The following is a 288,358-nucleotide window of genomic DNA, read 5'->3' on the forward strand; positions in this document are numbered from 1 at the left end:
AGAAAGTTCATAAAGAGATGCACACATATAAAGTCAGTTGTAATTAGTGAAAGTCAGCAAAACAATTCAATAGGGAATGTAATGTTTTAACGAATAGTGCTGGAATAAATATCCTAATGTGAAAAAAATGAGACTTGACCCTACATGATTTCCTACACAAAAAAAAACAACTTAACATACACCACGAACCTGAATAGCAGAACTATAAATCTTCTAAAAAGTTACTTAGATGAGTATCTTCAAAATCTCAGAGTTGACAAAGAATTTTTAAACAGAGCTGCAGAAGCACAAATCATAAAAAAGTAAATGATAAATTGGATTTCATTAAATTAAAAATTGTTGTACATTAAAATATACCATTAAGATAATTATAACAGACAAACCACACACGAGGAAAAAAATTTTGCAACATTTATCTGACAAATGATTCATATATAAAATACACAAAAATCTCTTCAAAATCAACAATAAATTAAAAAATGGAAAAAAAAAACTAAGCTAAAATCTTAAACACTCATTTTACAAAAGAAGATAAACAGATAACTACTAGACCCTGTAAAGTTACTCAACAGTATTAATCACCAGGGAAACCAAAAGTAAAACTTCAAGAAGATGCCATTCTGTACCTTGCAGAATCATTCAAATTAAATAAACCGACAACATCAAATTGGGTGCAGATTTGGGGTAACCAGAATTTTCACCCATTGCTTCTGGAGGAAATGTGGAATGGAAAAATATCATGTTCTTATAAGATTAAACATATACCTACCTATGACATAGAAATTCTAATGCTGGTGTTTATTGAAAAAAAGTGAAAATATATATGCACAAAAATGTTTGTACAAGAATGTTCAAAGTTGCCTTATTCATAATAGTCAAAAGCAGAAACAATCAAAATGTTTACTAATAGGATACTGGATAAATAACTTATGATCTATTAATACAATGAAATGCTATTCATTAATTAAATGGAACAAACCATGATACACATCACCACATGAAAAAATGTCAAAAAATATTGAATGACAGAAGCCTGACCAAAGAGCATACAATCCATGGTTATAATAATGTGAAGCCCAAGAACATCTAAGGTAATAGAAATTAAAAATGGTTTGTCTAGAGTTGTGAGGAGTGAAAATTGACCACAAAGGGGTCCAGGGCAGCATTGTGGGAGGATGGACATATTCAATATCTTGTTTTGGGTGATGGTTACATGGATATATGCAATCGCCAAGGCACTCCAAACCAAATATTTAAGATTCTTTCATGGCCAGGTGTGATAGCCAACACTGGGAGGAAGCCTAGGAGTTTGAGACCACCCTAGGCAACAATGTGAGACCCCATCTACAAAATTTAAAAAGCTAGTCAGATATGGTGGCATACACCTGTGGTCCCAACTACAAGAGAGGTTGAGACAGGAGGATCACTTGAGCCCAGGAGGTTGAGGCTGTAGTGAGCCAACCTATGTCACTGCACTCCAACCTTGACAACAGAGCAAGATCCTGTCTCAAAAAAAAAATTATTTTGTGTAATAATACCTGCATGTAAAATATATATAAAGAAAATGGCACAAATTTCAAAGATTGTTACATAAAGTTGATATAAAGTTCTTAACACAGTTCTAGAGACATGTAAACATAGTTTATTGTGTCTTTAAGTCAGAGCTTAGCACAGTAACTGCCAAAACTAGTAACCAAAATATTTCATTATGATATTACCTTAGAAATGATGCCTCATTCCAAGAAGTAGGTTGGTATATGTAATGGAAAAAAAAAACAAAAACAAAAACAAAAAAACACTGAACAGAGAGACAGAGATCATGGATCCGGCCCCTGTTGCATATACATCCTTTTGCACAAGTCATTGGATTTCTTGCAAAAAAAATATCATTGCTTCTGCCTTGTTCATCACTTCTTATGAATTGGAAATAAGAGTTCAGAGTAAGTGAAAGTGCTTTGAAAATTTCAAAGTCCTAGAAAAATGTTTGGAATTAAGACTAATTGCCACCACATGTGATGTCTGTAAAATGTTTGTGATTTTGTTTCTTTTCATAACTGCACCAGTTGTAAGAGTCCTGGAGAAGTAGGAGTTAAAGCATTGCCTTTCAAAGATACACTGAGTTTGCAATCCAACCTGACATGTTCTATCTGGGAATGGACATCTTCAATTTGCTTCCAGAATCAGTGCAAGGCAAGCTACAGAGAGAAACATAAGCTCCCAGTTGGTGTCTTGAACTATTAGGAAATTCAATCTTGACCAGAGAGAAGCTGGAGGAGCAAACAGGCCCATCAGGATTTCTGATCGTTTAGGATGCAGTCTTTCCACTGAGAATACTTGAGAAAATTACATGTTTTCTGCGAACTTCCCCTTTCCATTTTTATCCTTTTTCTCATCCTCAGTGAGTACTAGAACTCTGTCAGGTTCAACTTTTACAGTTCGGGCGATTTGTGACTTGCACAAACACATACTACAAATTAAATTTCTTCACTCTATTTTCTTTTACAAATCAAGAAAAAGTAAATTTTTGTCTATTTGAAATATTAAAACAATTAATCAAAATTTATCTGAAGATTTTATACAACTCTCATTTGATTTCATTATGAAATATGTAAAACTGCAGTAACTCCTTAGAAAGAATGATACAAAGAAGAAGTACCGGAGACATTGCAACATTCTTCTCTCTAATCTAGCTTCCCACACAGAATAATCTGGACTGAAAACATTATCTAAAAAAATATTTCAGTGGTAAAGCAAGTTGGGGAAATATATGGTTTAATCATTCTGCTTATCAATGAGGAATATACACATATGAGATATTGGGGCAGGTCCTTTGACAAAGGACTTTGACTAATTTGAACATGGAATCATTTTTTTTATAATATAACATACTCATTAATATCACACTTGGGAAAATGCTAAGTTAGCATTTCACATACACCTGGATTTGTGATATTTCATGTAACTCTGTGAATAATATTCCTGAAGTTTCTACTTAAAGAGGAAACTTGGAAGTCAGATTCGAAGTCCCATCACAAATTTCACTATTTATGTCGCAGAAATAACTAATTCATCATTTTCTTCTAACTGTCCTGGAGTTTATTTTCCAGAGCATAAAGATACACACACAAAAAAAGACATAGCAAGAGTAGATACAAAGGGGAAACAGTGATAGCTCTGATTCGGGACTTAGAAGTATTTGGGCTTTGGTGAGTTATAATCTCAACAATGAAGTGAAGAGACCGAAAGTAGCTTCCTGCATCTAAACACTCACCTGTGTTGGAGACAGGAAATACAGGTTTTCTCTGAGTTTTGTATGGCCTCGAGCAAGGAGTTTTATCTTTCTTTATCCTAGATTCCCATGTGGAAAACATAGTTGATTTTATCTGCCCTAGCAATCTAGGTCTGCAGTGGGGATAATATCCAAGAGAAAGAATGCATTTAAATGTGCTTTAAAAAATGCAAAACACTGTCAAATGTGAAGGATGATTAACGTATAAATTTCAAAGGCAGAGTAGCTGGACACCATGTAGAGAGGGTCAGAGAACAGGAATGACTGGCGATTTTCCCAGTCAGTATGTAATTGCTTCTCAGTTTGCAGCATGGTCTTGTTCTTAACCCTTTGGAAGGGTGGCAGAGATGATTGGTTTGGAGGCTGCCAAAGTGGCCAGCAACTGAGATGTGCACTGTTTAACTTCTTTTTGGGCTTAAAATAATCAGAGAAATGTTCCTGACCTTCCAGGTTTGCCAAGAAGTTCTACAGAAGGAATGAAACCAAATCACAAAGAAGCTCAAAGAATGAGTTTCCCAGATAATCTAAAAGTTTTTATTAGTGAACCTTATCATTCATGTGTGTGCACTTGAAAAAACACACTGGTATTTACAATAAATGCATGTTCTATTTATGCATATCTGCAGCTTGGATATCAGCTTTCTGGGTATCTTAAATTTTCTAGTATGCTGGGTGATAGAGGAGGAGCACCGTCATCTTGGACAAACACCACCAATTTAAGTACCAACTCCCTTTCTAACTTAAGGAGATCACTTCTCTTCTAACAACAAGAAGCCAGAAAAAGCAGACAGTAAAATACAGAAAAGACAGCTTGGGCACAGAAAGAGTGGGGAAAGTCTCTTGGGTAATCACCAAACTTCAAACTTATACAATGGGCCCAGTAAAATAGTGGGCCCTAATAAGCACAATCTTTTCCCTTTAGGTGCACTAAGATAGGTAAGCTAAAAGCAGACTTGGGCAGGTGAGGAGGGGACGGCGGGTATGCCTGCAGCTGCAGGAAGATGTATGGGAACAGACACAAAACCTCTCCCTCCCAGATAAGCAAGACAAAGAGACACAGACTAAAAGTTGGCTGATATGGTCTGGGAATGGGGTGAGAGCTCATAAAAACTCTGCTATATACAGACAGCACACCTGGTCCTAACTGAACCATTGGGCCCTAGGAGGATAAGGCATCCCCTCCTCATGAGCCACTAAACTCTTAAATACCCTTAGTCTGTAAGAGAGAAGGCTCCTGACCTAACTTGGCCAGAAGCCCCTCTCATGTTTATTCTCCAAAATAAACCTGTCTTTGACTATTGAGCTATTTTTCATGTTTCATTCTTCTTTCTTCAACTCTTACACTGGGGATAAACTTTTAATAATGTTTAAATTTAAATGACTCATAAAATTACCTTAAATAGACTGAGAAATAGGGAGCTTACATTGTTCCCCATCATTTCTTACTCAGATCCCTTCTTCATCTGAATTATCACTCTGTTTTTTGTCTGATTCCATTGCTGCCCTATGCTCTTCTCACCCCAGAATGCCACCTTCACACAGTATGAGCCCCAACTAAGAGCTCATAACAATAAATTCAAATGTTACATTTAGACATTCTAGGTTCAGAAATTTTCCTGAAAATATCTACCTGCTTAGAAAATTCCCATTAGCGCTTTCTCCTCTCTGGGCTACTATGAAACCCTCCTCTTCCATTCTTCTCTTGTTTTGAGACAGAATCTTGCCCTGTCGCCCAGGCTGGAGTGCAATGGCACGATCTTGGTTCACAGCAACCTCCACCTCCCAGGTTCAAGTGATTCTCTTGCCTTAGCCTCCCAAGTAGCTGGGACTACAGGTGCCTGCTACCATACCCAGCTAATTTTTTTGTATTTTTAGGAGAGATGGGGTTTCACCGTGTTAGCCAGGATGGTCTCGATCTCCTGACTTCATGATTCACCCACCTCGACCTCCCAAAGTGCTGGGATTATAGGCGTGAGCCATGAAAGCTTCCTCTTTTCTTATTGTTCTACTCTCTGCCTCAAGGTTCCCTGAAAAATGAACTAATTTGTATTTTAACATTGATGAGGATTACAATCTATTATAATTTTGAATAAATAAAAGATTACAGGCAGTAGAAAAAGATGCAGTTTCAGTATTAACTTGATTTTTCTCTCTAAGAGGAGAATAAGAATGGGATGGGAGCCTACAGGGACACATTATTGCCTCTGCTTGTCTTCTGAGACTTGTGGGTGAACTAAGAGTATGAAGCTACTAAAAGCTAAAATCCAGAAAGAAATAACCTTTTATTAGGAGAAAAATCTTTACTTTGATGCAGCAAATTTAGTTCTTAAATGATCTTGATGAAACAAAGAACTGAATCTCTTTGTGTAAAGAGATACGAAAGGTGTTCTACTTTGTAAAGCTGAATGGTATGTATATGTATTCATTTTATTATTCATATATGTATATGCATATACCTATTATATTTTGTTTTAATAAGAAATTTATTTAAAAGTAAGCCAAGTCAGTTTTCCCAAACATAAATAAATATCAGAGCAAAAACATATTTTAATAAATCCAACATAGTTCTATTTTTAAATTGTAAACATTTAAACTGTAAACATATTGTTGAACAATAGAAGGAAAAATGGCTGCAAAAGGTAATATGGTCAGTGGGGCTCTTTTCATGTTCATACATACATTCATGCATGCTTCATGAATGAAGCAGCTCAGGGAATGCTTCATGTGCTAGTGCACTCTGGCTTGCGTTGAGTGAAAAAGGACTTGGGTTCTAGTGCAGACTCAAGTTAAGAGATGGTAACCTTGAGAAGGCATTTATCTAAAATTTTTGAAGCAACATTATAGTATTTTTTGATTGGTGGGAATATCTGACTTCCTGTTTTATAGGAAAAGTAATGAAGATGAATTGATTAAGGAACTTGACCAGTAACATTGATGTTCCGATTGCAAGGTCTAGGGTAGAACCCAGGTTCCAGCTTTCAGTGGTCTATTCACTAATTAGTTGTGACTAGAAGCACCTGCCCTGACTCCTAATAGGGGTAAAATGTCAGTGAAATTAAAAGCGCCTAAAGGATGACCATTTTCTAGCCTAAAGTAAAGAGAGTTTTTATTTCCTGCCTAAAATCAGGTTGTAGTGTAGATCTACTTGTTTCTTTTTCATTTTTTCCCTTTCTATTTTAAGAATCAAATCATTATTAACACCTGTTTGTTTCAGTGCTGCGTTAGTCACGTTTTTCTGGTGAACAGTGACATCTAGTGGACACCTAAAAAGAAACTCTGCATTCGCTTATAGAGTCATCAAAAGTTCAGGACCACAGGAGCCTTCAAGAAGCATCCCACAGGGAGTGCAGGTTAAACTTTAGAGAGACTTGTTTCCTACCATGGTATGGGAAATCAGGAAAACAGAAACAAGCCACCAAATAAGCTTCAGTAATGATCAGGAGAGCTTCCAAATGGCTAGAAGCCGCCTAAGTAATTTTGTTATATATTTGAAGCTATTTCCTTCTTAGCTCACTATTTTCAAAGATGGTATGTTTACTTTATGGAATAAATGAAAATTATATGTTCTACTTTTTCTTTACTTTTACTATGATTGAAACATACATGCAGAGAAGGGACAACACACACACACACACACACACACACACACACTCACAAACACATACACACAGGCAGCCAACATTTCACATCGGTAGGTTCCACATCTGTGGAATCAACCAGTCTCAAATGGAAAATATTTGAAAAGAATGTTGCTTCTCTACTTAACACATATGCACTTTTTCTTGTCACTATTCCCTAAACAATACAGTGTAACAATTATTTACATAGTATTTACCTTGTTTTAAGTATTATAAGCAAACTAGAGATGATTTAAAGTACACCAGAGGGTATGCATAGCTTACATGGAGTTACTCTGGCATTTTGTATCAGGGACATGAGCAACCATAGATTTTGATATTCTCAGGAGGCCTTGGAACCAATATATAATATGTAAACATATACAACACATATATAAATACGTATATATTATATATAACATATAATATTTTAAAACCTTCTATTGGTTCTGCTTCTCTGGAGATTGCTAATGCATAAATCCCCAAAGATTAGACACAACTCAAGATAAAGTATATTAAATTACATATATATGTTAGGGGAAGGAGATTAACTGATAATAAAATTCAGTTACTCCTGGTGGAATGGAAGCACTGAGTAGAAGGACTTATGCAAAAATTACTTCTTTGTACCTTTCAGTTTGTATGATTAGGTGCATACCTGCTACACTGGTGAGGAAGGAGAATAACAGGGGAAATGTGTTTTTATGTTGAGATGAGTGAATCCAGGGCAGAACAGTCAAATCCATACTAATTTTGCTCTTCATAGCCATGGCTTGTCAAATTCATCAGCAACATTGTTTTCAGAAACTGTCTTTAAGTGTCATTTATCATTAAAGAAAGTATACAATGCAAAACTGATATATAAATTTCTAATACTGGAACCAAAAACTGTACCCTTAAATGTATGTCCGAGTGACTACAATATATATTTTTTCATTTTTAAAAATTTTATTGTGCTAAGAACACTTAATAGGAAATCTACCCTTTTAATAACTTTTTAAGTGTGCAACAAAGTATTGTTGGCCATAGGCACAGTGGTGAACAGCAGATCTCTACAACTTACCTATCTTGTTTAACTGAAAGTTTATGCTCATTAATTAGCACTTGATTTATCTCCCCAGCCTCTGGCAATGACTAATCCATTTTTTGATGCCATGAGTGAGACAATTTTAGACATCCCATGTAAGAGAAATCATGCAGCATCTGTTATTCTGGGTGGCTTACTTCATATAGCATAGTGTTCTTAAGGGTCATCCATGTTTTCTCATTACAAAGTTTTCTTCTTCGTTAAAGACTGAATAACATGCCTTTGTATTTATATACCACATTTTCTTTATCCACTTAACTTTCCATAGACATGTAGACTGTTTCTACTTATTGACTATTGTGAATAGTGCTGCAATGAACATGGAAGTGCTAGTATCACTGCAAGACCCTGATTTCCACTCTTGTAAATAAATACCCCAAATTGAGATTACCGGATCATATTTTGAATATTTTGGGGAACCTCTAAACTGTTTTTCACAGCAGCTGCACCATCTTGCATTCTCACCTATAGCATACAAGGTTTCCAAATTCTCCACATCCTCACTTGTTGTCTTTTTTATGTATATAATTGGTATCCTAACAGATGTAAGATGATATCTCTTTGTGGCTTTGATTTGAATTTCCCTCATCTTATTAGTGCGGTCAAACATCCTTTCATATACTTGTTTGCTACCCGTATGTCCTCTTTGGAGAAATGTCTATTTAAACCTTTAGTGTATTATTTTAATCTAGTTATTAGGTGGTTTTTTGCTTTGTTTTGTAATTTTGCTGTTGAGTTGTAAGAGTTTTCTTATATATTTTGGGAATTAACCCCTTCTCCGTTATATGATTTGCAAATACTTTCTCCCATTCTGTAGGTTGCCTTTTCACTCTGTTAGTTGTTTCCTTTGCTGCACAAAATATTTCTAGTTTGACATAGGCTTACTTTCCTCTCAAAAGACATACCTTTAAAGTGTCTTGTTAGAGATATAACCAAATATAGAAAACAGTAATATGTTCATATATAGGAGGTCTGATTTTTTATCGAGAGAGGTAAACTAGTTATAAGGAATAGATTTTTAGCTCGAGGTGACAATCCTCATTTGAGAAGTTGGTTCTTTTTTTTTCCAGTGACTGTCAACTCATATAAGTACAAATAATATTATAATAGAAATTTGTAATTCCTCTTCTGTGCTTTATTTTTAAATTGTGTGTTATAAAATCTTCTTGCCATCTTTTAATTTGACTTGTTGTTATTATTTGTTTTTCTAATTAATTAATTTTCGATGCAACTCAGGACATTTTTTGGCAAACTAAAATGTTTTAAATTTATATTAAAATATCCTATCACTGATAATTCAAAGACATTCTCCCTATAGCTGTGCTGAATTTATATACTGGTCTTGCATTTCAGAGAAGAGTTTTTATTAGCTTTTAAAACAAAAAATACCTACACCAGCAAGTATAGCCCATGAGAGATACATTGTCATTTTGATATAAGGCACCTGTTTACTGCCTCTATCTGGAAATAAACCAAATGAATACATCTGGCCTGTGGAATGTTTCAGCAGTGAGTTACCTCAAAAAAAGCAAGTCAATAACAATACTCGAGCTATTGTAACAAAAGTCACAAAATGCACTAAGGGTGGTTTAAAAGGGTCTCAGGGATCTCTCTGCCAGGTATGACACAATACATCTTAACACTTCAGAGAGACTGATTAAATCCTTTTGAAATAATTTACTGGAGAATACATTGGTCATTTTTCTTTTTAATCTACTGAGAAAAATGACAAGATATTATATCATCTCTTGGGTTGAATAATAGTAAAGTTTTGAAAAACCATATTCATATGCTTTATAGTTTATGTCCATCCATCCTGATATCCAGAAGTATGTCCCTCGAATAATAGCAAGAGTATGACCTCAACTAAAAAGAAACCAAAACGCTCTATATTTATAAAAATGCTAATTTAGTTTAGACATCTATGTGACATAAGTACTTGATAAATATTCAGTGCAGAGGATCCTGGATTTCTTGAAAGTTTTAATGGTTATATTGTTTTGGGTTTTCAAAAAGCTATGTGAGAGTTACTTTAGTTATCTTTGTGTTTATTATTTCTTGAGGCCTAGAGGATATCAAATCTATTGTTGGATCTGACACAGGAACGAGCAAATCCCCATCCCAGCCTGTGGCAGGGCAAAACAGTTATCAAAAATCTCTCCCCACTCAGCGTTTCTTGGAAGTTACATCCTAGTGCTAGAATCTGATGTGTGGACACCCTCCTCCCAAGAATGCAAATTATCTTCACTTGATGCCCAAAGCAAATGCAATGACCAAATCTCCCAGTCTCAAATATAACCCATGTTCTCCTGTACTTTAACAGAAAGGGTGCATTTGAGAAGATACCATACCGACATAGTGAATATCTAATAAGTGTCTGCACCCCAGTCATGTCTACTATGTCCAGTATTATTTTTCTCTCACTGGCTATGTGCAGCCATATGAACACTCTGGGTCTGTTTTATTGTTGTTATTTTCCATCATCCTTGAATAAAGGCAAAGAGGAACTTGCCAAGGCCAAATTTCCATGACCCTTGGCTGAATTTTTAACAGCAACTATTTTAGCTACACAAATATTCAGCAAAAGCCTTTAAAAATCACTACTATTCAAGACTTACTGAAATTATTAGCCAAGGATTACCTTCATCAAGAGAACAGATAACAAAGTGAAGAAAGACAAGCTTTCACGTCAAAGGAATTCATTAGGTAGCTGAAATCTTCACAGGCAAGCACAAAAAGATAGTCTTCATTGTCACCTTTAAGAGGGGGATGGGGAGACTGTAACCATCCCAGTCTTTTTGTTTTATGACATAGCTGAGCCATTGAAGAAGAAAGAATTGGTTTAAAAGAGTTAGCATTTAGAAAGTTTTATACCTGTCTTCAAGTCTCATTTCCATTATTCTTGCTGTTACCATAACATATCCTCTGTCCCTAGGGATTCATGCTAAGGCAAGCCTGGAGGACTAATGGATTGGGAAGCACTCTCATCTTTAACATCAGGCAGGGGAGGACTCAGAAGTGTGAACAGGCAAAGGGCAAAATGCTGGCCAGTTGCTTCCCTGTATCTAGACCTCAGAAATTGATCCTACATAGAGAACGAGAGTACTGAGTTGAGCATATGACTAGATTACTGAGAGGAGATGAGGGAGGAGAGCATCTCTCCAACTGATAATTGAGTTCAGCTTGTGTGATACTTGTTCAGGCATTGGTTTAAAATAAATACAATACCAGCAGATCAAATTAGCAAAGCTGAACTTCAGGAACATCAAGATGCTTACACTTAATGAACTTGCTGCAGTTTTCTAGTTGTGCTTGTAAACTTGGAAGTAGATCAGTGTGGCCAGTGCATTTTGACATGCTTTTATCGATGAAAACAGCTCTTGTGTTTTTAGGCATAAAACTGTGACTTTGGGACACACACGGAAATCAGAAATTAGACAAATTAGTTTCATGGTGAACACTTCAAAACGTGAGAAGGATGCAAAGAAATGGAAATAGAGATCTGTCCTTCAGAATATTAAAATTATTAAGGAAATGAGCAAGATATTTCAAAACAGGCAAATCGAATAATTTCACAACACTGCTGTGAGGTTAAGGTGAGGATACGTCTTGGGCAATGGGTGTGTTTAAAAATGCAATGATACAGGAAGTAATGAACCATTCCTAACATTGTGGAAGACATTGTAATGGTTATTATTAGGTATCAACTTGATTGGATTAAAGAATGCCTAGGTGCCTGTTAAAGCATTGTTTCTGGGTGTGTCTGTGAAGGCATTACCAGAGGAGATTGACATTTGAGTCAGTGAACTGGGAGAGGAAAACCCATCCTCAAAGTGGGTGGGCACCATCCAATCAGCTGCCTCACGGCTAGACCAAAGCAGGCAGAAGAAGGTAGGATACCTTTGCTTGCTGATACTTCTTTCCTTGCTGGGTGTTTGTTTCTGCTCCTCCTGCTCCTGGACATCAGACTCCAGGTTCTTTAGTCTTGGACTCTGAGACCTGCAGCACTGGCTTCCCAGAGGCTTTTGGGCCTTCAGCCACAGACTGCAGGCTGCACTCGGGGCTTCCCTGGTTTTCAGGCATTCTGACTTGCAACGAGCGATCACCAGCTCCTCTTTTTCCCCAGCTTGCAGATGGCCTATCATTTACAGGACTTCGCCTTGTAAACCTGTGAGCCAATTCTCCCTAATAAACTCCTATATGTCTCTCTCCTTCTCTCTCCTATCGGTTCTGTCCCTCTGAAGAACTCTAATACAGACATTTGCAGGAAATATTCAAATTGGAAATAATCCTTTTTCCACCAAAAGGCGTAAATATCCATACATTTTTTACCTGACGGACATATCTATGCCATGTAAGACAGAACAAAGCAAAAGAATGAGCATTGTTTAATATTTTTCTTGTCAACCAAGATACATGTGTATCAGGTTACTCGGTGGAAATTTAGGTCCCAGATTTTACTTTATTCCTCGCTTCATTTATTTATTTTTCTAATCGTCAATTGATTGATTTATGTTAAACCTCAGTGCCATTGATTGATTTATGTTAAACCTCAGTGCCATCATTTACAATTTGCTCCCTGCTTTGGGCCTTTAGAATTGAATTTTTTGTTTCAGTTTAGGGGAAGAATCTCTTTGATATAGAAAGGATGTTTAGAGTAGCTCTTTGTAATTAAGCTTTTGTCCTTTGTGGTGGTTTGGGGAGGGAAAATTTTATCTTGATAGTGACCCCTGCTACCTTAGAGGATTCCTGAGGCAGATGGAGACTTGCACTAACCTGCCCCCATAAGCTGGTTATGGCTGTGAAACCAGACTTGGGCTTAGTGCAGAGGAACCAGGCCCAGCACACAGGGCTACTCAGGGTCAGTGTTTGCAGGCGATGGTTTTGCTGGCACAGCTGAGTTCTCCTGCCATGAGGAAGCCACGGGAACACTGATTCTTGGAGCAGCGCAAGCAAACTGTGTGGGATCCTGGCAATTTGCAGTAGGAAGCCCTGTACTATTAAGTGCTATATTAATTCATTAGAGTTAAAAAAGTACCATAATTTTAACAATAAAGGAAATAGAGTCTTGTTCTGTACTCCAAGCTGAGAAAAGGGAACACACTGGTGGTATGTTAGCCTATATCAGAGTTAATTGCAAAACAATTTGGAACATGAAATAATAGCAGTAATTATTATATATGTAATGTTTGGCTAAAGGATGCCTGCCTTCTAAATACTTCGCACATACACACACAAATGTATACACAAATATACATACATATATGTATACTCCTATAAACACACACACACACACACATACACATATTTGTTTAGTCCTCATGACAATATTATCAATATGAAAAACAAAATGCAATGGTACAGAAGGGGATGTAAGATCTGTGGTTTTTGGCCATTTGTCTTTCTCATGGGACCCTAGTACCTGTCCCATGTGCTGTGGATGAAAAGGTCGAAAGGGAGACCAGGAAATAAAGGATAGATGCAAGAGCAGAAACTCATTGCCTTGAAATAGATTAAGCATATTTCCTCCTGTGACTGGCTCAGTAGCATCACCTTTAATTAGGAAGAACAAGATTCTGCTCAGGTGAAAGAAGTTGGCCCTATTATTTATGCTTTCTTTTCTCCCTCAGCTGTATAATTTAAGTTTGCAGATTTATTCAAAGTTTAGCCTTTGTCATAACCGGGGTTTTGTTTAACTAAGGAGGATAAATAATCAGATGTTGACAGAAATGAGCAATGCTCCCTTCAAAAATCTAATCTTTCTGGCCTTTGTTAAAGAAACATCAGGGGAAATTGATGACCATAAAGATTTATATTTATTAATCTAAGGGGATTTTTTTTTCTAGCTCTGGAATGATAATAGTTATTTGAGTTATGGCTGAATAATGGAGACTATTGAATCAGAGAGTCCCCTTATGGTTAACACACATTAATCATTTTTATAATTAAAAATATATTTCTCAACTCAGTCTATTTTTCATATTTAAAGAATATTCATCAGACTAAAACTTTTCAGACACCCAATATGGAAAAGTTACTTTTAGAGAATGATTGAGAAAAGGAAAAGTCCAATCAACCAAATACCATCACATAACTCATATATGGATAGAAATATGTATGTTTTATATACATGATCTTTAGTCTAACAATATTTAACATAATGATCAACTTATTTGTACACTTACAATGATTTTATTTCTATTTACTAAACTATATGTGCTCATTGAAAAATGCAAATGCAAAATATGTTAAAGTAAAAATAGCCCTGCACCTCACCTCCAAAAGATAACTAAGTTTAATATCTTAGTGACTATCTTTCAGATATTTACCCAGGCATATACTCAGAAACAGATCTTGCTCACACAGACACCCACAAAGTTTACATACTATTATGATATTGTGGAAACAAGTAAAGATTTCCCAAATGAGAACAGAGGCAATTTATTCAGTTTGCTATAGCAAGGGACTCAGCCACTGTCACTTGCGTTTGGCAGAGACTCAAAGGGAAGGAGAGGAGTGGGAAAGCTTTTTAGTAGACAAAAAAGTTTAAGGTATGCTCTGATTGAAGCTTTTTGGCATGGGGAAGCTGGAAGAGTGCTAACTAGAAGATGGGCATATTATGTGACTAGTTAGTGAAACATATTTGACTTTCTCTGGGTGGTTCAAAGCTAGAAGCACAAAGATGTGTATAGAGTCGGGAGAGCCAGAGAGAGAGAGAGAGAGAGACAGAAGAAAAGACAGTCATTAACAAAACCCTCATTGTTGCAAATTATTTGCTGCAGAGATTGTAGTCTGTCTTCCCAGGCTGGGAGCTCAAAAGTAGTGGGTCAGAATTCTGTTGTCATATATGGGCTGGCCATTGTCCATTTATATATTCAGGCTCTCATTATCCATAACTTGGATATAACTTGGATTTCTTCCTTGGATAATAGTTTCAATTAATATTCACTATAACATTATTTTTAATGACTAAATATTTCATTTTGTAGATGTGCTGTACTCTCAAACTGTGTTACAGATATGCTGTGATACTTACCCCCTTTCTAATGTCATTTGGGACATTTCAAATTGTCTGAATTTCAGCAATGATAAAATGAACTTCCTTAGAGACAATTATTTTTACACGCATCCACTTATATTTTAAAAGTACATTTCTAGAGTAGAATTGCTGGCTTAATACATTTACACATATTGAAAGTAACTACAGAATGTTAAATTGTTCTTCAGTTGAAACACTTAACTTCCTAAGTGAATGGAAGCATCATATTACCAATATAGTCATTTTTAAAAATTGCTAATCCTACAAATAGCAAACTTTTATTTACTTATGATGGTGAATGTCTTCTTGTGTACTTATTTACCATTTGTGTTTTTTCTTTTCTCATTTGCCAGCTCATGTCTTTTGCTCATACTTTTCCTGGTATAATCCGTTTTCCTTTTGATTTCTGAGTCCTTTATTTTTGATGCTGCAAAATTCTCCAACTTATCATTTAATTTTAAAATACTGTTGTGCTTTATTTCCGCTGTGTGAAGTGCTTTCTTTTAATGATGTTTGCAAAGTGACTGAGATGTTATTGCTATGTAAGGGTTGTGGCCAGTTGGCGCTTTTTGTCTTCAGAGATCATGAGAACCATCAGATCTAAAAAGCTGACCTATGCATTTTTGGTGAGATTAGAAAACAAACTCTTACTTAAAAAGAAAATAAAAGACAGAAGAGAAAACTGTCCAAATTATTCCATAAGAGCCAACAAAATATTTTCTTATTTTGTTTTAATAATAAGTATTCTAATATTCTGGCAATGCTCTATTACCTACCCACGTAGGTTATATCCTCTTCTCTACACTCAACTTCTGGAATTTTTTCAGTTTAACTGATAATCTTTAGCTTATAATTACATAAACCAGGTGGACACAAACTCCTCAGGCTTTTTTTTTTCCACTCTTGCCGACAGGAACTTGGTTAGCTATTTGACTACTCCAAGGACAGGCAGTTGAACAGACCTTCTGTTAATGATCTCTGAGTGACCAGAACCAGCATTTCCTCTTCCCATGGAGAGGTTTCCAGCAGAACTTCTGAATATTCTTTATTTTGATATTTTTCCACAGTAGATCCACTCCAAAATGTCTTCAGTCTAGTGACTACTTTTTTCAAATATCTCGGCAGTTCTTCATATTGGCCATACATTGGAATTATCTATGAAATCTGTAACAATTTTTCTGATTTCCTCATTCCATTACCAGAAATTCTGATTTAATTGGTCTAACTTGGGATCCCAGCATGAGTATTTTTTAAAAAGCTCTCCAGGTGATTTGAATGTGCCTCCAGAGTTAAGAATCATATGCTAATTCATTTTCCCTTACCTCTTATCAATGGGCTCACCCTCTCTCTCTCTCTCTCTCTCTCTCTCTATATATATATATATGTATATATATATAAATGTATCTTCTGTAATAGACATGTCAATTATAAAATTATTTCGGTATGCGTTAGCTTGCTAAGTCTACTTTTAAAAATAGTTTATCTTTTAAGTAATTTTAAATATAAAATGAGAATAACATAATGAATAACCAAGCAGTCTTTCTTCAATATTCAAATCAAATCATTGTACCTGATTAACAAAACACTCACAGTCTCATAGATTCAGAAATATGCATAGCTATTATATTTAAAAGGCATCCTAGAGATCATCTAATTACACTTTGTAATTTATATAAAATGAATATATTGTATATAATATTTTCATTTTTATAAAATGAATATATATAAATAAAATAGGAAAACTAGATCCAGAAAAAATAAGTTATTATAACAATGCTATTCAGCCATTAAGTGTTGGATTTAGTCCTAAAATATCAATATGTACTTATATTAGTTTGAAATGCAGCATAAAAAATTACTCTAAAACTTAACAACTAAACCATACAATAGGAATGTATAATCTCACACAGTTTATTCGGGTCATGAATTTAAGGATAGCATAGCTGGCTATTTCTGGCTCACTGCATTTCATGGGGTTGCAGTCAAAATGCTGATGAGGGTTGCCAGCAACTGAAGGCTTGCCTGAGACTGGAGGATCTGATTCTAAGATGGCCCCTCATGTGACTACTGTTGGGAGGTGTCAATTTCTTACCACAAGGACGTTTCATAGGGCTGCTTGAATATCCTCGTGATTTGGCAGCTTACTTACTCCTATTATCTATTTTATGAAATAGCTTTGGAAGCCACTCTCCATATTATTTACAATATCTTATCAGTAAAGACACAAGACATCTCTTATTACACAAGATATCTCTCTCCATGTAGGAGAGAAGTACACAAGTATATGAGTATCAAAAAGTAAGAATCCATCAAGAATGATCTTAAAACTACCTACCAAGTACCTATTTTGGCACTTCATCCCTCCATCATGGCTCATAAGTAAATCATAAATCATAGTCTTTGGCAGTCTTTTAAAACTCAGTTCTAAGTTTTTACCACAAATAACATGACAGTTCATATCATCTAGTAACGAGTTGAGAAAATAGAGCTTTAAACAATGTTTTAATAATTTGTGATGCTTAAATAAAATCTGCATTGATCAGCCAGGCGCAGTGGCTCCTGCCTGTAATCCTAGCACCAGGGAAGCCGAGGTGGGCAGATCACGAGGTCAGGAGTTCGAGACCAGCCTGACCAACATGGTGAAACCCCATCTTTACTAAAAAAATACAAAAATTAGCTGGGTGTAGTGGTGGACACCTGTAATTCCAGCTACTCGGGAGTCTGAGGCAGAGAACTGCTTAAACCCAGAGGTGGAGATTGCAGTGAGCTGAGATCGTGTCACTGTACTCCAACCTGGCAGCCTGGGCAAGAGAGCAAAACTCTGTCTTAAAACAAAACAAAACAAAACAAAAAATAAAAATCTGCATTGATCTTTTTGGACATTTTGACAATAAACTTTAAAAGGCATACTTTTTCTTCAGCAATCTGAGAAATTTTATCTTTCCATTTTTAAAGCATTTAGAAAATGTTTATCTCCTCCGATGAGCTATGTAATGTTTTCTATGCAAAATAAGTACTTTTTTCTTAATGACCATGATATATGATCAGCAGCTTACCTACATCCTAGTGATGAATTAGTTTTCATAATTGAGATTGTCATGAACTTCAAAAATGGAGCAAGATATGTATTACCAATTTTTTTTCTTTAATGTTAAAAATAATTTAAATAGTTTTAAATGGCCAGAAAAACAATATTGCAGTGGTAAAATAAGTTAATTTTTACTTTTCAAAAAAATGGTATTTCAAATCAGTCCTTAAATAATGTGTAATTTTAAGAAAGGTAAAATTTATAATTATGGATAGAATGATTTATTTCTCCTATCATTAAAAATACTTAATATTCTTGAAAAAGAAATTCAGGAGTTACACTATATAAATTATTATGTAAATATCTTATTGCTTATATAATTATTAATACTCTATTGAAACAGGACATTAACAGCACTCTTGCAATTTTAAGGTGTATTAAACTACTCAAGTAAGTATGAGCTAATAGTAATAAACAGTTATGTTGTTACTAAAAGTAAGTCAGAAATAAGGAATATCCACTGCTTGAGCCAAAATCTACCCTCTGATGAGTTTAATATAGTTTTTAGGCAAATTCTAGGTGATGATATTTTCACATGATGTTAAAATGAAATATAGCTTTAAATGACTTTACTGGGAAAATCCTAAAAGACTCCAGGGTAGGTAAGAGGTTATAAGAAAGAGAGGCGCAGTTGTGTATCTGTGATATGTGTTTCAATGTATTTGGGTTTCTAAGTCTGTGTCAAGCTTGGTATGTCTCTCTTTATGGAACATTTAATTGCTTACTTCATTTCAAAAGTGTCTAAAGTACTAAAGTAGGAGAGTCCTTCTGAATTCATTTGTATGGTTGTGTGCATGTGTGCATGGAAGAGTATCTGACCATCTGTATGTGGATGGACAGATAGACAAATACTCCTTTAATGGATATGCCTCTATTCTTCTTTGTCTACATTTTTCTATTTGTGTCTTTCTGAGTTAAACAAATTTTTATTCAACAATTTATACTTCATCTCATTGTAAAAAGTGTTTAAGGTAGCTGTATACCCTGTATGCACAATTGGTATTTTCTATGGATCTCTACCTCTGCACTCTGCCTTTTTTTTCCCTGCCTCATTCTGGGATACCAATCACCCTGTATTTAACCATCAGTTTTTTTCTTTTTTAATTCTCTTCAGTAAACATTTTGCCTCATTTTTCATCATAGAAGACCTTCTATATAGTCTTATCTTCACTTCTGCCATCTGTTTCCCAAAACTAGACTCTCCTTTTATTGACTGCAGGTTACTTTAGCACCCCCACTGAGTCTCAAATATATTACAACTAAGCTTTGCAGAAGTATGCTTCTTAAACTTCACATCACAGCCTCTGTCCCCAAGCTATTTGAAGATCTGTTGCTGAAGTTGCATAAGTCTATTCTTAAAGCAAACCTGTCAAAGGTGGTGGTGGTTTATGAGTCATGCCCTTGCACACTGCTACTTAATGAGTACAGGAAAAAATGGGCAGTCCTCGCAAGTGCTGGCCAGCTTTCTTTTGCTTTACTTCCAAAGCTGAAACCTGCAGTTAGTGCTAACTGAAATGGTAATTCAATATAGGAACTGAGGATTATCTCTAAGCTCTATTCAATCCTGAGATCCAAGTATCCTATAAATATTGAAATGTGAACCAAATTTTCTGATTTTATATACACACACACACACACACACATATATATATTTATTTATTTAAAGAATTTAGAGAAGATGGTCAGATTGCTAAAAAAAAAATAAAAAATAAAAAATAAAAACAACAACAAAAAAAAACTCTTCTGTGCTCTATAGAAAGATTTCTGAAAATAAGAGGTAAAGAAAGAATAGCTAATATTTTTAAAGACATCCTGGGCTTCAGTCACCTACTTATACTGAATTATTCTTGTCTATGGGTAGTATTACGTGGCAGATTAAAGATGGCAGTAGATATTTTCGCATTTGTTTTTTGGAGAAGGTGGTTCTAAATATCTTCTCCTTTAATCTGACTTGGCTTTAGTGATTAGCTTTTTCAGCACAATGCAGTGGAAGTGAAAAAAATGAGATCTCTAAGGCTAAAATATAAACTCTTTGCATTTTTTCCTAGTTTTTCTGGAACACTGTCTCTAGAGCCCTGATTAACCATGTAAGGAGGTAGACTGCCCTCAGACCTGAAGACGCCATGTGAAGGAGCTCTAGAAAACCATTCCAGCTTAGCCCTTTTCTCCAGCCTCCCTACCAAGGTACCAGACATGCAAATTAAACCATACTGTGCCTTCCAATCTAGCCCATCTGCCAGTTAAATACTCCATGAATTGTTGCACTTAGTACAATATATGTAACTATGATACTAATCCCACTAGATACACCTAATGTAACATAACTTTTTCAACACTAAGTTCTATGAAAGACTTTCTTGCTTCCACTGGGATATTTGAGAGCTACATTTAACCTACCAATCTCTCTACTGCTGTATCTTTTTATGATAGTCATTGTTGCTTTGGCCCTGTGTATTAATTGGGTTCCTTTTAGTCATCAAAAAAATCTGTATTTCAGAAGCAATTTCTAAAAAAAATTACTGAGTTTCTTAGAGAGTAGACAATAAATATTTGTTTACTGATTGAACCTTTAACCCAAAGATCTCTTTCAGTAAATCCTCATTTCCCTGTGTCTTGTGTTTCAGAGGCAGAACAACAGAATAAAGGGATTGTTGTGGTAATTGAGAGCAGAAGGGTTCTGTTATGTTTTACTACCAGAGTTCACTCTATTATGGAAACATTAGACGATTTCAAGAAAGGAATTTCCTAGATGTTAATTTATAGACACAGTGCTTAATTTTTTAAAATAACTAGCAACAGGAGTAAAATAGCTGGAGCCTAGAGCCATGTCAGAGCACATTCGCCAAGATGAATCTCCCTACATCTAATATACACTACAGGAAAATACATACATTTCTCCAAGAATGTATATATTTTGTTATGGAAAAAATCCCTTCTCCCTCAGGGGATCAGATTCCCAGTCCAAAGGAATAGACTCCTTCAGGGGCACCATTCGTATTTCTTATTCCATGGAGTTGCGCTCCAGATGGGACAATCACATAAATATTTAACGGTGCCCTTTGAATTGTGCAAACAAGTACTTTCTCTGCCAGATTCTTTCTCATATGTTCCACTCCATCCTACCCTCTTCTATCTACTCCTTCTCATAACCTTTTTTTTAAGTTATGCTTTAAGTTATAGGGTCCATGTACACAATGTGCGGGTTTGTTACATATGTGTACACGTGCCGTGTTGGTTTGCTGCACCCATTAACTCGTCATTTACATTAAGTATTTCTCTTAATGCTATCCCTCCCCCATCCCGCTTCTCATAACCTTTTGATATAAGCTAGTAGCTCTCAACTTGTGTTCAGATAATTTACTTCCACTCTCTACTTGCAGTTGCCTGCCATTTTAGAGTACATTGGGTAGATTTTCTTATCAGAAGCACTGATAGGAAAAACTGGGTAACTATTTTGAGAATTGTAATTTTCAGTGTAAAACATTCCAGCTAGCATTTACCTAGTGCAAGGTAAGGGTGAGGAATTCTGGAGTTGCTTGCGTGGAGAAGAACTTGAGTTGAGCACATCATTACTTCCTTTTATCCTCTCTGAAGCTTTTCCCCAACAGGAAATATTTACTCAAAAGATTAAACATGTGAAGACATTTTATGTAGAGCAACAGATATGATAAAACCAACACAATATAACTACTTTTATTGGCTGTTTTTCCATCTCAGATTTGGGGTAAGTAAGAAAAATAAGTAATCAGGGAGCCTACTTAATTATTCAAATAATGAATTATGAAATCTGTCTAGCCACTGCTGAAGTTCAGGTCACAATGAACCTAAATCCCAGTTGTATGATGCCAAAATGAAATGCTAGAAGCAATTAGATCTGTTTCAAAACTGGGAACATCCACTAACAGCAACTAGTTGACTGTTGGAGGTCTCAAAGTTATAGGCCTCTGAACTATACTTGTAAGAAAATAAATAGAAGAGAGGAAAGATCACACACACACACAAACACACACACACATGCATACATACACAGAGCTAGTTCTAAGGTGGGTATTATCTCATCTTCCTTTTATAACTTCCCTTTTGTGATGCTACATTACAACCAATATCAGAATTATTAGTTTCTAGGTTTCTCTAGGTCTAGAGAGTGGGGGTTTTACATTTTCCTGTGGGGAAATATTTTAATGCCTTCAAGAGAATTAAGGAGAGGCAGAATTAGTTTGGGAAAGAAAGATAAAGAAAACAAACCAGCTAATTTTTCTTTGTAGGTTGATTGAAGGTCTTCAGGACTATATGGTTGAATGTAACATATGTCAGAGATTAATATTGACTTAGTTCTGGCTAAAATTATTTTTATTTTTCCCTTTGTTGCTAGACAGAGGACCTGTTATGGACTGAATTGTGTTCCCTATAAAATGCATATATTGAAGCGATAACCCTTATTACTACAGAATGGGACTGTATTTGAATGTAGAGCTTTTAAAGAGTAATTAAGTTATAATGAGATTAGTAGGGTGAACCCTAATTCAATTTGATTGGTGTCCTGATAAGAAGAAATTAGGACACAAGAGAGCCATCTTCAATGCACACATGCACAAGGGAAAGGCCATGTGAGGAAATAGCAAGAAGACTTGGCTTGCCATCTGCAAGCCAGGAAGATAGGTCTCAGAAGAAACCAACCTTGCTAACACCTCAGTCTTGAACTTCTATCCTCCAGAACTCTGAGAAAGTAAATATCTATTGTTTAACCCACCCTGTCTGTGGTATTTTGTTATGACAGCCCCAACACAGGTATTAGGAAAGTGAGTAAACTTTCTAAAGTTTAGGTCTAGTATGAAAATAAAAAGATAATAAATAATACAATAGAAGTTTTACATTTTGAGTCCTAGTCAACCAATTCCAGGAAAGGGACCAGTTTTCTGATTGAGAGGACACTCTCTTCCTCTGGAAACTACAACCAGGTCATGATGATAATTCATCCATTCAACATTGTTCTTTCCTTCAAATTCAAGTGTTCTCTTTCCTCCCCTGGAAGGACCATTTAAGTATACATTCTCTCCCTTTATTGTAATTTACTTAAGACAGTTTATACTGCAAGCCCAACCTCACAGCAGAAGCTTTCTCCAAGGGTGCATACTCTTGAGCAATTCTCATTCAACTTCCTACCCTAGATCCTGATAAAAATCTTAGGACAGCTTTTCAAATTTGACTGGCAGTTTTCAGGTAACAAGATTAATTTTGTAAAAAAGATGCTGAAGGTTATATTTGATTTCTGGAATACTTAATAGTCGATATCCCTGGAAATAATAATTGAACCTTGGCCTTGTAGAGAATCTCTCTACTACAGCAAATTTTTAAAGTTTCATGAGGTTTAGATGAATCCTGAAAGACTTGTATTTTAACAATTCGTATTTTAACAATTCCATATCCCTTAGCTATTATTATTTATTAAGTCTGTAAAAATCAATGTTCATAATGTGCACTCCTCCATTACTGTTTTCCCTTGGACAATTTGTGCATATTTTTCTTTGATGAATCTTTAAATCAAAAAAGAAAATACCACTTGACAACTGCTTTAACTTGCCAGTTTATTCTTAGAAACCTCAAATGCATGGGCTGCTGTTATCAATTTCCTCCAGTTAACCTGATCTGCTTCTGCCAACCTCTACTAAAAATGAGCATGTAATCGTGAAACTTGTATCTGTTGAGCGGATAAAAATGCTGAAATGCCTGTCCCTGGGATTATGAACTGTTCTGGTTTTCCATCTTTAGCAGAACAAATGGTGGTTTAAATAATCTTAAATTCATCTCAGATGTTTTAAATTGGGTTAATATTAATTTATGCATTTGTCAATAAAATACATGATTAATTTAAGTTTATACAAGCTTTGATATAAAAACTCAATGTAAAAGTAAGATATGGTGGATATGGTACTTATTTTCCTCATAATAACACATCAAATGCAATATTAGCTTGAAGTTTATTCCTATCTCTTGAAAATTTTACTCTTGTAATTGAATATCTTCTAATCTAAGCAATACTTCTGGATATTAAATTCAGGATTAAGAGTCAGGAAGAGTAGAAGGGAAAAGGGGGAACTGTACTTCCATTGCTACCAACAAAGAGTGAATCAGGTAGGAAACTTGCAAACAGTGAAAACTGTTCATCTCTAGCCAATAATTAATACAGTTTGCTTTAATATTTATTTATCCCAATAGTGGAATCCCATTAAGCTTAGTTTAATCAATGTATTCAGTAAACCAAAGAGAGATTTGAAAAGTCCAGTTGGTAATCTGAGTCCTTATAATGAATGATTGTGTAGAATGGGTCACCTATGGAATGTCATCTGGCCTGAAAGGTACCTTGAAGGCTTTAGTTGCTGCTGCCCAGGCAGTGTCTGCAGTTTCCTTTTAGAGAATTATTACTTTAGGCATCTGCTCAGTATGAAGGAGGCCCTTGTTAAAATCACATGTTAACCACTATTGGTCATTATCGCTTCACTATCTGTTAGTTATGGAATTTTGTAGGTGGACACAGAAAGGTAAGAGAAAAGCTAAAGTTGTCACAAAGCCTCAAAAGCATGGGGGGACGTGATGTGTAGTAATTATGTGGACAGCTTGAGAGAATAGGCTGCCTGCTGTAATGGTCTCAAAGCAGAAAAAGACAGAACAGAAGAAGAAATAAGAAGACACAAGTCAGTATTTGCCAAGAGTAGGCACCTATCATAAAGTTGATAGTGAAATAATTACTCTGCTCTTTATGACATCACCTACAAATCTGCCTTTCCTGTATTACTCAATCCATTATTGTCCCATTTCCTGAATTCAGTGGTGAACTTGGCAAATGTGAGGTTTCCACAGCTTTCTTCACAAGAATATCCCATTTTGTAGGAGCTTTTAATGTCATGTAGTTATTCCTAATAAAATGGCCAGACTGTAAGCATTACTTCACTTCTCATTATTGCATTCTTTTCTGCTCTATTAAATGCCTTCTCTCCTGCCTCAATATTTATAGCTTCAAATAATAGCATTTTGTTATGCTCTCCCAACTAGCCAAAAGTAACTGCTCAGCTCTGATCTAACAACATTTTTCAATAGTTGAATGTCAATTGTAAATTGTCTTCTTTGTCCATTAATTTTGAATGGGTTTAGAAAACTATGAACTCAAGTATGACATAAAAATGAAGGAAAGAGCCTGACATACCTAATTGGCCACACATCTGTCTTTCAGTTTTAGTCTCTCTCAACTTCTGGTAAAACAGAGATTCTAGTTTTTTCAAACAATGAATTAAGACTTTGTTTCCAGCACTCAACTCATTAAAGACTTGCGGGTATTGATTTAACAGTAAAGTGGCCCCTCTTTGAAATGTTATATATTTTGTCTTCCCAAGGATCACACAGAACTCTACTTGCCAACAGGGCAGCTGCAGTGTCAAAGTGACACCATCCCACTTACCTTGGTCACAGCTGGGGTTCTCATAGAAACTGTCAAAGTAACAAGTCATCAAGATAGTTGTAGAAGCTTCCTGCTGCTACCATGTGTCCTTCTGCTCTAGTTTTTCAGCACAATGAAAATGTCAGCAATTCACATCACACCTGAGATAATAAACTTTAAATCATTCTTCTCTTATTTTTTATCAATATGACAAAGAGCTGATACTGTAATATAAAAATGCTAGATTAAGTCTATCTGAAAGATAAAATGGCTACCCCTTAGAATCTATTGGCTGTTACAATTATATGTGATTCATTAAGTCTTTCAAAGGAACGTTGCCCTTACAGATTTGCACTGGAACTAACTGAACCAGCGGGGAGAGCAGTGAACAGTGGCAACCAATGGCTATGGTCATGCCACTGCACGTTGCAAGAAAATGGCTGTGCCACTCAAATGTTAGTTTTGGCTTTCATCTCCTATTTTATTAAAGGACCTTAAGTCTGCATCAACTGAGCTAATAGCCTCCAAGTTCATGACCACTTTGCCTGGAAACAGCAGCGTAACTATAGTAGTCTCCCATTATCCATGGGAAATATGTTTCAAGACCTCCAGTGGATGCCTGAGTGGGTGGGTAGTACTGAACTCTACATATACTATGTTTTTTCTATACATATAAACCTATGATAAAGTTTAATTTATAAATTAGGCACAGCAAGAGATTAACAATAACTAATACTAAAATAGAACAATTATAGCAATTTGCCAGCATCACTACTGTTATGTTGTAGAACCTTTATGAAGTAAAATAACAGTTACTTGAACACATGCACTGCCATACCACAACAGTAGATCTGATAACCGAGACAGCTGTAGGGCTACTAAGTGACTAATGGGCAAGTAACCTACACAACATGGATATGATAGAAAAAGGGATGATTCATGTCCCAGGTGGGAGGGAGGAGGAGAGTTTGGGATTTCATTACACTACTCAGATTGGCATGTAATTTACAATTTATGAATTGTTCATTTCTGAAATTTACCATTTTTTTTTTTTTTTTGGATCACAGATGACAGCAGGTAACTGAAACTATGAAATGAGAACTGCAAATAAGGGGGGACTCCTGTAATACCATTTAATTAAGTTGACTAAAATGGACGTTAGAAATTATTGCATCTAATCCTTTCAATTTATGAAATTAAGAAATTGGATCTAAGGAATAATTTCCTGAGATTGAATTGTTAATTAATCACAGAGGTCATGATAAAAGGACTACAGTTTATTCCCCCCTATAACCCAAACTTGATATTGTTTCTAAACTAAGTCATATTCCTTCACATGAAAATAGCTTTCTAGTATAGCACCGTAAAACTGTATAGCTTCTGTTTGTTGGGAGCTTTCTTCTTCTTTTTGTCTTGTTTTACAGTAGAGCCAAAAAAATACAGAAACATATTTTCAAAATACCTCTGTGGGCTCAACAATAATAAGGTGAAGATGAGTTATTATAAAAAAGCACTCATGTCTCTCAAATAAATGGCTCAGGTTTAGGAGTTTGGCAGATTTTGTGAGTGTGGATGAAGAGATTAGATGGGTAGCATTTTGGCTTCTTCCAATTGCCAGAAATTTTCATACATCTGAACAATGCAGCACAGATAAAGGAAGTTGCAGGTATCATAATTTGGAAAATTGCTAAATGTATCATCATTTGCAAAACTGTTGCAGTAGATCTTATGATAACTAACCATATTTGCTTTTCCTACAGCTTATTATATATAAAAGAAGGAACAATTAAAATCCCTCTCTACTATGAAATTTAGGTTCAAGTGGATTGTGCATGAAATTAGCTTTTTAATACTTACATGGAAAATTGAGCTCTCAACCCAGAACCAGGAAGAAATGGAGTTATTTCTTTTATCTTTTTATATATATATATAATTACTCTTTAATTTTAACCATTTCCAACTTAAAGAATAAGCAAAAGGCCAATTCAATAAATCATTCAAAGGTCAAAAATGTCCACTCTCCCCAACATTTTGTGTATTCTGTAATTTATTTCAAACTTTAGAGATTGTTAAAACTTCTTTTTAGAATACATACATATCACCATTGAAAACCAAAACCAATACATTTTTCTTCAAGGGTTTACAATAGCAAAAAAAAAAAAAAAAAAAAAAAAAATCACATTTTAAAGTTTAAGAGAAACAATATGAACTGGATCTATCTGAAATCCAAACAACTAATAAAAAATTAACATTTTAAAAGCAGAAAAGTCCTTGTCACACTACAATTAACTAGTAAAATTGCTTCTTTTAGATGCTACCCAGTTGAAGAAGGATGAGGTTTTAAAAGAGCATGCATCAAGTATAAAACAATATAGTGAACGCTGACTGTTTTGTGTTATTCCCAACTGAATGGGTCTTTTTAAATGTATGTTTAAAGTCACCTTAACCTGTTACATAATTTCCTTGGTCTTCTTTTTACTTGTAAGCAACCAGTGGAAATCCCTGTTTTTCTGAGATTCCCATAATCTGATGTTATAGGTAGAATTTTCTTGGCAATGGAAGGCATTTCCTATATACTCCATGGGACTTTTCATGGGGTCATGAAAAGTTAAACTTGGGATTCCTGCAGTGATCTATAGCTCTAAGTATTTCATCTCATGATTTCCAAAAGCTTAAAATACTCTCTTTAACCAGTATGTGTTTGACCATTTTTTAATTTTAAACTTCATACTATCAGTAGGTATGATTTACACATAACCATTACAGCATTGGAGTATTCTGGATTTGACTATTTATCTCTACCAATGAGTTTTATACTTTGCATGTATTTATGATACTACTACTAATTATTATCCTTTTTTTCTACCTGAAGAATTCCCTTAAGCATTTCTTTTAAGGCAGGTCTAGTGATAATAAATTACTTCAGCTTTTACTTGTCTCTGAAAGATTTTATTTTTCCTTCATTTCTGAAGGATAGCTTTGCTGAATATAGTATTCCTGATTGACACTTTTTTTTCTCTCAGCACTTTGTTATTTGTTTGTTTTGAGACGGAGTTTCACTCTTGTTGCCCAGGCTGAAGTGCACTGGTGTGATCTCACCTCACTGCAACCTCTGCCTCCTGGGTTCAAGTGATTCTCCTGCTTCAACCTCCTGAGTAGCTCAGACTACAAGCACATGCCACCACACCTGGCTACACTTTGAATATGTTATTGGATTTTCTCCTGGTCTGCAAGAGTTCTGCCGAAATGTCCACAGAGAATCTAATGGGAATTCCCTTGTATGTTACTTGAAGACTTTCCCTTACTGTTTTTAAGTTTTCTCTTTGTCTTTGACTTTTGACAGTTTGATTATAATGTGCCTTTGAGAGGAACTCTGGTTGAATCTATTTGGAAATCTTTGAGTTTCATGGATCTGGATTCATTTCTCTCCCAAAACTTGGGAAATTTTCAGCAATTATTTTGTTACATAAACTTTCTGTCCCTTTCTCTGTCTCCTCTTCTCATGAAAGCATATAATATGGATATTTTTGTTTCCTTAGTGGTGTCCCATAAGTCTCATAGGCTATCTTTACTCATTTCCATTCTGTCTTTTATTTTTGTCCTCTGAGTAGTTTCAAAAGACGTATCTTCAAATTCACAGATTCTTTATTCTTTTTGATTTAGCCTACTATTGAAGTTCTCAATTGTATTTTTTATTTCATTGATTGAATTTTTCATTTCATTGGTTGAATTTTTCACCTTCAAAATTTTTGTTTGGTTCTTTTTGATCCTATCTATGTCTTTGTTAAATGTCTCATTCAGGTCATGAATGTTTTTATTCAGTGAATTATCTATTATTTTTATTCTCTTGTGTTTTGCTGAGTTCACTTAAAATCTTTATTTTGAATTCCTTTTCAGGCAATTCGTAAATTTTCGCTTCTTTGAGACAAGTTACTAGAGAATTATTATCTTTCTTTGGTAATGTCATATTTCCTTGCTTTTATATATTTCTTGTGTGCATGTGTTGATGTCTTCCATCTTGTGTTTTGGTCACTTCTTTCAAACTTTACAGAATGACCTTCATAGGACATGACCTTCACCTGCAGATGGGACTGAGGTGCCAGTTGTTTGAGGTGTGGTGGTTATGGTTTTGTGTAGGTGCAGTGGTGTAGTCTCCATGCACTTTCCTCATTTTAATCAACATTAGTAACAAATGCAGTGACTCAGTGGTCTAGGCAGCAGAGGTTTGTGGCAGTGACATTGACTGCATAGTTAATTAGAGAAAGGGCTTTTCTTGACTTGACAGTGGGGAGTCCTGGCTGAAGAGATCTATTTTGGTGTTGGGTCTGATGTGGCTCTGAGGCAGCCAGAGAAACACTAAGATCCAGGACGTAGGTGCTTGAAACAGCTGTGGATCTGGGTTCCTGGGCTCAAGATCTTACAAAATTACTGTAGCACTTGGGAGTTGAGGTACAGGTTCAAGGTATGAGTGGATGAAGTTCTCCCGATAAGCTGACGTCTGTTGCTTCAAGACAAACCCCAGAATCTCAGACCCAGGAGACTAGGATATAGTTTGTGGCTGTTACCCTGGGGAGCAGGGCACAGCACTGGCATAGCTCTGGGGAGAAAATGTGGTGCTTCAGCTTTGCCTTGCTCCATGGTGAGCAAGGCAAAGCTGCAATTCAGGACTCAGAAATGACAGAGCATGAGATACCATATAGTGGTCATTGTGGACCCTGAGATAACAGGGTCCAGCAATAGCCCAGGCACCATAAGGCCAGTGCAGCAGCAGCAAGGACCCAGGAATGGCAAGATGCCACTGTGGGGGATTCTGAAGGGTAGAGAGCAACACAGTGATGACTTTAATCTTGAGAGAGGCAGAGTGCATCGGCAGCTTGGACTATGAGAGACAGTCCAGTTTTAGGTAGGTGGGGTACTGTGGCTGTTTGACCAGGAGGATGGGGTGAAATAGCTCAGTGAAGGCTCTGATTTCCTGGATGTGGGATGCTGCATATGTTTGGCCCTAGAAAGTGAAGTTATAGAGGTTAGCAGTCTTTGGATCCCTAAGGGTGGACCACTATGTTAGCTGTGATGCTGGGTGGGGCAACTGCCTCAGTGTGCCAGAATATCATAACTCCTAGGGGCTGCGGTGCTGCTTCACTTGAGGCACCAGGGCCAGGGGCAAATGCTTTGGTGTCCCAGATGCCTGAGATCCCCAGGGACAGAGCACTGCCTCAACTGTGGCAGCACGTGTGTGGTTACTCCAGTGTGCCGGCCTGAGGTCCCCGCGAAGGTGGAGTCGAGTGTTTTCTTTGGGGCCAGAAGCACCACTGCTCTGGTAGTTCAAGGCTCCAGGTCCCTGAGGGGGTGAATCACCACTTCAGATGAGCCCTCAGGGGAAGATGCACCAGTGACTGTGGTAGCTTGACCCTGAAAGGTAAGGTGTAATAGCAACTCTGCTTGAGGATGGCACACTACCAGATGGGTGTGAGTTCAGTGGCAGCCAAGCCTCGGAGAATGAGGGATGCAATGACTCATCCCATAGCAGGACACACTCTAGCAATAGGTCTTGTTTTGAGATAGTACAGAGCATTAATAGCATGGGCCATGGTGGAGAGGACACAGCATCAGTTCCTTGTCTGAAGGTATCTTCACATATGGAGCATGGGAGCTCCCTCCTCTGGGCTTCAAGTCCTGGAGAACTGTGGGAATCTCCAGAAGCTAGGACTGCAGGTGTCCACAATGGCGATGGAGGACGCTGGAGTCCTCTTGCTTATCTTTTCCCCACAGGGAAAAGTTCCTCCTGATTATAATCTGATTCCAAGTGGCTGGATGGGATGGTGGAGGTGAGACGTTTCCTTCCTTCCCTTCTCTATGTGGCCATCCTGGGTTCCTATGCTATATGTGATTTCTGGTGCTTCTTGGCAGTGCTCTGGTGCTACCTTTTAGTAATTTTGATTGAAATGTAGCTGTTTATTCACTGTTTTGACTTTTTGTAGGGGGAGGAGTGTTAGGAGCTTTAGTTAGTCATTTTGCTGATGTCACCTTTAAATAGTCCCTTCTTGAAACTCTTTTCAATTAACTCAGTTATTTTGCTATCTGTCCTGCCATGCTGACCTACACCAAATGTGAACTTTATCTCTCCTGTACTTTTCAGGCAAGTTACCTTTGTTGACTTTTTAAGCAGTTTGAATATATGTTGACTACATCAGTTAACTCACAAGGCAAATTTTCTTTTGCACGGCTTAGTTCACTTGTAAACATAGGACCTACAGTGCATATGTACATTTTTCTGGAAGGAGGGGCCATAGCTTCCATCAGAGCTTCAAAAGGATTCACAATCGAAGTATAGTTAGAACTGACTTTCCCTAGTATTGTATTTATCTTTCTAGAGTCTTACTTTTGACATTCCAGTAGCTGATATCTGGTGGAAAAAATATTGTAATGAAAGTATCATGACTCTTTTCCAGGAGATACTGATTTTATTTTAGAGACATCAAAGAGGCTTTGACTTTTATATGTTTTTGAGCATAACGGTTATAAAAACATAAATGTTTAACTAGTACTTATTTTATAAGAATAAATATTGTCACTAAGTAAAATTTAATTTAAGCAAAATTTCAGCAAATTTTATTATATCGATATTCACATGTATTTCCAAATAGCATGATGCATATTTTCAAGTATTTTATTTTCTGTTAATAAAATGTGTGTCATTTTCCAAAAGTTTATACGCCTGTAGCTTTAGAAAGATGAAGAAATTTTAATTAGAATACAATACTTTTATGTTTAAATGACAGGTTTGTAAGTTATCACTTCATCATTTTCAATTATTTTTGAACATACAAAAAAGATTTCAGTAATTATATTTGCATGTTTATAAATCATTGGCAGATTGTAACAAGTCAAAAGAAAACTACTGAAGTTATTGTCCAGAATAATTAAAGGAGCATCTTACTATTAAAAAAAAAAGCATGAAACAAAATTCAAAACTAATGCACTAAGCCTCACAAATCTACTGTCTTTAATAATTGAACAGGAAAACTGATATTCAAGATTTTCCAAAGTGACATTAGTAAAAGCTACAGAAAAGACATATTTCCTTTTGCAGAACTGATTTTATTTACTTCCTGTCATGCTGTACCTAATATCTGCCATAATTATTGAAGGCAGGCAATTTACACTGAGTGATGGAGCAACTTAAATATTAGAATATAGGCTGATTCTCTCCACTTAAAGTTACAAAGCTAAGAACAAAATAGAGAAGTGAATGTTTCTAGATATGTGAGAACTAATCATTAGCTATATACAGTGTCTTCATTATATTTTTTCAATTACAGGTAAAAATATTTTACAATTTTAGCTGCTACATCCATTATCTACTTCAGTCTGCATTAATGCACCAGTCATGTTGCTGTGGCTTTCTTGTCTTTTTTAACATAGAAATAATATTTAATATTTATTTATTTATTCATTTATTTATGTTGAAGTTGACACTATATTTATTTGTTATTTTTATTTATCTTTCATTTTTATTTCAGGTTCAAGGGCACATGAGCAAGTTGATTATATAGGTAAATTGTGTGTCATAGGGGTTTGGTGTTCAAATTATCTCATCAACCAGTAATGAGCATGGTATGCAATAGACAGTTTTTCAGTCCTCAACCTCCTCCCACCCTTCACCCTCAAGTAGGCCCTAGTGTCTGTTGCTCCCTTCTTTGTGTCCATGTGTACTCAATGTATAGCTCCCACTTATAAGTGAGAACATACAGTATTTGGTTTTCTGTTCCTGCGTTAGTTCACTTAGGATAATGACCTCCTGCTCCATCCATGTTGCTTCAAAGGACATGAACTCACTTTTTTCTATGACTGCATGGTATTCCATGGTGTGTATGTACCACATTTTCTTTATCCAGTCTACTGTGGATGGGCATTTAGGTTTATTTCATGTTTTGCTATTGTGAATAGTGCTGCAATGAACATACACATGTGTGTCTTTGTGGTAGAATGATTTATATTCATTTAGGTATATACCCAGTAATGTGATTACTTGGTCTAATGGTAGTTCTGTTTCTTTGTTGTTGTTGTTGTTGTTGTTCTGTTTTGTTTTGTTTTTTTCTTTTTCTTTTTTTATTATATTTTAAGTTCTGGGGTACATGTACAGAACGTGCAGTAGTGTTACATAGGTATACACGTGCCATGGTGGTTTGCTGCATCCATCAACCCATCACCTACATTAGCTATTTCTCCTAATGCTATCCCTCCCCTAGACCCCCACCCCCCGACAGGACCTGTGTTCCCTCCCTGCGTCCATGTGTTCTTATTGCTCAACTCCCACTTATGAATGAGAACATGAGGTGTTTGGATTTCTGTCCTTGTGTTAGTTTGCTGAGAATGATGGTTTCCAGCTTCATCCACGTCCCTGCAAAGGACATGAATTCATCCTTTTTTATGCCTGCATAGTATTCCATGGTGTATATGTGCCACATTTTCTTTACCTAGTCTATCATTGATGGACATTTGGTTTAGTTCCGAGTCTTTGCCATTGTTAATAGTGCCACAATAAACATATGTGTGAATGTCTTCATGGTAGAATGATATATAATCCTTTGGGTATATACCCTGTAATGGGATTGCTGGGTCAAATGGTATTTGTAGTTCTAGATCCTTGAGGGATCACCACACTGTCTTCCACAATGGTTGAACTAATTTATACTCCCACCAACAGTGTAAAAGCATTCCTATTTCTCCACATCCTCTCCAGTATCTGTTGTTTCCTGACTTTTTAATGATTGCTGTTCTAACTGGCGTGAGATGGTATCTCATTGTGGTTTTGATTTGCATTTATCTAATAACCAGTGATGATGAGCATATTTTCATGTTCGTTGAATGCATAAATGTCTTCTTTTGAGAACTGTCTGTTCATATTCTTTACCCACTTTTTGATGGTTTTTTTTTTTTTTCTTGTAAATTTGTTTAAGTTCTTTGTAGATTCTGGATATTAGACCTTTGTCAGATGGATAGATTGCAAAACTTTTCTCCCATTCTGTAGGTTGCCTGTTCACTGTGATGATAGTTTCTTTTGCTATGCAAAAGCTCTTTAGTTTAATTAGATCCCGTTTGTCAATTTTAGCTTTCGTTTTCTTTGCTTTTGGTGTTTTAAACATGAAGTCCTTGCCTATGCCTAAGTCCTGAATGGTATTGCCTAGGATTTCTTCTAGGATTTTTATGATTTTAGGTCTTACGTTTAAGTCTTTAATCCATCCTGAGTTGATTTTTGTGTAATGTGTAAGGAAGGGGTCCAGGGTAGCTCTGTCTTGAGGAATCACCAAGCTGCTTTCCACAATGGTTGATCTAATTTATATTACCATTAGCAGTGTATAAGCTTTCTCCTTTTGATTAGTGATGGTGAGCATTTTTTCAACATCACTTACTGGCCACTTGTATGTCTTCTTTTGAAAAGTGTCTATTCATGGCCTTTGCCCATTTTTTAATGAGGATGTTTTTTGTTTGTAAATTTAAGTTCCTTATAGATTCTGGATACTAGACTATTGTCAGATGCACAGTTTGCAAATACTGTCTCCCATTCTGTAGGTTGTCTGTTTACTCTGCTGATAGTTTCTTTTGTGGTGCAGAAGCTCTTTAGTTTACTTAGGTCTCATTTATCAATTTTTGGTTTTGTTGCAATGGCTTTTGGTGTCTTTGTTATAAAATCTTTGCCAGGGCCTATGTCCAGGGTGGTATTTCCAATGTTATCTCCCAGGGTTTTTATAGTTTTAGGTTATACATTTAAGTCTTTAATCCTTCCTGATTTAATTTTTATATGGTGAAAGGAAGAAGTCTAGACTGAATCGTCTGCATATGCCTAGCCAGTTATCCCAGCACCATTTATTAAATAGGGAGTCCTTTTTCTATCGCTTGTTTTTGTTTCATCAAAGATCAGATGTATGGCTTTGTTTCTAGGCTTTTTATTTTGTTGTATTGAGCTGTATGAGATTGTATGACTGTTTTTTGTTTGTCTGTTTGTTTGTTTTTACCAGTAATGTGCTGTTTTGGTTACTGTAGCTGTGTGGTATACTTTGAAGTAGGGTAATGTGATGCCTCCAGTTTTGTTCTTTTGGCTTAGGATTGTCTTGGGTATTTTGGCTCTGTTTTGATTCCATGTGAATTTTAAGACTTTTTTTTCTAATACTTTGAAAAATTACATTGGTAATTTGATAAGAATAATGTTGAATCTGTAAATTGCTTTGGGCAGTATGGCCATTTTAATAATACTGATTCTTCCTATTGATGAGCATGAACAATTTTTCATTCGTTTTTGTTATCTCTGATTTCTTTGAGCTGTTTAATAAGGCTTGTTGTAGAGACCTTTCACCACCCTGGTGAGCTATATTCCTAGGTATCTTATTGCTTGTGGCTATAATAAATGGAATTGCATTCTTGATTTGGTTCTCAGCTTGGACATTGTTAGCATATAGACATGGTAATGATTTTTATACTTTTATTTTGTATCCTGAAATGGCTGAAGTTCTTCATCAAATCTAGGAGCTTTTGGGCAGAGACTATGGGGTATTCTAGGTATAGAATACATCATTGGGAAACAGATATAGTTTGACTTCCTATCTTCATATTTGGATGCCTTTTATTTCTTTCTCCTAATTGCTTTGGCTAGGACTTCAAGTACTCTGTTGAACAGGAGTGGTGAGAGTGGGCATCCTTGTCTTATTCTAGTTATCGAGGATAATGCTTCCAGATTTTATTCATTATGATGTTATCTGTGAGTTTGTCATAGATGGCTCTTATTATTTTGAGGTATGTTCCTTCTGTGCCTAATTTTTTGTGGGTTTTGAACATGAAGGGGTGTTGAATTTTATTGAAACCCTTTTCTGTATTTATTAAGATAACCATGTGGTTTTTGTCTTTAGATCTGTTTATGTGGTGAATCACATTTACTGATTTGCACATGTTGAACCTACTTTGCATCCCAGGGATAAAGCCTACTTGATTGTTGTGGATAAGCTTTTTGATGGGCTGCTGGATTTGGTTTGCAAGTATTTTGTTGAGGGATTTTGCACTGATGTTCATTAAAGATATTGGCCCGGTTTTAGTATTTCTGTGTCTCTGCCAGATTTTGGTATTGGGATGATGCTGGCCTCATAGAATGAGGTAGGGGGGGATCCCTTCACCTTAATTTTTTGGAATAGTTTCAGTCGGACTAGTATCAGCTCTTCTTTATAATCTGGTAGAATTTGGCCATGAATTCATCTGGTCCTTGGGTTTTTCTCAACTGGTCCTAGGCTTTTTGTTATTGATTCAGTTTTGGAAACCATTATTGTTTTATGCAGGGATTCAGTTTCTTCCTGGTTTAGTCTTGGAAGGTTGTATTTCCAGGAATTTGTCCATTTGTTCTAGATTTTCTAGTTTATGTGTCTGGAGATGTTTGTAGTAATTTCTGAGAGCTTTTTGTTTTTAGATGGGGGTCAGTGGTAATGTCCTATTTGTCATTTCTGATTGTGTTTATTTGGAACTTTTCTCTTTTTTTCTTTATAAGTCTATCTAGTGATCTAACAATCTTATTTGTTCTTTCCAATAACAAATTCCTCAATTAATTGATCTTTTATCTGAGTTTTCATATCTCTGTTTCCTTCAGTTAAGAACTGATTTTGGTTGTTTCTTGTCTTCTACTAGATTTGGAGTTGGCTTGCTCTTGTTTTTCTAGTTCCTACAGGTGTTAAGTTAGGTTGTTAATTTGAGATTTTTCTGACCTTTTGATGTGGCCATTTTGCACTATAGACTTTCCTCTTAGCACTGATTTAACTGTGTCTCATAAATCCTGGTATATTGTATCTTTGCTCTCATTCATTTCAAATAATGTCTTCATTTCTTCCTTAATTTCATTGTTTACCCAAAAGTCATTCAGGAGCAGGTTATTTAATTTCCATGAAATGGTATGGTTTTAAGTTATTTTCTTAGTATTAATTTTTATTTTTATTGTGCTGTGATCTGAGAGTGTGGTTGGTATGATTTCAGTGCTTCTGAATTTGTTGAGAATTGTTTTATGGTCCATTGTGTGGTTGATTTTAGAGTATGTGCCATGTATAGATGAGATGAATCCGTTGTTTTGAGGCGGAGCGTTCTGAAGATATCCATTGGGTCCATTTGGTCAAGTGTCAAGTTAAGGTCCTGATAATCTTTGTTAGTTTTCTCTCCCTTATAGTCTTTCTAATACTGTCATTGGGGTGTTAAAGTCCCCCACTATTATTGTGTGGTTATCTAAATCCCTTTGTAGGTCTCTAAGAACTTGCTTTATGAATCTGAGTGCTCCTGTGTTGGGTATGTATATATTTTGGATAGTTCAGTCTTGTTGAATTTAATCCTTTACCATTAGGTAATGACCTTCTTTGTCTTTTTAATTGTTGCTGGTTTAAAGTCTATTTTTTTCTGAAATTAGAATGACAACCCTTGCTTTTTTCTGTTCTCCATTTATTTGGTAGATTTTTCTTCATCCTTTTATTTTGAACCTATGGGTGTCATTGATGTGAGATGGGTCTCTGGAAGACAGAATACTGTTGAGTCTTGCTTCTTTATACAACTTGCCTTTTAAATGGGGCATTGGGCCCATTTATGTTCAAGGTTAATATTAATGTGTTTGAATTTGATCCTGTCATCATGTTTTAGATGTTTATTATGCAGACTTGATTGTGCATTTGCTTTATAATGTCAATGGTCCATGTACTTAAGTGTGTTTTTGTAGTAACTGGTAGTGGTCTTTCCTTTCCATATTTAGCATTTCTTATAGGACTCCCAGATCTCATAAGGCAGATCTGGTGGTGGAGCCACCTGGGCCTCACCAAGCAGAGGAGATGGAGCAGTGGAGGCAGTGGCTTTCTTGTGCCTCCCAAGATTCTATCAAGACCCAATTCCAGTACTGCTTATTCCCTGAATTGTTCCTACAGATCTCCAGTCTAGTTATTCCATCTGACTCTCCTTTAAATCCATAGCCTTTGATGTCTATATCATTCATGTGTTAACCTTGTCAAATATTTATCCTGTGATAAAATCATCACTCATGGTGATGATGAATACATAACGAGGTAAAGATGTTAAAATAGAAAGTCTATTAGCCTAGACACTTCATTATAGAATCAGTCCCTCATTTAATAACCATATGACTTGGGCAAGTCACTGGATTTTTTTTAATCTAAATTTGCTAATTCATCAGGGAAGAGGATCACACTGAACTTCTTACCTTAGGATATTTGGAGTTGAAATGAGGCAATGAAAAACAGATTTAAGATTATAAAGTGCTATGTTATTTTAAGGCATTTTAATCTAATGTAGGAGTAATAATAGCATATATTAAACATACGTTATACACTAAATTTTTTAAATTAATTGTCTTATGTAATCATTAGAAAACCCTATGAAGTAAAGATCATTATTATCTCTATTTTTTAGATAAATATTCTGAAGTATTTAGAAGTTAAACAATATACTCATGATGAAACCATTAGGAAATGAGAGAACCAGGCTATGAACATACGCAGCTTGGCTCCCGAAGCCATTATATTTGGCTGAATTCTGCTACATTACTTTCCATAAAGCTAAATTAAAAAGGTTTCTTGAGGAAGCAATGTCACTGGCACACCACAAGAAAATCATCCCCTTTATACTCATCTTTAAAAATTATGTTTTCTGTAGTGGCCTGATGAAACCCAAACAGCACTTTCAGATTATTTCCCTGGAGATGAAACACTCCATGTAATTCTTATCTTTTCTGACTACTCCTCCCTAATAATAATTGTTACTATGATAATTGATGATTGCTCCCAGTATATAAATGCCTTATCATTATCTTTTGATTTTATCAGTGAAATTTCCTTGCAAACCTTGTAAACTGGTATCTTGTACTTTGCCACCATGGCATCATCTGCATAACAGGTTTGTTTCCTTTACACTCAGGCCTAAAGCCAATTATGTTACATTCCATAGAATCTCCTTTGTTTTTTTTTCCCCACACCTATCTCCCTAGGAATTAATTTAATTAGACTGTCATGTTAAGGTAAATCAACAAGGGAACATGTGTAGTTGTCATTCTAAATGGGAGTATGAATTCTTCTTAAGAGAATTATGAAAAACACAAATTTTAAGAATTCATTCCATGTGTACATATAAATATCAAATATAAATATAAGAAAAATGAGAGAAGATAGATTCAAAATGACCTTACCCTTTACTAATTGTGTGTCGTCTCTTTATTCTATGCAGATTTTTAGGATTTCTTAATATTATTGGTATTTGAGATTTTCATAAATACTAAACATTTTCAAGGTAGACTTCTGAGCAATGTATCATGTGATAGGGTGTCTAATAGATTGAGAACTCTTTAATAAGAGTTAATATTGGACTGAGAGATGACTAAGTGTTAGATATATGCATAAAGTATGCTATGAAGTAGTCATCATTGTTATCACCATTGTACATTGAGAAGAATGGGGCTTAGAGAAGATAAACATATCCATTAGTAGAGCTGGAATTTCAGCCCAGGCTTAAGTTCATCAACAGGATCTTTAATTCTAACCGCCATGCTTCCCAAAGAAAGACTACATTACCCAACTAGATAAATCATCAAGCCATATTTTTTTGTCATCTAGCTCAGCAACTCCTTTCCTGTATGAATGTCATTCCAAATCAGGAATATATCCATATTTGTTGAAGATTTACCATGGATCTAGTAGTACCCCTTTACAACACAGGAAAAAGATAACAAATTGTTATAGCTCATTCAAAATATACAAAGTTGCAAATTGTATTTAGAATAATTAGGACTCATAGAACCAAAGACTATGCTGCCTTATCCTATTTCTCATTCTCAAGATCTCACTTTAAATAGAATTACCTCTTTTCAAGGAAACATAATCTCTATGAAGATTAAATTTTACCCTTAATTCTGTCTATGCAGTGAATCACATTTATTGATTTGCAGATGTAGAACCAGCCTTACATACCTGGAATAAAGCTGACTCGATCATGGTGTACTATCTTTTGGTTGTGCCTCTGGATTCAGTTTGCAAATATTCTATTAAGGATTTTTGCTTTTTTGTTTTATTTATTTATTTATTATAATTTTTATTTTAGGTTTGGGAGTACATGTGAAAGTTTGTTACATATGTAAGCATGTGCCATGGGGGTTTGTTCTGCATATTGTTACATCACCCAGGTATTAAGCTCAGTACCCAACAGTTATCTTTTCTGCTCTTCTCCTTATTCCCACCAAGTAGACCCCAGTGTCTGTCATTTCCTTCTTTTGTTCATAAGTTCTTATCATTTATTTCCCACTTGTAAGTGAGAACATGCAGTATTTGGTTTTCTGTTCCTATGTTAGTATCAATGTTCATTAGGGACATTAATCTGTAGTTTTCTTTTTTGGTTGTGACCTTGTCTGGTTCTGGTATCAGGGTGATACTAGCTTCGCAGAATGATTTAGGGAGAATGTTCTCATCCTTGATTTTTTGGAACAGTTTCATGAGGATTGGTACCAGTTCTTTGCACATTTAGTATAATTTGGCTGTGAATCCATCTGGTCCTCGGTTTTGTTGTTTTTTTGGGGAGAGTGTTTGTTACTGATACAGTCTCACTGCCCATTATTGGTCAATTCCGGATTTCTATTTCTTCCTGGTCCAATTTTAGGAGGTTGCATATTTTCAGGAATTTCTCAGCATCAGTCATGCTCTGCTGCAATTGCCTATTAAAGGCAATATTATCATTTTCCTTCTAAACTAGGAATAGTAAGCACTGTTTGTGAGAAGTCATATCTACTTTGTGCTGTTCCTCTGCCAATATTGAGTTGCTTATCTCTATTGACATATGCAGTTTCTCTCTGAGCTGGATCTAGACCTGTAAAATGTAATTAACTGTACATAACTTATCTTTTAAGAAGAGAATCAAAGATCAAATTTATCTAAAAAGTTAGGTAGAAAAATAAGTATAAACCAGGTATGGTGGCACACACCTGTAGTCCTAGCTACTCGAGAGGCTATGATGAGAGGATCACCTGGGCCTAGGAGTTGGATGCTGCAGTGATCTATGATCGTGCCATGCACTCCAACCTGGGTGACAGGGTGAGACCTTGTCTCTAAAAAAGTATTATTACTCTTATTAATATATAATAATTTAGAAATATAAAGTTCCATCTTAAAACCAGATGTTCAGAGCTCTAGCAGCTTTCTTATTGATGATCTGCCATTCTCATCCTGTCTTTGCAAGAAATGAACCAAACTTCATTTAGGAAACATCAGGTCTCACTTACTTTTAATGTAATCGTTTTTGAGCATTTTTCCTATTTTTCTGTAATTTTCTGTTTGTTTTTACTAAAAGTGAAATGATTTTCTTACAACTTAAAATGTAAGCTTTACACCACAGGGAAGAAAAATAAAAGAAAACATAAACTGTATGAAAGCAGGGATATTTTTTGCTTTTTATTTGCTGATGTATTTGTAACAATTAGAGAAATATCTGCCACGTGGTAGCACAAAAACATTGCTGAATAAACTGAACAAGTGTAATGCAATTCAGTGTTAATTTCCAAAGGAATTAAAGTATATGTATATATTGTACCACATTCTAGATATAGTGCTGGGTTATGTATGTACACTATTTCATCAAAGTAGCACAAAAACGTTAAGAGGAAACTACCGTTGAGAAAAAATATGCATTATCCTATGTTATATAACTTTTAGAATCACTTTTTGTTAGCTGAAATCATAAATAATTATGATAATCTCCACTTGTGAGAATTCCAAACTAGATAATTTTGCTGATCTCTATAATAAACATAAAAAGAAGGCACCAATCTCATTTTAGAGATGAAGACACCAAGACACAGAGAATAAGAGCTTAGGGCCAATGACCATTATATCTCCATCATTCATTCCCTGGCATCACCCTCACATTCTCCAATCCCTCAGTCCCTTGGTCACTTCTTCCATCTGCCATCCCGATATCTTCATTTATCTCTCTTCAAGTGCACATGGGGCCTGCAAACTTATAGAAATATTGAATGTTTTTAAATGAAGAAATGACTTTTATCTAATATGTGAGAACAGAAAGACAACTAAGATTGTGATCTCTGGTATTCTAATGGAATAAAAAGATTATTAACAAGTGTTCAGGGCTTCTCCAAATATTAGGAAGTTTACCAAATGCCTTTATTTAATATGCAATATAACTCCTGTGAAAACATCTTAACCAGCTTTTCTCTGTATTTATTTCACTAGAGAGCCTCTTTTAAGAGTTGCTACCATTTAGGTAAGTATATTAATTTCAGTCCACTGGTGGATGATACTATCTACTACAGGTAGATACCAATGTCTAGGGCACACATTTGTAGTGATTTTCTAATACAAAACATTTCTTTCTCATAAAATATATCACTGCATGATGAAACTGGATGGAGCCATGCCACTTCTCTGCTACTTTGTTACCATAGATCTAAACCTCATTGTGTATCTTTAAAATGCCTCTTTTAGATAAGATTCTTTAAAAATAAGACAATGAAAGATAAGCTCTTGAATTTAACTCCATAGGAAATAATTGTCTGATTTGGACCAGACTATAATATCTGTAAAATATATGTCTTTGTAAACATTAATACATTTCCTACTTAAAATTTGAATTACATATATAAAAGTAAGATGTTCTTTCTGAAAAATAAATTCCTAATGAGCAGCAAAGTCATACAATCTATTTAGCAGAGTTATTATAGTTATTACTAATAAAATCGGCCTCCATTTAAATGTGGAGAACCTGCATTGGTTCCAATACCAATTATACATTATCCTTAAATTACATATTGAAACTTGGTGGATTTATGCCAAGATGTAATCAGAAGGAATCATGAGGTGAGCAATTTTCAGAGCTCAATTTAATTCAACATATTTTTAACAGCATCTTCCAAGATTATAATTACATTTAACAATTGGTTTGATTGAAGGAGAAAAAAATCATACTGCTTCATTGACCACCATTTTCCATACTTGTTTGAATGGCATTGCATGTGATATAATTTGTAATAAGGCCAATTATGAGAAGAACAGGAACACTAGTATTTTTTAAATTCTGGTGAAATGTTTTAAAATTTTAATATAAAAAGTTAAAGGGCCCTGTTTCTAGAACTCAGCATCACAGAATAGATATATTTTTCCCTATTTATCACAGCAACTGGTGCATTAGTTGACCAGATAGAGAATGGGATGTTGAGTAGAACAAAGGGTTGAATTTTGGAATCTGTTTCTTACAATCTCAGTTAAATCAGGCAAGGTGTTTAACTAATATTGCTTTTTTACATCTAAAACAAGAATTATAAGCTTGCTTTACATAATTTTAGGGAAAAGTAAACTATATATATTTATATGCACCATATATATTTATATGTGCCACATATATGTTTACATAGACCATATATATTTACTTATGCTATATATACACCGGTATACATATACCATATATGTATACCATATAGATATCATATATGTATTTGTGTATATGTTTGTATGTGTGTGTGTCTCCTATGTTAGGAGACAGTTCTCCATGAGCGTGTCACACTTTTACACATCTTGTGACAGCTCTTATTTCAGACTATCTTTCCAAGTACATTTGTAGAACAAAGAGCCTTGAAAAATAATGGTAATATTTCCCTCTGAGACAGAGGGCATATTTCTTTCCTTATCAGCATAGTAAAGATATAGCCTTCCTTTGAGGCAAAGGTTAGGTGGGTTTGCTGTTAGCTCCCTTATAATATTGTGGATCTCCTAAGCTTGATGTTACTCAATGCGACACAAACTGACTGTGTGTATGTCATCTACCTGGGCGTGTTCAACATTACCCCCTCCATGGAATTGGAGGGCAAAGAATATCATGTGAACATGATGTTTATGTTGCTTGCTGTGCCGCGAGTAATAAATTCCTTTGTCTCTGACCCCAGAGTCATGTATTCTGCTGGCACCTATGAAACTGGGGTAAGCTAACTTGTTAGATTGTAGCAAGGGTAACATTTCAGTGCCATCACAGTTCTTGACACCGAGGCACTTATCAGAGGAAGATATTATTTCTTCCCATTTTGAATCATGTGATTTAATAAAAACTGGCATGTAAAGAAAAAGACGTGAATAGCCTTATATTATATATATATAATTTACACATAATATAAGGCTATTATATTTTGTATTATCACCAAGGAAGCATTCTTGAAATTACAACTGACATGTATATGTCTAATAAGCATTGCCGAACCTCTCTTATTTCCTCCTTATGTTTTTCATTTCCTTTATTTAAATCAATAGTGTTAGGAGAAGAAATTAGGGAGAAAACCAAAATGATTGGCTTAACCAGAGAACCAGAATTTTGGGGGATTTAATATTTCTGTAAACAGAGAAAACTGGGAGCTGAAACCCAGTCACGGCTCATCCCACTGGCTAAGCTCGCAAAATATGCAAATCTGCTTTTAGCCATTTTGGTGGGGGAAAATATAGTGTTTTGATAGTCCCTTTTAAAAAGAAAATCCGGGTAATAATTGCCACTTGGAAACAATATATAAATAGCAGGTTAAATATTTTAATTAGGTCCTTCTTTCAGTAATCTATGAAACTGAATAAGACCCTTTATTTCATGATCACATTATATTAGCCAATACCACCACTACAATTGTAAAATAAATGTAAATGAAAAATATTCCACAAATCTTTTTTTCTTCCTTTTTTCTGCTTAAAAACAACAAATGGCAGGATTCTCCTCTTTGTTTCCTTAGGAGATTAAAGTACCTCTATCTGTTTCATAGCTCAAAGTAGAGATCAAATCAAAACACAGCAATTCTTTCATTAAAGTGTAAACTATGCCTCTCTTTTTCCATTAAATGCCTTTGGCATGAAATAAAACGGGGTTTGGCTATGTTGAGGCAAGACACTGGAACAGCAGCAAGCACACCCTCTCACTGCCTACCTGAAATAGAAAGCTGTCTCTTTAATACCTAAATTCTTACCTACTGTAAGAATTCCAGGCAATGAGATAGCCTGGTTGGCCAAAAAAAAAAAAAAAAGTCAATTATTGATGTTATTGATGTTTGTTCATATTTTCCTTGCAGTAACTTTTTAAAAAACAAATGCTTCATACTAGTGGATAAAAACAACCATTATGAATTGATGAATCAGGGAGATATTGAGTATCTACTACATTGTCAGCACTGGCTGGATGCTTATTTAAAATCCCCCTGATCGATTGACTGATGATGCTTATGTCTATCCACTAGTATCAGTAATTGATTTTTTATTTCCTTAATTTTTTCTGATAAGGAAATAAGTTAAAATTTGCTGAAATTCAATGCAGATATAAAATAAGATAGAGTGTTGATATTTAACATTTTATATTTCCAAATTGTCATGAAAACTGTTGTGAATAATATATCACTAGGGAGTTCATCTTTTAGATTTGTGAAATAGTTAATTGATGTAGAAAGTACTTCAATAGGCTTCATGTTATTTATCTTATTTTCTTTGTGTGTTAACTGTGCTATAATAGGATCAGGGTTCAACTACATTTGAATATCCATCAAAAATTCAGTTCATAAATTAAGTTCAATAGCTTAAATAAGACATTAAATGTGACATTAAATGTGACATTGTTGACATTTAAATTTGACAGATGGTACCAGGATCTTTTGTTTTCAATGATTAGGGCAAACTACTGCACTGATCATTTTAAAGTACATTTTAACATTCAGGAATCATCATATTTACATATTAAAAATTAGGAAACCAAGCCTGGTGCTGTGCCTACAGTCTCAACTACTGTGGAGGCTGAGGCAGGAGTATCACTTGAGCTCAGGAGTTTGAGCTCCACTGTGGGCAAGAGATCAAGACTTTATCTCTGAAAACAAAACAGAACAAAACAAAAAAAACATCTAGTGAACCAGAGAGCTTATAAAATTTACCTATGATATTAAGAAGATAGGGCATTTGTAAGAATCTGTCATGTCTTAGAAACACCTACACTAGTACCTTAACAACCTATTGCAAGCCTCGAAAAAAAAGTAATTAAAGAAGAAGAGGAAGAGAATGGCATGTGAATAAGCTGTACTGAGGTGGGGACTTCCTGGCATCAGGTACTATACATTCTAATGGTTGGTTCTTAGTTCTTACCGTTAGGGTTGATGGTGAGTATCTGCTGATAAATGCACTAAACACATTTTTAAAAATACATTTTCTCCCATAAATTACAGCAGTAAATAAGTTGATAACTTTGATTTGGCCTTCAATTCATAGCCTTAGAAATTCTTAATGGAAAGAACTTTGTCATTAATGTGAAAGTGTTAAACATATTGCAAAGAGTCATGTGATTAAAAGTGGTGAACTCATGGCATACATAATGTTTTGTCAGTCTTTCCTAAAAAATATTGGAATGTTTTTAGTATAAAGTATCTGGAAGCTTTATTATTATTATTATTTATTATTGCCCGATTTTAAAGATTCAAAAACAGTTTTACAAGTTTGCCCATGTGCTCAACTGCTATCTGTGTATGTTGTGATTGGTTTATTTGTAAAATGCATTTCAAGGTAAGTTCTCATTTAAAGGGACGTATATCATATTTCAAATGTGTTAAGCTACTGAGATTCTCTTTCTGGTTTGAAAGGATGATAAATACAGTACAGGTCCCATCCCCTTTAAAAAAAAAAAAAAAAAAAGCCCAAAGAGTAATTGTTAAACAACCCAAAACAAATTATTCACTTTGTCTTTATAAATTTTTGGAAACAATGATATGAGCTCTATATGCCAACTTGTACTTTTTATGAAGAACTGCCACCAAGTGGAAATTTAACGCAAATTTAGCTTACTGCTTAAAACTTTGATGAACAAGATATTTGAAATAGTCATTTATAACCTATGTCACCAGTTGTTACTCTAAATGGCAACCTAGTAACCAAGTATCAAGTTGAAGACAAACCCAGAAGGAGAAACCTTTAAAAACTTAAAATTTGAAAATAATTCTGCTATCATAAATATTTACATATTTTACATTTGGCAACAAGTTTACTGTTAATAATTCTATTGCACGCAAAATGTCTAACTAAGTAAAATCTATGTTATGTGTCAGCTTCCTTATTTGTATAATGGAATATACATCAATAGCATCTACCTCACAGGGCTGTTGTGAGAAATAAATGAGTCAGTGTAAGTAGAGCTCTTAGAACTGCAGTTAGCTGGAATTGCTCAGTCCTTACTAGTCCTATTACCAGGTCAATGGTTTTTAATGAATGAGACAAGTCCCTTTTAGGGCCTTATCAGAATTGCTTGGGAAACTCTCAAATCGAAGCCATTTCCCATGCCCGTAAAATCTCCCACAAACTCTAATGGGTTATGCTCCCATCCCCCATTCTTCCTTCTCATGCTCATAGGCTGAATCCTTTTCCCACAAACCTCTTTACTGATGAAAATGGGTTAAACACCTCATATGTACCATTGCAAACTAATTGTTCAGAAACCTCTTCTAGAAACTAAAAAGCCAACTGTTCTAACTTGTAGGAGAATTAAAATAAAAGGAGAGACACTTCGTACAAGCTGCAAAGGGGATGTATTAGTTTCCTTTTGGTTCTGTAACAAATTACCACAAACTTAGTGGCTTTTTAAATGACATGAATTTAGTGTTACAGATGTGGAGGTCAAAAATCTGAAATAGGCATTACAGGGTTAAAGTCAACGTGTCAACATGTTCCCAGACCAAACGGAGGGTCAGGCTGCTATTTTCTGCAGTCCAATAATGAGATGCAGATGAACTGGGGAGGAAGAGAGTTTTTATTTCTGCAACAAGTTACAGGGAGAAGGCCTGGTAATTATTACCAGAACAACTCAAAATTACAAAGTTTTCCAGAGCTTATATACCTTCGAAGCTACATGTCTATGTGTAAGTATGTATTTATGTAAAGACATAAGTGATTAACTTCTTTTAATCTATAACTAAGGTCTAATCCTGAAGACCTTCCTCTGTAGCCTCAGTAAACTTACTTAATCTAAATGGGTCCAGGTGCTGGGGTGAGTACCCTTATCTTGTCTGCTTCTAAATTACAGAGGTTTGGGGAGTTCCTTTAGATCCCCAACAAACTTGTTTGTGGAGGCCTGGGGAGTTTCTTCAGATTCCCAATAAAACTTGTGTAATTTTAAATGGGTCCTGTTAGGAATTCCATTGTTATCTTGTCATGCTTTAAGGCCCAGGAAAGGCCTAGGCAAAACTCTTGGTGGGCTTTTGTTACATTTCGGCCTTTACAGGGCACTGGCTTTTTCAGCTTTTAATATTAAACGTAACTACTCAGTGAGTACTGAAACAGTTGGTATGGAGGCCTGCAGTAGTGAGACCTGGCCTGCAACAATCCTCACTGCCAATTTGCGCATGATTTCTATCATGCTTGTACATTTATTTACCATGATAATTGTAGGAAGTTGTCTTTCTGGCAACTTCCTGCTGAGAGAGGGTCATTGCTGTGGGGCACCAAACACAGCGCTGGAGTGGAAGAGATCAATTTGTTCCTGGTAGCACTCCCCTGTTTCAGGGACTTAGAGGAAGTGCCTGCTGAAACGTAATAGTATGCAACAGCAACATATACATAGGTTGCTGCTATTTTCTTCTGAAGTTTAAGTTGTCAGTTCACAGGGCTTTAAGAAAGCACAGCTTAGGTTTCAGTTATTTCTAATTAGGAAAAATGGGGGAAAAAGAAAAGGAAAAATTGAAAACATTGTTTTGGAGAATTGTAGCAAGAAAAATTAGAATTTAATCCAAACTGTAGAAAATAATAAAAATTGAAAAACAGCAGGTAAGCCTAGAATTTAACAACAAGTATACTATAGTTTTTGAAATATTTTTCTCTCTTCAATTTCCCATTTTTATTAAAAGACAAATAATGATAGGACTGATTTACTTTATTATACTTGGCCTAATTATTTGTATACAGTGCAGCAAGAATAATTATTTTTCACATAGTCCTTTTAAATTGGCTTTGATTGAACTTTGTTCTGTAGAAGGAATCTGAGATAAGACCTTTTTAATGTGAAGCCCAGTCATGGATTTGTACCAGCAAATACAGGAGTTAGGTGAATTCCTCTCTCTGGAGGTTTCAAGATAATTTGAGGTACCTGGATTGTCAGAAAGTGACATTCTTTATTTACCACAGATCAGAAACCCTGTACAGGGACTGTGTACACAAAATATGAGTCCAGTTTTCCAAATGTTTCATTGGCTCCATAAGTCAAGTTTGATTTCCTAAGGGAGAGCATAGCATTCCAATGAAAGCCTTGGTAAAATAACCGAGTTTTTTCAATTGTGCTCTGTTACAAAATAAAACAGATTCTTATTGCACTGATGCAAAAAACTGTATTGCCATAAATTAAGAATACTCACAATAGTTTCCAGGTTTTGGAAGAATCAGGTAGAGAGAAACAAATGTGTTTCAAATTGTATTTATAGGAGTATACTTAATTGTTAAAAGCGGTTAATAGCTCAAAAGAAAAGTTTCCTTGACTCTGAAAAGCAAAACAAAGGATTAGTAACATTTTAAGCAAAAAGTCAAAAAGATCACTTCAGTCTCATGTTAGTTCAGTTCATGAAGTTGATTCCTGTCCTACTGGATATTAACAAACATTTTAGCTCTTCGAGAGTCCTGAACGTTTTTCCTTTATTCTGATGTCACAATCTCTAAATTTAACCTGCATGTAAGAGCATCTGTTAGAGCTTTACAGCTGATTATAAAGCCTCCTTCTAAAGAGGACCAAAACAAGACAACAATTTTGTATGGATGACAAAAAGTTTTAGGGTAGCCATAAAGACACAATTGACAAGGAAATCTGTAATCTCTGTGGCACACAATAATTTGACATAACAATTGTAATTATTATTTGATAACATACACTAAGATATATAGAATTATAGGAGTTTCCCATAATTTTGGAGCAGATACCAATGACATATTTATACAAATACAGCCCAAAGAAAGCCAAACCCCATTTAATATTTGTAAATGCTTCCTGTATGGCTTTGGTAACAAATAAACCAAATTTCACCTTTACATTACTGTACTATTAATGTTAAACCCAATTCTTAATAAAGTCTAACAGACATATTTACCGAATTTTAATATTTGACCATAAGATAAGATTTTTATAGACTTTTTATAATCTTTTATAATTTTCGTTAAGGAGTATGTTAGTGCTCCTAAGAGAAACCCGTTGTGTTTTATTTTAATGCTCAATTTATACAAAAACTGGATAATAGCCTTTAACTTTAGCCAATATGTTTACTCACAGACTTTCCCTTACAATCAAACTTCCACAGATTGCTTAAATCTTCATTTTTTTTATCCAATTTAAAACAATCCTTTAAACTTTTAATATAGGCACAAATCCACATTCTCATGCCTCCTTATAATGATTTTACCAAAAATATATTTTATTTCCTTACACATCTTGCATGTAAACTGTTCCTTCGATAGTCTTAAATACACATTACACTGTTAACTCTTAGCAACCTTTACTTTTGGTGAAAACCTTAGTAAGTTTGGGATTTTAATTATGTACTACGTGTGGAGCCTAGTGAGAGGTGAAGCCAGCTGTACTTCCTGGGTCAAGTAGGGACTTGGAGAACTTTTCTGTCTAGCTAAAGGATTGTAAATGCACCAATCAGCACTCTGTAAAAAAGCACTAATCAGCACTCTGTGTCTAGCTAAAGGATTGTAAACGCACCAATCAGCACTCTGTAAAATGGACCAATCAGCTCTCTGTAAAAAGGACCAATCAGCAGGATGTGGGTGGGGCCAAATAAGGGAATGAAAGCTGGCCACCCGACCTAGCAGGGGCAACCTGCTTGGGTCGCCTTCCACACTGTAGAAGCTTTGTTCTTTCACTCTCCACAATAAATCTTGCTGCTGCTCACTCTTTGGGTCCACACTACCTTTATGAGCTGTAACACTCATTGTGAAGGTCTGAGGCTTCACTCCTGAAGTCAGCGAGACCATGAACCCACTGGGAAGAAAAAAAAAAAAAAGAAAGATGTGCCACTTTTAAGTGCTGTAACACTCACTGTGAAGGTCTGTGGCTTCACTCCCTGAAGTCAGTGAGACCACAAACCCACCGGGAGGAACAAACAACTCCAGAGGCACCACCTTTAAGAGCTGTAACACTCACTGTGAAGGACTGTGGCTTCACTCCTGAAGTCAAGCGAGACCACGAACCCACCAGAAGGAAGAAACTCCAGACACGTCTGAACATCTGAAGGAACAAACTCTGGATACACCATCTTTAAGAACTGTAACATTCACTGCAAGCATCTGTGATTTCATTCTTGAAGTCAGCGAGATCAATAACCCACCAGAAGGAACCAATTCTGGACATACTAGGACCTAGATAGAAGTGCAGATAAGGTTTGACTTCTTCCAGCATCTAACTCCATGTGTCCCAGGCCTTACCTAGCTGTAAAGCAGGTAAGTTGTACAGGTAAGAGTCATAGTGGCATTTTATAAAGCCTTTAGAAGGCCTAATCACCTTTAAATTGTACAACATTTCTTTCATAAATTCCCTTTCATAAATTCTTTCATGACTTACACAGACAAGCTATGACATGTGTTGACTTTCTGACTTGTCCTAAATGACAGAGCAGGAGCACCATTATCTTGGGCAAACACCACCACTTGAAGTTCCAGCTCCTTTGCTAACCTCATGCATTTCAAGGAAATCACTTACCTTCTAAAACCAAACAGCCAGAAAAAGCAGATAGTAAAACACAGATAAGACAGGTCAGGCACAGAGGGAGGTGTGGGGGAAGTCTCTTGTATAACTGTCAAACTTCACACTATACATTGGGCCCCAGTAAAACAGTGGGCCTTAATAAGAACATCCCTTTCCCTTCAGGTGTACTAAGAAAGGGAACCTAAAAGACTCAGTGGGGATATGCCTGCAGCTGCACAAAGGTATATGGGAACAGACACACAGCTCTCCTTCCCAGATAAGCACAACAAAGAGACACAGAAGCAGTCCAAGCCTCTGATAAACTCACCTGCCCTGAATCCTTAAAAATTCTTAGTCTGTAAGAGAAAGGGCCTCTGACCTAACTTGGCCAAAAACCCCTCTCAGGTTTATTCTCTAAAATATACCTGTCTTTAATTGTTGAACCACTTTTTGTGTTTCTTTCCTCATTTTACAGATTCTTACATGAAATAGTCTTCTTTTTAAACAAGCAGTTATTTTACTTTAGGACAAGAATTTACCATACAAGATTTTTTCTGATATGAAATCTTTTTTCTTTAATGCCTTTTTCATAGCTAGGGGCATGGCTAATTTTACATATCTCCAGGCCTTATCTGGAATTTAACACTCCAAAACAAATTGAACAAATTTTAAGTTAAAGAAGTAGTTTATGACCTAAAGCATTTAGCAAACCTAATGTTTGACCTGCATAATTTAGACCAAATGTTTACATTTTTGAAGATATTTTTATTTTACCAATAATTTTAAAATTCTATATTTATAACTTTCTTTATATCTCTCTTATTTCCTGGTTTCTCTTACCTTGTTTTATACATAAACTTTAAATAAGCTTTGAATTAGACAAAAATTAGTTCCCTTTTTAAAAGGACACAATTTTTAGGAAGAATGTTTTCCTACCACATATTTTTATTGAAAAACACCCCAATATTGAGATATTTGTTGTTTAATTTAATATAACTTTAGATTCTAAATTATGACATTTGTTTACAAATATTTATCCCATTACATTTATCTAATTATTTATTTTAATCATTTACCTACATTATTTACAAAAACTGCTATAGTCATTATTTAAAGTTGTGAAACCACCATTGCAAAATTATAACTGAGACAGTGAAAATGATCTGACCTAACTGACTCCATCTTGGGTCTAACCACCAAGCTATTCTTGTTCATTAACTTAGTTTATAGTTTAGCTTTGAAACAAAGATGATAACAGCCCTTTCCCAGAACAGATTTTCTTCATGTCTGTGGACTGGACTGTATAAGGCCACAGGATTAGAAGTTAGGGTATTTTACTAAATAATTGAAGATGTAGCTATCTTCATTAAACCAATATTAATATTTTATTTATTAAAAATTACACAAGCAAAGATCAGTCTGTTTGGGGCTGAGTTAGAGTTTTGTAGCCTTTATGCAAAATTTTGACACCTTATAGTATTTGGCAGAAGTAAATATGAAATTGCTTGATCAATAAATGCAAACAAAAATGTATGCTGGCAACTCTTAAGACATTTCTAACATTATTTTATCAATAATTGCTAAAGCTAGCTTATTTATTGAAGATCTTACTTTAGTCACATAAACTTGAAAAAGGATTCCTTTTTTATGTTAAAATATTTAAACGCTTTTATTTTTCTTTGAGACAATTAAGTAGAACTCTTTTATGTGAAACATGGTGTACACAAGACATAAACACATTGACATATTAGGCATGCCAATAGATACATATTTTATAGATTCATAAGACCCCCTTTTTCCTATCTTGATAACCTGGTTTATTACTCTGGCAGTTGTCAGCTAAATAGCCCTAAATCTGCATATTAAAGGAAACAACTCTTAGGTGAAAAATCAAATGGCAAGATTTACATCTCAAGGTACACAGAGAAAAAGTCTGGTGGTGCTAGAAGGAGATTAAATATAGATGCCAAATCAAACATAAAATTACAGAAATTTAACATAGGACTGTGTAAGGAGATTAACTTTATTTAGATATTGACTACCCATCTTCTAACTGGATCTTTGAGCTCTGGGCAGAACCCACACTGAATCCTGGGTTTTTCAAAAAAGGAGAATTATTATGAGGCTAGACTATGTGATGTTTTTACAGTGCACTTAAATTTTTTTCCAAACAGAGACATTTCTAAGTGTCTAAATTACATTTTTTTTCTTAAAAATCCCAGTGTAACTTCTGTCGCAATCGCTGTTAATGAAGAAAACAGAATTGAGTCAACTGAGAAGAAAAAAACTTTTGCTCAAAAAGACAAGGTCCTAGGAGAGAAATAAAAACAAAAACATGAAGGCCTTCTAAATAAAAACATGCACACATGCACACCCACATATACACATCTTGGATGTTAACTTTTAATTAAGCTGACTTTCAACCACTGAACTCCTAAATTTTTTTTATTTTCCTTCCCAGAGGCCTTTCAGCAGGAATGGACCCAATACCTCCCATTTTCAAGTTTACATGGTATCAAAAGGAATAAGACAGATACACAACAAGTGGAGACAAATTTTGGACAACACAAGGGGGATTGCACGCCGGCAAAACAGACTCAAAACCAACTCAAAACCTGATCTCAACCAAAATGAAAGTGGGTGTATGAGCTCTTCCTATTGCTTCCCTTGGTGGTACCGGACAAACAGCTCAATGAGTCCAGGCTCCTGGCATACGATCCAGTTAACCCACCTTTTGACCATGTCTGCTCCTTATCTCTGTTCTTCCCCAGTAGCGAAAGGAACGTGCAGTTTTGCGCATGGGACAGCCCTCGGGAGGATCCCCAGGAAAATCTCACCAGCAGCTGCTGGGTTCCTCCTGAAGACTGTCTCCTCGTAAGCCGCTGGCCACGGAATGCAAGACCATCCCAGTCTCTCCTGGCTGGCTCACCAAATTTTGTTCCCAGACCAAACTGAGGGTGGGGCTACTATTTCTCGTGGCTCAGTAACAAGATGCAGATGAACTGGGGAGAAAGAGAGTTTTTGTTTCTCCAACTGGTTACAGGGAGAAGGCGTGAAAATTCTCTCCAGACCAACTCAAAATTACAAGTTTTCCGGAGCTTATAAACCGTCTAAGCTGTACGTCTACATGTAAGTGTGCATTTATCTAAAGACAAGTGACTAACTTCTTCTACTCTATAACTAAGTTCTGAATCCTGAAGACCTTCCTCTGGAGCCTCAGTAAATTAACTTAATCTAAATGGGTACAGGGGCTAGGGTGATTACCCTTATCTTGTCTCCTTTTAAATTATGGAGGTCTGAGGAGTTCCTTTAGACCCCCAATAAACTTGTTTGTGGAGGCCTGGGGAGTTTCTTCAGACCCCCAGTGAAACTTATTTAATCCTAAATGGATCCTATTAGGAATACCTTTGTTATTTTGCCGTGCTTTAAGGCCCAGGAAAGGCCTAGGCAAAACTCTTCAGTGGGCTTTTGTTACATTCCAGCCTTTGTATAAGGGCACTGGCTTTTTCTGCTTTTAATGTTTAACTTAACTACTCAGTCAGTACTGAGACAGCTGTCATGGAGGCCTGCAGTAGTGAGACCTGGCCTGCAACAAACAGAGAAACAGGAAAGATACACATTACTTCTAGGAGGAGAATCATTTATTTCTCTATTCCAACTTCTAGAGGTAGCCAGCATTCCTTGGCTCATGGCCCTTTCCTCCATCTTTGAAGCCACCAATTATATCACTCTGATATCTGTTTTGTCCTCACATCTGCTTTAATCCCCCTGCCCTCTTCTTTCAATTGTGAGAATCTTTGTGATTACATTGGGCCCACCCAGATAATCCACTATAAAAGCTCCATCTCAAGAGCCTTAATTTAATCACATCTACAAAGTCTTTTTTCCCACATCAGGTTAATATATTCACAAGATTAGAACATGGATTTTTTTGGGGTCTATTTTTCCACCTGCCATTGAGGGTAAACTATTTGAATAAGCAACAAGAAGAGCAATGTGTAATCTGGGCTCCTGGGAATTAGAAATCAACATGAATTTCATGAAGTGCCTAATGGAAATCATCAGTAGTTTGAAACAGTCAAATCACATGCAAAAGTAGCTACATGGAAATTAGTAGGCAACTTGAAGCTCAGAATCTCATAATCAAGAACTTATTTGAAAACTTTCTATAAGCCAGTGTGGTAAAGTAGAATCACTTCTATCATTCTCTAGCTGTGTGAGTTTGTGTAATTAGAGCATCTTTGACCTTTGCTTTTTCTCATCAAACAGATAAGAAAGATTGCCTAAAAATATTATACATGAAAGTAATATATGCAGAATGCCTATCTTACTGCCTGACACATTCACTATTATAACTGTTTAGTAACAATTAATTTAAATTATCTAAAGTTGATTTTTCGATGCTTTTGTAGAACACTTTATGTGTCAGAGAACTATGTGGGTTAATGTTAAAATCGTCATTCTTATTGGGTTCCTACGCGTTGTTCATATTGGTTTTTGCTTCTGTAATTGTAAGGCAACGCTGCCTGGTATGGTGAGCCCAGAGTAATTTCTAATAGTAAGGGTTAAACTATTAATAGCTAATAAGCAGTGAGTGCTTAAAATTACGATACACACTGTTCTAAATGTTTTATAGGTTTCATCTCTTTAATCCTCACCATGACCCTATTAGCACATGGTTTGTAATTTGTCATCATCTTGGCAGGGCTCTTCTCATGCTAAGACATGACTCACTGGCGTGTTACGCAAAACTGATTTACTAATCAAAGGAAAAAATTAGAGTGAAATGGAATGTAATATCACTTTAGAAAATGTTTGAAATTACTTTGTCAAAAACGTGTAGCTGAAAGATTGTGAGTTATGTAAACCCACTTGCCTGAGTAATCCACTTTCCAGTATAATCTATTTTTATAAATTGTTTAAAATTTTTGCAGGCAGAGCCCCCAAAGGCAGGAAAACAATCTAATTTCAACCTTCAAATCAAACATACGTGTTTAGAGTAGATCTTTGCAATATTTCTCTCTTGTCCTGCCCTTTTCTTTTAGTCAGTGGCTGCTTCTGTTTAGTGGGTAAAACCTCTCGTGGCTGCCAGGTTCGTCATTCTGCCTAAGTGCTGCTTGTAGTGAGTGAATTGAGTAAAACAGGGACCGGAATTGGATACTTTGGTATCTGACAAGTAGATGAGAGATAGAAAAAAAAAAAAAAAAAACACTCTCCAGCATAAATACCACCTACAGAGATGAACCCAAAGTGTGTCTAACACATCTTACATCATTGACTGGAAATCCACACACTTACTGCATGTCAATGAGCAAATCGAAGATAGATAAACAAATTAAAATATATACTTTCTTATCTGTGAGTACTTAAAGTGACCTAAAAGAATATTAACATGCATTTTCTAAAAGAGAATATTTATTTGTGATCATTTTTAGTACAGAAGCCATAACCATAAATAACCCAGCAAAGGACACACAAAATAGCCACAGGATTATAAACTTTCTTTTTCATTCATCTGATAAAAAGAGCTTTGAAGCATGGGGGTGCTTCAAGAACTATTATTTAGTAGGAGCCAAAATAAACCTGCATAAATTCTAAACAAAACAATTATCAAAAAGAACTTTGAGTACTTCCTATGGTTAAAAAGCAAAGATCAAGAAGAACAAGTAGAAACATCTCCTCCTCCCCTAATATTATCTACTTTGTGTTATTGCTAAAGAAAATTGGTTGGAAGAGCTATCCGTATGTACAGGCAAAGTAATTAGTAGACTAGGGTGTAATTTGAGTGTGATTAACTGATTAAATGGAATAAAATTATTTGGTCCTAAGAATAGGACTGAGTATTGGAAACTGTGACAACAAGGTTAATTCCTTCTGGAAGCAACTGCATATTTACTGGATTCAAATTAACATTTTATATACAGGTATTTATTCATTTTAACTGCCTATTACCACTTGGAAGAGAGCACTCTCCAAGAAATTTGAAAACAGAAACAAGTATAATTTGATGGGGAAAAGAGCAGGGACACTCTAAGGGAACAGACAGTTTGGGAAACGTATTCCCTGCCTTGGGAGACCCTGAACATTGGCTCCCAGGAGGGAAGGATCTCAGTTGAAATGTTTTAGTCATTTGCTCACCTTAATTATTTAGCACAGCATTTAAAACATAAATATGGACTCAGTAAACATTTATGGAAAAAATGATGGTGATGATGACAATGATTAATATTTGAATTATCCACTAGTGTCAGAAATTATTTCGAAGTTCTTGACACTTAATTTTGGGTTTTTTGTTGTTGTTTTGTTTATTTTTACTATTTCAAACTACCCTGCAAGGTAAGAACTGAAGTATAGAGAAGATAGATACAGAGAATTTGCCCAAGATTATGCAGAAAGAAAGTACAAATGCCAGAATTCAAAAGGAGGCAGTTGGGCTTCAGAGCCCTAGTTAGAACAAAGGCAGGCAAAAGGACGGAAAGTTAGGGAAGCAAGGGGGCGAGGAGGTCGGGAGAAGAAACATAAAAAGGGAAAAGAAAGAGAGAGTGGAAGCCTTGCGGACTGCTTGTCTGTGATCTCTCCTAAAGCCCAGCATCGACACTATGATTTCTCACTCACAAACTGTTGGTTGGGCAGATGACATTCAGAAGGTAAAGGAGGCAAATAAATAGAAAATACCCAGGCAGATGCCTCACAAGCCAGAGTTGAGAAATTCAGTAACTCACTGGTACTTTACTTGTCTTAGAGCTGGTCTGGCTCAGCGTCTCCCCTCTTGCCTGGAATGTAGGAACAGAGATAAGGGAACCTGAGGCATTCACACAGTTCCTCAGGGAAAGGGGTCTTCCCATTTGCCTGCCAATCCAACATTCTCTTTACCCAAAAGCACTCATCTAGCCGGCGAGCTGATTGTCTGGTTTTCTTACGAGCAACATTTTGTATATCTCATGATACAATGGAAGGTAGTTTAACCATTCAAATTTGACTCTATTTTTCTCTTCTAACTCTTTTCAAAGGCTTCTTGATACATATTACAGCCTAAGATCATGCTGGGGGATGATTTCAAATTCATTGTGCCACCCTTGGCTCATTCATAGTTTTACCTATTTAATATAATACCTTTTCCTGCAATGTCAAACACTGGGAAACCATTTAAATAAACAGAGTAAAGGTTTGCTTCTGCAGTGTGATTTCAAAGTTGGAAAGTCAAGATGTCTCACCAGATGGGGAGATATCTCCCATCCACTTGCTTAAATCTGAAATCTCTTTAACAGAAACAAAGCCTTTTTTTAAATCTCTGAGAGATACAGTATAAAACATAAGTCCTCCTGAAAGAGACAAACCATGGACTTACAATGATACTAAGTTGTAAATAACTAATACTAGTTTCTTTGGGGATTCACATACTCTGAGGGTGATAGAGCAGAGCAAAAGAGTCCCTGGGGGTTGGGCTGGGCGCGGTGGCTTACGCCTGTAATCCCAGCACTTTGGAGGGCCGAGGCGGGTGGATCACCTGAGGTCAGGAGCTTGAGACCAGCCTGGCCAAGCTGGTGAAACCCCATCTCTACTAAAAATACAGAAATTAGCTGAACATGGGGGCGGGCGCCTGTAATCCCAGCTACTTGGGAGACTGAAGCAGGAGAATCACTTGAACCCGGGAGGCGGAGGTTGCGGTATCCGAGATCGCGCCATTGTACTCCAGCCTGGGCGACAGAGCGAGATTCCATCTCAAAAAAAAAGGGGGGGAAAAAAGAAAAAAAAAAAAAAAAAAAAGCCCTTGGGGGTTGCAGGAAGAGGATGGACAGTGAACAACAGGATAGAGAGGAAAAGAGCAAGACAAGAGGAAATGGCTGTACATCTGTGTCGCCCACCTCCCGATTTTTCTTAAGCTAAGTTTGCACCAAGATAAATAATACTATTTTTCATTCATTGGATGAAAAAATAAAGTATCACATACAGTTAAGAACTTCAATTGTGATCTAGAATACCCAGATTTCAAACTTTGTTCTGCCGTCCACCAGGGGTGTGAGCTAGAGCAGTTTCCTCTCCTATGCTACCGCTCCTCCATCTGTAAAATAAGATAATAATAACAGCGTTTTATAGACTTAACAGGAGGATTAAAATAAATAAATATGCAAAGCACCTAGAAAGCTGCCTGCCATATAGTAATTGCACCATACATGTCAACTATTATTGTCGTTATCAGTATCTTCATTTTGTAAGCATGATTGATAAGAGAAAGGGCTTCTCAAGGTTACATTTCTGTAGGTATTTCTTTAGGTCTCACTATATCAGATAGCACCAGTACTAACAGGAACAAAATAGAAAACTGTTAGAATTGTTTTTCTTTTAAATATTTGTTCCACTGGCTGCCAAGGTTATGTCAACTAAGTATACTTAGAGGCTGTTTACTGATCAAAAAAATGTTAATCTAATCACAGATTGTTCTGAAGCTAGAAAGTAATAATTACTCCACATCACGAGGCATTTTTAAAGTTAATAGGATTTACAAATATTGACAAACAAGTCATTAAAGAATAAAACTTTTGTCTTTCTTAGATAAGGTTATTTATAATGTCCTTGTATAATTTGGCTAATGTAAATTATGATTCTGCAATTCAATTTTGTCCTCCCTGCATCATTCATTCTGACATTATTGAATGTTAAAAAAATATGAAAATGAATTACTTGGAAATGAATTCCGAATCATTGAATTTTCTAGCTGAAAGGGACCTTGGAAATTCTATAGCACTCAATCCAAATAATTTAAGTATCTTCCTAAGGTGCTACATCTTCAGGAAGAGAAAAAAATCATACTTCTTATGTCTGACACTGTCTTTTAATGCAATCAACCATACATGTCTGAAAAATGTCTTATAATGTATATTCCTGAGAACCCAAGAGTTCAATAATGTTCTTCTAGATTTTCCTCTAGGGTAAACAAGAAGTCACAGCAGAACCCATGGAGCTGTGTAGTATTGCTACTCAGATGTTACTTCTTTTCAAGAAGTCCTTTCTTGACCTCACCAGCTAAAATAGCCACTGACACCACCATTGCAATTCTGCATAATTTACTCCATAACCTGCTTCATTTTTTTCAAAGCCCATTTACAATATAAAATTATTATTGTTATTATTATTGTTGTTGTTGTAGTAGTAGTAGTAGTAGTATTGAACATCATCAGTTGGCTAGTTTACTTCCCATCTTCCTCAAAAGAATGCAAACCTCAAAAGTAGAGGCTTCATTTTTCTTGCTCCCATTTTATTCCCCCTGCCTAGGATGATACCTGGCAGATAGTAGGTACTCACGAACACTAGCCCCACCTTGACACACATCCTAAGTGTGTAAATTCAACTTACACTTCAGTGTGCAGCCCTGAACGTTAATACGTAGAATCTAGGAAAGAGTCTTTCTCTGGGCCCTCAAGTTAAAAGAATGACATAGGAATTATGTAGTAACAGGGAACTTTTCTTTTTTAGTGGCCAGATCTTCATCAACTGTAGAGAGCTCTTGAAAAAGATTTCAAAAGAATAGAAAGGCACTGATGACATGTTGCATATTTCTCATACAAGTAAACCTGAAACTAGACTCATTCTCAGTTGTACAAGCTCTTTTTTTTTTAATTTGCTTACCTTATCTAAATCTTGGTTTTATCATTTGCAACAGAAAGAGTCAACAGTGGAGATTATCATCAGAACAATTTTAGGGCCTCAGGTCTGGTTTGCGTTCTTACTATGATATTTTGGCAGATGTGGTTTTGAGATTTCTCTTTATTGTCTTTAGGTTTTTTAATTAAAGGAGGACACAAATCAAAAGGAGTACTTATTAATCACTAGGAAGATTTATTTATTACAGAGGCAATGTTTGGAAAAATCAATTTATCGCAAATGTTTCCTGCAGGTTTGCAGATTTCAGGCAATTAACAAAAGCTGCTATAATTCACACAAAGAGAACATTCATTGTGTTGCCAATAACTCATTTTGATAAATTAGACCTTGATTATGTTGCATTTTATGAGAAGTGTGGGTTTAAAGCTGCAGAGTAGCACAGGCACTATTTGTAGTAATGACCCAGTTGACATAGAAGCTGACCATGTTGGCTGACTGCATGTTGCATGTAGAGTCTTTCATTGCCACTGTGGGGTGTGTGCGCGCGCGTGCGTGTGTGCTGGTTATCTGTTTGGGTGTTGAGTTTTGCTACTTAAAGATTATTAAGTGATGATTAAGTGAATCCTGGAAAACAGAAGCAACACATATTGCAGGAATTGAGAAAGCTGAAAAAAATCAAACAAACAAAAACAGACTCCATTAGGATTGCTCATTTACTCTCTCCACAAACTTGGATGATACCATGGCAACAGATGAGACTAGCAGCCTCTTTGTTTCTGTCCAAAGCATGTCACTAGGCCAATTTAAAACACTTTCTGAAACTCTTCTCTCATGTAATCAACTCAAAAAGAATTATCACTGATTGTGTGCCAGGTTCTGTTCTAGGAATGAACTCCTCAGTCAGCCTCAGAAAGTGAGAAAGCAATGTAATAGAGAAAGTGATGTTTCTGTGACTCCAGAGAAGGATATATGTTTTACAGATTACTGGAGGCATGTTTTTAAGTCAGTGGGATGGGGATGAGAAAGGCATTGCTGATGGAGTTACCAGCAAATACAAAGGCAAAGAATTATGAGAGAGAATAATGTAGAGTGGTGAATTGGAATATAAATTGCAAGAGGGATATGAGTTTAATGGGAGAGGGGAGGGAATTCATGATAAATGAAATAGGTAGAAACTAGATAGCAGTAGGCTACATGTGTCTCTTTAGAGTTTTGACTATTTTCCTGCAGTGAATGAAGAGCCATTAAGAGCTTTTGAGCAGGTAAACGACAATGCAATTTGCATTTTTGAAAGGAGACTCTGATAACAATATAGGGGCCAAATTGGAGATTGATGAAACTTGCTTCAGTCTTCAGAGAGACCTGTAAGAACAGTCTTCTGGACTCCTGTACTCCATTCAACCTAGAATTTATTCTACTGTGGCTTCTGTTGGGAACTTGTTCATTTTTCTAGTTTTCTTCCCCTATGTTTAATATAATTATGTGGTGGTTCAATTAACCTCATCTCATCATGATTTTTTGGAGCTGTTGAACATCATCACTTTTTCCTGTTATGCTTTAGTGTTTAGTATAGCATTTTGCTGCAAGTACATGTAACACAAATGCTAATAACTAAACCAGGAACTAACTGAATGAGAACTTAGCTGATGAAAGTCAGAAACCAGGACTGGGATGAGTTTGCAATTTCCTCTGAAAGTATCAAGCATAATGATGTCACTGAATAGAGACGCAGTGGTTAGAGCACACTTAAGAGCTAAGGGTCATGCTTAACTCTGCAGAGGGAAGCTTGAAATTTCACTAAAGAAATAATATTTCAACTATATCTAGAAGAACAAACCAGAAGAGAAAAATTACGCAAAGGAATTGTGAAAGGGCACAATGCAATGAATGATCAGAGCATGATGAGAGGCATAGCTGAAGTTTAGGGTGAGTGAGGAAGGGATGAAAGGAAATCAGACTAAAAGTAGACTAGGCAATGGATGTGAAGGGCCTTGTAAGCCATGGTATGTTTAAACATACTATATGTTAACCGTGGTATGTTCATAGTGTTTTCCATATGTTTACCATCGTGTTTGTATTCACTCAGCATAGAGTAAGAGGAAATTAGCTCACACTAAAACACTAGGGGAAAGGGATTATTAAAAACTGTTTGCAGCAGGTAATATATTCAAGAGGTTTAGACAATAATTTACATAATGAGTTTTAGCACAGCACTAGTTGAATCTTCCCTAAAATATTTCCCTCTCCAACTAGTTATCCAATTTAAAATATCACCATAGGTTTATTATCATATGTTAGCAAAATTCCTCATCTAAAATAGAAACAGAGCCACGGCTTATATACTCTAAGTAGTAAAGTACCATGAAACCATCTAAACGTGCCCCTACTACTCACCTAGTAAATGAATACCCGGAATTCATCTCCTGTGAATATGTGAATAACCACAGTGATAAAAATTTATTTGTATCACGGATTTTATTTCATACTTGAACAATCTCGTTGGTAGAAACTTCTTCCTTATTTGGACTCACACAATATCTTACTCCTCTTCCACTAGATACCTAGTCATGGTTTTCTGTTTCTGCCAATTCCAGTCAATTGGTATGACTTACCTGGGGCACTCAGCTGAGCAGGAATCTAAAACTACATCCAGATTCATCAATGAAAAAGAAATGATTCAGTTGCTGTATCTGCCAGGAATTCTAGAATAGAAAGTGGCAACTTGCATGATATGTTTTTCATTCCAAGCTGAGACTATTTGAAGACAATTGTAATAGCTCTACCATCTGTGCTGTGAAATTGTTCCCATATAAACGCCTAATACAAAGCATAATCTTAATACAAGTCTTTTGAGTGGATTTAAGACATTGTTGCTAGCCCTCTAGGGTCATTTTTTCTTGGACATTCTAGACAATACCTACCTTAAAATTTTAATGTTCTACATCTTCTTTCCCTCTTTACTATTGGTGTATTGAATTCTAGTACAGGGTTCTCCATTTGTTCCTGTTAAATTTCATCTGGTTAGATTTAGCTTGTTGCAACGTATTTTTAAATTACTTTCCAAAATACTTTGAAGTTTTAAGAGTTCTTGAACATAATGTATGTCAGTGGATGGATGCCAAACAAATCCTAAAGTAATATTAAAATGCATTGAAGAATATAGAATCCACAACAAGAAGGTAATAAGCTCACTCCAGGAGAGAAATCACCTGTCTCCTAAATCCTATTTGAATTTCTACATATGTTTTAATACTCAGCCTAAAAGCCAATTCTCCGTGAAAACTTCCCATAATTACCCCAGTTTTAATGACTCAGTTTGTAAACTCTTTGAAACAAGAATCAAGCTTCATGTATTTTGGTATCTGTCTAAGGTCAGGTTCTATAGAAAGAGACTGAGATAAAAGTTCTCACGTAATACGTTGCAGGAGTGTGGGATGATGAATCTGATGAGGAGAGAAGAAAGATAACACAAGGAGAACACCTCGACAAAGAAATGGGTTTAGTTGAACTCATCTCAGCCTGATCCCAGGGAAAACTCTTGAGCATGAAAAACATCACAGAATTATCCTTACTTGTAATAAATACACATTACAGGCATCAGAGCTCTTTGTAGCCCCTCATCAGTGAGTCATTGGTTGCAGGTTTCCTCAGGAGGAAGTCAAAACCAACCAAGCATATCTCATCAGCTGAGAACCATTCTCAGAATAAGGATGCAGCTGTAGACTTTTAGCAGCCAATACTCACAGCAGCTTGGAGATGAGTGAGCAGGAAGAGGGAATCTGGACAGAGCAAGAGCAGTACCTGCTACAGTTTCTTCAGAATCAAGCGTGGCATCTTACACATATAAGACACAATAGATGCTTACTGATCTGTAGTGTTTAGAGAATTCAACCAAAAATGCAACTTTCCTATTTACCACATTTTTATTACTGGCTTGTTTTGCTCTTATGCTTATACAGCGAAAGGCGGCATTAAATAATTGGAATTTTAATTTGGTATTATGGTATAGGAGAAATATAAAAACCATTAGGAAGTCACAAAACTCTAACCCTGAAACTATTTGGTGAAGGCAGTTTTATGGAGTTTTTAGCTGATGATTTATTTTCTTTACTTGTTTTGTTTGTTTGTTTGTTTTTGAGGCGGAGTCTCGCTCTGCTCAGGCTGGAGTGCAGTGGCCAGATCTCAGCTCACTGCAAGCTCTGCCTCCCGGGTTTAGGCCATTCTCCTGCCTCAGCCTCCGGAGTTGCTGGGACTACAGGCGTCCGCCACCTCACCCGGCTAGTTTTTTGTATTTCTTAGTAGAGATGGGGTTTCACCGTGTTGTTAGCCAGGATGGTCTCGATCTCCTGACCTCGTGATCCGCCCGTCTCGGCCTCCCAAAGTGCTGGGATTACAGGCTTGAGCCACCGCGCCTGGCTCTTTACTTGTTTTTATTGAATGTATAAATAGCAGGATTTGCATTGATCAGCTGTAGAAAAGAGTTAAAGAATATCGATATGAAATGGGAGCCGCTGACGTCAACTCCTTTGCTTTGTTCAGAGAATCCTCCAACTGAAATTCTGTTGCAAATTTTAAGTAATTTTTAGCAATACGAAACACTGTGGAGCTTACAGAAAAGTTGCAAATGTGATAGGAGAGATGTTTTTCTTCTCTGAGCCATTTAGGAGTAAGTTACTAACATGAAGTTCAATCGCCCTGAGTAGTTTAATGTGTGCTGACTACAGACAAGGGTAATCTGCTATGTATCTACAACATAAGCATCAAATCAGGATATTAACATTGATACATTACTATGACCAACGCTTCAGAGCCCATTCATAGTTCACCAGTCGTTATGCTGGCATCTTTTATCTGTCAGTGGAACAATTGGTGAAACATGAATGGAAGAATTCAGTTCAAAATCACATGTTGCTTTCAGTTGTCATGTTTCTTTAGTCTTCTTCAGTCTAGAACATCCTGTCTTTCCTTGACTTGCCTAATCTTTACAATTTGGAAGATGACAGATGTCTACACTTGACATTTCTTGCAATTTGAGTTTGCCTGACACTTCTTCGTGATTAGATTCAGGTGCTGCATCTATGGCAGGATTATCAAAGAAGCGATGCTACATTCTCGTTGCATTCTACCAGGTGGAGCAGTTTCGGGTTGCCTCACTTTTGAGAATGCCAATTTTGATTACTTAATCTGCCACGTTTCTCTACTAGAAAGTTACTTTTTTCCCTTTGTAATTAAGTATTTTATAAGAGGAAGTATTTTGAGATTATGTAAATATCTGGTTCCTTATTAATCTATTTATTTACATCAAATGGAGTCATTGTTTCCTATATTATTCAATGAATTAATCTGTTGCTAACATTATTCATTTGAATGTTTAACTTTTCCCAAAAAGAGCCAGTAGCTGTCCCTTCAGGCTGGCTTATGTGTCTTTCTGATATGCGCTTATCATTCTTTGAGCACTTCTGTTCTGTGGCAAAATAAAATGGTCTAGCATCATTTTATACTCGTTCTGTCCCAGACCTAGAATCGGCCACTTCTTTGAGGATCATAGGTTTCTGTTGTTATATAATGGGATTTGAAAGCCAATTTCTATGTACCAGGTGTGTTCATTGCCATTGAGAGTATCACTGCTCCCATATCCTCTCAATGACAGACCTACTGTGGGTGTACACACATCCACTTTCATGTCTATTTATTCTATATATCTCTACTTATACTAAAACCCATGAATTCATACTAATACCTCATACTTCAAGCTAACACCACACAAACCTTCTGTTTTTCTTCATTTTCATATTTGTAACTCCATTCCAGTGAGAAAACTGGCACCCGTTATATTTATTATATTTCATATATTTAATTACTTGATCAGTTCCCCCATGTGTAAGCAAGCTGCACTGTCCGTGCCACCCCTTCCTCTGTATAGATGCCCTCCCGACTCAGGTTTTGGTGTCTGACTTTGATTCCCCATTGATTCCCGTGGCTTTGGGATTTAATTGTTTAAGGAGGTAAAGTGAAGGGGAAAGGAAAAAGAAAGAGGAACTACTGTTGAAACTTTTATAAAGTGTTTTCCATGTTAGAACAAAGATATTTATGAAAACTTTAAAATTGTATACTTCAGAAGAAATGAAATTAGATATATAAATACATACACCGAGCTTTTATTTTGTTGCTTTCATTGCTTATCAAAAAAAAAAAAAAAAACAAAAAAAAAAAAACCCTGAAAACCCTGAAAGTATACAGCTTGTACATGGACGAGGTAAAGTAGCAGCCCTGTCTTGGGCGTGAACAATGAACAAACTAGAATGCTTGTGCTTGCATGAAAAAGGCAAAGAACCAAGCCGAAATGACTAGGGCATGCTGACAATTTTGGGGAAGACTAAGGGGACATCTCACTTGTCAGTCATTCTTTGGAATAAAGAAATAATGAAAAAATAAATATACAGATTTAACTGGCCATCCAGTGTGTTTTTATAAAATCAGAATTCTAGTAAATTCATAAATGAACAAATAGCAAAGCTGAATTAGATGAAAAGCCTCTGTTATTGTAGTTAAGAAACTAAAAGCATGTGAACAAAGGGGAAACAAATGTCCTAGTTGGTCTCAGCTTTATAATGACTGTCACTCAAGTGTTCATCTAATTTGTTTCTAGAGGGCACCATAGATGGTGACATACAGGCCATAGGGTCAAGGGCATAGGGACCTGGTTCAGAATTTAGTCATCTTGGACATATTTCTTAAACTTCTCTGGTCTTGTTTCTTTACAAGGTATTTGGAAGGATAAATCAAATACAAACAATATTTCCAAGGTTTGAACAAATAAGAGAAAATTAATTGTACGCCTCCCACTCTGCCTTAGGCACATTTATCCTTTCTCTGTTTCCAGGATATGCTTGGTGCTCTACCTCAGGGAACTTTGATTTGTTATTTCCTCTGCTGGCAACACTCTTCCATTGGATAGCCACAGGTCTTGCTCCCTCAGCTCTTCACCTCTTTGCTATGACGTCACCTTCATATTATGGCCTTCCCTATCGGGGGAACCCACCCCTAATAGTTATCGTGGGTTCTCTTCTATTTCCCTAAGCATCAGCTGGTCTGAGAAATAAAGGGAAAGAGTATAAGAGCAAGAAATTTTAAAGCTGGGTGTCTAGGGGAGACATCACATGTCAGCAGGTTCTGTGACGCCCCTGAGCCGTAAAACCAGCAAGTTTTTATTAGCGATTTTCAAAATGGAGAGGGAGTGTACGAATAGGGTGTGGGTCACAGAGATCACATACTTCACAAGGTAATAAAAGCAAAGCAAATGGAGGCAGGGCGAGATCACAGGACCACAGGATGGGGCGAAATTAAAATTACTCATGAAGTTTCGGACATGCATTGTCATTGATAACGTTGTATCAGGAGATAGGGTTTGAGAGCAGACAACTAGTCTGACCAAAATTTATTAGGCGGGAATTTTCTCCTCCTAATAAGCCTGGGAGCTATACAGGAGACCAGGGCTTATTTCATCCCTTCGCTTTTGACCATAAAAGGCAGCCATCCCCAAAGCAGCCATTTTGGAGGCCTACCCCCAGGGGCCATTCTCTTTCTCAGGGATGTTCCTTGCTGAGAAAAAGAATTCAGTGATAGTTCTCCTATTTGCTTTTGAAAGAAGAGAAATATGGCTCTGTTTCACCCGGCTCACCAGCAGTCAGAGTTTAAGGTTATCTCCCTTGTTCCCTGAACATCGCTGTTATCCTGTTCTTTTTCCAAGGTGCCTAGATTTCATATTGTTCAAACACACATTCTCTACAAACAATTTGTGCAGTTAACGCAATCATCACAGGGTCCTGAGGCGACATACATCCTCCTCAGCTTACGAAGATGGCGGGATTAAGAGATTAAAGTAAAGATAGGCATAGGAAATCACAAGGGTATTGATTGGGGAAGTGGTAAGTGTCCACGAAATCTTCACAATTTATGTTCAGTGACTGCTGTAAAGACAGGCGTAAGGAATTGTAAAAGTATTAATTTGGGGAACTAATAAGTGTCCATGAAATCTTCACAATTTATGTTCTTCTGCCATGGCTTCAGTCAGTCCCTCTGTTCAAGGTCCCTGACTTCCTGCAACACTTCCCCAGGACCCCATGTAAAATTACACACCTCTAACACTTCCCATCTCCTCTTTTTCCTGCTTTAATTTTCTTCTTAGCACTCATAACTCTCTTAACATTCTACATACATCTTTGTCATGCTTATCATCTTTGGTCATCTCCACCAGAATGCAAGGTCCTCAGGCAGGCACTTTGGTCAGTTTTTTCCACTGTTGTGCCCCCAGATCCTGAGATCCTGTAACATGCCTGACAGCGGGCAGTAGGCACTCATTTGCCATAGGCATAAATCAGTGAACAATAGAATGAATGTTCAAGGCTTCCCTTTATTGTTTTTTGTTTTTCCTCATAGGCAGAAATGGGAAAGGTGAGAGGATAAAAAGAAAAATGAATAAAGAACTTAAAGAAAGATAATTCAAAGAAAGAAGAATGGCAGAAAGTTAAGAAGAGGAAGACCTTAGCTTTGGAACATTCTGAACCAGAACAGTTCAGCTGCCAACTGCAGCCACAGTTGTGTCATATAGTGTTTCCAAGACAAGTCTTGCAGATGCAAAAGGCAGGCCACTTATTAAGCTTAATTCAGCCATTACCACTTTTTTGGATTATTCTCTAAGGTCAACTACACTGGTTGTTGGATAAGCAGTCCAGGATAATATTAGCCAAGTGAAATGTTACATTAGAAGTGGTATATTTTTTCAACTTAATGAACAAACAAACACATACCACTTTCTGAAAAAAATTATATATTCATCTTTTCAGAAAAACATCCATGATTTAAAATTAAAAGTTTCGGCCAGGCACAGTGGCTCACACCTGTAATTCCAGCACTTTCGGAGGCTGAGGCAGGCAGATCATGGGGTCAGGAGTTCGAGACCAGCCTGGCCAACGTGGTAAAACCCTGTCTCTACTAAAAATATAAAATTTGGCTGGATGTGGTGGCGGACACCTGTAGTCCCAGCTACTTGGGAAGCTGAAGCAGTAGAATAATTTGAACCCAGGAGGAGGGATTGCAGTGAGCCAAGATTATGCCACTGCACTCCAGCCTGGGCGACAGAGTGAGACTCCATCTCACAGAAAAATAAATTAATTAAATTAAATTAAATTAAAAGTTACACACTTGAGTTTAGGATGAACACCTTTTGCATTTGAAAGCAGTGAATATGAGAATCTTTCATAGCAATAGTCCAATATCTCATTTAAAAAATAACAACTCAGTTATCTCATACTTATTTGTATATTTATGTATTTATTTCAGGTATGTATATATATGCATATATAAATAAAAATAGTGTTGTCTCATGGGATGAATAAATCTAGTCAGTGAATAACATTCATACATAATGCGAAGTCTTATTGAGATTGAACTGTTAAATAGTTTAAAAGAAAAAAACCATTTTTAAAAAGAACACACATAAGAAAGTTGGTGAGAAATGTTTAAAAATACTGTATATATCCCTACATTTGTGTCAGGAAGTTCATACTGACTGAAAAGGTAGCTAAGTATATCCTTACATAATCAACATCGTTTGTCAACCTAACTAACTTATAATAGTATTATTCTCATGCAGCTAAGTAACTGCAACTTTGAGTATCAGCCAGTCTCTCATGATCAGTACAACTATCTGTACTGTACTTTTAAATCCAGTTGTCATGGAATTGCAAACTGCCTCAGCATCAGAAACTGCTGCCTTTTCCAGTACATGAACTATGCTTTGGGTTTACTTAGAAACTCCTTGTTGAAAAATTTTCTTGCCTCAACATTACTAAGGGAAACAGAGCAACGAGATGGATTCTGTCTTCTATATTCGATGCTTTCAACCATGGCTTCTTTTATCACCTGTAAATAGAGACGGAAGTTGTATAATTAGTGCTGCTATGAACTCATTTATACATTTTTGATTAAAACAAAAATCTAATGAATCTTTTTATTAGGGTATTTTTGGCATATATGAATAGAAATCTATGCGTCATGCACACACATTTAAATTCAACATCCCACCACTGTGGTCTTGTTAAGTTTCTATTCAGCTACTGTTCCTTCCCTTACCAGGGAAAGAAGGATCCTGGAAATGTTCTAGATTTTATGCTGATAAATTTGGGAATAAAATGGTAGCATGGTAAAGTTATGTTGGTTCTACTGTTTGCCAAAAGGGTTGGATAACAGGGAAGAAACAAGTAATTACTAAATATATAATTTATGTTCTTTATAATTAGTGGGCAAGTAGAAATGAAAGACCACCAGGAAAGTAAAAGCTTTTCCTAGTGGAGGAAGAAGGCATTGCTGGATAATTGCCTTCCTTCCCCAACTGAACCAACACAGTTATAAAACATGAGCCTGCTCTATCTAGGAAACACCATGCTCTGTGATTTCATTGGTGAAAATGAATTACTACTTTTTATTCAGCATACATATATCCAATATATATTCTTTACATATACCCATGTTAATGGTAACCAGAATAAAACACAGGAAGCTACAATGTCTCAGAATTGCTATTTCAATTGTGATACACTGGTTTTGGTATGAAGTTAAAACCTAGTTAGAATTTGGGGAAAGAAGAGAACATTCAGAATTTGGTAGATAGTTATTGAAGAGCAATGGAAATGGGCTTTGGAAGAAGGCCTGAATAGTAAATCTTGTCTCTGCTCCTGCTTCAGAACCTTGTTAAAATTAGGAAGACTCCATTCCCCAGGACAGTCCTCATTTCATCTTTTTTGTTTGTTTGTTTGTTTGTTTTTTCTTCCTTTTTGCGGAGAACGGGGTCTCGCTATATTAGCCAGGCAGGTCTCGAACTCCTGGGCTCAAGCTATCCTCCTGCCTCTGCCTCCCTGAGAGCTGGGATTACAGGCGTGAGCCACCGCGCCCGGCAGGACCTCATTTCATCTTGATGACCAATGAGGTAGATGTTTCTGGACACCAGGGAACAGAGGCACGTCACAGAGTTATTCCACAGTTCCCTTTATTCTCTACCTTAGAGATTGTTAAGCAACATTAAGGTACAGTCCATGGGCTTTTCAGCCCCCTGCCACAGGTAGGAATACTTGGCAAGTCCGAGCAGTTTAGGACGCTATGGCCTCCTCCTACTTACAACTGCTGTGGCCCACTTGGCCTTAGCTCAGAGGGATTCTCCCATTACCACGTGCAAGCTCACTGGGCAAGCACGGCTCATTGCCTGAGGAGATCGTGTTTGCATCACTTCAACATGTGAGATCTAAGTGGTGCAAACATGCAGTTATTTTTCTGTGACTTTATGTCACAGACACCCAACAAGCAAGGCTCTCTATTCTCTAATAGTAACTTTAAACAAGCAGTCAGACTTTGGAAAAAGGGAGCTATCACAGGAATATGATTCTTTTATATGTCTTACTTTAAAACGTAATATATGTAATTATCTTCTGGGGAAATGGGCTCAAATGTGAATGAGTCTGTTAAGGAAAACTGATATTTGCTGATCCCACTTTTCTTATGAATAGGGAACATAATTCTGTGATGACAAAAGATGCTTCAGACCTGTGAAGGAGACTTGGACCAAAGGCCACCAGGCACAAACACTTCTTGGCTGTCTGAGATGGAGGGGAATTAGTCTAAATACTTGAGGCTGTTTTTTCTTCTTTAAAGTGGAAATAATGTACCAATTTGGGGTTTTGTGGGATCATTTCTATAAATGGAGAATTTCTATAAAATTGGAGATCATTTCTATAAAGTGTTTTGCATAATACCTGGTACATAAACATTTCACAACAGCTATTATGCTTGTTATTTCTAAACTGACAATATGTGATGAAAATTGGGAACTCTAAATTAGAAGTGAAGCTATAAAGTTCATAAGAAATAAACACACCAGGTATATAACCACGAATGAGCTTATTATATTGTGTAAGTCAGCAAATTGTTTCTGCTATTCAAAATGTCCTACTACATCTTCTTTTAAAAATCTCCCTGCCTTTCTAGAGATCTATATCAGCAAATTTATCAATTGGTTTCTCCTCACAGCAATCCATGAAACATCAACCCTCACTGCATAAAAGTGTCCAAATAAAATAAAAACCAACCATTTGCTTTCTAAACTCCTAAAAAGCTTTAAAATAAAAAAGACCATAGAAAAAATTAAGCTGACAATGACTGCTGCTATCAGTTCCTTTAAAATAAATTATTGAGCATAAAAAAATCAGCAATATCAATATCAGGAACTAGTAGATTTATCGTAATTAGACCTCAGCTGGTGTTGCGAGTGAGCAAGCCATTCTGAAAAAGGAAAACAAACACTTTCAACTCTGAAAACCCCAAATTAGAATGTGCAAGTTGAACCACTAGGTGGCACATTCACACCATGAAACCATTAATTAGGTTTTTCAGATTACTGCGGAAAACACCGTTCTTGGGAGTTACAGTTCTGTGATAGAAAAAACCAAGCCCAGCACTAGATTGGTTACTAAATTCAAACATTTTGGCATCCTACATGATACAACTACACATATCCAAAAAGGCATTGTATTAAATTTAAACCTTTGTTTTTATTATTATACAAGAAGTCATCTTAAACGGTGTTTGTATCTCTTTCATTCTTCCCTGAAATTCATTGAGATTACAAATCCTTCTCTTCAGTGTTATCCCAGCAAAAACCCTCATATCTCAACATTCTCCATCCCCACAACCTATCCCATGTCATCTTCGCTTGTGCCATTCCATAGCCTCCTATTGTTGAACCAGATCTCTTAAATCTTTGTTAATGAAAGCAGAGAATAAGAAAAACAAGCACGTAAAATGTGATCTTCCCTTCCACATAAGAAACAAATTTGTAGAGGTGAGATTATAAGCAATCTACAAACAAATGTTGAGTTATCACAATAGAAAATAAAAAATAGCCCAAGAGAGAAAGTTACAGTATATTTTGTTAGAGAAGTAAAAATTACAAATATAGGAGAACACGAGAATATATTTAGGTGTAAATTACTGTGAATTTGCTGGATGATGCCTGCCTTTTCAAATAAGAACTGAAATGTCAGGAAGGCAGAAAGTTCATCAGGCTTGTCATTTTTTTTTTTTTTTTTTTTTTTTAATACCAGCACTTAGAACATGGAAGGTACATAATAAATATTTGCAAAATTAATAAATACACAGCAGGTGCTCACTAGAGGTTGACTGACACAGGCCAGCACTCAGTTCAGAGGGACAATGAGACCAGTTGAGTTAAAGGAGAGGCAGGGATTTTAAGTGGAGCAGAAGACCAGGAATTCTCTGTAGAAGAATAATCATATGAAAAGGCTGAGGATGGGAGGCTGTGGCATGCGTCAGAGACATCTGGGAATTGGCTGGCCCTGCTAGAATGAAGGCTGTGTTTGGGGAACACTAAGAAATAAGGCTGCCTGAGAGACAGGTGGTTCAAAAGGAAGGAATGAAGGAGAAAAGACATGCAGCCTCATCTCAACTCCCCCACATCATCGTGATTTCCAGCAACCTGCCTAAGTAATCCATGACTCAGTTTTCTAACTTACAAATTAAAACTCCACCTCACAGGCTAGTCTTGAGTGTTAAATATTTGACGGAAAATATTTGGCTTATATGAAGCACTCAAAACTTTTAATTGTTCTTTCCATGCTGTACCCCTAGTTCCTGAAACAGTTTCTGGCATGCTAAATAATAAATATGTGTTGAATTAATTAATAAATGAGACAGAAAGAGATTATAGGCAGCATTAAAGGTAGATGAGTTATGGACTAATATATTAGGCAATAATACATAATAGTAAGTTTATAAATTATATCTAAAAGATAAGAACCTTGACTTGTACCTATACACGCTTATCAAGATGAAGAAATATCAATAAATTAAGAAATAAGTACCAATATTTCTGGATATGGATGTATCCTCATTTTAATTAACATTTAATGTTTAGCACTTTGTAAAATTATTTAAGAAAGAAAAAAGCTCATTATTTTGCATCATTGGCATACGCTGAATAAACTGACACATAAATGGTTCTAAGACTATGCCTATCAAATGAATAATTTGAATAAGTGAGACTGGGAAACCATATATTTTCCTGTGACAGCAAATTAACAGGTCCTAAGAAAGAAATCTCAGAGGACATATTCCCTCCAGATCAAAGTGGTGGTTTAAGAGTAGATAGAGTATGTAGCCATACGACGTGGGTAGGCATGTACTATATACAAATTCCCCACGGTTGGGAACTGCCTCCCTCCAACCAACAGCACCTTGTATCCTGACACGTGCTACCCACCGTAAGTCAATGACATATTAAACACCCATCATGAAAATTGTACTGTATATTTACTTTAGGTGTCAGGCATTGTGATCAGTATGTCTAGAGAATACAAGGTAAATAAAGCAAGTCACTGGTTTTAATTAAAAGCCAAAAACTATGAACAATAATAATTATATTAGCTGCTTCAATTTACTATTTCATGCCACGTCCTTAAGTTATATTATTTTACTTAACCCCCACCCCGATCCTACATGATATATACCGTCGTTTCCCTTTATAAAATAGGAAAGCAAAATTTAGAAAGGTTAACCAATATGCCCCATGCCACCCAGCCAAGAGGCAGCAGAGCAAGGATTTGAATACCCAATTTGGTCAGACTCCAATGCCTCTGCATCCCGTCCCCGCCCCGCCACCATCACATGTCTACCAGTGTAAGTCACTATACATTAAGTTTTTGAAGGAAAAAAAAAATGAAATACTACTGTAATTGTACAAGTATCGAGACAATGTTCAGTGAAAAGGAATTTGGGAGGATTGAGTAAGAGCAGAAACCTGATGCTATGAGAAACCCAGGCTGCTGTCATGACGTGAGCAGAAACAGAGCAGAAGTCCTCTAAAGATAAACTAAAATTTAGCTTTGGCGAAGCAGGCCAGCTAGGATCTCTTGATAAAATGAAGCAATAGGAGGGTGCAGCTGGCTGACACAGCATGGCCTCTTTGGAGGAAAAATTGAGGTCAGAGTGAATTGAAGAGGAAATGTTGCCCTAAGCCACAGTGGTCACAGTTGCAAAGTTGAAAACTTGTCTATGAAATTGGCAAAGAAGTGACTCTGCATTGTAAGAGTTTATATTCGCAATGTCCATCCACTCTTTACAAAGAACTCTGATGGTCTATGGCAGTAAACATATGGTGTGTTGCTGAAGCGTGAATCGGTCTCCTACTCTATTCAAATGGTGTGGGAATGAGAGAGTCAGCTAACTCAGCAGTTTTGTTGCTCTTTAAGTACCATCATTTACAAAGTTGTGATTCTGATAAAAATGTGTTTTCTTAAAGTGGAGAAGAAGGGAGTCACACTAAGGAAGAGATAAAATGTCAGTGAAAACTGAAAATTTTATCTGTTTATGAAACACGCGCGCGCGCGCGCACACACACACACACACACAAAGAGGAATTACTTGAACATGAGTCTCAATGTTCATATAATTCTGGAAAAAGCCTACCTTCATTTGTTCATTCAGAAAATATTTACTTACTGCCTAAGCTGGCATTACCTGTACAAACTTGTCTATGTTGTTAATCTGGGGCATTTGCAAAGGTCTTTGGGTGTAATCCCCATGGACCTTCAAGGGTACAAGATAAGGACATGTATAGGTAAGGTTCCCATTTATTAAGCAGCTTCTGTAATCATGCATCACCCAATTGAGCATTCACTACTACAATTATTATAGATCCTACCACACCTGTTTCAGAGAAGAGGAAGGGGAGGCTCAAAAAGTGTAAGCAGCTTATTCAAAGTCACATTTATGACATTTAAAGATGATATAATGCCCATGACATTGTCTACACATCCTGTGCCAGAAACAGTAGTAGAAGCAATTACAAACTACTTAATTCTCAGAACTGAAGGACTTGGAGATATAGAAAAGATTGCCCTTTATGGCTAATGCTTTTAGCGTCAAGTGTAAAAAATATTTCCCTGGGTCAAAGCCATAAAGATACTCCCCTATGTTGTATTCTAGAAACTTGGTTTACTTTTCTACTCAGATCTACAGGCTATCTGGAATTGGCTTCGTTGATAATGTGAAAGAGGTCAATTTAATTTTTTCCTTTGTGAATAATCATCTGATCACTTTTTTTCTTATAGATAGTCACAATGTATTTAAGGATGATTTTATTTAGTGCTACTGTCTGTCCTTGGACAATGTCATGTTTTCTTAATTATGTTACCTTTCTGTCTTTCTATTTGGTAAAGCAAGTCTTCTCACTTTGCTTTCCTTCTTCAAGATGAGTTAGCCTACTTTGGTCCTTTTCACTTTCATATTTTTTTAATGAATTTATCAATCTTCTTACAAAAATCTGACAGTATTGTTACTAAACATGCAGGGGAAATGGGGACGGACTGGTGAGTGGGTACAAAGTTGTAGATGGGGAGGATGTAAAACGTTCTGGAGACAGATGGTGTGGATGGTTGCACAATAATGCAATGCACTTAATGCCACTCAACTGTACACTTAAAAATGGTTAACATGGTAAATTTTATGTTTCGTATATTTTGTCACAATCAAATGTGAAAATGGATGTTTAAAACTGCTAAATTAATGGCTTGTGAAGAATCAACATTTGATGAGGTGTGTAAGTCAGGACAGTTGTTCTGGGATTCAGTCTATTTTTGTTCAGGTGCTAACTTTTACATCTATGTATCAAACAAACTACTTTGAAGAATGTTTGTAAAATATATAAATAAAACTATATCATTCCTTATTGCAAATTGTTTAGCAGACTTTATATAAATTAGAACAGCAAGACAAATATACTTGGTTAAGATACACATATGTATATGTATATCTATTACAAAGTCCAACACGACATTTGTATATTCCTACAATCTGTTTTTCCATTTGAGAAAGATTTATCAAATTTAATACATTTCATCCCAAGGAATGTCTAGTTTTGAGTTTATTGGGTCAAACTGGAAAAATAGGGTGACTGTGATATTAACTCTTACCTCTCTTTTATTAGCATGAGGTTTTATAAAATGCAACTAACTCTATTTTGAGAATTTCTGTTCATTCCCTACATATCATAGATTAATCATTTTTCTCTTAACCTTTCAATTTTTGCCACCACCATAGAGATAATGTATCACGTGGCTTTCAGATGTCCACTGCTCGAAGTATTTTTTCTAAAAAGGAAACAAATCTATGGAGAAAATGACATATGCTATACATTTTGATAAGCATTTTTAGATGAATTATCATCTATTTGTAAATGAAGGCTGAAAAGAATTTTATAGTTGTAAGAATCAAAGCTTATTGGGGGAAATTTTACGCATTTACAAAAATTAAAGATACTGATTGACAAATATACTATGGTGCAACTGTGACGACTGCACACAATTACTAGTCTCAGGCCAAACGAAACAAGCAAGCAAACTAGATGTGTGGAGTTCTATTAGCTCACAAAATCTAATTAGAGCCCATATAAACAGAACACTCATTCACATATTCTGAGTTCCTTTATGCCATTTACACAGTTACCAAAAAGACTGGCAAATCAGGCATGATGCCTTTCCTTCTCCATTTAATTTCTTTTTTTCTGTTTTTCTAATGTACAAAATCCAATCAGGCCAATGAACTTAAGCTTTCACAACTGATAATCATTTGTCAGACACTATGATTTGGAACCACAAGTCAATGATTTCAGTTACAGAATAGTGTTCCTAAATGGTAAGTTAAAAATGAAAGAATTTCACCTAGACACAGAATCTTAGCAGAAGATACACTAATGATAGGAAGGATTGATACTGATGACAATGACTTTTTTCTAAAGCAAAGAGTACTTGACATCTCAAAGGCTAAAAATAGGAAAGGCTGGCAGGGCGCGGTGGCTCACGCCTGTAATCCCAGCACTTTGGGAGGCCAAGGAGGGCAGATCATGAGGTCAGGAGATGGAGACTAACGTGGTGAAACCCCGTCTCCATTAAAAATACAAAAAAAAAAAAAAAAAAAAATTAGCCGGGTGTGGTGGCAGGTGCCTGTAGTCCCAGCTACTCGGGAGGCTGAGGCAGGAGAATGGTGTGAACCTGGAAGGCAGAGCTTGCAGTGAGCTGAGATAGCGCCACTGCACTCCAGCCTGGGCGACAGAGCGAGACTCCGTCTCAAAAAATAAAAAAAGGAAAAGCTGTTACCTTTTGTGATACTGCCCAAATTCACAAAAAGAAAACATGTAAAATCATAAGTGTATTTATTAAAATTCATGTTATATTTTTGCAGATTAACTACACTTCTGGCTCCATTCATTTTCATGCTCATATTTCCTTTTCATCACTTTTCTTCTTTAATTATAATTTATCATATAATAAATATATTAGATACTTCGGGAAAGAAACTGAGTATTCACCATTCAATAAAATAATAGCATAAAATGAGTTTCCTTATTTTTCCTTATTTGTCAGTTTTGTAGGGTTCTTCTGAAGATTAGCAAAATAATTCACGAAAAGTAAAGTGGCATATTTTGGGTGGTGTCATTCATAACACTTTTTTTTTTATTTTTAATTAAAAAGAGGTATTGGTGTATTTATATGGTATGGAAGTCATTTGACATAGTCGATGGCCACAGGAGATACTTACATCAATGTTGTTCAGAGTATTGAAGTGCATAAGATCATGTAGTCTTTTGAATGCTTGATTAGGATATTGAAAATTGAAGGTTGAAAATGGTGATTCCGGGTCATCAAAAATATCAAAGTCAGCGATTTCTTTCTCTTCCTCAGTTTCCCTTGGAACGCCTAAATACCAGAAGAGTCACAAAGGGTGTTACTTTGAAAACTACAAAATATCTCTAAAACCCAAGGAATAAAACATACACACATAAAGACAGCAGTGGGAGCCCCCACAGAGCCAGGTACTCCGTAGCATCTCTGACTTTATCATTTCTCTGTGTTCTGACCGGATGACATCCAACTGCCAGTATCTGACATCTCTGTGCTTGAGGGTTTTCTATCCTGCCCTGCAACTGTAGAAGCCTGCTTGGCCCACTTGCAGCAGGCTGGAAATTCTGATAAATAACCCTGTTCCCCAGGCGGTGGTCAACCAAAGACTCTAGAGAGTTAGTATCTAAATACTCCATTCCCCTGCCTTTTGGTGTGTGTGTGGGAAGCATGACTGTGGGACACAGGTCTATTCCATTTCGTAGTCTTTCCCAGGGGATCAAGTTCCCATTGTGGTAGCCGGCTTGCTAACGCAACTTTGTTGTCTGCCTTCCTTCCCTTTACCACTTCCCCATTTCCTTACTAATAAACTAGAGTGTTCCTCAGCTCATCCAAAAAACTATTTGCACTTGAGTCCTTTTCTCAGAATTAGTTTCTGGGAGAACCCAAACTAAAACATTATGTGGCTATCTTTATGCCATGGAAATCCCCTACACATGCCAACTGCTCAGTGAGCCTCTCCTTGAGAATTCACAGTGATAGAAAATTCACTGGGTTTCAAGTGCTCTACTGACTGATAACTAAAAATGTCAGATTTCCACCTTCTCCTATGCTGAACTATATGCTTCACAATAATCTTCACTTCTATTGGTCCTTTCTTTGTCTTCCTGAGAAATCTAGAAAAACACCATTTTTCTCAGCATATTCCCATTACTCATCCTCCCTATTTTTTGTGTCTTTCCATTCATAAAATGGAAAACACATTTTCTGGTCCCAAAATACGGTTTTTGGAGCCTTAAGCATTCTGCATGTAAATCTTTAGATCTCCTTTCGTTAATCAACATTTTCCAGGATACACAAGAGCCGAGAGACTCCTCTGGTTGTGGTTAAAAAAAAACAAAACAAAACAGCAAAGACTACGTGTCAAACTTGATTCTTGTTTTCTATGAAATACAACATGGCAAACTGAAATTGCTAGCCATTGTGTACTGCTAGATTACGTTAATCTTGTGGTCAACTAAAATTCCCAGAAATTTGCATGATTTTTCTGAAATAAAAGCTTTCTTACAAGGGTGATAGTCAAAATGTTTGATTAAAAATCAATCAGGACAAACACAATTCGAAGTATTGAAGTAAAGTCCCAGAGATTTTTGCTAAACTAGTTGCTGACTTTTCAGTTTCTGGACTGTGAGCAAGTCAGGGGATCTAGGGGTAAGAGGAGAAGTACTTGAGGTCTCAGAATAGCATCTATTTATCAAGGTAAGGGAGACATTCGGTAGTGTAATAGCTGGTACAGCAGCGCCAGAGTGAAACAGTTTAATGTCAGTTTCGCTCCCCTACTTAATTTCTATTTTATGGAATACAGCTTACTCCCTACATACCTGGAGCCTTGTACTTTCTGAAGTTGATGTTGGCCAGAACAAAGTGGATGATGGTTGGGCAATCTTGCTCCATATCAGGATTCTTGGGTTTAAAGACATAGCACTCCTTCAGCCCTTCCCGATCAAACACATAAGGATCGATCTTTGGAAAGGGGAGCTTGTTCATTTTAGCCCACTTTTCTGCAAGTAGAAGTTCCTATGGGAAAGAGGGAAAGATGCATTTGGAAATTTTCAGTTTTCATTGATTCAGTTGGTCTGACCATTATTCAGTGTTCACTAGGTGTCTACTGTGTGCCAGCAATGTACTCCTTGCTAGGATGAATCACGACTCTGTTCTCAAGAAGCTCATTACATCTCAAAGAAATTGGAAACAAACTCACTGTTGTTATGTTAATTCTTGGCACAAGGCTAGCTCCACAGCAGGCATTTGAAAAATTATTGATAAACTGAACTGAGCACAATTATGTTGAAGAAGCTGCTAGAGGAAAAAAAAAATTATGGGTTCAGAGAATTTATAGCCATGTGAATGTTTTTTCAACCCTTAGGAGTAAAAAAGGAATGTGATGATGCAAAATGAAGAATCCTCTGTTACTGGATTTTCACCTGTATCATCTCCACCAAAGTGTTAAAAAGCGCCAATCAAAACTTCATTCATTTTATGTATACAAAAATATTTGAGTTACTCTGACTCAGCTTTTTGTCTTCTTTTTGTGAAAATAAGTTGAACCTTTGGCCTCAGAGCATTGCTATTACATGTAATGGCCAACAGAGGACTGTACAGATGTACCAAGAGCTTATTTAATGGCCGTGGCAAATTGTATGATGGTTTCCATGTATTAGCTCCCTTCCTGGTAAGCTGATTATACATTCCCACCAGCATGAGAAGACAAATAGAACAGAGCCTCCACAGGTGATTGACAATTGCTGGCATGTAAGTGGCCAAGAAATACATGTTCGTGGTCAGCCACTGAGATTTGAGGTTGGTTTGTCTCTGCACCAAAGCAGGCTAACTCACTGGGGTAAGCACCCCTAAAATTAAGTTTAAACTGAAGAACATAAATCAATATGGAGAGATGTAGTGAAGAGACCTCATTTCCACTTATGTGCATCTTCAGGGAGAGTGGAATAAATAAGAAGCAGAATATCATAGTGGGAAAAGCACAGATTCTGGGACCAGATGCCTGAGTCCAAATACAAGCTCCATGGCCTTGGGCGTGTTTCTAAACTCAGTGTCTCCATCTCAGATATAAAATGTGGATGATATAAATAATACCTATCTCATAGGATTGCTATTAGAATTAAATAAATTAATACTTTACAGTGCTTAAAACAGTGCTTACCACATATTAAGTGTTATGCAAATGTTTAATAAATAATTGCCAGTAAAGAGAAGAAAAGAGATGGAAGGAAAAAAATGAGGAAACCAAAAGAGGAAAAAGAAAGGGAAGAGAGATAGGAACATTAGAGAGGAAAATTCCTAGAGGGGGAAGTTTCGGGGATACTGTCACTAGAATCTTAAGTTCTTTTTAACTACTCTTGTCATCACATTGATCCATTCCACAACAGTCAATAGTGGCCACCTACGTTCCATGTTAGAAGTGGGGACATAACAGTGAGTAAAACATTCACAGTTTTTGTTGTTATGGGATTTATAGCCTGTTGGGCAAAAAATAGCAATCAAATAACACTTTGTGTTTAAAACTGTGATAAATGCCAGGAAAAAGTACAAGGTGAGACTTTGCAGTATGCCTGGACAATTTCCTCAGAGTATTTGTTAATTCATCCAACAATTATCAGTGAGCTATGTTCTAAGCATAAGAGATAGGCTGTCCTTGAAGATTTGAGTTTATAAATCAACAGGAAAGATAAATAGATATTATAGTAAAGTATGATAAAGGCAGGAAGGGGCTGCACGATTGTGGGCCTGGGTTGTGCAGTGTGAAAGGCCCAGCTCCAAGACAGACACCCTAAAACTTGCTAGCTGGATGACCTGAGACAAACTAATTAGACACCACAGGTCAACAAGAAACAAATTATTGTTGGTGGCTGCAGTGTACAGTGATGCTCCCCTACAGGCAACACAGAGATAATGAGGAACAAAAAAACAGACTAGATTATTCACTATCCCTGACATAGCAGACTCCCATCCCATCTCATCTCTATTTCATCTGTTCCTTATTTCTCAGCAACTCATTTTTCTACCTCTGTAAAATAAAGCTAATACTATCATCTTTCTCATAGGATTGCTGAGAGGATTAAATGATAAAATGTATAAAGACCTCAGTAGTTTACATTAGAAGAAAACAAGTACTTTAACATACGGCCTTACATTCAGAGAAAAATACACTTTTCATTGAACTTGCACTGCTCTTTTGGCTTCTGGAATGTCATGAATTTTATGTTGATCAACTCTCTCAATACCACTTATGAATACAAATCTAGGAGAACAAAGGATTTAATGTATATGAAAATATTTGCTTCATAAGCTATTATGCTAAATACAATTGCATTTCGCTGAAAATCCCATATGTATGCAAATGATTTCTTGTTTGGAACTTGAGAAAGCTTTTATCACCAATCTCTTTTTTTTCCCCCTCTATTCAGCTGAATTAATCAGCTTGTTATTTCTTGCCCAGTACTGTTCACAATTATTCATTCATGATTATTCAACATCAAAATAAACCAAAAGTTCACATTGTGGAGCAATTGCGTGAGGGCAAAGAAAAGAAAGAGCTTTCTAGTGTTTACAAACATGACTCAAGGGTATGACCAATGATGTGTGGATGCTGGGGTAAAATGAAAAGGGAAATACATGACGTAAGAGTGAAGCTATTTTTAGATAGTTCACTTCACGCTAGAATCAGGAAGAGATGGAAACTTTCCCTTTCCTTATGTGATCCTGATGTGGAAAAGATTAAAAATGATGACTGCAAATGCAGTGATGATAGCATGGATAAACCATTTCCTCTCTGATGTCTCGTTTTTCTCTGTAAAGGCTGAGAAACAATGACACAGACTATGAGTAAAGTGCATTAGGTTTTAGAAAGTACTTTAAAAGATTTCAGTGAACAAAAAAAGTGCTGCTCCACAAATCACAGCAATATGCCAGAATTGTGTTCTATGATAACTATCCATTTTGGTTATTGTTTGACACCTCAGATACTTCACACTTCCATAGACTAACTTAAGATAAACTTACATAGTACTAATTAAAATGACTTTCTGTGGGATAAAAATTTGACAGTATCTTTCGAAGAGATACTTTGTAAGATATCTGTGCTCATTTTGGTGTTTTGTTTTGTTTTGTTTTGTTTTGTTTTGTTGACAGTCTCACTTTGCTGCCTAGGCTGGAGTGCTGTGGCCTGATCTTGGCTCATTGCAACCTTGCAGGTTCAATCACTTCTCCTGTCTCAGCCTCCTGAGTAGCTGCAACTACAGGTGTGTGCCACCACACCTGGTTAAATTCTGTATTTTTAGTAGAGACAGGATTTCACCATGTTGACCAGGCTGGATGAGCTCATTTTTGAGTACTAAAACACGATTAAGACTTGAAGGAGAGGAAAAACAAATAAATAACATAGAAATGAATATCATAAATAAATGTTATTTCTAAATAACAGAAACATCATCAAAACATCATATGATAGCATATATATGCCACTTCATTCATTTACATGTAAAAAATATATAAATATATACTTTAAATATATGAAACAACACATTTATTTATAAAAATACAAACACACACACATATATATACATAAAATAATAAATTGACTTGTCATTTGAGGAAGCCAGATTTCTTTTGTCTGTATGCAAGCCAAGAATATATACTTTCTATTCTACAATGTTTCTCATTATATAAAACCTATTTTTAAGATTAGGGAGAAGATTAGGGAGAAGGATGGCATATAAGCATGTGAGTAAACCTCCAGAATCTTAAAAAATTATTGAAGCAAGTAATATAAAATACAACTGATAGAAACCACAAGTTAGAATTAATTATTTTACAGTTATAGTCTCTCTTACTTTTAATAAAAGATATGCTAGTATTAGGCTCCAAGAGCTTTACAATGCAATAGGCATGAAAATAACTTTCTATATCTAATGTTGTGTAGAGTTTGCATAGCACTTTGTAATTCTGGGTAGTTATTTGCAGGGATGTTACCATAAACTCACAAAATATGTCAAGGGAAATTAATGTCAACTTAATGTAATATCATCACAAAACATCTGATTCTCAATTTGAGTGACCAATATGAGTGTAGTGGGTTGAGTGGTGGCTCCGTATAAAATACCCATTTCCTAATCCCTTGGCCCTGTGAATACGACCTTATTTGGGGAAAGACTCTTTGCAAATGTAATTTAATCAAGGATTTTGAGATTAGATCATCTTGGATTATGTAAGTGGGCCCTAAATTCAATGACAATTATTCTTATGTGAGATACAAGAGAAGACATGCACGCAAAAGAAAAGGCCATACAAAAATGGAGGCAGAGATTGGAGAGATGCAACCACAAGGCAAGCAATGCCTGGAACTACCAAAAGTTGGAAAAGGCAAGGAAGGAGTCTACTGTGGAGGCTTTAGAGAGATGGCATCCCTGTTGATGCCTTAATTTCAACTTCTGCCCTCCAGAACTGTGAGAATATATTTCTGTTGTTGTAAGTCACCATGTGTGGGGTAATTTGTTACAGAAGCTTCAGGAAACTAGTACAAGAGATAAAACTGGAAGTACTACATTAAATGCTGTGCACTTTCCTTCACCAGCCATTGTGGATGGGTGCCTGCAAAGCTAGTGCTTGGACTGATTTGGCCGTGATGTGGGCCAACCTAAGCATTATAAGTGAATACTATGTGGAGATTCTAAAACAGGTCATGCCCTCGTTTCAACAAATAAATCAGATGATTGTGGAAAAATACAGATACTTTTTCCTTTATTAGTGGGTTTAAATGGAATTCTGACCCTAAATGAAATATAGGCAGATCAGTTTAATTTAGATATATTACTTCCCTCATTTGTGAAGACTGCCTCATTTCAAATTTTCCTTTCTTCTTTCTTCCTTCTCTCCTCCCTCATCACTTCTTTCTCTCTTTTTTCCCTTCCTTCTTTCCTTGAATAATTTTTAAGAGAATAAACCCATTGTTCTGGCTTCTTGTCATTAAGCATTTAAATGAACACTGAAAAACTGAACCAGATCTATATCCAATGTATAGCAACACAATATAATCTAATTTATGGCATAATAACTAAAATCTATTACTCTCCCTAAAAGTTAGTAAGATAAAGGGGAAAATAATTTCTAGTAGTAAACTCTGAATTCTTCTATATTCCTCGCTTTCTTGCTCCCCAATAAAGGCCAAAGTCCCTTCATTTTCCCCTAAATTCACAGCCTGTTAATTTTGCATGCTTGAGGATGAAGACTTTGGCTTATTTTCATGACGAACAATCAATCCCATTGATTGTCTTTGGATGAGCTCTAATGGTATACTAAATTTACATATTATACATCTAAGATGTATGGTTAACAAAAAGAAACTTGACAAAATGAAACACAAAGTTGCTTTTGTTAGATAAATTAATAGTAATAATATTTAGAATCATGAACTCTTTATATTGGACTACTACTAGAGTGTGTGCTAACTAATCTAAAGAAATTAGTGTCATTTACATTGACATCATTAACTCTCAAGGCCAATTACAACACAGATACAGCATAAATTTTGGTTGCTTTTATCAAAAGACATGATCTCCATCTTTCTATATCATCTTAACAAAATATGACATTTAACTATATGAAGGGCCAGAATTATCTGCAAATGTGAAATAAAGTCAATATTTCTAATTTTTTGCCCAGCATTTATGGTCTAATATTTTGTGAAAGGCAGTGTCCATATTTCAGTCTCAAAAATAGGAAATTATTTGCTATTTAATTACCTTAATAAAATCATATTGCATATATCCAATTATTACATTAGGGATTCTCCCCCGCTATCAAAAGAGCTTCATGTAGACTCCTTGCAAATTTTCAAATCTTGCTATGTTATATATAAAATAAATATTCTACTTTAGCATTGATAGTATAACATTTTAATCAATTTAACAATTCTCCTTTGGCAATCTTTTAGACTCATTTAGGAATACATACTTTAACAACAACAATTATAGGTTTAAAGTACTTTTAACATTCCAAGTCAGCCTGAAAAAAATTATTTTGTTTACTTTGAACTTGCTGAAGTACATACCTAGTGACAAGAAAAACTATATTATGTGTAATATATTGCAATTTACTTTACGTTAAATCTCTGAAAATATAATTCATTATTTCCAGAATGGTAGGTTTCATGTTATGATAAATAAATAATAAAATGAAGTATATAAATTTGGAGAAAGGCATGGGGAAAAAAGAATTGAAAAAATGATTTTAAAACACATCTAAGAAAATGTGCAGGTAGAAATGCCTATGTGTACTACAGAAGCAGTAACTGGAGACATGCTCTCTAATATAGTAAGCATATAATAAAGCTACAGTTATTAAAATGCAGTATGGTACTGACATAAGAATTGCCAGATTGTCAGATGGATGAATGAAACACAACAGATTAAAAAAATATATCCTGTGCTCTATAATAATCATATAGCATATGATACAATAAGCATAACAAAATAATGCCAAAAAAAGTCTATGGGGGATTGTGTTATTACAAATGCAATGTATTCAAAAAGATCAATGAGTTACATATATTTAGAAGAATAATACAAAAATTAAAATATCAAAATATCAATCTCTATTTAACTGATATTGGTAAGAATGAATTTCAAGAATATACTACTCAAAGCAATCTACAGATCCAATGCAATCCTTATCAAAACACCAGTGACATTCTTTACAGAAATAGAAAAAAAATCCTAAAATTTATATGGAACCACAAAAGACTCTGAATACCCTTAGAGTAATCCTGAGCAAAAAGTACAAAGCTAGAGGCATCACATTACCTGACTTCAAATTATACTACAAAGTTACAGTAACCAAAACAGCACGATACTGGCACAAAAACAGACATATAGACCAATGAAACAAAATAGAGAACCCAGAAATAAATCCACCCATTTGCAGTTCAATTCATTTGCAATGAAGTTGCCCAGGACATACACTGAGGAATGGATAGTCTCTTTGATAAATGGTTCTGGGAAAACTGAATATCCACAAGCAGAAAAATGAAACTAGAATGCTATTTCTTGACATATATAAAAATCAAATCAAAATCAATTAAAGACTAACATCTAAGTCTTAAAATTATGAAACTACTAGAATAAAACATCGGTAAAGCACTCCAGGACACTGATCTGGGCAAAGATTTCTTGAATAAGACCTCAGATGCACCGGCAACCAAAGCAAAAATGAACAAATAGGATCACATCAAACTAAAAAGCTTCTGCACAGCAAAGGAAATTATCAACAAAGAAAAGAGATGAACCACAGAATGGGAGAAAATATTTGCAGACTATCCATCTGACAAGGGATTAATAAACAGAATATATAAGAAGATCAAACAACTCAATAGGAAAAACAATCGGATTTAAAAATGGGCAAAAGATCTGAAGATATTTCTCAAAAAAAGACATACAAATGCTCAACAGGAATATGAAAAAATATTTAACATCACTAATCCTCAAAGAAATACAAATTAAAACTGCAATAAGATTCAATCTTATCCCAGTTAAAATGGCTTTTATCCAAAAGATAGGAAATAGCAAATGTTGATGAGGATATGGAGAAAGGGGAACCCTCCTACATGGTTATGAAATGTAAATTAGTACAGCCACCACAGAAAACAATATGGAGGTTCCTACAAAAACTAAAGACAGAACTACCATATTATCCAGCAATCACACTACTGGTATATATCCAAAAGAAAGGAAATAAGTATACTGAAAAGATATCTGTACTCCCATGCTGATTGCAGCACTATTCACAATAGCCAAGATATAGAATCAATCAACAAATGAATGAATAAAGAAAATGTGGTACCTACACACTATAGAATATTATTCAGACATAAAAAATAATGAAATTCTGTCACTTGTAATAACATGGATAGAGCTAGAGGACATTATGTTAAGTTAAATAATCCAGGGACAGAAAGACAAATATTACATGTTCTTACTCATATGTGGAACTAAAAACAATTGAATTAATGGAAATAGAAAGTATAATGATGGTTACCATCTGCTGGGAAGGATAGTGGAAAGGGGAAATAAAGAGTAAATGGAAAATGGGTACAAAAATACAGTAAGGTAAAAGGAACAAGATCTAGTGTTCAGTAGCACAATTGGGTAACTATTGTTTACAATAATTTATTTTATATTTCAAAATAACTAAAAGAACGGAATTGGAATGTTACTAACACAAAGAGGTGATAAATGCTTGAGGGGATGGATATCCCAATTACCGTAATTGATCATTCTCCATATGACTCTATCAAATTTGACATGTACCCCATAAATATGTACACATATTCTGCATCCATAAATAATTAAAAATTAAAACTTAAAAACTAATATGAAAAAGAGAAAAGATAGTGAAAAAAATTTAAAAATTATAAGAAAGAATAAAAACAATGGAAGACGTTCCTACATAAATATTTGAAACAATAAAATCATCAGCAACAAAAGTCCCAATACAAATGACATATGAGGTTATATTTGCAAAAATAAGACAAACTTTAATATTCTTAAGATATAAAAAGAATGTTTATTAATGGGAACATCACAAATAATCCAATTAAAAGTAGTTTAGAAACATCAATATATAATAAGCATGACAAACCATTCAGTCTCACAAAGGAAGAAAACTGAAGCATAAATGTGAGGTTTTTTCCCCATCATATTGTACAAATTTTTTTTTACTTTGTCTTTAATATTTTTTCCTGCCAGCAAAGGCATGTAAAATAGACTCACATATGTAATTAGATATAATGTAAATTGGTGAAGCTTCTCTAAAAATCAATCTGAAAATATTTACTAAAAGTCATAAAATGATACACATCTAGAAACCAACCTAAATAAATAATTAAAATGTGATTAAAGATTCATGTGCAAGGATAATGATTATAGAAAAAGGTGGCAAGATAGCAATAATATAAAAGTTGAAAATAGAGCATTGTTAAATAAATTCTCACATATCTGTATACAGAGATAGTATATGTTTTTATCTTATTTTATAAACATCTTATCTATCTCTTTTATATTTATCTTATATGTTTTTATAATTATGCTTTTTAAAATATTTAATGACATAAAAAATGCTCATAATACAGTTTTAAGTAGAAAGAAACAGAATGCAAAACTATATGACCCTGGTAGTCAGACACACACACACACACACACCCCGCAAAAAGAGATTAGAAGAAAATACCAAAATATTAACAGCTGTTGTCTGGAAGTACTGCATTTATAAACCAAATGTTCATACATTTTACAAGTATATGTTCTTCATCACAAATAATGAGTCAACATTTAAAAACTACTGCAAAGTATAATGATTCTTTTTAAAGATACAAAGTGATATTCCAAAACCTCCTTCAGCTCATTAAGGTGGTGGAGCTCTGATTCATACATAAAATGATGGCTTTGACATTTTATACCCCCATTGGTGAAATGAATAATACAGTGTCTTCCACCACTAGAACCAGCTTCTAAGCTATCATCTTAGAGTCATCCATTGAAACCCACCTCCCCATTGTTTCTTGTAGGTCATCAAATTCATAGTTACCCACTCTGGTGCAGTAATACTTCATTATCCTGTGCTTGGATTATAATACATTTCTCTTAATGTTAATTCCTTGCCTTCCATTCTCCAATTCATCCTACTTTCCATTTTCAGATTAATCATCCTAAAATTCCAATTTCATGAAGTCATTTGTCTGCTGAAATCCTCCACTGATTCTCCATTTTCTATTGTCCTATCTTAAACTCTCTCCTTAAGCCTTTCTAAGGCAGCTGAATATCTGTCGCTTCTAATCAGATCACTCCAGCCCCTTAGATGTGCTCATTGCCATCTCTGTGCTGTTTTCACCCTATTTCATTTGTTACCCTGTTCATTAACTCCAGTATGCACCAATCTATTCTTATATTTATTCCCTATAATACACATACTTATGTAAACTTGTATGAATGACTATTTAATAGTAAGTTTCTCAATTTCCCTCCAAGTGGCTCTTGTGAATAAAAGTCTTTGCCCCAAAAAAATCCCAAAATGTTATGGGAGATCAGGAACCATATTTTCCCACTAACTGCTGCACACAGCACACCACACAGAAAATAGTTCATGAACAGTGTGCACAAAGGAGGCAGCTGGTAAAGGGAAAGAAATTCTCATTCTGTAGCTTTGGAGCTACATTTCTTAACTAGCACTTCCCCAGCCAGGTTGTGGACTGTGCTCATTCCACAAATTATTTGATTTGTTGATAAGATTTTATCTCATTGATACTTGCTTCTTTGTCTGAATACCTTTACTAGCTCAAAAATGAAGTATGAAAGCACTTTGAAGACATAAGATTTTCTATATATTTAAGAGTTATTATTATAACCCTTATTGCTCTTGAGAGCAGTTTAATCATCATATGATAGAAAAAAAAAAACAGATATGCTGTCAGAGGACCTGGGCTATTAATGATTCCATCTGGTTGAGAGATCATGAACTGTTCCATTTAATCACTATGAATTCCACTTCTTAATCTATAAAATCAAAATAATAACTCCATCTTTCATACATCATTTTATTTATTCACCTACAAAAAAAAATCCTATATACTCATATTTTGGCCAGCACCTCAATGACAGTTAGGACCAAATGATTAAAACAAAATAAACACAGACAGAGAACAGAGTCCTAGTCACAAAGAGTTCACAGACAGTGAAAGCAATATATATATGTAAGCAAAAACATACAATATACTATGATAATTGCTGTATTTGAAGAATTGACTGAGTCTTATGCACTTTAGCCATATGGGTGGATGTCAAGAAAGATAACACTTGAGCTGTGTCTAAAGAACATTTGGAGTATTCCAGGCAGGGGGAAAAAAGTGTATTTATTTGAGGGTGAGGCCAAAGTGCGGCCCAGCAATCTTTCCATATTGCCACATTCACAAGATTTCTCATTTCTTCACAGAGGCGGACTTTTATTCACCCCACATGCCTGACTCCACTACCTCCATATTTTTGTCCTCACAAGTTAACCTTGACTCCTAATACCTACAAAACTTCGAAGTTATCACATGAGTACTTCCTTAACTTCCTTTTTCCAAACCTAATGATAAATCTTTATCTGCTGCCATTTTCCCCTAGCGTGGACATTTCAATACTGTTCCCCACTTGTGTCCTTAATTCCTTTCCCACTTCCCACCCTTACATCCTTCCCAGAGATGTGACTTCATCCTATATCTCATCTCTCCTCTCTTCAGTAATACCTTCATTAACGACTCCTAGCCATCAGTATGTAAACATGCTTGTCTCTTCTATTAACAACCCACCCCCGACCACCCACACACACAGTTTTCCTCTTCCCCACATCCTCTTACAGATACAGTCCATCTCCTTCCCTGAACAATCTACAGAATTGTCTCTTTTTTTTTTTTTTTTTTTTTTTTTAACTCCCACTCATCCCTCAAACCACTCTGGTCTGATTTCTGCCTTCACAGCCCTATTGAAACTGGCCTTGTCCAGTTCACCAAAAAACCTCCTTGTTACATATCTTCAATTTTCATAATACTACATACTTCCTTTGTTCTTCTTTCCCCTTGATAGCATTCTTTAAAGTACTATTTATGTCCACTTCTTTTCTCAGGGTATACCCTCTCCATGCATTGTTTTAATGATCATTTACTTGCTAACTCCCAAATCTCAGCCTCATTTCCTTTCTAAACTTCAGACCCACTGTATTATTCTTGTCCTGCTCAGGACTCTGACCTTTATTGAGCTCATTAGAATCATTTAAAAGTGTCTTTAAGCAGGAGACTGATTGAATTATGTTTGCATTTTAGAACTATTACTCATAAAGATGTAGAAAATACATTAAAGGAATAAGAAACTGGAGTCAAAGGGACTAAGAGATCTATAAGGCAAGCAAGAGAATGTGGTAGAGAATGGAATGCTACATTAGGTATTCTTACCTTGAACGGAGGACTAGAGTCACTTGGCCTTGCAGAAAAGTCAAAGGAGATGATGAGATCAACCCCTCTCTGAGGTCTCAGTATCAAGGGATACGGCAGGTTAAATGTGAGCCCACTGTCCACTACATGAATCTTTTTACTTTTGACATCCAGAGGTTCATATATTCGCTCAAATTCATCAGGATCTTAAAAACATAAAAGAAAAACAAGAATGAATTAAATAATCATTCATCAGTATTTATCATCTAAAAATGTTGGTTTCAAATTTGAATGAATTTCATATGATTAGGCCCTTAGGCTTTGGAGACAAATAGAGCTGGCCATGCTAAATATAACTTTAGCAATTGTAATTATTACCCTTAAGTCTTAGTTTCTTCATCTGTAACATCAGGATTATCAAATAAGGTTGCTGCGAGGATTTATGGGGACAATGCATGGAAAGCACTTAGTTCAGGTCCTGGTATTAACTCTAAGCTATGATCACTTTAATAGTATTATCTTACATTACGTAGGTCTTTACAGGTTTCTCAACATTTCCTCATGCATAGTCTTGTTTAATTCTTATAACAGACAGTTGATGCAGAGGACATCTGTAAATGGAGGGTGAAGCCAATGAAGAGTCACCGTGAAGGTGGCATAGCTGGGAGGTGGCAGACTCTGTATTGTTCCCAGGCTGCCTCTCTTGGGGGTGAGTGTGCATTCCACCACAAGGTGAGAGTCCAAGGAAATCATCCAGCCAACACACCCAGTAAATATATGTTGTCTACTACCATTCAGATATGATTCCAGATGCTGAACAAGATAGATACATGCTCTGCTCTGATAGAGCTCATATTGCGAGTACACCGCCAATAACTAAATAAATGTATTAAGAGGGCAGTTCATAAAGCGATAAATGCAATGAAGAAAATGAGCAAGGACACTATAATAAGGAGTAACTTCAGGTAGATGGTCGATGGAGATGCCTCTGAGAAGAAAACCTTACACTGAAATGAGAATAATGAGATGGAATGGACCATCTAAAGATTGGGAGGGTGGGATCTAGAAGTTACCAGGGAGAGAGAGGAGCTACAGCAAGGGTCCCAAGGCAGAATCAGGCTGGGTGTGTTTGAGGACAGCAAGGAGCCTGCAGTCTGAGGACAGTATGAGAGGAGAACAGATGAGATGACAAGGGTTCTGAAGAAAAAGAGGACCTACAGATCATTAGTTTTATGAAAAAATAATACTGATAACACACTACACTTCACATTTATGTGTGGTGCTCCTAATTCACTTGCCAGGAAAATAAAACATGACCAGAATTGAACTAGTTTGAACTGAACTGGATAAAATGCCATGCAGCTGTTGTGCTCTGTTCCCTTGTCCACACTCTTGTTTCCTCCTGCCGTGTTAGGAAGAAGGCTGGCAAAGCCCAAGAGGGAGGCCTATGATAGTAGAATAAAGTGAAGATGGTCACACCAGATACGAATAAGGATCTCTGACTTAATACCTATGTACATACATACATGCTCAGCACACAGTAGGAATCTAGTGTATGTTAGTTTCCCTCCATATGTTTCTAAATAAGAATAATACTATAATTCTCCTATAGTCAGTTTTACTTATTACATTTTAAGAGCATGAAATGAAAAAGGAAAGCAAATCTTTAAATTCTTCCTGTCCAATTAAATCCATAATCCTCATTATAAATAAAGGTTGAAGCAAAAACACCAATGAGACAGTCATAATATTTTATTCAATGTAAAGTGAAAAAATAAGACTTTGGTATAGTTATTAATACTTTAAAGAAACATTAATATCCTTCTAACATTCTACAGTTAACACAGTCATCTGTTTCCTCACATCTATTAAAAATTCCCATTTCTAAAATACTGAATGACAAATAAATGTTACAAACGCTTACTAGTGATGCTTATAAATAAAGAAGAATAAATTTTATGTCTGAGGCAATTCATACTGCCCAGAATAGGCAAGCAAAGAGGAAAGGTGTGAATAACTGTCTTGAATAAAACTAAATATGCTAAAAATAAAGCTATTTTTAAAGACTAGGATAAGGTAATATAGCTAAATAATAAAGGCTGGCTGTGTCCAAGGCTAACTTATAGGGCAATAAGGAGAGAGAAGAGAAATAGTTCTTTAAATAATTATCCGTAGATCAATTCTGTTTTCTTAATAAGTATTTATAAACAGTAGTGAGAATGCACTTTGCCATCAGCCAAGATACTAGACTATCTATCACAGAACCTGGAATGTAAAGATGTAAGAAATATATAAAGAGAGTGTCGAGCCCAATTTTAATATTTATTCCTCTGAAGTTTTTAGTTTAACAATTATATATGTGAACATCTTAAAGGTAAAAATAGTGAGTCTTTGGCTTAAATTCATTTTTAAATATTTTACTAAAAAGTTATAATTCATTAGTTGGTTACTGATATTTCTCTTAATGGTGACTTCATTTATTCTGAGTCTATTATGTATCAGAAATTTCGTATATAAGATTTATTATTCTTATATGACTCTTACAAAGGAGACAGCCATTTTAAAGATAAGAAAACAGTCTTACAAAGGAGGTAGCCATTTTAAAGATAAGGAAACTGAGGCTCACAGAGGTAAAATAAATTGTCTATTTTCAAGCAGATTTCAAACAGATTCAAAAGATTCCAAGCCAGGTTCACAAGGTCTAAGCCCTAAGCACGGTGTCCCACTGTTACTTTAGAAAGTGGCATTACTAACTAAGAGGATACTACCAAAAACTGGTAGTATCCTTTTATCCTTTCTTAAATCCAAGAGTGAGGGCATTTGAGAGAAAAATCATGTGGACCAATTCCCAGCTTCAGTTTGTAGCTAAACACCATTGTTCCCACCTTCAAGATAAACTGATGGTGAGTAGTGTTCCTTTTATTGTTTGTTTTATTTTATTTTTAAAACAATTTTTATTTTGTAGACAAATAATAATTGTGTATATTTACGGGGTACAATGTGATGTTTCGTTACATGCATACATTGTGGATCAAATCAAGCTAACTAACAATGTATTCGTAACATCAAATATTTATCGCTTCTTTGTGGTAAGAACATCTAAATCCTGTCTTTTAACTATTTTGAAATATACATTATTATTAACTGCAGGCACCATGCTGTGCAATAGATACCCAGAACTTATTCCTCCTCTCTCACTGACACTTTGTACCCTTTGAGCAAGGTTGCCTCTTTCTCCATCTACTGCCTCCTCCCCAAATCCCCCCCCCACCCACAGCTTCTGGTAATCCTCATCCTATTTTCTACTTCTACATTCAACTCTTTTAGATTACGCATAACAGTGAGATCATATAGTGTCTGTCTCATTTCACTTAGTATAACATCCACTAAGTTCATCCATGTCGCAAAAAACAAAACAAAACAAAAAGTCAAACCAGAAAGTAGTGTTTCCTAACTGTGTTGCAAAAAGCAGAGTTATGCAAGATATAAACTGATGTCTCATATACAAAATAAGAGTACCATGATTAAATAAGGTCGTGTGTTGAGAAAGACAAAATTCAACAACTTAAAGTACTAGCCAATTACATTGCTCATTCCCTATTCTCCTTCCTATGGCTCCCACTGACAGCACTGTATATGAAAATGCTAACCAATTCTCCAAACAACTCTATAACATGGGTACCATTGTTATTTTTATTTTGTAAGTAAATTGAGGCTTATGCTAAGTAATTGCCTAAGATGGCCTGCTAGTAAAGGATCCAACTGAGATTCAAATACAAGCTAGTCTCCTTTTAAAGTACTATCCTCAAGCAGCTTTAAGTAGGACTTAGACTCATTATGGTATCTCGTTGTATCTGAAGAGGGAGATCGAGTTGTAAATTTTCCCAAATTTATTTGAACTGGAACCCAATTTATTGTATAACATCTACTAAAATGTCATAGAGCATTGGATAAATGCCACTACGGAAGAATATCCTCCCATAATTTAAAACATACAAGGTTTCTAAACTTGTGAATTAATGGGGTTATCTGATGGTTGTGGAAACATAACTCTGTTTTAGAATTATGTAACATTTCCTTAAAGCAGATCAGCTTTGGATATTTGTAGTGGCCATTTTATAAATACATCACACAGATTCAGTGTACAAATATTTGGATGTCTGTGTTTTGAACTCTAGCCTAAATTAACTCATGTCTTTATTTCTTATTTCCAGATGGTGTGTGTCACAGTAAGTAGGATAAACACAAAAGTAAACAGGAAAGGAGTCATATAACTAATAACAAGTTCTCCAAAATTTGTTTCTACAGGTACACAACTATTTTGCAGTAAACACATGAGGGAAATGTTATCATACTATAACTTCTTCTGTTTTCAAAATACAGTCGGCAAGGTGAAGTAGTAGGCAGAAAAATAGTGCACCTTTACTGATTTTAGGTTGAGAGATTGCTTTAATTCCAAAACATCCAAATTTTAATTTATATAAACAAAATCATCATAGGGTAAACAAATGTAACATTTTTCCAATGTAATATCTAGATTAGATAGAAACCTTTCTTTTTTTTTTTTTTTGCATGGGGGTTGCAAATTTTAAAAAGAAATGTGCTTAAATAATGTTTTAAATAAATTGTGGATAAAAATTCAGTTGGCATTCTTTAAAACAGGAATTTTAAGGAAGACCTTATGAACCAAAATGATCACAATTGGTGATAAATGTTTTAACTTTTCATTCCAAACATACGATTATTCTAAAAATTGGAAACAACCAGAGGGAGGTAAACCAGATCTATCTTTGTAAGGACTTTTTCTGAAAAAGCACTACTTAATTCAGTAAATTCAGTCTAAAATGAAATTGTTTTTAGCAATATTGGCCTGTAAATCATAAAGTTGAATGAATCTGTGAACTGACTGAACTGACTAAATTTTTTACTGAAATTAATGCCCCATATACATTTTTTCAATTGAATACATAAAAATGAATAAAATGTAATTTAAATGAAATACACACCATGAAATAAAATTTAAAGTTCTTTCCAAATATCATTAATTTAAAATAATTTTAGCTTCAAACATTTTCAGGTATCTCAAAAAATTGGTTTATATAATGCCATATTTGGGGATGATTGATAGTTTATATTTCCTTATGTTGTTTCATGAAAACTGTCTATAACTCTTCTTTCAAAGGGCATGAAATGAACAAAGGAGTAGACAAGGTGGTGTACAACTATTATTCTCCAAATGCAAACACCCACAATAAACTCATATTCTTTTTTGCTTGTTTGTTTTTTGTTTTTGAGATGGAGTCTGGCTCTGTCGCCCAGGCTGGAGTGCAGAACCAAGAACATTGTAAGTACTCAGTAAGCCTAAGTGAATGAAAGAATGAACAAAAGACAGAAGGAAGATGAAAATGCAAAATAATTTAAAAGGAAGAGGCATACGTCCTAAAGTTGCCAAATTTAGCTAAGAAAATACAGGATGCCTGGTTTAATTTGAATTTCAGATAATCAACAAATAATTATTTAGTGTATGTCCTAAATGCTGCAAGAATTATATATAAATTACTCTCATACATATTTAAAATTAAAATCTAACTGGGTATTCTGTATTTTATCTGGTAATCCCAACACCACCAAATCTACATAAAATATTGCAAAACTACCAGGAAGTTATTAAAATGTGGAGTGTAGACCACGTGCTGTGAAAACTACATAAGGAGCTGGTGCAATCCAAATAGTAACGTAAAACAAATAGAAGAAAGTATACACAAAGAAAACTTCCATTTTTACATAAGCAAGTGGATGACTAAGAAAACCAAGGGCTAAGGGGAATGGTGTGTGTCCAAGGGAAAGGCTTGGAAGCAATGTTAAAAAACCTGTGTCCCAATCTCAGCTCTGTTGAGAAATTTTAGGCAAAAATGACAGAATTATCTTCTTTGATCTTCCCTTTCTATAGAGTAAAATAACTGAAGATTCTCTATATATCAACATGCTCTATGAATTTGTAGTTTTTTTAAGCTCATCATCATTCATCCATAAAGCACATGTTTCTAGAAGAGACACATTTAATTGGTATTGTGACGACAATAAACATAGTTATGTGACTAAACAAGAAAAATAATGTCCCTGAATGTATGGTTAAGTGTATTTTTATTTGGGATGAATTTAAAAATAGATACTGACTTTATAACAATTAGAATTTCATTATAGTTAATATAATAGTTAATATACGATATAACATAGTGAATCCTGTTGGGATTACTGGCATATAATCAGACATACCTCATATCCTAGAGTTTGATGCCATAAACATAACACGAAATATAATGAGTTTGCATTAATCTTGTTTAAACAACAGAGGTCATTTTTGCTTCTGCAATTCCTTTTAAGGGGTCAAGCAACAAATAGAAACAACAATACCAAAACAACAACAAAATCCAAAGCTATATCCTAAATTTCACAAGTATGTTCTAGGTATGATGCTTAAACAAAAAGCAGTAGAAAATGTTTTTGGAAATATCCCATTTAAGTTTTTACTGCATCTAATCAAAATGTCCTTGGCCATAAATGATTGAGGAATGACATTTGGACATTAAGGAAAAGATGATGGTGTGGTGAAATATAAAAATTTAAGATGACAGAATTATCACAAAAAAATTATTGTGTATTGATTGGTCACCAAAGCAAATTTAACTTTAAATCTATAACAGGCATGGAACTGAAGACCAAAGCGGATTATTCTTGAGGATCTGGCTAAGTGACAAACCTGGAAGTGACAAGGTTCTTGCTGGGCAGCTCTCTAACCTTTCTGAGAACTGGAGAGACAGTTCCAATAGCCTAGTGAACACTACAGGCCGGCTTACTCAAGCCCTGTGTTGCACTAGGGAGTCAGGCTAAGGAATGTGTTTGCCAGATTCCCTTGCAGCTCCAGTCTACTGAGACCTGGCCTCTGCCAAAGATGAACACTCACATAAAATCTGAAAAAGAAAATGAGAGAGAAGCTACATTTCCACTATTTCTCCTGCCAAGCACAGTTGCCAAGACATTTGTGGGGATGATTCTGAAGTGGTTTTTGAATCATTCCCGAAAGCTCAGCCTAAAGCTTGCTCCCAGAAGGTTTGGAACAATTTTATAAGCACCCAATTCCCTTCTTTAAATCCCTTTCAGAAAATAGGAAATAGTTTCCAAATTTCCGCAACTGAACTGTGAGCAGTACAGAGAAGATCTAAAGTCTCCCTCAATGTTTTTTTTATTTTTTATTTTCTATGTTTTGAGACAGAGCTTTACTTTGTTGCCCAGGCTGGAGTGCAGTGGCGCAATCTTGGCTCACTACAATGTCTGCCTCCCAGGTTCAAGCAATTCTCGTGTTTCAGCCTCCTGAGTAGCTGGGATTACAGGGGTGCACCACCATGAACAGCTGCCTTTTATTTTATTTTATTTTATTTTTGTATTTTTTTAGTAGAAACGGGGTTTCACCATGTTGCCCAGGCTGGTCTCGAACTCTTGAGCTCGGATAATCTGCCCGTTTCGGCCTCCCAAAGTGCTAGGATTACAGGAGTGAGCCACTGCTCCCCAGCCGTCCTCTTCAATATTTTAACGAAAATTTTCTATACTGACATGTCTAGGCCATTTCCTATCCAATATAAATTTTTCTTAAAAAAAAAATCCAGGCCAGGTACAGTGACTCACACCTGTAGTCCCAGCGCGTTGGGAGGCCAAAGTAGGAGGATCACTTGAGCCCAGGAGTTTGAGACCAGCTTGGACAATACGGCAAAAACCTGTCTCTACAAAAACTACAAAAGTTAGCTGGGTATGGTGGTGTGCACCTGTAGTCCCAGCTACTCAGGAAGCTGAGGCAGGAGGATTGCTTCAGGCCGGAATTTAAGGATGCAGTGAGCCATGATTGTGCCACTGTACTACAGCCTGGGCGACTGGGTGAGACCCTGTCTCAAAAATACAAACAAACAAACAACAAAAAATAACCCTAGTCATTTGAAGCCCTTCACACATTAAATGCAGGTTGTAATAACAGAATACATGAGTAAATGTTAACAATAATTAAAATGCTTCTCTCCAGAGAAGGAATAAAGATCTCCTGCCTTAGCTCCTACTGATTATATTTTGTGCACTTACCTGCTACAGCTGCATCCAGTTCATCATCATCAAAGGAGTCCTGTGTGGCAAAGTCACTCAAAGGAGACAGTGGATAAGATGTATTGAGATTCAAGCCCAGCATGAAGTTGTGTACCTTCCCAGCACGTCCTTCTCTGGTATTGAATAAAGCTGAATCACTCACGAAGGCCATTATCATACGATGAATCCAACTTGCTTGATTATCACTTTGATAGTCCCTTCTAGCATCTTCATTTTCAGTGCCTAGAGAAAAAGAAAAGGTCACTATACAGACTCCAAAATGCATGTTTAAAAAGGGATCTTTGGGCCAGGCAAGGTGGCTCATGCCTGTAATCCCAGCACTTTGGGAGTCCAAGGCAGGCAAATCATGAGGTCGAGAGATAGAGACCATCCTGGCCAACAAGGTGAAATCCCATCTCCACTAAAAATACAAAAAAAAAAAAAAAAAAAAAAAAAAAAATTAGCTGGGCATGGTGGCGTGCACCTGTAGTCCCAGCTACTCAGGAGGCTGAGGCAGGAGAATCGCTTGAACCCGGAGGAGTTCAAGTGAGCCGATCATTTGAGGAGGAGGTTGCAGTGAGCTGATATCGCACCACTGCACTCCAGCCTGGCAACAGAGCAAGACTCTGTCTGACTAAAAAAATAAAAAATAAAAAAAAGGGATCTTCTTTGGATAATTAAATGTTAAAATTAACAATGAAGCTCTATGTTTGGTTTAACATGTTTATTTGCCTAGATTAATATTGCAGTTAATCATTTTTGTTCTTAAGTTGTTCTTAGTTCACCTTTTACCTATAGTGCATGTAAAGGGTGCATTCTTGCCAGTGCCACTTGGTCTATGCTCAGATTTCCGGGTAAATTTCATTCATTTTCCCCCTTTCCTTCTTTCCTGAATTGTTTTCTTCCTTTTCTCTGGCTTCAAGTGCACGCACTTGCATGCACACATATAACTTACACACAGAAAATCCACAGTGGTTAGTTCTATCCTCTACATTTCTTAAGTTACCTTAAGAAATTTTATCCTGTTTAACAAACATTCAGGATTTCTGTAAAATGAGGAGTAACAGCTAAAGGATTCAACATATATTTGCTACTAAATAAACACCCTTATGACCTATTGATCTTATGACCTGTCATTTCACCCTTGCTTATAAAGTTTGGGGATTTAAAAGCCTTTAATTTAAACAAATGCCTAAACATTTTAAAATTCAGCAATCACCCCAAAGAAGAAGTTTTAAATGGCTTTTTCCTTAAAACCTATGCATACATCATTTCTCCTGGGAAACTATGTTGTATGGTCATTTATAGCATTGGCTCCGGAATCAGACTCCCTGAGTGCCAACCCTCTCTCCAGTATTTGCTAGTTACTTTCCCCTTCTCTTCCTTCATTTCCTCATTGATAAACCTCCTAAAGTTGTGAGAATTAACTGTGTTTATGCATCTATATAATGTTCTTAGAAAAGTGCCTGGCTCATATTAAATTCTTAATAAACACTAGCTAGTAGCAGAAACAGTTGTAGCAGCAGCCGCAGAAGCATCATCATCATCAGTCTTATTTATTCATAATCAAAATCAAAGAACAATTTATGGTAGTGTATAACTTCACCTGCCTAAACCTCATTTTTTCTGATTTCTGGGAACCCTGTATGTAAATATTCACGCATTTATAAAACTGTGTGTGTATGTGTGTGTGGCTCTGTGTGTGTGTGTGTTGAGATAAAGAGAAAAAAAAGAGATTCTATAGTCAGCTTCATAATTTCCAATAAATGTAAACTAAACATACATAAAACCATCATAAATAAATATTTTTTAATTATACTTTAAGTTCTAGGGTACATGTGCACAATGTGCAGGTTTGATACATAGGTAATACGTGTGTCATGTTGGTTTGCTGCACCCCTCAACTCATCATTTCCATTAGATATTTATCCTAATGCTATCCCTCCACCAGCCCTTCACCCCCAAACAGGCCCCAGTGTGTGCTGTTCCCCGCCCTGTGTCCAAGTGTTCTATTGTTCAATTCCCACCTATGAATGAGAACATACGGTGTTTGGTTTTCTGTCTTTGTGATAGTTTGCTGAGAATGATCGTTTCCAGCTTCATGCATGTCCCTGCAAAGGACATGAACTCATCCTTTTTTTATGGCTGCATAGTATTCCATGGTATATTTGTGCCACATTTTCTTAATCCAGTCTATCACTGATGGACATTTGGGTTGGTTCCAAGTCTTTGCTATTGTGAATAGTGCCACAATAAACATATGTGTGCATGTGTCTTTATAGTAGCGTGATTTATAATCCTTATCTTCAGTTATTTGTTTAACTGAGCTGAGTATATGAAGAGATCTTTCATTCAGTAACCAATCCAGATGACTATATAGTCACCAAAAACAAGTACACTATTTTCTACTCTCATACTTTTCTAATGCCAAACAGGGCAAAAAATGTGTTTTACTAGAACAATCCAGGCTTTAAAGTGAATGACTTTTATCTCCAGTTACACAGGATATAAATGAGATACACAATTATTTCCAAAGATTTTGGGGCTATGGCTTCTTACTTTTCTTCTTATTATCCAATAAGCCCCCACTTCCATACCAGGATACCTTTGATAATGGCATCACTTGTGGGACAAAACCAACAGTCAACATATAAATGATACTTATTGCTTACTGGTCATAACAGTAATAGTACATTTCTATTTGCATCACTCTTTACAACTTAAAGCCCTTTTGTCCTGCATTTGCTAATTTAATGATTGCAACGATTCTGTGAGAGAAGGTAATGGTTCCAGGATAGGTTTCAAGAAACTAAAGATGAAAATACCTAAAACTTTGCTCAAAATCATTTGACTACACATGAAAGAGTCTCAAGACAATAAAAGGATAAGCCACAGATTGAAATAAATTATTTGCAATGGACATATTTGATTAAAAACATGTAATACAAAACATACAAAGAACACTTAAAACTCAATAATAAGAAAACAACCCCAATCCAAAAATGGGCCAAAGGCCTGAACTGATACCTCATCAAAAAAGATATACAGATGGCAAATATGCATATGAGAAGATGCTTCAAGTTAAATGTCATTTGAGAAATGCAAATTAAAACAATAAAAAGATACTACTACATACCTGTTAGAATGACCAACATCCAAAGCATAGATAATACCAAATGTTTAAAAGATGTGGAGCAACAAGAACTCTCATTCATGGCTGGTAGGGAATGTAAAATGGTACAGCCACTTCGGAAGACCGTTTGACAGTTTCTTACAAAACTAAATATACTATTACCATATGATCCGCAATTGTGCTACATTGTATTCACTCAAATAAATTGAAAAATCTATGTCTACACCAAAAGGTGAATATAGATTTTTCTAGCAGTTTTATCCATAATGTCCAAAACTTGAAAGCAAAGTTCAAGTTTTCTAAGTTCACCTTCTTCAGTAGGTGAATGAATAACTAAACGGTGGCACAACCAGACAGTGGAATATTATTCAGTGCTTAAAAAAAAAAAAAAAAAGCTATGAAGCCAAGAAAAAACATAGAGGGACTTTAAATGTAAACTACTAGATCTGAAAAGCCTACATCAGTGTTTGATTCTGACTATAAGACATTCTGGAAAAGGCAAAGCAATAGAGAGAGAGTAAAATGATTAGTGCTTGTTAGGGGTAGGGGGAGTGGGGGACAGGCAGGAGACAGGATTTTTAGAGCAGTGAAACTAGTGTGTGTGACATGTATAATGATGAATGTATGTCATCATATATTTGTCAAAACCCATAGAATATATACCAACAGTTGAGTCCTAATGTAAACTATGGATTTTGACTGATAATAATGTCAACTTAAGTTCATCAGTTGTCACAAACGTACCACTCTGGTGTGGAATGTTTATAGTGGGGGAGGCGATGGGGGGATGGAAGGTAGACAGGGGACATATGACATATGGTAATTCTATACTTTGTGCTCAGTTTTGCTTTGAGCCTAAAACTACTCTAAAAACTCTATGTAAAAGAGAAAAAATAAATACTAAGAACCTAAAAGAAAACTTTAACCACATACTAAATATCATGCTGAAAGCAAGACTGGTCCTAAAACCAAAGCAGCCATATTCAACAGTCCTTGAATTTCTCAGTCTTATGACTCAGTTAGTACTGTAGGGGTTATCAAATGTACTGACCATCTATAGAAATACTTAATAATGGAGAAACTGTTATTCTATCTCCTCGGTAGCCCCTAAATCAATACACAAATAATTCTAGAGATGCTAGGCATATGATATCTATCCCCTTTACAATGGCTAGCTTCCTTCATTAAAAGAAAATTCAAAACAAAAAGAACTTCAACAACTAAAATATATATAAATTTTAAATTCTAAAAATGAAGGAGCCAGGATGAAGACTTGTTTCCTTCCAGGGCGGGGTTCTTTTGGGGTTCCTGAGTAATGATCAGGGCTGCTGGTCATTATTTGATTAGGCCGATCATGGGCTGCATAACACAGCAGGACAAGGGGGGCAAATCAGGGCTGAACCCAGCTTGCACTCATCTAGCCAAGCCTTGTGCCCAGGTGAAAGCGTTGGCTGCCCAGGGAAGGAATCATCTTTTTTAATGTTTGCAAGACAACACACACTAGCCAAGCCATGGCCCTGTGCAGCTACATTCTCCAGAGAAGGCAGCTTTTCTCTAATTCACACAAACACAGCTTCCGAGGAAGTACTAGCCCAGCTATGAAAAAAGAATTTTAATTTTAGTAATAATTAAGAAAGAATAAAACAGGCTCTTCCCTGCCTAGTGGAATTAATTAAAGTTTTGGACCAGAAAGCATCTAATATCTTCTAAAATCTAGATGGTCATATTGAAACTGTAATAGGACAGATACATCCAGTTCTTATAGTCTTCTGTTCGTTTTGTTTTGTTTTTGTTTTTGTTTGTTTGTTGGCTCTTTTTTAACTATTGGGAACATTTTTATAAATAGCTATCTCAAAGCACTGTGTCAAAATAATCTATTCTACCACAAAACATTCAAAACAAATATGACCTTCATATTTGTTGCCAATCTGATCCTCACGTGATCTCTGCCCCAAGTCCATCACCGACTATCATAATCCACACTAAACTGAAAACTACCTTGCCAAAATGTAAAAGGGCTCATTTATACTATTGAATAATATACGCAACAAGTTCTTGATACTTTTACCCCACTTCATCACCAATCCCTTCTCAAGAAAGGGGGTGTAGCCAGTGGAATAAGGGTCAGAAATGGAGTGAGAATACCATTTTTCATGTTACTTAATAACAGAATTCTAGAAGACAAGATTTTAATTTTTAAAGCCATCTAAAAAGGATCCCAAATCACAGTAACCATGCTGAAAAGCCCAGTGCTCTATCTACCATCTCAGATCTGTTCATTTGTTCAACTTAAAGTATTTTTGAGGTATTAAAACGAATTAGGGATATATATGTGCTGCCTACTTTGTTAGACATGCAACATGCAATCCTCTCTCTCAACAGAAAACTACAATTTTATCACTTCCGTGTCTGAAGTGGAGATTACCATCAGCATCTTGAGTGAGAAAATCAGACAAAGTGTTCATATCCTTTCCTCATGGATCTCGGCCAGAGAAGTTCCTGGCTCACTCACCTTTGGGTTCGTGTGATTCATCATCACTGTCCGAACTATCATTACTCACAATATGCTTTGTTGTAATATTTTCTGTGAAAAGAAAACAAAAAAATTGAAGCACTTCAGGTGTCAAAATTAACAATTAAATGTATCATAAAGAAGTAATCTGAGCAAAACCACAGAGTGAGATCTATTAGCTCTACTAGTATAAATTTAAATCCATTTAATAATTCTAGATTTATTAGATTTAATTATGTTTTCAGATTTCTCACTGGAAACAAAACTTCTTGGCACATGAAAAAGTAGTTTATATTTATTAATTCATGATTTAAAGAGGATAATTTTTATGTTTATCATAATTCTGAAAAAAATAACAACTTGATTATAGGAAGCTCCTTGTTATACCAAAAAATATGCCTTTTTCTTTATTAGATATTTTTAAGTGGTGTTTATGAAGATAAAGGATAAAACCAAAATCTACAGTTGAGTTATAAAACAGTTTTCCTAAAATGAGTGAAAGATACTAACATAAATTATCTTTTGACTTTCAATAATATTTAAAATTATCAGTTGAAATTCATCTTTTGGTGTCAAGAATTTGTGCTTCCTGCAGAACATCTTAAGAGAACAGTTATAAAAACTAAAATAACAACCAGAAATCCTTAAGGCAAAGACAGCAGTAAAATCTAGCACAATAACTAGTTATCTTTCTTCTTTTTTTTTTTTAAACGGTTACCTAGGCTGGCCTGCAGTGGCATGATCTTTGCTCACTTCAACCTCTGCCTCTGGGCTCAAGCAACCCTTCCACCTTAGCCTCCTGAGTAGCTGGGACTATAGGCATAGGCCGTCATACTTGGCTAACTAAAAAAAAAAAAAAAAAAAAAAAAAAAAATTGTAGAAATGAAGTTTCACTCTATTGCCTAGACTGGTCTCAAACTCCTGGACTCAAGTGATCCTCCTGCCTTGACCTCCCAAAGAACTGGGATTACAGGTGTGAGCCACCGTGCCCAGCCTAGTTTTTTTTTTTTTTTTCAAGTAAAATGTGCATGAATGAGCAAGAGTAGGTAATGGAAGGGTTAATAAATGCTTAAGGCAATGGATTGACACTTATTTTTTAAGTTTTTACTGGCATGATTATACATAAGAAATTTGATAAAATGTTCACAAGCTAATATTATTAGTTTCATTTCATGACTATCATCAATAGTAATTTTGTTACATGGGGGTGTGGGAGATGTTAAGAAATTATCTATCCCAGGTGCCATATACATTAGGTGTGTTTCTAGTCCTACATGTATTTTCTTTTCCTTTCTCAAGCATTTTCTTTCTTTCTATTGCTCTTCTTTTCCTTCCTTCCTGCCTTTCTTTCTCTTTCTTTTCTTTCTTTCCCTCTCTTCTTTCCTTCTTTTTCTTCTTTCTTTCTTCTTTCTTTCTTTCCTTTCTTTCTTTCTGCCACATATGATAGTTTAAGAAAATAGTTCAGCAAAATACTGTCTTATTTGTAAGGAAGACTTCAGGATATGAATAGCTAACTATTCCGAATTTACATATTTTCCATCCTAGCATAATGTACAACTCCATCTCTCAAAAGTGTAAATTTTTCACATTTATTCAAAACTCCTTAGAGAGTAAATAATTTCTTTCAGAGTTACCTGATTGTAGCCCAATTTACCTTAATGTCTTTCTTCAGAAGGAAGAAAACAAAAAAGCAAAAATCACCTCTGAACACTCCTTTAGGAGGTAGACTTCAGTCAGCCAAAGGATACAGTAGTCACCAGGAGTCCTCAGAGTCCTCTCGGTCACCTCTCTGGTTTCATTTCTGGAAATCCTTACTTAATCTGAGGTAACATGCTTCCTGCCGACTGGCGGATCACACATACACGATATTCCTCCTCAGTCTGACACACAGTCCGAGTCAATAAGCTGCCAGACTGCCGGCCTCTAAGGAAACTTCTCAACAAAGAACCTTCTCAAAACTACCTAGTATAAACCTCCTCCTTTTCCTTGGCTTTTAGCCACTGTCTCACCCACATTCAGATATGTTATTTCAGTCCTATTCTCTTCCTGCCTTAAGAAGAAAAAAACAACAAACCCTAGGTTATCTGGATTATTCAACAGAGAGGCACAGGAAGCAGGCCTCAATATGTGATCTTCTCTTTCTTCTTCTTTTTTTTTATTTTTTAAATCTTCACATAATTTAGAGAGAGAATTTGTTATTTCCACGAAGAGTTGGGAACAGGACATTCATCTGGGATGTAATGTTCATTAAAAGAAATCAAGTAAGATCATTTTATCATTATACACGTTGCCTTGCAGTTACTGTTAAGAGAATGTGCCCCGTGGTAAATGTTACAGCAGGCTCATGAGTGCCACCTACCTTGTCTGCTCATTAACTGGGTGATGATCAGAGGACAGAAAGTAAACAAGCACAAGGTGCCTTACTTCTGTATTTGTTTTTATTTTTATTTTAAAATCTTTGGCTCCAATGAAATTATAAGATAACTTTTCCATTATTCATTAAGAACTAATCAAAAATACAAATGACACTGTTGAAAATATTATGAACTACAGGAGTTTACCACACTAAATACAAATACTAAATAAATTATCAAATAACTAAAAATCAATTCTTGTAGGAGCAGTGGTAATACTGCTTATAAGCCAACTTACTGTTCCAATTAATGTTACAATTGTATTCTCTTTTGCATGTAAACTTAATGGAATCAACTGATGTTGCCTGGGATAACCAAGGACGGCTTGTTTAAAATTTCTGCAGTAAACTTTTTGTATGCAAGCATTCTTCAAGTAAATTAATTATTTAAAAAGTCATCAGTGCTATTCTGTCACCTTCTCTGCTCTCAGATAGATCTGTGCTACTTCCCAGACAGAGAAGAGATAGTAGGTAGTTGTGCTGATAGCCTATCGGGCACTTCTCCCAGGTCCCTGCTGTTATGGCTCCAAATTCAGATTTAGCATGCCACCATTTCTTTATGCTGTCAGTCCAAACAGTCAAAACAAAAATTAGTGTTGATTAAAATACTGGTGGCAAGGCTTTTGGAAGAAACTAATGTAAATTTTTTGTTTGCTTAAATTAAATTTATTAATTTAAGAAAACATGTTTCTGTGGTATTCTTATAATGAATGAAAACCACTGGTCCCCAGTTGAGATTGTCTACTTTCTCAGGTTTTGTAAATATTCATAATTTATTATAGGCTAATAGGTTAGATTTATTGAAAATCATTAGTTTAATTGTACTAGGGGTGATCTGATTTTTTTTCCTTCTTTTGGGTATAGATTAGTATAAGATGCTAACAGAATTCTGGTGAGTTAATGTTTAAAGGTTAAATAAACTGTGACAAGCATAAACTTCAGTGTTACATTGCATTTAGCTGTTGGTGAATTTCATCTTTAAAAAGCTACTCTTATTTGGTAAAAAGAGGATTTTCTAATAAAAATAGTATGTTTAGCAGTATAATGCAAAAAAGGAATAGAGATGTGTTCCATTAAAAATGACTCAGGAATCAATGATTTTTATGAGTTTTATAACCTCAGTGTCAAAATAATACTTAAGAAGTATCTTATATAATATTTTTTAGGAAATATTTAGATTGATTCACCAAATTATTAATAAATTTAGAATGATTGAAATATTTACGAAGATTTAATATTTTCTCCATATATGTTAATAAAATTTATCAATGTAGCAAGATTTGTATCAATGTAAGCATATCTTTAGGATACCTAATTCTTCCTCCATTGTGCAGCCTCTACTTTGTGAACCAGAAACGCCCAAAACTCTGTTGAACAATATGGAAAACGCACTGCCCCAGACACCTAAAATAAAGCAGAAACGGAAAATAACTTAAAATGTACCAGGTTTCAAAATAGTCAAACAAATCAGTGATATATTTTTATTTTGATCACTTACCCATTAAGAAATGCAAGGGGTTTTCTTCATACTTCTTAACAACTGTTCCCATAAAAAATTTGCTTCCAAATAAGTCAGGAGCCATAAAAGTACCATATTTAGCCATGCCAATTTCGTATGGACTAAATTCAACCCAATCTGAAAGCATTTTAAAAACAAGGCAATCCATTAACAGGAAAATGCTACAGCATGGTATGCACAGTTAATGATCACTCTAATAATGTCATGCTTATTATCATGCACTTATTTAAAATATCGAAATGAAAACATTAGCCAAATGTCCATGATGTATATGACATTGTGTGGAAGTTGGGGTAAAACGCTTAGAGGTGAATAAGACAAGATGACACAAAAAAATCCCTTCTAATTTGCAGAAATTAGATACATTTTTCTATTTAAAAATTCAGATGTCTTTTTGAAGTCAGTTTTCATTCTATAGAATAGAAAACTGAAAGCTGTTAACTAGATATAAATTTCATGGAGCAGACAGAAGAAATTAAACTCTTTTTAACAATTCAAACCGTCTATTAAAATGAAATAAAATGTTTTCTAACATTTACCGTTTCTTCACCTTCATTTTAATTTTGCTTACTAACCATCTATTCTAACTCCACAAGATTGCAATACCAAGTTTTTAGGTTGAATGTCTTAGAAAAACATGGTAATAGTGCCAGAGACGTATACTCTCTAAGAGCGGGGGCTCTGGAGCCAGACTGTCTGGGATCAAATTCCATTCTGCTGCTTATGAACTGTGCTTACTGACTTGGTATTATTCTCTCTCTGTCTTAGGTCCCTAATCTATAAAATGTGAATAATATCAGTAGATAGTGTGTAGAATTGTTTTGAAGATCCACTGAGTTAAGAAATGTAAGGAGCTTAGAAGAGGACATAGCACATTTTTAATTGCTCAATAAATAGTAGCCATTTTATGTTTCATGTATTCCCACGGGTATAACTATGTCTAATAATCATCTGCATCTTAGTGTCTTCAGCAAGAACTCCTGGTTTCTGATTCCCATTTTCTACACTTGCAACTCCTTCCTTCTTCTTCTTGTTGGTAAATGGTACTATTATTCATGCCACTACTCACTTTAGGATTACCCTTGATGGTTCTCTTTCCCTTATAGCTTACATGAGAAAAATAAAGTGCTGTAGACACTATCACCAGGTATGTTTAGAACCTGGTCACTTATCCATTTGTCCACCATGACCATACTGATACAAATTGCTGTATTCTCTCCCTCTCCTGGACCTCCACAATAGCCTCCTAAAATGCTTCTACTCTGTTCACCTATTATCTTTTTGATATCCCATAGCCAGAATAAACCTTTAAAAATATAAATCACGGCACACCAGTGTCATCTGAAAGCTTCCCATTACACTGAAAATAAAAACAGGACTTACAAGCTTCCATCCTGGCCTAGATCGCACTGCCTGTGAGATGTGACCACATCTCCTAACGATGTTCTATCACAGTGTGTCTTGCGTATCCCACTTCACTTCAGCCACACAGCACAGGTCTTCTTACTGTTCCTCAAAGAAGTCAAGCTCATTCCCACTTCAGCATCTTACACTTGCTATTCCCTTCTGCAGTTCTAATGCTTGCTCCTACTTAATCTTTATTTTAGGGTCTTTGCTGATGGTCCATTACAAAATCCCAACATCATCCACCCCTGCCCAACTCATAGTTCTCTGTCCCACTTCGTTTTTTTTCTAGCTTTTCTCTTTCTGAAATTGTAATATGTCTGTAATATCTTATCCAACAAAACAAAATCCAAACAATTCCAAAATTCGTAAGCTTTTTTGTTACTCATTTGGTGGTAAAATCTGATCTGAATTCATTTAGTGAGAAATCAGTCTTGAATGTCAGTGGGGACTCTTATAATTCATTTATCCCCTTGATGTGGATATTTACATATCCTACTGGAGAAATACCACTGTTTGATTATAAGAACCCACTGGGGTATTAGGTAATACACAATATGAGTACCTTTATATCTCTAAAATCCAAATATTTTGAATTCTAAAACACATGTCACCAAAGGTTTGGAAAAGGATTTGTGGATCTATATTTATTGTTTGTTCAATGGTAGGTCACAACATCCTCCTTTCGTGAAGGAAGAGATGAAATCACAACTTTAATAACATTGTAATTCATTATATGTCAAAGCCAAATGGTACATACACTACATCAGAAAGTGGTGTGATTTACAATGATTTACATGGAATTCGTGAGACATGACTAGCAATAAATCAGAGGTTGTTAGGAAAATTCCTGTATTCATACAAGTAATTTCCTATCTCTCAATTTCACAGCCCTATCATGGGAACTGAAGCATAACAACTTCCTGGTTCCTACTTTTCTAGCGATCTCTTCTTGATTAGTGCTGTGGCCTGGGCACACAGTAACTACAGGCATTCTCAAAAGCTAAGAGGAGCCCTGCACGCCTCACTGAAGAACTCACAGTTTTAGTTTTCAACTCATTCTCTCCTGCTGGTGACTCTACATTTTGACTCCAACCTCTCTCTTGCACCTCCATGTACTTCCAACTTCCTTTGGGGCCCTTACACTCAGATATTCTGTCATCTCCTCCCACTACCCTTACCTAGATAAGAACTCATCACCCTTCTTCCCAGGCCAGCTTACCTATTTCAGTAAACCATGCTATCACTCTATCAAATCCATCATTGCTTCACCCCGATGACTATTTTGACTCCAACCTCTCTCTTGCACCTCCATGTACTTCCAACTTCCTTTGGGGCCCTTACACTCAGATATTCTGTCATCTCCTCCCACTACCCTTACCTAGATAAGAACTCATCACCCTTCCTCCCAGGCCAGCTTACTTATTTCAGTAAACCATGCTATCACTCTATCAAATCCATCATTGCTTCACACCGATGACTTTTAGGCCTCTCATATCCATCTATTCTTTTCTTATCAGTATGTCCCTAGTTCCAGGGCCTTATCACAAAAGCACAATGATATCTCTGCTTCCAGTTTCATTCCTTTCCATTCCGTTTTCATTGGTCACCAAAGTACCTTTTTCAAAAACACTACATAAATAATTTTATTGCCCTGCACAAAAGCGTTAACTATTTCCTATTATCATAAAAATCAAATAAAAATATTTCTGTCTGGAATTAAAATCATTCCATAACTTGGGACCAATGGTGCCTCCAAATACAACACCTTTTCTTCACCAATGCGTGTATAAGTCCTAGACTAGTTTTTTTTTTTTTTTTTCTTAAGTGATTCCCAAAACATAACTCTGGCTTCCCTTCTGAACATTTTCTCATATTGTTTCCACACAAAGATGTCTTTTTACCTGTACTTGATAGATCCTTCTACATTCAACTTAAATCCAAGTTTCATCACTTTCATAAAGCCTTTCTTATGACTATACTAAATCTCTAAGATATCTCACCTTTATGTCAGGTCTACACACATATGTCAGGTCTAGGTATATTATAGGAATTTTTCCATGCTTTATTTTTGTCTCTTTCAATAGGATTATAACTTTCTTGAGGAAAAGTACTATATTTGTACTCCTATAGTGCTGGGCAAAACATTTAGCATGATGTTTCATAACATGCTAAGTTCATAACCATAAGTTGTAATCCATAAATGCAGTTTATTCACCAATGGAAATTTTTAAATGAATGTTTTAAGTCCTTTCTGCAATGTGATGTAGTAGAGGATTCAAGAATTTCTAACAGTTTAAACACCAATGTTTATTTGTTGAAAATTTCCAAGAAATTTCTAAATGAAAGGTGTTTAAAATTATTCCAAGATGGAAGGAAAATATTACCCAGTATTGTTGAAGTAAAATTGTTAATAAAACTTCTGTAAGCTAATTTGATTATTTGACTCTTAAAAATATAATTCAGAGACTACCTCAACTTTTTCTTCTACATAGCCACTTTCAATCTAAGCATATATTAGAAGAATAAATTACAGACATGTCACTATTCTTTTTTTCTCAATAACTCAAGTAAAGCTACTTGAACCCTCAAGACATGAACGTTAAGATGTCTTATCTGGGTCCAAGATTCACATAATTAATGTTTAATGATTTTGTCTAAATCTGTTGGAAGACACAGCTCAAACCTCCTTATCACAGAAGCTTAACAATGAAGGTTAATGGTGCACCACTCATCTCAGTAGCAGTGTTGCAGTTAGGCAGATGTCAAACTCAGACACATCCAGATCCAAAGACTAACTGGATGTAAAACAGCTTTTTTTCAGTCTAAAAGAACCCAAAATATCCACTCACCCAAATATTATTTATTCTTTAATTATTTTAGTTAGGTTTTCTTTGAAAATAGATATTGACTAAAACTTCAAAATAAAATATAACCACTGTGAAAAGTCCAGAACAATCATGACAATAAAAATAAAACTATTATATTTATATGTCTCTTTATAGTTTTCAGTCTCATCTACTGCCTATTTCATATTATTGCCTTAATAGCTCTGGAAGATAAATCTTAGGGTTAATATGTTTTTTAAATAAGCAGGAAAATAAGAATCAGAGATTACATGACTAGCCTGAGGTATTCAGCTTGGAAGTATTGTAAGACAAGCCTTCTAAATTAGAATGTAGTGCTCTTTTGACCATATCATAATTCTTCCTGGGTGAAGGATGATTTATTTGGCCATGCAAAAATCTGACTAGCGTGCAAGTGTTATATACCAACCAATTCCAAAAACTTCAAAACTCCCCAAGATAATAGCTATGGGGAGAAAGCTATTTCATTATGGTGCTTATTTTTCTTACATAATAAAGTCTTAACTCTCTACTATGAACTCCATTATAGCCCAAGATGAGTGGTTCCCTGTTGCTGTTGATCATACCAGATTTATCCTTGACCCTACTACACGCCCCCCTCCACAATCCAATAATTAAATGTGCCTTTCATATTCAAATCCTTTTTTTTATTGTAATACTTTAAGTTCTAGGGTACATGTGCACAACGTGCACATTTTTTACATATGTATACTATTCATCTTTAAGATTTAGACCTCTGACTTTTCTTACAGAGCTTTCATAGAACATTCAAAATTGTTAAAATGTACTGGAAACTTGTTATTAGGGCCTGCCATTGTTTTGTGTACTTTGTCTCATTTTTTGGCAAAACATTATGAGAAGTCTCATCTTCATTCAACAGATGAGAAAACTGGGTCTAACAGAGGTTATATAACTTGGTCAAAATGACAGTGTATAATAACAGCTCTGTACTCTCTTGTGCCTTAACCTTAACTTCTTTAATACTTATTGCAAATTTTCCAAACATTTCCAAGGGTAAGGATAATATATTGTGGTGAGGAAAAAGGAGCTCTTTCTTAGCGCCTGGCAGACTATAATCCATATAGTTGGTACTCATTATGTATACATCAGAAGTTAGTATAGTGAAATAAAAAGAATAAAGGATTTTTGAAACCAATTCTCAGAACTGCTAATTACTTTCTAAGCGGCAATGTGCAAATTATTTAATCTTTATGAGGTTTTGTTTTTTCTTCTGTTAAAGAGAGCTAAAGATACCTACTCCCCGGTTGTAGGAAATATGGAATAAAATAGCAAATGCGATAAGTGCCTTCTGAACCATAAGCATGACAAACATTTTAGCCAATATTTTAATAAACATTTGAATGAATGGACCCCATGTGTGCTAATTTTTGTAAACTACTCAGAATTTTTGTCTGAGAGGCAGTTGAGAGAAAATTGAAAATTACAAAAGGATTCTGGATATATATCTGCTAATTACACACCATGCATGATGGTTTTTTAAGCTCATGGTGTGTCCGAAGTCACTCAGATAATTTTCCTAAAAGTAGGATGAAACCCACCAGCCACAGTCAGAAATGCCATTGTGCTGCAGACTAACAGTGACAGAGGCCCTCCCAAAAGTATGCTATTGCGCCCCCCCCCCCTTTTTTTTTTTTGAGACGGAGTCTCACTCTGTGGCCCAGGCTGGAGTGCAGTGGCACGATCTTGGCTCACTGTAAGCTCTGCCTCCCGAGTTCATGCCATTCTCCTGCCTCAGCCTCCTGAATAGTGTTGTGCACTTTTATAGTATCCAAGACGCAAAGCTTGAGAGGAAACAAGTGTTCACTCCTGAGGTTTTAACAAAATGGGGCATTTGTTCATCAACCACAACAAATACACACAAGAACGTTTTAGGTGCTGAATTATAAAAATTACAACAGCACTTTGAATGGCAAACATACAGTTGGCTCTATATACCCATGAGTTCAGCAAATTCTATCAACTGCAGATCAAAAATATTTCAAAAAAAATTCCAGAAAATGTAACGTTGTTGACATGTACTACGTTTGATCTGTACTAAACATGTACAGATTTTTGTTCCTTGTAATTATTCCCTAAAAAATATAACAACTATTTACCTAGCATTTACACTGTATTAGGTATTGTAAATAACCTAGAGATGATTTAAAGTATGCAGAAGAATGTGTGTAGGTTACCTGCAAATACTGTGCCATTTTGCATATGGGGGTCCTGGAACCAATCCCCCATGAGTACCAAGGGACAACTGTGGATCATATTACCCAATTAATGAAAAGAAAACCAACAAGTAAGATAATTTGCACTACCTAAAAGCACCAGGCATATTATTTTGTCAAAAGTTACTGAGGAATGGGTAATTAAAGTTGAGTTATTGATTGTATCCATGATTTTTATTTTATTACAGTAAATGAAAATACATAGTTACTAGTTTCATGGAATATTCTCTACAACCAGAAAATCATCTCACTTAATATTTTCTTATATTTTCACAGTCTTATGTTACAGAAAATACATTAAAATAAACAACTGAAATTGCTTATGACCTTCCTCTAAAGAAAACCACGGGAAACTGCAATTCAGAGGTTCCAGGAAGTGTTCTGAGAAAGGAAACAGCATACCTGCAAACATTAGCTCTGAAACGTCAGGTTTGACATGAAGACAGGTGAAAAGAGGTAAAGGGCATTGTGCAGTATTGACTTTTTCCTTCAAACTACTCAGAGTAGTATTCATTCTCTGTTCACAGAAGAAAGAAAAAGATGACTTTAAATTTATAAATGGATAAAGGAAGAACGTTATTCAAAATAGTACTTCCAATCAAAATCTTATAATTTTATAATAAAAATAACTCTTATTACTTCTAGAAATTACTAGGTCCTGAATGAACAACAAAAAATAAGCTCTATGGAAGTAACTATCTTCATTTAAAAAATCATTAGAGACTGCATCTACATCTGAACTGGAGAATGAATTAGCAACTGTGGAGCCTGGAAGACACTTAGCCCCTGGACCCCCTGTCACAGGCTCTCCTCTGCTTCATCTTCAAGGAAATATCAATTTGCTCATGTATCAAGTGAGTCTGTTCTATGATCCCTTCCTTTCTTGATTCTATTCAGGCAAACTTCATTCTTCCTCATCTAAAAATGTTACCATTCTTGAAGGGAACGGGCAGTTAAGGGTTAAAATGTGAATTTTCTTTTTCTTTTTTTCCCAGAGAAAAGTAATACAAAAGCATTTCCTCACACATTCAAAACCTTTACATGGTTGGAATGAATTAGTAAACACTAGTTGAAAGGTAGAAGAATTATAATCTCTGGTGGGGAGAATGGGCTTAGTACACATAGTTGGACGAATAAGTAGAGTCCAGTGACTTTTATAAAATGTATTACATTTTCTTTTATTTAAAATATAATATTATAATATGTCCTGTCTACTTGTTATAAAAGTAATGTAGATTGAACTGTAACTTACATTATGAATTAGTGTTTCTCCTATTAACATCCCAAAGATATCAGTAAAGGTGACAGGTTGTCCAGAGCTTTTCTTCTTCCATAAAGACTCAACATATCTTTTAACTTTCTGTGGTGTGAGAAGTAAAAGGGGGTTGTGGCTAACATTTTTCATTAGTTCTTCATTAATCTCCTCTGGCCCTTTCTCTGGAAAATCAGGGTGAGAATACAAGGTTGACATGTACCTATACAGAAAACAAAACACAATCAGTAAAGACAAAGGGCATGACACAGCAGTCTCCAAAGAAAGTAGGCACACTCTGTAAATAAAGCATGGTGGATATATTTGGTTAACTTCATTATCTGATTGCAGATATTAAAACCTTTAAGAAAAGAATGTGTCAATCAGAAAGGAGTTGGTCTACCATGAAGGCAAAGTAAAAAAGGGGTGTCAGAGGAAACACTGAACTTTCATCCACAGTCTAAGAGAGAGGGTGCCCTACTAGGCCTACTGTCCATTATCTAGTGTGTCAGGAATGGGTTATCTCTATCAGACTATTAGAGACTGATGACAGAGCACATCTGAGTCATGTAAATGAACTGACTTGTCTGGCTACAAGACTAGTCAAGGAATCTGATCATCTAAATTTCTATGATGATTATCTACGGGTAGAAAATGCGTTGTCCCAACTATTGTAAATTCTTAATTCCCTTAACAAATGTTTTTTTCCTTAATTATCCACTGGCCAACTAGACAAAAATCTCAAACCCTGTCAGCTGTAGGTCTCTAAATTTCTGAACATATGAATCTGAAGGCAAAATCCTAAAGAGAAATAAGGTCTTTAAAGTAAATGCTTTCTTATGAAGCCTCTTGGCTGCCAGCCATTGGGTAAAACTGGAAATCACCATGAACATTGATATTTGATATCTAGGTAATAAATATTCAGTTGTGGTGCTCCTGCCTGTGAACCAATACCTCTAGTATGGTGGATCTCATGCTGACTATTAATTACTCATTTTCTTATCTGTTTCCCTCAATAAATTGTGTCCTCCTCCTTCATGAAATAAATTTTGTTTATTCATCTTTTTTGGCCTCAGTGACTAGTTAATGTCTGGCATATTACAAGCACAGCTTAGGAAACTCACATAACAAAATAAAAATAGAATATGTAAACACTCCATCACTTCATCCAACCAAGGAGAAAATAGCACACGTTTTAATCTCTTATTTCCTTGGGATTCAAATCAAAATGTTTATTATAATGGTTATCGTACCTTCGAGGGGAGAAAACTAATTCTTGTTAGGCCCCAACTATATTCTGGACACTGTGTTGGTTAATTGTTCATAAGCTGTTGTCTTGAAGACTCACAATGGTTTTCAAATATTCTATTTTAATTATCAGGAAAGAGAGCATTGGGAAATTTAAATAACATGCTCATACTCCCCAGTTTATAACAGCAGAACTGGAATTCACAATTTGTCCTCTCCCTGATAGGCTTTTTTTTTAGTCTGTTATACAAGACTTCAGTTTTTAGAGACCAAACTATTCCCATTTCACAATAAATTATAATTCCTTATTAGGTTTGAGTTCCTTGGAAACAAACTGAGAATAATCATCAGTTAATAAATAGAGAGTAACAGACCCACAATGGAACACATGTGCAGAAAAAAAAAACTTAAAAAAATTTTTATACAACAAATCGAATTTGAAACAGTTTCCTCAACATGTGGTAATGATAAATCAAATGGACTTGCTCAACTCAACTTAATATAATCACCAAATATCTATAAAAATGCAGCTTTGAATACTTGAAAGACACACAGTTCATTTATTCCTATAGTTATTCCAAAGTCTACCATGTGATTTATCCAAATCAACAAAGATATGATATTCTGGACCTTCTCATACTTTTAATAAATGCACAATATGCTCTCTGAAGGTTGAAGTAATCTGGTGTATTCTCGCTCTCTCTTTCTCTCTTTCTCTCTTCCCCTCTCATGAAGCAGTTGGCTTGGAAATACAAACCCTGGTGAGAAACGGAAAAACCTAGAATACTTCAACAATTGGCATTGGGTTAACGGTCTCTGCTTGTTCAGTATTTATGACACATATTCCTTAGAACTCACAAGGTGAGTTGGATAATCTTTTCATGGTGTCCCTGCAGTTACATCTGAGAGAAACTATCTCAAAAAGCAAAAAAAATAAAACATACAAGTATCACCCCAATTTTTAACTCTATAGTTAAGCCTTAATTTTCATCTCTTTATCAATAATGTTTCCCAATGATGCCAGTCAAGTTTCAAAAAGACAGTAGCTTAGACATAGCAGGGCCTCTATAAATTAGTTAATTAATGAATGAAAGGGTCTTAGGTTTACTTACATAAAAATCTGGAAATATTTGCCTCGAGTTTTTCAACATATTTATATAAGATACCTCATTCTTTTTATCTAAATGCATTTCAGATTGTGTGACATTTAAATCTAAATCATGCCAGAGAGGAAGCGATGCTCAGTTCAATCCTTGTCTCCAAATCAAATGGTCAATGTTTTAAAATATCAGTAGCTAACCACCGGACTTGCTGAATCCGAACCTTCACAGGTAAACATTTAGGGTGAAACATTTAGAATTTTTGTGCTTAAGAAGTGCAGAAGTGATTCTCATCTGCAAGTAAGATTTGGAATGACTTGAGGAGACTCTCAACATCTGTTAAGCAAATATCTTAAAACCCTTTAAAAACCCCTAAATTAATTTTCCCATAAAATGCAGTTACTTAACGCATTTCTTCGTTTAGTGATTAAGCAACTGTGACCTAAAGAAAGTCAGGCACTGTGCTAGGTAAGAGAGATTCATTAGGGAACAAGACAAGCTGAGTCCTTAAACAACAAATTTTCTCTAACATATATCTTGACCTTTGATACTGTCACACCTTATATGACAATTTTTGTTATTGTTTCTTTTTTCATTGTTTCAAGAATTTTTCATACTGTTAAACTGAAAGTTCTCACTCTCAAAAACTATTTTAGTTGGTTCAATAAATTGGACCATGTTGTCTACAGATGTAGAGCTGCTCTCACTTCTTTTTAGATGGTAATACTGTACAAATTTGGCAGTCAATATTCAATAGCCCCTTACGACGCTATAAAAGAACAGCTGAGGAAGAAAGCTGTACTAATCCTGAGTAAAAGAACACAGGATTACTGTCCCAGTTTTTTAGTTCACTTATTTCAGGTCTCCAGGTTGGCTAATACTTACATTTAATGAATCACAACTATCATCCAAAATTAATTTCAGAAGTAATTACCATAAAGGTAGTAGCAGGTATAAGGGAAGCTTTGTCCTACCTAAAATTCTCTTTTGTGATCACAGGAAACTTTCTGGGAGGTCCAGGACTTCTCCAGATATTTCCGTATTACCTCACTTATACCAAATAATGGCCGTGTATCAGCAGAATATAAAAGGTTACACAACATAGAAGTGTAATGTGTTTTTCCAAGTCTTTCCGAATTCCTTCCTTTGAACTTTTTACCTTCTCACCTGTACTTTTTAAGAGAGAACTGTGAGCATGAATCATTCTGACCACTTTTTCTTCTGGTAAGAGAGCATCTCTTCTTTCACTAGTTAACACCTTCACCTGTGCTTTCCATCTTGTGTCCTGTCTCTGCCGGAGTCTTTTTCTATCTATGATCCTTCTATTTCTTTATCTTCCATCTATCCCTCTACATTATTTCCTGTACCTCAGACATCTACAAAAATGCTCAACTCTCTTAAATTCTTAAAAAAAATAATAATAAAAACCCTTCCCTGGGCCCTATGTTCCCTTCAAGCAATGACTGAGCTCCTTTCTTCCCTTTCCAAACAAAGTACTTGAAATAATAGATGGCTTTTATGAGGTTCACATGCCTATTTTTTGTGCTTTCATGTTTTATTCACTTATTTTTTACAATCTCATGCTCAAAAGTATCTTTTTTTTTTTTTTTTGAGATGGAATTTCTCTCTTGTTGCCCACGCTGGTGCAATCTTGGTTCACTGCAACCTCCGCTTCCCAGGTTCAAGTGATTCTCCTGCCTCAGCCTCCCAAGTAGCTGAGATTACAGGCATGCACCACCACGCCCAGCTAAATTTTTTATATTTTTAGTAGAGACAGGGTTGCTCCATATTGGTCAGGCTGCTCTGGAACTCCCGACCTCAGATGATCCATCCGCTTTGGCCTCCCAAAGTGCTGGAATTACAGGCATGAGCCACCACACCCGGCCCCCAAAAGTATCTTTTAATTACTTTTACTAGTGGTTCCTGCTAAAACAACTAACCAAACCCAATCCTTTGCTAAGCTTTTCACAGATTTTCAACATTATTAAAACATCCATTCCTTCTTGAAGCATCCTTCCCTCTAGATCCCATCTTTTACTTGATTCTCCTCTATGACAGGTTATTTGCAGTCTCTATTAGGGTTTTATTTTCTTTTTATCTATAAAGTTTCGGAGTGTTACAGGGTTCCATGAATTAAATTCTTAGTGGTAATAGATAAAATGTTAGAAATTGGTGGAATTACCTAGGGAGAACATATTGATATAATAGACCAAAAGAGAAGCCCTCAGGGAAAGCCCCCATTAAGGAGAGAAATTGTGGAAGTGGTAGGGACAATATATGGAGGAGGGACCAATCAGAGAGGATGAAATAAAACCAAAAAGGCATGATAGGAACAATTAGAAAAAAGGACAAATCAATGTGTGAAATGTCTCAATCTCCAATCCCTCCCTCATCAACCCCACATACCCTGAGAAGTCAAGGAAAATAAGAACTTTGTAAATTAAGTGGTCTATGAGTGAAAATTTATTACAAAGAATGAGCAGCCTTTTAAGGAAATGAAATAAAAAGGGAAACGCTGATCTTTAAGGAAATAAGACTGTGAAAGATCGAGTAGAAGTATACATATGTGTGTGTGTGTGTATGTGTGTGCACATTTAAAGTCCTTTTAATTACATTTTACAGGACTTGTTTACTGACAGGGGAATGTAAGAAGATATTGCACCAAATCTATAACCAAAGCAGTGACTATAGCTCTGATCAAGCTCACACATACACAATTATATCCCCAAATCAGCACTCAAGGTCTAGTCTTGCTTTATTAGATGAGTTTAAGAAAGTAAATTTCTTACAGTTGTCAGTGATGGACAACAGGGATCTAATAAATAGTGAGTACAAAGAAAGAACACCACTCAAAGAATAATAACAAAATGATTGAGTAGGAGAACTAACGTAAGGGTCCAAGATTTTCTGACACATTACTCATTGAACAGGCAGATGCCTGCTCTTTCCTTCAAGGGAAAGAATAATGATGGGCTACACCCTTCCTTCAGAAGAAATAAATCATTTTGAGGGTACATATAGAGAAGACGGCAACGATGGCTCTACATTTTTGTTTCATGACTAAATAATCTGATTCAAAACATTTAAGAAACTGTAGATGATTTAAATGTGAAACTCTCTGTAAAATATATAGATGTCCCAGAAAAGAGTGTGGTTTAGTAGAAAGCACTCAGAATAACAGATCAAAAGCCTGAGTCTATATGCTAGCTCTACTAGTGATGTTGGACAAATAATTTGGCTTCTAAGTCAAATTTTCTTTAGCATAAAAATGAATAAACTCATACCCTTCTCACAAGATAAAATGACACAGAAACTTTAAAATGCTAGACATATATAATACGATATTCTGATAGATGAGTTTTGCCATGGCCGAATGACTAGAAAGGCCTTTTAAGTCCAAGACAGATCTTTAGTAATAAGGTGATACTCTTATTTGAGACATGTGAGCAAGGACTTTTCATTTGATTTTCAATATGCTTATGTGAGGTAAGCAAACCAAAAAGTATGTAGTATCTTCTTTGAAAATGTTTTATAAATATATTTGTGAAAACCTACAGGGTACAGGTATTATACATATGGATGTTTTAAGTCTCCACCTAAATTTAGCTGAGTTTAAATACATTTAAAGGACTAATTTCATATTTAGATGAAAATCCATGAAATCTATTATATGTCTATATTCAAAAAATTGTTTTCTTTGTTCTGTATACTATGGTATCTTGCATCTTATTCTATTTGCCCTAAAGAAGAAAATGAATATGTAGTGAATCATGTAGACTTAGACGTGTTCACTGAAGGACTACAAATAAGCAAATTATAAGAAGATTAAATTAATTATGGGTGGAGTATGTTGTTCCACTTCTATTTTTATCTAGAATTATTTTCAATTAGTCTTTTTTATTTTATGTTTTAACTACATTTTAAGTTACAAAGTGGCTTAAAAGAAGCAAATTTGCAACAAAAAGTTATTATTAAATATGGATTTGTCTTTTAAAAAATCGTTTAAAGAAGATTGTGGTATCAAACTGGAAAGTTTTGTAATTTAAAGTTAATGATCAATTTTCTAAATCCCCTTTTCTGTTCTAGTGCTTGAGTTAGATACATCCTAAATATTTAAAGTTATAAAACTAAAATTAAAAATGCATACTAACCAGGTGGAGCCAGAAAGACCAGCAATGTAGGTAGCACAATCCAGAATTCCTGATTCGTATAATGCCTTCATCACACCAGAGAATCCCACCATGGCTCGGAAACCCCCACCTGAACCCAATATGGCTACCACAGGCACCTGAAATGATGCAACAGAGAGATTTGTACACAAAGTAAAAATCATAAAATACAGTTCCCTTTAGTCTCAATCTTTATGTTATACATCCCATATTTTGTCCCAAAGAAGTGTAAGTTAACTTCATACTTTACACCACCCAATGCCTAATTTTTTAAAGGAAGAAAATAAGGCCTGGTGCAATGGCTCACGCCTGTAATCCCAGCACTTTGGGAGGCCGAGGCAGGTGGATCACCTGAGGTCAGGAGCTCGAGACCAGCCTGACCAACATGGTGAAACCCCATCTCTACTAAAAATACAAAATAAAAAATAGCTGGGCGTGCTGGCAGGTGACTGTAATCCGAGCTACTTGGGAGGCTGAAGCAGGAGACTTGCTTGAACCCAGGAAGCAGATGTTGCAGTGAGCCAAGATCGTGCCATTGCACTCCAGCCTGGGCAACAGAGCAAGACTCCGTCTCAGAAAGAAAAAGAAAAGAATGTTTCATATAAGAAAACCAAAAAAAGCAATGTCTATTAGAAAAAAAAAAATTATTAAAATGACCAACTTACTCTGTTTAATAATAATAACACTCTATATTTGTTCAACCTTTTGCAAATTTTTGACCTGCTTTCAGGGACATTGTTTTATTTAACTCTCATAAATCATGTAAGGTGAGCAGAAGGGAAGTATTTGCTGGTTTTGCAGATGAAAGTTCTATACTGATTATGTTACTTGTGTAAGATCTACTAGTTGGTAATTTGTAGTTGAGTAAGCCCCTTGCCTTCCGGTTACATTTACAGAGAGCATCTTTAACATCTGGTGACCAATTTGATGTTAGCAGTAAAAGAGAGGAAGGTGGGTGGTCAGACTTAGGGTTTCTAGCTTTGCTCTTAAGCAGATGATGCTATCATTACCCAGAACAAGGATCCCAAGGCATGAAGTTAGGTGAAGGAAGAAACAGTGTGCTCAGTCTTAGAAATGCTGAAAACACAACATGAACGCATTGTGTTTCAAGTATTGGCACCTGATCCCTGAGTGGCCACTTACCAATATGACGTATACATATATTCATGGAATGATTATTTTACAACCAGAAGGACCAAAAAGATTGTATAGTCATAAGAGATAGTAGTTGTAAGGAAGCCAGATAAGAATTTAGAACAAAGGGGAAGGATTTGAATTAAGCCTTGAAAGGCAGTTGAATTTATAGGCAGTATAATAATAATAATAATAATAATAATAATAATAGCAAACATTTATCCTTTAAATTGGGAAAGAGAAATCTGCAGAGTCCAGATCTTATTAGAGTTAGAGCAGTGAATAGTAGAACACCTAGGACTAAATTCCTGACCCAGAGCTGTACTCTAACAAGTGGTCTCAAATCAAAAAACACTAGGCATCAAACTACATGCAAACTGGAAACCTCATAATGAAAGCACACTCTACAAGTGCAGTGCAATGGAAGGATCTAAATGGCTTTGAACCTGTGTGTGTATGTATGTGTATATGTGTGTATGTCTGTGTATCTTTATATAGATGTATATGGGTTTGTATAAACACCATGCTCTCAAACACAGATTTTTAAACTGTAAATAAAGTAAAATATGTAAGTCCTTAAAAGCTTGTCTGGAGGGGGAAATAAAGCTAAGGTAGGAAACTAAAGTACGTTATACAGAGGATGAATAGAGTACAATAAAGTATTAGGTGCAGCAGTAGTTATAAGAAAGCTAGATATGAAGTTAGAATGAAAAGGAGGGGTTTGAATTCAGCCTTGAAAGGGGGTTGAGTTTGCAGGCAGTAAAATAAGAATAATAATAACAATAAAAGCAAGCATTCAACATTGCTATGTGCTCAGTTCTGGGCCTAGGGTTCAGGTCAAGATAGGCATAAGCAGGAAAGGGTATGTGATTTGGGAACCAAACTACTTGGGGTCTTAGTATTGTAGCAGGTGTATATTAGGGAATTAGGAAAATAGGATTATGAAAGGCATTGAGGAAAAGCAATTTCAAGATTAATACTGTAAAACATGGAAGGTTGTTCGTATTCAAAAAATATTTGGGGGCATTTGAGTCTAGGTATGGTTAATTGTAGCATTGTATTATTAAAAATAATCAATCCAATACAAATCAGGTAGTTCAGAATAGAGGAAAAAAGTTCTTAGTGGCAGATCATACTGTTCATTTCAACACACAGCAAACAGCCTGCACTGTTATTCAACATGAGATTTAATAAGATAAACTAGAAAAATGAACTTAAGAGCTTCTCTAATCCTGAGAAAACAACCTCCCAGATGTACTTCTTCAAATGCCAACAGCGCGACACACACTGAAGATGCATATGGTACATTGCTTGGAATTTTCTGGAAACAGCCTCCTGTTAAACTGCAATTCATGCATTAGGTAACCTACTGTTCTCATTATCGCTTTGAAGTAATTCTGAAGGAGGTTTTCAGGTCACGGTTTTAATTCAGATACTTCTGTTGTCATCAGGGGAAGGAAAATGTCAGATATTTGTATATAAAGTTGAATAATCAAATAATTGACTGTGCAGATTATAATTACCTTCATTTGTTGAGTACGCATTTATATTATATCATTTAATTTTCATAACCTATCAGTACATATTATTACTCCATTTGTTTGTTTGTTTTGTTTTTGAGCCAGGGTCTCTCTCTCACCCACACTGGAGTCTCTCTCTGTCACTCAGGTTGGAGTGTACTGGCATAGAGATGGGGATTTGCCGTGTTGCCTAAGCCTCCCAACATGCTGGGATTACAAGCATGGGCCACCACACTGGGCCTAGAACCCTATTTTTAAAAATAAAGCAATTTAAACACAAAGAAGATATTTTTTTCCAATGTCACAAAGCTAGAAAGTGGTATTTGGAGTCAAAGTTGGGTCTGCCATATAACAAAGCTATTATTTCACTATGCTCTACTTTGTCTCTCAAAACAAATAGCCCCTACTTTTCCCCAACTAATGCTGTGTCCTAAGGCCAAGAAAATCCTCTGTGCTCAGTTTACTTATTCTAAAAGTATCGATCTTGATATATTAATGTAGAAAAATATTGATCTTGAAGCTTTTAGTGACTAGTAACATTCTAGATTCTGTAACACCTACAGTACCATGAATTATAAAACTATAAAATTATAACTATGAACTATAACAAAGAATGGGAAATTAGATTTGTCAAGAACATATCGTATGTGCCTTGCACTCTCTCATGGACACTCTCACACAATTTATTTCATTTACTCTTCCCAGCTCTCAAAAGGAAATCATTGTTTGTTTCATTTTTCAAGTGAGGAGTGCAGATAACACCTAATAGCTAATAAGTAGTACAACCAGGATTTGAGCTGAGGTATGTCTGCACCAAAACTCCTTGCTCTTTCCTTTGTCATTGCTCAGAAAGAAAGGGGTAACCTTTATGGAGTGAAAGCGCTGATGCTTAGTCAAACTGTATTTCAAATTATGTATCTCTTCAAATAATGTCAGGACAATTTTACATAATAAACAAAGATTAAGTTTGGACTTTTAATAGTCTTGCTCATTCTGAAATAATGTTCAAAGAAATAATACGAAAGTTATATGGTTCAGCTGTTAGTCATAACTCTAATTCTAAGAGAATCAAATACGTGTTCCTGAGAAGGTTTGGGGTTATATTTGGACGTAGTATCACTAGTATTTAGATATAAATGATGTCAATAGATATTTCTCATACTTCCTTCATAGGATTATGGGAAATGAGTTTTCGCTTACCAAAAACTTTGTGTTTTGATTTAATTATCCTGGTACATAAACTTACTGACATTATTAATTGCCTCCCTTTCAAAAGAAAATTCTGAAGTATTCAAGAATATTTTTATTTGTCATAGAGAGTTAGATAAATACATTTCTCTCCTTGGCCCCCATATTAGTCAGGGTTCTTCAAAGAAACAGAACCAACAGGATGAGTAGATATATAGACAGATTTATTATAATGAATTGTCTCACACCATTGAGACCAGTCGAGTCCAAATCTGCAAAATGAGCTGGCGAGCTCCATACCCGGGAGAGCCTATGGTGCAGATGGAAGTCCAAGGGAAGTCGGCTGGAGAATTTCCTCCTGCTCAGTGAGGCAAGCCTTTTTGTCATATTCAGGCCTTGAATGGATTGGATGAGGCCCACCCACATTATAATAGTAAGGATAATCTGCTTATTCAAAGTAAGCAACAACATCGGCAGCAAATCTAGCACTTGGTCTTACATGCCTCTCCATTGCTTCTGACATGCGGACATTTGCCTGCCTCTCCGGGACCCTGTTTCCCTCACAGCTTCTATTTCTCAGCAGTCAAGGGCTTGGAGCCCCTCAGAGTGCACCACCTTGCTGACTGCAGTCTGGGCCCCTTGGACATCTAACCTGCTCTCTAGACCAGTTAGACCAGTTTCCAGCTCTATTTTATTCCGTGGCTGTTTATATCCCACCACTTCCTCAGATAAGAAAAATTCAGCTCCACCTCTTGATTCCTAAAATCTGACCCTTGCAAGCCCAGGCCTGCTCAGTTCCTGTTCCTATACTCCACTAAAGGGAGCCCTCCACTGCCTGTCTTTCGATCTTTACCATCTGAAAGAGGAATAAAGATTGATAGTACAAAGTGCCATTGTCAGAATGCAGGTGAAAAGAGATGGGAAAATATTCTCGATGAAGGAAAGCAGAAAAACAGGAATGGCAATGCTTATTGACAACTCAAGGTTGATCTCTCTTACCTCCTTCAGAAACTGTCTTGCTCTGCCTCTCCCTCCCCGACTAGATGATCCCTGTTTCTCTGGCCTTTCACTTAACTTATATGACAAATGTAAGTACCAAGTGGCACTCGGAGAATTAATTACTTAAGGCCCATATTTTACTTCTATTTTCATCCAAAGCTGTCTATTTGTTTAAACGGAAATATGGTCCTTATAGTCTTCCTTAAGAAAAAGCATTATCTCTTTTATACTCTGACAACAAGAAGAATCTTTTCTACTTTCATTTCTTTACTACTCTAATTCCAGATTATACTCCCCCAACCAACCTTGTTATGTTATATATAGCTAGTTTTTAGGGGACCTAGAGACTGGATAGTAACATTTCACTTCACAGACACAACCACAATCTGAAAACTTCATCTGACCAAAAACTATTTTAGAACAAGAACATTTTAAAAAGTGGCTTCTGAACTACCAAAATACACCAAAAATCCCCATACACAAAGTCATGTATCTTGCTCAAAAAAAAGATCTTAGCCCTCTTCTCATAAAGAAATTATATTAATTAGAGACACTGTTCTAATAGCAAGTTTGTTTATCAGATTTGAATTCCAGAGCAACAAAGTTGAAAGAGAAAAGGGCGGTGTGAAGAAGTCACTTCAAGCGGCCACACAGGGCACAGAACAGTGGCAGCTGAATGCAAAGGAAGCAGGCCTGAGAATGCCCAGATTGGTTCAGTCTGAGCAAGAAATTACACATTTCAGGAAGATTTCCATCTACATAAACAAAATCAATAATTTTAAAAAAAAAATCTCAGTACTTAAGAGAATAAACTCTTAGACTTTAAAAAATCTTAACTATTTGACTAGTTCAGTATACAGGCAGGAAAACTAATTAAAAAACTAGGCCATGGTAAATTTAACAATTATTGACGACGAGTGTTATGCCACAGAACGGCAGCACCCAAGAATATGTATAATATTACTGTTTTACTGAGCAACTATTATGAGCCCCTATACATTTTGCTGGACACTTTATGAGCATCAGTACTTATCCCCTTACCCCAACAGGAGACATTGTCATCATTTTACAAGTGAAGCACAAAGGTAAAACAAAGTTTCCAAATATATACTGCCCAAATTCATTCAACATTTAATTCAGCGTTGAGGTCTAACCTGGATACTGTCTGTTTGTATTGAGATGAATAGGACTATTCTCGTTCGTTGTGCAAACTGCCACAACAGCCCACTCTTCCATACCTTAAGGAGGCCAACTGGCCAGTACTGAACAGAAAGTGAAGACTTTGATAGGGGACAAAGGATGTGGAAAGTTAAGAGATCCAAGAAGTAACATAAAAATAGAAAAATGTTACTTTTGTTATGGGAATGGGTGGTGCTGATAACTTCTAAACTGATTATTTCTGCCAAGAGAGAACAGTGTGGACTGAAACTAAGAAAAGCAACAACAAAAGTGTTAATTTCATAAATGACTTCCAAACACATGAATTTAATATTTTTTGAAGGACAGCACAGAGAAAAAGCATAATTACCTCATTCCCCATCTGTTGCAGAAAAGTTATTTTACCGTCATTTGTATGAACATGAAGCGAAGTTATATTTTCCCAGGAAGACTTACTAATCCTTTCCACAGAAGGAGGAGGGACTAGAAGGAGTGGCAGCAGAAACTTACTTTTTGAAAATAAGAACCTAAGAAAAAATGCCAGCCAGTGTGTCCTACATGAATTTCTAACTCAAGACTCTAAGCCAAGTTCTCATCAAAACCTTCTCCTTAACCGGTGTTTCCCTAGCAACCTGATACTGGTGTTCCTGTTTCAAAATTGTGACCTCTCTAGCAAATCTACTCCATGCATGCAAAGACTAAATCTGTGCCCTGATACATACAATAAAATATTCACCAAGGATCTACCATACTAGGAACTATGCTAGGTGTTTGAAATATAGAAATGAATAACACAGATATTGTCCTGGACCTCACAAAACTTAAATTCTAATGGAGAAAACAGTCACACTCACCGATATTTTTACAAGAAGTTTAAGTACAAGCATGGGAAATGATGAGAAGAGAATGTTCATATATGCCATAAGAGAGTATACTGAGAGATCTAATTTAGACTTAGGGGTAAGGAGGGAGGAGATGATTTGGGAGAGTCTCAGAAGAAATTATCTGTGTGCTCATTAAAGAATAGGAGAGTGTTAGCTAAAAGTGGGGTGAAGTGGAGAGAAGGGTTGTATAGGGGAAGCCTATTGCGGTGAGAGGAAGCACTGTACAGGAGCCCTCCAACCAGGGAAAGATTCTGCAGAGACAGAGAACTAAGAGGTGCTTACTGGGAGGGAGTAGAGAAATTTGGGATAAACTGGCAAAAATGAAGCTAGAAAGAAGCTATGGAGCTAAGAGTCTAAGAGCAGTGGAAGGATTTTAAGCTTGGGACGGACTGAATTAGATTTCTGTTTTGAAACGTTCACTCTGAATTCATTGTAAAAAGAAAGTGGGAAGAGGAAAGACAAGTACAAGTCCTCTAAATACACGAACATATGTAAGTCCTCTCTATACAAGGCACAGAGAGACAAGACTTTGCGTTCAGATTTAGATAGGCTGAGTTTGGGATGCTGGGAGGAATACATGTAAAGAAATCAAGTAAGTGTGTAGATATTTAGGTCTGAAGCTCAGAAGAGCGGTTCTAAGTTGTCGATATGCATGTCCCTAGCACATGGTGTTGGGCCACATCATAGGCCAGAGAGAAATTTCTTGTTATTGTTGTTGTTGTTGTTGCTGTTGTTGTTTGAGAGAAGGTCTCACTTCGTCACCCAGGCTAGAGTACAGTGGCACCATCTTGGCTCACTGCAGCCTCTACTTCCTGGGTTCAAGTGATCCTCCTGCCTCAGCCTCCCAAGTAGCTAGGACCACGGGTGCACACCACCACACCTAATTTTTTTGTATTTTTTTTTGTATTTTTTGTTGACCAGGCCGGTTTTGATCCTCCTGCCTCGGCCTCCCAAAATGCTGGGATTACAGGTGAGAGCCACCATACCCTGACTGAGAATCCTAGATTTAAATCTCAATTGCCTAAAAAACATATTTCTCATGGGGCGTGGTGTCATGCACCCCATAGTCCCAGCACTTTGGGAGGTCGAGGCAGGAGGATCACTTGAACCCAGGAGGTCGAGCCTTCAGTGAGCCAAGATGGTGCCGCTGCCCTGCAGCCTGAATGACAAAGCAAAACGCTGTCTCAAAACATGAAAGAAAGAACTAGAATGAGGAGAAAGAGGACCAAGGACTACGACTTGAGGAACTACTATAGGTAAGGAATGCTCAGATGAAGAAGAGCTGGTAAAGAACACCAAAGAGGCATGATGAAGACCATGAATAGGGAGTAAGTGAAGAGTAGACAATGTTCCGAAATGTAAGGAGACATCTGTCATTTGCAGCTGCAAGGTTAGTTAAGATAGGGCAAGAACAAGACCCTGTGCATTTATTAGTACTGGTGTCTGAAGGAGGTAGAATGAGTTTGTATAGAAGATGTTGGAGACGTTTGTGAAGGTAAGGAGAGAAATAGAGCAGAAGGGAGGAGAGAATACAGAATCCAGGAAATGTTTTCTGTTCTTTATTTTCTTTTTATATCTGAGTTTAGAACATGTTTATATTTTTACAGGAAATATCCACACGGAGGTAGACGCTGACAATATAGGTTGAGAGTGATCTGGGAAAATCTGAATAACAGATATATTGGGGTTCTCAAGGGGAGCTTAGGATCCATATCTGATGGGTATCTGCATTTGAAAGCAAAGGGAGTATTTTCTCTATTGGACTAGGAGGGAGGTTGCAAAGGACAGGCGTCGGTTATGGAGTATGTCAATTTTATAGCAAGAAATGAAGGATTTGTCATCTCCTAACTTTTTATTTCTCTATCATTAGGAGAGAAGTCCATCTGTTGTGAGGGAAACAAGAAGTAGTCAGCCATTAGCAGTAAAGAAAATAATTGTTGCAAATAAATAGAAAGAAATTAGGCAGGGAAACTCTGAGATTGCAAGGCACGATCTCCCAAATAAAGTTGACAATCAGGACCTACAAGAAATACGAATTTCCTCCTTTTTCTTCTAGCAAGCTCATACCTCAAGGCATGGCCAACAGTCTTCAACTCTAAAAGAAATTTCTATCATCTCTGCTGCAGAGAGTGAGTCATCCTCTTGCAATCACGTGCATCCCTCAGTTCACACCTCTTTATTAAGAACTTAACACATCACGGGTTTTGTTTGCTTAAATATCATTCTTCCAAAAAAGGCTTTAAAATAACTAAGGAAAGTAACTCCTCCGGGCTAGCCATCTCAGCTTTATTCTTCTCTAGCGCTTAGCACAGTATTTCAATAAATTACAAATGCTAGAAATGAAAAGAACTTGTAAAATCATTTTTCTGTTTTGAGGGTATACCAATACCAAATAAGGATGACAACAAAAAGAAAAATGTTATAGAATTGCTACTGAAAACTTATCTATATTAAAAGAAACACACGTACACACACTAAAAACTTCAGAGAAGCTATAAATTTCTGAATAATGTATAGAGAAGACAGTTTTTTCAAGAACTAATTAGCCTGACGTGATAAACAACCACAAGTTCTAACAAGGATCTATTGGGGTGACAAGCAAGACACAGGATTTGGCCAGGCATGGTGGCTTGTGCTTGTAATCCCAGCACTTTGGCAGGCAGAGGTGTAAGGATTGCTTGAGCCCAGGAGTTTGAGACCAACCTGGGAAATATAACAAGATCCTATCTCTAGAAAAAAAATTTTATATATATATATGTGTGTGTGTGTGTGTGTGTGTGTGTGTGTGTGTGTGTGTGTGTGTATAAATTTTCTGGGTGTAGTGGCATGTACCCATAATCCTGACTACTTAGGAGGCTGAGGCAAGAGGATCACTTGAGCCCAGGAGTTTGATGAGGTAGTGAGCTATGACTGTCCCACTGCACTCCTGCCTGGGCAACAAAGCAAGATCTTGTCTCTAAAAAACAAAAACAAACAAACAAAACAAAAGATGCAGGATTGAAGAGAAGTCTCTCTCTTTTTAACATAAACTTAAATGAAGGTTTCCTTAGTTTCCTTTAAGCAAAAATTCCCCTTAAGCAGCATCTCATCTTAGAGTCTGCTCCCATAACAACACAAATCACTCTAGCATCAGTAGGTCGGCTTTTGAACTCTACCCCCACCTAAAACATATTTGCAAATCTTCAACCACATGTGGGATGGGGTGATCATTTGGCTCCCTTACTCAGAATTTATGTCTCGTTTCCAATTTACGTCTGTATTTATGTCTGTATTCTGAATTTATGTCTGTATTCTGCCCTTAATTTGCAATAATCTCAAATTTCTACAAGAATGAATTCCAAGAAATTAATTTATGAAATTATTTTAGGAAAAATTTAATGAAATTAATTCCTACAAGAAATAATTCAAGAGTATACAAGACTATGCACATATATGTTTACTTATGTATTTAGTTAAAATATTATTTTTATGAAAATAAATTATATTCATTTGACATATTCAATTAACAGGAAAGCTCAACTAAATAAATAAGTAAAAGATTACCTGATATGCCACTAACAAGAAACTTCATTATCATTTGATGAGCATCATTGCAGCAATTAATCTTTGTAGGTTTCAGATAGAAAGACGAACAGATATATATAGAGAGAAATAGATAAGTAGATTAGATAGGTGATTGATGGATACATAGATGAAATAATTGATGGATAGATAGCCAAAAGGTAGATTATAAGATATATGATTGAGTAATAAAGGATGTTACATTTTCCTGGAATTTAAGGAAAGAAAAAGAAAAGTACAATTGAAGGATTTTATTTTCAATATTTGTTTATATTTATAGTCCAGTATTTCTCCATAATTAGGATTATGAATCATTTCTTCATCTTAATGATTTTTATAATCCTAATTATAGAGAAATATTAGAATACAAATATATTATAAACAAATATTGAAAGTAGGATCCTTCAATTTGGTCAATTTTAAATATCATTAAACTCTACTACAAAATATAAAGAATTGGGAACATTTTCTTTTTTCTCCCCATCGCATGTGCCTACATTTGTTAATCGCATCATCATTAACAAGATTTATGGCATTTTCTTCTTGTTCTATAATGATAATTTCCACAGTTTAATTTTAGCCTACATTTAAATTAATTAATTTTAATCCTTTTATATTTTAGACTAAACTTTTCCTATTGATAAAATAAATACTATTTCATGCATAAGTATGCCTTTTTGAAATACATATTTAAATAAGTAAATAAAATGTGGTACATCCAGATGATGGAATATTGTTTAGTACTAAAATAAAGTGCACTATCTAAATGATGAAAAGACATGGAGGAAACTTAAATTCATATTACTAAGTGAAAGAAGCCTATCTGGAAAGGCTACAAACTGTATGATTCCAACTATACGACATTAGGCAAACTGACAAAAGGCAAAGCTATGGAGACAGTAAAAGTATCAGTGATCCAGGGGTAGGAATTAGAGATGAATAGGTGGAGCACAGAGGATTTTTAGGACAGTGAACTACTATGTATGATACTATGATGGTGGATGCATGTCATTACACATTTGTCCAAACCCCATAGAATGTAGACCACCAACAGTGAGCCTAACATAAACTATGGACCTGGGTGATACTGATGTGTCAATATGGGTTCATTGATTGTAACAAATGCACTACTCTGGTATAGGATGTTGATAGTTGGGGAGTATAATGGTTAATTTTATTTATCAGCCTGACCAGACTAAAGGATAGTCAGATCACTAGAAAAATATTCTTTCTGGGGGTGCTCATGAGGGTGTTTTCCAAAGAAAAACATGTGAATCAGCACACTGAGTAAAGAAGACCCACCCTTGCCAATGGGTGCACACATCATTCCATCCTTGGAGGGCCTGAGGAGAACAAAAAGGTGGAAGGCGAGCAATTGTCTCTCTGTCCTTGAGCTGAGACATCCCCTTTCTCCTGCCTTTAGACATTGTTGCTGTGGGTTCTCCTGCCTTCAGACTTCAAGACTCCCACCTCCCCCTCCAACTGCCCAGCCTCTGACTGGGAGTTACTCCATTGGTGCATCTTTGTCTTGGACTAAATTGTACCACTGGCTTTCCTGGTTCTTCAGTGTGCAGATGGTATATCGTGGGACTGCCTGGCCTCCATAATCATGTGAGCCAAGCTTCATAATAAATCTCCTCATATCTACTGTGTATATCTTTTGGTTCTGTTTCTCTGGAGAACCTGACTAAACTTGTGAGGTTGTGCAGGGAGAGGAAGCATATTGGAACTCTCTGTGCTTTTGGCTCAATTTTGTTGTGAACTTAACACTGCTCTAAAATATAAAGTAAAAATAAAAACTATAGCTGATAAATATTACCAACTAAGGCACTATTTGTGATGACTTTCCTCAAAGAGTTTTCATTTACAAATCACTTACCTTACCTTAAAAAACTAAAGGAATAACGCTCAATCTCAATATTGCCATATTTGGGTAATATTTTTGGGGAAATTGTCCAAGATAAATTATTATTAAGTATAATAACACTTGAAAAATTTCCAACTCACATCACGTGCAGAATGCAATCCTTCACTATTCTTTGGACCCAAGAGTTTCTTCATGCTCTCCCTTATGTTTTCTTTTCTCTGTTGTCTGAAAGTCTTCTCCTGATCACACAGAGCCATACTAAATCGTAGGTCTGGGCATGAGCTGTAATACCAAACAGATTAAAGTCATAAGCCAATGCTCCCAGTGGTCTGGTTTTCCATCCAGCCGGCTCTTCCAAGTCCCTAGGAGCCACACTGATACATGCTGACTGCTTCCCTCAAGCCATTTTCTAAGCAGGGACCTAAAATAAGAGGATAAAATGATGGCTACCTTAAAGCAGCATTTTCCACGCCATGTTTTCAGAGAAAAAGGACTTTTCAATGCTTCAGATAAACAAGCAAACAAATAGCCCCTGATAGGTTGAATATTATAACAAAGACTGGGAAGTGCTTCAGTAAAGAACCCTGTTTATATTTGTTTGGCACAGGATCTCCCAAACTTACTTGACCAAGAATTCCTTCCCTTATCTCTCCACTCTTCACTATTCCACCATGATAATTACTTTCTAATATCCCAAAGAGCCAGCATTCTGAGGAACATATTTGCAGAAATATTGTCTTAATTAATTGCCTTATCTAACGGATGCCCCCCTCTAACAAAGAAAATAACTTCTAATCACAGAACTTGAGATAACCACAAATAAGTTTACAACTAGAGGACTTTAGAACCCTTAAATTATATATATGTTATCTTGCTAATAAAGGCAGTAGCAATATCTCTACACTATGCCAGAAACCACATTAGGTATTACATATGAATCATTGCAAGAACGATGGGAGTAATCATTACACATTATTATACAATATATTATTATATATTACAGCTTTATAAATTAGAAAACTATGGCTCTGAGAGGTTAGGATCACATAGTAAACATGGGATGTACTTTCACTATGCCACATATAAGAAATATCTTAATACTGAAGTCTAAATACCAACTACTGAATTTAAAAATACTTTTTAAAAATCTGTCAGCCTATGTTGGAATGTGAATAAATCCAAAATGTAGAAGTCAAGAATTATCACCAATAAAATATGTCTCTTTACCATTCATAAAAGGCCTTACCTTAATTGTAAATAAATTTTAAATCTCATTTCTGTTAGTTCAGTATATTTCTTCCTTGTAAAATACAGAATGAGACTGCTAAGCCTCTGAGCTGTGTTCTTTATGGTCATAGTTGATCATTACAAATAATAATTTAATTACTACTTCCCAAAGGATAAATATAGGTACCTCACAAAAGAGAAAGTATAATTAATAACAAAAAAATTAATTTCACTAGTGAATTTACATGATACCATTATTAAAATAACTGATATTAAAATATTTTAAATACGTATTTTCTAGTGCTAGAAAGGTAAAATAACACTAATATTCTCATGCATCAATTTTAGGAATATAAGTTTGTTAAAAAGCAATTAAGCAGTATTCAAATTAGGCATATTAGCAATATGGCATAATCAAAAATAAATAGAATATAGATTCCTTTTGACCTAATAATTCTATTTCTGGAGAGCTATTTTAAGGGAAGTAATGAAAAATTTTTAAAGATAATTTAAAGAAATGGTTGCTGGACTGTATATAAAAGCATTGGGTTACATAATTATTAAATTTGATTTTGGAAATTATGTAACAAGGGGGAAAATAGTAAGAGAGTGAGTTAACATTTTTTAAGTCTAGTCTTGGGCTACACTCTTTTTCTATTACTATTCTTTATAATGACGTATTAGGTTAGGTATCTTCTGAACACTGTAAGAAATTAAAATCTTACCTGTGCTGTTGCCTCTATGAAACCTCCTCAATTTTATTTCATTTTCTGCTCCTTAAAGGTAATCACTACTTAAATTTAATCCTTATCATACTAATATATTTGTTGATAATTTTGTAATATATATTTACGTTCCTAAGATAGTCATTTTGCAGGATTTTAGTTTTGTTATAAGTGTTATCAGAGGAAATTATTTTTTCCAATGAACACTTTTTTTTGATAATCATCTGTGCTTATATAAATAGAAGTAATTCAAACATTTTTACTATTGTGTAGCATTTTCATTATATTAGTATACTATAATCTATTTATCCATAAACGTTGAAATGATTTCCAATGTTTTGTAAACTATTACAAGCAGCACCATTATTAACACGTGGTATACGTGTGTGAAAATTTCCTATTGTATATATACTCTTTATAAAGAACACCTCATTTAATCACAGTACATATGCTTAGAAAGTATTCTTTTCTTATTTTACCAGTGAGTAAAAAAGTGATTAGAAATCTATCAATCATTAACATATTAGCAAGTGGTAGATTTAAATCTAGGTCTTATTGTTCTGGAAGCCATGTTCTCTCTAATATACTGTGCTGTTATATATAATTGTTAAAAATGATTCATGATTTTTAAAAAATTTTGAACAGTATAATGACCTAGATGTTTTAAGGATATCAGTTTTTAAAATCTGGAGGAAAATTCAAAAACTTCTGAGTAATTTTATAAATTCAGTAATAGAATTATGGCTAATTTACTTCTCTTTTTATGCATTTTTTTAACTTTCTAATTAATTCTTTCTTGATTTTATGTTAGTTTTAATAGAAGACATGACATGACAAAATTTTCTTTGAATAAATTGAATTTTTCTTTGAAAACAGTTTTTATTCTAGAGCTGACATAAAATAATATATATAAAAAAGAAATTTTTAATATTGTAAAAATATGGCCCTAATTACCTCAGTGAAGACTATTCCCAATTAAACAAAAGCATTACTTCCATAGTCAGTCAAATAACAAGTGTTTCTAATCTCATGCCAAAATATACCACTTTTAAGCAAGAATGAACTTAATACAAAATAATGCAAACAATAACTCGGACTATCCTTTGATATTTACTGACATATATTAATAGGTTGTGGAAATTTATGCCAATCATTTACTAAGTCAAATCCACATGTTCCAGGGATCAGAATACAATAAATAAATGCCCAAAACCCAATGTATGCATTATCATACATTTGCCAAATCACCAGATGTGAAAATTTTAAATTAGTTTTCGTGGCATTTGTGTAAAATATGTACTAGTAACTTTGGTCAAATCAAGTTCAACAGGGAAGTTCAAAGAGATGCAGAGAGGTTAAGGTAACTCATTACATCAGAGATCAGTTAAATCAAGGCAGACTTGCCTCCCCTAAAATTCGCCATTTGAAAATAAGTACATGATTTCCTAATGTTCGTTTTTGGAGGCCATTTTGAAAGAGCAGTATGCTTCATGGAACGTTATTAGTAGTAGTGTGGCTGGGTCACTATGCACAAAATCCGTCTCAATTTTCAGTTTTTCCTCTATAAAAATTATTACAGTTTCCTGTTTATGTTCACTTCTATGTTTTTGAATATCTACCTCAATCAACAATAGAAGATGCACTTAAATAACTGCATTCATTTCTATGGGGATAGATGTACGACTAGAGGGAGCACTCTTTTGAAAAGCACTTATTCTGACATTATTATATGACCACGAAACTATTGGAAAAATAAGCAAAGTATATGAAAATATAAGAATAATGACTATAAGAATATGTTTGTAAAGATTTTGTAGATATTAACAGATAACTAAAAAAAACAAAGTAAACATAATGCATTTCTACATATTCAAAGCTGCAGAATTATATATATATATATATATAAAATTCTTTAACAATTAAAATAAATTAGTGGATCACTCACAGTATTTCTCATCCAACTAAATAAATGCACTTACCAAACTTCAAGAGACATTTCTAGAATCATTTCAGTGACCTAAAAAAAGACATATTAATCAGATTAGGTCATAAAGTAGATGTGTGTTTTATATAATGGAAACAAACTCAAAATAATTTTTGAGTGCCAGATTATTTTTAATCTAAAAAAACAAAACCCTAAAAATAAAAGTAACACAGCTCCATGAAGACCCTAAACTACAGATGCATTTCAGTAAACCAACTTTTTGGTATTTTTTAAATAAGTCTACTTAGTAAGTCATTTTAGCAAACACAAGAATTATCTCTGCCTGGGTTGTTTTCCTCCCTCAGTAAAATAAAGTAGCTCACCACAATTACTATTTACAAAACATAAAAAGTGCCTGAGATATAAAAACTACTGAGATGTTGTGTCTATTATTTAGGAGCTGCCTTAAGCCACAAAATCAGAAGCTGTAAGAGCCCAGAGGTTAGAATCAGCCTGGGTGAAAGTTCACACATGTGTATTTGAGACAAGTGCAGGCTGTAGTAACCTGGAAATACAACACCCACGCATGGTGGGCAGTAGACCTAGGGTCCAGCCAACTGTGGTTGACTCAGGAAATATCTACTAATGAGATCTGAAGCCTCCGGTTTTTATTTATTTCAACACTATTAGAGGCTATCAAACATATTGAAGGATGGCATCCTGCCAGAGAGACAATTTTTGTCTAAAGGAAAAGAAAATGACTAATATCCACTTAAGATATTAAGAGTTGTTTTTCCAGAGACTGTAAATCTGTTGTACAGAAAGACCTTCTCAATATTACCCCTGGCATTAGCTATGAAAAATGCAGCTGTAGATTGTTATGAAAGCCAAATGAGAAAATGCTTTGAAAGTTGTTACATAGTTGTAAACGTGTTATTATTTTTATTGTATTGGGTTACTGTAAGAACATAGATAGAGCTAACTTTTTCAATAAGTTCATGTAGAACAGAACTAGGATATACTTCTTGAAATGTGAAGAGGAAATTTTTAGAATCAACATAAAATGCTATAGATTATTAGATTTACCCTTGTGAGTTTCAAGGAAAGGAAAAACACAAACTAGAAGGAGATTTCCAAAAGGTTAAAATAAGTTCATTCAGATGATTGATTCTCAGAGCTGAATTTTATGAGTAAGAAAAAGGTATTGAAATCATCTATACAAAAATTTTCCTCTCTCACTAAACTGTAAGCTCTGTCTTTTATAGGTTCCTATTACTGGTTCATTGTATAGTATTTGGCATACAACAGATAACACATATTTGTCAAATTACTGTTGCCTGTGTGTGTGTGTGTGTGTGTGTGTGTGTGTGTGTGTGTGTGTATCTGAGGAGGAGGGCATCAGGCAATCTTTTCTCATCAAGACATAGTTGATTACTATTGGAGACAAAATCATGGGATGGTCTGAACCAGACAGCAGTTCCTATATATAGAATACTCTGAATGTTCATTAATCAAAGAAGCATATACATATTTTTAAAGTTAATAAAGTAATTGAGAATCCTAGGACAAATGGAATAATGCATACCCAGATGAAAGTAACGTCAAAGGGTGATTGGCTACCAAACAGGTAATGCAATTTAGAAGAAAACAAGATATGGGTAAAGCATGGTCTATATTTTTTTTCAAGAAATACATAAAAATTGTCCCTTAAAATGATACTAGATTTAATGTTTTTATCTCCAGAAGGTAAAGCCATCATGAGTGGATGGAAATAACATGAACAATATTACAACTCTATGTAGAGTTTTCTAATAAATGGAAAGATTCAAGGCCTCTTTCGTTGTGCCACCTCATGACAGAAAGTGTTCAAGAAAATGCTGCTTCCCAGCAGGCAGGTCTTCAAGCAATTTATAAATTACATATCCAATGTTTGGCCAGGTGTGGTGGCTCACACCTCTAATCCCAGCACTTTGGGAGACTAAGGCAGGTGGATCACCTGATGTCAGGAGTTCAAGACCAGCCTGGCTAATATGGTGAAATCTCATCTCTACTAAAAATACAAAAATTAGCCAGGCACAGTGGTGCATGCTTGTAATCTCAGCTGCTCAGGAGGCTGAGGTAGGACAATCACTTGAACCCAGGAGGCAGAGGTTGCAGTGAGCCGAGATCACGACACTGCACTCCAGCCTAGGCAACGAGAATGAAGATTCTGTCTCAAAAAAGAAGAAAAAATATATATATACACATACACACACACACACACACACACACACACACACACATATATATATATAAAATGCTTGAATATATCCAATGCCTGTTTGTTCTGACAGCTCCATGAATACGAGGAAAATCAACTATGCTGCATTTATAGTCAAATTTGTCTTCTCCATTAGCACGCACTTACTGTATCTACATTTCTTGGCTAAGACATTCATGATCCTGGATGGACTGACAAGACTCTTTAAATAAAGGCAAGATAAAGGAAGAGAAGGCACAGGATTTTTCTGACATTTTGAATGCTACAGGCTGTGCTGCCAAGCTTCTTGTCACACGGATTAAGATGATCCTCACTTCCACACTTCCCAAGTGGGTCACCCACAACCAGGAGGAAATTTAAAACACTCTTACTGGGTGCACGATGTTCAGACATGCTATGTATGATCAGCTTGATATTTACAATCTCTCTGCACCTTTTACCTAGAACATGCCATTCAGATAAAAACACTTCCTGTGAGGCATTAAACAATTACTCTAAACTTCTTCCCACACACTGCATAAAGCATCTCTGCATTACAGGCTTCCACGCTGCTTGTATTATCAAGACAATTACAAAGAAGAATGACCACCTCTTCCAGGCTTGCCCCAACACCCTAATACCTAGCTAGGAACTAGAACTAATTAGAACTCCACCTTTTTTAGGAAGGAGTAGGCTGTGTCGACATGTCTTCTTGTGAAAAGCAGCAATGTCATCTTTGAATTCCCCAGTGGAAAGCAATTTTAGATGTTTACAATTGGAGATTTTCAGTTACAGGAGAGTGGGCAGAACTGGAGGAGACAAACTATAAAAACTAAAAGCCATTTCAGCCTTCAAATAATTTTTAAAGGATCTAACCTATGAATTATCTTGAAAACTTTCCACAGTCATTTTGAAATAATGAAGCTTAAAGCAACAAGCATAGTGCCTGACAATAAGGAAGTCCTTTAAAACAGCAGTCCCCAACCTTTGTGGCACCAAGGAGCAGTTTTGTGGAAGACAATTTTAACGTGGACCAGGGTGGCGGGGTGGGAGGGGGCATGGTTTCGTGATTCAAGTGCATTACATTTATTGTGTACTTTATTTATATTATTATTGCACTGGAATATATAATGAAATAATTATACAACTCACCATAATGTACACAGTGGGAGCCCTGAGCTTGTTTTCCTGCAACTAGGCCTTCCACTGGGGGTGAGGGGGGACAGTGACAGATCCTCAGGCATTAGATTCTCATAAGGAGCATGAACCTAGATCCTTCACACGTGTAGTTCACAACAGGGTTCACGTTCCTGTGAGAATGTAATGCCACTGCTGATCTGACAGGAGGCAGAGCAGCAACGTGATGGGGAGCGACTGTAAATACTAATGAAGCTTTGCTCCTTTGCCCAACTCTCACCTCCTGCTGTGCAGCCTAGGTCCTAACTTGCCGTAGACCAGAACCAGGGGTTGGGGACCCCTGCTTTAAAATGATTATTACAAAAAAGATGCACATAACAAAATAATTTCAAACTTGAGAACCTATCCTATTAGTAAAGAGTTCTTCAAATATGCCATGACTTCCCTTATGTGCTCCAATATTTACAACACTTACTTTCAATAAAACATTATTTTGAACTCTGATCCCTAATTTACTGATTTTTTTTCTAGGTAGAAACAAACAGCAATTAATCATCATTTGATTCAATCATTACGCACATCTTTCAAGAGAATTACATAATATTTTCTGCTTTATCCATATTTACTTGACCTGTGCAGGATAATAAATAGTCATTCTTAAAGGATCATTTTTACTTAGAATCATGTTTCTGTACATTGTATCTCAATCATGTAAAGAAGGAACAAGATGTGGATCTGACAAGGAGGCAATCGAAGTGCAAAGCAGAAATTACAATCCCATCAATACATGCAAACTCACATCTAATAACATGTTTAAAAGTTGAATGAGACACTAGTAAAATCATTTTTTTCTTTTCTTTTCTTTTTTTTTGTTTTTTTTTTTTTAGCAATAAAGCTTTTTAATCATCTGGGTGTAAGTGGACTGAGTCCAAAAAAGGAGTCAGCAAGGGGAGATAGGGTTGGGGCAGTTTTATAGGATTTGGGTAGGTAGTAGAAAATTACAGTTAACGGGGATTGTTCTCTTGTGGGCAGGGGCGGGGGTCACAAGGTGCTTGGTGGGGAGCTCCAGAGACTTATTGTCCAGGAGAAGGAATGCCACAAGGTAATATCAGCAGTTAAGGCAAGAACCGGCCATTTTCACTTATTTTGTGGTTCTTCAGTTACCTGAGGTCATCTGGATATATATGTGCAGGCTTGGGCTCAGAGGCCTGACATTCCTGTCTTCTTATATTAATAAGAAAAACAAAACAAAATAGTGGTGAAGTGTTGGGGCGGCAAACATTTTTGGGGGTGGTATGGAGAGATAAAGGGCGATGTTTCTCAGGGCTGCTTCAAGCGGGATTAGGGGCGGTGTGGGAAGGGTGGCATGGGCACCTAGAGTGGGAGAGATTAAACTGAAGAAAGTTTTTGTGGTAAGGGGTGATATTGTGGGGTTGTTAGAAGGAGCATTCGTCGTATAGAATGATGGGTGATGGCCTGGATACAGTTTTGTATGAATTGAGATTTATTTTTCAATATACAGTCATGTACTACATAGTGATGTTTCAATGATGAAACACATTTGCAACAGTGGTCTTCATAAGATTATAATGCCATATTTTTAATGTATATTGTATCTTTTGTATGCTTAGATATGTTTGTTTAGATATGCAAATACTTACCATTGTGTTGCAAATGCCTATCATATTCAGTGCAATAACATGACTTGCAGCTTAGGAGCAATAGGTTGTACCACATAACCTAGGTGTATAGCAGGCTGTACCATCTAGGTTTATGTAAGCACACTTTATGATGTTCACACAATAATGAAGTCACCTAAGGATGCATTTCTCAGCATGTATCCCCACTGCTAAGCAACATATAAATATACATAATATTTTTAGTAAAATATATTAGCTTTTCCCACCAGGAATCATCTAATTCATTACCCAAGAATTCAGGATAATTCAGGAGTGTCTACCTCGCCCCCAAAATAATTGTTCTTAACAGACTTGAAAGACTTTTAAAAACCATTATCTTCCCTGTGGCCCTGTTCCACACTCTCATAGTTTCCTCCTTACATTTGATGATAATCTCATGTTCCTTAATTTAAGGTCCTTTTTGCTAGGTGGACATCAGTGGAAATTCTGAAGATCTGGGTAACCATTAGCTTTCATACAATAAGCCAGATTTCCTAAACCACTACTACCAAATCACTCTACTACCTCTTTTTTCTCAGACTGTCTAACTTTTCTCTTTTAAACTTCATTACTTTCACTACTCCTGTCTGAGCACTTGTCAGGTTTATAGCACCTCCTGGAAGTGCATTCACGTATTCATTCATCCAAAACTGGTTCAAGTGCCTCATGTGTGCCAGGCTGGGTACACAACGGTAAATAACCTAGTCATGTTCTACTCCATGACAGAACTTACCATCCAACAGAGGAATCCCAAGAATGCAAGAGCATTCTGAAACACCCTAAAATTTAAAAGTTATAAATTGCCATAAAAGTCATAAAAGTCTCACTTGTTTCAATTGTTAGTAACCCAAAATAAAAATGCATTTTCTGTTAAAGCCAGGAATTACTTGAGCCACATTTGAACTCTGTCCTGCATCAATATCTGAGAGTTTTAACATCTCAGCCAAAGGTCTCTCAACTTTCTTACAAAATTATATCGTTCTCCTGTTTTCTCTCCAAACTCCACTTTGTCTCAACAACTTATTTAAATTGCAGTCTTTGTTTTCAAACATCAATACATGGTTTTCCAATGACATCATCCTGAGACTAACAACATTCTGAATTCACCATAAAAACTCCCTTCTTCTTTTCAGCTTTGTCACTATCTCTTCTGTGGAACTATCTTATTCATTTTCAAGTTGCACTCGTGAGTAAGCAACAATCAAAGAAAGCAATCAGCCAAAATCAGAGAGATGCCACAGGAGCCACGAGGAATGGCTATTTTTAACACTAACTTCTAAATAGAGACGGCAAACTAAAACACAAGATCAACTTAGAGACAACTTTTTTCAAAGTGTTGGATAAAACAAACTAATTTCATCTAGAGAAATAAAGAAGCATAATCTTATCTGCTTCCAAGCCTAAGCATTTTCATGATTCTTTTGAAGTGGGCTACTTTGTTTCTCGAAACACTCTAAATTCTGAATATTCTAGACCTTTCCACTTCAAAATGGGCCACTGTAACCCCAAACCACATTTGACACATTCAGTCATGAGTGACTGGTGCATTCTGAACTATCTTGAAACAAATGATCACTGCATCGATAAGCTCTACCATTAGTATTTAAATAACAAGTTCATTTTGGTCTGTAAGTTCAAACAAATGAGTATGTTTGCTATCCAGTTAAATCAGCTTCATAAAGCCCATGATACATATTTAGTTAAATCTGGTCAATTATAATTAGAGTGAGAATATTTAACATTTATTTAGTGCTTAATGGGCCAGGAAGTATTTTAATATGTTGTATGCATTAATCTATCTAACTATAACCACAATCTAAAAGGTAGGTACTATATGTAACCCTGTTTTACAGATGAGGATGCATGGCAAAGTTGGAGAAAACATGTCCACCACCACATGGTTAATAAGTAGCAGAATCATGATTCCATCTTGGGAAGTGGCCATCTGACTCTGAGTCTGGGTCAAAAGCAGCAGGTTGTGCCAGCATCTCTCAAACAACAATTCTGATGTTCTAAACTTTTGACTCCAACAAACACAATTTAACCCAGATTTTATCAATGGCAGCCCTAAAATTGTCTTTCTCTCCCAAAAAACAAAGTTATAAAAGTTGAGTGATAAAATCACAGTCTAAGGAAGAGCGTAATTCAGCTTTCCACCTTCAGCGGATCCTCACTGCTTCTAAGAAATCATTGCATTCAACTCTACTTGACACATTAAAGCTGTGCCAAGCGTGACTTTCCTCAAATCACTCTACACTCCCTATTCTAGTCACTTTCTACAGAAGCAGTCTGTGGTAAGCTGCACCCACCTTTTTGTTTTCCGTATCAACATTCTTGGTATCTCTACCTACTAACGTTTTGCTTGCTAATGCTTCTGAGGAAAAAGCCAGAAGTTCCCTCTCAGTTCCCCATTACCTGGTCACGAACCTTCCGTAATTCACTACTGTAAGTAAGATAACATCAAAACTCCTACATCTCACATTTCCACTCTGCTATGGTCTCATCCCAATGTACCTCTTCTTCCTTCATGAACGGATGATCTGTTCCCATCAAACTTGTCTAGGCACGGTTTCCCAAACATGCTCTGTCCTTTCTAGTCCAATGCCTTCAATTAGGCTGTTCTCTTCACCAGGACTACCTTCTGCCCCTTTAGAGACCCAACCACCTCAACCACACCCTTTCTTTAAGGACATGCCTGAGCCATTGATGTCCACTGTCACCCGCAATGATCCTGCTCCCTCAGCCCTGCCTTCACCTCTCTGACCTGATCTCCTCCCAGTCTCCCTCCCACTCTTTTCTTGTGCTCCAGCCACACTCTCCTACTTGCTGTTACTCATTTTGCTAGGCAAACTCTGCTTCAGAGCCTTTCTACTTGGAGTGCCTTCTGTCTATCACCTAGAATATTGCCGGGAACATAACAGTTGTTTAATAAATAACTTCTCAAGTAAGTCAATGAATAGATACTTCATGATACTGTTTATTATTACCTGTCAGTTTACACATGAAAGTATACTTTCCAAACAGATTCTTAGTTCCTTGAAATTGTACTTTTGTGCAGTTTTTTTTCAATATTTAGCAACATTTTAGGAGCACAATAGAGGCTTACATTCTTCTCACATTAATAACACAATCTATTGACAAGTTAGCATTTTAAAATTATATAATACTATATAAATGATAGATTTTTATTCTTGTATTATTATCACTTAGCTTCCATATCTGTAAAATGAGAAGAACTGAAAGCTTTTGGGTGAAGAAGGCCAAATGAAAATAAGGTATTGTACTTATAAGTGCAAGCTAAACATTGGGTACACAGGAACGTAATGATGGGAAAAACAGACACTGGAGACTCCGAAAGTGGGGAGAGAAGGAAAGGAGCAAGAGTTGAAACACTACATATTGGATACCATGCTCACTACTTGGATGATAGGATCATTAGAAGCCCAAACTTCAGTACGATGCAACACACCCATATAACAAACCTGTACATGTACCTCCTGAACCTAACGTAAAAAATAAAACAGGCTGAGTGTGATGGCTTACACCTGTAATCCCAGCATTTTGGGAGGCTGAGGCGGGAGGATCATTTGAGGTTAGGAGTTCGAGAACAGCCTAGCCAACAGGGTGAAACCCCGTCTCTACTAAAATACAAAAATTAGCCAGGCATGATGGCCCTTGCCTGTAATCTCAGCTACTCAGGAGGCTGAGACACGGGAATGGCTTGAACTCAGGAGGCAGAGTTTACAGTGAAGCAAGATCATGCCCCTGCACTCCAGCCTGGGCAATAGAGCGAGACTCTGTCTCAAAAAATAAATAAATAAAAATAAAAATAAAATATCTTTAAAACAAGAGAAGTATTCTTTCTAGATCACAGAATTTTACAAATTAGAAAGGAACTTAGAAAAATTTTAATCCAACCCTTCATTTTACAGATGAAGAAAATAAGACTCAGAAAGAAAGGATAATAATTCAAATATTCTGGAGAGCTATGAATGACAGAGACAAAATGAGGGTCCATCCTCTCAATTCCCAGTTTCGACTCCAAGTGAGTAAAGCAGGGCCCTGGGAATCTGCCCAACTCCATTTGGAAGCTCCTGTTATTTCTCCAGCGTCTCCTGGACACAGAAATCACTCTATGTTGACTCAGTATTACGTTTGCATGACGAAACTATGAAAGAGTTTTTGTTAATACTGTTTTGCCTTGAAGAATTTGTTCACTCTTCACCAAATCGAAGTGCTGTTTTTCCTCCACTGGGTTTCCATAACTATCTTCAAGGCTTACATCTCTTCTCTCCCATTGCTCCCTCACCACCTCCTCTCTCTTACAACCTCTGTAAACATTGTAGAATGATGATCAGGAAGACTGGGATTCCCAGCTGAGGACAGAGGCTGGATAGCTGGGTGGCTTGCACAGGGCACTCCCACATGATCTGAGGAACAAGCAGGGGACTCTCCCCTTAGCCATCATGCTTACTTCTCTCCCAACTACCCCTGCAGCTCAAAGGATTATCATTCAGATAAAGCTACAAAGAAGTCTGAAAACAAAGTAATGAAGAAAAGCCTGCTTGGACGACTGTTTTCTCAGGCACACTAAAAAAGTAGTTACATAAGCTTCTTTAAATTCAGGAATGTGGAAAGCCTTTTTAGAGCCCTGGGGATTACACATCTAGCCATAAAAAATGACAGAGGAGAGGAAATGAATGTTGTCCACAATATCTTCTCTTATAAGGAGTCTGTGTATCATGGACTAAAGTGAAGAAAGAAAAAAAATGATTTCAGAAAGTCCAATCCATGCTTCCAAAGCCCTCAACAGACATTTACTGAGAGCCTATGCTAGCAACATGCAATAGTTAAGGCCTGAAGAGTTTAGCCTTTGACCACCTCTACATGCTCTTCCCTATGATTCAGCAAAATGGATCTGCCAAGCCGTTTATCTTGCTGTGCCCCAGCTTGCTTTCTTCTTTCAAGACCCTGGCCTTCAGCAATCTGTTCTGCCCAGAATGCTCATAACTACTTTACTGATGAAATCCTCTCTTAAGGTGTAATAACAGCAACAATGACAAGTAACATTTATATAGTGCCTAATATGTACCAGAAACTGTTCTAAGCCCTGTATGTATACATGAGTACATCTATGTATTTATAGTATTGATATATTTAATCACTTATTTTGATTACTTTATAGTATTAACATACTTTTAATCACTTTCAATCACGTATTGAATTATATGCTTAATATATAAACTAAATAATATGTAAGTATATATTGAACCATAAAATATATCAAATTATAATTAAATATGTTTATATATAATATACGTTATACTATATATTACCATATGCACATATTATATATACATAAATAAAATTAACTTGCTTAATCATAATGATTCCCTTAGAAGATATTATTTCTATTTTATAGGTGAGTAAACTGAGGAACAGAAGAGTTACATGTTATTTTCCCAGAATTAAACAGATGGCAAGGAACAGAACTGGAATTTAAACACCAAACAGCCTGTCTTTCAATGCCAGCGTGTTAACCACAGTTCACCATTCAACTTGTTCAAAATCAGCTACTGCTATGGAGACATCCCTGGCCTCCTCTCACAACATGATCGTTCTTTATTCTGCCTTCCCACAGCACTCTATACATATCTCATTGGTACTTATCTCACCGTCTGGGGATTTCTTTTTATCACATGTATGTATCTCCCTACTTCCACTTCTCATTTCAACCCTTACTCACCTCCTTCCCAGAGGGAGATAACTGACGGAAGAACTTCCTGTGCTTTATTCTCTATATTCCTTGAACAAAACACACAATGACTGGCGCACAGCAAATCTTCAATAAATGTTTGTAAAAGGAATGAATGAAATAGCATTAAAAGGGGTCGACAGAATTGTGGGGAGTGCATCTCTTGGCATGTGACAGAAGAAATGCTTTCTGCAGCAGGTGGAAGCACCAAGGAGTGCATGGACCAGAGCATCCTCAAGGTACCTAGGCCATTCTGATTGTATGGACTAGTCAAGAAGTTCATTTGGGCTAAGTCGGTTTCTAAATAGGTACACATTCACTCCATAAATTTCATCTATGTAATTAATTCTGTAGGCACATTTAATCAGTATTTCAAGTTTTCTGACCTAGAGGATTTTAGTTTACAAGAGGAAAATGAAAAATTGAACAGTATAAATAATTTAGTCCCAGTGAATACAATAGATAATTATCACAGAGACTCAAAGGAGGAAGACTCAATTCGGGATAGTAACAGGAAAGGCAACATGGAGTAGCTGAGAGTTAAGGGAGAGGTAGGTTGAGGTGAGCGGAGGTACTTGGAAAGTCATTCTAAAGATGTGCGGAAACGCATTGTCTCTCCCAACAACAAGAAATTAGTATGTTAACCAGCCTTACACGTACAGGCCCACCAGTTGTTTACATTTCTTACTACAAACTACTAAATTAGTTTCTTATAGAATTCAAAATCCAATGAGTTTATTCTGTACGAAATAATTTCCCTAAGGTTTCATTATTCCAAAATAAACTATCAAAATTTCAGAAATGCAGCAAACCCAGAAAGTCAAAAATAACAATAACCTCCCATCATTCCTTCTGGCCTTTCGCTGCTTTGTCCCTACTTACTTGAAGATTCTCTGAGATGGAAATTATTCTCCCAGAGAGATTTATTGCTAAACGTGGTTTTGGAATAGTTTGAATTTTCTAACATTTTTCGTTGAGTTTACTTGTTTCTCTCTCTCTCTCTCTATCTCTCTCTCTCTCTCTCCACACCCCACCATTCCTCTCAGATTTTGCATCTTTTTTTATCCTCCTCAACTTTTTGTATTAAATCTGCTAATGGAGTCCAAAGGCATTGCTGAATCCTAATGTCATCATTTGGAGCAACAAAGGAGATTAAAGCCTTAGTAGTGTTTGATATAATACCTCAACCAAAGTTTATAGATGTCAGAATAATTTTTAAAATTAGGACAAAAAGTAAAAAGAGAAACAAAATTTTCTCTTTAAAAAGCAAACATTCTAAAAACAAATAAATACAATTTTCCAAGTGTTAAACCCAACTTCCCAGAATCAATAGACTTTATCTAATATAAGGTTGGAATATAATTCTGCAGTGTTACTTACTTGGTTGAAAATGAAAGGAACTTCTTTCTTCTCTCCCACCTTCATTGAAGATACAGGAAATGTTGCAGTCCCTAGAGTTTCATCCATGACATAATTGGCATCCATTAACGTAATCTATAGAGTAAAATGTAGAGCACAAAAAATAAAATTTCCCATGGATCTTCGGAAATAACATCTATAATTTCCACCACAATTTAAAAAATGAAGCTCTCCAATGACATTTAACAGTCATTTGAAGATCTCAATATTTAATTGGTAACAATACTTTTATCTTTTTCTTTTTTTTTTCTTTTTGAGACAGGTTCTCACTCACCAGGCTGGAGTGCAGTGGCGGGATCTCGGCTCACTGCAACCTCCACCTCCCAAATTCAAGAAAATCTCCTGCCTCGGCCTCCTGAGTAGCTCGGATTACAGGCAAGTGCCACCACATACAGCAATTTTTTGTACTTTTAATAGAGACAGGGTCTTGCCATGTTGGCCAGACTGGTCTCGAGCTCCTGACTTAAAATGATCTGCCTGCCTTGGTGCTCTGAAAATGCTGTGGCATGAGCCACAGTACCTGGCCAATCTTTTCCTTCTGAGTACTGTGTTTGCTATAAGATAATAATTTTTCACATTTTCCTGATAGATTTATTCAGTTATCATGTTTTCAAAAATTAAACTTTATCTCTTCTCTACTTTGGAATATGAGTAAGATACTAATGTAGAAAGTCAATACAAATATTTTGGGAAAAATTAATTTTCACTTTTCAAAAAGGTAATTTAAAAAATTTTTATTCTGTTATACTGGGATTCTCCCCTTTACAGCAGAAAATATGTTTTCTCCAAAGCATGTGGGAAGGAGGGCAGTTTTCCCAACCCTACCTAACTCCTGTATGTCCTGATAGACACTCATATTATTTGACAGACACCATTTAGATTCTAATCTACCAAGCTGCCCAGGCTAACTCCAGCTATAGCTAATAGGAACAAGAAGGCAGTAAAAGAACAAACTCAAGCATGTCTCTCAACATGAATCACAACCATCTAACAGCATCCAAATGGTTCACTTACCTCCAAAACATTTTCCTGATTAGGATCCAGAATAAATTCAAAGGTCTCATTCCACACAGGGTTTATATCATTATTGAAGTGTCTTGTTCTCTTCCTGCTGTCAGGGGTTGTAGAGATAAAAAGTTCCACATAGGGATCTGGAGTATCAACTACAGATAGTAAACACAAACAAGAAGGAGATAGAAAAGTGATTCATAGTTCCTAAAGTTTTTATTAATATATGCTGTCAGTTTATTTTCAATGAATCTGTAGTGATGTATTTAAATGTCTGAGACAAGATAATATACACAAAATAGAAAAACATCATAGGGTGATATTTTTACATATGTCGCTGTCCTTCATAGTAGTCTTGTGAGAGAGAATTGTTTATTAAGTGATTTATTCAGAATTCCTCCATCCATCTAGAGAGGACAGGTTCACAGCAGCAGACAAATTCACAGACCTACTGTGAACTCATTTTTGACAAAGGTGCCAAGAACATACATTGGGGGAAAACAGTCTCTTCAATAAATGGTTCTGGGAAAACTGGATCTCCATATGCAGGAGAATGAAGCTACACTCCTATCTCTTGCCATATACAATAATCAAATAAAAACGGATTAACAATTTAAATGTAAGACCTCAAACTATAAAACTACCACAAGAAAACATGGGGGAAAATCTCCAGGACAACAGTCTGGGCAAAAATGTATTGAGCAATACCACATAGGTACAGACAATCAAAGCAAAAATGGGCAAATGGGATCACATCAAATTAAAAAGCTTTTTTGCAGACCAAAGGAAAAAAATATCAACAAAATGAAGAGACAACCCACAGAATGGGAGAAAATATTTGCAAACTACCCATCTGACAGGGAATTAATAACCAGAATATATAAGGAGCTCAAAAACGCTGTAGAAAAACATCTAATAATCTATCCAACAAAATGAGCAAATGATTTGAATAGGCAGTTCTCCAAAGAAGACATACAAATGGGAAACAAGCATGTGAAAAGTGCTCAACATCACTGATCACCAGAGAAATGCAAATCAAAATTATGATGAGATCTCATCTCACCCAGGTAAAATGGCTTATATTCAGGCAATAACAAATGTTAGCAAGGATGTGGAGGAAAGGGATCTTTTGTACAATGTTGGTGGGAATGTAAATTAGTACAACCACTATGTAGAATAATTTGGAGGTTCCTCAAAAACCTAAAAATAGAACTACCACATGATCAAGCAATCCCACTGCTAAGTATATTCTCAAGAGCAAGGAATCAGTTTATTGGGGAAATATCTGTACTCCTGTGTTTATTGCAGCACTATATACAATAGCTAAGATTTAGAAGCACTGTAAATGTCCATCAACAGATGAATGGATAAAGAAAATGTGTTACAGATATACAATGGAGTGTTACTCAGCTATAAAGAAGAATGAGATCTTGTCATTTGCGTGGATGGAACTGGAAGTCATTATCTTAAGTGAAGTAAGCCAGGCACAGAAAGACAAACATCACATATTCTCACTTATTTGTGGGATCTAAGAATCAAAACAATTGAACCCATGGACAGGGCAGAAAGATGATTACCAGAGGCTGGGAGGAGTAGTAGGGGGCTGGAGGGGAGGTGGGGATGGTTAATGGATACAAAAAAAACCACACACACACACAACAGAAAAATAAATAAGACTTGCTATTTGATAGCACAACAGGGTGAATATAGTCAATAATAATGTAATTGTTCATTTAAAAATAACCAAAAGAGTGTAATTGGATTATTTGTAACAAATCAAAAATGCTTCAGAGGATGGACACCCTATTTTTAATGATGTGATTATTTTACACTGCATACCTATATCAAAGCATTTCACATACCCCATACACCTACTATGTACTCATAAAAATTAAAAAGGAAAAAGGAAAACAAATTGAAAAATATTTTTTTTAAAAAAAGATTATATTTGTCAATGTCAGAAAAATCATCCTGGTTACTTTATCAGATAAAATAATGGAACTCATTGTGAGAAGAATATCACTTATTGTTATAGAGTTGCCTTGTATGATTATACAGATTGTGCACCGAGCAACTTTAAGGGGTGGCATTCATATTAAAAATCAACATGTATTTATTATGGCAATATTCAGATAGAAATGAGGTGTCTCTAGGAAGTAACAATTTTTTTATTTTTTCTTTTTTGAGACTCACTCTGTTGCCAGGCTGGAGTGCAGTGGCACGATTTCAGCTCACTGCAACCTCCACCTCCTGGTTCAAGCAATTTTCGTACCTCAGCCTCCCAAGTAACTGGGGTTACAGGCACATGCCACTATGCCTGGCTAATTTTTGTATATTCAGTAGAGACAGGGTTTCACCATGTTGGCCAGGATGGTCTCGATCTCCTGACCTTGTGATCCACCCGCCTCGGACTCCCAAAGTGCTGGGATTATAGGCATGAGCCACCATGCCCGGCCAGTAACAGTTTTGTCTGTTTCACATAAATACCCACTTGAATCAGGGTATGATATGTGTGCCCACTGAAATAGAACAAAACAATTACAAATAAAGAAAATATTTTAATTTTCTCCCATTACATATATGCTTAGCAACAAAGTGAGTGACCCAAACCGTGCAAATATTGGTCACTACTTTTTCAGGTTTCCACCGAATCCTTTAACGTCTTATAGCACTGGACACACTATATTTTATGGATGAAATTATACATCTATCTGTCTTTTCCTACAAGACTTGTCTTTTCCTACAAGACTATAAACAGCTTGAGGGCAAATATCTTGTATTCCTCAGCTGTACATCTTGAGAAGCTAACAACAGAAAGCAACAATTACAGTATTTAAGGTTTCCTAACCTAAGGACTTGACTTTTCCATTTAACAGGTGCTTTTCCATGTGGACATTATAATTAATAACAAAAACAACAAATAACTAAGTAATGACTACAGGGATCTGTGCAAAGTACTTTACACACATTAGTCTCATTTAAACCTCACAATAGCGCTATAACGTAAGTACTTACTTTAGTGTCAAGGCAACATGAACAGAGAGATGTTAAGCAGTCTGTCCAATACCACATAGTTAATAAGTATCAGGTCAAGATCTTGAACCCGGGTCATTTGACTACAACAATCATTTCTCTTATTACATCATGTTCCTCAGTAACAAAAATTAGATCATAAGGTACGGTATGGATTCTATAGAAAGAGGAGTTGGAATTAGAAGGAGAGAAAGAGAGGGTGACAGCAAGAGTGAGGGAGGGAGCAGGGAGAGAAGAAGTACAGAGGTCCAAATAAAAAGATCCAACAATTGAAAATAAAGGAAAAGCAAAAATAATAGTTTCTGACCTATTGATTGGGTTTCCCCCCCAAACATTTTTAAATAGATGTTTTCTGTCAACAACAGCTATGGTCATCAAAAAACATAATCAATGCCTTTCACTTAATTGTTCAGTATTGCTCCTGGTTCTTTATGTAGCCATCAGTTTCTTTAGATGCATGTGTATGTTTGCTGGCTGTTATTATAAAATGGAAGCATCTACAAATGAGGTATCAGCCTTTGAGACTGCCTTTAATTTTCTGGCTTAGACCTTACACATCATTGGTAAAGAGTTGTGGGGCAAAAGTGAGAGTGCAACATGAATGTGCAGGGTTCTTGTAAAAACACAGACCCTGACCTTCATCCCTGAAGACCCATTATCTGCATATCTGTAGTGGAACTAAGGGCTTGCAATTTTTAACAAAATAGTCTAGCTGACACTGATGTAGGTCATCTTCTGATCACACTTTTGATATCCTATTTTAGAGAAAAGGGAATAGCCATTCATTGTCATTTCTAACTCAGTGCTTATACCTCTCAACAGGACCAGGGAATACAAATCAGAAAACAAAAAGATTGACTGGGAAGGATGATAATACGAAACGGGCCAAAGAAGAAGAGAACATGTCATAGGGTAACATTATCACATTTTCAACCAGGAGGTGACTGCTTCTTTTCCTTAACCATGTTTCTACCATATCACCAGTGCTCAGGATTACAAATCAGAAGTAAAACTCCATATTTAGAATAGCAGTTGGTAGAAAATTATCAAGAAAAATATGTAATTTGAAGGAAAGTATTCAATTAATGCTTCAAATTATGTGTTACGAAACATAGCCCTACATCATCTCATAGGGCCAGATTTTTCTCATAAGGCCAATGCTCTTTTTTTAACCATTTTCCAAGAAGTAATAGAAAAAAAAAGAAAAAAAACCAAGCCTAGTGAAAACCAACATGGAATACAAGGAGTGCGTGGGAAGGGGAGGCATGCAGATGGCAAACATCATTCATTCATTAAACAAATACGTGAGTGCCTGCTATATGCCAGGAACTTCTCATTCACAAGCAGTTTAGCCTTGATAGGGAGCCAAACACTAAACTGAAAAATCGGATTATGGAAGTGAGTCAAATGTTAATAGCCTAATTTTAGAGGCAAGGTAAATTGAAGATAAGCAGTTACACTACCCCAGTGACTAGTAACTCAGTCACCCAGATTATTACACACAAATAAGGTCAAATTGTAGGTGGGGAAATTGCCTTTTCAGACTTGATCTTTACTTGAATCTTTGGGAAAGAGGAGGGTGAGGTCTTCTTGGCCCAAACAAGATGAAGCAGGCTACAGTTGAGGTTCCTTGACAGGCACCAGACAGGAAAAGGAAGGGACAAATTGAAGCAGCATGAGTCAAACCATTATCTATCCATCTTCTCGCCATTTTAGACTCTCAATGGGTCTTATGTTTAACAAATTCTAACTCTGACAAAATGATAAAGAAAATACCATAAAAACAATATGCCTACACCATGTTTATATGTTAAAACATCCACAGACTTTGTTTAAAAAGTCAGAATCCAGTTTAATAGCAGTCACATTGGATTTGCATTATTTAATTTTACTTTTAAAGTAAGTCAGCTTTCTAAAATATATGTCAAGAGTGGCAATGTTTCTAATTTCTCCTCTTGCTTCTTTAGCAAGAGACAAGATGTCAAAGGATGCTGGACAGTGGAAAACCACCAAAACTGCAGACTTTGATTTTGCAATCTGCAACAGCTCTAATCACTGTAAGCTGAGAAACATCTATAACAGTGGTAGATAGGATAAAAAGAAGTTTAAGGCTGGTTTAAAGTTGGATTACAATAATAACATAGCTCAGTTTCTTTGTGTAATCTATAACCATCACTGGCATGGTAGCAAACAGAATTAGAAGATTTGAAAAGGAAGGCAGCCCACTTTGACAGTAAACACAGCCCAATACTTTAGAGAAGTTTCAAGAAATGAATTAAAGAAAAAGTTAAATGTAGAATTTGTTTTTTCCTGTACACTATACTTATTTCATGGCTTTGTGAATTAATGCCTATAGGGCAATTGAGTGTTGAGTCACTAACTCAGCCTAATCTTGATTATTTTCAGCGAAACAGGTGGTGAAGCAAAGATGTAATATGTGGGCAAAAACCCCTTTTACATCTCATCCTTTTATCTAAATCTTGACAAACAAAAAATATCGGGGGTGTGGGATACAGTTCTTTTTTCTCCCCATAAAGTTGACATGAAACTACATGCACCAGAAATAGCTTCAGAATTCCAGGGTTGTAAAACTTACTACTAAACCTCAGAAGTTAAAGAGCGCCTGCCTGAAGTCATAACAGGTCCATCTATCATTTCAGCTTTGTCCAAGTAATATATCATGTGATTCATGAACTCATGGCAGCTTCTAAACTCCTAGTTCTATTTTAAATAATCTCCATTTGCCTATTTTCCCTTCATCAGTAGCAACTTAAACCTCTTGGCTGAAATAAAGATTACAAGTAATTTGTTACAATTTAGGTGATAAATGGAAAAAAAAAAAAAAAGCCCAAAGGGGAAAGTCCTCCCAAATGTGTAGTCAAAATATTTCCATTCTGAATAACAATGGTGACATAGCTATTTTATATATATATATAAAAAATATGTTCATTTATATATTATACATGTCCATTATATATATATATATATGATTAGTCCATTAATCTATCATAATAGCATATTATGACAGTGAGCTTAAAACAGCATTTCCCCAAATATAGTCCCTTGAAATACCATGACCTTCATGGACTCATCTTCAGTGCCTGTTAAAAACACAGAACCTTAGCACCTTCACTCAGATTCTCCAGCATGGGCTTGGAAATCTGCATTTTGACAACTTGAACAAGTGATTATTATGCATACATTTGAAGAACAGAGGCTTAATGTATAATATTACAAGGAACTAAAGAACAGTGGTGTAATAACACCCACAGAAAAATTACAAACATTTTGACATTGAGAAGGAAACAAAGTTACTGGTCTTCTGTCAAGGAATTATCCTGCCCATAAACTAGATTAAGCCCAGTCCAGTCATTCACTTCTATTTCTCTCCAGACATAAAATACATTTTCAAATGGCCACAAGAAAATAAATCCAAGAATAAATTAAGTGTGGATGTGTTAGTTGGCAATCTGTTTAAGGTGACGGATGTTTAAGGTGATGTTCAGATGTTATGCTTCAATCATCAACAAAGTAGAAACGACCTAACTAGAAGCAGTAAGACCAAAAATTAAAGGAAAATTTGCTGAAAGAAATGTCTCTGAATACTATTCTCAGATGTAGTCATTCCTTTGATACATTTATGATGTAATAATATTGCTAATTACACACGGAGATCTTAGAGCAGCTTTTATGATTATCAACCTTTTCACTTTCCAGGTACTAAACTGGTTAAGGTGTGAGGTAGGAGTTAAGATTCAGTTTTTTTCCCCATGTAACCGATAGACCCAGCATTATTTACTGGTAATACTGCCTTTAACTCTTGCATTGCAGTATAAACTTTGCATTAATCAAGTGGTCACATAAGTGTGAGTCTGTTTCTGACATCCGTTCGTCTATTAGTCTATTAATCTATCATTTAAGCTTGCATCTGTACTGTGCCAATACCAAACTGTCTTAATTATAATATTTTTAAGATAAATTGTATTTTCAGGTAGTCTAAGTCCTGGAACTTTGCTCAACATCTTCAGGATTATACTGGCAGTTACTTCATTTCCATACCTCAAGGATATCAACTAATATCTTATGGTTCTTGTCTGTTTTGTTAAGAAATCCACTCTTGTTCTTTTGCTTTTCAATATATTTTATTGGCTACAGAAAACACTCGGCCATTATATTTTCAAATATTACTTTTGCCCTATTCCCTCTCTCTTCCCAGTGCTTTTTATCATACCCCAGATATTCCTTATCTTTTTATTCTATATTTTATTTCCTTATTTGTCTTTTGTGTTTCAGTCTCGATATTTTCTATTGACCAATTTTTCAGTTCAGTAATTCCCTCTTTAACTGTTTTCAAACTACAATAAAATCAGCTACTGAGTTCTTAATTTATCATGTTTTTCAGTTTAAAATTTTCCATTTGATTATTTTCTATATATCTGGTTTCCCGGTAAAATCCTCCATCTTAGCATCTATTTTCTTGAACATACTACTCTTAGTTATTTTAAGGTCCATATCCCATACTGTGGATCTATTTTTTCTTGATCTTATTTTTGTTATGCTCATATTCTGCAAGTCACTGAATATTTATGATTCAGTCAATCTTTGACTGAATGCCAGATCTTTTTATGACAAATTATGGAAGAGCCAGATCTACCTTCACAGATGACCCACTTTATTCTCTGGCAGGCAGAGAGAGTAGGACAGATATCCTCTATTAAATTTTTAAAAATAAATTGACCTCATTCTTTATAAGGTTAGTCTACCTCTTGGTCACTCCCACTCAAAGGCTCCCAACTTAGAGTCAAGGGTATTTATTCGGCCCCTTTTAATTTGGTCTTTTTGATCTCCTTTTTTGTTTGTTTGTTTGTTTGTTTCCTCTTATGAGACTGCCAATAACTCTCTTCTGTTTTTCAGGTGTTTTACGTTTGCTTCTCAGGTTGTTGCCCTGCATGAATCAAGAATTTGGCTAGTGCCTCACGTTGAAGGTGCTGGCTGTCAGGCATACTTCTCTAGGCTTTCTCTCAAGGAACTTAGCTTCTCAAATTCAACTTATTTTGTCCAAAAATCCAGTCTTCATACTCCAAGTCCTTTGAGATTGGCAAAGCTCTGCTGAATTCTTGACATCTTCACTGCTTGGCTACTTCTTATCCCTATCCCTCCCCTCCAACCTCCCTAGATGTAGCTAACTAATTGAGGGAAAATGTGGCTTGCAGAATATTAGCTTATTTCTTTCTATCTTTTTATTTTTCTTTTGTTTTTTTTGGAGACAGGGTCTTACTCTGTCACCCAGGCTGAAGTACAGTGGCACCATGGTGCCATCTCATCTCACTGTAGCCTCAACCTCCTGGTTTCAGGTGATCCTCACGCCTTAGCCCCCTTCCCCAAGTAGCTGGGACTACAAGTTCACGCCATCATGCTCAGTTAACTTTTTGGATTTTTAGTAGAGACGGGGTTTTACCATGTTGTCCAGGCCTGGTCTCGAACTCCTGGGCTCAAACAATCCATCTGCCTTGGCTTGCCAAAGTGCTGGGATTATAGGCGTGAGCCACCACGCCCGGCCTGGCTTATTTCTCTTCTGAGATCTTAGTCTCTCAAGTCCCAATTTTTCTCATCAGCTTTTCATTCCTTTAGACATTTAAAAAAATTAATTTAAAATGTGTTTCCTAAGTTATTATTAGGAAGAGTAAATACTCTGCTATTAGTCACTTTAGCATGCTTCAGTGACCATTTAGTTCCTAACTTGGCCAAACTATAATAATCCCTATTCTTCCCCTCCACCCACCATTCTCCACATGGTTGCTCAAACATTTACTGTTTTTTTCAAGTCACCTACCCTACTTACTACTTCTCTTTTGAGGACACAATTCAAACTCACACTTCACTGAAAAAAACAAAAGGGGAGGACTTGATGTAGTCTCTCCATTTTCCTTCCCTATATCTCACAATTCAAAAAATATGTTTATAATTTAATAATGCATTCATACTTAAGTCCTTCCTCTATTATCTTAGAAGGAAAAGGATCCTTACACTCTTCTCACAATCCCACTTCTCTCAGATATTTCTTATTTTTTAATCCCCAGACTCAAATTTAACCTGTAAATATCAGTTTGGCCTTAGCTAGTTTTTCTCAACTTATAAATATAAACAAATATTGGGCATCCTAAGAAAAATGAACAAAACTTCATCAATTCTGACAATACTTCCAGATCTTTTCTCTCCTACATCAAAGATTTTGGAAAAATAAATATAGTCTACCCTTATTGCTTCTAAATCTCCTTATTCCATAAGTTTCCAACCTACTGTCCTCTGCCTTCTTCTGTTACCCTAAACAGGTAATTCTCTCGAACATAACTTCAATGCCAAATTCAGTGAGCTTTTTCTCACTTTACTTGACACATATGCAACATCCTCGGTGCAATTATCTTTCTGTCTAATACATCATTCTTTTGTGATTTCCTACCCACCTCTCTAAACAGTTCCTCTGTATCTTTCACTAGCTTTCTCCACCTCAACTCATCACTACACTATGGACTTTCTTCTTGTGTCCCTTACAAATCCCTTATTAGAATTCTTCAAAAGGAAGTGATGCCTTTAACCACTGTATTGCTCATGTAGTCAAAACCAAGTTGCAAAGGAATTATCAGTTATTTATATAGTCTTGAAAACACTCAATATGCACCCATCATATCACATGGCACACATTAATCGTGTAGTCTAGTTAATCTTAGATCCTTTAAAGTCAATTATCTTCAAGGTTTAAATGGCAGCTATAATGCATTCCTTCATTTCCTCAAGGCTACAAGGGGAAAGTAGTATAAATATGAAAAATATGAGGTTCTTGATTATATGTTAACATATAATCTATTCTTAAGTAATATATTTTGAAATAGTTCAATCCTGTTTAGTTACTCTGAATCAATTCTGGATTTTCTTTAACCCTCCTATAGTTTTGCCTTGCACATAAATGTCAGTGTCTCCCTGATCTACATCTGTGAGTCCAACCTCCATTCTGAGATCTTAAATCTACTCTTAAATGCCTCAAAAATACCTTAAATACCTTGAAGATACTTCAAACTCAATATTTACAAAGCAAATTTATTTTCATCATTCTTTTCCTAAATGCAAGATACAAATTAATACAAAAAAAAACTAAAATAAAAACTTGTGATTTTTCCTCCCTTTCTTTCCTATTTTATTTAATGATATCATCTTTTCTACCTGTCTGGGCTAGAAACATGAGAGTTATTGTCTTTTCTTCATAATTCACATTTCCAATCTGTCTCTAAGTTTTAGCTTTTCACTTCTAAAATGATGTTAACATCTGACTCCTTCATTTCATTCAAAATAATTGCCCCAATTCAACTAAGCACCACCTCTCACATAGACTGCTACCCATAATCTCTTAGTTGCTTATTCTCAAGGCACCTTCTATAATGCAACCACAACTATCCTTCTGAAACACACTTTTGATGTTCGCTGCCTACCAAGTCAGGCTAAATATGGTGAGAAAGACTTAAAGGCTCCCTCTCCACCCCGCATCAAACCCAAGGTTCTCCTTCTAGTCAGTGACCCTTCTCAGCCATTCACTGGAACATCACTCTATGGCAAAGAGGTGTCTTTGGAATCTACACATTTCAAACATTCCACACAGGCATATTGATGGCAGAAATATTCGTTCTAACAGAATATTGCTGTACTTTTAGTTGTACGTGTTGTTATGTTTTCTTTTGACGTTTTAGCTGATAGCTAAAGTTTATTTAAGTTGTTGTTCTTGTCCTAAGAATATCCAAGATAAGGGTCCAAACACGGTACAGTTAAGAAAAATGGAGAATGAGATGTTCTCTTCATTCTTTCCTTATCTAGTACCCACTTCCCTAGTCAACTAGTTGTTTTGTTTTCCTCTTGGGTGAAACTGGCAACTTTAAATCAAGTTCCCCAGAGGCTTTATCTAAATACATCTGCATAAAATAAAAATAATTCCACATAAAGCTTCAACCTGCTGGTCAAGTATTATTTCCATCAGAGGTGAAGAAATTGAGACTCAAAGGCATTTAGTGAGTTGAGCAAGTTCATTCAGAGACAGGGTTTTAACCCAGTCTTTCTGAGGCCACATTCTTGCTCAGTCAAATATTCCAATACTAATAATTTCTGCCTCTTTTTGTCTCTATGAAACTGTAAACTCCATGACAGCAGTGAGCACAACCTTCCTATTCACTCCTGTGTCCAAGAGTCTCACATAAAGTCTGAGACATAGGAACTTGACAAACATTACTAAAAGAAAGGATGATGGACTGACCCTGACCAATACTGTGGAAGAGGTCATAGGCATATAGGTTATAGACCTTTATCATAGGCACAACAGTCTCCACTCGAATTTCATTTTACTCTTTGGTAATAGGTCTCAACCTTCCTGGTGTTTGTCCCCAACCGGTTTATTTGGATTATAATAGAAATCAATGTCAGTCATTTCTTCCAAGTGTATGTGTAATTAACTTTTATTTCTAAGTATTAATTTTATATTTTAAAAAACCTGAACCTCAGCTTACCTCCCTTCATAATAACTCCAAGGAATAGGCAGAGTACCACAGGACTTGTTACATGTAGCAGCCCCTGATCCCTCCAGAAAGAGCTCAAAATTAGAATCGTTATGTCTACAGATGCTGAAAGACAACTCCTGGGAATTGCTGGGAGTGCAGAAGCTGGAAAAGTTAGTGAAGAATCCAGTGTGGTTTAGTAAACAGAACTTGGGCAGTAATTCTGTGGGGAGAAAGGAGTAAAGCTTTTACAACAACTTGAGCATTGTCTAGGAACTCAGATACGGAACGCCTTTCCCCTCATTTGAAATTACAATGCAGTTTTATTAACACTATGTTGAAATTCCCTTATTAGGCAGTCTCCAATTTAAGTTGTACATTTCATTTCCTTTTTTCTCATAGGCTGAAAATGTATAATAGTGCTTTCTAAAATCACATTTCCTTTTTAAGGGAGCGTAAGGGAGCATGACACTATCAGAAAGTGCCATCGGCCAAATGGATGTCAGGAAGATAGCACAATAGCTTCCACTCATGATCAACTTGGTACATTTTGTACTAGCAATTGATTTAGTACATTAATGACTAGCTAACTGAGAGTTGGCATATAATAAAAATGATTTATTGCAAAGATGTTGATATTCATGGGAAAATGGGGAGAAATATATGCCAAAACCACACGAAGAATACTAAATGTAGATCTAAAACAGAACTGAAAGTGTTGTTGTTGCCTGCATTTTCATTTTACTTAAACTTCTATGATACCTTCTTGGAGGGAAATAAAAATATCTTTGTAATCCGTATCTACGCTTGAAATGTTTTAAATGCTTAAAATGTACGGATATTTCTTGGAATCTCTGTAGACTGGACAGAAAGAGTAATTCTCCAGAAATTCTTATATACCATGATAAAATATATCAATTTATTCATATTATTCATTTTAGCTATATGGATTTAACTATATATGAATTCTACTTACTGTAGACAAGAAAAATTATTCTTTTTCATTAAAAAGAGATTCTTAACCTTAACGCTATTGACATTTTGGGCCAGGTAACTCTTTGCTCTATGGTGCTGACTCTGCCTTCTAGATGCTAGTTGCCAATAGAAATACCCAATTTTGACAAAAATGTCTCTAGAATATTGCCCAATGTGCACCAGGAGGCAAAATTGTTTCCCAATTTAGAACCACCGCACTAAAGCAAGACATATTCTTGATATTTATTCACTAGCATAAATAATTAAAATAGCTAAGTTCCCTAAATAATATATATTGGACAGATTATGTCAATCTCACTTTAAATATTTTTCTTATGATTTTCTTTTCCCAAACTGAAATGCACCCCCTACTCATTCCATATATTAAAAGGCTACCTACGTTATAAAGCCCATCTCAATCTACACTCAAGTTGTAAAGTCTTCTCTTATTGGCAACACTTTTCCAAAGGGTTATTTAAGCCCATTTCATCTTCCCACCTACCCCACACACTGCTCACAGGCAAAGCTGCTGCACAAGTAAACATCGAAATGAGGTAAGTTCGAGTTCCATCCCCAAAACCTAACAGCTCTGTGATTCTGGACTACGTACTTAACTAAACTTTAACCAAACTTCTTCACCTGTAAAATTAAAATAAAGACAGTACATATCTCATAGTATCACTGAAATGAACACATAAAGTATATCTAATGTAAAGTCCTAAGAACTTTGCTTAAATTTTTGTTTATTTAACCAACACTTGCATTGTGCATACTATGCCATAGTTTCATTTAAGCTTCATAAATAATAGTAGGATTATTACTCCCATTTAATAGCTGAAGATACTGAGACATAAAATAGCTAAGTAACTTGTCCAAGTTCACATGGTTAATAAGTAGTAGAAGGGAGATTTGAACCCAAGCAAGCCAGTTCCAGAGACCTTGTTTAAACCACTAAACCATGCTTCCTCTTTGTTATAAATTACACACTCCATAAAGTTATCCACAGTAGATATTACATTATTTTTCTTGTAGTTTTCAAGGTACTAAATAAGTACTAACTACATAGCACACACTCAGCAATTATTGATAGAGACATTAGTCAAACCTTGCTGGAATACGTGCTGGGTTATATTTCTTTAATATTTCATTTCTGAAGTTAAAATCTCAAAGTTGTCATTTTGTTTTGCATCTGAAGATTTGAATTATTCTTATACATCAACTAAAAAATAGTTTTGTCTGGAATTTTATCCAAATTATTTCATTAAAATATATTGATATATTAAGCGAGGAGTGAGAATGAAAAAGTGCATCCAAGGAGCCAGTAAAATTGATAAAGACCCTCAGACCACAGCTCAGCTAAGTTTAATCCATCACTTCAGTCTCTACATTACCTAATTTTTATTTTTAAGAAAGATTTTATGATATTAAGATGTACTAAAACAACATATGGTGAGCATGTTCACTTAAATGTTTAAATTTTTAGAGCAGCAGAGGTATTTTCTTAGACATAAAAACTTTAAGAACATACTTGTCCTTGGTAATTTAAGAAACATTGAGCCTTGTTTAAATTTAATTCCATTAGGTTTTAATCACATACTTTCTCTACAGAAGTGACATATGGTTTTTGAACAATTGATATTATTGAAATATCATAGAATATTATTCACTGTATTCATCAGACCTAAAACACATGAATACACATACAGAAACAAAAAAATCTAATGAAGTATAGAGATGAAAAGGATTAACTGTATTCATAAAACCACTTAACAACTTTGTAAACTACCTGACATTCTAAGCAGATGAGGAAGGAACAATAATGCCTTACTAACACATTATATTTCTCCACTACACAGAAAAGACAAGATAAGAGATGTGAGAGAGACATGCGTTATGAAACACTTTACTCATCTTGAAATTATCTTCCACAAAAACACCATTGGGAAATAATTTCATTATACTTAGAATTTTTAAAATCTTGGGTGGATACTCTAAAACATTCCAAAACCATTAATAAACTAAAACTCATGTTCAGTCATAACCTGAAGACTGATGTTAAGGAAATATTTATATCAGAAAAGATATATTTTAGGGTTGCTGGTCTATACTTTGGCTAAAGTATAGACCAACAGCAATGCCATTTATAAAAAATAAGATTTGAAATTCCATAATTAATGTAAAAAAGATTAATTAAATTCACTCAAAGGTGTCGTAAAATTTCCTGTGCATTGAACCTCAGAAAAATTCTAGTTAGTGTTGGATAGAAACGAGTCATTTATAATCTTTAAAAAGTGAAGTATAAAATTGTTTTCTAAAATTCTGTCTCTACTGAAGCAAAAAAGGAAGTAATATCAAAAAATAAAGTAATAATTACACACTGTCATATATTTTACTCATTCATTCAATATTCCCTGAGATCTTACTACTATGCCAGACTCAGAATTAAACTTTTTTTTTTTTTTTTTTTTTTTTTTTGTGAATAAGCCTCAGGCCTTAGTCTTAAAAGTGCATGATTACACTCCCATGTGACAAGTGTTACAAAGAAGTCTAGACAGCTGCTGAGGGAGCACAGGGAGTGAAATGTACCCAAGTGTTTTCGGAAAAGAGTTTAACAAAGGAGATACCATTCTCCATTTTGTTCTCTCAAGCTAAGAAAGAAGGGTCCGATAATTTGCTCAACACAGAAATTCACAATGGAAATTTCTTGTCTCTAAGGTGAAAAATTGAAAATTAGTCCAATGCACAGACTACCCAAAATAATACTCTTGGTTCATACAAAGATGATGTTGAAGAAATAGATGTCTTTTCATATTTGTGTTTGAAGTAACTATGATAATAATGGGTCACATTTATTGAGCACTTTCTGTGTGTTAGGCATATAAGGACTTTGCATATGTCAACTCGTTCAGTGCTCACAATATCTCCCACGATGGAGGAAGGCAGAGACAGGAGAAGTAATCTGCCCAAGAACACAGGGCTTGTGAGCAGTCTGCCCTCTCCATCTTTCCTGGAGCTTCTGATCACCGTGAAACTCAAGAATAGCTACCAAACAGATCATTTATTTTCACACTGATTCCTACATGCTCTTGTTGCTAAAGAAGACTCTTAAAAGATTAAACAGATAATGTTTCCCTAAATATCCAACACCCTGCCTCTCACTCCAACATTTACAAATAGGAAGACTGAGTTCAAAGCTCCTTTTTCCCGGGGAATGATTAACACTTTGCATTGAGAAGTGGGACCTCTGAGGGGGATTAAGCAGGTCGCCCTACAGGTGAGAGGGTTGAGGTTGCAACTTTGGAAAGAAAAAGCTGAAGGAAAGAGGGTTACCCTTCCTGAAAATGTTATATGCATTTGGGTTTTCTTTCGTTTCTACAAGTTTTAGAAGCCCGTGCTTCTTGTGTATTGTACACGGGATGGTGGCTACAGGATGGCCATGAAGTCTGAACTCTAACCACCATCAACGGGAGAACAGCAGTAAGATCTCCCTGGTGTGCTGCGTGATCGCTGGGGAAGACTGCTCTGAAAGGCATTTCAGTGCCTGCCAAAAAGTGGATGGCCAGAATCCATGAAGACAACATTTAACAGAAGGGTCGATGCCAGTGATGACAAACAGCAAAGATTATGCAAGTCCTACTCCTAATTTACAGGCAAGTATAAATGCCTAGAATTCCTGTAGGACCTTGGAGAGAGGGAGACCACTGACAGTTCCCCCAACTTCTCTAGGGAATGGGGCTCACAATAAAAACTAATGTGATTTGGAAAAAATCATGTAAGGGAAGATTTCATGGCCCTAAGCAAGAATATAGAGACTATCTACACCACTACACGGTGATGTGTACACTTTCAGAAATTTCTCCACAGGACTGCAAAGACATAAAAAGCAACACAGCATGATTTAAAAAGAACTGAACATTTGCACATATTTAGAATATCTACTTTATGTATGAACATACTGTCAAAATAAACTGTTAAAAAATTTTCATAGTTATTTCACGAATCTTATAAATGTTCAACATGTATCCCTCACATCACAAGGCCCACATCAGAACTGTTGCTGACTCATCCTAGACAGCACATCTCCACTGAAGGAGAGGCGAAGGCACACTGGGTTCCTTCTTTCCTCAAGGCCATAAAGCAGAACAAACTCAAGTTTTCACAAGTCCCCACAAGAAAGCATGTGGTCTAAAACGTTTGAAAAAACTTTTTCATTCTGTTTGAAATCACCCTGGTTTTGTGCTTACAATTCTCTGACAATGTGTGAAAGGTGAAAGTGTAAACTTCCCTTTGGGAGAAGCGCCATATTTTCATTAGCAGCAAGGATTTACCTAAACTTTATACAGTGGAAACATATTACATCACAGGTATGCCACATCGGAACCAAAGCTCTTTGCAGGAGAGAATAAAACAATATTTTACCATGCTGCAGTGGTTAAAAGCAGGGTACCTAGAGTGATGCTGCCTGGGTTCTTAGATGGATCACAAATATCACACAATCAAATATCACACAGTCAAATATCACACAATCACCAATTAAGCTGAAAGAGAATTACATATTAAACTATTTATGGAAGGTACCTTTATATGTATGAGGGAAAGACTATATTTGTAAATGTGTGTGTATGTATAGTACAGTTCATGTATTAGTCATTTAACATGAAGTGAGCACTGTGACTTTTGAAACAATAAAAATATATGTTCTTCCTTTCTCATGGCTTGTAATCTGATATTTTTGTGATTTTAGTATAAAATAATTTCAGAATTTAACAATGTAACTGTGGATTTAAGGTATTTATGTTTATTTCTATCATTCTCATTGATAATGTAATGAGTTATATAATTAAGCATGCTTTTATAAGAATTTCAAAAATAAACAGCATTAAGGTATTCATGATTATTTCATTTTACAGAAGTAAAATCAGTGAAAAACAAAAGTCTTAGAATCTTTGTTCCATCATGGATTTTGAAAGTCTTTGCTCTGCTCACAAGTCCTGTAGATCTCAGGGTAAGCAAACATAAACTAGAAGAAATTGCCTAGAGCTTGCCTTTCAAAATGTGGTTCATGGGTCAGCAATGTCTACATCAGTTGTATGTTAGAAATTTGGAATCTACTCCCCAAACCTACAAAACCAAAATCTGCATTTTGAATAAAAACCCCTAGTGACTCATACGGACATTAAAATCTAAGAAGCACCATTTGGGGAAGATTGGGTCCAGCCTTAGAACTGCAAATGGCACAACCCTTTAAAAATTAGAAACTTGATCCAAATCTTGCCAGGAAGTTATCAGAAATAGAATATCATTTACCTACAGACACAGACTTTTTGAATATTAAGAGCCTGAGGTTATTAAGAAAATCTTAAAGAAGTAGTTAAGATATTAATCAACACAATCTTATAAAATTGGCTTGAATACAATGAGTTCATAATTTTCCCAAGCATATGTATTTTTTATTAGAGTTTAAATGCGAGCATTAAACACCATTGTCATTTGAATACTTAAGTTAGATCCACCTGCAATCCTATAACTGTTATTAGAAGCTCTAATGTTTATGTTAATTCTGTAAAGAAAAAGAGTTCATGTGTCTAATAAAAGGACCAGACAAGGAAAGAATCCTCAGTATACATATCCATAATTAGGATAGTTCTAAAACTCTAATATTCTGTAGTATTTTATCATGTAAAAAACACGATGGCATTTCTTATCTAATCTCATTGCAGGGAGTGAAACATGGCTCTAATAGTTCTGAATTCTGAGACTAGACTCCATTATCATTCAGGATCTGTGTTTTCCCCAACACTTCCTAAAAGAAGCAGAAATTCAATAAGGTAGCTATTGCATTTGTGTCAGCTATTTTATTTGGTTATAAAATGAGTTTGTGGCCAGAGTTGTGTGTTCTGTTTCTCACAGGCACAAAGACAATTCTATGACCAATTGAAATACTACACTCACTGCAGCCATTCTGCAAACTTATCTTCTGTTAAAAGAGGAAAGGGACAATGTAGAATATAGAGTTTAACACACATTCACCCAACATTTAGCACCCAACATGATGTTGACATGTAGCTTGTTACATATCACATCTACAACAGCTTCCTGTAGGTTTAAAAGTAAGAGTTACATTAATATTGTCAAATTAATGCAAGTTACTTATTTCAAAGATAAAAAGAGAGCGATGATTTTGAGTCAGGTGTAAATGTGAACTTCAGACTGCCTGTTCCTATGAACGGTAAACATAAGAATGCAGGAGTTATTACTGGAGCACTGGGTATAAATACTACATTTGAGTAATACTGAGATTAACAACCATGACTGGGAAGGAACTGGCAGCTGTCTTATTCTTGGCTTGTCAATGCCCTCAAGTGAAAACAAGGAATGAAAGAGATGCTATAAATTAAAATGTCAGCTCTGACTCTTCAAAAGACAGTTTATTGGGTGTTGCTGATTTTATTCTGATGTTTTAACAGTGCAGAAGCATATTTCTAAATGTAGCTAGTTAGGGTAGCATGATTTATAAAAGGACAAAATAAAAAATAGATATAACCTTAGTATTATCCTTTTTTTTTTATTACTATTATTATACTTTAAGTTCTAGGATACATGTGCATAACGTGCAGGTTTGTTCCATATGTATAAGGCGCTGGATTTAGTATTATCCTTTTTAAGAGGAGATATAAATATTTTACCAAGAATTAACTATTTGATCTTTTATTTGTCTTGATACCCTTGAGAAAGCCCTCACACACACAAGCAAGGCAGAAAACTCCAGTAGTAATCCATTATTCTTCTTTACCAAGATGTAGAATTTTATGGAGCTCTACCTTTATAAATAAATGCAGACACTATAAACAACAGAAAAGGATGTAGAGTTCTGTGATCCTGGTCTTCACAGATCTTAGGACTTTTAAAAAATAGTTCTTATAGTTCTATTCTTGTCTACGTTTAAAGAACTGCTATATACAAACACCCCAAATTCAGCTATTTGGTAATTTGTATAGATCAAACTCTCTAAGAAATATCATCAAAATTCCTCTCAGAAAAGTGATGGCTAATACCTGTGCCTTTTCTCACTAGAATCTCCTACGGAACTTTTCAAAAATAAAGTGGTTGGCACTGTGTATCATCAATTCACTTTTCCATAGTAACTTTATCACCACATTTATTTCTCGAAAAATCCTTCATGTTCTTTTTGTCTCTTCCTGACTCCTGTGAACTCATTAAGGTGATGTAAATGGTTGGCAACAACTCCCTCCCCACAAAAAAAAAAAAAAAAAAAACAGTAATTCAAAAATAATCCAATTACAAATGCTGAATAAAAATTCTAACAGAATGCCATAACACTGTCCTTTCTCCCTCAGCAATTAATCTTCAGTGGCCATTCCTTCCATGGGTCCTTCACTTTAAAAAGGAAGCTTCTAAAATTAAGAGTCTAATCTGTGTTATGTACACTGTGGGGATCCAAAATCTAAATGTTCTCTGTCCCAGGAGATGAATTAATATCTCAGGTTCATTCTTTTAGTAATATTATCAATATCAATTCAAAGAGATTTAAAATGAAACATTCAGCATTGCTTTTTTCCCTATTCTAATTATAATAAATAACCATTGCCAAAGTACCTGGGCCTACCATGAGAAGTTGCTAGAAAATCATATCCACACCAGTTGAAAGAGACTCATGGGGCATAAAGTTTGAACTGCTGTTGGACTCATCTTAAGCACAATAATAGCCATTGTCTCTACACAACAGAACTCTGCATTGATTAAAAAAAAGAGGGGGTGGGTTGCTGCTGCTTTATCTAAGAGATAATAACTGTATTTTTAAAAGTCAAATTAGCTCTGTCTTTTGCATGCCTGACAAGCTACTGACATAGAATTTAGTTGAATTAAGAATGGCTTTTCCAACACACAGCATGACCTCTTTGGTTGTAAAACTCACACCTTATCTTAAGATTATGGTGGGTAATAGTCTCTAAATACAGCTTCTAATGAGGCTTCTCTTTCACAAGGGCCTTTCTTTCAGTAAATTCTCATTAAAATGGTGAAAATGAAAAGAATTGTGAAAAGCAAAATAAGAATACCTTCAGAAAAATATTAATAAAGGGATGATTAGATGGTTTAAACTGAAGTCTGAGATAAACTTAAAATGTAAACCTCTGATCGAAGCTAGTTTTGAAGACATTGCCATTGCTTTCCTCACGTGCCATGAAAACCACTGTTCAGCCAAAACTCTTGCTGTTAGATTCTATCTAACAATCCTCTCCTCGCTTCTGACATTTACCAGCTTCCTGGACTCTCCTCATTCACTGAAGCTTTAAGCTCACATTCTTTCTTTTCTTAGTATCTAACTCCTCCCTCTTTATTGGCATTTTCATTGCCATTTCAACAAGCTGACGTCCCTCCTGTTCTTTGAAAAAAAAAGAAAAACCTATTTTCCATATTCTTCTCTAATATATTTAATATACTACAATCACAACATTTTGAAAAATGAAAATTTAGGTGTATGACTTACTACTTAAATGCCACCAAATTCTTCCCATTGCATTAATGAAAAAATCTCAGTCTTAAGTCTCTGTCTTACCACGGCTTATCATCCTAGTCTATCATCCCCCTTATCTATTCTCTAGTAATATTGGGTCTGTTCTAGCTCCTCACAAGCACTCTGGTCTTCTTTGCCTTGGAACATGCTGTTTTCTCTGCCTAGGACTTCTTCTTCCTCTCATGACCAAGATACTTTTCTTTTAGGTACCAGTTGAAATGTCATTTGGGCTGGGAACCCTACATTGTTTCCTGGATGATACATTGCAATCTCTGTTCCTTTACCAAAACCTGTTTTGAGAGTTAAATTATCCATTCCCATATTAACAATCTAAGATGGTAACAAATCTAAGACATTATTAAATCTAGGATGTTATCAAACCCATCATCATAATACTTCATTGTATCCATTATTCTTTCTATTCCCACCTGCATGAATTCCAACCATTTAAATAATAAGATTCCACAAGGAAAACTGCCTTTTTTTAAAAGCATGAAGGAAGATACTGTCAACAAGTTAATTCAGCATTATCCTCAGGCTGTGGTTCGCATCATTTCAGGCTGTCCTATACCAGTTTCTATGGCTATTGCATACAAAATAAACATATTCAAAGGCATAAGAACTAGAGAAAAACTACATTTTAAAAATTCTAAATGTATAATACCTCACAGAGGCAGCTTGTTTAAAGTCTTTACTCAGTACTCTTGTAGAAGCAAAATTAAACAAAATTTCTTTGAATTCCCAAGATGTGTACATCACGAGAAAGTCCTTTTGTCTGACTCCAAGTGACCTCGGCTAATTTAAGACCCAGGTAAAATGCTATTCTGACAGATAGCATCAGAGAACTGTTTGAAATGTTATCATTCAAAGATCTCGACAAACATAACCACACTTAAAGAAGGCAGAACCTCTGATTTGTCAAGGAACTCAAGCAATTAGAGGGTGAACCATAATTACACATGTTTAACAGCAAAGAAAATAAGGGCACTTACGCATGTCACCAAAGGCCCCCTTTGTGACTTTGGCTAATTTAAGGCCCCGGTAAAATGCTATTCTGACAGATTGCATCAGAGAACTGTTTGGAATGTTATCATTCAAAGATCTCGACAAACATAACCACATTTGAAGAAGGCAGAATCTCCGATTTGTCAAGAAACTCAAGCAATTGAAGGGTGAACCATAATTACACATGTTTAACAGCAAAGAAAATAAGGGCACTTACGCATGTCACCAAAGGCCCCCTTTGTCACTTTGGTGGCACGTAACACCACTACCGTAAACTTGTGGGAATACTGGTGCTCCACCTGGAAACAAAATGACAGTAAATTTAAAATAAGCTTCCAACATAGAACCTCATTTTTTCCTTGAGATTAATTTAAAACAGTCTACTTAAAAACAAGTAGCATGCATACCAGAAACATTATTTGATCTAAGGTTGTTTCTTTTTCCACTCTCTTCTCTCTCATCACAGTATCATTGGGAAGTTTAGATTGTGCCTTAAAATGTCACTACAGCTTGACCATGAGCACTTCTTTGTAGTCCGGTTTACCAAGCACTTGGTAAAAAATGTAAATCAGGACTGCAGGTATTCTAGGAGCACAATCAGGCTTTGTACTTGTTGACTAGGAAGCCCTGGCTTATAAAGGTGAACTCAGAGCAAGACGTTCTAGATTCGTTTGTTGTTGTTGCTGTTCACTGAAGCAATCAATCAAAAGTCTTTTCTGAATGACATTTCCAGGACAGCTTTCAAAACCCTATGGACCCAAGGCAATAACCAGCAAACAAATTGCACGAATTGTAATGCATTTGTTAGAAATCATATGCAAGAATATTAAAATTTGCTATTAGCCTAACACCTTGCATAAACATAATAAACATTAACAGGTAGAGAACTTCATTAGACACGTCACCTAAATGGGAAACAGTTATTAAACAATTCTACTCACTAAAGCAGAATGAGGAAGCAGGAACTCACATAGTTCTTGGAGCAACTGAAAAGGTTACAAAGTCTTTATCTAAAACTCAAGCATTTCTTGTTTTAATCTTAGGAGAGGTCACTTCCCTTAATTTTAGTAGGCTTGCTTAACTGGTTGAAAAGTTCATAATTGATTAAAAAGAGGCTCAGATACTGACAATACTGAAAAGTGAGTAGCGACAGTCTAAATGCAAGGAGGCAAAAAAAAAAAAATGTCAAAAGTGTAGACAGATTGATAAGAACCAGCAGTAGTAGAATATAGGCACAAAAATTAGACAGCACTCAATAGCTTCTGTAGAAATCACTCCATCAATAGTGTAATTAACATTCCAATTTATAATACAGCATCAAAGAGGTGAAGACATGAATAATGAGCATATCTTGTTTAAAAAGTCAGAGAAGCATAAAAATATTTCAAAATAATGCTTATTCAACTTTATTTTAAAAAAGAAATACCTTCAACATCCAAGAGTTCTGAGTAGCCAAAGTTTTATTACACATAAATGAAATGAACAATCAGAAAAATAATTGAAACTAAATGAAATTGACAGTACAACTTGTCAAAATTTGAATGATGCATTGAAAGCAGTACTGAATGGGAAATTTATAGCACTGAATGCATATATTAAAAAAGAAGAAAGAACTAAAACCAATCATCTAAGCTACCACCTTAGGGTACTAGAAAAAGAAGAGCAAATTAAATCCAAGGTAAGCAAAAGAAAAATAGTACATATTAGAACAGAAATCAATAAAATTGGAAACAGGAAATAGAGAAAATCAATGAAACCAAAATTTGGTTCTTTGAAAAAATCAATAAGATCAATGAGCATTAGCCATGCTAAGAAAAAAAAAAAGAGAGAGAGAGAGAGCAAGAGAGAGAGGACAAAACTACTAATACCAGAAATGATAAGGGACAGTATTACAGATCACACGGATATTAAAAGGATAACAGAAGAAATACTACAAACAACTCTATGCTCACGAATTTGATAACCTAGATGAAATGAATCTTTTTCTTAAAAGACAGAATCTATCAAAATTTTCATAAGAAGAAATAGACAATCTAAATAGACACATGTCTATTAAAGAAATCAAATCAATAATTAATAACCTTACAAAACAGAAAGCACCATGCTCACATGGCTTCACTGTTAAATTCTACCAAACATTTAAGAGGAAACTATATCAATTATTATATCAATTCTCTGCAACCTCTTCCAGAGGATTAAAGCAGAGGGAATACTTCTTAAATCTTTCTTGGAGGCCACCATTACCCAAATTCCAAAACCAGACAAAGACATTACAAGAAAAGAAAACTACAGGCCAATATTTCTCATGAACATACATGCTAAAGTTCTCAACAAAATATTAGTAAATCAAGTCCAACAACATATAAAAAGGATTATACACCAGGCCGGGCACAGTGGCTCATGTCTGTATTTTGGGAGGCCGAGGCGGGTGTATCACCTGAGGTCAGGAGTTTGAGACCAGCCTGGCTAACATAGTGAAACTCTATCTCTTCTAAAAATACCAAAAAATTAGCTGGGCATGGTGGTGTGTGACTGTAATCCCAGCTACTTGGGAGGCTGAAGCAAGAGAATCGCTTGAACCCTGGCAGCAGAGGTTGCAGTGAGCAAGACAACACCACTGCACTCCAGCCTGGGTGACAGAGAGGGACTCCGTCTAAAAAAAAAAAGAATTATACACCATGACCAAGTGGGGTTTATGTCAGATATGCAAGGCTGATTCAGCATTCAAAAGTCTATTAATTAAAGCCATCATATCAACAGGCTAAACAAGAAAAATTACATGATCATATCAACAGATGAATAAAAAGCATCCGACAAAATTTAACATCCATTCATAATAAAAAAAAAAATTCAGCGAAATAGAAATAGAAGGAAGTTTCACCAACTTGATAAAGGACATCTACAAAAACCTATAATTAATGTCATATTTAAGGATGACAAAATGGAACCTTCCCCAAAAGGATCAGGAACAAGGCAAGGAGGAACCCTGTCATCACCCCTTTTCAACATTGTACTGGAAGTCCTATTTAATGCATTAAGATAAGAAAAGGAAATAAAAGGTATATAGATTGAGAATGAAGAAATAAAACTTTGTTCACAGATAACATGAATGTTTGTGAAGAAAACCCAATATAATCAATTTGAAAAAATACTCCTGGAACTAATTATATGACTATAACAAGGTTGCAGGAGATAAGATTAATATACAAAAGTCAATTGCTTTTCCACATACCAGAAATGAACAAGTAGACTTTGAAATTAAAAACACAATACTTCTTATATTAGCACTTCCCAAAATGAAATAGTTATAAATCTAACAATGTATGTAGAGGATCTATATGAGGAAGAATACAAAATTCATATGAAATAAGTCAAGGAAGAACTAAATAAATGGAGAGATATTCAATATTCATGGATGGGAAGACTCAATAATGTAAAGATGTCATTTCTTTCCATTGTGACCTATAGATTCAACAAAGTCCTGACAAAAATCACAAAATATTCTGTGAAAACGAGAAACTGATTCTAAAATTCATATGAAGAGGCAAAAGCAGAATAGTAAACACAAAATTGAAGGAGGAAGAGAAAAGTTAGAGTACTGATGCTATGCAAGTTCAAGACTTACTATAAAGCTACAGTAATCAAGACAGTGTGGTACAGGCAATAATAAAAAAATAAAAATACACAAACAAACAAACCAGATCAGTGGAACAGAATAGAGAAGCACATAGATGAAGTCAACTGATCTTTGACAAAGGAGAAAAGACAATATAACGAAGCAAAGACAGTCTTTTCAACAAATGATGCTTGAACAACTGGACATCCACATGCAGAAAATGAATCTACACAGGTGATAACTGGGCCTGAAATACAATGAGAAAATGCTCTTGAAAATCTGTTTAAAATTAGCTTTCTCTGCAAAAGAAACCCTCTCAATAATAATTATTACACATAATGATGCCCCCTCCCAAAATCATCTATGCTTTTTTCCATATCTAAGAATTTCTAATATTACATGGATTTTCAAATACCTAGAAACCTTCCTTGTATCATAAAAACTATGAGCAATATTTTTATCCATTATTTAATATTTGAGTTTTGAAGTTGCTGCAAATATATTCATATACTAAATGTTTATTAATAACATGGACAAAAAGATTGTTTTTATTATAAGGACTCATTGAATGTGAACCATATGTCATACATCCTAGTAGACACCAACTGTCATTTAATATTCCCAACAACCCTAAAGAATAGGTGTTATTATTTATATTTATAAATGAGTAAAATGAGATTCTGAGAGACTCAGTAATTTCCCAGTTACTCATAGATAGTAAATGATGACCTTTCACTAGAATTCAGCCTTGTCATTCTGTGTCTGTGCCCATCTCTTTCAAAGAGCTTTAAAGATTAATAAGAGAGTATCTATAATAAAGTAAGCACATATTCTTGGAGAAAGATATTCAGTTTCATTCAATGATTATCCAAATAGTCTTTTAAGAATCGCTTACCATGTTTCCTGGGGCCACTATCACAAGCAATTTCAAACTAGTCCAGACTGCGCTAGGTTTCAACTTGGATAGGAGATGTTTGGTTATATCTCAGGGATAGTGCCAGAGGAAATTATATTACTGAATTCACAACCAGTGTTTTCCAAGGGAAACTAATGACTCAGGACAATGGTGGCTGGTAGTTGGCAGAGAGAGATGTCATATTTCAATTGAGATGTCAAATCTAAGCTCAATCCACCGACTTAGTCATGAAGATTAAGCTTTGCCTTCAGGTCTTGGATTACTTTGAGTGTCTTTCTGCATTCGTATTCATCTCCGTAGTAAAAACCAAGGTTCTTTTCAAAATTACAATTTCCTATTCAATAGGAAAACAACTACCGTATTAAATTCATTCTGGATAAGTCTGGATAAGTATATTGATATATGTAACTTATGTTTGGCATTGAAAAAAAGAACCAATTTATACAAAATCAATTTGATGATCTTCCTAATCTGTTTAAAACTCTACTGTTATAAGACAAGAACCAAAGAAACAATCAAAAAATAAAGCTGATGGAAAATAAAGTAGATTCTGCATGCAAATATTGTTTTTCTCTATTCAACCTAACTTTGCCTAATTTTTAAAACTAAAAACTGTTCGTATGACAAAGACTATATGTTATTACTGAATGCAGAGATTATGATCACCACAATTGGCAATAGGCACCTTCTCAGAATTTTTTTTTTTTAATGGCTGCATTGACGTCATTAACAAATCATGAGGCTTTTTTGATAAGATGCTTATTTTCAGTTTCACTTTCAGGTGTGGAGTTTCATTCTAATATAACTATGAAGCACAGGCATTTTGCTATTATTCACTTACATTTTTAAAGAATGATCAGCATTATCTATTTTTAGTCTAACAATGATACCTAACCTTGTTTCAAAAATTATCAGTCATGAGTCGGCCATATGCAGAAATTATCTTAATGCTCAAAACATCTAATTTGGAACATAATTTGTTAGTTCTAGAAGACATCACCAAAAGAAAATCAAAATCAGAAATGTGACTTGAGATTCTTCTCCCCTTGAACAAGAAATTTATCACCTGCACAAGTATATACATTCAATTTGGCAATATATTATATTATATATATATATGTATATATTTTATTTTATTTATTTTATTTAGACAGTCTCATTCTATCGCCCAGCATAGAGTGCAGTGGATCAGATGATCTTCCCACCTCAGCCTCCCAAGTAGCTAGGACTACAGGCACGTACCACCACACTCGGCTAATTTTTGTTTCTTGTTTTTGTTTTTGTAGAGATGGGATTTTGCCATGTTGCTCAGGCTAGTGTCAAACTCCTAGGCTCAAGCGATCTGCCCACCTCAGCCTCCCAAAGTGCTGGGATTACAGGTGTGAGCCACCACACCTGGCCTATAGTTGTATATATTTTTTAAAATAAAACCAAATACAGAGTGCATTCTTATTGCAGTAGGAAGATTTTAAGTACTCTTTTAATCACGAGTATAGGGACTATTATCCAGAATATATAAGAAACTCAACTCAATAACATAATAATAATTATTATTATTATCTGATTTTGAAAACAAGTAAAAGACCTAACTAGACATTTCTCAAAAGAAGACACTCAAATGGCCAAAAAGTTTATGAAAAAAAATGTTCAACATCACTTATCCTCAGGGAAATGCAAATCAAAACCACGATGAGATATTACCTCTTCCCAACTAGAATCGCTATTATAAAAACCACAAAAATAACAAATGCTTGCATAGATGTAGAGAAAGAAAACATTTATACACTGTTGGTGGAAAAGTAAATTTGCATAGCCATTGTGTAAAACAGTATGGAGGTTCTTCAAAAAAATTAAAAATGGTACTACCATATGGTCCAGCAATCCTACTATTGGGCATATATCCAAAGGAAATGAAAGCAGTATGTTGAAGACAAATCTGCACTCCCATGTTTATTGCAACATTCACAACATTCACAATAACCAAGATATGGAATCAACCTAAGTGCCCATCAATGGATGAATGGATAAATAAAAGTGGTCCACATACACAATGGAATACTATTCAACCATAAGAAAGAAGGAAATCCTGTCCTTTGTTCACACCTGTAAACCACCACTTGGAGGGAGGCCAAGGAAGGTGGATCACCTGAGGTCAGGAGTTTGAGACCAGCCTGGCCAATGGTGAAACCCCATCTCTACTAAAAATATAAAAAAATTAGCCAGGCATGGTGGCAGGCACCTGTAATCCCAGCTTCTTGGAAGGCTGAGACAGGAGAATGGCTTGAACCCAGGAGGCGGAGGTTACAGTGAGCTGAGATCGCACCACTGCCCTCCAGTTTGGGCAACAGAACGAGACTCTGTCTCAAAAAATAAAAATTAAAAATAAAAAAAATTAGGTATTTGCACAGAAAGACAAATAGCACAAGATCTACCCGTACGTGGAATCTAAAGAAGTTGATGCCATAGAAGTAGAGAGTAAGATAGTGGTTACCAGAGGCTAGGGAAGACAGGAGGGAGGAGAAAATGGGGAGAGAATGGTAAATGGGTACAAAGTTAGGTAGGAGAAATAAGTACTGGTGTTCTATAGCACAGCAGGATGACTATGGTTAATAGTAACGTCCTGCGTATTTCAAAATAGAACAGAAGATTTTTAATGTGTTCACCACAAAGACATGATAAATGTATGAGATGATGAATATGCTAAAAATCTTGATTTGATTATTACACAATGTATAATATAGTGGAACATCATACTGTACCCCGTATATATGTACAATTACTATGTGTCAATTAAAAACAGAATTTTTAACAGTGAAGTTTCAAACAAAAAAGGAACAAGATTTCAGGGACTGCCCTAGCAGTGTAAACCAATACAAGAAAATATTAATTTTAACAGCTTCGTTCTAAAATTCTAATTTAGTTGGGTTCTGTGGTGCACACCTACAGTTACAGCTATCTGAGAGGCTCAGACAGAAGGATCGCTTGAGCCCAGAAGTTTGAGGCCAGCCTAGGCAATACAGCAGGCCCTTTCTTTAAAAAAGAAAATAGTAAAATATTTATTTAGTGATATATTCATCATGAATTTATAGTGAGTATAATATCCTTAAAACACTGAAATGAAACAACTGCCCAAATATCTAGCACCTAAATTGTAAGTATAATATAGATTCTAGTCCAATGGTAACTAAATAGCTGTAGCATCACAAAAAAAAAAAGAAGTATGAACATCAACCTTTTCCTACCTCCATACTTATAAGGAAATCTATACTCTCCTGGAGTAACAGTGACTGAGTGGACTGTGAAGAACAGGCGCACCTTCACCTTTCTAGAGAAGCTCATTAGAACACATGAAGTAGCATGTGCATTTGAAAAGTTTTTCTCACACATCCTTGGCGCTTTGGGGAAGTCATATTTATTTGGTTTAGAATTACTGCCCTAGATGATAAGTCATGTTCATTCAGATCTAAGATGCCTTAGAACTGATGGTTTTCAAATGTGAACCTTAAGGCTAATAGATCCAATACACTTGAAAATATGGATACGCTAACAAACGCTATTTTAGATATTTTATCCCTATTTTGAGGAACTTCTTAAAAACCTTCTCCCTGCTTTACTTGTTCTTTTCATTAAGCAACAAATAAAAGGTTCAGGCCAGGCATGGTGGCTCAGGCCTGTAATCCCAGTACTTTGGGAAACTAAGGAGGGTGGATTACTTAAAGTCAGGAGTCTCAGATCAGCCTAGCCAACATGGTGAAACCCCATCGCTATTAAAAATACAAAAAATTAGCTGGGTATGGTAGCCCATGCCTATAATCCCAGCTACTTGGGAGGCAGCATTAACTACCAGAACAGAGAGCAAAGGTGAAAAAGAGCACAGAGAATCCCAGAGAGGTGAGTTCAGTTTTGCCATAGGGGAATTTGCTGATCCAGAAGAGGAGAGGACTGAGAGACTGCGCAGCCTTGAGAGATTCATCAGCGTTCTAAGAATAAGAACCCCGGTAAACCACACTCCTCTTTCAAAGTAAAATCTCCATAGATTGTGACATAGGACTAAAAGTGAACATCCTTTCTATGTACTGGTAACCCATTTTAGTGTAATACAAGCTGCCCAGAAAACCAATCTGGAACTGGGATTACATTTGTCCCAAACCGCTAGTATCCCCAGGGGCCTGATGGAAGCAAATAAGTTATCTCTAAAAGATTACTTCTATTTTTCACCATAGTGTTCAACACAAAATCAAAGATAACTGGGAATATAACGAGTCATGACACCAAGTCTGCAAACCAGCATAATTAATCAACAGGCACAGAAACAAACCCATCCATTAGTCAGCTATACTATACTTACAGTGTTCAAGGAAAAGAAAGTAAAATTGAAATATGACTATATGGGAGTGGGAGTATAAAAAAAGGCTGAGAAAATTTTAAAACGAACTAAAAAGAAATTTGAGAACTGAAAGATAAACCTGGTGATATTCTAGGAATTTCTGGTCTATGTCGTGCGGTAAAGAAGCAGAAACGGCCGGGAGCAGTGGCTCACGCCTGTAATCCCACCACTTTGGGAGGCCGAGGCGGGCGGATCACAAGGTCAGGAGATCGAGACCACAGTGAAACCCAGTCCCTACTAAAAATACAAAATATTAGCCGGGGGCGGTGGCGGGCGCCTGTAGTCCCAGCTACTCGGGAGGCTGAGGCAGGAGAATGGCGTGAACCCGGGAGGCGGAGCTTTGCAGTGAGCCGAGATCGCGCCACTGCACCCCAGCCTGGGAGACAGAGCGATTCTCAAAAAAAAAAAAAAAGAAGAAGAAGAAGAAGTAGAAATATGGACATTACTTTGAATTAGCACACTTTCGTCCCCTAAGGGAGGCTTGTGGCAGGGCATGAATGATATCAAGGAAAAGTTAGGAGTTTATCATTAGCTGTGATGATTAATTTTACATATCAATTTCAGTAGGCCACGTGTTGTCCAGATTAAACATTGTTTTTAGGTGTGCCTGTGAGGGTATATCTAAACCACATTACCGTTTGAACCAGTGGGCTCAAGTAAAGTAGACTGCCCTCCCGGATGCAGTCGGGCATTACCCAATCTGTTGACAGCTCAAACAGAACAGAGGCAGAGGAAGGAAGAATTCACCCCCATTTATTCTTGTCTCACTGTTTCAGCTGAGACATCGCCTTGCATTTCGTCCTGCTCTCAGATTGGGATTCACATTATCAGCTCCCCTGGTTCTCAGGCCTTCAGACTAAGGCCAAAATACACCCCAATTTTACAGTGTTTTCAGCTTGAGATGGCAGATCGTAGGACTGCTCAACCTCCATAATTGTGTGAGCCAATCATTAGTCAATTAATTATCAATTAATTAATTTCTCATAATAAATCAACAAATTAATCAATATCTCCTGTTTGTCATAATAAATTAATTAATACCACATACTTAATAAATTAATACCTCCTATTGGTCCTGATTCTCTAGAGAACCCCAAGACACTAGCTTTCTTCTTCTTCATTGTTTAGATTTTGAGTGTTCACAGAAATTGTACTATTTGCCAAAAAACTCATTATTAACTCATTAACAGTCCTGTGCTTTTGTAATAATAGTTTTACCACTTTTATATTTCTGATTTTCTAGTAACAGCATCTCACCATCTAACTTTTCTGAAAATATCTTATTTCATTATTTCAAAGGAATAATTTTGTGCACATAACAATTTACTATTTATGAAAGCTCTGTGAAGCAGACACAGCAGGTCCTATTCAGACCCTGTTTTCCAGATGAGGCAGGTAAAAGTCAGAGTCTACGTGTTCATGATCATGTAGCTGGTAAGACTAGAACTCCTACCAGAACACTAGTTCTTTGATTACTTATTCAGTGGTGGTTTTCTTTCCTGTGTTACTGTAATAATCTGAATAATAGCTTTCTACATTTTTGGTAAAATTTCCAGTCATCCTACAATTATATTTTTTGAAAGCCCTTGTATTTTACTATGCAATCATGCTGCCATATCCATGTGGTTTTCTGTACCTAATGTGAAGACAACCTTAGTTTCTGTGGGATGTGGGGCAGTGCCCCTCCATTGTTAATAGGTGGTAGAAAGAGGTGTGAATTTTTTCACTTCAGGGATATGACTCATATTTCCAGAATAAAAAGATGGAAAATGTTATAAATATTTTATACTTGACCTCTACTTGTGAAATTGATGGCTCCTGGTCAAAAAAAAAAAAAAAAAAAAAAAAACTTCAATAAATTCTGAAGGTACAAAAATCCTTGAGGTTGGAAGTCACATCATAATGATTCTAAACATATGGAAACTAAACTCTGTCATGTGTTTGTCACTCTGTTTTCCTACCAGTTTCTTAAAATCCAAGCACCATTGGAAGCAAGCGAGCTTGCTGGCTGCAAATTGCTGCATCAGCCCACAGGATTCTCCAACATGTCCCTGCATCACAGGAATGGTGAAAATGAGCCCAGTCTTCTGGCCTTGAGGCAGCCAAAACTGTGTTAGCCTGTTTGGCACCAAGAGCTCATTACTATTAATAGTAAACTGGCTTGATTCACTCCAACTTTCCTTTTTACTAATATCATTCAGTGTTGAATATGCTTGCTCACTTACATATTTTGAAAAATATCTTTCTGTGAAAACCATAGCAGGAAATTTTTTAAAAAACAATTTACACACACACACATGCACACACCCACAGTTGGGTTTTTTTCATATACACTTAGCAAGAATAAGAAGAACGAAGGAAACTATAAAGCTCACAGATCTCTTCATTTAAAAGGGTTATAAATTAGAATGCTAGTTGATGTCTAAGTCTGATATTGGCGAAAGTAATGAAAAATGTGATAGCAATATGTGGTTTATTCACGTTTTGTAATATGGTATAATATCATATTACCACATAGGTAATTACCATAGCCTAAATATGTTGCTATAGTTAACAAAATTTTCAAGAAAAGGTCCCAGTGCTGAACCTTAGATGTCCAGATGCAGTTTGATTTTTAAATAGACTTTGCTATTCAAAAGAAACTACCATCAGAGTGAACAGGCAACATACAGAATGGGAGAAAATTTTTGCAGTCTACCCATCTGACAAAGGGCTAATATCCAGAATCTACAAAGAACTCAAACAAATTTACAAGAAAAAAACAAACGACCCAATCAAAAAATGGGCAAAGTATATGAACAGACACTTCTCAAAAGAAGACATCTATGCAGCCAAAAGATACATGAAAAAATGCTCATCATCACTGGTGATCAGAGAAATACAAATCAAAACCACAGTGAGATACCATCTCACTCCAGTTAGAATGACAATCATTAAAAAGTCAGGAAACAACAGATTCTGGAGAGGATGTGGAGAAATAGAAATGCTTTTACAATGTTGGTGGGAGTGTAAATTAGTTCAATCATTGTGGAAGACAGTGTGGCGATTCCTCAAGGATCTAGAACTAGAATTATCATTTGACCCAGCAATCCCATTACTGGGTATAAACCCAAAGGATTATAAATAATGCTACTATAAAGACAAATGCACACATATGTTTATTGCAGCACTATTCACAATAGCAAAGACTTGGAACCAACCCAAATGTCCATCAATGGATTAAGAAAATGTTGTACATATTCACCATGGAATACTATGCAGCCATAAAAAAAGGATGAGTTCATGTCCTTTGCAGGGACATGAATGAAGCTGGAAACCATCATTCTCAGATAACTAACACAGGAACAGAAAACCAAACACCGTGTGTTCTCACTCATAGGTGGGAATTGAACAATGAGATCACTTGGACACAGGGCGGGGAATATCACACACCAGAACCTGTCAGGGGGTGGGAGGTTGGGGGAGGAATAGCATTGGGAGAAATATCTAATGTGAATGATGAGTTGATGGGTGCAACAAACCAACGTGGCACATGTATACCTATGTATCAAGCCTGCATATTGTGCACATGTACCCTAGAACTTAAAGTATAATTTTTTAACAATGTAAAAACTAAATACATATACTCTGCTATGTTAAAAGAAGAAACTGAATGGCTGGTTCACCAGATCGCCTGACAAGACATGTGTGGGGGCTGCATAGCAGGCAGTAATAAGACCCGGTCAGATCAAGTAGAAGAGTGAAAGTCATTCAATATAATCACATTCTTTGAAATGTTTTGTGTTCCAACCATACTAAACTTCTTTCATTTCCTTGAATCGTGTACTATTATATCGCGCCTTCAGACTACTTCACATACGCTTATTTTTTCCAATTCAGAAAAGTCATTTTCTCTCTCTTTAACTGACAAACTTCTTCTACTAACCTTCAGGTCTATGCTGATATGTTACTTCCCCTAGAAATCCTTTCCAGAAAGATTCTTGTTATTAATTCTTCCTGTTACATACTCCAGAGTCATCTTCATTGTCTCTTATCAGAGCCCTTACATTGTGGGGTTACATTATCTTATATTATGGTTATTATAAATAATGTTTTCATATTTTTCTGTTAAACATAAACAACCAGGAGTTCAAGACCAGCCTGGCCAACATGGCGAAACTCTGTCTCCATTAAAAATACAAAAATATTAGCCGAGCATGGTAGTGGATGCTTGTAATCTCAGCTACAGGGGAGGCTGAAGCATGTGAATTACTTGAACCCGAGAGATGGAGGTTGCAGTGAGCTGTGATCACACTACAGCACTCCAGCTTGGGCAACAGAGTAAGACTCCATCTGAAAAAAAAAAAAAAAAAAAAAAAACCCCAACTAATTGGAAAATACAGTTTGCAAATACCTTTACAATTACATTAAAACATCAAATATCAAAAAATACATCAAAAATATATATATACACAAGATTTCTTAAGGAAAACTATAACACATTACTGAGATAATTAAAGATAAAAATAAGTAACATTTAGTTTTGGATGAAATTCATGGTTTGTTAATGGATTGGAAGACTCAATATTGTTATTATATTATCTCTCCTCTGTAGAATCATTACATTCCCAGCAATTTTGTGTGCATGTGTGTGTAAATTGGCAAAATGAATCCAAAAATTATATGGAAATGCAAAGAACTAAAACTAGACAGGATATTCTTGAAGAAGAAAAAAATTGGAGGATTTACATTGCCATATATAAAGACACATTTTAAAGCTACAGAAATTAGGATAGATTAGTATTGGGGCAAACTACAGAAATTAGGATAGATTGGCATTGGGGCAAACACAGACTATTTGACTAATAAAACAGAAAAGAAATGAAGCCACACATATATATTTGCCTGATTTATAGGAAATCACCATTGCCATTCAAAGAGAATATGATGGTTATCAGTAGACTAAAGAAATAGCTTATGACATATTCAAATAATGAAAAACCACATGGCAATGTAAAAGTGTGGAAGTGTGCTACTCACAACAACATGAATGAATTTCATAGATGCAATGTTGACTGCAGAAATGTATATTAAGGTCAAAAATAAGCAAAACTTACCCATGATAATAGAGGTAAAATATTGGCTACCTTTGAGGCAAGTTATTGACTAGAAGGTATATGAGCAAGTCTTTCTGGGTACTTATAATCTGAGTGATGGTTTCATGGGTGGAATACATTTGTAAAAATTCATCAAGCTTAACAATTAAGATTTATGCACTTTATATATATTATACCTCAATTTATTAAAAAGAAGAGAGTCAGACAGAAAGAAGAGCTTGCTTAAGAAAACTGAGAAGAAACCAACAGCAAGGAACACAAGAAACAAAACCAGAAAAATCTGAGAAGAGTTTCAAGAAAATAGTAGTGAGCAGCAGAGTTCGACAGAAGGAGTGAGGGGACTGAGGAGTTTATTGGACTTAACACCAGAGAGGCCAATTAATTAGACCTTTTTGTGAAGTGGAATGGCTGAGGCCAGATCAATGGTTCAAGTTATGAATGGAGGGGAAGAAGGCATTACAAATAATTATAATATATTAAACTTTTTATCTAAGGAGGGCAAGAAAGAGGATGATATCTAGAAACGGATGCAGAGTAAGAAAACAGCATTTTATTTTAAGTGAAAATGAGGCTATGGATTACTCCTTAAATATCGATAAAACCTGTATCTACTTCATATAAATCTGAGTTTCAAATGTTGAATTCAGCAAGGAAATCTCTCTTCTGTTTATTGACCAGAAGACAGCATGCATACTTCCACTGGAGTTTGGAAAATTACGTACTAAAATATGAATTACTTAACTCTTTACTAAAACTAACCACCCATAGAAGAATTTATTTAAACATATCTAACTAAGGGAAAGTTTACAGAATTAATTGCCCTGAAAATGCAAACCAAAATATAGCCCTAAATTCAGAAATTCTTTTACTTTTACTCTTCTTTCCACCAAGTCATGCGAAGGGCGTAAACTATGCAGGCTGATGATCGCTAAGTGATAACAACATTTTTTATTGTTCCATTATTATTACGGATGTTTGGGTAATTTTTTTCTTTCAAGTTCCTCTTTTCTGGAAACTTACAGTAATAAAATGAAGAGATAAATTAGTTTTATTATGTTCCGTAGCCTTTTTGTACCACATTAAGTTCACATGAGTTTAATAACAAATGCTGAAGTTGTCACAGTTTTACTTTACTAGCAAGGCCCGCAATACTCACACACAGAAACATACCAGTCCCCCTCCAAGAAAGAATTCATAAACAGTGAATGACTTACTATAATGTGCTGGTAAGGATCTATAAATGACATTTTGGTTTCAATTACAGGAAATGTTTTCACACTTCAAAGTCTTCTTTGGCACTCTAGCGTCTTTAAAACCTACAAAACAAACAATCACTATTGTTAAGCTTCCTCTTGGATGCAGTTCTAAGATTTAAACAATTATGAGTATGCGTCTTAGAAAGAAAAAGTCTATCCAAGGACACTAGATAGGTTGAGTTCCCTGTGTATACAAATGGGTTTCACACATAACTTAGGGAAAAGGTAAAACATGTTTTGATGATACTGTTTACTTCCCATATTTATTTGTTCAAATTTATACTGTGAATAATTATTAGGAAACTATGGGGCTTGTGTTGCTTTTCATTTGCCAAGTATTTTATGAGAAATATGTTGAAATTATGGAAACTTAAAATTATTTTTGTACTCTTTATATTATAATTAAGCTACATGTCATTGTTTCCTCAGTAGGGTCAGCATTATACAAATTCACAATAAAAAAGAAAGATTTTTTTCCCTTAACTATTTGTTAGGAATTACAAAAGTACATTCATGTTGAATTTGAACTTTAGTAATGACATTTTTAAAGAAATGTTTGTTCATTTGAAAACACCAGTTTAATTTGGAAGCATTTAAATAAAAATATTTTAATGGAAAAATACTCTCTATACTTTCCTTTATTCTTCTACAATTACTCTTTGTTATTTAAAATCCAATAAAAAACTATTTAATGAATGGACATCTTAGCTATTCCATTATACCAAGTCTTTGAAATTTCATAAAACAACATGTACTTATATTTCAGCATTCTATAAGTTACATCTAATTTGGAATACCTTTTCAAATATCTTTATTATTTATCTTTAGTATGTAAATTCTAAAATGTTTTTATTTCAAAATAAATCAAATTTGTTTTAAATTGTTAACGATCTCTCTTTTTAAACATCAACTTTTAAAAAATTATAAAAATGATTTCTGCTCATTGTCACAAACAAAAACTGCTGAAGTGAACAAAGAATAAAGTGTAATCACCATTTTCATTATGATATGTATCTTTCCAGGCTGTTTCACTGCTTTTTCATAATACTTAAAGCAATAGGAAAAGAGAGGATTTGAAATGTTTTTTTTTTTTTTTTAAATGGGATCTTCTAATACACCCTTGAGTTTTTAAACTCACTTTCTTCATTATATTTGGTTGTAAAAAATATGAAGCAATATTATATGAATGGTAAAAATCACCCATGGTTCTCTATTTAATAATTATAAAAAATAAAGATCCCCCCATTCTTCATTCTGGTCCATCAATCATCATTATTTTTACCAACAAGAAAAAAAATGTTTTTAAAGTAAAACATCTATTTACTTTCATCACTTACTTCTTAAGCTCCTAAAGTACAAGTATTTTTATCTTATCATGCATATTCATCAGGCTCAAAATGTATACAGCATTTTAAATCAACTTTTTACATAAAAATGAGACCAAACTATAAATCTAATTTATCATAATACATTACTATAATCTTGGTTTTGCATTTTCTTATTTTAAACCTAGTAGAAAAGTTTGCTTATAGCATTAACCAATTATAAACTGCTTTAGTGCCATAGTTTGATCATTTGCTCCAAAACTCATGTTGAAATTTAATTGCCAATGTGATGGTATTGGGAGGTGGGGCCTTTGAGAGGTGATTAGACGATGAGGGTTTCACCCTCATGGGTGGGTTTAACGCCTTTTTAAAAGGGCTCATGGAATGGGCTCTCTCTCTTAGCCCTTTTGCCTTCTGCTATATTTTAGATCCAGCCTTCCTCTCCTCTGGACAATGGCTATCTAAAAGAATAGCCTCACCAGGCACCAAAACTGCTGGTTCCTTGGCCTTGGACTTCCCAGGTTCCAAAACTGTAAGCCAATAAATTTATTCACTTTATTAATTACCCAGTGGGTCATGTTCTGTTACAGCAGCAGAAAACAGACTAAGGCACTCAGCTTTCACATTTCTGTTATTTTGGTTGACCTAGCTGCTATTGTCAATAACTTTCAGGATTTTATTCCAATATCATCTTTTCAGTGAAGTCTTCCCTGACCTATTATTTAAAACTGGCAAAACCCCTGCTTGCTTGCTTTTTGGCCACCTAATATCCACTTATGTAGTTTTTGTTGTGTTTATCTGTCTCTTCTCCCTTCTTCATTAGAATATAAATTCTATGAAGGCAGGTTTTTGTGTGTTTCCTTCATTGTGAAATTCCCAGTCCCTATGTAGGCACAGGTGGGAACTTAATACATATTTGTTAGATAATGAATGAATGATAGGATATATGTATACATGTCAGAGGGATAATTTTCAAGCCCAGTTACACTAAAGCATTTTGCTCAAGTCAAGAGATGTTCATTTTCTATTTATCCATAAGTTGTATTACCCTCATCCCTTATTTTCTATTCTACTATACCATCTTACACTGTTAATCAATACCGATATGAATTTCTTTTACCTCTTATTATTTTTCCCTAATTAACTACATATTACACACATCTTACAAACATGATTATCCATTTACTACTATACTGTACTGTGCCTTTGATTAGGCTCTAAGTATTTTTGAAACTATATTTTATCTTTAAAGGATGACATTATAAAACAATGCAGGCAAAACTACAAAAGAGTAATTTTTACTCTGGTATTTATAGTTAAATTTATAATACAAGATATATATATCTATATTGAGTGATATGATCCTTACAATTCAGCACTTCCCATTATCAGCATTTTCTGTGCTATTTCTATTACAACATTTTTAAAGTGATCAGCAATGACTTTCTACCAATATGATTGATGTTTTCATGCCAACTAAATTCAAAGTATGGGAACTACATCCGTTCCCAAGTCAGAATCCAGCTAATACTGCAGAGCTCTGGGTGGAACATATTTTTATGGATGATATAATATAAAATCATGTGCCTCATTTTTATCTTTACCATCCATATTTCCCTCATATCATTTTCCCTCAGAAGTGAAATAACTTCTTAATATGAAGCGTTCTATGCATATGATGGTCCACATAAAGCTACTAGGCCCAAGAGCATAAGACCTTTAGATTTGCTGCAGTAGTGGTAATTCCTGAGAGGTTATGTCCTCCCTCCCCAGAAGCTGAAATGTCTATGTAGGACAGTGCCAGGGCAGTACTATCAGGGATTCAAAGGATGAAGGAAAGCCAGTTATTTTCTTTATTGAAGCAGCATAATTTGGTGAAAACACCATTGGATATGGGATGCAGAAAGACCTTAATTCAAGCTCCAGTTTCATATTCTAAGACCCAGGTTACTTGCTTGCAATGTGAATAACACTACTGTGAAAGGTATCTAGCCCATAATAAATATTCAATGCATATGATTCGCTTTTAAGATAAAGATTACATAGACTTATCACTAATAACATTATATATTTACTTGAAAGATGCACTATCTGTTGTAATTATTGTTGTGATAGTAGAAAATCAGAATTTTTTAATATATTTGTCACTTACAAATAAATATCTACAATAGAATTAATTACATAGACTTATCACTAATAACATTATGTATTTACTTGAAAAATGCACTATCTGTTGTAATTATTGTTGTGACAGTAGAAAATCAGAAATTTTTTATATATTTGTCACTTACAAATAAATATCTACAATAGACCTTGTGTTATGTAAGGTGCTTGGGAGCAAAAAAATGATGAATCAGACAGGTGTATAGCATGAAACTCTGTGGCCCTATAGACTTTATACTTGACACTCTCCATAGTGGAACCTCAAAAATTAAGCAAGATTCTGGTAGTTATTCTCACCAAAGTTTTCTGTGTTAAAAACTGTAATAATGAGAACGGCATAGCAGAAGAGCATCTGCTTGGACTTACAGCCATTCCATTCACAAACAGTAGCTTCATACGAGATATTTTGTTCATTCAACAAACACATCTTTGCCATCTACCTAGTCTATAATAGGCACTGGGGAAACAATAGTGAATAATGCATAGCTCTTACCTTGTAGAAACAAAATGAGACGATCTAGAGGTAGCAATAAATGCAGCCTACCCTGATTTTTCATGCATACATGTTGCTAAAAGTAGTAACACTTTTTATTATGATTAATGTCTCCAATTGGAAGGAAATCTTGAAACCTATTCTCCTGGGAAAATATCATCAATGAGTTTCTATTCTCTTAGTAGAAAAGTCAGAAATCCTTAACATGGTCTACAATGGTGGCTTTTACACCTATTTACTGCAAACCAAAACAGAGAAAACTTTGCATACCACAATACAATACATAAATATATACACAGACAAATATTTAAAATATAGAAGTAAGTTTGATGTGATACTTTTACTAAGTACAATGTACTCTGATTTTAGTCTATTACTTTTGTTTAAATGCTGGTAATAGCCCACTGAATTGATTTCATGACTCACTAATAGCAATTTGAAGAATACTAGTGTAAAAGATTGCAAAATTGAATTTCTGTCTACTTCCTCAACCCCATACCACTACTCTCTCTTTTGCTTTCTATGCTAAAGCCATACTGGTTTTCTTTCCTTCAAATGTGTCAAGCTCTTTCCCACTCAAGGCTGTAACTTATCTCTTCTATTAATTCATTTAGTCAACAAATATTTAAGGCATAACTACCACGTGTCAAACATTGTTCAAGGGACTAGAGAAGTAAAAGTGAGGAGCTAGATACATTCCCTTCCCTCTTGGAGATTCCATCTCTAGAAAGCAATCAGAAAACAAGGAATCCAAAAAATAAAAGAAACAATGGGAAATAGAGTTGTATAAAATTATGGAAACAGGTAAAAGGCAGGAACAAAGAGTAATTGAGGCTGAGCCCTAAAAAGGAGCTAGCCATACAGAGTGAGGAGATAGTGGGTTTAGAATATAATGTCCCAGGCAGGCAGTATGAGGAACTGAGAGAAGACACGTGGCTGATGAATGGTGAGCAAATGTGAAAATGGCTTATGATGAGGTTGGAAATATAGGCAGTGGTAGATCATGTTGAACCTCTTAGGCAACTATTGTTTACCTAGCTAAATCTGACCCATTCTCCAGGATTCAGTTTCAATGTCACTTCCACAGAGAACCCTTCCGTGACCTTCAAGTATATTTGGTCTGCCTGTTACTGGTTCCGTGTGTTCTCTGGACTCCTCCTTCAGGCCTTTCAATCCACTCACGCAACGTCTGCCTTTTCTGGGAGAACTAAAGATTCATTAAGTCAGTGGTCATATTTATCTTATTAATAGAGACATCCCTAGTGCCTAAAACAGTGCCTAAAATATAGTCGGTCCAGAATAAAGATTTGCCCAATGGATGGATGGATATTATTCAAAGTAGTGCCAGGTTGATGCATGAAGAAAATCCACAGAATAGTGCCACACCCTCTTTTGACGTTTCTCTTTCTTATTCCTAACAATTCTTAATGTCAAATGATGTTAAATTAGCTCTCTACTTGTTTTAAAAAAAGCAGAACAAGTGAGATTCCAGAGAGGGTGAAATTAGTACTCAAAATGTTTAGAGGAAATCTGTTGCTGGGATCCAAAGTTTAATGTCAGTAATTTTATTTCCTCTTCTCATTTCCAGCAACTTCATTCATAACCACTCTGTTCACCACCTAGTATCCACTACTGTATCCTACAACAAGACTTGGATAGAGACTCTCCTGATATTAAATCCAAAGCGAATATGCTTAAGATAGCTAACTGTCCAAGTCTAGTTTCTCTCTCTCCCTTCTCTGCCCCCTTTCTCTCTCTCTCTCTCTCTCTCTCTCTCTGTGTGTGTGTGTGTGTGAGTGTGTGTATGTGTAAAACCACTAGGTTAAGAACTACAAGATAACTAGAGAGTAAACAAACATGACTCATGGCATTTAATCTCAAAGCAACTTTCTTTTGTTCTTTGATTCTATTCAGGGCTAACTCTTCTACCTTGAAGAAACCTCAGGCAGCCTCAGAACTTTTCTGTTGACTTGAATATGAAAAGAAGAAAAGAAAAAGGAAAAGAGGAAAAGAAATAGCCCAGACACTGCAGACACTGAAATGCTGGGTTTGTTGAGTTAAAGTCTCTCTCCTGCTCAAGGTAGAGCTTGTTGCAGAAGAAAGGGGGTGAGGTCATTGACTTCTCCCTTCCCCTGCCTACAGTCGAACTCTCCCAAGCTTGATGACTCTGGTTTTTAAATCCTTATAGTTGGAAAAGGATGCACAGAGAGTGAGAATAGGGGCAAGAAAAATATTACTTCGGCAGTACTTTTATAAGCTGGTTTTGTGATCTCTTGGCTTTGTACATGTTAAAGCTGAGTCTTTCTTTCACAGATGCTTTTTGTGGATTCTTCTGAGATTCTCTGTTTTTGAGGTTTCTTCCTTGTGTTCCCTGACATGTAAATGCATCTCTACTCCAGCTGGGGGCTTGTGTTTTTTTCCAAAGCCCTAGTGCATCTTGTGGTCCACTTCTAGTTTTCTTTTTCTGAGGTTCTTTCATTCTACCAGGCAAATGCCTTGTATAGAATTTAAGACTTCTTCCCAAGGTTCTCTTTAGTCCATGGACAATACTCATACATGTTTTCTTTCTTCCAGCAAACCCTGAGAATGCAATTACTTCCTAAATGAAACTGTCTATTCTGCTACTTGTGTCCTTTATATTTCCCAAGCATGACTAGGCAACAGGCTACTGCAGAGGACAAATGTTAAACCCTCTGACAAGTGTTCTCAGTGGTCCCATTAAGGCCCCTCTCTTGATTGGGGATTAGTAGGCATATTCCTCTCCAGATCTCTGCCCCAAGGGAAAGGGGCTGTACTCACAGCAGTGCTTTTCCAAAACAAAACAACAAAAAAACTCTTCTGAAGCTCTTACCACATCTCTACTATTTCAATGCTTTTATAACAGTGAAGCTGGTAAGTTTCATATATTATATAAATGTCCTTGTCCATCTGCTTTCTTTAAAACGTAAAGAGTAGGCTGTTTCACTATCCATTTTAGTAGTATATATCTTAAATCTTATGGCTTAAGGTCTTGGCCAAAGCTTCCACTTTAAAATCCAATATATAGGTGAACCGACTTACAAAATGACAGAACGAGGAACGTGGCAAATCCTCTCCCAGAAAAACAAACATATTGACAAAACTGGGCAGAATTATCACAAACAACAATACACACACACACACACACACACACACACGTATGAAAATAATAGCACAAAAAAAGGGAGATGGGATAGAGGTATACTGGATCAAGGAAATGACACCAGATCATTATTGAACCTATAGAAAGAAATACAGGGTACCAGTAAATAAGCTCTTTCACACTTTCAAATATCAGATCAGTTATTTACCATTTCTCTGAAGCCTTTTCTATTTAACAGTAACAGTAAATATATAGGTTAATATAAAATATTCTATATTATATTCTTCAAATATAAATATATAGAGATTAATATAAAATATTCTATAAACATTTCCTTTTCTTCTCTCAACTTCTTCAAAAGACATAGCATTTACACAGCAATAAATTATAATCCTATCTAATATATACAACAATAATAGCAAAAAGGAGGAGTGATCAGGGACTAGAACTACACTGCAGAAAAGTTTTTGTATTTTACTGGAATAAAGATATTATTGATATGAAGTAGACTATAACAAATTAAGGCATATAGTTTAATTCCTAGAGCAACTACTAAGAAAATAACTCAAAAATATAGTTAAAATATCAATAAAGGAACTAAAATGGGCCACGACAAAATAGCTGTTTAATGTAAGGAACAGAAGAATTTAAAAAAGAGACATGGAAAACAGCAAAATGGAAGACGAACATCTAATCATGCTTCCAATAACATTAAATGTGAGTGATGTAACATTCCAATAAAAAACTAGAGGTTGTCACACTGGATAAAATTGAATGTATGTAAAAGACTAATGGAATCCAAATAAGGTTTGTAGTTTAATTAATAGCATTGTACCAACGTCAGTTTCCTGGTGTTGATAATGTACTATGGTTGTCAGATGTTACACTAGGGAAAGCTAAATGAAGGGTACATGAGAACCCTGTAATATTTTTGTAATTTCTTATCTTAAATTATTCCAAAATAAAGTTTACTTTAAAAATTTAATACATGTGAACAGATCTAATATATATTTATAAATTTTATTACACAGTTATGTTCAAGGGAAGAAACAAAGACATCCTATGAAGAAATTACTGAAATACAATCACTTCCTTCGGGGTAAAATCACTAGCCATTACTGTCAGGCAGTGGCTGCATTTTCGATTCCAGTTAGGAATAGGCACCCGTCCTTTTTTGTTTTTGTTTTTGTTTTTTTCTCTCTCTCTATAACTGTTAATAGTAGCAGCAGATATTTTAGGTTTCTGCAAAATTAAGGCATTTCTGTCCAACTAACCACATGAAACAGTAGGAAAATGTTTTTTGTCCCAGAATTAGCTCAGTTCTGGAAACCTTATTGCAACTAGTTTGCACAACCACTCTCATGAATACTCCTAAAATAGCAGGGTTTCTGTTCCTTTGTTTCTTATAACTAAGCTAAATAACCAGTCTTGGTGAGTATACACAGTCTCTTAAGTCTGAAGCAAGAGATATGCAATTCACAGGGTTTTTTTCTTTCTTTTTTTGCTTTCCCTGCCCTGTAATTAGAAACTTTCAGAACATGAATGAGAGGGAAATTTGGATAGACTTTTCAACAGATATTTCCCTATGCAATGTAACTGTTGGCATTCAATGAAAGTTTAATAGTGTGTGATCTTTCCAAAACTTTTAGTCATGTTGTCAAGGCAAGATAGACTTCTCGGGAAAATGAACAGAAACAAAAACCCAGACTAGAGTGTTTTGTCACTTCTCTCTCTGTGTACAGTGATATGACAAGAGGAAAAGGAGGGGATATTATTAGGGTTGTGGCATCTGGAGGAAAGAGGTTTAGGATGCAAAAGATTCTTTTCGCTTTCCCTCCAACTCATTGTATATACATGTGGAGATATTAAAAAGTTCAGCATTTAAGTGGCAGTAACTTCTCGACTGCTGCCAGAATGACCCAAGTTCTAGATTGTCTCCTCCTTTCTCTATCTGAGGGATCATGACCCTCAGTTTCCTTGTCTGTAAGTGAGGAAAATGGCCCTTAATCCTCACAGAGACAATGGGATGATGAAATAAGAAAATATATGTAAATCACCAAGCACAGTACCTAGAAGAACATAAATGTACAAAATAATCATTATTATTATTATTATTTATGAAACTGGTGATGATTCCCTTCAAACTGCCTCAACTCGAACTGTTTCAACTCATGCAAGTCATTAGTCATTTAATTCTATAGAGAGTTGTTTTTTTTTTTTTTTTTTTTGACAGAGTCTCATTCTGTTGCCCAGGATTGAGTGTAGTGCTATCTCAGCTCACTGCAACCTCCGCCTCCTGGGTTCAAGCAATTCTCATGCCTCAGTCTCCCGAGTAGCATGGACTACAGGTACCCACCATCATGCTCAGGTAATTTTTGTATTTTTAGTAGACATGGGTTTTCACCATGTTGGCCAGGCTGATCTCAAACTCCTGACCTCAAGTGATCCAACTGCCTTGGCCTCCTAAAGTTGGGGGATTACAGTGTGATCAGGTGTGGCCTTGGCCTCCCAAAGTGGGGGGATTACAGGTGTGAGCCACCGCACCCAAATCTATGGAGATTTCTAAGAAATTCAAGTAGGCAAATTTATTGAGCACCTTTTATAAAGACCAAGTACATTTTCACATGCAACAATACATTTTTAATAGAAACACTGATGTTTTGATCAATTAATATTTTTAAAAGTAGAACACATTTGGACACTAACTTGTCTGCTGTCAAATTCAAAGCTTTCTCTATTACACTGGATATGGAAACATATTTTAAAAGCAAAGAGAGCATTATATTACTATGTTTCCATCATCATCATTCTTATAATGATATATAGTTACTAAGGCATCACTAAAGTTTTAAGCTTTTAAATTAATTTCATGGTGCTTTTTTGGTAAACCAAGGCTATACAAAGAGTTTGATATTGCCAACCGTCACAAAGGGATAAAGAAACAATAGGAATCAGATGGGTAAATTAGCTGCTTTATATTAAAAGTGTCTCTCAGACCATACTCTCAATTTGCTACAGGAACACCTCCCTATTCCCAAAGAAATGTAAAAGCATGACTCCAGACACAAAGGCACAGAATAATTAACTATGTCTGTTTCTTGAGCCTGGAACCCAACGGTATGGAACCTGCCACTAAGTCCCACAGTAGTAACAGGTGGTGCCATATGGCTGATATTCATACTGTTCCTTTTAAGATTTCCCTCTCCATTTGTATTCCTAAGTCACAGCTTCTTAATCTATCAAATTTGTATTCTTGAAAGCTCATTATAATTACATAGACAAGTATATATGAAATACCTACTAGAGTTGCAGAGAAGGTAGAGATTCTAGTGGTTTAAAGTAGAAACGGCTTCAGAGAAAATGGTAAGTAACTGATCTGACACTTGAAAACGTGAAAGAGCTTAGATCTATAGTAAGAGGAAGAGGAAACATTTCCTCTAGGAAAAGGCCACATTGGAGATACTCCATCCACCTCAGGCTCTCAACTGGTGCTGTCCTTACCCACACCTTCTCTGCAGGATCATGTCCGCCTGTCATTCAGGGTTCTGCATAAATTCACTCTCTAAAGTCAGTCATCTCTTAATGTATCTATTAGATTAGGTCCCTTGTACCTTTCCTTGAAATCTCTTATCACAGTATTGTATACTAGACTACCATTATACATGTGTCGGTCTCCCATAGCTGGGAGCAGGACAAAGGAAGTTCTGTCTTCTCCCTGTATTCCTTTTGGGCCCAGAGTGATAATTCAATTACTATTGACTGAAGGATGAATAAGCAAACTGGGGAATTTGCATGATGTACTGGAGAAAACTGTCTAGATAATAAATGTGCTCTTGTCTTAAGAAACAATCAAGAGGAAGTAGATTACATTTATAGAATCTAGAATGTGAAACTGGAATATATCTTAGCAGTTGCTAATATGAATACTTAATTTTGAAAATCCACACTTATTAAACATTTCCCAAGTACTTTCAGGATTTATATATATGATCTCATTTATTTTTTATAATAAGATAGGGATTATTATCACTAATTTTGATATTTAAAAAAAAAAAAACCAGTTTGGAAAGGTAAGTAATTTGTTTAACTGACAACGCAAACTAAGGCAGACTCCCACCACCAGTCTCTACCAAAGAATAACTGTCTCAGGAAGAATAAGAAAGTTCCCAGGTCATCTGGGTTAACACGGGCTGAGCTGGCCCTAGAATCCTCTTTCTACGTCATTTTTTTCACTCTACAAAAGACCCTGAAGCACGTGCAGAGTTTCTGAGAAATTATATAATAAGCAATAGAGTTCTTCGCGTCTTAGCAGGGAGGTGGCACGATGAAAGCGGCACTTTGTGTTAGTTTACGAGGGTTGCCATAACAAAGTATCACGGACCGAGTGGCTTAAACAATGGGAATTTATTTTCTCACAGTTCTCAAGGTTGGAAGTCCAAGATCAAAGTTTGGCAGCTTTGGTTTCTCCTGAGACCTCTCTCCTGGGCTTGCAGATAGGGGCGTTTCGTTGTGTCCTCACATGTTCTTTCCTCTGTGCACAGAGGCCCCTGGTGTCTCTGTGTGTGTTCAAATTCCCTCTTCTTTTAAGGACACTAGTCACATTGGATTAGGACATGTCCCTAAAAGCCTCATTTCAATTAAATGCTCTCTTTAAAGGCCTTATCCCCAAATACTTCTACATTCTGAGGTATTGGGATTTAGGGTCCAATGTATGCATTTGTGGGGGGCATATTTCAGCCCATGACATGTTTTAATGACATAAACATAGCAGTTAAAGCAGCATACAATTGTTAGTGGAGAAAACTGGTGCTGGAGGAGGGAGGAAGAAAATCGGCCAGAGAAGTCCAGATGTGATATAAGATACAATATGCGGCCGGGCGCAGTGGCTCATGCCTGTAATCCTAGCACTTTGGGAGGCCGAAGCAGGTGAATTGTCTGAACTCAGGAGTTCAAGACCAGCCTGAGCAACACGGTGAAACCCTGTCTCTACTAAAATACAAAAAATTAGCCGGGCGTGGTGGTGGGCACCTGTAATCCCAGCTACTCGGGAGGCTGAGGCAGGAGAATTGCTTGAACCCGAGGCGGATGTTGCAGTGAGCCGAGATTGCACCACTGCCCTTCAGCTTGGGCAACAGAGCAAGACTCCATCTCACAAAAAAAAAAAAAAAAAAAAAAGATATGATATGCATCTCAACTAGGATGGTGAAGATTATAAAGGAGAGAGCATAGCTCCTTTAAGATGGAGCAGCTACCCTCATCTGATTATTTAAAAAGCTCCCCACAGCCCCTCACCAACATATACATATACACATTCTACATAAACAAAGCATAAGGATAACATCTAACCACTTCACATTTGAGAAGTACTAATCCAGATAAACCTGTCCATCTTAAGGATCAGGAAACTGGCCAGCCCAGTTTCACATAGTGCATTACAAACAAAGCAAGAATGTCTCCTCACTCCCAAGCCAGTGTTCTAGTTTTCATTCCTTGACCACTCCGGTTTGCTGTTATTTTCCATTCTTTCACCTCTTGGTGGTCAAAAACAAGTGGCCATTCTGGCCATATTTTAAGATCAAGAAATTTTGAAGAAGGAGGAAATATTCATAATCACTCCCTAGAAAGTACTTCATTGTACAAATTTGTAAGCTGAGGCCTCAAGATATAAATAAACCTCACCAAGTTACCCAGTAAGGAGAACAGCTGAAACTGAACATACCTCTTCATTTTCAACCAAGTACTCTTTCTTTATACCCTACTGGCATCCTCATTGCCTCATCTCATCCCCCACATGCACTGGGGCTAAAAAGGAAATATAGCCAAATATTAAAATAACATATATATAGTTTCAGTTTGGCTAAAATCTTAAGTTACCAAGTTATGGTTTGGAAGGACAGAGTAGATCCAAGATATGAATGTGAGGAAAACAAATAACTGAATTTCTCCTTGGGATTGGTCCAATAAAGCTGAAAAAGAATCATTTTCATCCTTTTTAATTTTCTAGGTTTCAATCATAGTTATAAATTGTTTATTTTCAAATATTAGATTGTTTAAAAAATTCCTTTTCCCACACAGACCATTATGGAATAATATCACATTGATAGGTGTTAAATATATGATGTGCATTTTCAGAAAATATAGAAGGATAATGTTCTGCCTTCTACTTAAGAGAAACTGACAATGGTGATGTACTTATTGTTAACACGTTATATGTAACAATGTGGCACAAAATGCTAGGAAAAGAAGTGTGTTTTGACAACAGCATTACTTCTACAGCTTTTCTCTCTAGACTGGACATTTTGCAAATATGCTCCCCGAGGTAGTATTTGTGTTTTGTTGAGGGTTCCACTCCCTCTTTAATTGCTGCCTTTTTAAAGTGACAGAGTCTGTCAAGGTTTCCACAGCAAGGAAAGCCATATCTTTTTTCCAAGGTAAACAGTTCAGGGAAAACACCCAGGGAAAACCATCAAACTGGCTTAAACATTTAATAAGAACCGTTTTATTACTGGATACAATCATCAGCATTCATGGCTTGCTTTGCTTTTCAATGAATGCCATGACTGTTTCAGGCAGCTGGTGAGATTGATCTAACAGCTTAAAATATGGAATTACTGTGATCTTTAAAAGGAATAAATTGATGATAAACTATATCATCAGGAGTTGTGGAAGTACAGAAGGGTGTACACCTGCTTCCAGGTGTTACTGTAAAGTTCGACCACTAAATGCAAGACCAGCATTCTACAATTCCTGAACTGGGTAACTTGTAATAGGAATTCAGCGTTACCATTTTCTTCTCAGATCATAAGAAGTTTTAGAAATGTTATTTAGACACTGTGATAGTAATTCACTTTTGAAAAAAACAAGAAACCTAGAATTTTGCAGGATTAAGAACTCTGTAAATAGAGTGTATGCATTTGAGAGGAGTAGACTTGGGGGCTTTTAATCTTTTCGTGCCATGGACCCCTTTGGCAATCTAGTGAAGCCTAGGGACCACTTTATAGAGTATAACAGTATTATATTGGTTTATAAAGAAAGCTAATTATTGCCCAGGCATGGTGGTGGGCACCCGTAATCCCACCTACTCAGGGGATTACAGGAGAGGCAGGAGAATTGCTTGAACTTGGGAGGCAGAGGTTGCAGTGAGCCAAGATCGCACCACTGAGCTCCAGCCTGGGCAACAGAGTGAGACTCCATCTCAAAAAAAAAAAAAAAAAAAGCCAATTATGTTGAAATACATGTATCCATGGCAGTCTGCAGACCCTTTAAATAACATTTATGTGTGCATTGGAGCATTGAAGCACATGTTTTCCCCTTCTTCTTCTGTGGTTTACTACAACATAGTTCCAGAGTTTCATGGAAAATTTTTGAGGAGGGAGGAACGTACATTACTATAAAGAGTAAAATGATGATAGGAAATTTTAAGTTCTTTTTGTACTACCTACTTCTGCTTGCACCATAATGAACGTGCAGCACATCCTGAATATTTAGGGGTTACATATAATAAACTCAGGTTGAAATGAACTGAAAGTGCTGTCATTTGCTTCAAAATGAAATTTATATTGCCTCTAGCTTTGAGTAACAAGCTGGAGAACTGTGCCAAAAGTACATTAGTAAAATCAATAAGCAGGTTTCAGTTGAGCTTCTGCAGATGAGATATAATGCCTCAATGGGTCCTTGGGAAAATGTGAAATTAACCAAACCAATATTATACTCTCCCCTTCATTTTGCCAATGAGCAATTGGACAGGAGGAAGCTAGACAATTGCAGCTAAACCATAGCCTGACAAATATGGGCAGGACTAGCAATAAAGTGCAGAATGACTTTCCACTTCATGACATGTCTCCAGGAGGTAGGGAGAAAAGGAGGAAAAAGAAGCAGCTAGTTGGTGTCAGGCAGAGAAGTAAATGGAGGGCACAGCCATAAGCAATCTCAAGTCCATCTGACCACAAAAAGCATCCTCTCTTCTCACCATGCTGCCCGATTGACCCACACAGACTCACTGCTTCCATCCATGGAGGAGCCTGGCCTTCATTTGTGTAAAACTAAATCATTTTTATGTGAAGAGGATTTATGAGACACGGCTCATGATTTTTAAATTTTAAAATGGTTTTTTTAACTTTGAGGAAATATGAATCAATAGCTCAATAATATTATTTTAGTCATTGAAAAGATACCATTTTGATTATGGTAACCAGCTATTCTCTAAAACTCTAAGAATTGGAAAAGAAAAGGAAGTGACTTTTAGATGCAAAATGAAAGATTTATGTCAAGGTGAAGGAATACATCCTGAGAGCAGGGCTGTGAAAGATCCTCTTTTTGGATGGTCTATTATTATCACAAAATGTTTTACACATCTTTACACTGTAGAATTCTAATGATTCAAAGTCTATAAACCCTTATCTTAGGAAGCACAAAGACCAAGAAGTGTGCTACAACTCAGAAACAAGTACTTAGCTAGGAGTCCAATAAAGGCAGAGAAAAAAAGAGTTAATCATTCAGAACTTCAAAGGACAACAGCAATAGGTCTACCAACTAAAACATGAAGAAAAAGAGGTTCCAGAATGATGGCTCCTGGAACAGGTAACTGGGTTTCACTGAAGTGTACAATCAGGCCTAGCAACTGGCAAGGTAATGAATCCAAGACTTTGGAAAGAACAAAGGCTCAATTCACACCTACTAGAGCTGGAAATCAGCCAGTTTTGGACTACTCCCTAGTAGTCACTAATTACCTTAGATAAAGGATCTCTGTTCTACAGACTCATTCATTTTTATGAATTTTTGTTTAGGTTTGGTTTTGGTTTTGGTTGTTTTTATTTTGTTTTGCTTAGTCCACTGGTTATCCATTTTATGGATTACCACAATTTTTCTTTCCATCTTTAAAACTCCCACTCTAGAGGAACCATCTAGCTTCTTTGCTCTTAGCATTTAAACATGTTGCAGAAAAACAACATACCCTGGAAGACTAGTTTTAATTTAAGTCCATATTCTCAAAACCCACAGAGGCTCTCTACAATACAAGGCATCTTTCTAAGTTTCTTTAGTGGACTGGAATTCCCATCAGAAAGAGTCACTTTATTCCCTTCTCTCACTCAAGTTTCTCACCCCATCCCAACTCCCACTCCTAGCAGGCAACCTCATCTTCCTTCACTGAGAAAGCGGAAAGCATCAGAGGGAAGTTTCTCATCTTCCCACCATCAAATCTGCATATTCCCCTGCAGGTGCACTTGGGTTCCCCTTCTCCCTATCACAAAGGAGGCAACGTTCCTCCTACTGTTACAGACCTGGCACCAGCCGTGGCTCTCTGGATGCAAAATCCCTCTCCTTAAGGAGAGATTTTGATGGTCATGTCTCTCTTTCCTGAATCATCAAATTTTACTTTCAACTGGATTATCTAATTGGCAAACTTGTTACAGTCTCTCTGTCGACTTCATATTCCTTTTCCCTGCTATGTCTCCATTTGGGTGCTGTGTTTCACTGACAGACTTCTCTGAAGGGTTATTTGCTCGCCCTGTATCCAGGAGCCAGCTATCCTCGCCACGCATTCCTCCCATCCCATTTACACTTCCTTCTTCTGTCTACCCCCACCACTCCTTTGAAACTGCACTAATCCGGATCATTCATGATCTCCAAATTTCCAAATGTAGCAATCACTTTTCTCTCCTCTTCTTATTTAACCTCTTTGTTTCCTCTAGAACCACTTTCCCTCCTTTGTTCCCATGACACCACCCTAATCCCTGGTTTTCCATCTAATTTTTTAGTTGCTTCTTTGCAGACTCATTGACAAGTGCCACTCTCTGCCTGGAACCCTAGCATGAGCCATGCCGTTCTCACTCCACTTACCACCTCCCATAGATGGCTTTTCATCCCTCACATCTGTGCTTCAATTCTGTGCCTCAAGAGAGCCCTTCCCATTCTCCGCCTTCCCATGTTATTCTTTGTCATTGAAGCCCATTTGCTTCCTTTTTATAATTTATTATGTTTGTTTGTATACTTATTATCTGTCTCCACCAAGACAGAATGAACTATACCTGCTTTATTCACCCAGGTATGCCCTAAATGTAGCACAGTGCCTAGCATGTAGCTGTTATTAATTAAAACTGACTGAATTAGTGAGGGAATAGATGCATACTGCTCAGTGACCAACAATTCCTGATTGACATTAACATTTGAATTTCTTGAAACAGGAGGTAAAATTGGTAAGTGAAAATGAAGAGTACATATTATCTAAATAGCTTCATACAATACCTGTTCTCTTTCTAAGTATTAGAAAGTGCATTTTCCTACTCTTAACAACTTTTCTAAGTATACTATATGTATTAATAAAATGGTATATAGAAATTATTTTTTCACAGAAACCTAAAATTTATATGAGAGCATTCTTTTCATTGTGATGATAAAAAGTGCTTGAAGATTCTTGTTATCTGTTTAAATTACATCATAGATTAACAAATTGACCTGGTTGATTCATATCTTATGTACATATCAATATATAACAACAATTAATCAACAGTAATTATTAAGGCATATTATATGTAATATATGGTGTATTGAATAATTAATGATTTACCTGAATTAATTAATATTGTTATTAATTATATTACTACATAGGGTATATATTAATACTAGGATATTAATCCATATAAATTAATATTTTATTAATTCTTATTAATACATAATATATTGATCAACCAAATCAAATTTGTCAACTTAAAACAGATTTTAAACAGATTGTAAGAATTTCTGCAAACAGTGAATGAGTCTCACAAATTTGATTCTTTCTTTTATTGCTTTTCATTGACAACAGAGGCATCATTACAGACAGTAATAAAGATGAGAGGGAAAAATGCATGTAAATATTGTGAAGCTTTATATATATTAAATATAAATCTCTGGTTGTCACCAGTTCAAAAAGTAAGTACCAGGTAATAGATTATAAGTAAGCATCAAACAGCTTTCCAATTAAATATTTAATTTACCAAGAAGCCTCTTTTGAATTAGAATTGTTCCTGTGACAAATCTTCCTAAAATGGGTTAGTGGTATTGTCTTCTAAGAATCAAGGATATAACAGTATTTTAAAGCTATTATATGAACATGTGTTACCATTGATCATTGAAAGTGAACTACCAAAATTTCCTAGTATTATCTCTTTGAGATCTAAGTTCATGACCTCAGCAATTTTAAATTCATCCATGTCTTCTTCATGTCAGTTGAATGAAAAGGAAGATGATAATCTGTTTGAGGTTTGTAGTAGACACAACAGAGGATAATGGATATTAAGAAATCATAATTATAGATGCAGCAGTCTATACAGAATTATCTCGTAACTGCGTGCATCTTTAGACACTTTTCTCTGATTGCTTTTCAATAAATTCTTACATAATTGCTCAAAATTACTTTTTTCAATACTTTCATAATATTGCACAAAATACATATTTTAAAAAGTCCACAAAATGAATTGCCTTTTTGTTTCAATAAATAAAAAGCTAAAACCTGAAAAAAAACTTAAAACACCATTTATCTGCCTCGAGACTATCTCAGGCAGACACTGTCTTTTCTTATAGATCCAAGAATTCTGCAAAAATGCTTTTTTCCATAAGGGGTGAACATCCCAGTTTACCGCCTGTGTACTGCATTTAACTTGCTTATCCTATCAAAACTGTGGGCATAAAAGTATGGGGCAAATAGAAGTGTGTCAATTTACTGAGTGAAATTCAGAAGCCATGTGCTGACCTAACGTTTCTAGTGGCACAGTTGCATCCAGCAGTAAAACCTGACCTAGTATGCATTATTTATTACCACATCATACTATATATACTAAGTCAAGTGTATAACTAATGTTGGGTTTTACCCCTGAGAAGGAGTATCTGCTTTATCATAAGCTACTGAATTCTTTTGAAAAGTAAAATAATAATGATTTTTTTTGTCCAAATGATAAATCCAAGATCAGAGTAACCATCTAGATACAAATGCTTTATGCCAGCTGCCAGGTTTAATAAGAGCCAGAAAGAGCCATAGGTTCTGTAGGTTATACTTAGAAAATTCTAAGAAATGTCTCTACTACCAACCTGAAAACAAAACATTTGGTAAAAGCAGTACTTTTTACATAACTCATGAAATGTGTTCATTTTGTATTTTTAGATAAAATGTAATACATTTTATTTTCTTAAAGTAGCATACATACTACTGTACAACATACTATATAATTCCAAAATTGCACAAGTTGCACAACCTCCTCTGCTACATTAATCAGTAATCAAGTTATAAGGGCAGAACAATTGAGTTATTACGGAAACATGCACCGGGACAGCGGACTTCCTGGGCCTTCTCTTATACTTTTTCTGATGTTAACTCCAATAGAAAGAGTGTGACAACATCAAATAATACACCTTAAAACTAAAGCTATATACCAATATATTTCAACATTTAAATACATCAAAATAGAAATCATAAGGCAGATATTTAAAAAAAGAAAATAAAACATTTGACTTTTCAACAGCTCTTTTTCACAGCTGTAACATATGGATAGTAATACCTGTACTGCTAACTTACACAGCTATTGTGGAAATAAACAAAGTTCATAACCAATCTCTTTATCAACCACAAAGCCTGTGAAAATAAAAAATACTGGGCCTCTGATTTTTTTCATACTAGATAATGAGAAAACAGCTTGTAAATTAAATAACAAAACAAAAACCTAAGCAAGCATAAGCTGAGCATCATAAATACATGAGTTTTCTGTACTGTAAAAGAATACATATTATGGACATTTGTTTACTAATTCAAAGCACTCTGTTACCTAAAATACCAATTTTTTTTTTTCTGAAGACTCCAGAAGTCAAGCAGATGAAGAGGAAGATTGAGGAAAATGGAGCAGTTGATTCACAACTGCATATGCCAAAAAGGAATGGGAAGAAAAATGAGAGCCAATTTGGTCTATTATCTTCAATGGAGTGATGGCTAAACTCTGGCGCTGATAACTTTCAGCATCAGGTGTCTGCCGAGTTTCTCTAAGCTCATTCGAATTCATTTAATAAGTGATTAGACTGGTAGGGTAACTTTATAAATCTGCTTATGGTGAGCATTGAGTTGTTAATGCTTATTTGATTTTTTGTATAAGGAAAGGTAAACTGTATTTTCAAGGTATGTTGTAAGATTTGCACTAAGAATCACAAAGAATCAAAAAACTTAGAATCACATAGCAAGAGTAGCAAATACATAATGCATCTGTTTTTAACAGGCAAGTAATGGGTATCACAGGACCAGAATAACCTCTGCTCTATTTACTGTCTTCTTTGGAAAGAACCCCAGAACCAACCTTTTGGTTCCCCCAACTATTTATTGCCCTAATAGTCAAGCGGTAGAAGACAAAGAGTTGGCCAGAACTGAAGTTCATTTTCTCTAAATTGGTTGTTCACAACCAAGAATATTATTTTCCTCACAAAACGTTTTTTTAAATAAGAAACAAAATCTTGCTCTATCACCCAGGCATGAGTGCAGTGTGTGTCACAGCTCACTGCAGCCTCAAACTCCTGTGTTCAAATGATCCCCCTGCCTCAGCCTCCCAAATTGCTGGATTACAGGTGCATGCCACCATATCCAGCTGATTTTTTCAAAAATTTTAATAAAATTTTAATTAATCTTCCTATGTTGACCAGGCTGGTCTCAAACTCGTGGGCTCAAGCCTGCCAAAGGGTTAGGATTACAGGTGTAAGCCACTGCCCCCAGCCTTACAAAACTTAAACAGTCATCACACCACCTTTCATCCTAATTATATCTTCTTTATATTATTCAAGCCAGGATGCCTCTGGGGCTGGGTTTTGGCCATTGTCTCTGAACCCTCTTCAGTGTTCCCATCGTTTGTAAACCATTAGTCTTTGAGAATAAAAAATAATTTGCTCTCATTTTTCTACATATTCTCACATATTTTTAAGGGAAAGGTTTCAGAAAACACTAAAATAACCCTCCAAAAATGAGAAAAACAATGTTTACAGAATTTCTACTTCCAGTTCAAAATTTAATCTATATTGTTAAGACTCTTAATATTCTTCAAAATTACTGAGGAACCCAAAAGGGCTATGATTATGTAAGTTATATCCATTGATATCTATCATATTTGAAATTAAAACAGAAAATTTTTAAAAATCACATTGAAAGAGGCAATTCGCAAACATAGACATATAAGTGGCCACTATGAAAATTGCTCAACTTTGTTCAAGAAAGAAATGTAAATTTAAACAAGATACCATTTTCGTATAACAAGTATCCAAGTTGTTGGATTTGTTGTCGTTTGCTCTCTTTGATGATGGCACCCAGTATTGACATAGAAAACTCTACTCTCTTATATTGCTCATAAGTAGATACCATATTCCTCAAGAGCAAAATGTTAAAAATAATCATTAGCATTCCATGAGATTTTGCTAAGTATTTTAAAGAATCCTCAAAATACCCAATTATTATTGTTTCTATTTTACAGTTGAGAAGACAACATTTTAAGGAGATAACGTAATTGGATTACCATCTCACAACCTGTAAGTAGTAAAATTTTTGTTAGAGCCTAGAAAATAAACTTTTAAGAATCTACCATAAGGAAATAAACAAAAATATATGCAAACATCTATATAAAAGGATCTAGATGAAAATGTTATTTATAATAGTAGAAAATTGTTATCAATCTAAATATCCAACAATTATTTATAATAGTGGAAAACTAATCTAGCTAAGTATCCAACAAGATATAATTGGCCAATACAACCTATATACAGGCTAAAAATTTCATATAGTAAGAACCATACTCTTTTGTTCATGGATAGATTGCCATTACTTGCATTACACACAGTAGGGACTTAATATTTTTTAAATAAGTGAATACAAAATAATGCATGGTTATTTAAAAATCATGTTTTAACAATGTATTTCATGAATGAGGGAGAAGCATGTTACAAAACAGGATGAACAGTGTGATCACAATTTTGTAAAATTACATGTATGTATAGAAACATACCTAGATGTACAAACATGTATATACATGAACTTCTTGTCTGTCTGTGCTGATGCATACTGGGTACTCAATAGATATTTGTTGATTGAATTAATGATTGCATTACATTTTAAAAGCACCTTGGGGGAAATAATAGGTAATGTTTTCTTTTTCTTCCTTGCAATTTTCTGTATTTAACAAAATCTTAAACAGTGAGAGTGATTTATCTTTATAATAAACAATAATATTATAAAAACTAATCATTCTGGGAAATGTCATTAGGAATTTTGGAATAAAAGTAGTAAATATAGACAACCCACAATCCAATAAAAAATAACTTGCATCTGATTTTCTTATTATGTTTCACTTACTGCATTCAGCAATAAAAACAACAGATGTTACAGAAAAATGTCAAGCGTAATATTGTACAGTTAATTATTATTGGGGTTGAGTGTAGAACTCACGTTACTTGGTTTCAGGCAAGCAGTTTTTTCCATTACACCAAGTTGCTTGGAGTTCTAGAATACCAATGAGTAAATGACTATGTGGGTGCTGCAAAATCCACTGTTAGTTCCTTACTTATAAGTAAAATGATTTTCTAATTAATCATTTTATATTATCAGAAAATTCCAAAGTTCTAAGAAATACTGCATTTTCATGTCATATGAATTGTCTTTGGGGATTTGTGAACTTTTAGAGGTGTTTTTAAATTCGTGTGTGTTGGAATGGCATAATGTGCATTATTCTAGGGAGGAGTCCATACCTGTCACAAGATTGTAAAAGTGTCTTTGATGAAACAAAAAAAAAAAAAAGAAAGAAAAAGAACAGGAAAGAAAGAAAGAAAGAAAGAAAGAAAGAAAGAAAGAAAGAAAGAAAGAAAGAAAGAAAGAAAGAAAGAAAGAGAAAGAAAAAGAAAGAGAAAGAAATGAGAAAGAAAGAAAGAAAGAAAGAAAAGGTTAAAAACTAAAGCTACAAAATCTGGAGCAAGAAGGAGGAAAAAACTGATGGTAAATAAAAGCAAACAAGAGGAAAGGGAACCACAACTAATTCTGTCTTCCTCTTTTTTATTCCTGGAATATATTTTTTAATATGCAGATGATTCGATTTTATGACTGCTTTCTAAGCACTAGCACTAGAAAAGATAATGGGTTAAAAACATAAGCCAAATAACCTCTATGGAATGAACATTTTCAGTTGCTAAAAATCTATTTAATAATTTTTCTTTTCCTAATTAAATGTAAATGCAAAACACTTCAGAATTACTTTTTTTTTTTTTTTTTTTTTTTGGAGACAGAGTTTCGCTGTTTTCGTAGGAGTGCAATGGCGCGATCTCAGCTCACTGCAACCTCCACCTACCGAGTTCAAGCGATTCTCCTGCCTCAGCCTCCCAAGTAGCTGGGATTACAGGCACCTGCCACCATGCCCAGCTAGTTTTTCCATTTTTAGTAGAGATGGGGCTTCACCACGTTGGCCAGGCTAGTCTCGAACTCCTGACCTCAAGTGATCCCCCACCTCGGCCTCCCAAAGTGCTGGTATTACAGGCATAAGCCACTGCGCCCAGCCAGAATAACTTACTTCTTTAAAGTACGTTAAAAAGATGCAATGTCTTATCTCAAAAAATATGCTTCCCCTACGGGAAGTTTGTAAAAGTCCTTTGAGCAAATGCACATTAAACACTTCTCTATGCATTTCACAATTATTGCTTAATTTAAAATTTAACTCTTCCGGAGATAATGAAAGAAGTAAATACCTGTTTCTTATCCCAACCTCTAACTTGATTGGCAAGGTGTAGGAACCTCTAGAAGGTAACATTAAAATTCTTAACAGAGCTTGTTTCACTACAATCCTCTACAAATATCCCTTGAGCCACAATTCCAAATGTAAACAACAAAGAGAAACAAAAATACAAATCTTCCTTGAACCCAAATCATATTGGCAAATATAACTTCAGAATTGACACCCATTCAAACAGTACGCCTCTAATATTCTCCATCTGCCTTAGCTGAATAAATGCTGACATCATCAACCCATATAAGGAGTATTTCTTGTTCTGGTTTTGGAGGTGAATTTATTTTTAAGACTAAAATGATTATAAACTGTAGGAGACAGAAACATTCATCCACTGATACTTCAAAGGCAAATACCTTTTTTTCTGTTTTTGTTTTTTTTTTTTTTTTTTTTTTTTGGAAACAAAATTACTAAAATATCCACACTCAAATTTTAACTATGTAATTTGATCAAATCTTTTCAAGTATCTAGTTTTGAGCTTTTTTTTTTTTTCCTCCTGGCAAGCCAAGTAACTTAGGGGAATGGTGGATCATCAGAACACCAGTCCGTTTACAGTTAATTTTTCAATCCTCTTTCTTTCGCATAATTCTGCAAAATATTGACTAGCCAGGAAAGCGTACCATAAGTAACCAAAATGATCAATTTTTAGAAATTAAAAGTTAAGTGAGTCAACAGTCTCTCTCTCGCTAAAGATCGCTAGGGCTGTCAAACAGCACAGCATGCTGCTGCTCAAGTTTGGGGATCAGCAACCACTGGATGTCATCACGTGGAACGCTAATAAGCGCCACCTCATTGCCGTTTGAAAGCTAACTTTCTGGGACTCCAACCCAAAGAAACACCTTAATCTTTGACTCCACAGTGCATTTAGATCCAGGAAGGCAAATGTAAGTGGGTTAGAAGAAAATTGAGGTCCCTAATCTGTGTTTTATTTCAAAAGGCAGAGGACATGCTGACTTTTTAAAACAGTGAGGTTTCCCCTCCGTCCTTTCTTCCTTCCAAGTAAACTATCAAGTAAAAGCTAAGGAGGGTGGGAGAGAGAAGTGGAGCAGGGGAAGAATAAATATATTGCTTACAGTTCCCAGAATTACCTGACAATCTTCAGGCTCCTCAATGCCTCTAGCTTTCTGTTAGAATCCTTTTTCAGCTCCGGACTTAGAGAAAGTCTTATCCTGGGTAGGAGGGGCTAAAATGTGGGCTGGTCGCCTTGCGCTTTTGCAGAAGTTTTAAGGTGGAATTAAAGAGGAAGAGGGAGAACGCTCTCTTCTCATAGAAGCTAGTACTGTAAATGTCAGTGCTTAGTTATTGGAACCAGGAGTTTGAAGTCAGAAAATATGCTTAAATAATATGTAAATTAACCAGTCCTAAACTCCATGAGTGCTGTCGTGGATTTCTGTGTGTGTGATGTGTGTGGGGGTGTGTGTGCGTGCGCGCTCGCGTCTGAAATTACTACTTGTCCTTAAGCAGTAACTACTTCCTCCTTTTTTCCAAAGGAGAACAAAATTGAAAAGACCGTGAATAACCTAGAGCATTTTTGCATTATTTAAAAAGGCAAAGTTTATAACAAACTCCAAATATAAAAATCTACATTTTTTTGAAATGAATATCAGGCCACTTTAAAAATCAAATCTGTTCAAATATTTCTACTCCAGACTCAGAATACCCGTGTTGATAATAATTTCTTTGTAAATTTAAGATTAAAAGCATACCAAATAATGTAATATGTATGTTGAGATTTAGGGAAGAAAATGAAATCAGACTGAATTGCAAATTTGCAGTGTAAATCCAAATACCTATAATGAAGAAGGTGGGCTGTTTAAATGTATCCAAATTCCATAAGAATCAATTCATGTCTTTAAAGATTGACGTGTTCATTTAGTATATCTTGTTTTGCAAACACAGGATCTTGCTTTTGCCTTTAATTAAATACTGAACTCACTCTCCTAACTCTCTTACATTTTCAAAGAATATAATTTCATTAAATTTTCTGGATTATCTGCTTTCTGTAGCCCAACATTCAACCCTTATTTGTTTCTATTTTTTTCCCCTGAATTCAACCTGGCATATTATAAATCTCTTGTTGGTTGTGGCGGGGGCGGGGGGAGGGGGAAGCCAGTACATTTTTTTTAAGAAGGATAGATTTATAATAACAATTTTTCTCTTTCCAAAGAAATCCCTGAATTTCTAGAAAGGTGGAGTATGTTACATAGAGGAGCAGAAAGCACACTGGTAGTTTTCATCTCGTTCCCCCAGACACAATTGGTGAAAGAATCTATACTGCAGGGCATGTTTGTTCTAAGACTCTGGTAAAGAAAGACTCCCTGGAAAAACAGCTTCACAGTGCTTATAGAGCACAAAAAAAGGTGCTCTAGTGCTTTTTCAATAATAAAAAGTTATAGCTCTCAATATTTCCAGATGATATCCAATAGTGTGTCATGCATTGAAGATAAAAAAATTATTTAAATGCTTTTAAAGAAAATGTCATTATATGTTATGGTTAGGGTTAAAATATGCGGGGAGACGTTTGTCTCTTTCCGGTCTTACTAAATGAGGCTGACTTATCTCCACCTTTATAATGAATAAAGGCTGCTGCAGGTATGTCTTCTCCTCTCTGGAACCAGTGCAGACCAAATCCCATTTACCCATTTTGTGGTTCTGTGGCCTCCTTCTCTTACCCATTTTGGCTCACAACTTGTGATCTCACTGTTCACATAGACCTCTAGGTGGATAGTAGAAGTTCAGATTTGCCATCTTCACTTTGTCCAATTTCCTCCAAAAATGTTTTCAGCATTGACCTACTGGCTTCAAAAACCTCTGCTTCCACCTTAGGTAAGATAGGCCCTGACTTCCATAGCATGCTTTAGTCTATAGCATCAATTAGGTCTGAAGACCCCTCTTCACCTGATTTGTCCATCAACAAAGATTAGTCATCTGGGACTCATCTGAAACTGAGCAATATCACAGCAGCTTATTTGAATCCAATTCTACCATTTGCACTATTTCCAGCTAATAAGTTTCATACAGTTTGCTACTTATTTTCCACATCTTTAAAATTTTAGAGAATAATAAACTAAGAACTAGATAAGTAATCAAAAGGAACAACACCAAAATTGGCCAAATTAACTAACAAAGAATACCTACTTGTCAAAAGCCATGGCTCAAAAACCCCAGGGTGCTGGGAGGGGGAACCCTGAAGTTTGTATGATTGATCTTTCTTTCTTTCTTTCTTTCTTTCTTTCTTTCTTTCTTTCTTTCTTTCTTTCTTTCTTTCTTTCTTTCTTTCTTTCTTTCTTTTTAATTATACTTTAAGTTCCAGGGTACATGTGCACAATGTGCAGGTTTGTTACATATGTATACATGTGCCATGTTGGTTTGCTGCACCCATTAACTCATCATTTACGTTAGGTATTTGTCCTAACACTGTCCCTCCCTCTACCCCCAACTCACGACAGGCCCCTATGTGTCCCTGCCCTGTGTCCAAGTGTTCTCATTGTTCAATTCCCACCTATAAGTGAGAACATGCAGTGTTTAGTTTTCTGTCCTTGTGATAGTTTGTTCAGAATGATGATTTCCAGCTTCATCCATGTCCCTGCAAAGGACATCAACTCATTCTTTTTATGGCTGCATAGTATTCCATGGTGTATATGTGCCACATTTTCTTAATCCAGTCTATCATTAATGGACATTTGGGTTGATTCCAAGTCTTTGCTATTGTGAATAGTGCCACAATAAACATACATGTGCATGTGTCTTTACAGTAGCATCATTTATAATCCTTTGGGTATATACCCAGTAATGGGATGGCTGGGTCACATGGTATTTCTAGTTCTAGATCCTTGAGCAATCGTCACACTGTCTTCCACAATGGTTGAACTAGTTTGCCCTCCCACCAGCAATGTAAAAGTGTTCCTGTTTCTCCAGATCCTCTCCAGCATCTGTTGTTTCCTGACTTTTTAATGATCACCATTCTAACTAGTGTGAGATGGTATCTCATTGTGGGTTTGATTTGCATTTCTCTGATGACCAGTGATGATGAGCATTTTTTCATGTGTCTGTTGGTTGCATAAATGTCTTCTTTTGAATAATTTTTCTTTCTTTATACGGAGCTGTTTTCTGTTGTCTTTTTTACTATTTCCAATTCACCTATCCTGTGCTCTAACTATATGAAGCTGCTTTGTTTCCCATGAACTTGAACAAAGGTAATGAGATACTATATGAGAGTTAAATCCAGATAGAAAATGAAGATGATTAGCCAGCATAGGGTACTAAGAGAGAGTTGAATAGAGAATCTAATCCAGATTGCAGATAAACTCAGAAAATGGTTACCAATCAACTAATTTACTTATAATAATGTATCCTTCTATTCCATAGGCTATGCTTGAGTCTTCTGGTCCAACTATTTTTATAGTAAAATAATAAATTGATATTTTTGCTACTTATTTGTATCTATGACTATAATTTACATTAATCATTCCTCTTTTCATGTATTAACAAAATTAATCAGGTTAGTAAAATAGCAAGTCAAAGAAAATGATTTTCTCACATTGTCAAGTTTTCTGGCATCCCACTAATTGACCTCTACCTTTCATTCAAACTAACACAGAGACTATTCTCCTTGCACATCGAATTCCACTAGAATAATCCTACTCACCCTGCAAGGCTTAGCTCAATTACTATCTTGTCTGGAAAATTTCCCTACCCTCTTCCCTCTCCAGTAGAATTCATTATTCCACTTGTATAAGAATGCTCATTAGAGCATTGACAATGTATTATACTTGGCTATACAATTAAAAAATATTTTATATTCCATCAGGGCATGAGGCAAGTATTTTTCATTTTAATAAACTCTCTTTTCACTTGAAGTTTATAACACATTAGGAGCTCAATGGACATTTGTTGAATTTGTTTTCCATGGTATCAGGGTCAAAGATATCTTAAACCTGACACCCAAATAACACTCTACCTGCCACTGCCATCGCCATCATTACTAAAGAATAGACATTTTTTTAATGCCCTCCAATACACACACTGATAAATTACTCACAATATAAAACTAGCAAGAAGTAAGGGTGAAATGGACCCTAATTAAAATGTATTTACCATGAATTTAAAAATTAGATGTTATGATGAAAGTACAGCTCTCAGAAGAGTGTATCTGTGAACAATAAGACCTATATTTTAATAGCTAAATATCTACTAGTAGTTACACCTACATTTGCAAAGATCTTTTGACCTAAACGATGGAAGCAATAATTTTTGCTTCCTTTGAATTGAACGCATTAAACAAATTATTACTGCTTAATTAAACTTTTCCCTCCTTTTTTCATATATTAAGAAAACTATAACAAATAAAGTACTACTAATATTGACTGTTACTCTTTATATAGAGCCTATAATGGGTCAGGTACTTGTGTTAGTACTACATTTGTTGTGTCACTAACCATTGTATTCATGAAATGAGACATTATTATCTTTATTTAGAATCCCGATATTAAGTAAGCATATAAAATTTGTAGTGAGGCTAGGATTTTAATCAAGTCTGTCCAACTCCAAAGCCCACACAATTTTTCTAGTGTATCACACTGTCTCATAGCAAGTTTTGTTTGGCCACCTTTTCAGCCTTGTCCCAAGTCAACCAAATCTCTGACTGTTAGGGAGCAGTGGTAGTGGAGTTACTAATAGATCATTAAAGCCTCCATTATCCTAAGCACCCAAGCTCGGAACCTTCTACTATTCTTTTCCACATCAGCAATGGTCACAGTCTTGCCCCTTTTCTTCCTTCATCCCACCCAACTCCTTTATTTATCTTCTGGTTTCTATCTTCAAATATTTATATCTGCATTTTCCTGTCCATTTTACTATCAAAATATTAACTTGTACTCTTGCTTTATTATTACTTACATATACTACCATACGATCTTTACTCCTGCATCTCTTTTCAGTCTTAAAATCATCCTAGGCTTCACTAAGAAATAGACCTTCTTACAAGTCAGGTCATTTCACTGCCCTACCCACATCATCCACTTTTCTATACTACCTATTGATTTATATTACTACGCTTTTAAAATACCTCTTTTCCTTTTGCAGATGAAGTAGATGTAAAAATTAAATCAGAATACTCTCAGATTTTGTCACAAATTACAAATAGTCATGCTGTCAACAATAAATATGACACATTAGAAAATTTTAGCTACAGATAAACCATGTTCAGGACCTTTTGATAAAACTGGGTTGTCCTAATTCATTTTACCTACTTGTGGCAATAATTTTACACGTCATTTTCTGCTCTCAAAGTGCCCTCTAAATTTGGTAAAGCAAGTGCATGTCTAGTTTTAGTAATTCTGCAGGAATGGGCATGAGCTCAATTACTCACCCCAGAAGCTGACTGGCAGGCACTTTGCAGAGTTTTAAAAATACTTATGCTCTTGGAATTTAAATGTACTGACGACTGTGAGAAAGGCAGAGCCTGTGTCTTTTGCTTTGAGGTAATCCTGAGTAGGAAGAATTACTGCTAAGTGAATTTCCAGTGCCTCCCATGTAGCTGAGCTCTGATAGATGTAAGTAGAGGATTTTTATAGAACATTTGGTTTTCTAGGGCTAAGATAATAACACTATTCCTATACTTATATTTATAAAACCAGTGACAGAGCAACTTCAAAAGCTCCTTGTTATTTGATTTTTCAAATACATTGTCAGATCCAACAGTTTCTCTTTGGAAAATTTATCTTCCTTCATTCCCTATATATATGTCATCTATCTCTGATTGGAAACACAACAAAGCAAAACAAGTAACTCTTAATCTTCACCTAAATAACAAAGATTATCACATACCAGGATTTAATTTCATTACATTTATGATCTGGCCTTAGATTCCATAATTTATCCCAAGTTTACTTTTTAGGGTAGAGTATAATTTGAGACAATTCATAGCAACAATTCCGAAAGCTGCTATGCAAAAAAAAAGCAAAAATATTAATTATGATCAAGTTTACTCCACATTAGCAAAATGATCCAATAGATTTGCTCATGTAAATGGAATAATTAAGGAAAACATGAAAAATACAACAAGTTTAAATATTTCTTAAATATCCTACTGTGATGGTTGAATTTTACATGTCAATTTGATTGATCTAAGGGATGCCCAGATAGGTGGTAAAATATTATTTCTGGATGTTTCTGTAGGATGCTACAGGAGAAGATTAGCATTTGAATTAGTAGACTGAGTAAAGAAGACATGCTCTCACCAATGTGGGCCAGCATCATCTAAACTGTTGAGAGCTTGAATAAAAGAAAAAGGCAGAGGAAGGACGAATTCTCTTTCTCTCCTCTTCAGCTGAAGGCATCAATTTTCTCTTGTCTTCAGACACTGGAGACTTTGGAAGTTGATATTTACAATAGCTACCCCCAGTTCTCAAGCCTATGGGCTTGGGCTAGAAATTATACTATTAGCTGCTCTGGTTCTCAGGCGTTTGAACTCAGACTGAATTACACCACTGGTTTCCTGGTTGTCCAGTTTGCAGACAGTGTATCATGGAACTTTTTAACCTTCATAATCCCATGAACAAATTCCCATAATAGCCTCTTATATGTGTGTGTGCATGTGTGTGTGTGTGTGTGTGTATTATATTGGCTATGATAGAATGTGTGTATATGTGTATGTGTGTATACATACATTCTATTGGTTATGAATATACATATACATATGCTATTGGTTATGATTCCCTAGAAAACCCTGACTAATACACCTATTGAGATATTTTTACATCCCAGCAAACAGTAGGATAGTCCAAGAACTGAATTTAAAATAAAAATGAATATTCTAGCGTTGCCTATCCATTTTTGCTTATAACTTGCTACAGTTAAAGAAAGCACTGTAATGTCAGATAATATTGTGATTTATCACTAAGATATTAAAAATAGGTTATGATTCTTTTGCTCTAAATCACAGTCTAAAATGACAAACTCCCTTTCACTTGGCTCTCTAAATAGTTCCATTTTCCTTAATAGCCATTCTGATATTTGTATTAAACATGGGTAGCAAGGTTTAGGTTATGTATGATCATTTATTTTGGAATGTTCCACCAACTCTCACACAGTATGCTCTTTGGATATGATATTTGCTTAACAAATATTACCAATTCACCCAATAAATCATATATTTATTTGATCATTTATTCACAGTGATGCTTAAAAGCCTGTGATAGGAAAACCTTTAGAATTTTATAATGTGCCTTCTGCTTCTAAGTCCTCAAAGAGTCACATGTGAGTGCTTAGGGAAGTCCTACTAGTATATGGGTGACATATACTGGAACAGTGTGTGACTTCTGGAATAAGCTAGAGTTATAGATCAGGTACTGGCAGCATGGCAACAGCCTACAGTGTTACCATTCCACTATAAAAATAGGAAACCATTGACTCTAAGAAGGTAGGTGATTTATCCAAAATTAAACATCAGAGGAGGTCAAACCAAGCCTTTGACTTCAATTTACTTATCTCTTTCTATAGCCATTTCCCATTGCCTACTCACAAATAAATTAATTGAGCATTAGAAGTCAATTTGCAAAGTGTTAAAACAGAGATTTAAACTCAAGATTTCTTGATTTCAAAGCCCATAGTGTTTGTTTGCTTGTTTACTTCACCATTTTGCATAAGCAGGACTTAACCCAATAAGTTTTCATGCAGTTTTAAAATATGTAACGAATGATGAAGGAAGCAAGAAGTTTAAGCTTCTGAAAAAATCTCTTCTTGTTATACTAGTAAGAGATGTGCTTGCCTTACTCTTCTCCAGGTTAATATTAAACTTACAAACCTTCTTAAACCTGCTTTATGCAGAGATGGCATTACATTTTCCTGTTATCAAAGCTCTCTTCCACCAGAGGAATGAACAAGGAATAAAGTTAAAAGGGAATCATTACTTATCAACTTTTCTTATAACCTATTACTTCTCTTTGCTTCTATGTAAAGACAAAAATACAATGCCTACTATATGAAACAAACATGTTTTCAGAAATGTTCACTTGATCATTATTTTCTAAATAGTTTCAATCTAAATGAATACATATGCAGCTATTTTATTTTATGTGTATGTTCTTTAGAAAAATTATAAGTCAAGGAAGTCTTAAAATAGGAGGTTTTCAGTTTCTGTTCCTATTCTGAGGCCACGTTCAGCATCTTTTTATGAAAACATAATGACTCATGAGAGTGGTCATCAAGGCATTCTGCTGGGGTACATTTCCAAAGCTAACGGCCATCATGCAAAGGAATACTCGCTGAGGAACATCTGCCCTCTTTTAATGAATAAGCAACTATTAATAATATGGCTTCTTTGTGAATAGGGAGGGTAAACCTCCTTCTAGTCTATCCTAAACAGCTCAGCTGTGGAATTAAGGCATATTTCAAGCTCTTTATTGTTACTGGGGATGCTTGGTTCACAGGTAAAGGCTGTACCAATTTTCATCCCATCTCTGCTATAGTTAGAGCTGGGTTTACAAAATTTAGTATCTGTAACATTATTTATGTAACAAAATGTTGTAAGTTTGTGGACAAACTAGAAAAATGAGAAAAATCAGATACACAATAATGATATTAACCATCTTTTCAGAGGAATACTAAAGTTTACCATTTACTGTGAGATTATGGACTTAAACATTGGTGTTAAAATAGCATTCCAAATTTATATATGAGTTATTTTGTTTTTGTTTATTAGCGGGTGAAGGAGGGAAAAGATCTCCTGATCCCTGATATCCAAAAGTCTGGGATTCATGATTTGAAATCTTTTTCAGAAAAGCTAGGAAATGTATACTCTCTTAAAACTCTTTTTGCAGTACAAATGTCTTCAACCTCATAAGGAGTGTGATCATCAAGAAGCAAGACTTCATTAGATTGCATAATAATGTGATAAATCATTATCCCAAACTCCCATTTTCTGTCTCTTCAGTTAATAAAATCTGCCAGGCAGCATTTCCTTACTGCCCAGATTTAGAGCAATCCGACATATTTTTCATCACACACACACACACACACACACGCACACACACATATGGGCTCCCCTCTTTTCCTTATTTTCCCTCCATATATTTTTCTAACAGTAGGTAGTATGATCATTACCACTTTAGTACACAACTATCTTACCACTTTCCTTCCAGGAGTCGCCAATTCCTTCAGAATGCTACCTGTTCTTAACATGGTCTCAAAATATCTGGCCCCAGCCTGATTCAAGTCAGCCTCACCTGTTTCTCCTTACTCCAGGGCAATACTGTATTTCTTTCGATTTCAAGAATATCCCATACTCTTTCCTATGTAATTAGTTTCACACATAGCCCATTACTTTCCCACCAGCTCTGCTTTACTGATGCCTGCTTGACTTTTAATTTTCAATTTAAAGGTGACTTCCTCCTGAAAGGTCTTACCATGTCCTCATCCCCCTTTCCTCTGCCCAAAATCTAGCTTCTGTCCTTTTGCTCCATTTCACCTGTAATTCTCCATCTTAAAACTTCTCATCACTTATGCAACACTTACATTTCTTACCAGTTTTATAGTCTAGACAATAAGCTCTGGGAGGGAAGGGACTATTTTGTGCTCTGTTATATAAGAATTCCCAACATGATGCCTGCACATGTTAATAATTGGTATTCAATAAATATTTTCAAATGAAATGAATCTCCTCTACTTGTATTCTAAGCCCTTTTTTCTTCTTGTGGTTTTAAAATTCTAAGCCCTTTTTTCTTCTTGTGGTTTTAAAATTCTGGATAGTAGACTCAATAGTTCACCTCAATTAATTCAAAAGGCAATGTGATGAATTGACACCACAATTTCCAAAGCTGTATTCTGTATTTAATATATAATAATGTGCTTTCCTCTAATGCTTCTCCTTTGTGTTACCCAATCATGCTCCCTAATTCTGGTTGAGCTTTTTTTTAAGATAAGGCATGATGCTTGAATTCTGGGTCATAATTAACATAAACTGGTATGCTGCTATTTATCGTATCAATTTTAAAAATGAACTTTGAAGACTCTGTAACATACTTGAACTTGATGATTGAGGACAGCAGGGTTTCTTGGCCATTTATGAAGGGTGTGACACACTGAAATCATTAAAATTAGGGTAAACAGATGAATTTTATCAAATGATTGCTATAGAGGAAACCACAACAGAAAACTGATCAGCCCCATCCTGAGCAATTTAAAAAAATACCAGGTGGTTATGTTGAGCAATGCTTACTGAAACCAAAAAGCAAAATCACAAACATTTCCAGGCCTTGAAAACAAAACAAAAAATGCACTTTATATGTACAAAATCTGGAAAATGTTTCTAATTATATATGTGTATATATACACATACATTTATGTATATATGTACACATTTGTACATCCAGAAATGGTCTCTTTCAGGGCCAATTTTGAAATAAGAAGATGAAAGAAAAGAGAGAGTTAGACAGAGGAAATAAGTGGCTCTAATTCAAGGAAGTTTACGAATTTAGAGAGGACAATGAGATCACCTAAGAAAACTCTTACCAGTTTACTGGTAAGGTGAGAAACTGAGACATGGATTGTGCACTGATCTGCATTCACCCATTTCACGATTTTTAAATGGACATTAGAATGTTTAAAATTTGTAATGGACGTTAAGCAGCGTTTAGCCCTTCCTTAAATTAGATGTCATACCAAATTCTCTAATGCTCTTGAAATCCATGGGCTTATATTCCTGAAGTTATATTTGAATGAACTCTTTCCTTGTTATTTCACATCTAATGAGATTTTAAGTTCCGTTATTTTATCCTACTCAATATCACTTAAATTATTTTTTCTTCTTTTCTATTTCCAGGGCCCCCACCCTATTCTTCATAACTCCACAACTGGAGGATGTCATAAACTCCTCACTGGTCTCTCTGTAATTCAGCCTGTCAAAAGTAACCAGAGTAATAAGAATAACTATCTCAAGAATCATTTTCATCTTAATATATTACATTAATCCTACCACTCACAAGCTTACATGGCTCTTCATTGCCTACAAAATCAAAATAAGTTCATAGCAATCAAGAACTGTCTGCCCTCCAGCAGGAAATGTTCCTTTCTTCACACACACACATTAAAGTGTTCAACCTCATCCACTCTGTGCCCTGGCAAATTGGATAGAATATGTTGGTAGTGGGAAGACTTCAATGTTGTTTCCCATCCTTCCCTATCATCAGATGTATGACCTTGCTGCTACCTTTTATCCATTCTGAGCTCAAGTTTATTCATATCTAAAGGGTATATGTGTTTACTTTCTACCACACTGACTTACTGTGAAAATTAATAGACATAATTTAAGTAAAGCACCTGCCATATATTATAGATATTTGTACATTTTAAATATTGCTATTTTATATATTTGCTCTGCCTAATTTCACAAAGGATTTGAGTAAACCATTATGTATGCTTTCATTCATTTATGCAATCAATAAACACACACTGAGGACTTTTTCATTTTAGACACTATGTTAGTTACTTGGGATACAAAGAAGAATACGACATAGGCCCTCAGCCTGAGAAACCTCACACAGGCACAACATATAAAAATACAAACATAAAGCAATGTGATTATCTAGGAAAAGCAATACACTGTGTATTAGGGGACTGGTGAGTAAAGACTCCTAACCTGCCAAGATTTGGGAGCTGGATCAAGGAATATGGGACACAATTTCAATCAGTGGGCAAAGATGAGTAAAACCTATGAAGGCAAAGAAAGAAGACAGAAGGCTATCACAAATAGATGAATAGAATACTATAATAGCCATTATTATTATTATCATTATTAATTATTAAAGGCCTACATTGGAAAACATTGCCTCAGTTCCAAGCTAACTTCTGGTTACCTTACTTACAGCAAATTGTGTATTAAATTCTAACTTTGCTCCAGTTTATCTGTGACTGAGTCCTTACAACTACGCCCACACCTTGTCCCCTGGCCCCTGGCACTCTCCTCTCTGAGCTAGTTCTTAGCTTCTATATACCTCAGAATAGTGTTTTAAGTTCCTAAAGTCCTTCCTTTTTGGGCTCCTTATTCATCTTGCCTGCTCACCCATTTTGTTTCTTGTCTTCTCCTTGACCACACTGGCCTCCCGGGGTTTTGAGTTTAGCCTGTCTTCTGGGAATAGTTCCACCAGACTAGGATCTTCCCAACCACACACCGCTGTGTGTATGACTTCAGGTCTCAGTTTAAATGCCACCTCTTCAAAGAGCATTTCCCTACCCACTTCCTTTCCTCACCCCCAAATTTGAAAGAACAAGTCAGTCTCTTTCTTCCATTATTATTCACTTTTATTTTTTGCATTGCAACTGTTATATGGTGATTTTCTCATTTGTTTCTTTGTTATCTGTTTATTTTCTGATTCCTTCTGCTAGGATGTAAGTTATATACGGTTTGGGGCCTCATCTCTTTTGCCTAGCACACTTCTTGTAACATAATAAATGATCAACAAACATTAGATTAATGAATGAATACGTGAATCACTACTTCTACTCTGCCAGCTGACTCCTGACCATAAATTTTGACCTTACAGACTCTCATAGCCACTAGATTTCTGTTTCACTAGACTCTTAGTTTTAAAATCTCAAGACCTGCCCATTGGTTGTCACACAAGTCCCTACATCCACACGAGCCTAAATTCAAGGTTATTACCATCTCCATCCCAACCCTTAACTCATATTTTATTGATCAGCAATTTGACCTTCTTTTTACTTTAGCTAACAACATTTAATTGTCATCCTTCAACCAAATTTACTAATAGCATGAACTATTACCTAGACTTAACTATAGGATTATAATTTATTTCCATTATTACCTTAAGGTTCTGGTTTAAAATTCCACTATTCTCAACATTTTTCTCTAATCACCTTCTAAGAACAATTTCTTGTCATTAGGCCCTTTATCAGTTTATTCAAGCTAAACTAAATTGTAATTATTACAGTGTTGATTTTAGTTTTTAATGTCACTGAACATAGATATTTCTTTTCCCTAGCTATACAGTAAGAGTTTTAAATTAGAGATTACTATTTTCTTAATCCTTATATTTATCTTCCATCACAATTTCATGATTTCTCCTCAGGAGATAAAAAGCAAACACTTTCAAACAAAATTGTATCCCAATTGTGACTGACATTATACAACTTTGTTGTGACTAATCAGAGTGGCTGAATTTCACCAACTCCCAAAGCTCCTCACCTCTTCACTGTAATAATTGTGTATTAGCATGTATTTCTTATGTAAAGAAACTCCTTTTCTTCTCCTCAACCAAGACAGTGGGCTCCTTGAAGGCAAAAGCCACCTCAATGATTATGTATTAGCAAAACTCGTTCTCTTCTCTTCAACCAAGACAGTGAGCTCCTTGAAGGCAAAAACCACAGCTCATTCATCTGTGACTCTCTAATAGCTAACACATTGGTTGGCATATTGCAATGGTTTAACAAAACTCTATTAAATACCTAAATAAATTAATTGTATTTCCAAAGGTACTGTGGAGCACAGTTTAGATCTTTCACTCCACCAGTAGCCTGGAATGTGACACGGAAGTACTGGCTCAATGATCAGGTGCAGATGGGTTTGCTGTGGACCCTGTGCTTCAGTACCGAGATGTAAAGGGTGCAACGTTTCTTCTTAACTTTCTTTCACTTGTTCTTGCAGAATGTCTGTTCTTTCCTCAATGGAAAGAAAATTTGATTTGTAATATTTTAAATGCTTTTTCAATTTATGTGGCTCAAAGCCTTGTAATCTATTCTTCTATATCTGGTAGCAAAGCAAAAGGAAGAATCGGTTGTGTGTTCGGACTTAGAAGAATTGATTGTATATTGTAGCAAAGAAGGAAAGAGGTGAAAATGATATGCTCCTGAGCAGGATGCTAAAGCAGCCAGGTCTTAGGAACAAAGGAATCAGAAAACAAAGGAGGGACTGACTCACTTCCATCATTTAAAAGGCAGAGGATGAGAATTAGGTAAGGCTCAAAGTCAGAGAGGAATTAATAATAGCTTTTACTTGAGAATAAGTTAAGAGTTTTAAGTTAAGAGTTGGACCAGCGAACTCTTAACTTACGGCTCATTACCTTTCCCTGATTTGGTTCCAGTATCTGAAACAAAGTCAAGTACTGCACACAGGGTCAAATAGGTCCAGGTGTAAAGATTGGAGAAAAACAATAACAAGGAGACAGGCAGGACATCATCTTCTTAGGTGCACTCACAGATTTCATCATACCCATTTAAGTCCTCTGTTTATCAGGCTTATTTACGGTATTTCTGTCTTCCCACATATGTACATACATGTGGTGCTACACTTCTTTTCTTGCCAGCTTATTTCAGCCTATTTTTAACCATATACATTCTCATTAGATAAGAATTTATTAGGCCGGGCGCGGTGGCTCACGCCTGTAATCCCAGCACTTTGGGAGGCCGAGACGGGTGGATCACGAGGTCAGGAGATCGAGACCATCCTGGATAACACGGTGAAACCCCGTCTCTACTAAAAAATACAAAAAACCAGCCGGGCGAGGTGGCGGGCGCCTGTAGTCCCAGCTACTCGGGAGGCTGAGGCAGGAGAATGGCGTGAACCTGGGAGGCGGAGCTTGCAGTGAGCTGAGATCCGGCCACTGCACTCCAGCCTGGGCGACAGAGCGAGACTCTGTCTCAAAAAAAAAAAAAAAAAAAAAAAGAATTTATTATAGTTATGGTATATGCTGATTTGCATCAGCATTTTATTATTGGAAATTTAATAGCATTTCTCATTCTGGAAATGTGTTAATCTCTTTGTGGTTTCTATATAGTACCACAATCTTTTTTATAAACTGCTAATCCTTCAGTTGATTGAATATTAACAGTTTAACTATATGGATTACACCATTGAATGTTAATAACTGAACTATGTAGATGACTTCGGCTTTAATCTCTTCAATAAAGTTATTTTTGTGTGTGTGTGAGAGAGGTAAGGTACCTTCCCAGAATTTAGCCAAACTTATTTTCTAATACAGTTTCATTTTTCATGTTGATTCATACTTACGTCTTCTCTTTTTTGGTTCATTCCTTCCCTGCAGAATTTTGGCCTCTTTCTAAATTCAAGACATAAGAATTATTTATCTTGGAATCTTTTAAAAATTATTGTGGTTTAAAAGATTTCAGTAGCAAGACGTTTTCGTCACTGTGAGACAATCCCTCAGAGCTGCATTAGTCTCCACATTGCTAACTCACCATCCTGTATGTTTTTGCCTTAACAAAACAAGTGAAAATCACTCATGGGTTACCACAGTCCTCCTCGTTTTTCTTTCTGTGAAAATTAACTTCTACGTCCAATAAGCCTTATTCAACTCTACTACACAGTAATTACTCAGCAGTATTCAAAATAGAGAATGACTTAACACTTTCCTTCCAACAGCTCATAAACTAATTGAGGACATAAAAATACACATGCATGCGTGCACACATACACACACGAACACATCTATGAAACAAAAACAGTTATAATAATAAAAGTAATAATAAAATAACACACATTTTTTGAGACAGGGTCTTGCTCTGTTACCCAGGCTTGAAGTCCTAAGCTCAAATGATCTGCCCACCTCAACCTCCCAAGTAGTTAGGACTACCATGGGCCATTGTGCCCAACTTTTTTTTTTTTTTTTTTTTTTTTTTGGAGAGAGAGGATCTTGCTTGTTGTTGCTTGTTGCCCAGGATGGTCTTGAATTCTTGAGCTCAAGCGATCCTACCGTCTCGGCCTCCCAAAGTGCTGGGAATACAGGCTTGAGCCACTGCCCCTGGCCAGTAATAAACACTCTTATGGAGTATGATAATAAAGTTTATATCATTTTGACTTTGTGAAATGATACCCACATAGGTATAAAACATTATATCTGGGTGTGTCTGTGAGGGTGTTTCTGAAAAAGATTAGCATTTGAATCAAAGCACCCAGTAAGAAGATCTGCTCTCACATATGTGGGCAGGGATCAGCCAATCCATAAAGAGTCCAAATACAACAAAAAAGTGGAGGAAGAGTGAATTTGCTCTCTCTTCCAGAGCTGGGCCATCCACTTTCTTCTACCCTGGGACTTCAGAGATCCAGGTTCTAGGGCCTTTGGACTCTGGAACTTACACTGGCAGCCCTTAGCTCTCAGGCCTTAAGTCTTGGAGTGGGAGGTATACCACAGGCCCCTCTGGCACTCAGCCCTTTCGTCTTGGACTGAATTGCACTACTGGTTTTCCTAGTTCTCCAGCTTGTAGATGGCAAAGCATGGGACTTCCTGGCCTCCATAATCATGTGAACCAATTCTCATAATAAATCTCTTCCTATATATCTATATACAGTCATCCCTCACCAATCCATAGGGGATCGGTTTCAGGATTTCCCACAGATACCAAAATCTGCAGATGCTCTAGTCACTGATATAAAATGGTGTCATGTTTGCATATAACCTACACATATCCTCTTGTAACCTCTAGATAACTTGTAATACTTAATACAATGTAAATGCAATGTAAATTGTTGTTGTATTGTTTAGGGACTAATGACAAGAAAAAAAAATGTCTGTATATCCTCAGTACAGACACTGTAGTGAAACTACTATGGTTTTTGGAGTGAAGAAGGAAATCTAAGAAATTACTCCTATGAAGCTAGCATCATAGACATAATCTCAAGCATATTTTTAAAAAATGTTCAAACATATTGAAATGCATGTATATTCCTAAATTTCACCATGGATATCTCCACTGATAACTACCCTTACACTGACAAGACAGTAAACAATAACTTCACAACTCTCTAGCTGAAACTAAATCATAACTAGCCTCTAAAAAAATTTATTCATTAATTAGTATATACCTCTAGTCACAACCAATTGTTTCTCCTTAATTCAAAGCAAGTAACTTTTACAATCAATTTCTCATTATCATATTATTGCTATGTTCCAGTTGATTTTCTGCACACAATTGTAGTCCTCATCTTATTTTCTGGAGTCCTAAACTGAAGAGATAATATGTTCTAAAAAAGTACACAATAGATATTTATTGAAACTCTTTGGTCTCAAAAATCATTGACACTCTTAAAAATTTTTGAGACCCTGAAAGAACTTTTGATTATATGGGTTATAGCTATTGTCTACTATAGTTGATATCAAGACAGAACGATTTAAAACAATTGCCCATATATTTGTTTTTAAACAACAATAATAAATCCATTGTATGTTAAACTTAATACACTTTTATGAAAAATAACTATACTTTCCAAACAGGAAGACTTAGGGAGAAGAATGATATTATTGGACATTTTTGCAAATCTCTTTCTTGTGTGGCTGAGTAGAAGAGAGTTGGATTCTTATACTGTTTCTGTATTCAGTCAATTGCAATATATCGTTGTGGTTGAAGTATATGATTCAGAAAATCCAACCTCATGGATATGCCATTGAAAAAAGAGAAGTATTTAACAGCCTTCTTAGAAAATTATCAGTACTCTTTTCTGATACCAATCAAAACTTGGCAAGTGGCAGTTTCTTAAAGGTGAGCTGAAACGTGGAATCTTAAACCAAATAGCAATTAACTTTTTGTACTTTTTTACATTAGAATCCATTAGTCTGTCTTGTACTTGGAATAGATCTTTCAACTATGCATGACTTTGTAGCATAATGTGTTCATCATTTGAAAAATATTGGTTCATTTAGTTATGTAAATCTTTAAAATATTGACATATTTCATTTATTTCAGGTTTTTTGTTTGTTTTCTGTCTCTGCTGCTTGAATAAGAGAAATGATACATTTTATTACAGAAAATGAAACATCATGTTTGATAATATCACTACTAATTTCATCAGGAAAGTCTTTAAGTATTTAGAAGCTATCAAGACCATAGTGGAAGATACTGGAATATTGGAAGTTTCTCAATATTCTAATTTTCATGTGAAACCTCAAATGTTATTACTGGCAACAAATCCTGTTAGTTGTTTCCTTAAGGTGACAACAGACTCATTCCATTAATTTTTGAGAAAATGTCTGCCAAATACTAAAGTCTAAACAACCATAGTTTGTCTGTCAGTTGGTCTTTCAAAATAGTAATTCATAAAAGATGGATCACAACTCAATTACATATGTGCTTTTCCTAAAAACAGCACCATGCTTTAGTATGATGCCAGTGCTTTATGCATTCTTCCCTTCCATCACACAGACTGTTCAAAAGATATGTACTCAACAGTTGAGATTTAATAACGTTACTAATTTTTAGTAGTTCTCAGGGCATTTTTTTTCTTTCTTTCATTTTTTGTTTTGTTTTGTTTTTTTTCAGACAGAGTCTCGCTTTGTTGCCCAGGCTGGCTTCTGGAGTGCAGTGTCACAATCACAGTTCACTGCAGCCCTCAAACTCCTGGGCTATGGGTGCACACTACCAGGTCCAGCTAAATTTAAAAACAAACAAACAAACAAAAAACTCTAGATGTAAATTCTCACTATGTTGCTCAGGCTGGTTTCAATCTCCTAGGCTCAAGCGATCCTCCCACCTCAGCCTCCCCAAAGTGCTGGGATTACAGGCGTGAGCCACCATGCCTGGATCTCAAGGGCATTCTTATTCCTTTTTTTTTTTTTTTTTTTTTTTTTTTTTTTTTTTTTTTTGAGATTGTGTGGTGGTAAATAATGCAATGACTACTAAAACTGGCACCAGTACTTCTAATAAAGAGTACAGTGACTACTAGTGATAGCAAATAATGAAGGCAAAGCAAATAATACTTAAATATTATGAAGATATTTTCCCTTGTGAACCTCCTGATAAGATTTTGTGAACTGCCCAGGTATCCATGTGTCACCTTCTTAGAACTACTGTTTTGGAGCCTTCCGATGATCGTTAATGTTTATGGTCCCTTCCCATGTGCCAGCTCCTACTCCAAGTGCTGAGTTACTTTATCTGAGTAAGTGCTGAGATACTTAATCTGAATTTAGCATCTTTTTTCTTTGATAAGAAACATGTATGTGTCCCAAATGAAGGAACAGAGAATACAGGAGGGACTATAACATTAAAATATTTTACAAAATACGTTGAATAAATGGCTTTCAGTAACTTGAGATCTAAAATATATACTTTTAAATGATATGCACTGGCAAGCTATAATAAAGTCAACATTTTTGTGGAACTTTAACATAAATTCCTCAATTGGCAAAGAAATTTACCAAAAATTTCAGCAAAAATTATTCCTACTTGGCAATATAGCACTTTTAGGAAGATCTAGTTCCTATCCTCAAGTTTATGTAAACTTAGAATCAAATTGTAGTTCCAGCTTTGCCACTTTCTTTAAGTGTTGCTTAATGCAAATCACTAAGTTTTGGGAGCTTTAGAGAATTAACGCAAGAATTTAAAAGGACAGAAAATGATCTCACATCTCTGTCCATTAGAAGAAAACCCAAAGCTGGATCAAATTCTAAGCCAACAGTTATCAGAAAAGCTATTGGGTCTGACGTTCCCTTCTGGAAGTGGCCAGAAAGAGACCACTTTTGGTCTTTGATCCCTACTTACAGGCATTGGAAAAATAGAAAAGGCTCCCAGATTCTCTAGAGACATTAGTGTATACCAACCCCGCTAATCTGACTGTCTAAACAATAAACAAAAACCCAACAAATAAAAAACTAGTTTCACTGGATTTAGCATATATCATTTCATCTGTCTTGTTTACTAAACTTAGTTTCTGTGTCTGTAAAATTGATCTAATATAATTGGCCCAAATAATTTAGTATAATCCAAGACTGACAACGTAATTCCAAGACAACACATTCATTGCTGGAATTGTTTTGGTGTTATAAAAGCTGAGAGTAAAAGATAAAAATGGGCCAAGTTCTCAAACCAACTTCTAAGCTTTCCCGAAATTACGAATTTTTCTTGTAATCTGAAGTGAAGGAACATAATATATCATCAATCATAATAACCGATGGGAAAGGCCTGGAGACTTGGGAGTAAATGCTCAAGGATAACGACATAACATTCTCCCGCAGGTCAGCAGGGGGTGTCACATCACCAGCCTTTGTGTTGTCATCCAATAAGCTCCTGTAGTTGTAGAAGAGATCTTTAAATAAAGCATTCGAATGAAACATCCACAGCAGTTCTTCTCACTAGTTTCTTCCGTTCATTTAATGTGTTATTTTGACTTACAGGCTTCCCTTCCCAGAAGTCTGTAGAAAAATAATATATTACTACATATACATTTCAAATTCTTAGTTTGTATTTTATGAACATGTCTTTATCACTATCAAAAAATCAACTCATTTTGAAATAGGATTGAATCAGATTTCTCATGCTTTTCAAAAGAAACAGAAAAATATCTGCTCAAAAAGAAACAGAAAAATATCTGCTCAAAAATAAACAAAACTATAGAACTTTTCACATGACAAGGAACATATAGGCTAAATACGGTGGCTCACAACTATAATCCCAGCACTTTGGGAGGCTGATGCAGGAGGATTGCTTGAGCCCAGGATTTCTCAGTTGCAATAAGCCATAATGCACCACTGAACTCCAGCCTGGGTGACATATAATTACATATTTGTCCATAATGCAACTACTTTTAAAAGTAGTTCACGCTGCTGCCTCTTGATTACCTACACCTCCAAATCCCTTGTAGTGTTTTAAAATCCGGTATGCACGTGGAACACACATAGCAGTAGAGATTTTTAGTGTCCTTGCATGCCCTTGAGAAAATACTGCGTAATAACCATGTCCCACCTTGAACCTGAAGTTTCAATAGTATTTACAGCATAGTTCATTAGGTTTCTGAATACCCTATTCAGTTATTTCAAAGCTTGTCCATGGTTAAAGAATAACAACATGACTATTTCCCTTTCCCCAAGGGAATTGTTTAAATTGCAATATCCTGTTTGGGGGATCTAGGACATTGACTCCCATACTGAATAGCAAGCTTGTCCAACCAGCAGCCTGCCGACATTGAATGTGGCCCTACACAAACTTTCTTAAAACATTAAGATTTTTTTTGGAATTTTTTAAACTCATCAGCTATTGTTAGTGTTAGTGTATTTTATGTGTGGTCCAACACAATTCTTCCTCTTCTAATGTAGCCCAGGGAAGCCAAAAGATTCGACATCCCTGCTGAAAAGTAAAACCTCACTCACTCAAAGTAACTGTAATATGGCTCCATTGTTCTAAACAGGATCTCCCATGAGCTTTCAAAAATACTTCAATTTACAGACTGTTTTGAATACATACATATGGCTTATTTGTTTCCAGTACATCTGGCTTATTGGTTTCCAGCATCAAGATGTCAGTAAGTTCTTATACTCATAGTTTATACCATGGTTTAAGCAGTATTATCTCAGAAGAACCAGACACAAACCAAACTTTTCTTTAGAAAATAATGACAATCAGTACGAAGCAAACAATCGAATTTGAAGTCTGGATGTTTGTCTTCGGGATCTCCAACTTCTTCATTATTAACCTTTTCTTTCAGTAGCACCTATTTTTCCTTCTGGTGCTCACTAGGAAAACATTTTCTAATTCTGTCCCTCCATAAAGAAAGAGTAGGCTTAAAAATAAGTGATTATGGACAGGTGCTCGTTAACCGCAACCTTTTAACTTCTATGAGTTACCAGTTTAACATACGGATGGTCCCTTTTTTGAAAAGTAATTGTAGGTGATAAAAAGCAGAATGTAAAGGGAGTAGGGCGAAATAAGTCAAATACTGCTACAAAAGTTATGTCTAGGCCAATGCTTTCCTCCTCTCTATCAGCCCCTACTACCTCTTCTTTTCCAAGAACTTCAGATAGCTGGAATCCAAAGTCTGCTCTCATTAAAAACATTCCCATATCTGATCTGTGCTTCCTCCTTGAAAAGTCATGTAGTCTGATTTACAGAATAGTATAGTATTCTGTTTGATAAGTGGTTAGGAGCTAGACAAGTTGGTGTTAGTAGGAATGAAGAAAAAGGGAACACAATCGAATAAAATTAAGGAAATAAAACCCATGAGACTGGGCAACTGAATATGGAAGGTAGGAAGAACAGAGAACTCTGGAAAAAACTGCCTGCGTTTCCAGGTATATTTGTTTTTTGGGTAAATTTCTGCATATTTTTGTACATGAGTTATACCAAGTATTCAATATATACTTTGATTAAAGGATGGGTAGATGGATGGATGGATGGATGGATAGATGGATAGATTAATAGGGGTTAATTACAACACCTTACACAGAGACATAGGCTTCAAATTAGAGAGAATGTACACAGATTTATTGTGCAGATAAGATACTATCGTTTGGTTCACCTAATTTTCATTCATATTCTCTAGCTACCCTCCACACTGGTTTTGCAAATTCTGATGTCCATATTCCTGGATTCATATCTTTTACTCTAAGTCGACAGCCTGAAAATGTTATCATACTTATTGTATTCATTTTAAAGTGTATTTTAAAAATTATCTCTCATGTTTTTCTTGCTCTTGGGAGACAAGATTTTATCTAGTTGATGTCTTTCAACTTGCACTTTTTTAGCTGATGGTATGTTGATGGGAGATGAGTTCACAGTTTTAATGTGAAATTTGAACAAGATATTATATCTTGACTTCCTCATTTCAAATAAAGGAAACAGGACACATTTTGGTGACAAATGTGGCAACGAAAATTTTTAATCCACAACAAACCTCTATTGCCTTATAAAAAACCTATACAAAACTATAAAAACCCTTAATACACAATTTTGAATCTAAACACCGCCTGTCAAACACTGAAGGCATTTGGAAATCATTGATTTCATGGCTATAAAAGAAATATGATGTTAATCAGCATTTCCATTACTTAGAAAACACCACAACAATGAATAAAATATTGTGGTATTTTAAATTTGTTATATATAAGGTATAGGGAATGTTATTTGTTCTACCTCTTTTCTGGAGTTCAGATCAAGAGATGATACTTATTTGCACACATTTGCATCACTAGCTAAGCGAGAAACAAAGCAGCAGTTTTACTAACATGTACAGTTACTGAGCACGGCTTCTAAGAGCCCACAACTGAGGCCCAAATTGGAACTCTTTGCCCCATAAACTAAAAACACTATGCCTACAGCCACTTGGTCAGAGATAGGTGGAGCACAGTGAGAATGACTGCCTATTCTGCCTAAACGGGGTCAGGGCTGGAAGTAGGGAAGGATTTGTCATGCATGTCTACTGCATGAAATTCACAAGCAAAAGAAGCAAGTGATGTCAAACACAAGGCAAATATCTTTAGCACCCTGATGTCGCTCACTGGGAAAATGCAACCCAATCAGTGCATGTTAGACACTCAGAGTAGACCCTTCTTCCTAACAGAAGAGAGAGTACAGAGGGATGCAAGTGTTCTTTGTAAACTTCCTTAAATGAGGGTAGCTCAACCCAATGTGGAAACCAAACAGGAGGCATTTCCCCAACGTTAGCAATCAGGAATATCTGGTTTCTTTCTACATTTCTGGATTGGGGGATGCCACCAAAGATCCTTAGAAAATCCTATGTAGCAGGTTAAGTCATTTGCTAAATGAAAATTCTTTTATCACATGGACAAAGAGGGATATTATAAATTGCCACTGGTAGCTCTTTTGTAACGTTTATATTGGAGAAGATGAGAAGCCTGCCTCTCGTAACTCCAAATGAGAAAGAAAAGTTGTAACAGGTTTCATAAGAATGAACCTCTCCAACAAAGACAGCAGACTCACAGGCAGAGAGATAAAGAATCAGAGTGGGTTATATTTGATCATTAGTCTTCATTTTATCTTGGGTAAAATGTAAAAGAAACAATAGTAAAAAGTATTTTTGTTTGATTATTGTTTTCCTTGGAGTTCTTAATATTTTGATATCCAAGATGCAAATAGATTCTTTCGAAGTTCAGTAAAGAGAAGGAACTTTCTTGGCCTGCAAACAATATTCCTTTAAAAAACAGGTTTGGCATAAATACATCACACGGTAAGTTGTTTTTTTTTTTTTTTTTTTTTTTGGTTTACTGGGCCAAGTAAAGAATGAAAAGAGAATTCATCATCAGTGTCTTTTGGTATTTTGCAATTAAACTTACATAGGTGCTTCTATGCTTCTATTTCAGCGTTTCTTGCATGTGTTTTGCCTGCAATGGCTTCCTCTCCACCCAAGTTTTTATTAGTAAAACAGTAAAAGGAAGAAAAAAAAATAGACTATGTGCATTCAACTCATTGGTCACTGATCACTGATACGTTTGTATTTAACTTTAAGATTAGACATTTAAAAATTATTTTTTGTTGCACCAGGCATATTTCATAAATTTTACATTTATTAATATTTCTTTTTATTTTATTAGTCAACACTGGACTTGTTCTGACTCTGGCAGGGCATCCAAGAAACAAATTATAATAAGTAATTTTAACGTTTTATAGTATATTAATATTATATTAAAATATAACTGGTATTTTTCCTTAAATTTTATTTTAGTTATTTCAGATGCAAGATGAAAGTGTATGTGTGTGTGTGTGTGTGTGTGCGTGTGTGTTTCATATTATATATAGAGAGAGAGATAGTACATCTCTCTTGTTTTTCTTGCTCCTATTTAAGTGTATTTGTTAAACATATTGCTCTTTTTTTCTCCTTATTTAAAATAATTTCATGATCTCAAGGTCTGAAATATTCAAGACACCACTTACTTCAAGAATCAGATATCTTTCCAGATCCCTAAAAGACCAAAGTCAATGCAATAGTACTCTAAGGAATTCATTTTTTGCTCAGTTTCTAATCCTACCTTGAAACAGATAGTCTCTGCTTTGAACCAGAGTTAATGAGAAAGGGGGTTTGAAATGAGGAAGGTAAGATATAATACATTGTCCGAATTTCATGTTTCACATTCATTAACTTTTAACTTGTACTTTTTCAGCTGATGGTATGTTGATCTTGTCTGCCAGGCGCAAGAAAAATAAGAGAGATAATTTTTTTAAAAATATTTCAAATTGAATTGAATAAGTATGATAACATTTTCAGACTATCAGCTTAGAGTGAAAGTGTGAATCCAGGAATGAGGACATGAGAAATTCTTAAACCAGTTTGAAAGAGAACTGGGGGATATGGATGAGAATTCAGTGAACAAAATGATGGCATCTTATCTAAACACACAAAAAATCTGTGCAGATTTGCTCTAATTTGAGGTAAAATTGTCCTCAAAGCAGAAACTAACAGTAACAGGGGCAGCAACTGTAGTGAACCAGCCTTTGTCATGCTTTGATACACAGCAAAGATTTGCAGATATGTTGATCAAAGCCTCTCCTGACAATATACATTGCTATGCTTTGAATACCATGCAAGATTTCATATCACAATCACAGTTTTCCTGTAAATTAAAAAATATTTTCTTTCAATTACATTATATTTGTAGAATATCTGTATATATTGGGTGTGCCAAAGTGTTGTAAACTCATTAGATGATTACACTCTTGCTTACATTGTAAGATGCAAATTTGTCAAATAATAGTTGTGTTTTATAAAAGGAAAAGCTGGAATACAGATCAAAAGTTCTCTCTTTATTAATGCCTTTCACGTAGGATTTTTTTCTAAGTATGAGATGGGGAAATGTGGGTGAAAAAGTGAGATTCTATGAGTAGACAAATAATGTGACTTATACTGTGATTGTAAGAGTAAAGTTATCTCAGGAAGGGAGAAAAGAGGGGACACAGGGGAAGGGAAGGGAAAGAGAAGACAAAATGTTATGGGACAATCCAGAGATGAAGAACAGTGATCTTTTTAAAAACAGGACCATAGCTTTATTCAACCTTATAATACTTCGAATAAATAAAAATGTATTATTTACTCAGTGGCTAACATGAACTTTCAGAGTTGAAAAGGGATTAGGTAATCCCCGAATCTCCCAGCTCAGTAATCACTGGCATCATTTGGCACTATTTTAATTATTTAACAGCAATATAATCAACCACTCCAGATTAACATCTTTTATTTACTCCACTTCTTATTCTATTTAATCTCTCTTCTAACAGAAGAACATGTTTTTCATGTCATTGATGCACAATTAAATCAACAGCTAAAACGTACAACATCTCATTAGCTTATAAGACGTTTCCATCCCTATCAAATCAATTGGGAAAAAAGAACCAACGGTTAGGAACTCTAGTTCTTTGACTGTGATTTCCTCTCATAATAAACCATCTACTCAAAATATCCTGTATTTTTAAAATGGGAAACGTGTTTCACTCCAAAGCATCTACAAGGTTATACTTGAGAAGTGTTTGTACAGAGTTTGTCTGCGTTTGTTTTATCAATTGAGTTAACAGTGAGACTGATACTAAATTGAAGGTTGAGATATTAAATTGATATTGAGATATTTAAATGACAAAATGATTAAAACACTTGTGGGAAATCATCTGTATAAGAAGTGTAAAGCCCTGGTTTTACCTGAAAAGTTTGCCTCCAGTCTCCTGAGTTTCTGCTACTTTTCCTCATCTATTATGCTATCTTCTCTGATCCAGCTTGCTCATCATCACAATATATATTTCTTTACCCTATTGTGGTCAGACACTTCCGTTAGGAAATTATCTGATTCATATAGTCACACTAAGGTATATTTCAAGGATTAGGTTTTTATTAATCACCATTCCTAGAAGTATTTGCATCAAGAAATATAAGCTTTAGGATAAGGAAATTTGAAGCATTATAGGTGAAAGGGTTGAGGAACTGGGTAGAGCAGTGACAGAGAAGAAGCAATACTAAGTGGTGGCTCTAGGTGTATTTCACAGAGATGATGACTAGAACATGTATGCAAAGACTTTTGAGATCTCAGAGCTGTTTTTTAAAAACATCTAGAAATTGAGGTAGTGTGTATAGCATAAAGAATCCTTCCAAAATAGCAAATATGACAGCTCAAAGGCATACTGCACTAGTATCTCTTGCCTAAATCAGAGTTTGGCTTCTGAGACTGATAACATTTCCTACTGCCAGACACTGTCAAGAGTTTCCTTTATAAATCTAAATGTCATCATTTAAAATGAGCTATAATTTCCTACTCAAACTCCCACAGAGGCTTTGGCCATGATAAATAATCATTTGAAAGAGACCAGTTTTATTCTCAAGAGATTTAAAAGCTAACAAAGATGAATAAGGTAAGTAAATATTTACTGATGTTTTGGAAACCAGAAAGCAAGCTGAGCCTATTGAGTGGGTAGATAACACGAGCATGATAATAATATGACATTAAGGTTTTTGAGTTACACGAGCTATTGGATTTTCTGTTTGCTTGATTTACTGTGTTTGAGGAATTCTAATTTTTCACTCAAGGATCATTTTCCTATTTAGGACTATATAATCTCTTTAATAAATAACAACACCTTTGCTACTCCATGAAAAGTTCACAATATAATGGAACAAAATGTAGAAAATCACAAATACACAGAAACACACCTGACCCACACACAAACTCGTAAATGACTAAAGCTCTGGAGTGCTTCACAAAAATACTTGATGAGCAGAAAGGGAAAGAATTAGCAGGTCAGGAATAGAAGCCAAAGGAATTGTTTACTGCAGTGACTGATGTGAATGGGAAAAGAAAGACAACATTGACCAGGTTTCGTGAAGGAGTTGAGTATTAATTGGAGAATTTTTATTTTATTCTTCCACCCTAACATGAAAGTCCAGAAAATTTATTATGATTTTGTAAATGGTTATAATTAGTCTTGTATTTAGTTTTGACACAGTAATTACTCATTGTAAAAAACAGGGATTTTTTCTCATTTATGAGATTTAGTAGGTTAAAAGTCTTTCTCCCTTATTGACCTTTCAAAGTATCTAAAATTCCAAGCTTCAGACCTATGCACTTACTACTACTTGACATCTCCACTTAAATATCTTTAGGTAGATGATGAATAGATAATAGATAGATGATAGATAGATAGATAGATAGATAGATAGATAGATAGATAAAGAGGATATTTATTATGGGAATTAGCTCACATGCCATTCACTGAGAGAGGTGACGCCAGGAGAGAATCAGCTATGAGATAAAAGTTACAGTTTTAAGGACTGGTCATATTGAATTTGAGGCTCAATATGAGTCTCAAATTCAAGTATCATTCCAATTACTGTTTCTTCTGCTTAGGACATCTCTTACATGCTCTTACACCATATTGAATTCACCAAATTCAATGCATTTGCCATATCCAATGCATATGCCATTCACTGAGAGGTGATACCAGGAAAGGACCAGGTATGAGATAAAAGTCATATTGAATTTGACCAGCACAAAATCAATTTGAATTTGATTATGTCCAGTACTTAAAACTGTAACTTTTGTCTCATACCTGGTCCTCTCCTGGTATCACCTTTCTCAGTAAATGGCACATGCATTTGATTGTCATCCCTGACATCTCATCCCTTGACACTCTCCATCACCAAGACATTGATATTATCTCTAAAGTACCTTTTTAAATTTATGTACATCTCTCTCTCTCTTTCTCCCCACTGTCACCACCTTAATTCAAATAATATGGTCTCCTACAGTAGCCTTCTGATCAATTTCCAAGACTAACCCTGCACACTACAATTGATTCTCCCATAAAGCAGTCTCTGTGAGCTACCTCAAATACAAATCTCATCAAATTATCTCTCTTCTTAAAAATCTTAAAAGGCAATGCATAGCCCTTAAGATAAAGAACAGACTCCTTAACATGCCCTCTGACGCTCTGAGTGAGGCAGCCCCGGATCAGCTCTGCCCTAGTCTACTTGCCTGCTACTTTCGTCCTCATATTCTTTATTCGAACTTACTGACTTCCCTCAGATTTTGAATATATCATGATACTTCCACTGCAGAGCCATTCCACTTACTATTTCCTCTGCCTAGGACATCTTTTACATGTTCTTTTACTTAATAACTTATAATTTTCTGTCAAATTGTCCCAATATCTCTTCCTCAAGAAATGTTACTCCATCTTGACCAATTGGACCACATTCCTATGTCTTTAGTGACACTTAAAACTATTTTTAATCTGTGTACTTTCTTGGGTATTGCCTACCTACCACACAATACCTTTCATGAGGGCAAGGACTATTTCTGTTTTTGCTTGTTCTTCTCTTGAGCATTCGGTTCAATGATTAGCAAATATTGGATACTCAAATGTATTTTGGAATGAATGTTAAGAGTATTAATAAGTGGATCGATGGATAATTGAAAGAAAGAACACTGTCTTCAGATGTCAAATATCTAAAGTCACTAAACCAATCATTTATCAGGAAGCAAGAAAGATCCTGAGTGAATGGAATTTGTTGCAATGGTATAGAAAATATAAGTAAATAACACAGAGAATATTTGCAGTTACTCTTGCTATTCCAAATGTATTCACCTTTTCTGAGAGCATCCTCTTCTTTGGGGAATTTATTTTTTCTTTACTGTGTGTGATTATATGTGACTATATGTCTGGGAGACTTTCTCTCATTATGGGAGTTGAGGAGTCTGTATCTTTTTTCCCCAACTCCATGGTATAGCCAAGGAGTGAGAATATAGCCTAAGCTTGAGAAATTAGCATCCTGAGATTTTGACTTAAGCAAGAGTGATTTGAAGGTTAATTTTAGTGACAACTTGGATAGGCTAAGGAATGAACAGATATAACTCATAGAATGTTATTTCTGGGTATGTCTGTGAGGGTATTTCTGGAAGAGATTAGCATTTGAATCAGTGCACTGAGTAAAGAAGTTCTGCCCTCACCAATGTGGGGTATTGACATCATCTGATCAGTTGAGGGTCCAAATAGAATAGAAAAAAAGACAGAGGAAGGATGACTTCTCTCTCTCTTTGTACTAGGATATCCATTTTCTCTTGAACTTCAGAGTTCCTACTTATAGGACCCTGGGGTTCTGGTACTCACACCAGTGGAGGACAGGCCTTTGACCTCAGACTGGAAGTTACACTATTGGCTTTTCTGGTTCTCAAGCTGTAGGACTCAGACTGTATTATACCACCAACTTTCCAGGTTGTGCAGCCTGCAGATGACTATTGTGAAATTTCTCAGCCTCCATAATCATGTGAACCAATTCCTACAATAAATCCCCCATTCTATTCTATTCTGTTCTATTCTATTCTGTTCTGTTCTATTCTATTCTATTCTATTCTATTCTATTCTATTCTATTCTCAATCAATAATCTGTCTGTCTGTCAATCTATCCATCTACCTATCTATCCTGTTGACTCCCTTTCTCTGGAGAGCCCTGTCTAATCCAAGCCACAAAGGCAAAGAGAATGGCTGAAGGTCATTCATCTGGATAGCAATGTTAGAATGTCACCCTGAAGACACTATTCTGACTGCAAGATGACAGCTTTGTTTCCTGTTCATCAGTTTGACAGATCTCCTTTTTTCCTATACATTGCCAAACCCAATTGTCCATCACTGACTGATTCTGGGAATGTTGCCTGTTTTTGCAATAAGTTTCTCCTTGCTTAATTTACCGGAGTCTGTTTCTGTTGCTTACAACCAAGAACTCTGATGCAGACAGGAAAACAGGATGCTTTCCAAGTCCAGAAAAGAGTATGAAAGCACCCAAAAAGCATCTATGAAATTTCCACTATTGTTGAGAATATAAAGGAAAAAAAAGATTCCTACTCTTGAGAGACAGATTTTGAAGGAAAACAAATACAGCACCCACAGATGTCTGCCATCCCAGGGATAACAGAATCAGAGTAAAAATAGAGTGACACCAGGGAAGCCACTATTAAGTAACCATTGCCTGAGGGGTGTTAAATGTGTCATCCCAGAGGTAGAAAAGCAGAAAGATATCAGTTCAGTGGATGATAAAGTAACAATATACATAATTTACCTAAACTTTTTGATTGTGTTTAGAGCAACTGTCTTTTAGGAGTTATGCATATTTCATAACAGTTGTTTATCACATACATATGGAAAAAGTAGGGGAAATAAAAAAATCATTTCTATGGGGGAAATAAAAAAAATCATTTCGATCACACAGGAGGTCATAATTATGACTGATGAGAATATTTAAAATGCAATGTGTTTATTCATAAACTATATATCTATAAGGGACTTGCCCCCAGAATATGTAGAGAACTCATAAAATTCAATAATAAAAGTCAAACAACCCAATTTAAAAATGGACAAAGGATCTGAATAAACATGTCTCCAAAGAAGATATGCAAATGGCCAATAAGCTCATAAAAAAACACTCAAAATCATTAGTTATTAGGGAAATGCATATCAAAATGACAATGGCATACCACTTTACATTCAATAGGATGACTCATCAAAATGATGACAATAGCAAATGTTGGCAAGGAGGTGGAGAAATTGGTGCTTCCATAAACTGCTGGTGGGAATGTAAAATGGTGCAGTCATTTTGGAAAATAGGCAATTCTTCATAATGTTACACATAGAGTTATTATATGACTCAGAAATTTCACTCCTAGATGTCTACCCAAGAGAAAGGAAAAGGTGTTCACAAAAAGGACTTGAACATAATGTAAATAGCAGCATTCTTCATAACAACCAAAAAACAGAAACAACCCAAATTCCCATCAACTAATAACAAATTGTGGTATATCAATACAATAGAATATTATCTGGCAATAAAAAGAAATGAAGTACTGATACATACTACAACATGAATTAATCTTGAAAATATTATGTTAAGTGAAAAAAAGCTGGGCACAAAAGACTTCATATTGTATGATTCCATTTACATGAAATGTCCGGAATAGGCAAATCCATAAAGACCAAAATTAGATTAGTAATTATCAGGAGCTGGGGAGAGGATAAAAATTGAAAGTGACTACTAAGGAGTATAGGATTTCTTCTGAGTGCTTAAAATGTTCTAACGTTAGACTGTAGTGGTTGCACATTTCTAGGAATATATTAAAAACCACTGAAGTGTACACTTTGAAGAAGTGAATTTCATGGTACATGAATTGTATCTCAATAAAACTACTATAAAAAACAAATGAAAGGTACTAATAAGTGCAAAGCTATTAACATGTACAACATGCAGGAAAGTCATGAACTGGGAAAGGGCTGGGACAGGTAAGGCTTCATGGGAGAGATATTGAATCATGAATGACTTGTCTTTCACCTAACCTTACCTGTCAACACGTAGAGAGTCAGTTCTATCTGGCTTTGGCTGCCCAGATACATAAATATTAAACAATAATTACTGTATTGAGTTTGGAATGGAAAATATGTTCCAGAACTCTCAAGCATGTCAATCCCAAGAGATTAAGCTTCAGGCAAATCCAATCTCCACAGCCAGATCTCTAATAAAGGTCACTAGTCCAGTTTACACCTGAGTTTATTCAATGACGTATTTTTTTCTCTATCGAGACTCACAAGCACAAGAATTGCCAAAAGACAAGAACCCCTCAAACAACATTTTATTCTCACAGGATGTTGAATGTGTAGATGTTAGAATCCACTTCACTTATCTTGTTATTCACTGTGTAACCAAAATAATCCAGGTCTCCAAACGCTTGTTCACTTACTTGAAACCTAAACAATATTAAACAGCACACTAAAGACAGGAAGTGCCTTTTGAAAATTGTTGCAGTTTTCAGCACTTTGCTACCACATTCAAGCTTTCACAGGAAAAAAAAAAAATTAAAGTGCCTCTTTTATCAATTCATATATCCAGAAATTATACCAAGAAATTTGCAGATTTCTTGTCTTCCCTTTATAGAATATTTCTGTATAAAGTGAAAAAATGTTTTAGACTGTAAGTCTTAGAGTTCATACCCACCACTAGCCTAGGAAACAGTTTCTATGGTACTACTGGTTACTTATTAGTACCATTCAGGCAATGAATAAATAACATGGAAAACAACGCAAAACACAATAGGATACTACAGTGGAATTTTTGTTGTAACCTAGGAAACTAAAAGCTTGCCAATCATTTCTCTTTGTGTGCAACTAAATCAAAGAGAATATGACAAAAATGTATTGAGGGGGAAAAAAACCCCTTCACCACAGATTATATCTAGGTCTTATGACAGCATTTACGGCAAAAGATACATCGTGTCTAAGACCATTTTGACCTGACCACAAAGGAGGAGTAAACTACAGAACAGGAAGAAATGTATCTTAGCAATAAAGACTCAATGACCAATCCTTGAATGATATCCAGAAATCCTGTTTTGTAATTGCATAGAAGTGTGCTGAATCAGAGTTGAGGTTAGCCTGTAATGATACACTGGCACAAAGGAGGTGATCCCCACTTTTCCACTGACTTACTAAGGTAGACTGTGTATCAACCTTTACCATCAGTATCAGTCATTCTCTGCTCTGTATGAATCTCCATTGCATGCGAAGAGTAGAAAAACAAGATCCTGAAGGGTTTGGGGTGGTAAGGGGCAAGAAAAAGCCTTTATGACAGTCTGCTAGCCTGGTAGAATATCTAATATTAATTTCCCATTAATATTTGCTTTGTATTATTTTTAAAAATTATTGGAGGTTATTTTACTTTGGTGAATTAAATACACCTTAAAGGTACAGTATCATCAGTTTCAACAAATGGATACACTCATATAACTCATATCCTATCAAAACAGAACATTTTCATGACCCAAAGAAATCATTTTCTAGGTAACCTCTTTCTGCCCAGGAGCAACTTTGTTCTGATTTCTATCACCATAATAGATTAATTTTTCCTGTTCTATGACTTCATATGAATATATTTTTTACTACAAGAATTCCTTCACTCTGAATAATTTTGTTGTATGTGTCTATAATTTATTCATTTTGATAGCTGAATATTATTCCATTATATATTTGTTTATTCATTGTTTTGTGGATGGCAATCTAGGCTATTTCTGGTTTTAGACTCTTATAAATAAAGCCACTGTGAATGTTCTTGTACACATTTTTATAAACACATATTTTTATTTCTCTTGAATAAAAACCGAAGAAGGAATGTGGGTCACAGGGGAGAAGTATGTTTAACCATTTCAGAAATTGCCAGTTTTTCAAAATGATAGTATCATTTTACACTCCCACCTAGAAATGTATGAGGGTTCTACTCACCTTACACTTTGTCAACATTAGATTGTGATTGTCAGTCTTGTTTCATTTTAGACATTTTTTCATGTTATCCATCCATTTTGTAGATGTGTAGTGGTCTCACATAGTAGTTTTAATTTGAATTTTTCTAAGGATTAAGGACATTGAACATGTTTTCATGCATGTATTGGGCATTTGTATATCTTTCTTTGAGAAGTATCTGTTCAAGTCTTTTATTCATACTTTTCTCGGTTGGTTGTCTTTTAATTATTGAAATGTGGAAATTTGTTTTATAGTCTAAATATCATCCCTTTTATCAAATATATGTGTTGAAAATATTTTTCTCCTAGCCTGTGGCTTCCATATTCATTTTCTCAATAGTGTCTCTTGATGAGCAGAAGCTTTAAATGTTGATATTAAATTTTTTGTTTTTTTCTTTTAAGTTTAGCTTTATTTCTGTATCAACTCTAAGAAATGTTTTCCTAGCACAAAGTTGCAAATATATTATCCTATGTTTTTTTCTAGAAGCTTCATAGTTTTGACTTTTGCTTTTATGCCTATTATTCATTTCTAATATATATATGACTTGAAGCAGAAATAAAGTTCTTTTATTTTTTCCATGTATATGTTCACTGGTTCCAGCACCATTTATTGAAAAATTAAACAAACTTTTCTCAAAAATTTGTTTTGTTTCTTCAAGGTTTCCTGAATTTCTATAGAAATTTTATAATTACATTCTCAAATTCTGCTTTTAAAAAAATGACTAAGTTTATGACCGCGGAGAATCAATAGATAAACCTGAGCAATGTGAAGGCAATTGAGCATTATAACAATATTGAGTCTTATAATTCACGAACATGGTATGTTGCTCCATATGTTAGCACTTTCTTTAATTTCTGTCATCATGTTTTATAGTTTTTGATATAAAGACTTTACACAACTCATTAAATTTATTTGTAAGTATTTTATGTTTTTTGATGTTATTGAAATGCTATTTTTATCTAATGTTTGAATTTTGGGAATGTAGAAATACATTTTTGTATTTTGATTTTTATACTAAAAATTGCTAAATATATTTATTAGTTCCAGTATATTTTATATACTTTATTCATGAGTTTCTACATGTACAATTATGTTATTAATGAAAGAAAGCAACTTTATTGTTTTCTTTTTAATTTGTAAGTCTTTGATTTGTTTTTCTTGCCAATGGTACTAGATAAGGCCTCTAGCACAATTTTGAATAAAATTTGTAAAAGTGGGAACCTTTTAGAAGAATGACAAGACAAACCATATACTAGAAGAAAAGATTTGCAAAAGATATATCTGACAAAGGACTGTTACTCAACATACACAAAGAATTCTTAAAATTCAATAATAAGAAAACACACAACCCAATTTTAAAAATGAGCCAAATACCTGAACAGACACTTCACCAAAGAAAATAAGCATATAGAAGGTGCTCCACACCATATGATATTAGGAAAAGGCAAATTAAAACAACAATGAGATACTACTACAAACCTATTAGAATGGCCGAAAATCTAAAACGGTGACGTCATCAAATGCTGGCAAGGCTGTGGAACAAGAAGCATGCTACTGAAAATGCAAAATGCTACAACCACTTTGGAGGAGAGTTGGCAGTTTCTTACAAAAGGCTAAACATACTCCTACGATACAATCAAGTAGTCACACTTCTTGGTGTTTACCCAAACGAATTGAAACTTATGTCTGCACAAAAATATGCACACGAATGTCTACAGCAGCTGTATTCACAATTGCCAAAACTTGGAATCAACCAAGATATCCTTCAGTAGGTGAATGGATAAATAAATTAGTACATACAGACAATAGAATTTTACTCAGTGATTAAAAAGAAATATCCTATCAAGCCATGAAAAGACATTAAGGAAATTTAAATACATATTACTAAGTGAAAGAAGTCAATCTGAAAAGACTACATACTACATTACTTCAACTATATGACATTCATTAAAAGGTAGGACTATGGAAACAGTAAGAGGATCAATGATTGCCATGGATTGAGGGGAGGGGATGAATAGGCAATAGAACTATTCTGTGTGATAATTGATAATTTAATGGTGGATACATGACATACATTTGTCAAAATTGATAGAATGTACAACAGCAAATCATTCTCCTGCCTCAGCCTCCCGAGTAGCTGGGACTACAGGCGCCCGCCACCATGCCTGGAGATATATATCTATATCTATAGATATAGATATAGATATAGATATAGATATACATATAGATATAGATATATGTATAAAATATATATATATATTTATATTTTTAGTAGAGACAAGTTTCACCGTGTTAGCCAGGATGGTGTCGATCTCCTGACCTCGTGATCCGCCTGCCTCGGCTTCCCAAAGTGCTGTGATTACAGGCGTGAACCACTGCACCCGGCCATCTCTGTAGCTTTCTTTCTATTTTTCTATAAAGCTACAACTACTCTAAAAAATAAAGTATATTTTTAAAAAGTGGACAACCATGCCTATTTCTTCTCTTTGAGGAAGTGCATTTGGCATTTCACAATTGAGAATGATATTAGCTCTAGCATTTTTGTACATGCCTTTTATTAGACTGATAATTTTTCCTTCTTTTTATTTTGCAGAGTTCCTATCATGAAATGCACTTGAATTTTGATAAACGTTTCTTCTGCACCTGTTGAATTATCATACAATTTTTCTCCTTAAATTAACATGTAAATCACATTGTTTGATTTTAATTGTAAACCAAAAATGTATTATTCTTTTTCTATATTGCTGTATTTGATATGCTTATAATTTGTGGAGAATTATTGTATATATGTTTATAAGAAATATTAATTTGTAATTTTTCTTTTGTTGTAATATCTTTAGTTATTTTGGTTCAGAGTTATACAAACTTTATAAAATTAGGTGGAAAACATTACTTCTATTATTCTTCGTCGTCTTTTTTACTTTTAGTTAGAACTTTATAAAAAGCCTCCTACCTTTGCAATCAGGAACTCTAGTTCTGGGCAATGGTGATATGTGTATGAGTTTTAAGAAGTAACAGTCTTGCCATATATGTTTTTAAAAAGTATATTCCTCTTTCATTTGGGGGTGTGTCTTTCACATTTAGTTGAAATTCTAATTCTGCTACACATTTAAGATCAGTATGACACACACATGCACACACTCACGCAACACACGCACATTATTTAAGCACGTTGCTTTCCAAGTTTATCTCTGCTGGTAGAATAAATGTCACCATTTGTTTGGTTTAAAATAGCTTCTTCCTGAAAAGTATTTTAATTATACAAGTCCTAAAGATATATTAAAGTCTCTCAGAAAATATTTGTCACCAATTACAAAAAAATAGACCATACAGTTGCTGTTTACATGCATTATAAATTAATATTGCATTGAAATTTATTGTAACATTGGCATTTCTAAGTTTTCTACAAAATTCAATGTCAAACAAAATTATTGTTTAAAGAAATAAAAGAGACCTCATAAACTAGACACATTATCTTACATTTAAGTAGCAATTTTTCAAAGCACTCGGTCTCTGAGAGGCGCTTTCTTAGGCAAGTTCACACAGCAGACCAGCAATTCAAACTCAGAAATTCCAACTTTACACCCAGTGTTTTTTCATATGCAATATATTCCTATTTTGAATTATTCATGAAGTATTTAAAACTTTCAGATGCTAGAAGACTTTGTCTATTATATGCTATACTTTTCAACATCATACATAAGTTTCAGCGTATCATGCACTGATATTCTTAATCTGCTTTCCAAATGCTGCATTTGTTTCTCATACCACCTTACGAAGCCACGTAGAAACAGGAGTACTTAAAATTGTATGTCAAAAATATCACCGACAGGCCAGGCATGTGGGACTCACACCTCTAATCCCAGCATTTTGGGAGGCCAAGGTGGGCAGATCACTTGAGGTCAGGAGTTTGAGACCACCCTGGCCAACATGATGAAACCTCATCTCTACTAAAAATACAAATATTAGCCAGGCGTGGTGGCATGCACCGGTAATCCCAGCTACTCAGGAGGCTGAGGCAGGAGAATCGCTTGAACCCAGGAGGCAGAAGGTGCAGTGAGCTGAGATTGAGCCACTGCACTCCAACCTAGGCAGCAGAGTGAGACTCTGTCTCAAATTAAAAAAAAAAAAAAAAAAAAATCAGTGATAAACTGAAACATGATTACAGCATACAGTGTGAAAGAATCCTGTCATTAATATGTAGAGAACTCATTTAACAAGGAGGGGGCAGGGATAGCATTAGGAGATATACCTAATGTAAATGACGGTTAATGGATGCAGCACACCAACATGGCACATGCGTACATATGTAACAAACCTGCACATTGTGCACATGTACCCTAGAACTTAAAGTATAATTTTAAAAAAAGCACTCAACAGAAATATGGGTAAAGGTTATTCATGAAAATTTTTTCAGACGATAAGCAAATCATCAATAATCATAAGATTGAAAACTTTATCCTCACTTGTAACCAAAATAATGCAAATTGAAAAGCTAGATAATAATTTCTTACCTATAGTTTGAAAAAATGTTAAAAGAATACTAGGAGTTGATAAGGACATATTTATGAAATTGCTGTTTTAAAGTAAAAGTTCATACAAGTTTACTAGAAACAAATTTTGCAATTTATAAAAATTTTGGAAGTTGTATGTCTTTGACCCAAAAGTTCTACTTCAAAGAATCCAGTCGAAGATAATCAGATATGTTTACTCACATACACATGTATCCACACACAGAAATATGTGGACAAACATGAGAAATGGCCTAAAATATTTAGAAATAACTTATTGATTAAATGTATTCTGGTAGAACCTTGATGATAAAAAGTTATGCCCACTTGGTTATAATGAACTATTCTATTTGTATAACGCCAAATTTGATTTGATAATGTTTGTTTAGAATATTTGCATCCATACTTAACATTTGAGATTGGCCTATAATTTTCTCCTCTCTCTCTTTTTTTTTTTTTTTTTTTTGATTTTGCTATTAGGTCACACTTGCTCCAAAAAATGAGTTAAACTGTTTTCCACATTGTTTTTCTTCTATGGAAAAGTTTTTGTTAAATTGGAATTATTTTTCATTTGACTGTTTGATATAAATCTCCAGAAAGCAAACTGAATATAAAAATGTCATTTTTAGATTTTGACTATTGATGAGTTTTAGTATTGGGTTTCTACTTCTTCATGAGTCAGTTTTGATATTTTTTTAAAGGAATGGGCCCATCTCATCTAAATTTATTAATTGTTCACAATATCTTATTTGTTTAAAATGTCCGCAGCATCTTTTCATTTTGTAATTTGTTATTTGTTCTTTAACTCTTTTTCTTGATCAATTATCAAAAGATTTGTAAAATTTATTACAACTTTCATAGGAGCAATGTGACTACTTTCATCCTTTTTATGTTTATTTTCTCCTCTGTTAATTCTGAATCTTATCTTTATTATTTCCTTTATTTTATTTTTATGTTTTTTGTAATGTGTTGATGTGAATATGAAAGAATAGATGAGCTAATCACAGATAATTATTAAGATGAATATGAAAGACAACTATCATTGTCTTTTATTGCTAATATGTGCATTCAAAGATGTAAATTTCCCTCAAAATACTGCTTTAGCTATATTCCACAAGTTTTAATTTGTAATTTTGTATTATCATTCAGTTTAGTCGTTTGTATATTTTCTATTGTCTTTTCTTCTTTGACTCTTAGTTTATTGAGAAGTTAACTTCCAAATGCATGGAGATTCTATAGTCATCATTGATATTTGCAAATATATGAAGATTTTCATTTACATTTTGGAAAATATATGGCATTATTGCTAATATTTCCAAATATATTTCTAAATATACAGAGTTTCTATAACTATCATTTGTTTTTGATAATAAGAAAATATGATTAATATTAGGTCAGAGGACATAAGTTAGTATTTCAAATTGTTAGAAACTCGTTTTATGGCCCATAGTAAACTTTTTGTAGATGTTTTATGTGTACTTGAAAAGCATGTATTATTCTGCAGTTGTTGTGCATAGTGTTCCATATTTCTACATCAGGTAACTTTTAACTTTATCATTAAAATTTTCTATATCCTTACTGATTCTCTGTTTTCCCTCTTGGCTTTACCATTTACTGAAAGGGGTGCCTTGAAATCTCCCACCATGGTTCTGAAATTTTCTCTTTCTCCTTGTAGTTCTGGCAGCATTGTCTTATCTATTCTGAGGTTATAATTTTACTTGCAGGAAAATTAAACATTATTTTTCTGGTGAGTTCAACCAGAAAATTTATTATGATCATTATAAAATGAACTTATTTAATTTCTAGCTATACTTTTGCTTAAAATAGTATTTGACATGATATTGATATAGCTACATGAGCTTACTTTTGCTTGTTGTTTGCATGATATACAATTGACTAGAAAAGATTTGTAAGATATACATTTAAGAGTTATTTAGTTTATTTAAAAATAACTTCTGGTCCAAGCACAGTGGCTCACGCCTGTAATTCTAACACTTTAGGAGGCCAAGGCAGGAGGATTTCTTCAACCCGGGAGTTGGAGACCAGCCTGGGCAACACAGTGAGACTCCACCTCTACAAACATTTTTCTTTAATTAACTGAGCATGGTAGCTGCAGTTCCAGTTACTCGGGAAGCTGAGGTGGGAGGATTGCTTGAGCAGGAGGTCAAAGCTTCTGTGAGCCATGATTGTGCCACTGCACTCCAGCCTATCTGACAGAATAAGACCTTGTCTCTAAAATAAATAAAAATAAAATAAACACTTCTGAAATGTTGACAAAAGTACAATTTTTCCTTTTGTCATGGAACAACATTCATGATACATTATTGAACCAACAGGTTACGAAATACAATAAATAGCATACTCTCATGTGTGAGAGGGAGAGTGAATGTATGTAGGGGCATATATGCTCATAATGAGAACACGTGTTAGTGTAAAGATACACATTCAGCTGTTTTCAGTAGTTCATCCTAGGTACTTTTCTGTACTTTCTAATTCTCTAAAATGAGATTCTACTTTTTATTTTAAAAAATGTGTTTTTAAAAAATTAAGCAACGTGGAACAGCATCAAATGCATAAAGAGAAACTAAGTATTTTTCCAAACTGGAAAGAATCATTGACTTTGGCAATAGCAATGTCTTTGACATTTTAATAAGAATAGTTTTCATGGAAGATTTGAAGCTGAGGTCAGCTTCAGAGTAGGAAAAACCAATATTTTTAAAGCTGTGAAGGACATGAAAGAGATAAGTATGAATGACATGTGAATGAAAAAGAAAGTTCAAATTTTATTTTTGCTTAGTTTGAGAGAAACACTAAAATGTTTCTAGACAAAGTGGAAAAAAGGAAATGAAAACAGAAAGGCCAGTTTATTGAATAAAGAAAAGGAAGGCTTCAAGAGCATAGGCAGTGAGTTGGTCTCTTAATGAGCAGAAACTGCACAGAAAAAAGTAAGGCTTAAATTCTGCAAGTTCCTTTCAAACTATAAACTAAGAAGACCAGTAGGCTATGTTTATAGATAAGAGGCAGACAAAACTAGTTCCAACTTGCTAATTTTTTTTTCTGAAAACAAAAGCAAGGTCTCCCCAAGACATGAGCTTATTAATGAAATTAGAGAAATCTAGACTATATTTTGTTTTCTTATCTGAGTAATAGAACCAGTTCAGTTGTTGTTTATAACGACACTCAGGGTCACCAATTCTAAAATCTCCAGTAAAATATAAAGTGTGGATGCTTTCTTTCAGCCTAGCCTAAAATGGAAATGAGCATTAATTGTTACATGTGTATTTTATGTAAGTTCCCTTAATTTGCACCCAAAAGCAGCCATTAAAAAACAATTCATAGTAGTATTTAGCTGATTTTTGTGTGCTTTTGTTATAAAGAAGTTGCAACTAAAGACATAAAACTTTGTGAAGAGAAACAAAGGGAAGGGAAGAAATAAAAATATTTCCTATTCAGTAATAGGTATAAATACTATCTGAGTTTTTATATATGATTTATACTACATATGTATATGTTTTATATATTTCATGTATAATGACTCTAAGCTTATAAGGAGAATTTATTTACCAAAGCTCACAAGCTAGTAAGTACAAGTGCTCGAATTTTGCTATGGAATCTATACATTTCCAACTCTGCCAGTCTGGCTACTAGCCTGATTTTCCAATGAATAAAACTAGTTGCTGATTTTAGAGCTCAGTCTTTTAGAATTGTGAAGCCAGCTGATAAATCTTTATGGAAAATGGGTAAAGAAAAATGGCAAACTAAGAGACGTATTTGTTTTTCAGTAAAGAAAGCAGGCCTGTCTCCTTAGGTTTGCCGCATACTTTTAATGGGACCTTGAGCAACTCATAACCTTCTCCAGACCTCAGTTTTCTCATCTAAAAAATGAGGGACTTTAACCAAATGACTTCTAAGATTCCTTTCTAGTTCCTAAACGCAGAGTCTCACCACAGCTACTTTCTGCATTGAAGGTGCAGCCTGTTTCCAGCACTTTATGTCGTTCTTAAGATTCCTCAAGATAGAGGGCTTACCCACAGCATCTAGAAAGCAAAACAGGGCAAGATGCAGCCTGACAGGTCAGAGTTCTGGCTGCAACCAGTCTTAAGCAAAACATACCTGACAACCAATCCAAGTTAGGAACCACATTTATTAGTGTGGGTTCCTTTTTTGTGCAAATGATTTTTTCACTGCATAACCCTATCCTGTTTTGGGGTATGCATTCTGTTGAAATTATCTTATGAGATTGTAATGTAAATAACATAATTTTTCATTTGTACGGCAGTTGTGAGATATATTTTACAGTAAATTTTCCATTCTAAAACATAGTAAGAAGCTTTAAAGAAAGCGCATATTGTGTGCAGCAGGTATGAGATATACATTACAGTACATTTTCCATTCTAAAACACAGTAAGAAGCTTTAAAGAAAGCACATATTGTGGACTTAAGACGAGCATATGCACATACATTGAATCATAGACATTGTATCAGAACCTGGCAATGGATCATCCAGTCCACACTTCTCCCATGTCAAGGGAACCGACTCATACTCACACACCAGAGCACTTCCAGATGACTGGCAGCACAAGAAGCCTTCCTCCAGAATCTCTACCTGTGACCTGCTGTGGGGGCCTGCCTCTCGCTGCAGGGAAGGCAAAGCAGGAAGAAACACACAAAAGAGCAAGGGCTGTAAGGAGAGCATCCCTTTTTCCAAGTCAGCAGCAGGTCCAAAGAGTGTTTTAAACGTGCCCAGGACATTGTGAGAGTACAATCAACTCCCTATACCAAGACAGTTTCGTTGTACTGGTTCTCCTAAGATGAAATCTTTCCATCCTTTTTTCCAAATATGCTGCCCAAATAGTTCCCTTAAATATTTTTATTTCCAGTTTCACTGTACTCTAATAATAATGTAATATTCAACCGCTATATTTTCTATTGATACTGAATAATGTAATGAATGGTTTTCAAGTAAGAAGATCTTGTGGATGGAGTCTATATCAGGCCCTGTGTTACACAAATGAGAAAAATTGTGTCTTTTCTTCATTCTTAAGTTTGGCTTAGCTATTGCTACATGTGATAAATCGATGACATGTTTGGTTGTTTAATTTTACAAATTCATGTAATAAACTCTGATAGGACAGAAAAAGAATGCAAATTGTATAGTCTATCCTGATGTTTTTTAAGATGTAAAGATTAGATAACTCATATCTTGAAGTGTAGTCAGGTACACTGTGGATAATTATAGCAAGATGCAGCATTCTTTGGATGGCCGAAAATTGTAATTCTCCCCATGTACTAGAGTGAGGCAAGTAGGAAGTCTACCCTGGTAGGTAAAAAAACAAAACAAAACAAAAAAAACTAAAATAGATGGCAAAAGAAAAATAGGAGATAGTTCAAAGTTAAGCAGTAAAAAGACAGAATCAACTGTAAGAAAGGGCTGTTATTCCCATGTCTGACGTAGCATACAGAACTAGATACCTACAGGATGAGGTGTAACTTGGAAGTTCAGCAAGGAAGACTCATGCGCTACATTCATTTTGTCAGATTCAGGCAGAGGGAAGTGGGGCGTACCCAGAGAGCGAAACTGGGAGGACCAAAGGAAGTTCTGAGCCACAAAGTGACTTCAGCACTTGGCAGTTGTCAGAATTTGGAAATGCAGTGGGGCTGGATCACAGCAGAAGACTATTACAGAGAATAGGAACAAGGGCAAGAGTAATGCCAGCAGAAAGCGATAGATGAGTAGGCTATTTCTTTTGTCCCTTCTGCTGACAACCAGGATGAAATGAGGGTCTAGGTAGTTTCAACTCTATGGAGAAGAGATCTGGCAAACTGGAAAACAAAGAAAGCAAAACGGAGGCACAGAAAGCTAAAGAGCAAATTATCAAGTTAAATAAAATGACAAAAGAAATAACCTGTGCCCAGACTCCATCTCTAATAATTTTTTTTAACATCACCAAGCTTTCACTTGATTTATAAATAAAATGTTTTACTTTGGAAGGTAACTGTCTCTTTTATTATTCTAACTAACAATATCAAATTTGATGAAGATTTTTTTCTGCGTATTTACTGTTTAAAAAAGCAACAGTTTGAGGATTGGTTTTAGCTACATATGGCCTGAAAAGCAACAATAATTCATTTAGAATAAAGCAAAATGAATTATACCTATCTTCCAATTTAATACTCTACAAGAGAAGTACAGTGGTTTTACACAATTCATTTGTGAACGTAGAGAAGTATATCTGTTCAATTTTGGCTAGACTAGCAGTAAGCTACTTGCTCTTTATATATTTTATTCTGCTGATTTATTCAAGAAAAACTTACCAAGAGCTTACTATAAGCTGGATGCTTGGGGTACAGCAGTGAGCAAAACAAACACTCCTGCTGTCATGCAACTTTCATTTGAATAGGAAAAGATGGTCAATGACCATAGATATAACAAGTATTTATTTAGTATGTAGAAGACGTAGGAGTGAAAAGTTGTGCTAACCTTTCCATGGCTGACACACCTATAACAAGAGACACTTTAACATTTATTTAATCAACATTTTTGTGTCATGAGATCCTTTAGAATGAAGACCCAAGGAGATACACACACACACACACACACACACACACACACACACACACACATTTTTTTGAGACAGAGTTTTGTTCTTGTTGCCCAGATTGGAGTGCAACGGCTCAGTCTCGGCTCACCGCAACCTCTGACTCCCAGGTTCAAGCAATTCTGCTGACTCAGCCTCCCTAGTAGCTGGGATTACAGGCATGCACCACTACACCTGGCTAATTTTGTATTTTTAGTAGAGACAGGGTTTCTCCATGTTGGTCAGGCTGGTCTTGAACTCCAGACCTCAGGTGATCCACCCGCCTCAGCCTCCCAAAGTGCTGGGATTACAGGCCTGAACCACTGAGCCTGGCCAAGGATACATTTTTATGTGTTGGTTCAATGAAGAAGGGAGGACCTTATAAAAATTTGGACAGGAAAGGATATGGTCTAATACTAGTAGATTGGGTAGAGAAACCCAGCAAGGCTTATCTGTTCAGATTCTTTTCAGCCTATTTGTTGCAGCATCTCTTCCTCCCAGCTATGGGTAAGACCTCTTTGAAATAAGGGTCTTATGACCTCCTATCTGACATGGTAGGTCAGCAAACTTTTTTATGGCCAATTTCTACACAGAAAGGTAGAGAAAGATTACACAATAATTTCAGTTTTTATAGCTTGCTTTGGGGAAAAGAGGTTCTCATTTCTACCCTGCCTTGGGGAAGAATTCGGGTTTCTATGACTCACGTTGGGGGAAAATGAGGGGCCAGAGACAGATGGTCAGGAAAATATCAGAGAGAGCTTTGTTCTGACGCTGTTTCTGAAGTCTTCTGATGGTCTTTAGTTAAAAGACCTCAACAAGCCAAAGTATGTCACTTTATCTTTTTTGGGGATCGGAAAATGATATGCCAAAATATGTCATATCATTTTCTGAGCCCCAACAAAGATAATTAGTGCTATAGGAAAAAAAAAAATAGAACTGAATGGGGTAAGGGTGATCATAAGTGTGATGTGGGGAGTAGGTAATTTTTAAGAGAATCCCCAGAGTAATCTCAAGTAAACTCAATGATAAAAATTAAGCCAAGGTTTAAAAGAGGTAAGGGAGTTAGCCAGTAGACATCTAAGGTGGCAGGTGTGGTTTGTTCAAGGAACAGAAAGGAGGCCAGTGTGACTGGAGTGGAGAGAGCAGAGAAGAGGGAGAGAGGAAGGATAATAGAAAAGAAGATCTACTTTCAAAAGTAATGCACACAATGAAAATGTAATTTACGTTGACCTAAATCTCTGGAAGAATCACTCTCTAAAAGCAATCATTGCACCTAAATAGACATGTATTATGGAAAGCAATACTTCAGATCAACATAGCATTTGTTGAAATCTTAAATTTATGTGTTAAGTTGGAAAGCTACTTGGAAAAGGGGGAAGAGGAAGTTCATTCGATCATCATAAGTAGCTTAACAGAGCTGAAAATATTTTGATCTATCTACCAATCATCTTTCTGTTATGAGATGAATAGTTATGTCTCCCCAAAATTCATATGGTAAGACCCTAACCCCCAATGTGATGGTATTTGGAGGTGGAACATGTGGGAGATAATTAAGTCTAGAGTAGGACAGGAAAGTGGGACCCTAATGATGAGATTTGTACCCTCATAAAGACGGAAGGAGACAGAGAGCTTTCTCTGCCTGCACACAAAGAAGAGGTCATGAGAGCTCACAGCGTGGTGGTGGCCATCTGTCCATCTGTGCACCAGGAGGCAAGCCCTCACTAAGAAACAAATCTGTGAGTACCTTGATCTTGGATGTTCCACCCTCCAGAATTGTGAGAAATAAGTGTCTATTGATTAAGCCACATATCGTAAGAGATTCCCTTATAGCAGCCCAAGTGGACTAAGGCATTACTGTCTATTTCCTTCTAATATTCCAAAGCAGCAGATATCTATCTGTTCACCTACCCGTCACACTGGAAGAGATTGTAAAAGAACAAAGACGCTAGATCTGCAACATTTTAAATGAAACTGGGATGCACTAATCTGCATCTATTTGATGCCTCAAAGACTCAAATAGCAATTTCAAGAATAGAAAAATAGAAAAGTATCATTCCCTAGAAGCAAAGATACACCTACTCGTGCTTGAGCAAGTAGCTATGTCTGCTAATGACTGTTTAGAGGTTAGGTGGTTTCCTTCTGTTGTTTCTTTTTGCTTGGAGCAAGCATAATAAGTTTAAATTAAATTTAATAAATGTCAACAATAAAAATAATGAATGTATCTGGAAACATTAGTGTTTATTTAAACACACAGGTGCTGACTTGCCAATTTAAAGAACACAACAACAAAATTAACCAGACTTAACTACATTGAGAATTCAACATTGGAAAAAATCGTGAGGATCTCCCCTAACGGAAAGGAATTTTTAATTAATGACTTTACTGAGCATTTTCCAGGCATTAGCTCATGCATTCTCCATCGCAATTCTATGAGGTGGGTACTATTGTTGTCCCAATTTTAATAGAGGGGGAAACTACAGCACAGAGAATTTAGGTAGCTTGCCCAAGATCACACAGGCAATGCAAAGACTGGGATACAAATTCTACTGTCATGGGTCCAGAGGTGGGCTCTGCAGCCTCGATAACAGGTATTGTGTGATTACTATGCAACTTGCACTATACTAAGTACCTTTTCATATATTATACTCTAATCCTTTCCACAAACTCTGAAACTCTAAAGTATCTAAAGATCTAAAGTAAGTACCGTTATTATATCTCTTTTTATATATGTATTTTTTTTTCTTTGAGATGGAGTCTCGCCCAGGCTGGAGTGCAGTGGTGCAATCTCGGTTCACTGAAACCTCTACCCTCCCTGGGTTCAAGCGATTCTCCAGCCTCAGGCTCCCAAGTAGTTGGGATTGCAGGCATGCACCACCACATCTGGCTAATTTTTATATTTTTAGTAGAGACACGGTTTCACCATGTTGGCCAAGCTGATCTCCAACTCCTGACCTCCAGTGATCCACCCGCCTCAGCCTCCCAAAGTGCTGGGATTACAGGCATGAGCCACCGCGCCAGCCAATTATATCCATTTTTAGGGATGCATTAATATCTTACAGCACTTCAGCTAAGAAATTAATAAACTTCAACTTGATCCTAGGCAGTCTGACTTCAGCACTTACCCTTGTTGCCACAACCGTATGCTGCCTCCTTACCATATTCCATCTTTTCTTGAACACAATTGCTTTTGCGACAAGGAGAACTGTCACTAAAAGCTATGTGAAACAGTGATATGGATATGGGATTTTATTAACAAATAGATATTAGCAAAAAATAAATTACTAAGTTTGAGTTTGGGGAGAATAACAGTGGGAAAATGCTTTGGGAAAATGCCAGTTTCATCCCTATCTAACTTATGGAATCATAAGGAAAAAATGCATTAAGTCATGTAAAACCATTATATAATCTCTAATATACTCAATTACAGTTATCTACTGAGCTAAATTCTAGTAATAATATCCACCTTTTACAAGACAATTTTGAGAATCAAAGTAATTAATGTACGCAAAAGAACCTTGCAAACTGAGTTACAGAGAGCTACAGAATGGCAAGGACACAAAGCATTCCTGTAGAATCAAACACTGGACATAATGTAGGCTATTTATGATGCCACAACCAGATAAGGTAGGTTATCAAGCACTAAGTCAAGAAAATGAAGGATCACTCTTTCCCTCTGCTTAGAGACTTAGATATCATGAGATAGCTTTTAGAACAATGAAAGACACACCAGACTGCTCCAGGATAAGAACTCTCTAGGTTAGAGATTGTTAGCAATATGCTCACACTAGAATAAAATGTCATAATACTCTTTGGCCATTTATAGATTTGTTGAATAATTGTAGAGTACTCACTCTGCTTAGATGGTGTAAGATTTCACATTAGATCTGTAGGACATATAAAGTAGTTGAAAATTTACTGTAGTTCTTGCCATTGTAGAAAGAAGATATAGAAAAACAGCTGAATACTATATTGCAACATAAAAATGGGAAACACCACTGAGGATTAGGAGAAAGAAAAGTTCTCTCGAAGAGAGACCAAATAAGACAAAGGTCAAAACTTGATAATTGGCTGCAGTCCTGATATTCATGTATTTCTTTTTCCAGGCCTTTTCTGAGTTAACTTCATGATTCCTTCTGGAGTCCATAAGATGAAATCCTGTTAGCCATAGCTAGTGTTATTTACAATCAAAAGATTCTAACAGTAGTAGGAAGAAACAGGGGATAGGAAGACAAGTCAGGAGGCTATTGAGTATTTCAAGATGATGACAGCCTAGACAAATACGGATATATTGGGAAGGAAAAGAAGCTGGATTAGTCAATGATATCTGAGGCAGAATTGATAACTCTTACTGGTTGATTTGACAGGACAATATGGCAGAGATAATTGCTATATGTTCACTAAGCTGTTACATTCTTTTGAGTATGCTGATAGACCAAATTATTCAGCTCCATAGGTGCAGGTGGAGTCATTTGATTAATTATCACTTGAAATGTGAGTGAAAGTTATGTGTCACTCCCTGTCTATGGCAACTAAGAGCAGGTATACTTTCTCCATTCTTGCTCCTGTCTACAAAGTTGGAAGAAAGGGCTCCAAGATGGCAGTGTTCTAAGACAGATGAAGCTTGAATCCTGAGCCACCAATCTGTGGTTTGTGTCTTTTATTGTGAAATCATCTTCAGAAGGGATTTTTTTTTTTTAAGGAGTCTGACATACCCCAAGTGTTTTAAATGTTGCAATCTTTTCCTGATTGATTGTTCTAGAACCAGTTTTTACTTGTTTTATACAGCTAAGGTTTTACCGCACAATTTGTGCTCCATAAATATGAAGGCACAGCCTTCAAGTATTGATTTCCCATGTTTGTTTGTTTTTTCTCCATTCAGGGCTTTATCTCTCTCTCATTGAGGAATTGGACTTTTTGATGGTCTGCTTATCTGCGGGCATCTCAATTTTAACTGCTTACCTTCTGCATGCCCAAGCCATGTCTGCTTTCTTCACATAGACATGAAAACCACAACCACTTAGGCATTAAAGCAAATATTCAGGCTCAAGAGCGTCTGAAGCCAGAGGGAGGAGGCATACACTTGTTACTACCAACTTTAACTGCCCTCTTCATTTCTGGCACTTTTTAAAAAATCATTTTGAGCACAGTTGTGCACGTATGTACATACATGTCCATATGCATATAAGTATATGTGAATGTATTTTTATATTCTATTACAAATTTATTATTATGTTTAATGTTTGTGGCAATGGGAAAGGCTCCCTATTAGACTGCTACGTCATCAGAAACAGAAGTACAGGAAATCTCTTTTGGCCATGTTTGCTTGAGGGGTCTATCGGAATATGGAAATGCTCAATAGTTCAGTGAGCTAAACTATATGGGTCTGAAGTTTGGAAGACAGGCCTGGAATGAATACACAGATTTAGTATAAATAGAATGTGCTCATCTGGATTGACCAATAAAAGTAAGAAAGGAAGAGGATAAAGATAGTGGGACTCCAAGGAAAATACGAGTGAGCAGAAAAATCAATAATAATTAAGGGAAAGTTAGAATAAATAAGAGTGTGAAAGAGTAATAGGAGAAATCGTTTGTAATCAGTAAATCAGTTTCAAGTACAAAGTAAACTCTCCAACTTACAGCAAAGACTTAAATGAGAAATCAGAAATAATGTGGGCTTGGGCAGAAGGAGGTTTTTGGCAGTGGGAATAAATTTACTAAGGAAGGTAATTCAAATATTTTGGGTCATATCTGATTTCCATGACCTTCTGACAGCTACCATATGGGCTTGTGTCATTGCCAAGTGGCATTCTATTGTCGTGTGAGCATACTATTGGCTCCAGTCTAATAGAACAGAGAATGACCTCATAAATTATAAGTGCTTGCTAGATTTTCTCTGTTTTTTGTTTTGTTTTGTTTTGTTTTGTTTTTTTCATCAGTCAGGCTCTCTTTCCCTCTTATTCTTGGTTATCTCCTTTGAGAACTTGAGATCAATCTGAGAATGAGCAGTAGCTACTGCTGCCCTAAGGACAGACCATCCTGCAATCCTTAGTCCATTGGAATGTTCTATTTTGTCAGCGACTATTTCTCCCGCCATTCCTGGATGGGCCTGAATACAGAGACATTGCTTCAGTTTTACGATTTCAAGGACAGTGAGGGTCAAGAAGTAGAGTTGATATCAGAAGTACTAGGTACTGCTGGGAACACAAAGAATTTTGAGATGAATTACCTACATATATTAATAAAAAGGTTCTCAGTTATGTTACTGAACAGTTTCAACTGGAAGACAGGTGGAAAACAGACTGTGACATATGGAAGAATAAAAAAGAAGTTGAGGAAATATAGAAGACAGAAAAATGTGGCCATCTAAATAAGTCTGACTGAGAAAAAGAAAAGAGAAATACACTCGTGGCCAGAGGAGGAGACAGGGCCAAGGGTTTTTTTATTTGGTTTGGTTTTTCATATTGATGACTGGTTCATTTGAACATGTCAGCAATTAAGGGGCAAGAGTCAAAAACTAGGAAAATACAGAGGAAAGGGGGACAGGCTGACAGAAAAGAATGCAAAGAGAGATGAAGAAGGGTAAGAGTAAAACTTTGGGAGAGCCCCAGAATATTATTTGGTCAACCTCCTCTTCTTCCAGGAAAAACAAACCAAACTCCTGTTATAATAATAGATTGCAAAGCTACTTTGCTAAATAGTCAGCTGGTTTTAATCTCTTAACTAACAGATTTTCCTAAATTTCCCTTTGACATTATTTTCATAATGAATAGGTCAGTTAATAATACGATTTTGAGTTGTATAGCAGAAACCCCCCAAATTTCCTGTTTTGAAGGATTTACTTTACAATCCTAAATTCCTGACCACTTTTCTCATATCTGATATGTCCCTCTTGTGTAAAAATGTTGTTTAAAGATAGGTCACCATTCAAAATTAGATAAATTAGCTTAAAGGAAGAATAAGGGATTAATTTATGCTATGTATATAGTATCAGTCCTGAAGATGAAACAGAATTTAGGCTAAATGTTAAGTAAACTGGATTTATCTTTAAAAAGCACTTTGAATTAATAGAAACAATGCTATTTCCAAGAATTGAGATGTTAAAATGTCAAGTTAATTCTCAATTTTTTTTACACAATTGAGTCAAGACTCTAAAAGGGTAAATTAATCATGCATTTAAAGCACATTTGTTTCTAGAAGATATGGGAAAATTTACATTGGTATATGGGAGATTCTGATGCTTGGGTGCATTAAAATATTTCAAAAAAAAACAGTGTAAATATCTAACCATTTATTTACATTTATTCCAGTGCTGCTGCCAAAATCCCATCATACCCAAAGCTACATCTTCCTTAATTGAGGAAAGCAATTAACTTGCTAGTTTATATTAGTACCTAAGACAGGCAACTACATTAGCTAAAAGAGGAGTTTGGTTTACTATCTAAAAAGTGTTTATTTTTATTATGCCAATGAAAAATCTACCTAATTAAACATAGGAAGTGACAATATTTGGTAAGAACTTTTAGGCACTATGGAGTGTTAGTTTTATATTGGTATTGCATCCTTATCGCTTTGCATGTTTTTCTATGTTCTTACTGGATCCTATGTATTTACTTAAAATTGTATTGTCAATGTATCTGAAAAGTTCCTCAGGAGCATTTTTCTTTTTTCGAGATGGAGTTTCATTTCATTTTTGTTGCCCAGGCTGGAGTGCAATGTCGCTGTCTGGGCTCACTGCAACCTCCACGTTCAGGATTCAAGTGATTCTCCTGCCTCAGCCTCCTGAGTAGCTGGAATTACAGGTGCCCACCACCACGTCTGACTAATTTTTTTTTTTTTGTATTTTTAGTAGAGATGGGGTTTCACCACGTTGGCCAGTCTGGTCTCGAGCTCCTGACCTCAAGTGATCTGCCCACCTTGGCCTCCCAACGTGCTGGGATTACAGGAGTGAGCCACTATGCCCGGTCAGGAGCATGTTTTTATATAAGCTATAAAAGGAGAGTTACAGGCTGCAATATGGAGCACAGGAAAAATATCTGACCCAAACACAAAAGATAGGTGAGGCTGGGCATGGTGGCTCACACTTGTAATCCCAGCACTTTGGGAGGTCAAGGCCGGGGGATCACTTGGGGTCAGGAGTTTGAGACCAGTCTGACCAACATGGTTAAACCCTGTCTGTACTAAAAATACAAAAATTAACCTGGTATGGTAGTGCATGCCTATAATCCCAGCTACTTGGGAGGCTGAGGCAGGAGAATCATTTGAACCCAGGAGGCAGAGGTTGCAGTGAGCCAAGATCGCGCCATTGCACTCCAGACCGGGCGACAGAGTGAAACTCTATCTCAAAAAAAAAAAAAAAAAAAAAAAGTATATGAAGGTTTGTAGACGAAATGATTTCTAAACTGGGATGTGAATGACTAGCTTGCTCTTTAGAGGAGTTTTGGTAGTGGTTTGATGACTTTCGAAGGGGATAGTGAAATTCATAGCACTGGTCATGGTGATCTGCAATTGAAAACACAGGGTATGCTAGAGCTGACAAACTAATGCTCCCTAGTTATGTTGCTGTGTTGTGAATGAGTTATAGACACGTTTAAATATGATTCTTTTATCTTTGGGGGAGTAGGTGAGATCTTAGTTCAATTGGCTCTAGACACCACCAAATTTACTAGTTTACCCCAGTGTGCCATCAGTGTATTCTCATTTTCCGTGTATTGTGAAGTAAAAGAGATTCTTGGGAAGCAGTGCCTTAAAGTAAATAAAGTAGCTGATGTGGCTACAGCATTGAGTGAAAATTGGTAAGTGAGGAGAAATGAAGATATGCAGTTAGGCGTGGAAATATCGTGAAGAACCTTGTTACTCGTTGTAAGTATTTTTGGGAAGCCAACTAATGGATTCAGGCAGGAAACAGACATGAAAAGATTTGCATTTCTAGAAAACCTCTCTGGATGCAGTGAGAAAATAGTTTGGAAATAATTCAGCAAGAAAGACTAGTTAATGTGTTGTTTTCTTTTTTCTTTATTTCATTTTCCTTTTTTTTTTTTTTTTTTTTTTTTTTTTAGACACAGTCTTGCTCTGTCACCCACGCTGGAGTGCAGTGACACAATCTCAGCTCACTGCAGCCTTCAACTCCCAGGTTCAAGTGATTCCCCACCTCAGCCTCTCGAGTAGCTGGGGCTACAGGTATGCACCATCAGGCCCAGCTAATTTTTGTATTTTTAGTAGAGATGGGGTTTCATGATGTTGGCCAGGCTGGTTTCAAATTCCTGACCTCAGGTGATCCACCTGCCTTGACCTCCCAAAGTGCTGGGATTACAGGTATCAGCCAACACGTCTGGTCTACTGTGTTATTTTCATAAGCCAAAAAAGTAATAGTTATTAGCCTGACCCTGGGTAATAAGAAAAAGAATAGAGAATGTGAATCTGTTCCAGAATGTTAAAGAAACAGAAACTACTGAACCTGGAAATTAAATAAATCCTCCAAAGGAGGGAGAGGTAAAGTTCAAGGGTGACTTGCAGGTATTTTTTTTAACTAATTAGGTGGATGCAATAGTAGTAGTTGATGTTTACGAGTAATGTTTTAAAAAGCACATCTGGCACTAAAGAATTAAATCAACTCATTTAATCTTAACAATATTTCTATAAGATAGATTACTAAGCCCACTTACAGATGAAATAACTGAGGCCTAAGGGTAAATTATTAGTAATAAGGGCCTGGATTTTAGTCTAGAAAGATTTGTTTTCTTCACCACTACTTTGGTGCTATTCTCTGAAATTTGGGAACACAGAAAATTGAGCTGGTTTTAGTGTAGATCTAATGAGTTCAATCTTGGACATTGCTATGGACTGAATTACGTTCCCCCCAAATTCATATATTAAATCCCTAACCCCCCAAAGTGACTGTATCCTAAGATAGGGCCTTTATGGAAGTAGTTAAGGTTAAAGGAGAGCATAAGGGTGGGACACTAATTCAATAGGTCTATGGCCTTATAAGAAGAGAGAGAGACAGAGTAAGGGGCCGGGGAGAGGGGGAGAGAGAGAGAGAGTAGAGAGATCTGTCATGTGAGGACACAATGAGAAGGCAGCCGTCTGCAAGATAGGAAGGGAGGCCTCACCTGAACCCAATCTTGCTGACACTCTGATTTCAAACTTCTAGCCTCCGTAATTGTGAGAAAATAAATTTCTTTTGTGCAAGCCACCCAGTCTATGGTGTTTTGTTATGGCAGCCTGAGCAAGCAAAAATAGACATAGACCTGTGGGAACCCCAAGAAGAACTACATATGTGAATCAACATTCAAAAGAGGCACTGGAATGGAGATATAGATTTAAGAGTCATCAGCACACAGGTATAAAATTAAGCCTTGGAACCTAATTAGATTGACCAAGATCTTATATATAACAAAGACAAGGCTAAAAATAAAGCTCATAGAAGCATCAACATTTAAGAAATGAGCAAAGGAAGATAAGCTAGGAAAAAAAGATTGGGTAAGAAGAGTTAGCACGGAAAAATGGAGAAATGAAACAAAAGAATATAGAGTTACAGCCACCAAGAAAAGAAATGTTTACAGATAAAGGAACAGAGGAACAACATTAAATATTACAGAGAGCTATAAGGAATAACAATTATCCATTGAATTTAATCACAAGAAGTCAGTGTAACCCTTAGTGAGAATAATAGATGTATAAACATATAGAAAAATAGATATATAGAAAAATATAAAGAGTAAAGGAAGGTTGGGAAGTGAGAGTTGATAACTCATACAAAAGGTTGGCTTTATTGGAGAAGATACATGAGAATAAATGTAGGCAAATATGGAGTCAAGGGAAGTTTTTGATTTTAAGAAAGGAGAGATTTAAGTAAGCTTAATGGTCATAGGAAGGGGCAAATATAGAATGAATTTTGAGAGAGTCAGGATCATCAATAGACAATGTCCTTGAGAGGTCAAGTGGACAGAAATACAGAGAGTTCAGGTAGAGAGGTTTAGGAGGAAAGACATTGCTTCTTTTAAGAGAGGAAAGAAGAGAAAAGTGAGTATGGATGCAAGTGAGTCTTTAGATTTAGAGATAGATGTTGAGAGGCTCTTTTTCAATGGCTTACATTTTCCCTGAGAATTAAGTAGGAAGGTATTCTAAGAATAAGAGGGAAGTTGAGGAGGCATTGGACAGAAGCTTACTTTGTAAAAATGCTAAGATAATAGCTCTGGAGAAGGAGAGAGTGAGCAGATCAGGAAATATGAAGAAATTCTGGGCAGAATTGCTGGCTACTGCTGTGGTTAGAGATTTAAAATCAAAACAAATAAACATGGGGTAGCCCCATCAGGGAGGACACAACATTTTCTCCAGTGGCACTTAACTACAATCTATCACTTTATAAGTGATAGAAACGTTGGATTCAGCATATCTCAGGTTTTGCAGTTTATTTGTGACAATAGATTAGAATCTAGATTATTTGTGAGAGGAGAACAACATCTGGAAAGGAAGGTTGAAATTACTGAAAAACTGATAAGTAAGAATGAAGGAAAAGGATTCTGGAATTACAAGCTCCTTTGAGGTAAGGCAGGATGTAACCAACAAAGACATTATGGCCAGAGAGTGGAATGACTGAGTTTAAGATGTCATGTACTGCAGTTCTAGATGGTGACAAGCTCCAGAGTGTGGTCACTGGGAATGGAAATAAGAGATTTTCACAAAAGAAATAAGGAAGTGAAAGAGTTTACAAATAGGTGAAGCCCTTTTAACAAGTAGTCATAATGTAATCTGAAGCTCTCACATCAACCTTATCCTGTTCCAGTTCAAGCATGCATATTACAGAGAGAAAGAAATCATTGTGTTCTACTCAGTAGGAGGTAGCCTCAAAAGAAAATTTCAAAATCAGGACACCTGGACCCACACCCTTGACAAACCACTGGTGTTATATATAGTTTCCATGTCCTTAGCACTTTTAACTCCTGCCAAACACAGCCTTTCCTCAGCAGTGAGATAACTTTTCACCTGTAGTCAAGGAACACTGTGGAGAAGAAAACTCAATAAAATTTCTGCAGCCTTTTTTCCACCACCACCTCAACTAAGAGCCCAATGTGTTGACACCCCAGTGGCAATATATAGATCAATGAAAGCACTAATGCCTATGCACTTTTTCCCTGTTGTTAAAAAAATTATCTTCTGACAGTTTTGTAACAATATTTCCAAAGCTTCTTTTTGTATATGTGTGTAATATCATTCAACGTAATGGAATCATTCCAGTCCATAGGAAAGTTAGAATCAAATTTCAGAAAATATATGAAGGGAAAACTCATTTTATTACATTTTATTAAAATCAGAATTGTGAAGCCAGTCTAATGAGTCATTCTGTTACTAGTTTTAAGAGATATAAAACATCATTTTGACTGGTCTTTTCCATTTCTAAAAAACACTACACCATACTCACTTTTCCCCAAGCTCCTCCCAGAATATGTATCATTCTTGCCTTAGAATTCCAAATACTTCCTGTGTCAGACTTAAAGAATATCATCACTAGAGTTTCTACAAGCACTATCACTCTTCCTCATATTGAGAGTTTAAGTTTTATGGTCTGTTTGTCATGAGCAGGTCTCCTAAATTCTCTCTTCTTATATACTGGTCATCTATTCTAAATGTTATTCAAGGTTCCCTTAAGTCTTCTCTTTTCTTTTTTTTTTTTTTTTTTTTTTTTTTTTTGAGACAGGGTCTCACTATGTTGCCCAGGCTGGTCTTGAACTCCTGGGCTCAAGTGATCTGCCTGGCTTGGCCTCCCAAAGTGCTGGGATTACAGGTGTGAGCCACAATGCCCAGCATCACTTAAGTCTTATCTCTTTCATAAAGTCTTCTCTGACCACCCTAAGCTGCAGAGAATTCTCCCTCTCTCTCCATGAAGTACATATTTGTTGGGCACCTAATGAGATGTAGCCACTCTACCAGGTGTTGGTAATACACTGTTGAATAAGATGGCTTACATGAGCAAGTGGCAAAGAACATAGTTTAAAAATATGTACTTTGTAAATCAGACTTTTTTAAGAAGATTCATGATGGAAGGAAAGAAGTTTAACATTTATTAAATCTCTTTTTTTCTAGGTCAGGACTTTTATCTTTATAATATCCCCTAAGCTTTTACAGATGACCAAACTGTAGCTGGACGAGATTACAGTTAAGCTAGTCATACAAAGGTCATGTGATAAAGCAGAAATCAGAAATCATCTGTCTGATTCCAAAGCCAGGATTTTGCCACTTTGCTGAGGCTGCCTTTATAGAGTAGAAAGGAAGGGCAAGTCCGATTACAATAGCAATCATTTACTGAATGAGCCACATGAGCATATGGGGCTTATAAACCAGGAACTGCACTACATACTTTACATAGGTATTTATTTAATAAGCATAACCAAACTATGAGGTAGACACTATTACTTTCCCTATTTTATAGATAAAGAAACTGAGTAGTGAAAGAATTACATAGCTTGTCCAGTGCCCTAAAGCAAGTAAATGACGGGGGCAGTATTTGAACCCATTTTCTTCTTACTACAGAATTCAAGATCCTAACCATTTTATTTTTATCAACGCCTAACAGAAGTCTACATTATAGTCTTGGCTCCATTATTGTGAGTTGTTTGAACATGCAAAAAATTTCATGAGTTTCAATGTCTTGGTTTTTCAAATGAGAAAAAATAATGTCCATCCTGCTTTTTTATAGGAAAGTGTGAGGCTCAAGTGACAATTATTTATAAGGTGCTTTACTAGTAGTAGATAACAGAGATAAAGTTCTGTTTAAGCATAGGATACAGGCTAGGAAATTTTGAACAGTGGCTTATTATTAAATCAATTACTCAAGGAATTGCTTTACTTATAAGTTTAGAAAGGGCTACTTATTTTTAGTAAAAGATATCTTAAAAATTTAATAAAGGATAACAACAACTTTATTTTTAATGCAAGTTATTTCTGAAAATTCAATGGTAGATAAAATGGAAAATTGTCTAACCATAAAAATACATTTCTGATGCCATTATCCTGAGATTTATCCTTGTATGTGGCTGTCTACTGATTTTTAAGAGAAAGTTGGAAAATTTAGAACAGCAATGCGACCATGCTCTGATGTTTCAAAGTGCAGTGAGGGTCTCTGATTAATTAGAAGTAATATACGAACAATCCAGAATACGGCAGCAGTGCAGTAGGTGGCTCTGGTAGGGCGCCCAGGCTGAGATAAGAGTAAAGGGTTTGCTCCACCCAGGGTGAGGAACCTTCCCCTGGGGTGTCCTTTCCATTTGTGTGGAATTCAGTGCCTTGGGGCACCGTCTTCAGTACCTGGCCAGGGAGGTGGATGGTACCATAGTAGGACCCTGTTGCTTACTGGGTTTTTTGCATGCCCACGTCAGAAGCCACCAGGCTCTGTGCTCAAGCCAGGGATACAGTGGCACAGGCACCCTGGGTTCTCAACTCCAAAATTCCAGACTCCAAAATGGTTTCTAGAGTAATCTGGCATTCAGAGTCTTGCTTGCAGTGACTGAGGCATAGGCAATGATTTATTGGAAGTTTTTTAGCTCTGGGAAGGTCAGTTAATATTCATGGGTTAAGGGAACAGGCTGTGGAGGTCAACAGACCCATTTTACAGATGAGAATCCAAGGAACGGAGAGACTAAGGTATTTGCAGATCACCCAGGTTAGTTTTGGGAACTAACCATGTAGAAGTTGGCAGACGTTGCTGACCCAAGGTGATTAGGACTGAGATGGGTGTGCTTTGAGCATAAATTGATCCTATGGAGGAATAGCCCCAAGTGTTGATAACTTCTGACTTGTCTCGTCAACCAAACTGAACTGCAGAGCATATCGGACAGCTCAGGCAGCCACTGTTGAGGTATTTGAGGCACTGAAATGCTGTGGACATACCCACTCGGATGTGACTGGCATGTAGGTAGCAGCACAGCGGAGAGGAGCATTAGTCAGACAGGAGGAGACTCTCTGGGTGACTCTGGGTAATTTCCTGTCCCTCTGCAGGCCTTCCTTTCTCTGGTGGCAAACGGAGGGGTTGAACAGGAGGGCCAGCCCTGAGGTGGGCCACAAAGATAGCTCTAGCCATGTCCTTGCCATCAGTGGAATGGGAGAGGAGACTGGAGGTGAGAAAAGTCTATGCCAGGAACTGCAGGAGACAAATAGTAAAAACAGGAAATGACACAAGGATAAGATCTGTATAAAGAGCCCATCATATCTGGTCTGAATTTTTCAGCATTCTCAACCAGCGCATGGCCTTGGGGCAGCTTAGGAAATGTCTATTGAGTAAGCTTTGGAATGAAGGCTCTGTCCCTGTCTTCAGGGGCACCACAGTCTTGCTGAAAGTTCTTTCCTGTTTAGTTTCTGTTGATTATAGGTGAGGTAAGGGATGATCAGAGAGAGAGACTAGAGTTTGGATTGCCCTGATAGCCTGCAGCTTCTAGATACATTCAGATCTTCTCTTGACCTGTGTCTGCTTAAAACTCATTGCCTTCAGGATAAAGTACACATTCTTTAGCAGATGAAGACTTTGCACGATCTGACTCTCTTCTTCAGACTAGGATTTCTCAACCTCAGCACTACTGATAATTTGGGTTGGTAAGTTCGTTGTAAAGGGCTGTCCCTGGCCCCTACACATGAGATGTTAGCAGCACATACTCCTCTCCAGTTGTGACAAACCAAAAATATCTTCACACACTGCCAAATGTCTCCCAGGGAACAAAATTTCTCTTCCATGGAATCCACTGGACTAGAAGAGGGTCAGTCGTTGCAAACTTCTTCTATTTCCAGGAGTTTCCCTCACCATCTCTTTCCTCCCAGGTTTTGCCCATGTTTCTCCTCTCTTTACCTGGTGGATCCTACTAGTTCTGCAGATGTCAGATATTCCTTTTCCTGGGAACCCCTTTTTGAACCTCTCAGACTCATCAGGTGCCACCTCTGGGCTTCTGCAGCACCCCCACCCCGCCCTGCCAACTCATGATTTCCCTACCCCAGCTCTGCTCATTCTGGGTAGTCACTACATGGTGACTGATCTGTCTTTCTCCCCCACGCCAGACTGAGAGTCCCAGGAGGGCAGAGCCAGGACTGTCTCAGTCACCACCCTAATAGTGCTGTCTTCAGCACTGTCAGGTTCAGGGTCAGGTACACAGCGGGTGCTCTTCACATGTATAATGAAGGCACTGTGAAGCCTCTTGGGATGAGGTGGGTTTATCTGATACTCCTGGTATATTCAGATGACCAGTAAGGATGTGCTAGAAAGCCTGGATTCCTCTGGCCCCTGCACATCCCTCATGGTTTCGGCTACTTCCTGGGGCCCGTAGGGAATGTCCCTGGGAATTGTGAAATGAGATAGGCAGGTCCAAGATCAGAAAGTGTCTTAGCCATTGCTGTGTTCGCAGCTACCACCATCCTCCCCTCTACCTCCATGAAAACTACCCCACAGATCTGGCAGTCCCTGGGCCCAGACTCATGCCCTACCCTACCTGCTCCTGCTTTATCCAGAGGTTCGAACACAGAGCCCACTGTTCTGCCATTCATTCCTTTAACTAAGGTGTTTTGAGCTCCTGCTACACGCTAGGCTCTGTGCTAATGCTGGGGACACAGCTATGGACAAAACAGACCCTGCTTTCTTGGAGCCCAGGTTCTAGCTGAAGGTAGGATAGGGAGGTGGAAGATGGACAGGGACCAACAGTGTACAAGACAAATAAGAAAATATACAGTACACATGTAAAAATCCACACATGGTGATAAGTGCCACAAAGAGAAACCAAGCTGGGGAAGAGGATAGGTGGGAAAGTTGCAATTTAGTAGGGTTGTCTGGAAAGCCTTCTCTCAGGAGGTGACATTTGGATGAAGACTTGAAGGGGGAAAGGAAGGGACTCACACTGATGCAGAGATGAGTGTTTAAGGTAAAGGGACAGTCAGTGCAAAGGCTCGGAGGCAGGAGGTGGCTGAGTGGGTGAGTGAGGGGAGAAGGGTGAGAGAAAAGAAGCAGGGAAGGGGCCAGATCATGCCAACCCTTGGGATCGTGGTGAGGACTCTGCCTTTGCTCTCACTGAAGTGGGAGCAACAAGAAAGTTAGCTGTTTTTTGAGGTATAATTTAGACACCTTGACATTTACCCGATGTTAATACAGAGTTCAATGGCTTTTAGTGCATGTACCAGTTGTGGAGTGTAAGCACCACCACAGTTTCCTCTGAGGACACTCCCATTCCCTCAGAACATTCCCTCTTTCCCTTTGCAGTCACTTTCCCGTTTAACCATCAGACCCAGACAAGTGTTGAAGTGCTTTCTATCTCTATAGTTTTGCCTTTTCCAAACATTTCTTATTAATGGAATTAGACACCCCCAAAATATCTTGTCTAATGCAGTTTTTTAGTACTTATCCTCCAGTGGTGAATACCAAAAATACACGAAGAGATGGTAACTCAAACTCTCAGCAGTGTTGTGTCACAGTTTGGTTAGTAAACTGCGGCATAGACAGGTCAAGTAAGTCACTGTAGTCATAAGATGAGTCAATCACAGCAAGAAAAGAAAAACAGAGGATATGATATTGAGACTTCTATCTCCCATTCTCCATTACTTCTTACTGTTTAAACTTTTCACCCTACTAAACCTCTCTCCAATGAAAACAGCCTTAGGTAGGAAATCCCAATGTTTGCAGATCAACTGTGGAAAAGAATGCCTTGTATGTTTGTGTTTGATAACATCGTTATAGTTACTAAAATATCAGCTCATGTTTCTGGAATTCTCTAGGATTCCCCAATGCAAAGGCAAGTCTATTTGTGCACACAAGCTTCTTGGTTTAATATTTTCTTTAATGTCAGGTTGCTATGGAAAAATATAAATCAGTGAATTTCCTTAATATCCAATCTAGTCTAAATTGGTTTTAAATATGATTAAATGTAAATTAACAACGTTGTCAGCAATTTTTTCCCCTGTAAGTTGTTTCACGAAAGAAAACATAGATGTGACTACACAAGCACCCTTCAGAGACAAGAATAGAATTAAAAATGGTAGAGAGTTAAAAGTGGTCACCTTAGCAAAGTTGTCTGATTAGACTTTCCACTCTAGTTGTTTACTTTGTCAACCTTTCTGCTTACACTGCTAGACTGTGATTCCCAGGGCAGGAAATTCAGTGACTACTGACTACTGTTGAATGAACAGGCCTCATTTCCATATATAACTATAGAAATTCTAAATTTGAATCTGTAAGAGGGAAGAAATAAAAGAAAGCAGAAATCTCAATCACTTAACCAATTGATTTATCAATCTTTACCCTTCCATTTATATTTTTTTGGTTAGTATGATAACCAAAAGGGTAGGCAGTTTTGCAAGGTATTGCAAGACAAACTTTCAAATACTAGTGTATAAGGTCTATTTTCAGGCAATTCATAGAATGGTCAAAATATATTAATCTCACATTCAGAGGGAGATAGCACACAGATTAAACTGTCAAGTCCAAACAGAATAGGGTCTTATGAATGTTCTGTAAAAACAGGTAGAAATAAACAGGAGCCGTATTTAAAGAGAATAGTGACATTAATGAACTATACTCTCCATTAAATTTCAGATGTTGAAGTTATAAAAAAAATTTATATAGAAGTATCTAGTGCCAGTATTGATAGTCCAGAGCTATCTTGGTCCACTAGCAGCAGCCACAAGAGAGCATGAGGATAGAGTAGAGTTTATTATTAGGGTTACAAGAATTTTTGTGTTTGAATAAAATGAGATGACCAAAACCAAAGCAAGAACAAATTTATGCAAATGTTACATGTTTCATTTAAATTGGTCCTAGTATTTTATGATCCAAAGAGAATTAATCCTTTTACTTTAAAATACTGAAGATGAGATCAATGGTTTATTCCTAATGGAGAGAGAGACACATTGCACTCTTGAAACAAGTGACTTTGGACATACAGTCAGCTCTAGGAAGCACACAAAATAAAACTGAAACCATCTGGGAAATGTTTCTTAAGCAAAAATGAGTAATGTCTGATATTTAGTAGACAGGAGATGAAGTATCTTTTAACAACAATATAAGTCATACCAACAATGAATGCATAATACTGGGCTTTTGATCTTTACTTTTTTTTCCACCTGAAAGACAGAGGGTACACCACAAAAACCAACAAAACTCACACAAGATATGTAAAAGAAGGTAAATCCATTTGTTTTCATTGAAGATATAACTTTTCGCTATCCCCTTTCCAATAGCAGCATCTATTTCCTATGAGAGGCAAGATACTGCATTGGCTGAGATCAAGGGATTCAGCATCAGATAAATCTATCTGAAATTCAACCCTGCAACTCATCAGCTGGGTTTCTAGTAGCCCCGTGGTCAAAGTCACTTCCTCAGTGTGATTCTGAGCTTCTTTGTCAGTGAAACAGAAAACTGAGAGTTGCTAGAAAACCAAATTAACTCATTCAAAGAGCATAAAATAATGAGTGACTTGTGACAAATATTCAATGGCCATGCCATTGAATATTTCTATGAAATTTCTATTTAATAGAAATATTTCTATTAAATTTCTATTTAATAGAAATATTTCTATTAAATTTCTATTAAATTTCTATTTAATAGAAATATTTCTATTAAAATTAATAGTCAGAATTATAATGAGAATAAAGATACAGCAAAATGGACCTGAAGAATGTTGATAAGTCTCTGTATTTACAGATTATGGTAAATGCAGAGAATTATCCCTTTTTAACTATAGAAAACATGTTCTTCTAAGTGATTTGAACATTTGTAACCACCAGGTATAGATGGCCTCTTACTGCTTTTTTTTTTAGTGCTATACAAACACTAACACATTTTTACTCTTTAATTTCCCTTTTAAAGTAGTCATCAAACTGTAGGGTATATTACAATACAATTAAGGTTATATTTTCTACTGTGTGATCTATATTACATTCATATCTTCCGGTTGATATTCTTTTTCACCTTGAGTAAATTAGAAAATTTATGCCCAACACATTTGCAAATCATCCCTGCAGGAGGCCAAGCTCTTTCATTTGTATTTTCACTCTCACTGATTTTCATATCAGAAGGTGCCATTTTTTTTCTGATTTTACTTTAGCTTTTGCATAGTCCAACACAATTTCATTTAATGAACTTCATTTTAGGAGGAATATCATTAAATAAGTATCTAATTTATTACCAGACCATTAGACTCTTTGACAGAGACTTTTTCTTCTCCAGCTAGACTCATTTTTTAAAACAACTTTTCAGTTAAATGTGGCCACATAACTCAGTTTCTGGTGGTTAAATATGGGCAGAAATTTCATGTGCCATTCTTCTCTTCATTAACCAGCAGGATGCCGATGCCCAGGAAGACTTCAGATGCCACACATGGAAGAAAGCAGAAAGTAACAGGCTTGTGATTGACATGATTCTGTGGAGCAGGACCCCTACCCCTGTCACAGATTGGCCTCTACGTGACTAAGAATCAAACCACTTGTTAAGTCTGTGAGGTTTCAGGACTTATCTTTCACAGCCTCTAGCATCCTTAAATAATAAAGAAATTGGTGTTAGGTACAGGTGCTGTCACACAAAAACCCCACCTCTGTGGCATGAGTTAGAGGTTAGGCATCTAAACACTGAGTAAAGCCATTGCCTGTTGATAAGCTCTGAGGTAGACTTGTAGCTGTAATGGAACTTGGATAACAGAGTATAGAAAGTGTGCTGGTCATTAATGGCCATGTGCAGCATGTTATTAAAAAAAAATAAGCTCAGGCAAGAAGTAGCTACTTAGCAAGCAGATATTAAGAGGAATAGAGTACAATTACTATTATATGGGATCTCAGAGTGTTGGAAAACTGAGTGATTCTAGAACTCAAGCAGTGGAAAATAACTTTGGAAAGATTTTTATTACAAAGGGTATAGTAAGACTCAGCCCTGCTTGAAGAAAAACAAACAAACAAACAATCAAAAAACTAAACTAAGAGTTTGACCTTCCCTGCCCCGTATCCCCAAGGCTGATGTTCTCCCAATTGCTGCCATTAATGAGAAACAAACATGTAGGGCCTGGAAGCAAAGAAATAAATTTAACAATTCTGACTGCACCTGGTACCGACTGGAAGCAAATTGGTTAGGAATCTGTTTTCTTAAGGGACTTGCATAGCTGAGAACCATGAGGCCATTCTAAAAATGCCTCCAATGGCTCAATGCCAACAACAATCTTCAGGAATCCAGAGTTCCATCACATTAAGTGGACTTTGAATGCTCTGGGAAAGGTGTAATGTCCAACACTTCTTTCAGAGGCAGCCAAGGAGGAGACTGGGCCAAGGAATAACTTCTAGAAAGGCAGAGCCAGGAAACAATGAAAACAATCTTTGCTTCAAAATGAGGAAAATTAGCTTCTAATCAAGGAAAATTCCCCACCCTTAGGGGTAGGGGAACTTCACAGAGCTTGCACAGCAGAATTCTATAATTTTCATGGACTTTCATTCTTTTCATTACTGGGCGGGAATTTCTATTTCTGGCTGTACTTTCCCTAATTCACTATGATGTATTAGCCAGACAGAATGGTATAGATAACTTGTCCTTTATAGTTTATAGATCACCAGAACATAAAGATTCACAACTAAACTAAGTGGAGAGGAATTAGCATTACCCAGAGGTACTGGATTTATATTCATGGTTGATCTTTCATAGGTAGCATATTTGTACTATACTATCCAGTCTGACGATGTCTACCTTTTGATTGAGATGTTTAATATGTTTTACTTATGGTGACTATAGACATGGTTGTTTTAATGTCTGCCATTTTGCTATTTGTTTTTGATTTGTCTTACCTGTGTTTCTTCCTCTATCCCTTCATTCTTGTATTCTTTTAATCAAATTACTCTAGTACTCTATGTCAATTATTTTTAGTTTAATGCATTATGTTTTAGCAGTTTTTCTGAATATTACAATATGCATCTTTAATTTTTTCTAATCTAAATTATTGTAATCAAAGTTGATATAAATAGTTATAAATATAAAAGTTAAAATATAAAAAACTTGTAATAGTAGATTTTCATTTACTGTCTCCATCTTCAGTGACACCGTTGCCATACATACTGCATGTACATACACAACAAACTCAGCAATGTTATTTACCTTTTAAGAATTAAGAAAACTATTAGGTATGTGTGTATAATTGCTGGGTGTGTGTGTGTGTACACCCATGTGTGTTGTACAGTCTTTCATAATTCACAATGTACTATTTCTGGAACTCTTCATTCCTCTTTGAGTTTCCATGTGATTTCATTTCCCATCAGCTTCCTTTAGCATCTCTAATAGTGTAGACATGCTAGTTACAAAATTTCTCATCTTGTGATTACCTGAAATTGTCTCATTTTAGCCTTATTTTCAAAGGATAGTTTCTCTGGTCATATAATTCTTTCATGACTTTTTTTTTTAATTCAGCATTTTAAATAGGTTAATAAGCTATTTGACAGTTTTAATCTGATTTTTTTATCATTAATCCTAGACACAAAAATTATATGTCTTTGTATACTAATATTCAGGTTCTTTGTATAAAAAATCTTCACAAGTGTATTGTGGAGCATCTCTTGTAATTTTATGCATAGTTCTGAATATATACTAACATCGTTAGACATGCTAAACTAGTAAAATAGTTCAAACTAGTGTTTGTGTATATAAAAATCACCTGCTATACAAAATGAATTTTGAAACTCGTATTTATAAACCCAGCAATTTATAAAACAATCCAGATGTTTATGACAAATGTGCACTGAGCACATCAGTTATTAAGCCATCACTATCCTGACCTTAATGAACCCACTCTGACCTACTTTTCTAAGTGTAGAGCATAAGCACATATAGCACTCAAGATTCCCTGTGCTGGCATGAATGATTCTGGCAAACACTAAGCTGAAAGGAAGTTGGAAAAAGTCTGAAAAGTAATTTTTTAATTATTATTATTGTTTTGAGATAGGGTCTCACTCTGTTACCCAGGCTGGAGTACAGTAGTGTGATCACAGCTCACTGAAGCCTTGACCTCCACTGGCTCAGGCAATTCTCCCACTTCAACCTCCCTAGTAGCTGGGACTACAGGCATGCACCATCATGCCAAGCTAATTTTTTTGTATTTTTGGTAGAGATGGAGTTTTTCCAGGTTGCCCAGGCTGATCTCAAACTCCTGGACTCAAGCAGTCTACTAGTCTCAGCTTTCGAAAGTGTTGAGATTACAGGCAGAAGCCACCACACGCAGGCCAATATTATTCTTATTGGCCTCTTTTACATGTTTCCTTAAGATCTTAAACTATATTGACACATTTGTTTTGTTTCTACCTAAATAATGGCTGTTTTTCTAATTTATGCTTCCACTTAGAACTGCACTGCCTTCTTAGATAATAGTAGCTGTCATTTACTATGTGTCAAATACTTTGTAGCTACTTTTATATGTTGCTAATCCTCCTCATTATTGTGCTCATTTAAAATATGAAGAATCTGATGCCCAGAAAGGAAAATAATTTGTTCAAGGTCATTGAGCTATTTTATATTTAATCCAAAATTCCAAGCCAGGACTCCTGAATCTAAAGCGTGTGCTGTGTCACCAAATCTTATTTCCATCTGTGACCCTGAGATATTGGTCTTTTTCAAGAACTACACAATGTACGGATGTACTCGCTCCTTTGGCTTACATGTTATTTATATGTCTCACCTTAATAAATGTGTAAAAGGTGCAGTGTATGTGTGTCTGTGTTTATTTTTCCCAAAGGAAGTCTAAATGTGGTACTTGGTATTAGAACTAAATTTCAGGTAAGCAAATTGAATCCCTCTGGATAGCCCCTTCCCCCTTATCCATCTTACTCTGTGCCCTGGGTGCCCGACTCACGTGAACTGCATCAATAGGACCCCTGCCACCCAGCTCCCAGATGGTTTAGCCAGTAGGAGACACCAGCGGGAGAGTGGACGACAGCAGAGTGAAGTTGGAATATTTACTTTTTTACCTACTCTTCTGCTAAGCCACTATGAGGTTAGTTAACTGATAGAGACTTTAAAAAGAGCAAGGTTGGAAGTTTGTCGTAAGACAGTCAGAAAATGGACATCTCAGGTAAGTACAGAGTAATTTTTGTTTGTGTTCCGTACCCACCAGAAGGATGAGCCAAACATAATGTCAGCTAATATCTTTCCACAACAACACCAGCTTTCACTCAAAGTGTCCATACCCAAAGTGGCCAGGATGGCAGAAACAGATATTATAAATAGAGTCAACAACAAGAACTTCCACTCAAGAAGGTCAGTCGGGCTGTCATTGTTAAGCACCCAACTTGCCAGTAGGAGACACCAATATCAGGCCTCTACATAGCATCACTCATCAGGTGATCAGCTGGCTACATGGTGGCAGACTACTTATATTGAACCCCCGCCCCCATCATGGAAAGGTAGACACGTATTCTTGTTGTAAAATGTTTTCTCTTCCTAAAGCATTTCTGCTAGTATCATTTGCAAATCTAGAGAACATCTTATCTATCATCTCATCAGTTGTCTCGGGGGACATTGTGTAAAATCGGAAAACACATCTTAACAGCAAAGAAAATGCACAATGGTCTTATGTCCAAGAATATTCCAGCCTCACTCCATGCACCCCTCACTCAGGAACCATCTCAGAGGGGTTTTCAGTCCCAATATATAAAGAGGATGGCTTCTACCAGAAATACAGTGGAAATTATGGCACCCCAATAAAGATAGGTCTACCAAGAATTCAGATCCAACTGGAAAGAAGGCTTGGGTAACCTATTAGGTGAAGTACTCTGACCTGGCATCAGGACCTAAGTGGTAGAGGAAATAAGCAATAATTAATCAAGCTAAGATTTGTGCCAGCTACAGAAACAAGAATAGTCATTGTTTTATATTCCTTGTTTTCTTCACTGTCACCCATTTCCCTTTTCTTTTCTACTACTTTATTTGAAAAGCCCTGATTATGGTTAATATTTTATGTTTAGGTGACAATGTGACAAAAATTGGCATCATCCAACAATGAAACAGTAGTAAATAGGACTTTGTCTATCTCAAGTGTTAAGGATGTAAATTTTTTTACCCACACAAGACCGAAGTAAAGAAAAAAAAAAAAAAAAAAGGAATAGAGTGGAGGTGGCTGGAATGTGACCCTATACATACAGTATATATACCCTACTTCTTCCAAAGCAATATGTGCGATAAGGGCTGGTTGGATTCAGCCCTTGGGAGACTGACAGAGATATAAAAGGCATGAGAAAGGTGAGCTTAGAATAGTTTCCTCTCGGGTT

The 288,358-nt window shown here is 35.8% G+C and overlaps 1 protein-coding gene across 2 annotated transcripts; it reads right to left on the reverse strand.

Annotated features, from left to right (window-relative positions):
- Positions 1-71,209: 71,209 nt before the first annotated feature.
- PLA2G4A (phospholipase A2 group IVA) lies at positions 71,210-218,208 on the reverse strand. 2 transcript variants are annotated; one of them, XM_007989144.3, is made up of 18 exons: positions 218,103-218,208; positions 193,105-193,206; positions 178,093-178,174; positions 155,799-155,947; positions 154,746-154,859; positions 142,611-142,648; positions 138,820-138,961; positions 126,351-126,487; positions 119,852-120,074; positions 119,002-119,116; positions 112,074-112,211; positions 111,887-111,979; positions 108,163-108,234; positions 102,518-102,760; positions 94,412-94,596; positions 82,236-82,431; positions 80,555-80,712; positions 71,211-71,815 (listed from the first exon to the last, which is right to left on the reverse strand). In XM_007989144.3, the coding sequence occupies exons 2-18, from the start codon at positions 193,135-193,137 to the stop codon at positions 71,684-71,686; spliced, it is 2,250 nt and encodes a 749-aa protein (XP_007987335.1). In that variant the 5' UTR covers positions 193,138-193,206; positions 218,103-218,208; the 3' UTR covers positions 71,211-71,683. The 2 variants fall into 2 exon arrangements, with proteins under 2 accessions (XP_072867769.1, XP_007987335.1); XM_073011668.1 differs by lacking the exons at positions 178,093-178,174; positions 193,105-193,206; positions 218,103-218,208 and adding an exon at positions 177,863-177,889 and having other exon boundaries at positions 71,210-71,815.
- Between the last annotated feature and the right edge of the window lie 70,150 nt (positions 218,209-288,358).

The sequence above is a fragment of the Chlorocebus sabaeus genome, chromosome 25 (genome assembly GCF_047675955.1).
Source record: "Chlorocebus sabaeus isolate Y175 chromosome 25, mChlSab1.0.hap1, whole genome shotgun sequence".
In the NCBI taxonomy this organism is placed as follows: Eukaryota; Metazoa; Chordata; class Mammalia; order Primates; family Cercopithecidae; genus Chlorocebus; species Chlorocebus sabaeus.

What these genes read in the sequence shown, in the direction of transcription:
- PLA2G4A (XM_007989144.3), bottom strand. Translation starts at nt 193,137, where the DNA reads ATGTCATTTATAGATCCTTACCAGCACATTATA. An exon ending in ATCAGGAAAATGTTTTGGAG is followed by an intron (nt 154,860 to 155,798) that starts GTAAGTGAACCA and finishes TTTACTCTATAG; the next exon opens with ATTACGTTAATGGATGCCAA. An exon ending in GAAATGTCTCTTGAAGTTTG is followed by an intron (nt 138,962 to 142,610) that starts GTAAGTGCATTT and finishes TTGGTATTACAG; the next exon opens with CTCATGCCCAGACCTACGAT.